The following is a 267,637-nucleotide window of genomic DNA, read 5'->3' on the forward strand; positions in this document are numbered from 1 at the left end:
ATGTCAATAAATTGCAATTAGTATTAATTTAGCGTATTGTGCAAAGTTCTTGGACTACTAGTCGCATTTTGAGCATTATTGTCACTGAATTTTTTTTCATGTATTGGACCGAGTTTAGGCTGCATGTCCAAGTTCTGATTAAATGCCTGCATCAAATTTATTTGACTGTCTCTGAGTATTGAATATTTCAGGATTTACTGAATATTTCAGGTGACATATCTGATATGGCTGTTTTAACATTCATTAAACCACAAGCTTGTGCAGTTTATATACTATGACAACAATACCATATTATACAGTAAACAATGTAATGTATAAATAGCAAACCAATCCCCATTTAGTTGGCCTGCACTGATTCTTACCCAGTGGGTATCTAAAAAAAAACTGTACTAGTTGGCATGATCATGTTTTTCATGAAATCCAGGAAGAAAAAGAGTAACAGATTCCACCTGTTATTTATGATTTATTTGTGAAGTGCATTATTGACAAAAATAAAATGCAAACACATTGCTCATACGACATTTTTATGAATTGCAATTTCTTGGGCAAAAAACTAATTAAAGATGCCAAAAATAAATACCTGGTTCAAGTGGGTTTATACAGAAAACACCAGACTGAGTGGGTATACCAGTTATTTGTTTGTTGAATAATCATTGTGACAGTGTTTTTAAACAACCATCATTAGGTTTATGTGTGCTCACACTACTGAAAATCTCTCCCCTAAGCAAAACGCAAGCTATTACTCTTCAAGCGTGGCAAAGGAAATTATTTGATACTTTTTTAATGGAAGTGTCCTTCTTTTTAGTCAGACGGTAAGCCTATGGAGCTTGGGTGGTTCCTAACCCCACTGCATTTGCATAAGCAGACAACAAACTGACCGCCTGCCTGGTTTCCAGAGTAAGTCTGGCTTCATTCAGCCAGTCCTCCGCCACTCTCCGAGCCTCTCCTGTCAGTTGGTTCACCAATTTAGCGGCTAACTCCAGATCACCGTGCTCTATGCAGTAGGTGGCATACGAAAGGAGCTTGAAAGGGTCTAAATCTTCAGCGTTTAGGTGGGCAGGCGGGGCTTGCTGTTTTGCCTCAAGCAGTAGTGCTGCTTGCAGGTAGGAGAGGAAATACTGGTACAAGGAGTTGTGAGACTCATCAATAAGGGCAACCCTGCGAAGGAGTGAGCGCAAACCATGGAAGCGGGCTCGGAGAGAGGCCTCGCTGTACACGCCCCGCTGCAGCGATTCTTGTGGAAGGGCTGAAGCAAGAGCCAAAGCAAATTCATTGTCATGGCAGCTGTCTCGCACAGCCTGAGCAGCGCCTTCCAATGGCTTAGTGGGCGAACCGGCATCAGCGGTTTTTAAGGTGTAGTTGAGCGCTTCCACAGAGAGCCACAGCTGATGAGCTTTTCGGGCCTCCTCCTCTGCAACCACATGGCCTGCACAGATGACAAATGTCAGTGCAGGTGCAACAAAGGCTGACAGTAACATCAGAGGCTCCTGAAATGCAATTAATTATATAGCAGACAACTTAGTAAAGATGAAGAGGCAAGCTCAAACAATATAGATGTTTAGACCAGGATTTTTAAATCTGGCCCAGTGACCTTGTGAACAAAAAGAAAAGCATTCAATCATTTCATATTGTCTGTGCAAATCTTGCATTGAGAGAATCTTACTGTCTATGGCCTCCTCCACTCCCTTCAGTCTTGCATAGGCAGTATTCATATCCAGAGTAAAGTTATCCAGTTGCTCCTGACTCAGTTGACGGTATTTGGTCTCTTGTTCTAGCAGCTTACTGCTTAGGACCTAAAAGGACAACACAAGGGCATTTAGGACTGATATGGAGACAACGAGCAATACAAGGAAAAACAACGATATTGCCAAATCCGCCTTCCCCTCTCTGTGTGACAGGTTAGGGCCATGGAGAATACAGGATTAGAGAATTAACACCATCACCAGGTAGGAGAACGGCAAATGAAAAAAAAACACTGAAAAGTAGCCGGGGTCTGGGGGCCACATGCCCCACTGGGCTTTCTAAGCAAATCGTGTGTTGGGCTCAATAACCTGCTCAGCTTCTTCTTTCAGTTCCTGCTCCTGCACTTTGAGGACATCCTGAACATGGTCTGTGTGAGCAGCTGCCTGACGCCGAAGTTGAGTCCTCATCTCTGCTTCCATCACTTCCCTCAATTCTGACAGCTAAAGAAACAGACAATTATTTACTGCAATCCATCCATTTCTGATGATGGCCAAAGAACGCAGAAGCAGTCTCTTGGTACCTTCCTCTCCTGCTCAAGTCGCGCGTCCTCCTTGATGTGCTGTAAGGATGTGTTTACAGCTGCCTCCTGCACTCTCAGGTGCTCCAGTTTCTGCTGCTCCAGAGCTGCATCAATATGGATCTGCTCCCTGACTCTCTGCTCAGCCAGCTCTCGGTTCAGCTGGTCAATGCGACGATGTGCATGGGCAATTAGAGCATTCAGGTCATCTGTTGACAGCTTACCAGCTAACACGCACGTATACAAAAACACAAAGTTTATTTTTAATTTTTGGATCCTTGTACTGTGTATAACAATCTTTCTAGTAATAGCAAGGGTCCTAAAAGGCTGACAACTTTGAAAACCTAAATAAAACATGTTGAAAAAGCCTGCATCCCTAAATGTATTCATGAAAAACATCTTAACTGGGAATCTGGAATTTGTAACCCCACTGTATATTTCACATAGTCTAGCTTTATAGTGACTGGGTTTAAAATGTGTTAATCAAATCATGTGACTCATCTTAGTGAATACAGCTAAGCCTCGATTTTACGTGGACTTTGGGGTCCAGAATTTGGGAAGCGCGTCAACCCAGAAACCACATTATAGAGAAAGTTCAGAGTCACGCATATGAGTGTATCGGGAAATTTTAAAGTTTAAAGTAATCCCAAAAGTCGTTTTAATTTCCATGTTTAAAATAGTCCATGATGCCCTTTTGCTTTACAACTTTATTCTGTTGCTTCCTTGTGAAATGCAGGATGTCTCAAAGATGCATCACTTTAGTCCACGTCCTGAGTTTCTAACCATTTGGGATAGTGATCATGTAGGGACGTTCTCTTCTATTAGCATAAGCAGCCCTTACCGATCACCGTCTCTGTGGTGGTTGCGTGTTGTTTTCTAAATCTTTTAAGGTTAGCAGTGAAATGTATTTACAACAAAAACAATTGTGGTCAATGACGAAACCACGTTAGATAGAAAGTCACGTAAAAGTGAGGCTTAGCTATACTATCATTCCCATCTTCATTTTAAATTATTTTTATTTGCATGCATTAAATCATCTTTTTCTTATTTTTTAACACAGTATAAAACCTGCTTTCATACGTTTGGTGATACATTTTGTTTACATTTCTTTAGCAATATTGCAATAATACTGAAATTATAATATGGTCATCAAATTACTACACTTATCAGATTGGGTGGCTTACTCAGTCCTTTCCAGTTGGCCTGAATCTCCGGAGTAAGGCTGCTCACTTCTCTTTGGAATTGCAGTTTGGCTTCATTTACCAGTTCACCGTACTGGGAGACGATCTTAGCTTCTGACTCTGCAGACTGCACCTATCCAATAGTCAAAAGCACAAGGAAGAAAATGTTAAGATAAATATAGAGCAACGATTAAAAGAAAAAAAAAGTTAGAGGGGAAACTATACATTCAATATTAGGATTCTCTAAAGTTTAGATGAACTGGCAATTTCAAACTATTTTATTAGTTTTGGGAAAAAACACTTCCAAGTTGTTCATCTTATTGAAATAGGTGATTAGGATTGATCATTTTTTGATTCGAATGGGAATTGAAAAAGGCACCTGGCGTTGCATGTGTATGTGCATGATTATCTAATCTCTTACCTTCAGCACAATGGCGATGCATTTTTTTTTTTTTATGAAATATTTTGTGGCTACTTTTCTCACTCAGAATTGCGTTCACTACAACCGCCCCGCTGTATTCACACGTCAGTAGACTTGAGGTCTGTTCAAGACCACTCACAAAGTAAGACCTCTCAAAATTACATGGAAATAAAGCTCATATAGTGAGTGAATGAAGCAGCACCTGTTTGGGATGTTTTTGGTAAGGAATTAGCGCAAAAAAAAGCACAAAAAAGCATTATAATAATAATTTAGTATGATATGGCTCTTTAAGCCAACTAAAGACTCCCAATTAACTTGAAGTTTAAATTTATGATGAATGATTTGAGATGTATTGACAATCTGTCCAGGTTTTACTCTGTCTCACAGCCTACATGCACTAGAATTAGTTGGGATAAACTCAAGAAAGTGAATGCCCCCTATAATATCAAGCAGATAATTTAATATTGAATAAGGTGGTAACTTAAATTGCAAGTCCATCAAGGTGTGTACGTTAGTACTTGTCTGAACAGATACCCTTACCTTGTTGACCACTTTATCCAAGTCCACCACCATTTTAAAGAGATTCTCTTCTGCGGCTAACGTAAGGGGCCGGACAGCAGGGACATTCAGCTCCTTGGATTTGTCAATGACAGACTTGAGATTGTCCAAGGCCTCGCTACAATAAGAGAGGAATAGTAAGACAGGTAAAATCACACAAAATCATAATAACTCATTTAAACTAAATTATTAAGTGTCCTATGTTATCTTTATTAAATTAATAATATAAAAAAAACAGAATACTTATATTAACATATGGATAATCTGGTAAATTACTATGTAAACAACTCAGGTTGTCAAAAGAGATACAATTTGAAAACAGTGAATCGCTGCAATGCTGCCGTTCAGTGTTTGTTTTTCTTCCTCTGGAATGCACCTGGATTAGCCTCTTTGTGACTGATTTAAGACCAATAAATGAGCCGGTTCTCTGCAGCTCTGGCACGTCTGTCTATTGCCTTTCACCAGTCTCCAATATACGCGAACACGACACATTCCAAGGGGCTTTTTGTGAGCCAAATTGTTCATGTGTCATCATTCCTTCCGTGATGAAGTCAGGCTGATGTGTCAAATCAAGCAAACTCCACCCAAAAAGTGGGCATCAGTAAGTGTACCACCCTTCTGTTCCAAAATGCCGTTAAATCTCTTCTCTGAGTTTTTTTTCATGGGGGAATTGTAGCACTGACATCATTTATTAATACCGTTCTATCACATAAGTGCCAATGTTGGCTCGCTTTATCGTCCCTTTAACAAAAAAAAATCAGATATGGGTTGCATATGGGCAAAAAAGCTGCAATGTGAACAAAGCTTTTTTTTTCCATTTTAAGATCGACGATGACACCAACTGTCTTCCATCTTACAAGGCTTCAGATAGGGAGCTTAAACACCACAGGAAAATTCTGATAATTCAGTGGGGGAAAAAAATGAAACTATCAAGGTTATATATTTTAATCATTTGATAATTTGATGCGGCAAAATATGTCTGTGCAAAACTGGCCAGAGGTGCATACAATATAAGTGTTTTAATATGTTTAAATGTGTTTATACAAGTGGGAACTATAAGTGGGAATTATAAGTCTGTTGTTAAAAAATGTGGTCTATATATCACAGTTTCACTTGTTCCAAGTGGATCTGCACTGCATCCTTGTGACAAGGGTTCACTTCACTATCACACTTGGACATTAAGTAAACCAAACAAAGACACAAAAAAACAAAACATACTCTACAATTCAAAATAAATCAGTTGGCATAAGCGGAACTTGTAGCTTTGGCCTATACCAATGACAAAACCCAACCGAAATTATAGGACAAATACAAGTAGCCATGGTTTTTCCAAAGAGCTTGTTCGATGGTCAAACAAAATTGCTTACTTAGCTTTCTGCAGAGCCGTCCCCGCATCGCTTACTGCAGCTGCTCTATTTGCAAGACAAGCTTCAAGATCTTTCCACTGGGCTGACTTCTCCTGTGGCGGAACCTGAATAAGAGAACAGCTGTTATTGTGATGTTTCGGGGCATCAACAATTGGCCTATTTAGGGAGAGCAACCCAGTAACTACCCCCCCTCTGAAATTACACTTGCGTTTAAATGACTAACAGATACATTGTTGAATTCTTGGAGAATTTTATAGTCATTGTACAGATATGAACCATCTTGGGATCAATAAATGCATCAGGAGCCACTGGTTGCAGTTATTGCTCAAGAGTACTTTGAAAAGGTAACCGGGGAAACCTTTTAACTGGGCCCCTAAACTCATTTGTAATACCGTATTGGCCCGAATATAAGACGACCCTGATTATAAGACTCTTTTTCAAGACTCAAGTTTGAAAAAAGACTTTTTGAACACCAGATTAAATTTTTATACAGGAAATGATTACATCTGAAACAAATGATTTTAACAATATATTCGAGAGAAAAAGCATGTTATTTTGCCTCATTCAAATCATGCAAAAACTGTCTATCACATCTTAATGTCTGAACATTTAAATATGTAAACTAAAGTGCAATCACATTTGTAAATGAACGGCTTCTAGTTTTTGAAACGTAAATAAACCAATCTACTGTGATAAAACAACAAAATTGCAATAACTGCATTAGCCATCAAAGTGAAGTCTAACTGTCTTGAAACAAATCTGAATAAGGAAAAACATTGCAATAAAATAATGCGAACTGCTACCGCTATTGTTGGGGAGCCTGAGGACTGTATAGGGGGTTGGCTCGGATGGTTATGCTCTTTTCGCCCCCGGGTGTCGGTCAGAACACAGGAGGGAAGACGTGGTTCAGTTTTGATTGCTTTACTGAATTATTGGCAAAAAAGTAACAGGCACTGTGGCTCATAGGGGCATACAAGCAAACTGGCAAAAGGGTATCGGCACAAGTTTGGTCGTAAGGATGTGAGAGCAGGTGTGTTTAGTGTACATGGGTGAGTCTTTGGGTGTGTGAATGTGATTCTTGTGTGTGTGATTATTGTATGAAGCGTGTGAAGCCGCTGCGTAACGGCTGTAGTTATGCGTGTACACTGCTTGTACGATGCGAGGCAAACTTAAGGAGCGCGCTGGAGCTGTCAATCAAACGGCGCACACATGAAGGAAACCGCGATCGGACAAACGGCAGTAGTAACAATGAATTGTATATACTCACTTTGTGTCAAAGACGCACACGATCACAGCAACATACTCAGTCGATACCAGCAACCTTTAACTTACCGCTGCGCACAAGTGAATGGGTATAATGTCTAGACCCCGAATGTAAGACGACCCCCACTTTTACAGTCTTATTTCAATGCGAAAAACATCGTCTTATATTTGGGCCAATAGGGTATATGAATCCACTGGCTGATGTGTGACGTGACAACCAAGGTCTTACCGTGAAGTTATTTTTTTCTGTATTAATGCGATGTAGTGCTTGAAAGTTTAGAGACTCAGCTAAAGCTCAGATTCTAAATCAGATGCAAAGGCAACCGATGCACCCAAAATACTCAAATTCAAACCACAGTCTTATAAACAGTGTACCTCGGCTTCCATAGCTTCCTTCAGTTTTTGAGTGTGTCGCGCAATGGCCTGCAAGGCTGCCTCCTGAGCTCCAATGGCCTGCAGCGTGGCTTGCGCTGAGCTGGCCAATGAGTCATCCAGGTTTCCTGACACAGCTGAACAACACAAGACAAACAAATGGAAGTAATGTATTGTGTATGATACTGTATGTTGTGCAGCCATAGCATGAACAAGGCGTGTTTTAATTTGTAATTTTGTGTACACTGTGCTGCTCTAGCTTACAGGCCAGGATTTCCTGCTCCTCTAGATCTTGTTGAGCAAGTCGAGCTGTCACCTCTTCTACTGGACGCTCTTTAAGTGGTTCTTGTGCTACAGGCTTTATTTCTGGGGAAACTGCTGCTGTCTCTGCAGTTACATTATGGTGAAGACACTCCTTGCACTCCTCTAGACAGAAAGAAGCACACAATTATGGAGCCGACAGAGCGTCGGCGTGGACTGTATAGCTACTCATACATACAATACAATACAAATTTATTTATATCGCGCATTTTACAACAGCTGCTGTAACAAAGCACCTACCATATAGCAATGAGACAACCATTAAGAGAAGTAGATCTAGATGGTACTACCTTTGACCGGCACCTCGGTGTCACATGGAGCAGGGACTGATGGTACTTCACTGATGGCTGAGATTATGTGAGTTGCCTCAGTTGACGCTTCTGGATGGAACACAATGAAGACCACACAATGTAGGAATGCCTGTATAAAACCTGCGACTGTATACGTATTTAGAATACAGGGGGTCCTGGGTAGTGATGGAAAATGAAGCTTCGATATTGCTTTGTGAACCGTTTGTTGTATTTTTTTTTCTCCTCTGGATGGCATAGAAATGGAAAGTCAATGTACTTTCAGACCCATGGTTGAACATAAAGTTCTATAGAAGTCAACAAAGACAACTGGTTCATGAAGCAAAATTGAATCTTCACTTTGCCATCACAAGTCCTCTGTAAGGGGCATCTGCTCCTATGGTGGAAAGTGCACTCCAATAAAAAGCACCACAGTAAGATACTACCTCTTTTCTTTTCACCTTAACAATATCCAGCAGTAGCCACAGGAAATCATTCTCTTCCATCTCTTCATGCCCTGAGCATCTTTTGCTTTAACACCCCTGTAATCTGAGTCTTCACTTGCATCACACATCCTTGAATCCTGTTTGGTCTTCCTCTTTGCCTTCTACTTTGCAGTTCCATTTCAAGCACCCTGTGCTCAATTCCATAGTATCTAAATCTGGCCACTCAATCTTTGTCTCCAAATCTTCCAGACTGTGTGCTGTGCCTCTGAGCTAATTCCTTCTATTGGGATGTTTAATGTCCGACACGCTTCCTGATGCAACCTTACGTTTTATTTATCTTATGCGGGCTTGGTTCTGGCACTAGAAATACAGTACATAAAGCATTGAAAAACAATAATTACAATGATAACTGAGCACACTTTATTCCATGTGGCAGAATATATTGGGTCAATACTGGGGATACAACATCAAAATCTCACTGTACTGTACAATGCCCTCACAGTACAAAGGCTACAGTACGGGATTGTTGCCGGATGGTATTATTTAAGGTAATGATAATAGTACTATCAAAAATGTTACCACTTAAAATATCCAGAATATTGCCAAACTAAATCTAGTGACTTCTCTATTATTTGTCTTCTCATGCTGCTGCCCTCATTTTTCATTCTGATATCAGTGCATGCTATTTTTTAAAAGAGATTCTGATACACGATAAAATATATAATGGCTTACTGTGCAGGTTGCTGGTGGATTACAAAAAAGATAATGACACCAGCCTAGCAACAAGAGAAATAAGACTTCTGTAGCCTGCTGTAGAATACCTTGTGGCGTGATTTTTAAGTTGTTTCACTTTTCAGACGGGCAGTGTCTGATATGCAACTGCAAAATTTGGATCCGAGGTAGCGAAATATTTACAATACCAGTGTATTCATAGCCGCTACGCACTAGCTCATTGTACGCCATCGTAATCTCATCACCGGACACTCTTTATATAAAAGTGTGGAGGGAAACAGGACTAAATGCTACTAATTATTTAAAGCCAACAACAATTTTCCAAAAAGCAATGAGACTTTATTATCCTATGCCCAGGCAGAGATTACAGGATACTAAAATTGAATTGAAAATTAAACTCAATCCAAAGCTTGCCACTCTAAATCTGTTTACCGGGTACACTCTATATCAACACTATGTCTACATCAATTACAGATGGATCATCTGTATTTATAATAACAGACAAAAGAACATTAACCAAAATGTTGAAAAGAAGTACTACACCTACTACAGCATAGAGTCTTTATTCACAATTTACAGGCAAACTAAGACTACATTATAATTCCTAAAAAGGGAAACCATTTTCCCAACATGTCAGATTAATTGAAGCGTCGGATGATATCTTACCCTCAGAGATGTCAATGATTGCTTGGAAACAGAGGGCAAATGGATATTTATATTATAAAAACAACTCAAATATAATTCCAATGTACGTTTGTTTTCTAAACTGTCAGGGATCCATCTCGTGTTGGACGTTTCAAACTTTCAATCAAAATTAATAAAAGTAATGAGACGCGGCAGTTCTAAATGTGTCATAACTAAACCTCACTGATAAATCAATAATGTGCAATATTTCAATGAGATGTTTCACACAATCATCTGTTGGACTAACCACCTTAAACAGAGCGACAGTGGATTTACACTTCTTATTAGAATTCTAGCCATAATAAGCTCATTTGTGGTGTACAGATTTGTGCTTTTTCTCTTTATCCCACACCTCAAAATGTGCGACTGGAATCTGAGGGAGGGTTTTGAAATATTTAAATAACTTACTTCTGATGTAAGCAATACTGCCTTGTCTTGTCTTTATGTCAAGCACTATGTCTACAGGCCAAGTCAACTGCATGTTTATTAATCAGTTGTTGTTTTTCCATTTTGTCTATAATTCTTTGAATTACGTAATTTGCACCCAGTATTGTTTTCAATCAGATTGATATTAAGATATAATAGAAACAGTAAGGTGGAATATCATATTGCGACTGTTGGGCTATTTTGTGTGTCATGTCAGAAATTTAGAGATTATAAAAGAAATCCCATATATACTGTGTGTGTGTGTGTGTGTGTGTGGGGGTGCATGTGTGTGTGGGTGTGTATGTATATATATATTGATATATATATATATATATATATATATATATATATATGCACACACACACACACACAATTAATTAATTAATCAATCAGAACCAAACTGACAATTCGAACTTTGAACAAACCAGCATTTAAAATTTTGTGCAGTAAGTCTACTTCAATTGATGAAAGACACATTATTATTAGTAAATATATCATATTATGTACATTATAACCATGTTTAATGGGAATGCAACAATTATTAATAATAAAAACACCATCGCCACCAACACCCACCACCTTCAACTCACAATGGATCATGTACACTTTGAATTGTGCTTCCGGGGATTAATTACTGTCTTACCCTCAAGGCTCTGTGCGGGCTGTGCCGGGAGTAGTTTAGCCACTTCTGTGGGGCTCTCTGCAGACTCCTTCACCTTTTTATCTTGCTTGGCTTTAGTCGCCTTCATTGTTTTTTCCAACATTGAGGGAGGTTGGACCAACTCAGTCTACATAACAGAAAGTGATGCCAATTAAGATGTGAGAATTTGTAAATGTCAGGATGATACATAAATAACACCATATAATGAGATCCAATATTAAAAATCCCATCAACAATTCCATCTTTACATAGATGTTAAGATTTTGACTATTCCAGCCAACTTTGGGTGGTACGCAATCAATTAACTTACAATAATTTAATTTCCCAAGATGTTCTGACACTCTGTGATTTGAAAACATCTTCACCACATTTTTGGGGAATATGACCTGACCTGCTTTTTAGTAGAAAGACCAACTTCTCGGGAAGCAGGTCCCAATGCCAACTCCAGCAGCTGATCTGAATAAGGAACATTTTTCTCCACAGTTTCTCTGAACTTGTGGTCCCATTTGGCATAGAGTATCGTTCCTCCAATGCCACCGCCGACTGTCATCAAGCCAGCAGTGACCACTTTGGCAGCGCCACTGATGGGTGGAAAAAATGAGAATTGCATTTCTTGCTCTGCACTACATTTGCATTTGTGTGTGTATTACCTGCTTTCCCCAGCTGTGTAGTGTCTGCACGGCTGCAGACTGTTTCGTGGAGTTCGCCCATAGGTTTTCTAAGAAGCAAAAGTAAATTATGTTAATATGATTTTAAGGAGTGTGTGGTGTTTGTAGCTGGAGAAGATACACAGAACACTTAGGGTGGAGGATGACTGATTAGATCCCCAAAGTGGGACTGGTGTCAAACTCGAGGTCTGGTCCAACTCTTTGAAACACGTTATGTAATACAAGTCTTTGTTTTGTACTCCTGATCCTTGTTGAACAGGGATTGTTAATTTTTTCTTCACTTTTGACAGAAACGTTGTTGTTGTTTTTTCACCAAACAGTTTGGTGGTTAAGAAAAACGGAACAATAATAAGTTGTATTTTTACATATCTACGTGCACAATTCCCCGTGACCTGTGATTTCAAATGAACTGATCACAAACTATGACAGGAGCAATTTTGTCTGTAATATTCTGGTTACAGTAGTTTAATATATTGTAGTTTTCAGTTATAACTGTGTGCGTACGTGTGTGAAGGGAGTCTAGAATAAGCAAGTATAACTAACGTGCACAACCTCTGCTGTTTTTTTACGTTTAAAATATAGCTTCATATAAATCCGCGAGTTAGGTTGTGGGTCACTGAATGACAACTCCCCTAACTAGCATGCTAATGCTACTCGTGGAATTTGTGTAACGTCTTGTGGTGGAAAAGCAGCAACTGTAGCAGTGTCGAAGTCTTACCCGGAGTGTAGAATTCGCACCTCTGACACAAGCCCTTAGCATGGTCCTCAACACCCTTTTGTCCTTAAATCAAACCGATTTAAACCTGCACTGAAGCCGTGACTCTTTCCCCTTGCCCGCTGTTAAGTTCTTCTTGAGGAGAAAAGAATGTATTTGCCGAGCGAAAAAAATATCAGCGCCACCACCTGGATGGAGAACAGTTGACACCGCTCCCTCCCCGTTCACAAAAAATTAACGGATCTAGCTTAAATCCAATCAAAGCAATGATTAATAAATTACCTAGTCCCTTCTAAAAGAAAATATAGGGGAAAAAAACATTGCTTTGTTGTGGATGTTTTTCAATGCTTGAAAAAAAAGCCCTGCATTTTTAGTATCATTTGTTTTGTTTGTGTCATTATTTTTCATGTACAATTCATATTTTCTCACTTCCGGTTATTTATTTTTTTTAGCAAATTACACATGCATTGGCGAGGTTGTAATACATTTGAAAAAATACCCATTTACAATATTAGAGCACTGCAAACGGTAATTGAGCAGTGGGGGTTTACCGTTAGGCAAGGCTGTTTGTATGGCGATTGCAACTCCGTCAACTTGGATAGGCTTCAGTACATCCATGATGAAAATGTAATAATAAATATTGATTTCTGAACAGATTGGTGCCTAAGTTAAAGCGGTATTGCCATTTGTTTCACCAAAATTATTAACATCTTAAGCCCGATTAACTAATGTAAAATGCATGATTAGTGGAGCCTGCATGGACCGGGGCGGTGCTCGGATGTCAAATTAAAATTCTTTTCACCGTGGTACCACAAACTAGCTGTTTTATTTATTTATTACAAATAAAGCAAACATGTCAAAGCATTCAATTTCTCTTATAAAAAAGAAAACAGACAAATGTCCTTCCCAATTTTAAAATTATACAATGAAATCAAGCTTTACAACAGTGATCCATTAAAAGGAAAATATTTGTATTAAATTTATCTGCAACACTTCACCATCGTATGTATGTTTCAAGTGAATCTTTAAACAGCAACACATAAGCCAATTAAACTCACATAATACTGAAAAAACAAAAAACAAAACAATCCCTGAGTCATTCGTAATTTTAGTAAGGCACTGCTTAGAGTGCATGTGTCGTGGGTTATACCTTGAGGATCCAAAGGATTGCATTGAAGAAAAAAAAATCAAATAAATATTGTTGGAGTAGTGAATGTAAAATATTGGACTAGTATGAACATTTAACAACAGGACAAGCAATGAGCTATGCCATGTCAAACTCTGCCGTGGTGTCTGTCTTCTGCATTTTGACTGGAGTTCCAGCACAGTCATCATCCTGGAACAGACAACATTCAATTAAAAACTTCATGCGGGAACGTTGCGCCATCTATATTTTATCAATATGAACTATGTATGTGTCATTGTCAAAAGTTGCTGTGACAGTCCTCAATTCATGATTATGAATTCATGGAGTCAATGCAATGCAACTCAATGTTATCTTGTAATTTTCTAAAACGGATGTTGTGTGATGTAATAAAATACAGTATAGAGCCAGTTAACATTACACAGATCTGTCCTATCGTTAGGCCTGTTGTTGCTCGTTCATGTCTGTTCTTGGATTTTGTCGAATAAATTTCCCCCAAAATGCGACTTATACTCCGGAGCAACTTATTTATGTTTTTTTTCACGTTATTGTGCATTTTATGGCTGATGTGACCTATATTCTGAGCGACATTTAGTCCGAAAAATACGGTATATCAGACCTAGACATCATGCAAGTAACAGTATTTACTTAATATTTGACTTTTATTTAATCTCGCTTGAAATATGAAGAATCAAGTTTACATTTATAGTGTTGGTAACAGCTATGTACGTTTATTAGGCAGGGTAATGGTGCGACGTCATATTTAGTTACGTCTATGAAATGCGACTCCATCATCGTTGACATTTGAATATTTTTTTAAAGAAATTATTTATAAGCTCTTTTATAAGTTCTGCACTACTGACATTCATACTATTGACAAAAACAACAACAGAATGGCCTGACAAACATTTACAAAAACTCCCCTTTCTGATTTTGCCCACTTCACCCACTCACCTCCAGTGACCGACTGTGAGTGCTGAAGGAGCAAGTACCATTGCCAGCATCAGATAGTATGGGAAACTCCAGCTCAATGTCCATGACGTCTTCAAGACGGAGTTCCTCGCTGCAACAGCAGAGCACAAAGCATGTCAAAAGACTATGAATAGTTTAGGCCTGGTAAAATAAAGTGAACCATTTGCTTACACATCATTGGCATTTCCTCCCTCTTCTGCTGGGGGGTCCCACGCATGTAGTTTGACCTTCCATAATTTGATCTGCTGGTCCCAGGACCGCCGACTGTATTTTCTGAACTTATTAGGAGTTTTTGGATGAACACCTGGCTGTCGCAAGTGCCTGCAAAATGTAGACAAAGTTGTTTAGACAAGGTTCCAGGCTGCAGTTTTCTCCCTCTACGTTATATTTCCAGCAGTAAACATACTACACAGCTATAACACTAAAAGTGTGTGCGTGTGTGTCTTTGCTATGGACCTACTTGGGAACCTCTTTGACGTAGCGATCATAGGCTAGTGTATTCTTGCCATAGTTGATCTGTTTTTGTCGTCGTACCAACACAGCCTCGTCCATTTCAATGTTTTCCCCCTCTTTGGAGTCACAGCTGCAGAATCATTGTGAAAAATTAAGTACCGTATTTTCCGCACTGTTCGGCGCACTTAAAAACTTAATCCAAATTCCAATCACTTTTATGGGAGATAGTTTGAGAAGCACGATTGTTTACTGAAGGCTCATTGGTTATTGGCTAGTGGATGCATACCGCAACCCTAGTCAACCTCAGTTTGTTGCAGTATAGCTTCAATTTTATGCGCCTTTTAATTCGGTGCGCCCTATGTATGAAATAATTTCTAAAATAAAAAATTCAATGAGGGTGCGCCTTATAATCAAGTGCGCCTTATGGAGCGAAAAACACGGTAATGATAGTCTGAGATGCTTACAAAAACAGTTTTTTTTAACTGTTGGCAATCACAAATCTCAGTATTTATATTGCAAAAATTGTATAACAAATCATTCAGACTGAATGCAAAGAATGAAAAAGAAACACAAATAGAGGGGTAAAACACCTGCTAGAAGATCCAGATGATGTCTTTCTCTCTCTTTGGGTGACTTCTGCAGCAAGTATCCTCCTCCTGTAACTGAACAGTGAACACAATGGGTTAGAAATGACCAAGTATACCATTCATAAACATTTTACTGTACATTAGTGCATCAAAAGTATTGCATTGAAATTTCAGTTCTTCAAATTTTGAGACCAGGATAGAAGTGTGACATGAATTCATTTACTCAATGTATTAATCAGATTTGGCAACTTAGGTGTAGTTGATGGCAATCTATAGTTCCTAAAGCAAATGGGAGTTCGACATAAAAGTCAGTCTTCATTTGCTTTTTTGATTACGCCATCCAGTGTTGATAGATTGGATTTGATATGCAATTGAAGATTTTTCAATGCATCTTTTTATTGCTGCTGATGTATGCTGTAGTGACGTTTCGACTTTGGCTTAGGTCTGCGGCGGCTGTGTGTAGCAGTTTGTCATCTACATCTTCCTTTCATTTTGTAATAACGCTATTTACAGAATTTTTTCTTCCCTGCCCAGGAGCAAATAAATATGCTTTATAGATTCCAAATGCAAAGCCAACGTTTGCCTCTACGTCATGAGTAGGCATGTTAGCTTTCCAGCCGTAGCTTGTTGGTTAGCAACGATTCCCCAATACCAACAACAGAAAGCAGCAAGGTGAACTATATACAACAACTTAAATAAACTTTATTTCACAGAGATATATGTATCCCCACGTTATTTTGGGGCTGGCCATACATTGATGGCATATATGTCACATTGAGCAGCGGCACATGGAAGGGGATACAAATCAATAAGCATTGCCGCAATATGGCGCTCTGGTCCAGATCTCTACCTTTGGGCAAATTCATCAATTGAATATACTGTCTCTACCGCACATCCCCGAGTCAGAGAAAATGTCACAGAGAAGGAGAAGCAGTATATTACCGCTGCATGTCTCTCTGCACATCTCTCCTCATCTTGTCGTCCTCCTCCACCCGGCTGCCCCAATCAGTGTGTCGCATTGCAATGCGAGACGCTGGGCGTCTGCTTTCTGGAGTGGTAAAACTGGCACAGAAAACCAAAGGGAACCATAAAACGTTACAAACTTATCAACCAACATTTCTATTTAAATACCAGTGAGCAAGAGAGGTGCACTGACATCTCGTTTGGTTGTATGTCATGGTGACAAATAGAGGTGGGGGAAATTTCCGATTCTTAGATTAATCGCGATTCGGTCATGGAAGAATAGAGAACGATTCGCAAACATCCAAATTCCGATTATTTACATATGCCAAGTAAACCGGAACTAAAATACAGTAAGCGCATTCTCCGAGACGCTATGCGGAACGGACCGAGAGCACAGCAGCATACTCAGCACACTTCCGCAGTACACTCCTTCAGAAAAAAAACAACAAACATGGCTGAGCCTGAGCTATTCAACCCACTTCACCGAAAGATCCGACCTGCTCCTAAAAATTTTAAAGCAGACGTGTTGAATCATTTTGGATTCTACAATGTTGACGGAGGAAATGAATTGGACAAAAGCTACGTTGTATGCAAGATTTGTCGCGCTAAAATAAAATACTTTGGCAACACAACGAATATGAGAAGTCACACAGCACGATTCCACCCTACAGAGGAGGTGGGAAAGCCGGCTGCTGCTGTTTAAAAAGCAGAAAAGCACTTTTATGAGCCGTTTGTACTGAAGAAGTAATACACATTGTCTTTCATTTAAGCCTGAGAGCACTTTTGAGTGGTTAAAACCAATATTTTTCAACAAAACGCTACCATTTATTTTATTGAAAATTGAATGTACTGTTAAGCTGCTGATACAAAATGAGAGTTGAGTTTTTTGTTTACTGTTTTGAGCTTTTGGTACTGAAGTAGTTGCTCATTTAAGCCTGAGAGCACTTTTGAGTGGTTAAAAACAATATTTTTCTACAAAATATTGGGGGGTGGAATCAGACGTGCAAGTCGAGTTATTATAATATATACGTACGTGAGGATAAAGCAGTTTGGACAACGGATGGATGTTTTTCAGATTTATTTATTCTTTGTTTATCTATTCTATTTTTTTCTTCATCTTTCATTTCAAAAGTTACATTTATTAAGTATAACAAGTAATTGGAATGAAGGAAACCGTGTGGGGGTTGCAATAGCGTAATAGACATGATAATTGCCCCCAAAATGAAAAATTATATTAATATTTAAAAAATAAGAAAGTCAAGTTTGCTTAATTTCACTTGTTGCTGACATTTTTTGGAAGACAAGGATAAATGAGTAAACACCATGACTACTCTGTATTTTTTTTCAAAAGCTCTGGAATGTTCACGCAGCATCCTGCTTGTGCACTTTTTTACACTGTCAACTTAAAATAATGTTTTGTTTTTGACAAAGGGATGAGAATTTTGGAACATTTTTAAATCAGATTAATTAAATGAAAAAATAATCGACAAATTAATCCATTCTTGAAATAATAGATGCAGTACAGAAACATGCATACCTGGCATTTCTGTTGTTAGAGCGAGTGTCATCTTCACGATCGTCATCATCATCTCTCCTGGAGCGCAAGCTTCCATCAATGCCTCGTTTCCTGCAGTGGGACCACCGTGATGGGCCATGAGACCTACACAGTGCGGGGCAGGGAGGGGGGTGGGGGGCAGAGAAAACATTTGATTGTAAGATGGCTGGGTTTGACCCTAGCATGCCCGCAACCCTTTTGAGGATAAACCTTTCGGATAATGAACGGAAGAACAGATGGATGTACATTTGTCAAATCAATTTCAAATCAAATCAGTTTTTATTTGCCAAGTTTGAGCATGCCAAACAAGGAATTCGACTCTGGTACATCTAGACTAGACTGTCTGCAAGAAGAGTTGGACCATGCACAAGGAATGGAATCACATAGCACCATAGAAACTGAGACTCAGCCACAGTGAACTTAAGTTGTTTGCTTGCAGGTTGGGTATGCTAAATCCTACTGATCGCTTCCCACCTGAAGCAAACATGGCTTTTTCATTTCAGCGCAATCCCATCGATAATAAGGCACAACTACATCAAAAATTATATGGTGAGGACAATGCCAGGGCACAACTAAGGTGCTTATACCATGTATGAGTGTGTGGGGCGAGGACATCGCGATATTTGAACTCTCACATTAAAACCGCGCGTATTTGTTTATCTAGAAGTCAACTAAATCGTACATCGTGCCTTTTGTTCAAGAATAGAGGCCATTTGTTTCTCCCGCCATTTGCTTTCTACTTCCGCCTTTACTGGATTCACCCAGCCATGTTGAGCGTCACGATATCCCACATAATCAATTCCACAAACAGAACGAAATACACAAAATACAATTAGATCAGAGGACATGTTTTAACACGCATAAAGACCAGCTAGCTCAAGTAGCGCTGCAAATATTGCCATCAAAGTAGACAAAGAGCAACATCAAATGCTATACAATGAGTGAACAAAAGAGCACGGAAACGACAGTTTAGCAAACGTTGGATTACAAGTGTACTCGATAAACAATAATAGAGTGATTTAGGCTGAATCATGAAACGTAATTAAATCAATCTGTAAATGCCCATCTTCTTCAAACACACAATTTAGGCCGACTCAATATGGTTACCTGTCCCCTAGTTCGGTGTTGTCATCATCCAATCTTCTACCTCTGGTCAGGTCAGACATATTTTTTATTTATAAGTGACGGCGGCGATGAGGAGTATAACTGTCACAATAAAACGTGAGGCAAACCTTCCCCGGGTCTGGCAGTCAACAAACACCCGCCAACACAAGAAGACGCGCGGAACAAACTATCCTAAACGTCACATGACCGGAAAGGGCGGTTCCAAGGCCCACGTTTTTTTTAATCGTTTTTAAAAAAATCTTTATTTGGGTTGTGGTTTAATTTATGAACATTTAAGGGTCATTTCTGTCGTTAACGCTGCATTTTGTCGGGTTGTAAAATCATCACACCGCTCAAGGGCGTTTTTGCAGTTGTGCCTTGACTACGCCGTTTTATCACTGAAGTGTCCAGTGGGAGTTGCTGATGGTGTCGGCAGAGGGACGCTTACCTGTCTTGTGTGTCAACACCGTGAATTAGATTCCTGCAAATAACGGTGTGAATGTGTGTGACCAGACAGCTATTGCAAGTTTTTTTTTTAACTTTTAATTAAACTTTTTGGGGTATTATGATGATTTCGCGTCGTTATGATCCTCTTCTGCAGAGAAGGTAATTTCTTTTGTAAATTTAATGACACCGTGCATCAACTATCCTGTTACCTTATATTTATGTCTTTGTAATACATTTCTTGATTAGTCCCTGCAATGTGCCTTGCGTTATGCATGTTTTCAGTATAAATGCCGTGTGACTTTATATGTAGTTTGAGCTAATATTATGCTAAAAACTCACTTTGTTCTGTTACTTTCCGTCTGAACACTAGTTGTATAGCTCTCAGGTACTCTCTCAAGGGCAGCCAAAAATAATAATAATACCTAAAAGTAACTTATAAACACAACAGTTGGTCTTTAAGTGGAAAGATTATCAAGAATATATTAATACCATAACAATAATATGTTGAGGGTTAGTTTAAGAAAAATAAATACATGAAATGAATTTGCTCTTGCAGTTGTAACATGGCTTCAACAGATGGCAGCAAGGTAGCTTTGACAGACGGTAAACTATGAAGAAGAAGAAGAAGAAAAGGTAAACACGGAAGCCTTCGTGTTTTCCATGACAACTGAGAAGCAAACGCCTGCATGGATTGGCTCCTGTCTTCGTTCTAGTCTCGCGATCAAGCGCTTTTTTTTAACACCCGCGAGGATTAACAAATACACGGATGGACATTTCTCTAACCTGACTGTTGTCCAACATGCCACTGCAGGATTATTGCGGTCTGTTTCAGGACTACGGATATAAAGATGATATTTGCAGCTTTGCCCAAATCTGTCGTTCTCGGACTAGTGTCATCTGGTTGTGGCGTTAGCTCTTTCCACGATGAATACATGTTTTTGAGCCAACGACTTGGTCATGTTCCTAAGGATGGACCAGACTTGGACCAACAGGAGCATTTTCTCGGGGTGATTCAGAAAGATGTAAGGTTTAAGGCTTCAACTCTCCATTTTGTTAAACACACATTGCTAAATGGCAGATGTTAATTACATAGCAGATTAGATAGAAAAACTAACTATATAATCAAACCCATCACATGTTTTCTGCCATTTGACTTAAATGCAAATGATCATCATTGATCATTTTGAATGTAAATTATTCTAAATCCACGGAAGTTACTTTTCTTTTTCCACTTTGCACTATGTTATATATTTATTTCAACATATAAATACACGGAAGACATAATCATATGCTTTCTTTTCAGACGAAGCTGATACTGCAATGGATGAAAACAATTTCGATATCTTGAAAGACCGTGCTGGAAAGCTTGGTCTAACAGGTGATCTTGACATAAACGCATGATCAGTATACCACCTACTTACTGCTGTTCATGTACAAGTATTTGGTGTTGCCTTCCAAGGTCGTCTTACAAAGTACAGGTTAAAATACAAAAAAAGTCAAAGAACATCAGAAACAAGTAATGTACAAGTGACCTCAAACAAGTCCTATATATACATTATACTTTATAAAGTGTACAGACAGAAACAAGTATTGTACAAGTGACCGTAAACAAGTAGTATATCTGAATTATACTTTCTAAAGTACACTTAAGTGTAAGTATATAATAACGTAGTAGTATATAAAATGTACTCTGAACTATGTACTTGTAGTATCTGTTTGTCTATCTAATCTTTTTTAACACAGCAAAATTGATAACCATTGAAAAGGAAATGAAGCTTCCCACAAAATTTTTTAATTCCTGGTTGATTGTGACAGTATGACCAATATGATTATTAAATATGAATATTATTACGATAATATTATTTAATTAATCAATCCCTTGTTTATCATGGATAAGTGGTTCCAAGACCACCCGCGATAGGTGAAAATCCGCGATGTAGAGGAAATATATTGTTGCAATATCCATAAAAGGCTTTTATAAACGTTTATTGTACAGTGATCCCTCGCTACTTCGCAATTCGTTTATCGCGGCTTCATTACATCGTGGATTTCTTTCAACCAAAAAAATAATGATTTCAAAATTGAGCAATTAAGGCACGAACGTTGCCCGCATGCCAGCAGAAGGCATGGGGTGCCCACACAATCGCGGATTTTTCAAAATAAATAAATGCATGAAATAAAGAAAAATAAAACATTAAAAAAAAAACTAATATAGCAATTATGGCACGGAAGTTGACTGCACGCCAGCAGAAAGCAGGGAGTGCCCACACAATCAAAGTTTAAAAAAATATTATAATAATTCAACAAGAATTACAAAAGTTGCCCACACGCCAGCAGAAGGCAGCGAGTGCCCACACAATTCAAAATCCACGTCTCTGATCATCCATTTTACCACTCGATGCATATGGATACATAGCAGGAGATTGAGATAAAGCCTGGTTAGAGCTGCTCTTATAGCTCTAAGCCAATCATCGGCAAGGATACAGATCAACATGTTCCCATTAATCCCCTCTTGGCCGGTAGTGTTCTGTAAAGTCATATGGGCAGCCAAAACCCCGCGCTCCAAGTGATGCCGCAAAAAGTCGCGATGCACCGAATATATCCGCAATATTTGTTTTCATATAAACCCACGATGTACTGAGGCCAAGATAAATGTAGCAAGGGATGTTAGGGATATTACTAGTCAATGCAAAATGTAGTAATCCCAACACACCTATGATAGACTATCTGTATTTACATTCACATTGACAAGATCCTATGCAGGACAAATACACTTTTGCTGTGTGTTATCAAAATAAACACAGTGGGGGGAACACATTCATTGCATACACATTTGTAATTGTTTATATAATCCATATAATAAACACTTAAAGTCAAACCTCGGTTTTCGACTACAATCCGTTCCAGAAGGCGGTTCGAGAAGTGAATTCCGAATCTATTTTCCCGTTACAAATAATGGAAAAATTTTTTAATCTGTTCCAAGACTAAAAACACCGCCTTTTTAAAGCATTATCTCATTTGGGCATTTCGATCGCGCAACTGCACCGCCGACCGCGCAACAGCACCGCACTGGTCGCATTATTGTGACAGAGCCATTGCTGAAATTTAGAAAATATTTTTAAAGTCCTGATGTACTTTCCAAAATTTAAGTGGACCTCAGTGCGCAGGGAGCTTAATTTGGTCCGATCGCGCAACCGCAGCGCGCCGGGCGCTCACTGTCGCATTGCTTTACGAGCGTCTTTGTGTTTTAGGATGGCTTTACTTGCTTTCTTTGGAGGCATGATTAGGTGTTAATACAATCCTCAAAGTAACGAAAATATAAAAACAACGCACAGAGTCAGTCGACATCTGGGCCGTGCGGTCGGGTTTTCTCGGGTACTCTCGGCTATTCTCGCGAGGTTCGACCTCCGAATTTTTGTTCGACAACCGAAGCAAAAAAATCTCAAATTTTTCGTTCGAATTCCGATTTGTTCGAGAACCGGACGTTCGAAAACTGAGGCTTGACTGTACTTGTCTTGCACTACCCTACATGTTTCACTTCCACTTAAGATTAATTTTCCGTGCATTTCTTTTCTTCTCACGTTCAGAAAAGTCTGGATCATTCACTTCGGAAGAGGAGAAGGTTTGTTGTTTTTTGGAAAAGAAATACATAAATGTGAAAAGCCTTTGAGATATTTCAATGTAGCTGTCCATTGTAATCATTTTTATGTCTTGACAATAAAGCGAGCCCAACATTGATAGGAGTTTATTTAATGACAGTACGACAATTCCCCCTGGAAAAAAACTCAGAAGTGATTTAACGGTATTTTAGAACAGAGTGGCAGTATACTTACTAACGCCCACTTTTTGGATTGAATTTGCTTGATTTGACACATCAGCCTGACTACTTCACGGAAGGAAGAGATCATGATTTTTCCATTGGAAATCATTGTCAAGACTATTGCTTAAAATGTCCAAATCAGCTATCAGTTGGCACCAAAATTTACATGGACATCTATACTTGTGAGTACTTCGACGTAACACAAGGATTAGTCTTTCCGTGGCTGATTTAAGAGCAAGGGCTATCCTTCGGTGCAAAATAAAATAATATTCTACCAAAGCAGTGGTCTCCGAGGTGCTTCTTGGTTATAATGGTGGTCCCTTGGACTAAACCAGTGGAAAACCCCTGCTGTATGTCATTGTTGGAGATACTCAGGGAAGGATCGCTAAATTGGAGGCACATATTTGTGTTACAACCTTTCCTGCAAAACAGTATATACATTTTTCATCTTTCTGAAAACACTAATTTTGATTACCCTCACAATCTTGCAGAAGGCGTGTGTATCCTGTACGACAGAGGATCTGAACACGAATGGTACAGTGTGAACATGTACTAACATACCCTGTTTGAAATGAAGCATTTTAGCAAAATTTCCACTTGTCTTTTTTTTTTTTTCCTTTCTGAACCGCTTATCCTCATGAGAGTCATGGTCATATATTTAATAGTAATAGTATGTAGCTGATGACTTAGTAGTATTACCAAAAGTAATTATAGTATTATTTAGTACTAGTAGTAGTCTGAGTAGGCCTCAGCCTTCACACAGCAATGTTTATTTCTGTACAATGTTTAATAAACAATAAAGAGGCCTACCGCTGTTTAAGTAGAATAGGACCAGCATATTGGTATTTCTAAAAACAACTTTATTGCAGTAATCTTTATTTAACCTTTATTTGCCAATCATTTACTTCCTTATTTCTTTTTTGTATTTGCTTCCTTTAGGGTCATGGTCACAGAGGACCATCTGTCATTTACTCAGAAGCACCTTCAATCCTCCTATGAAATGGTTGTTACCTGACCATAGGCAAGATGATTATGAAGAAGGAGAAGAAAATTTTGTCGTGGCCTGCAACTTAGTGTCCAGATCTTCTGCTCGTATCCTGCGTTTGCAACATGTTCTTACAAGTGTGTCAATGCAGTGGCAGCCTTTCAGCGGGGCACAAATGGGTTCTCCCAAGGTGAGCTGCTGGAGCAATATTCATTGTTATTTGGTTTGTACAAAGGCCATGCGGCTAGCTTTTTATTTATTTATGTATGTATGTATGTATGTATGTATGTATGTATGTATGTATGTATGTATGTATGTATGTATGTATGTATGTATGTATGTATTTATTTATTTATTTAGTTTTAACTTTCAAGCAAAAACTTGAGATACGGGCGCTGTGTGGTGCCAGTAAACTTAATTTAATTTACTTCCCAAGCAACCGTTTGGCATATTTTGAACAATTTGTGACAGACTCTCGGACCAGGCCGTACGTGTGAAAGACAAAAAAATACTTGAAGTAGTTCCGGCTATCTTTTTATCCAAGGCTGAAAAATTTGTGATTTTTAAAAGTGACCAGATTCTCTCCATCACATTTGTCTGTGACTGACTCTTGACGCATGTCAAGTTATCGCGGTCACGACACTGGTATTGAATTCACAAGCTAGCAAGATGAGTAAACCTAACAGACATACCGTATTGGCCCGAATATAAGACGACCCCGATTATAAGACGACCCCCTCTTTTTCAAGACTCAAGTTTGAAATAAGACTTTTTGAACACCAAATTTAATTTTTATACAGAAAATAATTACATCTGAAACAAATTATTATAACAATATATTTGAGAGAAAAAGCATGTTATTTTGCCTCATTCAAATCATGCAAAACTGTCTATCACATCTTAATATCTAAACATTTAAATATGTAAACTAAAGTGCAATCACATTTGTAAATGATTATTAGAAACTAGCAATTGGACAAACATACTGTAATGAAGCTGTGGAATTATGCATTCCTTAGGTTATTATTTTTGTACGTCAATAGAGTGCAGTATTGTGCAGTTATATTTTTGCTTATTAAAAACACAATCATAAAAAGTTATTAATGGGAAGGGCCTGCAAAGGTTTAATGGCATTTCCATTACTTTCAGTAGTGAAAGGTGCTACATATGTGATGTGAAAGTTTTGCTTTAAGATCGTGATGACAGAATGAAACACGCCTTCCAACAAATCAATTATGTCCTAGACACCTATTGGGCTCCGAATGCTATTTTTTTACTTGGCATGTTTTCTTTATTTAATGTAAAGTTGTTGGGGCTTCCCTTTTGTATCGTGATTAATTAAAACCAAAATACAATCCATTCACAATTACAAAGTAAAACTAATGAAATGGGCATGGATTTAAGCCAGGTGTCACGTGCTTGTTTTTTGACTTGGACTAAATCCTTGTTTTCTCCCATAATCCTGGTCAAGATCTGTGTCAAGGGCAGGACTGTGTTAGGTGATAGTGTTCTCCTCGTGCCCGCTTCACCCTTCCTGAATAAGCATTACCAAGCTCTGTGGAAGCTCTTGGAGCAGAGATCACTGCTGCTCTTCATCCACGAGTACACCAGGAGGGCTCATTTAACTACTGCGTACATCTCAAAAGTGGGCCACTTGCTTGAGGATCACTTGAGGAAGTCACACCTCTCATCTAACCTGGTATATACAAAATGTACATTGAGCGTTATTACAAGAACAATATTATGTTAAAGTTTTCGTTTGACAAACCACACTAAGATAAGCGTATTATTGGAACGGTATGCTTTCACAAAGATAGTGTCACAAAAAGGCAAAGCAAGGCAGCTATATTTACATATACAGTGATCCCTCGTTTATTGTGGGAGATGCTTTCTAGAACCACCCGCAATAAATGAAAATCTGCAAAGTAGAACCGGTATATGTATTCTTTAGGAATTTAAACACCATTGTATTGAAATTTCCGACGCTTAATGTTTCTTGTTGGCTGCAAGTGGGCTTGGGTGTATTGCAAGTTCATTTGAAGTTTGGTTTACCTTGCCAAGAAATTCCAAGTGTCCACCTTCAGGATTAGCAAACGGCACTAACCCGAGGGACATCATGCATAGCGAAACCATAGTGAGTCACAGTTGCGCATGAATCTCCTGTTGCATTGTGGTCCTATCCACAATATTAAGGGTTTGTAAACCCTCCCCAATACTTTTACGCAAAATATACCTTTCCCATTCCTTTAATAAACATTCCCACACTGTTCTGTGCATGTATTGTACTTTTACAGTAAATAAAAGAACAAAGACGTAATATTATGTCCGGCTCCTCCTGGATTGGTGCTGTTCCCTCGTACGTGTCCGGCTGTCGGCCTCATGTGCTTGTCCTCAGTCACATATGCAGTGACGCACATTGCTAGGAGGCACGCTCATTGCTCGGAAGCACGCCCCGTGCTGTCAGCGCTCATTGCCAATGTCCCAACTGCTTCTGCACCGCGCTGGTGTTTTTTTCCTTCGAGCGCGGCTGTTTCACGTCTCCGCTCCGTTCTCATCCTGCTGACCCGCCCTCCGCACTAGACCTCGGGGACGCGCGTCGCCAATGCGGAACTGCGCGTGCTAATCGGCGCTGATCGCCGTTGTCTGTCCAGTGTTACCTGCTGATTAGGGCATGTGTATAGACGCCGTGCACCGGTCAGCCCTCGCCGTTTCATCTGCTTTGACACACACACGCCTGCTACCTGATTCCCGTTTGCCTGATCCGCTTTGTAGTGAGATGCCTGAACTCTATTTGGCCCGACCTTCTGCCTTTTCCAACCACGACACACGACGTGAGCTCGCTTACTGGCTCGTCAGACACCTACCTTATTCCAGCCTCCCCTTTCCCATTCCCTAAATAAAGAGTCGTTCGTGACAGGCCGGCTGCCGTGCTTCCCGCACTTGTCCGCAGTGACGCACATTGCTCAGAGGCGCGCCTCGTGGTATCAGCGTGTATTTAAACACCATTCTCCCGTCACTTATAAACCCCCAGAGTAGGTAAGCTGCAATAGGTGAAGCAAGGGATCACTGTATAGCGCATTTCAAACAACAATTAAGAGACCTTTGAAAGCAAACCCCTGAAAAAGCACCTCACTAACATTACCAACGGAACACATTTAAATTAGATTAGAGTCTGATGTAATATGTTGAATTGATTTTCATTTAACATTTCTTCTGTCCTCTGCAGATGCCACACCTCTGCTCATCAGCCAAGGTGCATCTTGTCTCCTTGTGCCAGGAGTTTCGCATTCATCTCAACCACTGGTCTTGTCTTTATGCAAAAGTCCAGTCTGACATCTACCTCAGGCGTGCCCTGGCCCAGCAGAACAAGTTGCTGGAAGAAATTAGACGAACACTTGACTTGCTTGGTCTGCAAGTGCTCGTTGTAATGGAACGTTATGTCCATGCTGTTCTGTTTGCCATGGCGCAATCTGATTCAGACCACACACCAAGGGAAGTCATGGCAGATGTTTTAGCTTGCACAGAGCTGTATAACAAGGCACTGGATGAGCAGAGAATACAGCACGGCACCACCCATCTGAGAACTAAATTATTACAACAGATTTGTTACACCACGCTGACAAACAGTCTGAGACATCAACCTGCTGCTGTCTCAGTTAAAGACCTGCTGAGTATTATGGCAGCACATCACGCAAATACAGCAGCCAATCAACTCCATCTGTGGACCGCACGGCAATGTGTTTGTGAATCTCATGCTAAGCTGGGAATTTCTGCCCTCTTGCTGTCCAGATCTCCTTCAATGTTAACTTGGGAGCTGTTACAGGATACGTTCTTAAACTCTTGCTCCTCCTTTCACACCTGCCATCTTCACACCCCCAAACTTCACTTGGAAAACACTGACAATGAAAATAATCATCATTCGGTTCCAGAAAAGGCCACCTTTTCCCCCATCAAAAATACCCATAGGAAGAACTTATCCTTTCAGTGCCAAATATGTACCTCCAACAATGGCACAGTACGGACAGATGTAGACCATAACAACCCTTTAAGAAACTTTCAACATTTGCAGGAGTCAAATCAACCCACCATTTACTACCATTTGTCAACTAGCCCATTGTCAGACTTTTGCCAGCAGGACCAGTCCAAAATTGAGCTTCTATTTCATGTGCTTGTTTCCTCTGGTGACTTGCTCGCTCCACTGCTATCACATCCTTTGACACCTACTATACAACTATTTCCTCACACTGTAACAATAGAGGAGCTACCACCAAATGGGAAGGCTGATACCAATCAAAGAATCAGGGACTGCGGTATGGAGGGAACTTACCAAGACATTGTTGAACTGGACATACCCACCAGGCATGCAGTCAGTCCCAGGTAATAATTTCAAACACGTAGGGCTGCTCAGTTAATCAAGTTTCAATCACAATCACAATTTTGGCTCCAGACGATCTCAAAATCCATATAGTTAAGGACAAACGATTATTTGGTGTTGCCAAATACACTGCTCAATAGAGAGTATGTTGCAATAATTTTTCCATCCATCCATCCATCCATCCATCCATCCATCCATCCATCCATCCATCCATCCATCCATCCATCCATCCATCCATCCATCCATCTTCTTCCACTTATCCGGGGTTGGGTCGCCAGAGCAGCAGCTTTAGGAGGGACTCCCAAACTTCTCTCTCCCCAGCCACTTCGTCCAGCTCATTCCGGGGGATCCCAAGGCATTCCCGGCCAGCTGAGAGACATAGTCTCTTCAGCGCGTCCTGGGTCGTCCATGGGGTCTCCTACCAGTGGGACATGCCCGGAACACCTCCCCAGGTAGGCGTCCAGTAGGCATCCTGGTGAGATGCCCGAGCCACCTCATCTGACTCCTCTCAACTTGAAGGAGCAGCGGCTCTAGTCCGAGTCTCTCCCGGATGACCGAGCTTCTCACCCTATCTCTAAGGGAGAGCCCGGACACCTTGCGGAGGAAACTAATTTCGGCCACTTGTATCCGGGGATCTTATTCTTTAGGTCACGACCATAGGTGAGGGTAGGAGCAACCAGTAAATTGAGAGCTTTGCCTTTTGGCTCAGCTCTCTCTTCACCACGACGGACCGGTACAGAGTCCGCATGACAGCCGACGCTGCACCAATCCGCCTGTCGATCTCCCACTCCATCCTGCCCTCGCTCGTGAACAAGACCCCAAGATACTTGAACTCCTCCACTTGGGGCAGGATCTCATCCCCGATCCAGAGAGGGCATTCCACCCTTTTCCGACTGAGGACCATGGACTCAGATTTGGAGATGCTGATCCTCATCCCAACCGCTTCACACTCAGCTGCCAACCGCTCCAGTGAGAGCTGGAGATCACGGCTTGAAGAAGCCAACAGCACCACATCGTCTGCAAAAAGCAGAGATGCAATGCTGAGGTCCCCAAACCGGAAGCCCTGAACACCTTGGCTGCGCCTAGAAATTCTGTCCATAAAAGTTATGAACAGAATCGGTGACAAAGGGCAGCCTTGGCGGCCATGGGCAAAGGCCTGGCCACCAGACGCTCGCCTTCGAGCCCCAACTCCAGGCCTGGCTCCAGAGTGGGGCCCCGGTGACCCGCATTCGGGCGAGGGAAAACGAAGTCCATTTGTTGTTTTCTTCATAAGGGCCATGCTTTGTCTGGCCCCTAGATGTTGTAGAAGGGTTAAAGAATGTTGCCTTGGTATGTAGGTGAAATATAGGATGACAACAAGGGGATGAGCATCGAGGCAGAAGATGGGCTTCTATAAATTGGGTGGTGTTTTGAACAATTCTCTGGTTTTTTGCATTTACAGTGTTTTTCGACTAATGGTCTGCAGCATTGGTTATAGGATGGAACCACACTTATGAGCCATTTGTAACTCTTTTCATCCGTGACTAGAATAAATTGTGATGAGAATTAATTGTCATAGGATATAATATGCCAATGTTTTTCATACACAACATTCTCGTGATGTCCTGACAGAAGTCTGTTGTTTTTGCCTTTTTGTTCATAGCTCAGGCTCTGGACAGCCAAGTCCCAAAAAGGCTGTTGAAGATGGTCAAAAAGATAAGGATGGCTGTGCATATCATCCTCGCTCCGTTCAGTGGTTGGACCTCAGTCAGTCAATGCTGTTTGATGATCTGTTTGGAGAGTACCGCACACTGCTGTGGGCTCGCTGCAGCAAAGCATTGTGGCTCCAGATGCATGTACCACATGGAGCAAGAAGTACAGGGAGCATCAATCTCCATGACAATCACAGGATCTTCCAAGTTCTTCAGATTTTCAGACAGATTTCAACCACAGGTGAGAAGATAACTGTGCAGGGCACGTATATTATAGTCAACTGCTACAAACATCCTGAAAATTGTATGGTTATGCGATTGTTGATAAGACCACTTCACAATAAAATGCTGTTGTGAGTCATTTTCAATTGCACGAGTATTCAAGCATTGCTCCCACTACTGGTGAAAAAGTTAAACGTTTGTTTTACGAAGGAACGCTTTTACTTCTCAGCTCTCAAAGCACAGTATTTGCAAGATTTTAGACACAAAATAGTGACTCGCTCTGCTGTCATGCTGCGGCTGACGAAACAGGCTTTCACACTGCAGTAACCAATTCAGGACCCTCCCCATCTATCTGGGTAGATCTAACACGTTGGTACTGCTTACTTATGTTTCCCTTCCATATAGATCCGTAAATTTACTCGAAACATTAACGAAGCAGCCTATTTTGAAATGAAATAGCCTCGTGCGTAGAGCAGCTATCATTATAGCATTAGCCACCCGCAAACTCCCATGAGCCTCTGCAAAGTGTCATGGCGGCCCCCTGTAAACAATCACGTTTCTCAAATTCTATGATAAAAGTGATCGAAACTGACAAAAGACTGATTTAACACATTGGTGCTGCTTATTTATGATTCCATTGGACATTGATCTGTAAACGTACTCGAAAACATTAATGGGACAGCCTATTTTGAAATGAAATAGCCTCGTGGGTACAACAGCTATTCAGTGACGCCCCCTGACCACGGTTGCCGTATTGCTGGGAAGCGATGTGACCTTGTAATTTACTAGTCGTACTAAAACGTACTGAAACATTTTGGCAGAGCGCTGTGTACAACCAGTATGGATCAACAAATTCATCAATTGATCCATATATAAGGTGCTCCGCATTATAAGGCGCGCTGTGGTTTTTTGAGGAAATTTTAAGTTTTTAAGTGCGCCTAATAGTGCGGAAAATACGGTATTTCTATTTTGTAGGTGTCAAGAATAGTTTGTATTCAAAAGCCATTTTTATTGTGTCTAAATGACATTTCTGTTTATTGCAGATGTACATCCAAAGGAGTGCAAAGCCATGCTGGAGGAGTTCAATGTAAATATGTTAGTCAGTGCAGCACATGCTCAGTGGGACTCTGGTTAGTGTCTAAAACAAACACACACATACACACAAAAGACAAAAGGCTAGATTTCATTAGCAATCCAAAGTGAGGGAATCTATACTGTTTGACATTTAAAAAAAAAAAAAAAGGTAAAGACCCAATGATTGTCACACACGCAACTGGGTGTGGTGAAATTTGTCCCTGCATTCAACCCATCCCCGAGGGGAGCAGTGCCGCGCCCAGGAATCATTTGGTGATCTAACCCCCCAATTCCAACCCTTAATGCTGAGTGCCGAGCAGGGAGGCAATGGGTCAATCATTTGGTGTTGCGTACATTTGACTTTCGCTTTTTCTTTTACTACGAGTGGTAAATCATACTTGCTGAACGTTCTCGTGTCTCTTTTAGTATCGATGAAAAGAACACCCTGTCTGTGTCTTTTCTAATGAGGTTAAGGCTAATGATCCTTCTTGATGATTGGGGAACACATTCATACTAAGAATAGACACATTATCAGATCTGACAAGTGAAATGTCGCTACAGGCACTCTTTATTGCAATAGGAAATCTAGTGAAGCCAATAAATTGATGTGTAATTAAGTCAAGAAAATAAAAGCTCGTTGTGTACCTCAAGTATATTTTTTGTAATATGTGTATACCATACCATCCCCTTATGTTGTCCTTCGCTTTTCTCAGTGGTGTGCCAAGGTTTGGGAGCAGCTGTAAAAGACAAGTGTCTTCTGACAGCCAGAAAGCAACACAGCAGGTCTTTGGCACCTTCATCAAATCAAGATGACAGTGTGATGATGTCTGAGACCGCAGAGTACTTGATGAAGCTTACTCAGCCTCTGCTGTCCTCTCTTTCTTACTGCAATGCACCAGGTAAACATGCTGTGGTTAATACCAGTGTCTCAACCTGTCGCTGATGTCAAAATGTACCATGGATTGATGAGTGACAACAATTTTAGATCTTTGCTCAGGACGACATATCAAGGAAAATCCACTTTTTTGCTTTCATATTCGTTTTATTGTGCACTTGGAGTCTCCAACATAGTAGAAAAGTGTAATCTATCCCTCCAGGTGTTGCAGAGATACTTTTATGATCTGTTCGCGTGCTATTTTTCACTCCGTTCAGTTTTCTCCATTTTCTACATATTTTTATCTATTACGTTACAGTCTTTGGGGCGGGATTACCAAACAAGGTAATGGATGTTGCCAAACGGTTTCGCAAATCCGCCATTAATCGCGGCGACTTTTGTAGTCCAAAGTCAATATGCCAAAAGTACAAGTGGAAAAATCTAAATGTTCCGTTAATCTACACAATTGTTACAGCGTACCCCAGCATCAGAACCTCAACGAGCCTGTGGACTACAGTTAACTAAGAAAAAAGGACATGACAGACAGGACATGACAAAATGAAGTGCTACATATCTTTTCCCTGTTCATTTTTTTACCATTAATTTTTGTGCATGTTACATCCAGTCTCTTGTTATAAGGAGGGCCCTCTCTTCCTATTGGTCAATGCCAAAGAACCAATCGAAAGACGACGTAGTACCGTATGTTCCGGACTATAAGTCGCTCCGGTGTACAAGTCGCACCAGCCATAAAATGCGTAATAAAGAAGAAAAAAACATATATGTCGCACCGGAGTACAAGTTGCATTTCTGGGGGAACTTTATTTGACAAAATCCAAAACCAAGAACAGACATGAACCAGCAAAAACAGGCTAAACAATACGATATGCTTACGTTACATAAACACAAACGAGGAACTGAGAACGTGCCTGACGTAACATATTAACAGCTATATATAATAACTATAACATAAATAACAAATTTATCAAACCATCCGTGTCACTCCATATAATTAAATCCATCGAAATCTTCGTCCTTTGTGTCACACACAAATCACAATTATATAACTGCGACATAACTGATACATTTCTACGACTGGCCTCTTAGACACTTTATGTTGTCAACTCCAGCACAGTTGTTAGCTTCTTTTTCTGTTTCAGCTACTTTGAGCTAGTTCTTTTTCTGTTTCAGGTACTTTGAGCTTCTTCCCAACAAGGCTCCCTTTCCACAGGTTGACTGTTAGCTTGACGTTAGCTACATTGCAATTGTCCACAGTGTGGGTCATGTCAAAGGCCTACCAGTTCCTCTCCTCTTGGAGCCTCAACAAGTTCTTACTCATCACACAAGGAGACCTCAAAGTAAGCTGTCAAATAAAAAACAATATATTGTCGCACAATATACTATACATTTATCAAAAGTCTTGTCAAAAGAGTGCTCCAGGTCCCTTTGGGCCAGAGGTCACTAACATTGAATGAATGGGCCAGGCTGTGTCTGCGTTCCTTTGAAAATGTTTAATGGGTTAGCGCAAAGGTTCTGAACAGCCATTTTCCACAATACCTTGTCGTACTGAAAGCATTGAGATGAGGTGTCAAAGTAATTTTCATCTTGGGCCATATTTTGTTCATAGCTTCCCTCTCAAGAGTGTTATGACAGAAACTCTTAAAAGCATACAGTATAATCACTACACTTACATGATTGCCCGTATATCATTGTGATTATAATGTACATATTTATGTTTAACAAATTTAGTTTAAATTCAAACGTTATGGAAAGATAACTGATTTGGTATAAAAAAAAATACTTGAAAGATCTGCAGATTGGCATAAAAAAAATACTTGAAAGATCTGTAGAAAGTGAAGAAAAATAATTTTAGTGCATCATTTATGCCATAAATTTTATGGCAAAACAAACAAAGCAAATTCATTTAGCAACAAGCGTGCAGTAGATGTAATTTATTGACTTTTGTGGGCTACTAAATATGATGACTCGGGCGTAGCTTACATATTTGATGTCGCTTCCACGCTGATGTGAATTTTATTGACAACACAATGACAAATGGCTTTTTGCTGTCCTGTATTTCATACCATCTATTTTAACAAGTTGTGCAGTGTTAAATCTCATGTTTTAATTTATTTTATTTTTATTTTTAATTTATTTTCCTTAATTAGTAAATAAGCGTAAACTCAATAATATGTCAGTAATTACCTAGAAAAAAAATCAAATCTTTATTTTCCGTAGGTGTTGAAGGAGTCATTGGACAATTTGGTGAAGCAGACAAAATCTTTGACGATGAGCTCAGAGAATAATTGTCTTTCCACTCTTCATATCCATAATCAACTTGGACTGAAGCAGGAGCTCCAAAAGGTTGATGCAGCTATCTGCGACCTTCAGGTAACAAGCTTTTTCCTCTGTAGTTGAGATGTACAGTAATCCCTCGCTACTTCGTGCTTCACCTATCGCGGCCTCACTCTATCGCGGATCATTTTTCGAAACAAATATTGCGGACAGATTCGGTGTATCGTGGATTTTTATTTATTTATCTATTTATTTATTTATTTATTTACCTACCGTATTTTTTCGACCAAAGGGCGCACCGTAATAAAAGGCGCGGTCTCAGTTATGTGCGCCATTACTGTATTTAACACACTCATAGGGCGCACCACATCATAAGGCACATGCATGCCATGATTTACAGTAAACAAAAAAAAAAAACGTCACGGGAGCAAGAAAGTGAATTCGGTTGTACTTGATTCTACTATTTAACCATGTACTCTACTGTACTCACATTATTGTTGATTGATATCCAAGTCAAGTCAAGTCCATACGGAAATCCGTCCAAGTCCTCATCTTTTCTTCATCCAAATTAAACAGTTGGGCAAGTTCGCCATCTGACATACCAATTTCCATCGTCATTGTCTTGTCGTTGTCGCGTTGCTCTTCGGCAATGATCCCGGCTTCCCAGGAAGCTTGAATTGTGCCTCGTAAGCATGTCTCGTCGTCTGTGCCATTTTAGAGGGTCCGAATGCTGTTTTCTTTGCCCAAACAATTGTATTTATTTATCAATGGCGGCGGAGGTACGTGGTCATCTCTCCGAGAGCTGCTGCCCCCGTGACCCAACCCCGGATAAGCGGAAGAAGATGGATAGTTGGACAAATAGCTGCAATAGGACAGATGCTCTGAAATGGTCGAAAGTGATTTTTTTTTTGCGACAGAGTTGGTACATATTGATGAGCAGACATACTTTAGGTGTTGTTGACTTACCTTAGTTCCATTTCAATTCAAACATCCTTAGTGTACCAATAACCAACCCCCACACGGACACTGAAGATACTGATGTCTTCTTCTTGAATTAGGCTTTTTCTTCTCTGGTGCTAAAAAACTTTTCCGATGACTGCAAAAGGATGTCTGCCCATCTCTTTGAGCAGAACATGCCCTCTGCTGGACACTGGAGACTCAACCCCAGGCTAGGTACAGTACTGCCATATAATGTGCAATCTATTTTTTTTTTTTTTTTTTTTAGCTCTTATCCATGTTAAAATGCTAATTCCTCACCCAAAACACTCCCAAAGTGGTGTTTTCCTCTAATCACTCATCTTGGAGCATTCCTGCTCATTCTTTTTCTCTCAGAATTAGCCCAGCCCGATTCAAGAATCCGTACTTTGACATCACTAAACACGCACCCAGTTTCTCAGAACAGCTGTGGCTGTTTTGATTTTGGTGCATCAAATAATTTGTCAAATGTATGCAGTGTGATCGCATTGAATGAGTTTTTTTCTATGGAGTTTTGAGATGGCCTACAGAGGCCGAGATGTACCGGAGTCAAATTCCTTGTTTGGCATGCTCAAACTTGGCAAATAAAGATTGATTCTGATTCTTTCTCAAGACCAGTGGTCAGAATTCTCAGTCATTCCATATGCCAGTCAGTATAATTTGATACAGACTGGCTGGCATATCCAGTTTCTAAAAAGTTATTCACAGAACATGAAGAACCGTGCGTGATTAGCTGGAGGCAGAAATTTAATCGATAGAAGGTACTTAGAACATCCACAGTTGTTCCAAATGAAGACTGACCGCCCTGATAATCCTCATGAATTATATTTTGTATGACGGCAGTCTCTTCTGTTATGAAATACTTTCCATTCAGATGGGTGCCTGTGAATTGAATTGTCACTTTCTTTTGGTCACCAGGCTTTCCTATTACTCCCAGTGAGTATGCATCAGAAGCTGCTCAGAATGTGATTGGTCAGGTTTTGGAGGGTGTGGCATTACTGTCTGATGATGTCCGCGTGCAGGCTCTAAGTTTAACCATGACGGCCTTTATGGAGGCATGGATGGAACACATCCTGAAACAACGGATAAAATTCAGGTATATTCCTCTGACAATCAGGTTACCAACCTAAACAGAATATATACTAAATAATGTATGTATCGTGTCTTTTGCTTCCTCCTTAGTGTACAGGGAGCGCTTCAACTGAAGCATGACTTTGACTCTATCAGAGAATTTATCTCCTCTGACAGATATGGCCTGCCAGAGGAACTCCTTCAGCAACTACTCAGCCTTAGGTATCCTCGTGCCTTGGTGTAACTTAACTTTTACAAACTAGTGTGCCAAGCACCTTTAACAATAGGAAGGATTTGCCAGGTTGCCCCGTATTCTAGAGCAGAAGTCACCAACCTTTTTGAAACTGAGAGCTCATCTTTTGGGTACTGATTAATGCAAAGGCATATAAGTTTGATACGCACAATTAGAGCAAATTTGCTCTAGTTTGGAGGTAGATTAGCCCCTCATTCTTGTTTCTCCTGCTAATATTTCTTCATGAACGCTATGATTTGGTCATTCGCAGAAATGCTTTTGATCTATACTATTTTTCCTACCCCAAATATTCCAAACACATTTATACTAATGCAAGTATGACTAAAAAATAGCACCAAAATAAGATTTGATACAGCTTACTGGCAACTGACTGGAGGTATTCTTAGTGACAGCCCACGAGCTACTCAAGTGATTCTGGTGTCCACATAGTGACAGCTGTTCTAGACCTTAATTGAGATGATTTAACTATACCCGAGCTAATAATTTCAAAGTTTAATTATTTTTGTTCGACTCACTTTAACACCTGTACAACTCATTATCAAATTTTAAGAAATTATCACATATGTACTGGACTGATATTTCTGAAACAGTTTTGATGAGTAGGTTGGTGATTTCCTTTGTCTTTCTACAGAGTATTTCAACAAGTGGACTCTGCGGTATTATGTCTACTTCAGCAGCCACAGGTCAGACCATATCTGCAGAGCAGTACCTGGGAGCCTTTCATACGCTGCTGTGAGTTGGGTACTATCAAGTATTGTCATGTCTTTGTTTTATAGTCTGTGATCATAGTTATGATACTCTAGTAAAAGTCGATTGGCCCTTTAAGAGTAGGTCACGTGACTAGAATCAAGAAAGAAGCGGGGCAGTAAGCACTCGTTTCAGCACGGTGTTGAAAGCGAACGCTGCTTGTTCCATTCTCTCCTGCAGTTCGGCAAAACTACTGCCTACATTTTGTGTTATACAAGGCATATACCTTTGTTTTAGGTTATGCATCGAAATACATCTTTTGAGTTCTGAAATTATACACTATGCTGAGTTGCACTAATACTATGAAACTATGTGAAACTACGTGAAAGTTATCTGGGGCATGAAGCCCCTGGCAGGGTCACCCATGGCAAACAGGTCCTAGGTGAGGGGCCAGACAATGCACGGCTCACAGATCCCTTATGACTTTGTTTACCCTTGCGCTCAAGAGGGGGGTGCCAGGCCTGGAGGTGGGACTCAAAGGTGGCCGTGCCTTGACACATGGTCGAGCACAGCCAAAAAAGGAAATGTGGGTTCCCCTTCCCATTGGGGGACCACCTGTAGGGTCCGCAGTGAGCTGGGCGGCTGCTAAAGGCAAGACCTTTGCGGTCCAGTCCGGCTACAGAAACTAGCTCTAGAGACATAGTGAAGGTGTCACCATGTCAGTATATCAGAAATGAAATGAGGCTGACATTAATCAATAATATTTGGCAGCCCTTTTTGACAATATAAAAACTGTTCAATAAGGCAATATCTGAAATAATTTAAATGCATTCTCTCCCACGCGATATTACCAGAATGAACCTGTATGTGTTTACTTCCAGGTCCCGCTAAGAGCAGTAGAGACAGCTTGAGTGCAGCTGTGGGGAGCAGCATAACCAACCTGAGGGGTATGGAAGGGGACTACATGACTCAGTCTAATCCTTCCGTTCTAAGCACTGGCATTTCTTCAGTGGACCCATTTATCCCAGGAGAGCCCTACCTTGCACCAAGGTTCATTTTGAAGTCTGTTAACATTGTTGACTGTTTGAAAAAAAAAATCATACTTGTTTTTTTTTCTTTTACCTATGAAGTTACCTGTGTATAGAGACAGACAAAGCTTACTTCTTGAATCCAAGCTTCTATTTTATGCATTTGCACCAAAACTATTATTATATTATTATAATAATACTTTACGCGTTAGGATTTGCCCGCCGCCAAGACAAATATACTTAATGAAGTCGATTATAGCAATGGTGAAGCTTCGCACTTCCAAGCATGCTTCAGCTGAGCATTGAGCAGTGAATTCCCGGCGCCACTGTCTGTGTGTGTTAAAGAGAGGATGCAACCGGCCGCATCACTCACCTCCATCCTGCACCAACACGGAACGGTCCATCCTTTCCCATCGAGTGAAATCATGCTAAAAGGTGTTCGCCCTCACCACCGCGACAATATACTGTACGCTGTGTTTTAGAACAATACTTACTGGTGGCTAGTACAGTATATGGACAATGCATACAGAAACATACGTACAATGAGGTTTACATTTTGCATTTTAATGTCTCAAATTAACAGTGTTTTGAGCACCTGAAATGAAATTTGTGCTTTCTCTCTTTAACTTCCAGTTTAGCTCTGGGTGCTTCTCAACAAGACTGGTTAGACTTGAGGATCCATACGAGTTCTCGCCGCTGGCGGTTGCCAGGACTACAGTGTCTTTCCAAGTCTGAACCCTGAACAATAAAAGCTGAACTATTTTTTTCACAGAGATCAAACTCATTTAATGGGTCACTATATTTTATAAGCAATAAAAATGTCAGAAAGGTATGTTGGAATAATGCACTGATATAGTCAGTCATCAAACAAGTTGTTTGGTAAGGGGTTCTCAGAGCCATGAATAAACATTGGAAACCTGTTGATGTCTGTTGTGATTTTTTTTTTTAATTTGATTTGACTTGTTTATTTTGGCAAGTACAACACACTTATTACAACATTTCACATTTTGTTTTACATGACTTGTCGAAAAGAGAAGCGAGTTGAAGCAATTCTGCTTCCCGATTACAACCGAGGGTTTATTATTATTTTATTGTATTCTTATCAGCATAAAATGGCAGTTGGTCAAGAATGTTTATAGTTTGAATAATTATAATTTATTTTTTAATTTCAGGCAAAGTGATGTACGTTGAATCTGTTCTGTTTCAGACTAAAAAACAATGTTATTAATAAAGTTATTCTTTATTGTAAGTTGATCTTTCTTTTTCATTTATTTTTTCTTTTCTTTAATGTTAATAACATGGGGGGGCACGAAATATTTTCTTCTACCTAGGGGGAGGCATCACAGGAAATGATTGTGAAGCACTGTTTTTAACCAATAGGTGGCAGTAATATTTTTTCAATCCCCGCATTCATTAGCACAAAGAAGACACATCCCGGAAATAGTAGCAACATGGCGGAATGCGAAAGGAGCGGTAGTGAAAGACACGATTCGCATTCAGGCTCCGAAGCTCCCAAATTATCGGATTTATTTGACCGTGGGTGGAAGATTTTTGATGAGGTAGACAACACAAATGATCCCCTTGCTTCTAACAGTGTTCAGGTGCGAGTTAAACGTGCCATAGGTTTGTTAGAAGAAACATCCCGAATGGCTTCTCAGCTGGACTTGTTCAGTCCCAATGAAGAGTTGGAGGAGATTGCCACAGCGGACCTCAAATATTTGCTGAGCCCCGCTCTACTAGGCGCCCTGACCATGAAGCTGACAGGTCGAGACAAACGATTGGAAATTGTCCAAACAGCCCGGGCTTACTTTATGGATTTTCTGAAGAGATGTAAAGACTATAACATATCACAGTTTCATCTACCGGAGTCCGTGAATGAAAGCCCAATTTCGGACGAAGCAGCAAAGAACGCTCCCTCTGCCTGCACAGTAAGTGGCTAAATAAATGTCTGTGACAACGTATATATTGAAATTTACATTCATCACTGTGTTCTGTCAAGCCACGTTTCAATCTAGTTGATTAGTAACGGTCCAGTTTCCAACAATGAACTATAATATGTGTATTTTTATTTTTATCTTTTTATTATGAATTAGTAACGCAGATATTCATCAATATTTGTATCAACTGTATTTTAAACTATGCAACGTATTTTCCCAGCCTATGCCCAGCACATCCAACTTGGTTGCCATGGCCGCACAAAGACAAGCCAAAATTGAGCGATACAGTCAGAAGAAGGAGCTGGAGGCCAGACTGTTAGACGTGCGAAGATCCGTGGAGAGTGGACAGGCCGACGATGAAACAAGCAGAGATTTTTACTTGCTGAATGTCCGGAAATGGGTGATTCTGTGCCTGGATGAAGTACAGAGCATAGACCAGGAGATGGAAATATTGAAGAGTATGGATCAGATGCAGCTTGGTGCTGCACAGCCTGCCAGACTGAGCAGGCCTCCGATGAAACCATTTATTCTCACAAAGGATGCTATGCAGGTTAGTTTGGGTTAGGGTTAGCCAAAGACTATAAAAATGGGACCCATTGCCTCCCTGCTTGGCACTCAGCATTAAGGGTTAAAATTGGGGTGTTAGATCACCAAATGATTCCCGGGCGCTGCACCGCTGCTGCTCACTGCTCCCCCAGGGGATGGATCAAAATCACACAGGGATGGGTGAAATGCAAAGGACAAATTTCACCACACCCAGATGTATGTGTGTGATGATCATTGGGACTTTAAGTTTTTTAACTTTAACCGCATATGTTTTGATGCGGGTGATAAAAGAATAACTTATTGCTGATTTAATAGCGTCTCATAATATTTGTTTATTCCCCAGGCTCAGGTGTTTGGAGCTGGCTACCCCAGCCTTCCCACAATGACAGTGGATGACTGGTATGATCAGCACAAGAAACACGGAGTGCTGCCTGATCAGGGAGTTCCCAGAAGGGGTGCGGCGGAGGACGACACTGATGCAAAAGAGCGTGAAGAAGAAGAAAAAGAGAAACAGACAGAAAATGATGATGATGAGTCTTTGATGAAAGCCAGGAAGTGGGATGAGTGGAAAGACGATCATCGCAGAGGTTATGGCAACCGCCAAAACATGGGCTAACTGGTCCCAACACCAATTACCTAAACATGCCTTGTTCTGTGGACATGCTTCAGAAACTTTCAGAAAAAGAACTGTTGCTATTTATAGATCACCAAAACATATTGTGCACCTTGTTTGTTTAATTTGATGATTTATAGATGTGACGCTGATTTATTCATGTTGCAATTTCTGTTTTTAGTCTTCTTTAAATTACTTATGTTAAATTTTTGGTATGTCCTTAACTTTTTTCAGTTGTTTTTTTTTTTTTTTGATAGGGTGGTATCCAGCTTAAATGCATTTATTAGTACTGCTACAAAAACCAACCACCTCAGTGAAATGCAGAAAGTCAGCTGTTACATAACATTTTCTCACAACATTAAGATTAAGTGGGTGAAAACTCCAGAATACCTCCAAGTGCCTCACTTGGCAATTTGAATCATGTTAGAAGAATCTGTCAAACATTTATAAAAATGCTTTTGTTTTGATTTGTGTCATTCACTGTATCTTTGGCTTATGTATGTCCAAATTTGTAAAATGCAATGAAATGAGCAGAAAGTCAAGTCAGTGTATCATGTACCCGAATTGCTTCACAGCTCTTGTGTGCAACGCTACTATCGTCAGACATGTGCAAAAAATGTGATCTTCTTAACTGAAGTCATATGAAAGATTAACACATTACATCAGTCTATTTAACAATCCAATTTGACAATAAATGTTCAAAGAAATAATGTAACAACTTGTTAATGGTGTATGAATGACACCAAATATTCTATATGTTCAGAAGTGAAGGCAACTTAAGTATAATTTGAATTCCAATAAGTTGGTTTTCTGTCACACAAATATCAACTCACGGTCGTGCATTTCAGTGACCACTGTAGATAATTGTGAAAATGTGGCTCAAACATTTTATCTTGACAAATAGCTATGAAGCTGACTACAGAGTACAGCCTGTGGAATATACCTTTCATGCAAGCGCAGTATGAAATGCATACCAACCCAACAATCATTAGTGTCTTCAGTACAGATGTTTGTATTATTGGGCAAGCAAATTGCCAATAGGCCCCTCGTAGCTTAAGCAGCCATCTTACATTGATTGCCACTGTTACTGACCCCCCCCCCCCCCCCCCCAAAAAAAAAACATTGTCATTAAATGCATGTTTTAGGCTATAATCCCTTTATGGTGTAATAAAGCCTCTCAAAGAACCAACTTTATTGTTTAGGACCTCAATATTGTGAGTTACATTTTGCAGTGAATTTCTCCCAATGAGCTTTGCTTTTATTTCGTTAGTTTGAACAGCACATGAAGAAACGCTTGGTTACTGACGATCGAACTTGCCTTTGCACACTTGTTTTGCGTTTGTGTCAATGAATGAATTTCATACGAGTATTTACTATAATTTTGGCTTTATTACTAGGGCGGGTACGACAGTGTGTTCCGACCTGCGTGCATTTTTGTGTTACTATGACGTCATAGGACCACTACGGCTTGCAAGCTGCCAATTTCCGAGTTGCCCAGAAGATGGCAGTAATGTAACATTAGCTACCGCAATACACAGAACTGTGACAAATACTAAGTCATCCAACTGTGTGACCATAGCTATTTTGGCTCCGTTACTCTGATACGTCAACAAGTCCACCATATTGAAGGTGTCAGCAGACGATGAACTTCGTTAAAAGATAGTCAACAAAGTGCAATTATGTTAATGCCTTTCGTTCACCGATCCCCGTGGCACACGCAAATTCATATACTATTTGGGAACAGGTAAGTACGAACAAGACCGTATGATTTTGAATACGATGATTTTGGATTTTACTAGGATGCCCAGACTGCTCGCTACTATGATATTAATGAAACGCAAAGTGCTGACAAGTAGAATTTTTTGTCGACAATACAAGTTCATGATGCATTACTAGAAATTATGCCTGCACCGTGCCACATCCAACATGGCGGTCACGTTGACTTACAATTCAGAATCAAACCTCGTACCTATGTGAATGGACATGACATCCTATCTAGTCTGGATGGTTGCTGACTGTGAATCTGTTCTATCAATAAATTCGCTGCAAGACAACCACCTTTGTACACAAAGTGAGGTAATGTTAATTATTACTTTCTAATAGAAACATATCTTCAGGTTTACTTTACTTGACATATTACTTACTCAACCCACACTCGGGGTACTGAAAACCTTAGCGAGAGCAACGCTAAGCTACTTTTAGCTTAAAATGAACGTTGGATAACGAAGATAGTTTCACTCTACGTGGAAATAATGTTTGAACGTTGTTCGTTCAACCGGAAGCGGAGGGACCTAAGAGTAAAAGATATTGACTTGCATTCAGAGCAGGAACTTGTGTTGTAGTGTTGCGTATGTATCTGTCTGTAAATCATACCCATTAACTATACGCGTTAATTTAAAATTTTCTTGAAGCATTTTGGCATGTTCGTATTCTTTGTTCATCGTTCCGGTGTTTTACCATCTCGCGCTCTGAGCAGACGAGCTGTGTATACTGTTGTCTCGCTTATAATTGCATAGTTACGGTAGTTAGGCTCATTGCGAATTCAGATTAAAGGTCACCTAAGTTATTTCAACTGACCTTGTGCGTGACAATGTTAAATTTGGCTACTTGCTCTTGCAGTTTGTGTGATTACTGACTATTTTTCGGCTTGGCTAACAAGTTGTTGAGAATTGCAATACTTTAACACTTGATTTTATGTTACATTTTCACGTTTCTTTCTGTTCAGATGCCTGTTGCTGGTCCATGGGTGTGAGTCGACTGGATGTATTTTACAGAAGGCTACTCCTCAGCAAACTCTTCATTGGGGGGTGGGGAAAGCCTGAAGATCTCAAGAGGTAATGAGGAAATTATGCCAAGATTCTTTTGGTTGTGTGCCATTCTTGACCGCCTCTATTCACATACTACCTATATACCATCTCAAACCCTACTTTTAATGTAAGAGAGCCGATGTATCACCAGTTAGACTTCACTTTGATGGTTAATGCAGTTGTTGCAATTTTGTCGTATTATCACAGTCGATTGGTTTATTTACATTTCAAAAACCAGAAGCCATTCATTTACAAATGTGATTGCACTTTAGTTTACATATTTAAATGTTCAGATATTAAGATGTGATAGACAGTTATAGCATGATTCGAATGAGGCAAAATAACATGCTTTTTCTCTCGAATATATTGTTATAATAATTTGTTCCAGATGTACTGTAATTATTTTCTGTATAAAAATTAAATTTGGTGTTCAGAAAGTTTTTTTTTTTTCAAACTTGAGTCAAAAAGTCTTTTTTCAAACTTGAGTCTTGAAAAAGAGGCGGTCATCTTATAATTAGGGTCGTCTTATATTCGGGCCAATACGGTAAATTACCATCACTTAAATAAATAATAATATGCTTGCTAAAATATTGTTTTACTTTGGTTTGGTTTTCTCAGTGCCAGCATATCCTCTCTCACCCAGGTCATAATTCGCATAGTTTGAATCAAGGCAGGGCGGCTCGATGGGGCACTGGGTAGCACGTCCGCCTCACAGTTAGGAGGGTGCCGGTTCGATTACACCTCCGTCCCTCCCTGTGTGGAGTTTGCATGTTCTCCCTGAGCCCGCGTGGGTTTCCTCCGGGCACTCCGGTTTCCTCCCACATCCCAAAAATATGTTTTTAATATACGAATGTTTGTAAAAAGATTTGATAATGAGAATAAACCATGGTACTGCATTCGTTCTCTGAGTTGTTGTGATAATCAGAAATGGAGCAAATAGATTTGTACTGATGTTCAACTTGTGGGGCTGTGCTCTACAGAATTTTTGAGTTCCGTAAGGTCATTGCAGACAGAGAGAGTTGTAAGTCTCTGGTGCCCAAGGACTATCCGGTTTCAATTTACAAGGTAGTGGAGCTTCTCTCTTTACAAGTGTGGTGTTTTTTTTTTTTTTTTTTTAAATATATATCTAGAGGTGTGTTCTTGGCATTTTTTGCACAGACAGAGGCACATGCTGATTGTTACATCCATGATGGTGTCTTCATTTCACCTTTGGAGCACTTAGTACCTGGAATCCTGCCAACAGAGGCTGTGAAAGCAAGGTAACAAACCTGATACATCCCAACAAGAGCTGACATGACATTGATACATCACAACAGGAGCTGACATGACATTTGTATACATGCATGTGCACAATTTAATCTAGTCAAGTGATTCAAACTAAAAGTTGTGCACAGATTTTAAAACCGTTCAGCATTGAGAAATAATAACATTCATACTTAGTCACTTTTTGTTACAGAGCAGCCAATACAATACAGTACAATACAATACAAGGGGAGGGGAGGGGAGGGGAGGAAAATCATGTCTTTGAAAGGTAAACATCTGTTATCACCTGAATGTTTTGTGTCTATGTCATGGAGAAATACTGAGCTCTGTGTTAGGTCGATTAATCAGTCAAATAATTAAAACAATATTGCTATTAGTTATGTGTGTGAATGTATTCACGATTTCTATATATGAAAAAGAATAATTTTGTAATATGATTCATCTTTATTCGGGTACAAGTGCAAATAGACTTCCTTTTTAGTGTGTGTGCGTGCGTGTGTCATAAATTATGTAAAATGAGCAGCAAGTTGGCTAAGAAGATAAAATGAACACGTTTCTAATGTCCCTAATTTAATTGACACATGAATATTTTCAGGTTCCAGTTTATCGTGCCTAAAAGATGGCAGAGCAACAGACCAGTATGCATTCACTTAGCTGGGACTGGGGATCATGTAAGTTGTTTTCCTCACCAAAGTTTTTAACCCACTTGTACATGTCATTTTAACCCGATGTTGTCGTTGTAGTTTTTCTGGCGCAGAAGGACCCTGATGGCCAGGCCTATGGTCAAAGAAGCAGGGATGGCTTCTCTACTTTTGGAGAACCCTTATTATATCCTTCTGCTGCTTTTGCACACTAACAATGTTTTATGCAACATGTTAACATAACTTGCAGTTCCCAAGCTTTTGTTATTATTGAGATGTCTGCCTGATCTCTACTACAGTTCATGTTTTTTCACAAGAGCTGCCCTATTTTTATGCAGTTTATCATTGATTGATTTTTTAAATTGAGTGGGTTGCCCTCTGACTGAATCCTGTGTGCTGGACTTTTACCCATCTTTCGATTTCCAAAATGTTCTCTCTTAACTCTCAGTTTCACATGGCTATCGAAAACCCAAAGACCAGTTGTAAGTTTGAACTTTTTTACTCACTGAAACAGACAACCTTTCCATACTCATTCCCATCTACAGTCTGGAAAGCTTAATATTCAATGGACCAATGTTGTTGTGTTTTTACTTTAAGAGGAAGCTAAAACACATGGAGAACCCATAAAAGCACTCTCCGAGAGAGTTTTGACGAGAATAAATTAAGAATGACCATGAAATACCATTCAACCGATTAACACTGCAGTATAGGGATAATTCATATGCCTTTTAGAATGAGGTATACATGAGCACACATTCTTGTGTTTGGATTGTGGCTGAATCTAATGGCAATTTCTGCAAATAGAGAGTCATGTGTGATTTTCTCTTTTTTAGGCGGTCCTGCCTAAAGAATGTGTCAGACCTGTTTGTGATGGGTGGAGCTCTGATTTTGGAGTCTTCTGTGCTTCTCCATTGGCTTGAGAGTGAGGGCTACTCACCTGTTGGAATGACCGGTATTTCCATGGGAGGATACGTAAGTGACATAATCATCTCCCATTGTGTCATGAGAATCACTGAAGGTCATCTTCCTTTGTTTACCTGACAGTTTGGTAAAATGAAACGTTTAGAAAAAAACCTCATGCTATGTTCAATGGTTCAAGCATTTCTAGTAACACCAATGGAAAGTAGGATTGTGACTGACAAATTGTGTAGCAGCTAATATAAAAACAACAAGGCTATTGAGTGGTAAAGCAAAGCTTCAGTTTGCTTGGGAACATAAAGTTTAGATGAATAAGTCCGGCAGGATTTAATGTTTTCTATAGCGACTGGCATGTCAATGTAAGAAGAGGGGCAATTGAAATGAGGCAAACATTAAACTGCTTGTCGACTAACTAAGGTGCGATGACAAAGTGAAGTATGAAGATTTTTCCACTTATGTGTTTCCCCCCTTGTCTAATGGCACATGCTAGATTGCCAGGTAGTACACACAGATGATGACAGTAATATGATATTTTGTTTGTGTCTAGATGTCGTCCTTAGCAGTGACTAATTGGCCGAAGCCTATCCCTCTGATTCCCTGTCTGTCATGGTCCACTGCCTCAAGTGTCTTCACCACGGTAATCCACACAGTCTTACTAGCTAAATTGGAGACGTCAAAGGGGAAATCACTCCCAAAATTTTGATCTATGGAATACAAAGTAAATGGGCAAAATCCACTTGTTGTTATCCATCTCAGGGGGGGGCCATTTTCCCACTTGCTGTCGACGGCTCACCGGGTTTCTGAAGCTGATTTGTGATTGATGTGACCTGAGACCTGGCAACTCCTTTCAATCAACAGCAGGTGGCAAAATGGCCGTCTCTAGAGAGGGACAGAAACGGTTGAATTTTGCTGTTTAAAACATATTCCACAAATGTAATATTAATCAGAATGCCATGTTTAGACTTGTAGGGGCACATACAACATATTATTGTAAAGTATTTTTGGGATTGACTTCTTCTTTAACATTAGTAATTTTGGAGTTGAAATTCATTAACAAACTCACACAATTCTGTGATAAAGATAATGATCCCATGACGATTTTCATGTTCACCAGCCTGTGTCCGATCGACTGCATTATTTTCCTCCCTGCAAGTTGACAAGATGCACTAATTCCCCAACCCTAACTCAGAAGACACTCATCTTCTTGCAAATACATTTGAAGAAACAGTTAAGTCTTGAATTTCTGTTTCTTCCTTTTTGTGTTTTTCATGTCTGTATAGGGTGTGCTAAGTAAAGCAGTGAATTGGTCGGAGCTGGAGAAGCAATATGCCATCAATTCAGTGTATGAAGAAGAGATCATTAAGCTGTTGGAGTATTGTGGGGTTTGTTGACAGTTTTTTTTCCTTGCATACAACAACCAACAAGTACACTGGTCAACGGCAAATTTTAACCAAAGATTGCTTCATGTGTCCCTATATGTATTTTAGGGCTGCTCAATTAATCAAATTTTAATCATAATCACGATTTTGGCACCAGAAGATCTCAAAATTGATATAATCGAGGACGAACGATTTTTTGTTTGATGTTTCCGTTCTGAGACGTGCATGCGCAACTCAACCGCAACGCCCCGCCCCGCGTGTGTGGAGAGTGGAGATCCAGGCCATATTTAACCGGCAGTGTTGTACCTTAATGCGTTCAATGAAGGAAGGTTCATGAACTTGTTCATATTTTGGACTAACATGAACTGAACATCATCATAGAACAAGCTAATCCGGTGTGTTTCCTTTGTTAGGCTGACTCCTTCAAGGTGGCTCAAAAGCTTGCCAAACACTCTTCGGGTAGAGTGAATTCTTTAGAGCACGTACTAGACCAGCCTAGAGAGGACAACTTGTCAGTGGGCTGCTACTCCAGCGTAGGGGCAAAGGCAGGAATTGGGCCTGGCCTGTGGATCAGAGACAGAGTTGCTGGGGACCCTTTAGACACATTATTATCAGTGGACAACACCAAGACAAGTTTACACCCTTTACCAAGGTATTTGTTGCCAAAGTGACTTTTGTCCTTCTGTATTCAGATGCACTTATGATACATTGCAAGTTGTACTTTTGGGATATATATCTTTTCTTAGTAGAAGCTCATAAGTCGTCGTTACTGTTTTTAAAGTGGCTTCCAAGCAAACAAATCACTGATTGGGAACAAGGCGGATTCAGCCCCAATTGGTCGGCCATCATTACACAGCGAGTCGATAAGCTTCATGAAGGGAGTGATGGACGAGTGTACACACATGGCCAACTTCTCCGGTTAGTGCTGACGTACATGCAGTCATATGCAGAAATCTCATGCTTTCTTTTCACTTTGTTACCTGATGAGTGCCCGCAATACATACTCATTTGGGCAAACATTTAATTCTCTTGTCCCAACTGAAAAATTATCCTTCTTTTTCTGTCCCCTCTAGTCCCCGTTGACACCAGTCTTATCATCGTGGTACAGGCCAAAGAGGACGCCTATATCCCTCGGACAGGGGTCCTCAGTCTGCAGGAGATCTGGCCTGGATGTGAAGTTCGTTATCTGAATGGAGGACATATCAGTGCTTATCTTTTTAAACAGAACGTCTTCAGGTACCACCCACTACTTTGATAAACTTACAATCATAGGATGAAACGCTCCGTCGCATGTTACTACAGTAGTCTTTTTCATTTGATGTTCAAAGAAGTGTTGTCAAATAAAATCTACTATAATTGTGGCTACTTCTCTTAGCATAGACGAGAGCGTACGTTCCAAAGTTTTGACGCTGCTCTTACGACAAAAAGTCACTACTTGTTTGTGTGTTTTTTTTAATATTCTAATGGATTACTCTTTTTGCTTTTAGACAGGCCATCTATGATGCGTTCAACAGATTCTGCCTGAAGTATCCCCACCTTGTGTAGCCATGGAAACCCTAAAGGCCCTTAGCCCTGTAACAGTAACTTGCACTGTGCTGGGTGTGTGCGTTTGTGTGAATTTCTTTTCCCCCTTTTGTACAGTACACAATACAGTTCTTCCAAACCGTCCACTTGCAACTTCTCCCTCAGCCTTGCTTTTTGATTTGTCAAGTGATTGTGGCTATATGTGGCTTCCCTAAAACACACATTTTGCCAAGTGAAATAATTTGCCTATGTGGATCTTTTAAAGCATTTTAGACTGAATATGACTTACTGAATTATGTTTCTTTTTAATTACAGTGTTGTTTATGTGTAACCCAATAGAGCATCTGATGAGGATGGTTTTTTGTTGTTGTTGTACACTTTCTTTTTGTTTTGTACCCCATTTGTAATCACACCTATTTACAAGGCTGCTACCCACATGGTCTATATTTACACGTCAGTCCCAATATGTTAAAAGTAAGCCGCACATCAAGTCACACTTCATGAACAAAGGTAACCTACAGAAACAGAAATATTGGTCGTTTAAAGTTATAATACATATGGAATTCCCCAAATGTACAGTGTGTATTTTGTTTTGGTATTGTTGATTCCATGAAATGCTTTGCTTTCTTTTTCACTTAGACTTTTCCCAAATATTTGAAGACATTTCTATCAGTCTGGCTTTTAAACAGCTTGGGTGTACCTATCGCTTGAAGACAGCTGGTATAGGCTCCAGCACATCAGCGACCCTTGTGAGGATCAAAGTCATTTTTATGGTCAATTTAAATAAATATTGACAGACTTAAAATAAATAACAAAATATTTTTGTTTATAAGCCTTTGAGACTTAACGGAACAATCAATTTCATTCAGTCATTCATTTTCAGAAGAAAAATTTAGTTCAATTTGTTTTGTGATTATTAAATGTTCTAACCAAAAACTAACAAATGGTCCATTTCTACATCTGTGTACAAAACAAGGGATTATATTTTTACTATCTTAGCATAGCCAGTCTCTTGAAAAACATTCCGCGGCGCTGCATTTTGCCAGAGTCTATCATAAAATAAAATTATAGATCATTTTTGGACCGCCTTTATGCGATAGTGTGGACGGAAATGACGTCACTCTTTAATGTCAGCTGATCTGAGCAATTCCATGTGTTATTGTATTTTATTTGTCGTGTGCTGAGAACATATGAGGCTTGAAACTTGCGTTGCTGTCGAGGGTCAATTTCTGCATTTGGACACCTTACTGCTGGCACGACGCAAGAAAAACTGTTTGATTTGGTTGTTACGTCATTAGGGCCTCACGATCACCTGGGATGGATGCTAAGCTAATAGGCTAGCTGTTGACGGCGGACAGGCTTCTTGTTGGCCAGGGATAGCCTCCCCCGACCAAACATGTACGTTCTTGACGCGAACCCATTGATTTTATTTTGAGAACATCTTATCGGCCAGTCAAAGAAGACTTCGGAGGCCCATGTCTGGAATCCGCGCAGGCTGACAGAGGAATTCTCTCGCACTCGGCGCCGTCGTCCAACTGTACGATGTGGCTCAAGTTGTTCTTTTTGCTCCTGTATTTCATCATTTTGTTTACGTTAGCTCGGATATTCGAGGCTGTAGTTTGGTATGAGACTGGTGTGTTCGCGACACAACTGGTCGACCCAGTTTCGCTCAGTTATAAGAAGCTGAAGACCATTCTGGAGTGTCGTGGGCTGGGGTACTCTGGATTGGCTGAGAAGAAAGATGTCAGCCAGCTGGTGGAGAAATCAGGTAGACGTGCTTATACCTGCATTGTGCTCCTCTTGTCAATCGGTTGTTTACCGACACCTTCCTGAGTCTGTTTCGGTCAACTAATTACAGTGTAACCTACAATATTTGCTTTAATGCAAAAAAAATAAAAGCCACCATCCAATGTTACAGTGTAGCCAGACAAAATGATTTTACAGATTTGAAGCTTCAAAATGCGACACAAGTGCGGCAAAAAAAATGCAGAGCCCACCATTAAAACTTGTAAAAATTGATGGAGAAGCAAAGATAATCACAGAACCAGAAATTTAACTTCAGCAGACTATACAGTACAGTATAATACTAAGAAATTTTAAAGGAAATATAACCTCAAAAGACAACCTGTATCAATAGGAGAAAATTCAGACTTCCTTGTTGCCTTGATGCACTTGTAGTCTCAACGACTAATTGGCCTGCCTTTTAATTCAACAAATATTAGCTCTTTTAAAATGAGCAGAAAAGCTGAATTTTACCCTATGTTTTTTTTAAAACATTGACATAAGATATGTTTCAAAGTCCTCCGACCCTCCCTGGGTGGAGTTTGCATGTTCTCCCCGTGCCCGCGTTGGTTTCCTCCGGGCACTCCGGTTTCCTCCCACGTCCCAAAAACATGCATGGCAGCCTGATTTAGCACTCCAACTTGCCTGTAGGTGTGAGTGCGAGTGCGGATGGTTGTTGGTCTCTATGTGCCCTGCGATCAGCTGGCAACCGGTTCAGGGTGTCCCCCGCCTACTGCCCGATGATTGCTGGAATAGGCTCCAGCACGCCCATGCAAAATCTTATGCCAAGAGTTGTGGGTTTTTTTTTTTTTTTCTGTCTGTGTAAACAAACAAATATGTTTTTCTCAAAACCACAGGCGAGCTGACACACGGGGAGTTATATTCAGCCATAAAGAAGGAGAATGAGCAAACTGAGGCAGGTGATGCCAGCAGCACACATTTTAGTGGAGAGATGCACTTCTATGAGTTGGTGGAGGACACTAAAGATGGCATCTGGTTGGTTCAGGTAATCTCATTTCTTGGCACTATGAAATGATTTCACCACATAATATATATGCATTTTGTTTAGATTTTATTAGTTTTAGTATTCATTATTTTATTTTTTTAAAACATTATTTATTCATTTATTTTTGTAAAGAAAATATATTCCATTTAAATTTTCATTATTTTGTTTATTTTTGTTACCGATGGAGATCTTGGTGTCTATGCAGGTCATTGCGCAGGACAGAGACGCTCTGCTCAGTAAGTCCAACTGGCGGAAGATGGTACAGAAAGTTTCCCAGTTTGGAATCCGAACTGGAACATTCAACTGCTCTCATGACTACAGGTGGGAATGACGCCATTACAATAAGGGAGCAAAAGTCAAGCGCAAAATTGATTTTATTGTTTCTGATGTCTTTATTCTTGCTCATATCTCACAAATTCTTGAAGTTACTCAAACACAACAATTCAGAGTAGAGGTTGCAGGAGTTTATTCGGTAATGGCTTGTAATAAGTGGTGTAAATGGTGGTGTAATAATAGTAATAAAATGGTGTAATAATAGGTGTCAAAGAAAGGGTGTGTCTGCAAAACATCTAGCACTATTTAGGAAAGTACAATTCGTCAGGGCCAACCAATGACAGGTGCCACGACACAGCTGGATGTTTCACGGGGCAGAAGGGCGGCAGGCAAGCAGGATAGCGGGCAGGCAGATAGACATGTAGGACAGCAGGCAAATGGGCAGACAGGCAGGAGAACATCCGGGCGGGGGAACAGGCGTCCTCCGATTAGGCAGGGAGTGGCAAAGGTTAGGTACAATCGTCAGCCCAGGCGGCAGTCAAAATCAATCACAGTTAGGGCAGGCCATCGAGGTTAGGCCAGGCAGTGGTTGGGATCAATCGTAATCAGGTCAGGCAGGGTTGGTAATGGAGATCACTTTGGAAAACAGCCAGCAAGGAGGAATGAGTAGCAACGCAGATGAACTGACAGGGAGTGATAGGAGAGCGGTGTTTGAATACACACCCTGATGAGTGGGTAACGAGGAGGCAAGCGACGAGCGCTGATTAGCGCCCGGGGACGTAGCTAAAAGTTCGTGAGCAGGGTGCAAGTGGAGCGGGGACGTGTCACACTGTATAGAATATTAATAGTGTTATAACATGTGTTAACCAAAGCCACTAACATAGTCAAGGATCGACAGTCATAACAATTTCCATCACGATAACGATATAAATCCTGATATTAATTGCTTAACATGTCATAAAAAGAATGCAAATTCATTTTATTTATAAAACACGTTTTATATCAACCACAAAGTGAGATGGAGATTAAGATTGATCCAGAAATATCCAGCGGCCAAAAGGGTTAAGTCGCACTAGACAACTCCCTTTAGCCTTGTAGGAAAAAAAAGTTTAACCACAATTATGTCAATTGTGATCAAATATCTTAAAAGGACCTTTCCTGTCTCATATTTGAAGGTCAAAGTAGAAAAGTGCAGTCGCTGTATGTAACAATATTCTCTCCACAAGGTCGTGTGTGAAACGCGGCTGGCAACGTTCCACTCTGGTCATGTCAGTCCCGCAGACGTCAGCATCGAAGGGCAAAGTCATGCTGAAGGAATACAACGGCCGTCGCATCGAACCCGAACACATCTTCCGTTGGATGACCTCCCAGATGTCTCACCGCATCAAGACATTGTGTCGTTGGGAGAAGCTGCAGGAGGAGTGGCGCCCCGACCCGCTCCACCCGTTAAAGATGTTTCTGTTCGCTCCCCTGCCTCAGCCGCCTGTTTTCTTCTCCTCGCTCTCTGTTAAGTTCACCGGCAGGATTGAGTTCATTTTTGTGGATGTAAGGCACTGGGACAATGACAGCAGCCTATTAGAGATTGGCGTAACGCAGAGCCCCGCCTACATCCTGAAGATGCCAGAGGGCATATATCACTATGGCAACAGGTGACCCTTCGGTGTGAAACAGATCCTGTGTCATTGTTGAATATTGACAAGGATTTCTTTTGCTTTTGTTTTTTTGTGCTTGTTCTGTTCTCTGCAGTACTGGCGAATTTTTGTCTGTAGCGGCCATGGACACCTTCCTGCGATCAGTCCAACCTGAAGTCAATGACCTTTTTGTACTCAGTCTTGTCCTGATCAACCTTTTGGCATGGATGGATCTCTTCATTACACAGGTAAACTTTGCTTCACTTGAGTAGTGTGATTTAAATACTATTCATTGAATGTATGATTTACTCTAGATCAAGTGAGAGATTAATTACAAAGGCCTACACACAAACTCAGGGATGAGAATTTCCCGCGGATCCGCGGATTTCCATGTTTTTTTCCGTCGAAAGTATCATTTTCGTGAAATCCGTTGAGAATTTTTTTTTTTATATATTGGGGGTGTATGGAAGGGACTCATGCAGTCCTCACGGGCGACCTGGTGACCCCTGGTTGACACTTTGCTGAGGCTCATGGGAGTCTGCGAGCTGAGGCTCATGGTAGTTTGCGGGTGGCTAATGCTATAATGATAGCTGCTCTACGCACGAGGCTATTTCATGTCAAAATAGGCTGCTCTGTTAATGTTTCGAGTAAATTTACGGATCGATATGGAAGGGAAACATAGGTAAGCAGTACCAATGTGTTGGATCGAACTTTAGTCAGTTCCGATCATTTTATAGGAGATAGTTTGAGAAACGTGATTGTTTACAGAGGGCTCATTGGTTATTGGCTAGTGGATGCATACCCTAGTCAACCTCAGTTTGTTGCAGTATTGCTTCTATTTTATGCGCCTTTTACTCCAGTGTGCCCTATATATGAAAAATAAAATAAAAAATTCAATGAGGGTGTGCCTTATAATCCAGTGCGCCTTTTGGCCCCCCAGACCCCCAGCTACTTTTCAGTGTTTTTTCACATTTCCCATTCTCATCCCTGCAAACTCTAACACATCATACAACCGTATGTATGGTCAGCAGAGAGCACAAAAGCAATTTGTTTATTGGGCATTTAGGCTGCGCAAGTGAAATGAATAGTCACTCAAATTTGGGGAGAGGAAATGATACATTATCCTTATTTGCAACACTGTTTGACTATGCGCGTTGTGTTTGAGCTGTATATTAACGGTGATATATTTTTTTATCGGCAGGGAGCAACAGTGAAACGGTTTGTTGTTTTAATCCGAACGCTTGGGACCTACAATTCCATCCTGTTGGTGTCCTGGCTTCCATTTCTGGTAGGAAAATGTATATTCTGCAAAAACATTCATTGTGCATTCATAGCCTGGCAACACACTTCTAATTAATCAATGACAGTCACACATAGGTCACGAAAATCAACATATGGACTTTTCGTTTGATGAATAAAATGAACAGGAAAGTTCTTTTCCCGAGTCAATAAATAGTCATTTATATGTGTGTTTGTTTGCATACGTCATCACCGTTTATTTGCGCTAATTCTTCCTTTTCCTGTCTGTCACAAGTCGGCAGTCACATGCACACATAAACACCAGGAGTGGAGTGACTTGTGAAAAACGGTTTGGTTCACCTCTTACATTTCGGTTCGCTTGTGTTCTGTCAGTTCATTGGCACGCCCAACTCATTTTCTCGTTCATGAATGAGGCATAGTAGTGCGAATGGTTGCTAAGTAGTGCAAATGTGAGCTGATGCAACCATGCTATCCTCTCTACTATTTCATTGCTTGTTTATGCAATATTGGTTCTGTGAACATTCGTGACATCAATCAGGAAGATGGTTAGTCAGATTTAAATCAGGGCCCATAAAAGGCCACTTCCAGATGAACCATACTTTGCTCTCTGTCCTTTTTTAAAAAAAATATATTAATTGGGTCATTATCCTATTTGCTGGCCCGTGGCCCACAACAATCTATTTTCAGTCTTTTTTGGGGTCCCATCTTTTTTGGCCACAGCTGTTTTGTTGTTGTTGTTTTTCTTCTTCTAATTATTATGATTGACCTCATACACATCAAAATTGCAGTTTTTCAGTACACAATGCCTAATTATATTTCCAGTTTATACCTCGATGTGCCGAGGAGAGTTTAGCTTGGTCACTAATCCCTTCCTCTTTTTGCTAAGGCTCTCCTTCAACTGTCCTACCTGGACGCTCTGTATGGTTACAGTCTGAAGTTGCTTCGCTACGCTGACACAACCACTCTAGCAAGCGTGGTGAGAGCCGACTGGACCTTCTATTCGTCTCACCCGGCTCTTTTCCTATCTACCTACCTGGCCCACGGTCTGCTGGTCGATTATTTTGAGAAAAAACGTCGCTGTGGCATCAGAAGCCAGGAGGACAGCAGCACCAACTTGGAGTGGCTGGCCAGTTTGTGGGAGTGGTACACATCGTACCTGCTTCACCCCATCGCATCGCTACAACAAGTGCCATCAGACTGGGAGGATGACCCCAATTTCCTTTTTGAACGTTTGGCTTTCCCCGACCTCTGGCTCCGCCCATTAGTGAGCATGGACTACATTAAAGCTTTACCCGCATGGAAGTTCCGATGTGGCTGCACAGACGTGCCGGAAAAGGAGACTGATTGTTGTTACTCAGATACGGACAGCCGTGGGTCAAATGACTGTGCGCCACCAAGCAGCCAACAGCAGGAGAGCGCACAGGATAGCAGCACGCACTGTCTCGACAGTAACGTGGAGTGCACGTGTACTGCTGAGGCCTCGATGCGCCGCTGTTGCCAAGGCAACTTGGATGCCCCATCAGTTGAGAGAGTTTCTCGGCACGAGCGCTGTGACCGGTCAGGGTGGCCCCGTGACGTTTTGCGGTGCTCCGAGTGTGTCGTTTGCCTGGAGAACTTTGTGAGTGAAGAACTTCTAATGGGTCTTCCCTGTGGCCACGCCTTCCACCAGCACTGCATTGTGATGTGGTTAGATGCGGGGCGACACTGCTGCCCTGTGTGCCGCTGGCCCAGCTACAAGAAGAAACAGCAGCACCCGTCGCATGTGCACGGTAGTCCTAGTTGGGACACTTAATGGAAAGGAGCCTTCCTTTTTTCCTGTCTTCTCTTTCTCTTCTCTAATCATGATTTTTGGCTTCATTAGCGCAAGAAGGAATTGTGTTGCATAACTTGCTTGGAGTTAGGGTTAGACATGGAAGGGATGCCAAAGCTAACTGTGTGTGTGTGTGTGCGTGCGTGCGTACGTGCGTGCGTGCGTGAGCCAAGTTACTGTCACGACAGTCAATCTGCTTGTTTCCATTTCTGTGCTGAATATGCTGCCAAGAGCTAATAAATTTGTAATGGCCAGTCACCACCTGTCTCTGTAAAGTTAGGGTGTCAAAATTTGGGGCATACATGGATTCCTAAACATACTAACGTCAACAATGCAGTATGTTGATGTACTCAAGGCTATGTACTTGAATTAACTTGCTTGAATTATATACATAAATACATTGAACAATCACGACAGCTCGTTAGACCAAGCTTGCCATCAAATAACAGAAATTATGTTTAATGTTTATTTGAATAAAGACTTATGGGGGACGTTGGTTGTTGAACAACGTGGAGCACCTCAATGTAAATAAACAAGTGTCACACTCAAATAAGAGCCAGTGCAACAATACATCCATCCATCTAAACATTTACTTCTTCTGCTGTGTGTGCGGATGAAAAACTCACAGGTCTCCTGCTATCCTATACTGTATTAGTCCAGAAAGTATGACCAAATGTGTTAAAACGAAAGATTGTTTTCACATGTAATCTTGTGTTCTTAAAGGTGGTGTAAAACCCATAGTGGTGGGTACATGGGCAGGCAGTCTCTTCCAGTGGGCAAAATTTGGTCGTCGTTGAATGTTACAATCTTACGGTTAGTATTTTATTTACTTATTTTACTTGTAAAAATCTGTACTACATTGATAAACACAGATGGTTTCTCGCCCTCTGCTGGCTGTAAAGGGAAAAATATACACACTTTTATTTCCATCCATTCGTCCATCCATCATGCCATCAAGTTTTAATTTTTGCTCAAATAGAGATTATTTTAATGTGTTTTTCTTCTTCTAGCATTACAATTTGAAGATCTACATTTACTAAGTATGTTCTACTAAAACCCAACAGCTCATCTGTCAGTAAATAAGGGTTCAATGGTTTTCCTTATCAGCTCTTCAAAGACAAAAAAGAATGTTTACATGTTTAAACATTTGCTTGGTAAAAGTAGTGAATTAAATAATTAGGTAGTGAAGGAAACGTTTCGTTTTCTTGAACGAAAGGAAACTGCCGTTCAAAACCATTAAATGGCCTCAAAATGAGCGCGTTCACAAAAACGTCCACGGAGCAACAATGCGCTACATTCAGTTCACGTTCGTCCGAAATATGAACGAGTTCGTGAACTTTTGTTCATTGAACGCGTTAAGGTACAACACTGCCCGTTAAATATTGCATGGATCTCCACTCTCACACGAGGCGTCGCGGTTATGTTGAGCACGCACGTCTCAGAACGGAAACCCCAAATAATTGTTTGGCCTCGATTATATGTATTTTGAGATCGTCTGGCGCCAAAATCGTAATCATGATTAAAATTCGATTAATTGAGCAGCCCTAGGCAGAGAGACAGATAGAGAAAGCGAGAGAATCACAGCGAGAGAGAGAGAGAGAGAGAGAGAGAGAGAGAGAGAGAGAGAGAGAGAGAGAGAGAGAGAGAGAGAGAGAGAGAGAGAGAGAGAGAGAGAGAGAAGTAGCCAGCCAGTCAGACGCCAAGGAGCCCCAGGCTCCATGTTCAATGTTTGCGTGACCGCTCCACACGCTGCTCTTCCCCAGTGGGCTTCTGCCTCCGTGGACCTCTCGAACATTTGGACTCAACACAGTGGAGCTACGAGCGGATTTGTTGTCTGTGAGCATCCACAGGGGAAATAACGTTACACCTGGACCCGGAACCTCGTTTCGGAACACCCGAGTGCTGGATGGAGGAGCTCAGTCCATTTCAATGATGTCACCTCACCGTGACCTGCCACTGATGACACTGTCACAAGAGGTTTGCATGGGGATTTAAACACGTATCTCTCATGACAGCTTCTCTGGCTCTTTCGTTTGTAACATCCGAGTAGTTTTGTTAAGGTAATTAACTTCCTTTTGAAGTGTTTCTGCACGGGTTTGCTTTCGGATCAGCAGCTGCAGCTTGACTGCTGCTCCTGTGTGCGTGCCTGCGCGCGCGCGCTCGTGTGTGTGCGTGAGTGCGCGCGCAACAGTGTGGGTTATTCAGAGTGCTGCTATGCAGACTGGCTGGAGCCACAGTCAGACAGTCACGGCTTCACTGTAGCTTGCGTGTTCGCCCAGACTGCTTTCCCAGAGAGAAACAAAAAGAGCGGGCGCCACACACACACTGAGGAGAAACCTATCTCTCTTTCGGAGGGAACGACTTGTGCGGAATCGCATATGTTCCACAGCTTTGTGTACGAGTGTGGCTTGTTCAGGATGCTGCTATGCAGACAGAGTGGAGCCACACGAAACCTGCTGGTAAAGTTCAAGTAACACATGACAGTGCAGCCGCTGTCAGCGCAGCGCAGCGGTTCGTGTTGCTTTGGCAGGTTTACGTGATTTAAACAAATCGCAGTATTGTTTTGATTTTATTGTTTTCTTTTTTGCATTGATTTTTATTTGGATTGGGTGATTGCTGGAATAAAAAATATGAAGGACCCCCATCCACTTACTAATAACTGGATCAAATCCCCCTGCAAAGAACCGGTGATTATCCCCATGCAAGGCTCTCACAAGAAGTTTAAAAGAAAGTCTCGCGAGCCTAAAAAACTTTTGAGTGGCTTTGAACCTGACGGAATGAAAACATACACGGTGGATCCATTGGAAGGAGACTTCCTGGAGGACCCGCACCTGGACCCTTGTAATGTCAACAGGTTGGCTCCACTCCACAAACACCTCACGGTGTCACATGAGACCAGCGCCACAAGGGTCCTATCCGGACTACCGGGTGTCATGGTAGCGCCGCCGCAGAGCGGCGCTCTCGACATGAGAATCGGGAGCACCATGGCTTCTAAACTGCCTCAGTTATCCACCTCTCCCTTCATCAGTCCAGAGATCATCCATTGGCCCACAGCCATATCTCAGCCTCTCACAAACAGATTCAGATCAGGCCCCCGCTCTAACTTCCCTGTAACGACATCGTCCAGCAACCTTCGCAGCCTTTCGCCCAACCTCCAGACCTTCTCCATGGACCCGTCAATGTCAGGTCAAACTACAACTCGGCCCATGTCTCAAACGTCTCTGGGCTCCCAAGGCCATGAAAACGGCGGGCATCAGGCTCACTCTCCCAAGGTACAGTGAAAATGTTGAATGTCTAGTGGCAGAGAAATGATGCCAGATTTGACCAGATTGATAAACAGTATCTAACGTGAAACTTGCTCATCCCCTGCTGGTAGGAGTCTCCGAGGAAGCGAATCGGCAGCAACGATGGAACCGGACGTCTTCCGGAGGTCAAAGCCATCCAGCAGACAAGGAGGCTCCTAGCTAATGCCCGTGAGAGAACCCGTGTCCACACCATCAGTGCTGCTTTTGAAGCCCTAAGGAAACAGGTGAAATTGACAGCATGCAATGGACGCACAGAAACATATTCTTTAAAAAAAAAAAAAAATTGTGAAGTGATTTATAGTGAGATCATTTTTACATCAGAAAACAAGTGCTCTGTTAAACTGCATGTTCATCCTGATTGGAACTGAGATAATCCAAGTATTTTTTCCTGAGCATTTAAATGAATGTCCATGACCCGGAAGCAATGCTGAGAAAAGAGCAGCCATTTAAAAACAGTTGAACTACATTCAAGTAGATATACGTACTTGATTGCTCAGTTATGGACAAGGAGGAGCATGTTTAGTTTGTGTTTACTGTTTAGTGACACTAAATTATCATAATTTGGTGGCTTTGAGATATAATTAGCAGAATCAAAAAGCTTGGCGCATGCTCGGCGGTTGTGCTTAAATCTCTGGCTTCTCTGGTTACACCTGGGAAGGAGTCACAAGAAAAAGATGAGGCGCTTGCCACTTTCTGGGAAAAATAATCACTTAAGAGAAGTGATTGAATGAACATTTTGCAGACGAAGGACGACAGATGAGAAAGTTAAAAAAAAAAAAAGACTCTGAGGACGGACGGAAGTAGGTTTTCATTTGTCCATGTAATCGTCACGGGACCATCAAGAAGCACAGTGCTGCTCATGAATTTGAAGCGCTTTTGAAATAGGAGGATGACAGAAGGGTGCCCAGGTCGCGAACAAATGAAGGAGCGATAAAATTGGGTAAATACTTATTGAATACAGCATTGACGTATGTTGACCACACTGTGACACATTTTGCATGAGATGAGCCCGCCTCAACAGGCTGATTTCATAAGAAATTGATATAGAGAGGCATTGTTCTGACCATGGAAGTACAGATCTGGATAAAGGTAATACATCTAAATTAATTGCTAGCTTTTATTTTACGATGAGATCAGCTACATTCAATTTTTGACAAATTTGGTGGGGGGTTTTGATATTTGTGTGCTTTGTGTCATGTTGATCAGAAAGGTAAGGTAGAGAAGCTATTCTCCACTTTAGCAATATTGTTAGTCTTAAATCACTTATTCCACTTCTCTGGTGACATTTAATTGCAGGTGCCTTGCTACTCCTACGGGCAGAAGCTATCCAAGTTGGCTATATTACGGATAGCATGCAACTACATCCTGTCCCTGGCTCAATTGGCTGAGCTGGACTACAGTCCTGACCATGGCAGTCAAAGCTTCTCTCAGTGTGTGGAGCAGTGCACTAGGACCTTGCAGGCTGAGGGTCGGAGCAAGAAGAGGAAGGTGAGACTTCATTTTCATAGCTTTTTGGAGTCTCACATCCCCAAAATTAAATGGTGGCCAGACTCACATGATACAATTTAATAGGCACGGGCTCATGATGAGAGCATCATCGCTTATAATGCAAATTATTTTGTTCAGACAAGTAGAAAGTAGAATTTTCAGGTGTTACCTGTTGCTGACAGTTTCGACCGAGTCGCCAGTCTTCCTCTACGCTGTCTGAGGAAGACTGACGCGGAAGTCAGATTTGATTGAAGTTTGTCCTTAATGACTTGAGACATCAGGCTGTGAATCGCTTCGATATTGCGCACACACGCACACACACACTTAGTGTGTGGCTATGAAGAAGACTGGAGACTCGGTCAAAACTGTCAGCAGCAGGTCACGCCAAAAAATTCTACTTTCTACTTGTGTGAACAAACGAATTTGCAATATCCTATTACGAAGACATGATGAATCTCATCGAAAACATCATCTTTTTGCTACTGAATGTAATGCAAGTGGTCTGTTAATCAATGACACAAATAGAATGAAGTTTACAACATTTATGATGAACACATTAAGGGGAAGTGACCAAAAACAAAAGGACGGGATGAGCATAAAAAAGGTTAGTCCGCCTTTACAGCCCTAAGCGTGGACTCACCAAACAACAAAACCATAACTAAAACAGGACAGCGGGCAGCGGTACACGTGAACAACTGTAAAGACTAAAACACGTGTCAAACACAAATAAAATATACTGAAATATAAAAACAATAGTGATCAAGATTTGCTCCACGCACGTGGGCCCAGCGATCTCCCTGGACACCCACAGGAAGCTGGCACTTTGAGGCAACTTGGGACTTCCTATTTATACAGCAACTACTCTGTCCCAGAGCGCCCTCCTGTGCTCCCACCAGCCACATAACGGTAAAGTCATTTCTGCATTCATCCGTTAGAAAAAGTCTGATTATTTTAGAAGATTAGAATCAAGTTCAAGCAAAATATTAATCGTTTATAAGACAAACACCTTTACTCACTGGCCGAATCTCGGCCCGTGTGAATATGTGCTCCCGCCTGCTCCTTTCCTGTCTAGGTTGCGGAATTCCAATGCTTGTCCTGACTCATTCTTCCTTGATTACCACTTGCAATTCATTCTGAATAGCAACCTATTGACTGCAGTCTAGCATTTTTTTCCTGATACTTAGACCGGGTCCGCTGCAATCAAATGTCCATCACCTCTCTTGATTAGTCCGTTGTATCCGATTTTTCTTTGAGTATGGTGGGATGATAACGCCGTTGACACACACATGAAGCCTCAATTTCATTAAACTGTACTGTTTGGTTCAGTTACTTCATTGTTGTTTCTATTGAAAGAATCCCACTTTTCAGCACACTTTTATCGTACAGTAGGCTTCTCTTGCGTTGCACGACAGACACTTAACTATTATCAGAGAACTGTCACTTCTGTGTTCATGGAATGTAAGAGCAAAACAGGAAGAAAAACATCCTTGGATTACATCACTTTTGAAGGTACTTTTTACTTAGCTGACAGTTTGCTGTGGAAACGCACCCCTGTTCTGTGATGAACAGAAATTAATTGAGCTTTTTGGTAGGAACACCGTTTACCACGACACGGTAGCTATCACGGTTTTACTCATATTGACGCTTTTCCATGAAGTGAATAAGAAAATAGTCTTTTGGTTACCTCAAGGCTTTCACACAGGCCCCTAGAGAGGTTTCCTGGAGAGGTCCCTTATTTCAAGTGGCTACAATGGAGCTTCTCTCGACCATTTTCAAACTCTATGGGCCCATGTGACCAATTCAATGATGCTTCACGAGGCAGGCTCTTTCGAGACTGAAGTTATTGTCATAGACAAGGCTCTTCTCAGTTGGTGTGTCACGCTCTCAAATGCTGCGGTTTCTGATTACAGATCAAGAGGAGGTTGTGAGAATTAATGTAGTCTTTTCGAAAACAAATCTTGCTGGTCCAACTGTAACGGTGTTTGTTAAAGACCCCCTCCTTCCTTTGAGATAAATAATACTGCAACAGTCCAATTAAAAGTATCAAGTAATTTGTCAACAAGCATCAGACGTGATAAAATAATGTCATTATTTACTGTGTATTTACTGTGAAGTAGTTCCAGTACTTAAGGGTTAACTGTGAAATTAACAATCCTACATATGTGGCTAACCAGGTCTGTGGCAATAAGGTTTTTGACCATTACAATCAGTGTACACTTGTCCCGTGTTATTCGCTGATTAGTGTGTGTGTATATAGACGCCGTTCGCCGGACAGCCCTCGCCGTTTTGTCTGCTTTGACACACGTAGTTCCCCTGATCCGCGGTGTAGTGGCATAATTTCTTTCATGGGTTTCATTTGTTAAACCACTTCATCATGAGGGCATCTTAAGGTTTTCCCACTCGTATCCTTATTCAATGCATTTCCGTCATGACTTGCATACTTGTGTACTGACAGACCCGTTAAGTTTCCTTTTTTCTTTCACTCTTGAATGCCTTAGTTTTGTTAATTCTTGTTTACGATCTCCGTGCGCTGCTCATTGTGCACGTACCCATGGGCCCTTGTGTGTGCGTCGTAGTTGGCGTACGTGGTTGCTTCCGACCAATGTTTGCTCCAATTTATGATTTCTGCGTTTCAGGATCGTTCGTCGAATGATCGTTTGCATGTCACACAACTTGAGTTTTCATCGAATGAACTTTTGTTCATTGAACACGTTCAGGTACAACACTCCCTGCTAAATATGGTCTAGCAGAGCCTCACCTGCCTCCCCTGACCGCACGTCCTTGGCCTGGACCCTGTTTGCCCCAACTTTCTGCATGTCATTTGACCACCAGCTTGCTTCGCCCCTGTCTACACCACAACGCACGACGCAAGCTCGTTGATCAGATCTTCAATGGCCTCATGCACCTGCTGTGCTACGGTTCCAGCCTCTCTTTTCCCATTCTCTAAATTAATAGTCCATGTTGCACATGGTTGTCCTACCTTGTTCAAGACAGGCTGGCTACTGCGCTTCCTGCGCTTGTCCGCAGTGACGCACATTGCTTAGAGGCACATCCCACGCTATCAGCGTGTATTTAAACGTCGTTCTCCTGTCACTTAAAAACCCACTAAGTAGCGCCTCCGCGATTGGTGAAGCACGAAGTGGCGAGGGATTTCTGTATAATGTTACTTTAAATATTTTACACCTCATTTGTACATCCTTTATTTCCTACCTCGGTCTGGCACCTATAGGAGATTGATTGTGTTTGCACATTCTGGACCACAGTCATGTTTTTTTTTTTCAATTCATTAAAGGAAAAAATAATGAAAGCATTTGTGGGTGAAAACCAATGAGAAAATGCCAGTATGCCGGAGAGTAACAGCTCTCAGCTCTCTTTTTTTATCGTGGGAGGCAAAGAACTATGAACTTAGTTCATAAATTTTCAATTATGAACTGAACTAGTTCATTTTAAAAGTTGTGAACTGAACTTTCAACTAGTTCATGTAGAAAATGAACTTTTCCAACACTGACTTTAACTCTACCGAGATTCCAGTCATACCTTTACTGAAATCAATTGATCAAAAAGGAACTAATGCAGCATCAAGCTTCATATTTTACTCCCCATGAAAACTGGCTGAGGGCTTTCCCCCTGCTAGCAGACTGTCTGTCTGTCCGTACATGCCAGTGTGTGCGCGCGAGCACATGTGTGTGCGTTCTCAAAGTCCCAGACACCAGATGTTTAGAGTGGAAGGGAAGTGGAGCTGGCGCCATGAAGGGCAGAGGGCAGTGAAAAGGCACGCGAACTGAAACCACACACACACACACACACACACACACACACACACACACACACACACACACACACACACACGCATGCATACACACACGCACACACACACGCACACTTGGCACATTCCCCAGCAGCCTTTCCAACACATTCCCCCACTCTGCCTCTCCAAGCCATCTGCTCCAGCATACTTTGAAACAAGGAGAGGAAAAACACAGTCATCATCAGTTTGTCAGATAGCAGCAGCTGGTGGAAAGACAGCAAGAGACCAGAGGGGGGGAAGAGGAAAAAGAAGTGTGTGCGTGTGTGTGTGTGTGTGTGTGTGTGTGTGTGTGTGTGTGTGTGTGTGCGTGTTTGTGTGATGAGGAGTTGAGTGAGTGTCTGGCAAGAATTAAATGTTTTTTTTTTCTCAGAGACACTAAGTCTGAATACACAGCTTGCAGGAAAAACACATTTTTGTTTCTTTTTGGTATGATGCCATCGTTGACTCGAGGAATTTGTACAGCTTGCAGTAGTATAGACTGAAGATTGTGTTTGTGTTGTGTGTGTGTGTGTTTCTTTTCATCTCATAAAAAGCAGCAGGAACATCACAGGTCCCCTCAGGTCAATTATGTGCCTGCGTACCTTAGTTTAATGGCCACTTAACTGTTTTCTGTCGAAAAACCTTTTCTGCTCAACATCAAGCATGCAACGTGCAGCTTGATAAATCACAAGCATCTTGTTAACAGCAGGAATAATTAAGCAGGAGGAACTTTAATGATATTTTTCTGTATGCAATGGAGTCCGAATTTTCTGGTGACCAGTCCAAGGGGTTCACCACCTTTGGCCTAAAAGCGGTGTCAAAAAATAATACTGGACCAGAGAAGTTTGCTAGAACACTAGAGGATGTGACGTTCATTTCAAGGTGGGAAAAGTGGTTTTAGGTCATTAAAACCATGATTGTCATCAGTAACTACATGCGCTTTGTCAGTTTGCTTTTGAACTTGTTAAAAATCCAGGCGAACATCTGACGATTGTTTTGAGGAACACTTGCGACCTTGAATAAACCACACAAGCACACAACATTCGCTGCCTTCGAAAACACTCGCAATTGTTCGCCGCTCATTGGGATAGTGGCTTTAAAGTCGATAGGACATTGGTCCCCTTAACAGTTTTCACAAATAACGTGATATTGAGTGAGACCAACTCCAAATAATGAATGACCGCAAATAATTGAACTCACCAAAAGTGGTTATAAATGCCTACATTAACAGTGTAAATCAGAAACACCATAATCGACGTGGCCCAAAGTATTTAAACTTTAAAGACTTTAAAGTTTAAAGGCATTTTGAAACATTGCTTTACATTCAAAAGGACGGTGAAGGACATGTTTGCACCCACTTCCTGACATCACCTCTATTGTTTTTTGCTGTTGCTATCTATTATGTGCATGCAGGATTTCGTCTTTGCACTTTGTGAATGAAGGGGTAGATGCTAAGCTAAAGGCTGTAGCTGTCGACCACAAGCACGCAAGACTCAGCTTTCGAGTACAAGCTGCGCGCACAAATTCAGGTGATGAAGAGAAACTGCTCAAGTGACGATGACGCGCTGGTGTTAAAGACCATTTACGAGAGTTCATTGCTGTCTTCTTGGCTTGGTGCTTGTTGTGTGTAGAAATGAGTGTGGCTTATTTGTTTCAAAAGTTTTGACTCATTCAGAGGTGTTATCTCAACAGGTTGGAAGAATTCCTGAGGATATTTGAAGAATTTGAAGAATTGAAGAAACTAATGCAGACAATTTCATTGCTATGTGAAGACAGCCATCTACAGCATCAACAGGGCAGTTTAAATCTTGTATTAGGGGGTAACAAAGGCTTGAGATTAATATTTTGAAATCATTTTTTGATGAAGTAACAAATGCTCTAAATGTAACAGATAAAATGACTACCGTGTTTTCAGTTATGTGAAATATTTTGCCGTCATTATTTGTATAACTTGCGTGTATGTTCTGGTAGCTAGTGATGAACATGCTGATAAACAATTTATTTTCTATGGAAATTTTATTTCCAACATTATTTTAGATTACTGTACTTAAGAGAACAGTGTCAGCATAAAATGTTTTGTATATATGAAAAAAAGATTGACAATGTTTACATTTAGGGATGGGAATTGAGAACCGGTTCTTGTGTTGTTGAGAACCGGTAGCCACGTTACCAATTCCTTGGAATCGTTTACTATTTTTCTCAACAATTCCCTTAGCGATTCCAGTCAGCACAAATGACTTCCCTACGCATGTTCCACATGCGCATAGTGACATAAGCAGCCAGAGACAGTGATGGCACCTGTGAGGCAGAAGTGCTCCAAAGTTTAGTTACATTTCGCCAAGAAAGACAAGAATAGAGTTCAATTTCATCAAAAGGAGAAAATACCTCTCATATGCAAAATCATTTGCATATTGCATTTAAATACAAACTAACTAGCACTGCTTTTCGTGCTAGCTCTATTTCTATAATTGTAAAATCTGTCATGCACATCGCGTCTCATGTTTTATTTTAGATGACGACAAGAGACGCCGTCTGACTGCTTCAGACGCCAGCAGTACTGTACCTCGAGCTTATTCGTTAACGGAGGCAGGGAGGAGCAACATTTTTAAGGAAAGGACTGAAGAACGCCATTGTGCTGTGACAAAGCTTGTAGTTAAAGGCTTGCACCAATTTACAGCTGTAGAAGCCCCTGATTTTCAGTGGGTGATGATTTTCTATTGTCGGAGAATGTTTGCATTCTTTCTTCTTAATAGAATATTTCACAGAGCAATATTTAAAACAAAATGATCATAATCGTTTGTGCTTCTTTTTTCCCCCAAATGAGAATGAATCGGTATCGTAAAATTCGTATCAATTCCCATCCTTATTTACATCAGAGTACACTTTGTACATGATTGTTCATTTTTCCCTTTTTAACGCACTACTAAAAGAAAACATCCTGGTTCCTGATGCAAGTTCCAAAGTAAATGTGAATTTTTAAATCACAATCTATCCTCACAAGAAAATGCAGTATTTTACAGTATAAGAAAATAATAAATATATGTATAATACAAATGTTTGTTTCCATGTAAATTATTGTCTACAATATTAGTATTGTCCCACTAAAATTGATTTTCAAACCTAATTGCAATGGTGTCTAAACTATGGCCCGGGGGTCATTTGGGGCCTGCCATCTATTTTTCAATGGCCCGCGGCATATACTAAAATTGACATTTGACACCCACTTTTCTCATTTCTTCCCAAAAGGGGAGAGGGAATGAGAAAGGTGGGCATAAAAAAATTAGATGTCACTACTATTCATATAGTGGTTCACAGCTGTTAAAGGTATGCAAAGATACAAATCAACAATTTAAAACTAAAACACAATTTCTTTTCAAAATACAAGTGAATAATGAAATCTCCAATATTCTATTGTGTCAAGGTCTGATTTTTTACCATTCTGGTAGTTCTCAGAAAGTACTCTCAGAAAGAATGGTCCATGAGTGTGACATGAGAGGCCAAAAATACAGTTGACATTACATACATTACAAAACCAGGTCAAAATGACACACTTTGAAATCAAACCTTCCTGCAGAGACCTCTGAATAATTAATGATATTTCAATCAGCCCTTTGTTGTCTCAGTTAGGGTTTTAAACTAGGGTTAGGGTTTAAGTGTTAGGGTTATTGGTTAAGTGATATTGTATGGTTTCAACCTAGGGTTAGGCCCTAACCATAACGGTTTGAAACCCTAACCGTCAGCTTTCTCAGTATTTTTTGCCACCTTTCCCAACTTCTACTGGAGGTGTTGCAGCCATGAAATTCTACGTTAATTATTATTTGAAAAATAAAATAACGTTTATGAGTTTGAGCATTAAATATGTTGTTTTTGTACCGTATTCAATTGAATATAGGTTGAAAAGGATTTACAAATCATTGTATTTTGTTTTTATTTATACATTTTACACAATTTCCCAACTTCAACCGAATCCGGTTTGTAGATGTGGCGTTGTTGGTTAAACAGGGACCTCTAGTGGTCACAAGTTACCGTAGCAGCGCGATGCGCATTTTGTACCTCAATAGTAGCTCTTTATCTTACGACTACTCCACTACTCTCTTCGGGAGGAAATCGGACCATTTTTTGGCAAAAAAAAAGGGACAAGTGATGCCAGAACTTTCCAATCCTGTTTGGCTGTCTGATTTTGTATTTTTAGTTGACATAATCCGACATCTGAACGCGCTGAACACAAACATTCAGGGGTAACATGCAGTGGTAAGCCAACTGTGTTCACACATCAGAGCCTTTCGGGCCAAGCTGCTACTTTTCCAAAGGCACATATCTCAAACGGAGCCCAATACCACACACTTCTCATCGCTGCAGGAAATAATGAGCAGTTTTCCACAGAATTTACTGTTTTTATTTTGAAATGTAGACTGGGACATTCTGCCGAAGACATCGGAGCACTTGGATCTCAGATGAGCACCATCAGGCCGGGCTCATGAAATGGACGGACACACATGCACACAAACGAGGGACCGGTCAAGCTGTAATCGGTCATGTTTATTTGCACGTCTCAACAGTGAACATGGAGGCAGCTTAATGGATGGTTACGGTCACGATTTTGGAGAATTTCTTGGCACAGCAGGTGGAGGGTCTTTGCGGCAGAACCAGGCAGTATTTTTACTGGACGCTGAGCTGCATCAAGGAAAAAAATAAGCAGGTTAGTATTTATAACATGCCAAATGTTTGGCAAGTTGCGTCACCTGTCAGCATGTTGGACAGGATGTTGATCATGACACCTTGTTTCCTAAGAGCCTGCACCAGCTGCACCTGAAATAAAGGAGTCAAGCACTTGGATTCGTCCAGTTTGTCATTGAAACAGGTTCGAAACTTGTGGAAGCGTTCACGTCAGTCGATCCATGCTGCAGGAAGCGTGTACTTTGGCACCATCTGGTGGACAAAACGGAATATAATGCACATGCTGAAATGTTTCAAACTACGTATATGTTATACATATATGACGTGTTTTATATTTGACATTATTAAATTGTTTTATTGTTGTGCCCAAGTCTCCAAAAAGATACTAAGGTACTTCGGTTACACGCTCAATTAAATTGGACCTGAATAAAAATAAACTTGATGAATCATACACGACTGAATTATTTATTTTCTTCGTGTCAAACTTAACCACCGTAAAGAAAAAAAAAACTGTGGAGCCAATATAGAAGCTTAACATTTACGTGCTATTTTTCAGTCATTCCTGCAATTGAATGCATCAAATTAAAGTTCAAATAGATTACTCAAGAATACTAGGTTGTGTTTGCGATGAAATCCGCTTGACATCTCGCGAGATCTGAGTGTGAACTAATTCCAGCGGAAGTACTTCTCCATCCTCTTTTCCGCCGGCCATAGAGGAGTACTCGGCAGGGTAAGCTATGGTGTTAGCAATTTGACTTGCCAATCTTGAGCCATCCGTGTGAGAACGCTTCTGTATACTAAATAAAATAAAGGAGATCGCTCTGAAACGTATCATTGTTACACCAAAACCCATATTGTCGCGACATTCATGAATGTTGGCTTCATTACGACGTCTCCCGCTAACGCCTCCCATCAGCGTCCGTGAATCACCCGCATGTCGTCAACGCTCACTGACCTGACGAAAACCTCCCGAAAGCATAAATAAAGATAAATCATTCGGCCTTGTATTTCCGTAATAAAGTAGTAGTGCTTGGGATTGGTTCAATATGCGAAGTCCATTTATCTCCGTGAGTTGTCTACTATGCTAACAAGGTTGACAACACACTCAGTGTTAGCATGCTAAGCTAACTATAATAGCTGCTTTTGATGCCGTTGCAATTATCTGCAAATAGCATATCAGCTACGAACCTGTTATGAAACCTGTATAATGTCATTTGCTCACAAAATTTGAAACGTGACAGGGTCTGCTATGGTTTGCAACTATCTGAACTTGTACTAACTGCTTGTGTCACATCTACTGCAGACAGAGTAAGGTTTGGATGTAGGATGAATGTTTGAACGTAGAAATTATGCTTTTTTTTAACAGTTGAAGTAGGTTTCTTATCACTTGTTTTCCAATATGGAGCATGCATATTTGATGGTGAGGTCTGTGAATTTCCTATAAAACAGCTTTTCTTCCACAGCATTATGAAGCTGAACCCATATGTAACCTCTTCCCGCCGCAAGAACCGCAAGAGGCACTTCAATGCTCCCTCACACATCAGGAGGAAGATCATGTCCTCCCCCTTGTCCAAGGAACTCCGTCAGAAGTACAATGTGAGGTCCATGCCCATTCGCAAAGATGACGAAGTCCAGGTACTGAAATGAAGCTTGATTTTAGCTAAGAAAACTGGTTAATTATGCATACTCATGATTTGTTTGCCGCACACAGGTTGTCCGTGGACACTACAAAGGCCAACAGATTGGCAAAGTGGTGCAGGTATATAGGAAGAAGTACGTCATCTACATTGAGCGTGTGCAGAGAGAAAAGGCCAATGGAACCACAGTCCATGTTGGCATCCATCCCAGCAAGGTGACCACTTTCTCTGTTTGTACTTGTTGGTGAATATGAAATGAAGGCCAATGCTTGAATGCTTTCGAGTATGCTTCAAACAACTGAGAGATCATTTTTTGTTCTAAATAATTTTTGTATTTGCCTCTCATAGTTAGTACCCCTAATGGGAGTGCAAGAGCTCAGTCTCCGGTGGAACTAAAATTCATATCACGGTTTAATTGAGTCCCTTCATGTCAGCGATAAATAGTTTCGGACAGACTTAATGGACCTGTATTCTGGTGTTTCGTGACTGTTTTATGATAGCGTCACAGTTGGCATGACCTCACCATCTTTTCTTGGTAATTACTTCTCGTCCTCCTTTTGCAATATCAATATTTGTCAAAAGTTTTTGTATATTGGCAGCCATGAAGTTGAGGGTTAGTGACTTAGAGGAGGGGCTCTGCACAGTGGAAGAAGTTAGCCATCAGCAGCAGCTGGGTCGGTGGAGATGACTCCTATATGTGGACACATTGGGGTGGTTAAAAACAGGCAAGACTGTCCATTTCTTGGTCAGGTGTATTTCAATACGTTTAAATCGATTGATTAGCACGTCCGACTCATGGTGCAGAGGTGCAATGTTCTGGCCTTCTTGTGTGAAGTTTCTGTGATTTCCCCCTGCTTGTGGGTACTCCAGTTTCCTCCCACATTCCAGAAACATGCGTCGTAGGCCGATTGACTTCTAATCGCCTTGTAGGTGTGAGTACGGGTGGTGTCTTGTCTCTGTTCGCCTTGTGATTGGCTGGTAACTGGTTCAGGGTGTCCACTATGGATTGCCTGAGGTCAGCTGGGATAGGCTCCAGCACACTCATGACCCTTGTGAGGAAACGCGGTAGATGGACATTAAATTAAGGACTAATGTAAAAACTGCATTAAAAATGGCAATTTTGTGTAGCTGAGTCGAACAATCTGTTGCATACTGTCAGTCGTGATTAGTATAAATTTGAACCATCAGGCTTGCTCACTGAGCCAATGCTAACAATTTATCAACGCTACGCAGATTGTCCCTCTTCAAGGTCACAGAAAAGCTGCAGTGCTTTCAGCTAATAGTGTTTGAGACTCTTGCCCTGATCACCTGGTAGTCATGGACCTGACACAGACTATGCCATCTTTCTATGCATGCAATGATAGATGCCTCCACAATCTTTTGTCACTGCCATGCTGTCTCTCTCTAATGATAACTGAAATCAACAAAATGTCCACCATACAATTCAAATAATAGTTGTCGTGGCAATTATGATTAGGACCTTCTTAAAGTAACTGTGTGATATTGTTTAAAACCAATCTAATCGCATTTCCTTTCCTCATAGGTGGTCATCACCAGGCTAAAGTTGGACAAGGACCGCAAAAAGATTCTCGAGCGCAAGGCCAAATCTCGCGCTGATGGAAAGGAGAAGGGCAAATACAAGGAGGAGACCATTGAGAAGATGCAGGAATAAACATCTTTTGCTATCAATAAATTGTATAAAACAGTTTGTCCATGTCATGTTTTCTTGTATCACACCAAATTGATGACTTTTCAGTTAAATAAGGTCCTGGTCATTAAAGCTATTCAACATATGGCACTTTTTATGGTCAGATTTGTTGGCTTTAACAGCATTGTCACATTTACTACTATATAATGCGTCACAGTTACACTTGGTAAGGTAAATGCACTGATCAAATTCTACTTGGACTGTGAATCATTCATTCCAATTCAGGGTTCCTGCTGCCCCTTAGAGCTCCTCAATCCACCAATCAAAAACAAGGCCTTTGTTGGCATTAGAATGTCTTAAAATATTGACATAAGATTATTTTAATAAAGTGTCAAATCTCAAAATGAACATTCTTTAATTAAAGTAACTTGGAACCACACAATGATATCAGAACCAACAAAACAATGATGTGGGTTTAGTCAGTTTTAAGACAGGTGCACATCATAAATGGATGTGAGCAACTTTTGACAGCATGGGGCATTTTATTTAAAATGGAATTTTAACTTTACTTCAGCTGCAGGACTCATTGGTGAAACTGAAGACTCACCCCTATCTGACTGGTAAAATCAAGAGTTGCTGGACAAAAGGACGTCAATGCGTTGATGTTCAATTTGGACATCAGAAATTTCATAATGGACGATATCCCATGCGTTGAATTAAACTTAAAACCGGTACTGAGAATGGACAGATGGACAAACGTGGGTGTGTTTCTGAAAGAAGAAGAAGAAGAAAAAAATAGCACTTCTCTGCTAAATGGGTCTGGTGGGCATGCGCACTAACACTTCCCTCTCTCCGCGTGATGTGGTCACGTGACGCTTTGACGCTTCGTGTTTCAAGTTGTGAGAAGTTTCTATCCGTGTGGCATTCTCCCTTCTAAGTTTGCTGATTCCATGGCAGAATTAAGTTTTGTCATCGCTATGTCCGCAATGACCCTGTTTTGGGGCGTTGTGGGAGGAGTGGTACCCTGGTTTATCCCCAAAGGACCAAACAGAGGGTGAGTGTGTTAGTGTCACTTCACTAGCACAGCTAAATGCAAAACGAAAACGTTCATTATTGTGTCTATGATCATGATTGGAAGCTTGCAGTGTTTTTTATTTTACGGTGTATGTGTTAAATGTTGGTCAGAAACTTCTACAGCTTTTCCTACGAGTTTGTGTTGGCGAGTACAGGCTCATACTAGATCAATTTTCACCTGCGTGTAAACTTAATGTTGAGCTTTTTCCTCTACATGTCGCGATTTAAGTTTTTAAAAGTATACTCCTCGTACGTGAAAAAATAAAAATAGCTCATCTCTGGAAAAAATGATGCACTTACCGTATGAATGTCTATGAACCTTGAGCTAAAATTTCCTCAAACATTGTCTTTTCCCCACAGAGTGATTATCACGATGCTGGTATTAACTTCAATTTGCTGCTACTTGTTGTAAGTATTACTAGGCAATGTTTGTAATTTAAACACATCAAACATCTTCCTTAACTAATTATACTTACTTTTTACAAGTATATATTTACCATGTGTCCTACATACCCAACTATTCCACAAATATACTTATCTAGAAACCACTTCACCAAATACTGAAAACAATCTTATGTCGATGTAAAGATTGACGTGTAGTGTTAGTTGTGGGAATGGTCTGTTAGATCACAATGACCGGGTTGTAAAGAAACCGTTTCAGATAAAATCTAAAACTTCCATCTGTCAATTTACGATACCATCACTTCTTATCAGATGGTTGTGTACAACCTGGATTAGTCAAAACTTCGTAAAGGTCTGGGAAAAGCATAAATCCAGGCACAAGGTGATGCCCGATGCTGGTTAGAGACCCGCAATGTCCAACATTTGTTGAGCAGTGATGTTCATAAGTATTCTTTCTATCAGTTGGTTGATAGCCATTCTGGCCCAGCTGAACCCACTGTTTGGGCCGTCTTTATCCACTGATGCCATCTGGTACCTCAACTACCACTGGTCGTAAATGCTCAGGTAAAACCCATTTGGAATGTCAAGGCCAGCATTTTCTGCATGTTGTAGTAATTGGACTGATTGATTCTCAAAGTATGGTCTCAGGAGACGGTCGTGCAACGTGAGGGACCACTTTCTCATCACTTCATGCTGCAGTCCAGTTTTGAAATGCCTTTAACTCGCATCCCTGTGGCCTTACAGACTGACGCCGTATCTGTGCCTTACAAGCTCCAAAGGACTTCTCTTAAAATTGATCCCTGCTGAGTGTATTTTGATGTAAAAATAAACCTTAATATAAAAAGTTACTGTTTGGTTGATGTGTATGTTTAGTTCTGGTCTTTCAACAAATAAACTTGTCATAAATGTTACTTGTTGTGCCTTATCCTCTGTTTTTTATACAGATCCCATTAGTATTATAGTCACATCTAGTATGGATGTCTTTAGAAAACAAATCAACATTTATTTCTATTGGTGTTTAGACTGTGTTTAGAGCATGATGTTCTCTTTAAACTTAGTATTTCCCTCGAACTTAATGATTTATTTTTAAGAACTTCATAATAACTCTCAAGAAAAAGAAAGTGCTTGTCATGTACATACTATGTACAATTTATTCGTGGGTACCTAAAAGCTACTGAATGGAAGGCGAAGGAAGATTGTCTCCCTAGCTTGCCGTAGTAGTCCTGCGTCACTCTCTAAAGCGTAGGCAAAATGGCGTCTCCCGATGTCCACGTCCGAATATGCGAACAAGAAATATTAAAATATGACCTGGAAGTCAAGGCTCTCATCCAGGTGAGGATTTTAATTAGTATTATTAATTGGAGCTGTGTTGGAATACGGTGGTCTTTGGGCTTGTCGTTTCAAAGGAATGTTTTTATGTAGTAATATCTGACTGCCTAGGTCGATGACAACTTACCTATGTGATCGAAAGTAGATGGAGTGTATGTGTGTGTGCGTGCGTGTGTCATGTACCAGTTCATTCATACTATAACGAGTTATTTTATACAGGAAATAGATTCTGTTTTCAATTAGAAGAAACCGCTGATTAGCACGTCTGCCTCGCAGTTCTCGGGCTGTTCGATTATCAACACTTGTGTGAAGTTTGCATGTGTGTTTAACTTCAACGAAGACTCAACACTGCTAGTCTCGATGCCCAATTAGGTTTTGTTTTTGTTAGGGTTTGCACGTTACTAAGACAAATGTGCTGTCTTATGGGAACACAATGCGTCCGTGTTGTGACACGCAAGCGCACAAAGTACGAAGCAACACTACAAATACATTTGTAGAATTATTTCCGACGAAATTTATCTCAATATCGCTTCGAAACTATAGTCAATCAAGATATTTCAACTATAGAAGCAAAATAGTTGCTTCCACTTTGATTTGTGGCAAGGTCTGATTTATGAACAGATCACATTATTGATCTTCATGTAACTTTTAAAAAATGGTCAGCAGTATACTCTTGTTTTGGTTTTGAATGTGGCGCCATAATACTTTGGTACAGTAATCAATAGAAATAAAATTATTGATAGTGTGTCAAAAATATGAAATATTGTGTGCTCAATTATTCTAAACTGCATTAAAAAATATAGGTTTATTTTTATGCTATCAAATGGATTTCAAATGACTAAAATGAAGTTTTTGTATTTTAGTTGTCAGCTTTTTTTTTCTACCGATGTTTTAAGTTTTTACTGTGGTATAATTTCAGTACGCATATTGAGGTATTTTATTCAATTTTATCTTAGCTTGTTTGTTTGTTTGTTTGTTTTTATAAATTAATACCGAAAAATTTCGCCCTTATCTCCTTCAATTTTTCTGTACGTGGCCCTCAAACAAAAAAGTCTGGACACTGCTGTTCTAAGTGTTTGAGGGAATGCCCGGATGAGAGAGGGGAGGGCAGGTTGAGCTCTGTCAGGGGTCCGACGTGCCATACCATAAAAGGGTAAGCAAACCAGGCATTTGCAGCCCCGAATATATCCCCCTTCTAATTTACCTCCCATGCACACACTTTTTCTTGCCTACAAACAATTACATTTCATTTTTTACATATTTTCACACACATTTCCAAGCTGCTCATAAATGCATCATTCACAATGAGACTGGTCGAGACGGGAGAGCTGATCTTCAACAAATGAGCCATGTAAGATGAGTCAAACTGTGACAGTTAATAATGTGGAACAATTAATTGGTAATTTTAGGGGATGATGTCAAGTGAGTCTTTCTTTATTGTGAAAAGCCCACCGACAGGGAGAAGTCTTGTTCTTTTCTGCTTACAATTTGTGCTGACTATTTTGCAAATACAGTAAAAAAAAAAAAAAGTCAAATACTTGTACACAGAATGTTAAGTTGTGGCCATTCAAAACAAAGTTGTTGCTCCATTATAATTTGTGTTGAATGGCCACAAGTTGGTATTTTGTTGTCTTTCTATTGTTTCCACAATAGTAATAATAATATAATAATAATAATAACAAAAAGTTCCATGTGCCTCCTTTTTACCTTTAAGCACCTGGCATTGATCTCTTACTCTTATTGATGTACCTTTTCTTGTGTTGTGTGCTTTTGCTGTAACACTCTTATCCAAAATGCCACATGTCATATTCTGCCAGGATATTAACGAGTGCAGAGGTCCTCAAAGCAAGCTGACCGAACTGAACGCAGACGTGAAAAAGAGTTTTCACAATCTACGATTGCGCATTCAAGTGAGACTTTCATAAAGCCCTGACTATTTGCATTTATATGTCATTAATACATCGTTTGATTGTTTTCATGGCAGGATTTAGAGCAGATGGCCATGGAGCAGGACAAAGAGTCTGATAAGCTGGCCTTGATCAGTCAGGTAGAAGGACACAGGAAACAGATGCTGAGGTAACTTTTTCATCCGATTGAAATATCTACTACCGTCACGTTCCAAAAACGTGCACGTTTGTGTGTTTTTGGCAGCAACCAGACAGCCTGGAGGAAGTCCAACCTGGCCAGCAAATTGTCAATTGACAATATGGAGAAGCAGGCGCTGCTTAATGGTGCGGATAGCGGCGCGAGACAGAGGTGAGGGGACAGCAGGTTAGGGTTAGTCGGCTGTCAGCTGGAGCTGATTGACCTACGATTAACCTCCAATTGGTTACACATTGATACCTCTAATTATCGCCCATGCTGCTAAAAATTCCCCCCAAAACTTACGTTTTCCTCCGCGACCGCATGCCGACATCATTGCGCAAGTTTAAATATGACTGATTTGACAGCACGTCGAATGTCCCTTTTGAATTGTTTTTCTCCATAAACTATGATACAATTACACTCGTCACTCCGCTACAATATCCTCACACAATTACGTTATCGGGGCGTGCGCTCGAACAAGACAATCGCGATAACATGACGTGCGCAACATGTGATGTGCGACGGTAACGTGTCGCATCGATGGAGCGCCAATTGACGCACCCCGCTGTTAGAGGTAGATCAAAACAGCTGCTGTTCTAGTGTTAAGAACACCAGTGAGATGCAGGTATTGCATACCACATAAGGAAAATATACCTTACATATTACATATTATTGCCCATTTCAGTGTCACTTGGCGATCGGACAAAAAGTGTTCTCTATTAATCGCCCACCACCCTGTTGGACATAAACCTTCTCTAATTATCGCCCTGGGCGATAATTAGAATGAATACGGTTCTTGAACTATTATTAAAGTATATCAAAGTATTCCAATAGCGTCTGTTCTCAACAGTTCTGCAAATAAGAGTGCTTCAAGCTGTTTATTTCTCACTCCCATTTAAAGTTCACTGTGAAACACAAATAAAAAGAATAGACAACTAAACATTGTATACAAACATTTTCAAGCAAACTAAATCATCTTGGAGAAAATGGGCACATTAAATATGAGATGTCAGAGACAGGCTAATGGAAATGAGCATCAATGTTATGTAATGTAAAAATACAAACAGCATAAAACAATACTCCCAGGCCTATATTCTCTGTGCTTTATTTCAACAAGTATTAGTGGTGCATAATTTATTAGGGGACCTTCTTTGCTGCTCCTTTGTGCTTCTAGTTCTGCTGCATGACCTATCGAACAGCGCATGTTGCAACACTAGACCAAGGAATTTAGATTTTTCTCTACACCAAAAACCCATGAGAATGATTCACTTTGTTTTAGAAACTTATTACCCCTAAAGACATTTCCGAGCAGCCACAATGGAGAGTTGTGTATATGCTCTTTCCTACATCACAACACCGTCCATTTGAATGAGTATCATATATTTCTGTTATTTGTTTTCTCATTGTATCATTCAGGAAGACCACCAAAGAAGGCCTGGCCCAGACATCCAGTGACATTACAAAGAATCTGATGAGCATCAGTCGAATGATGGCCCAGCAGGTTAATCAGAGCGAGGAGACGATGACAACGCTAGGTTGGACTGAGATTTTTTTTTTTTTTTTTTTAAAGATTTTGAATTCCTGGAGCTTGCGCCAGGCTGTTTGTATTGTGCTCAAATGGTTTTCTGTGCCGTTTCTAGCAACTTCATCCAGAACCATCCAAGAGACCAACGATGAATTTAAAACTATGACTGGGACCATTCAGCTGGGCAGGAAGCTCATCACTAAGTATAACCGCAGGGAGCTTACCGATAAACTGCTCATCTTCCTCGCGCTGGCCCTCTTCCTCGCCACAGTGCTCTACATCCTGAAGAAAAGACTCTTTCCTTTCTTTTGATGCTTGTACGCCATGAACGCATTCCAATACTTTCCCAAAGTGAGCTCAAACGATTTCAGACATAATGCATCTTGTGCTACTTCCCTGGCTTCTGCTCACTATCTCAACAAAAGCGAAATGCTGGTCACCACTCAAAGTTGGGCTCAATGAAATACAGTATACGCGACACAATGTTCTTTATCATGAGAATGGCTCATGTTGAAATTCCTAATATAAACTTCATTGTGTTGTACTGAGATTGGAATTGTTCACAATGTTGGTGGCTCACATTGCACCTGTTACTCTTGTGAGCGGAGAAAAAGTGCACGTATCTTTGTAGCCATGCCCACACGCGAATGGCCGAGACAGAACAGCACACATCCCTGTCTTTCTTCAGATAAGACCCGGAAAAGCAAACTCTGTCCTGCCTGTTTTTCCCCCTATCCAATATGGCTCGAACGAAATGGTGGGGGATATTTTTGGTGCGTGTGGATTTGTTATCTGACGTTGCCTTTTCAGCACCTCGTAGGAGAGTGTGTCCAGAGGAGCTAGCTGCGTGACCTCACCGCAACCGTTGCACCATTGTAAATATTCTCCTATTTAATTAACAAATAACTGTTCAGTGTGGATGGCTGAAATGTGTCATGGAGTTCAATGTAGGAAGACGCGCAGAGAGGCACCTTAGTGTCAATGGTGTGAAGTGGAAGCGGTGCCAACATGTACCTATAAAGGTTCTCTTCGGCAGAGCGTTCGGTTGTCTGGGTTGTTTTTCTTAAAAGTTAGTACCGAAAGTGAAATTCAGAACCAATAAAAACTTGTTAAGGGGACACTTAGTGACATTTTCTTCTTGAGCAAAGCTAAATTGCATGACCAAATTATCTCTGATTGTGCTCTTCAAATGTATCTCAGTAAATTTGTAATTTGCGTTTTGTTTAGTTTTTGACTGCAACACTTTAGTGCATGTTGTATATTAATTTTGACATTTTATCCTATATCTTGTGCCTCACCTCCATTGCCCAATCTTATGCTCCCACAGGCAAAATAATCATTTTTGATGAATCTGTGCAGAAGTTTTATTTTTGATATTTCGTACACAAGTATTTGTCCTTCATGAAAGACTGGGTCAAGGTTGTTTCATTCACAGTCATACATGTCTGTGCCGGCTGCAGCCATTCAACAAGTTGAGTGAGTGTACATGTGGTTGACAGCAGGTTGTAAAATATGTAAACTACTAGTAACATTTTAACCCTATTTAAGCAGGTTGAATGAAGCCTCATAATAGCCACTTGAACATTTTAACTAGACAGAAGCCATATGTATGACAGCTGAGCATGAACACCCACAGAATGGATGCTCTTGTTTCCTTGACGTCCTAGTGAGATGAGGCGGGTTTTTTTCTTTTTCTTTTTTTTTTCGTAATACATCCCGCAGATACAATATCACAATAGAAATGCTCATCTGCAACTACTGCATTTTATTGGGAGGCGTTTCTTTAAATCATGGTTACCTTATTTTACTTCATTAGAGAACAATTGCTATTTGTATAGTAAAATGCAGTTCAACACCTCTAAATTAGAACCGTCAGTTAAATTAGGTCATTTGAATATTTTTCACTTTATTCCATAGCACGCTTGGCAAACGTGTCAAATTGACAAGTATCACGTTTCTGTGCTTTTTTGATTTAGAATTTATTATTAATATTTGCTCGCAAAAATCCACGACAATATCCTGTGTCGGAAACAGGCATCGCTAAATATATTCAAACAAATAAACCAAAGTGTTTTAACCCAATTGCGAAGAATACAACATGCCGTCAGAATAGTGGCCAATTACCAAGTCCTAATACCATGGAGCGAGCTCCCGCTGTTGGAGGTGGGAAAGGTGGCCTGGACGTTGTTGAGCTCTCCTTGCATGCCGAAGTTCACGTAATTGCCATTATTGGACGATACCGTTTGCATGGCGGCTGCGGAGTAACTGCACGCATAGTTTGTGCCGCAGGCGCTGTTGGCGTAGCTGCTAAACTGCGGATGCGGATAGTTGTTGTAGGCGAAGTGGTTGACGTGGGCCATGCAGTAGGACGGATTGCAGGGGCTCGCCTCGGCCGCCACGCAAGCCTTGCCGTCCCGCACCAACACCGGCACCGACACCCTCCTGGGCGGCGGCAGGGACACCATCTCCAGGCTTTGGTCCTGCCTCTGCCGCTTGCACTTGTACCTTCGGTTCTGGAACCAGATCTTCACCTGCGTCGGGGTGAGCTTGAGGACCCCGGCCAGGTGGTCTCTCTCGGGGGCGGACAAGTACCTCTGCTGCTTAAAGCGGCGCTCCAACTCGTACACCTGTGCCTGGGAGAAGAGGATCCGCGGCTTTCGGCGTCTGCGGCCCTTCGGTCGGTTCGGATCCTCGCGTTTCGAGTCGTCTTCGGCTTCGCCCCGAGGACTCAACTCCTCTAATTAGAAAAGATAATAATAATAATAATAATAATAATAATAATAATAATAATAATAATAATAATAATAATAATAATAATAAAAACAATAAAAACAATAAAAACAATAAAAACAATAATAATAATATATCATCATAATAATAATCTGTTGGATGACTGGATGGATGGATGGATGGATGGATGGATGGATGGATGGATGGATGGATGGATGGATGGATGGATGGATGGATGGATGGATGGATGGATGGATGGATGGATGGATGGATGGATGGATGGATGGATGGATGGATGGATGGATGGATGGATGGATGGATGGATGGATGGATGGAGAATTGGCTATCTGTACTTTTGTTTGTTACATGCATGCATTGTCTGGATTGATGATAAATTACACACGCAATACGAATGTATAAGCCTATTAAAAATAGAAATAAAATGCATTGTTTGACAATTTTTTTACAAATGTAATCGATCGTTTTTCTAACGTTTTTACGTTTCCCCTTGTAAACTACCAATTTACTACAGCTGTTGTCGTTGCGATTTTTAACTGATCCTATCAAAAATGTGTAATTTATTATTATTATTATTATTATTATTATTATTATTATTATTATTATTATTATTATTATTATTATTATTCTGCAGGGGGTGAACTATTAATTTTTTTGTGGTCTTTTATTTATTTGCTCCCAACATTTATTTGTTTTTCTGTTTTCCAGGAAATTTTCTAATGCGTTTAGCGAGTTCAGGTTATTTTATTGGTCTCATTAAACATTATATTAAGGGTTAAATGCATTGTCACTGTACCGTACTGTTACCACTGTACTTTTAGCTTTTTCCTTGAGAAAGCTTTGACAAAAATTTAACGTATCTTTCTTACAAAAGAAACTTGCGGGGAAAATGCATCAAATATATCTGCGCCTTGTTTTATTAATTGTGAGCTATGTCATTGTTGTTGGTTTTGTGTCACGAACTCACCTTTTGCATGTTTACCTTCTAACAGGCCTGATGCGCCCTCCTTCACTCCGTCCATCTGCGTAAGTGGTTTTCCGTAAATAGCGAATTTGGGGTCATGATGATGGAGGTCCTCGTCAAACAGTGGGATCCCCGTTGACATGTCCCGCAAAGGCTCGTGCTTGAGACTCAGCACGCAGCAGGAGGAAGTTAGGCTAGAAGTGGCGGTGAGCGCGTTGCAGCAATCCATGCGAGAAGAAAGCTCCAGAGAAGACATGAGGTCATGGCTGTGCTCCAGATTTAATATATCTTTGACGGAGAAGGGAGTGGACGTGCTGGGGCTCGGAAACATCGCCAGCAGCTATTAAACTGTCACGCGAAAGCAACGATAAGACAAGTCCTTCTTCTTCCTGGCAACGTTTAGCAGATTTAAGTATTTCTTTGGTTTGCCACACACAGACCCTTGGTGAAGTCTTCACTAATTTGGAACGACAATTTCAGACACTTTTTTCTTGTCTTCTCTCTCTCGCTCTCTCTCTCTCTCTCTCTCTCTCTCTCTCTCTCTCTCTCTCTCTCTAGCTTGTGCGCATATAGACGCTCAGAGAATGTGGGAGTGGGCAAGAGAGGGCCAGGCGGGACCTTTTCAGTAATTCCAACTGACACGATTGAGGTACGACACCTGCTGATCCTCGTGTTGTCATTCACTACAAACAAAGTAAAACTCATTACACTAAACCGCTCCATATTAGCACGAGCTAATGAAAAATTGTTGAAACAGTCTGCCTTTACAAAGACAATGCCAACGAAAGAAAGAAAGAAAGAAAGAAAGAAAGAAAGAAAGAAAGAAAGAAAGAAAGAAAGAAAGAAAGAAAGAAAGAAAGAAAGAAAATGGCCAGAATTTCCAACATGACATACCTGTAATGAATGAAATAAATCAATCAATTTCCCTGAATTTCAAGTTCTGTATAAAATCTTCACACCGTTACAAAACTAGAGCTTTACGTGTATTATGTTTGGAGCGCATAATTATAGCTGTTTATAGATGTTTTAAAAAATATTTTAATATGGTTGCAACGCTGCGGTAAAATTTGGGAGAGTATTTTAATGACTGTGTTAATTGTTAATATTAAGCGCCATGTAGGAATTGTTTGAGAACAGTGGAAGGAAATATTGAATGGAAAAGATGGTATTTGTTTTAATTACCGTGTTTTACAGTTTTAATTTTGTTACATTCAAGTTACCTAATTTTGCAAATGTCCATGCAATTCATACTTCATTCTCAAATAGGCCTACCAATTTCATTGTATTTAAGTACAGCATATTAATTAGCATTAATTTACCGTTATTTATTTTAGCTCGTGTAAGGATAATGTGTAGGGTTCACGGGCTAAATGGCACTGGAAGTAAGATGTGCTCGACGGATTTTTTTTTTTTTTACGCCAATCAGTGATTTAGAATATAAAATATTTGCGACGACAATTCTCTTGTTTTGTTCTCGCGTTAATGACACAAACGAGGTTTGGTGCATTTGCACACTTTGGGTGTCATCTCGTCGCTCATCGAAGGAGAGGAAATGGGCCAGCCAAGAGGTCAAGAAATTGAACAGACAAAGGGTTTGAACATGGAACTTGAAACCAGGAGCTCCACACTCCGCCGTCTGCCTTCGAAAGATGCTGGAGCCACTGTCGGCCTTATCTGCACGGGATAACAAACAGCAACAAACTCGCGCGAACACACAACCACCCAAACACACTCATCCGCAAGCTGCCGGCCCAATTATCCCGGAAAAGCACCACAACTTTAACCATCCAATCAGCCTCCAATTATATCATCGTTGTCCTTGAAGATCTATTTGAAGACCAGTTGGTAATATTAAAACTTAAAGTATTCTTGGTTTTATTTATTTATTCATATTCATGTCCACAACAATATAGTCCAAAAATCCACAGCATCCTGTTTATTTAATTTGCAGTTAAAAAAAGACAGAAAGGTAGGCTATCCACATTATTATCATTATTATTATTATTATTATTATTATTATTATTATTATTATTATTATTATTATTATTATTATTATTATATTTAACTGTACAAGTGCAGTCCTTCTCGTTTTGCCGTCTGTGTGTTTTTGTGTTTTGCAAATAGTCAATAGTCTATTGTTGCATTATTCTGAATCTTAATATCTTGTTGCAAAAATGTTCTGCTTATTGTGCTAACTTTTTTTCATTACAATCAGATCACATCTTGTTTACGTATCCATTACTTTACACATCTTGTTGATAAATGAATCAATTAGAATCAATAAAAAGTGAATTGATTCGATAAGTCAGCTTTGTGTAAACTGTGCACTGACGCGTAAAACTAGTGTTGCTGTCACTGTGTGCGCGGGTGTGTGTGTGTGTGTGTGGGGGGGGGGGGGGGGGGACGGACGCCTAATGCGAGTGGAGACTGTGCCAGGAGACAGACAGTATTATCGTTTGTTTTATCTGTAGCGTTTAGCGCAGCCACGGGCTAAATGGGTTCCCCTGGCTCCGACCTGGACGGTGTTTATAGTTTTAAAGACTATTTGTGCGCCTCCGCAGCTGATGAATGGACGTGGAATCCTTCCGAGGCGGACTGAGAGTCAACACTGTCCTAATAATTGGCCCAATAAAGTAAACCCGAGACGTTGTCCACATTTTCGCTCGTCAAAAATCCCAAACGTCGCAGCATGCATCCGTTTGAAACGGGCACAAAACGAAACCTTTAGTTGTTAGCTGCCTTGTAAACTGTTGGAGAAACTGTAAATTGAATGTCTGGCATGTGTTTCATAACTCTACTTCTCCGTCCCCTTTGACATTTGTCTTTCTGCAGCACATCCCTAGCCCAGATAAAGATGCAGATAAGGTAACTTAAAAACTTCCGCTGCGCCAATGCGTGGGTATTTTAAAACGCGTGTATGCGTAAGTGCGTGGTGCGCGCGCGCGCGTGCGTGCATGCATTCATGCATGCATGCATGTGTATCCTGGCCCGCGTGGGGCATTTGGTCATATACATGCTACATTTTATCTTTGCAGATATATCACTTTTCTCCACAACAAATGAGAGAGAGAGAGAGAGAGAGAGAGAGAGAGAGAGAGAGAGAGAGAGAGAGAAGCCAAGAAAAAAAGTGTCTGAAATTGTCGTTCAAAATTAGTGAAGACTTCACTGAGGGTCTGTGTGTGGGAAGCCAAAGAAATACTTAAATCTGCTAAACGTTGCCAGGAAGAAGGACTTGTCTTATCGTTACTTTCGCGTGACAGTTTAGTAGCTGCTGGCAATGTTTCTGAGAGAGAGAAGCAATTCAAAATGTCTGATTTTTTTATGTTTCTGCTGCAACACATGAGCAGCTCATCAGCAAGTTCTGTAGAAACTTGAAATGATCCTGATCATTTAAATGAGGTTTGTTGCAGCAGGTAGACAAGGGAAACAGGAAGGATTTGGTTCTCGTAGGACCAGGGTTATCTACCCATGGCTTAAGTGATGCATGGTTATAATGATGATAATGGACTGACGGACTAGTTGACGGGCTTAAAATTGCGGCAATGAATTGTAATTTAGTGATGATGGAAGCACGGTCAAAGTAACAATGACAGAATGATGGACTGACAGGTGGCCCCGTCACTGGCGCATGATGAATAATGAATTGGCAGTTTATTGATACACCTGGTTGATACTAATAATTTGTTTAAATTAATTTCTGGCTGTGCATGTGGGCCACTGGTTGCCGATCCCTGGACTAGATATACATCGGGTGGCACGGTGACGCACTTGTTAGCACGTGCGCCTCACAGTTCAAAGGTTGCGAGCTCGATTCCATCTCCGGCCCTCCCTGTGTGGAGTTTGCATGTTCTCACTGTGCCTGCGTGGGTTTTCTCCAGGTCCGTCAGTTTCCTGCCACATCCCAAACACATATTTGGCAGGCCAATTGAGCACTCCAAATTGCTCATAAGTGTAAGTGCGAGTGCGGATGGTTGTTCGTTTCTGTGTGCCCTGCGATTGGCCGGCAACCAGTTCAGGGTGTCCCCTGCCTACTGCCCAAAGCCAGCTAGGATAGGCTTGAGCACGCCCGTGGTGCAAATGGATGGATGCATAGATAGAAGTCAGAACCTTCCAGGAGCTCCTGTCCTCCTGGCCCACCCTAGTAAGTATCATGTTCTATAACTTGAAGCATTGTAAATCATTTGTTCTTACTCATTGGATGGACATGTTGACACAGTTTGAGGTGAGGAAACAAATGAGAACTTGCTGTCCTCAAGCAGTTCTTTTCGTCCAGAGTCTCTTGCCCTTCACCATCATCCTAGTAAATGGCCAGTCAAATCTGAGTTTACGTTTTAACAGTTTTCTCAACCAATTGGTCGAGCACATTTTAAGTCATTATTTCCCATTGAAAAAAATGCTGAAACTTAAGTCATCCTGATTGACCCATTCCTATTCGGTTGAGGTGTGTGAAGCAAAGAATGTCCACTAGAATGCACTGTGGCTTCCCACACCATGCTTTACAAGTCAGCTGTCATAGAAGGAGTCAGACAGCAAAAAAAAACACTCCTGGCACCTGGGCCCTGCTTTGCCAAAGTTTCAAAGGGAAGTTGATGTTTTTTGCATATTATCATCTCAGAGATGTTACTTTTGGTCAAATAATTTTCTAAAAACGTGCTCTACCAAATGGTTTGTTTGTCACTTTATGGTACAAGTAGTGCAAGCTAAACAAAAGTAATCTAAAAAAAAAAACATTTTCTATGAATAAATACAACTTATGCTCATGCATTGTTGTCATTATGATATACTGAATGTTTTATCATTATAATATTCTGAAATAGTTCTACAAGTATGTTTGCATTCCTGTTTAAAAGCATGCTCTACCAAATGGGATGTTTGTTGATTTATGGTAAAATCAGTGCAAGCTAAGCTAAAATAATAATAAAAACAGGGACAAGGGGGGCGTGGTCGAGCGTCCAGTGGCGCCTGCGCGTGACAATCTCTAAAATCCCCAAACAAATATGGGAATTTATATTTTGGTGCGATGCTCCTGCGGGGGCCATATTATTCATTATTCTGCAAAGTATTGCAAGCAGTACATTGAACATTTGTTTTGTGTTTCAGCCTTTGTTTTATTATTTTTCTATATGCTGTAATATTTGGGGAGGGGGGTGTCTATGGGTGGACTGGGGTCGTAAGGCTTACACAAGCAGTATTTTTTTGTTTTTCATGGAGTAATGACCCTGGATCCCCCAATAGAAATTGGATGCTCTCCCACCCCTGTTCTCAAAATGAAACCAGGGCTTCTTTACATACCCTGTTTAGAAAAAGCAAAATTTTTGCTGTTGTCTACCCAAATAATCCAAGTGCCCACCCAAAGATCACACACTAGTTACACCTATGGTAATATTGTTCAAAACTAAACCTAAAGTTCAAAACTTGTATTCACAGCTATCCTGTTGCAGCAAAGGTCGTCCCTAAGTCATTGATGCCCAACTGCCGACTGTATCATTTGTCACACTGCAATGCTGTAACTTGAACCATCCACTGATCTGGAGTCATGTTGTGAGATAAAATGGACTGTGACAGCTATGTCAAGTGCCATCCGTCTGTGCATCATTTGTTTTATGTGTGATGCAGCCAGTAGCATCTTATTCATGTACCCTTTTCACACACTTGCCCAGGTCATGGTCACAGTCTGGCAAGACTTCACACAGGACTCTGCTGAGTTAAAGGTGTTGTATGAGCCCCCTTGGGGAGCAGACAGGATGATTTTCACCCTGCATCTGTTTGAGTTTTGTCTACATCCTCCTGCAGCTGACGTTTGAGGTTAATAGTAGGATACCGTACTGTACGACTGTTGACATATGCAGACAGGATATGCAACAGGGATTTAGAACTAAAGGTCATACAAGAAATTATTTTAGGAAAAATGTGTTTTTACAGGAGACATAATTTGCTTTTGCTTTTACCACAATTGTTTGAACAATTTATACTGCTCACATTCTCAACAACTCCCATAAAAGTCGTCATGAGTAATCTGTTGGTGGGTAAAATCATAAAATATGTATTACAAGTACTATAGGCAATGTTTTCAGCACTGGCGGTTAGTCAAAGTGGACTCTAGGATATAACCCCCTCCCTCTACATGGCAGCTGCCACATTATGTTTCTTCATAAGAACACTGACATATGTTTGGAAATATATGTATGTCTTATTTTAGATGAACAGGAAAAATAGTCCTGATTAAATCGCTAGCTCTTTTCAAAATGATCACCATTTGACCGATTATTTTAGTAGTTGCTCATAAAAGTTTTTACATATGGAATGGCGTTTGAGTGGCACAGAATGGTATCATTGCAGTATTTTTCCACAAAGTAAAGCCGTGACTTCATTTGACCCTCGTCTCTAGGCAAAAAACATCTTCCAGGCAAATTCCCTTCACATTTGAGAGCAGGGGCGGCTCGGTGACGCACTAGGTAGCATGTCCGCCTCACAGTTAGGAGGGTGCAGGTTCGATTCCACCTCCGGCCCTCCCTGTGTGGAGTTTGCATGTTCTCCCCGGGCCCGCGTGGGTTTTCTTCAGGCACTCCGGTTTCCTCCCACATTCCAAAAACATGCTTGGTAGGCCGATTGAAGACTCCAAATTGTCCCTAGGTGTGAGTGTGAGTGCGATTGGTTGTCTGTCTCTGTGTGCCCTGCGATTGGCTGGCAACCAGTTCAGGGTGTCCCCCGCCTACTGCCCGATGACGGCTGGGATAGGCTCCAGCACGCCCGCGACCCCCGTGGTGACTAAGCAGTTCAGAAAATGGATGGATTTGAGAGCAGGTGTTTTTTTGTTTTTTTTACTACTCCACATTTAAAGACAATTTACATCACTAATATTGATTCAATATTGAATTCAGTTTCCCACTTACCTTTAAATTTCAGTATAGTGACTCTTTTATCTGCAGTAATTCTAAGGCTACTGCAACTTTTATGTTGCGCTTCCTCCATTGTGATTTTGAATATATCATTTTTTTTTGTCACACAGCTCCACTGTATGACTTTCACGAAGCGGCCTAACACTCGTGATTACCACCTTTTCTTGTGGACGTGAATGCAGCAGGCCACCGAACACGGAAATGACACAGGACAAAACAATGATAGTCGAATGAGAGGAAAGCTTGGCGATGCGCTCTTTATTTTGTCAAACTTTTTTTCTAGACGCCCATTGAAACTATTCGGGCAAAGCATTCCGACGTGGCTATGTCGTCTTTTCGGGTTGTAGTGCTGCTGTTTTTGTCTGCTACATCGGCCGCATTCGCCGTCCAAAATCAGGGTAGGTAACGTCGTCAACGGCGCAACAGCACCACCAGCAGGCCATTCTCCCGTACTGTAATGCTTCCCCGGCTTGTGTAAAGCGTAAACTGTTACGCCGCAGCAATGCCTCCTCCGGCTGTGGCTGCAGCCGCCGTCGGCGTGTGCTCGTTGGTGGGGGTATCGCTGCTATGGAGGGACATCCGGTCCAAGATGCGAGGCGAAGGCCGGACGCTGGGCAGCTTGCTCAGCCATTACTCGGCCGTCAAGGCGGTGGGCTGGCTGGGCAGGCGGCAGCGGGCCAAGCTGGAGGCCGACACGCTGGACGTGAGGAAGGCCCAGGAGGAGACGCTGCTGAAACGCCTACGGAAGAATGAACATACGCTCTACGGGAAGCGTTTTGACTTTGCTTCAATCAAAGGTGAAGGAACAACAACAACAACAAAAAACACAACACTGCGCCGTATATTATCAAAACTGACTCCAATGACATGACAGGTTTGTGTTCTGATAATTCTATGCACTTTCTGGTGTGCACGACTTGCCCACCAAGGATACAATGATTACATAGTTAACAAAGATTTTGCAACTTAGCTGCAGGAATGTGTTTCACCTACCACAGTCTTTGATATTATTCTAATCCACTGTGTTGGTCTTTAGAGGTCATTTTGTACACAACGTAACTAACCTTTTTATTTCAGACAGTGACTCTTTTCGCGCTCGCCACCCCATCACCACGTACGAGCACTATCGCGAACTTGTGGGTCGCGTGGCCTCAGGGGAGGAGCGGGTGCTCACCATCGAGAAGCCTCTCGTCCTGGCCATGACATCCGGGACATCCGGGCCCAGCGCTATGCTGCTCAGCACCAAGGACACCAACAGTGACTTCTTCTTTCAGGTGGCATGTCGCATAACAGCAGTAGTTTGGGTTTATTCAAGAATGATTTTCTTTTTTTTCTTTCTTTTTATTTTCTTCACTGAGGAGAAGTGGAGGTAAAACAGGCAAAAAATTCAGTGTGTGTGTTGACCTGAGAATTTATTTGAATGCAGTATCACCCAGTCTTTCAAAATGTGTGAAGAGTTTGTGTTGGTTTCATTCACTAGGGCGTAACGGTGTGTCTGGATGCCATGCGGCGAGCGTTCCCAGCCACGGACAGCCTGCAGCGCACCACCAAGTTCTTCTACATGCCGACCTTCCGCCAGTCGGAAGCCGGCATTCCCATCGGGCCCAATTCGTCCACGCCGGCCTCATCTCGTCACATGCTCCACCTCTACACCACCCCGCCGCCTGCCTTCCAGGTGACTGACAAATGATTTCATTTTTTTGTTTTTTTACAATGGTACCTTGATCTTAGTGTTAGTTTTTCATGTGGTGTCGCGTGTATTTCTTCAGGTGGCGAGCGAGAAGGATGCGCTATACCTGCATCTTCTCTTTGCCCTCAGAGATCCCAGCGTAGGAACGCTTGAGTCCAACTTTGCCTCCAACATCTTCTATGCCTTCACCACTTTGCAGGTATATTCCTTTCAAATGAATCACTTGCAATATTTTAGTTATGTATGTTTGATTTTATAAAAATTTGTTTTCAAACGTAGTTTTTCCTCTTCAAAGAAATGATCAATTCTATCTATTCACAGCAATGTTTTCTTTCAAAATTGTGACGTTTTCTTGTCAAATAGTTTTTCCTCAGAAGATTACAAACATAATGTGATATGACTTTTTGAATGGTTATAGAATATTTTCAAATGTATTTGAACTGTTGTCAAGCAAAAACAAGATTTTTGTCTCAAATAATTTACATCTTTATTCTTGTAAAATGTGACTTGTTTTTTGTAATTTAACAGTATACTTGATTAAAAGAAAGAATTTATGCGGTTACAATTTGTTTTATTAGATCTTCATTCCTCAAATAATACCCACTTTATTCTGGTGAAATTAGCACCTGTTTCACTATCACTTTAAAGTTTTCTCAGTAGATTTTCAATTGAGGAATGATATGCAGTGAGCCCTTTAAGGTTCCTTAGGTTGTAACACGAATTTGCCCCAAGTATTATTACTCGTATTATTCTTGCACTCATATGCGCTGCTGTGGCCAGTGAATTTCCCCGCTGTGGGATGAATAAAGTTCTATCAATCAAAAGTCATGGCGTCAAAGTCAAGGCCCGGGTACCTGATTTTGCCCGCCAGATCATTTTATGCCCTGTGAAAGCAAATAAGGTCTGTCAACTTCAATGACCCTTGCTAAAATCTGCACCTAAATATTTGTCATGTGTAATAGCATTTTTTAACAATTTTTACAATATCTTGAACAATAATTGAACAAACTGCTATCACTGACATCGGATTTCAATGCTCGTAATCTAGCATACTTTTGTGTAATATGTGATATTATGATGCAACATTTAAATATTCATTTGATTTCACTGTGATAACAGCCCTCTGAGAGAAGCCGTATCTCCAAAGCAGTCTGACACAAAAATAAATTTAGCACCCCCTGCACTGAGCGGATTCAAATGTGGACTGAACATTTGGTGCATCTTCCAGGAGCGCTGGCAGGAACTGACGGAGGACGTGGAGTGCGGCACTGTGAGCGAGGCTCTCCATCTGGAGCCACACCTGAGAGCCGAGCTGGAGGCCCTGAGCCGGCCCGACCCGGAGAGAGCGGCCATCCTCCGGGCCCACTTTGGGGCTGGCTTCCAGGGAATCGCCGGCCGCCTCTGGCCCTTCCTCAACTTGGTTCTGGCTGTGGACTCGGGCTCCAATCAGATCTACGGCGAGATGCTGAGGGACAACTTCTGCAGCGGCATCCCTTTCTACTCGCCTTTCTACGCTGCTACGGAAGGTGTCATTCCAAATCTTTGCCTTTCATCTCATGTAGACAGTAATATTTTTTCCATGGAATAATCTTACTATACCCTTTGCACAAAAGTTTATTTTTCCTGTTTTCAAACTGTATAATTGCAGCGTGTCAGAAACTGAGTTTTTGTAAAATTACATTTTAGCTCTTGCTAAACTTATTTTTTTTAGATTGTAAAATTAAAACTTTATTCTTGTTTAGAACTTATTTTCTACTACTTTACAATTACAATATTTTCCAACTAGAATGACGTTATTGTTATAGTAGCTTCCTAATTTATTTGTGATACTCATAATGGTCATCAAGGTAAGACTGCATGTGGGGTCCCATACAGGTCTGATCGGGGTGAACCTTTGGCCCGAAGAGCCCGCCCGGCGTTACCTGCTGTGCCCTCGCTCCATGTTCTGCGAGTTCCTACCAGAGAGCCACATGGAGAATGACGAGGCACCAGCCACTTTTCTCATGGAGGACGTGAAGGAGGGACAAAACTATGAGCTGGTGCTCACCAACGCCGCCGGGCTCTTCAGGTGGGTTCTCAAGTTTGTTCTGAGGGAACATTTACCCGTGCCACTGAAATCAAGCGTGGGCTCACACCAATTTTGTAATTTTTTATTTCTTGGCTCCAGGTATCGTATCGGCGATGTGGTGAAAGTGGTGGGATTCCACAACCAATGTCCCATTGTGGAGTTTCAATACAGGTAAATAACTTTATTGGGTATGCGGCACACCCGCACAGATCTAACTCGGCTTGTACCTTTTAGTGTGGTGTGTGACAGGATTTTTGTCATGTGTTTTGTCAGCCCAAACAATTCCGGTGTGCCTAATATTGTGACCTGTGAACGTGCACTTGCAGGCGCGGTCAGATGCTGAACGTTCGTGGCGAGAAAATGTCAGAGGCATTGTTCCTGGACTCTTTGAAGAAAGCCGTGGCGCAGTGGCCCGCTGCTCGCCTGCTCGACTACTGCTGCGCTGAGAGCGCGATTATGGGTACGGCAACAAAAATGGGATATCCAGTATATTATATCTTTTTTGTAAAGTATCGTCTTTCTCATGTGATAATTTTATGCATTTAGTTTTTTAAAAGTGAAACAGTTTCATTGATTACTCCTATTGTTTTACTACATGATACCTAATTTGCATATGGAAGGTTCTCTGTGCGCTTATTTGTTGTTGTTTTTTTCCATCCGTAGGGGATTTGGTGGGCGGCTGTGACCCGCACTACCAGGTCTTTTTGGAACTGACGGGCGTGAGGAATCTCAGCGAAGAACAGCGCCACAAGGTGACTCCCTGTCCGTCGAATGACTCCAGTATGATTTTGGACTCAGTGGATTTTGCCCTGCAGCTGGACGCATGCCTGCAACAGGTGTCAGTGGTGTACCGCTCGTTCCGCATCAAAGGCAGCATCGGACCGCCGCGGGTGCAGCTGGTGGGCCGTGGCACCTTTGCTGAACTGCGCCGGCGCATGATTAGTTCCTCTCTCACCTCAGCCAATACCTTCAAAATGCAACGGGTGTTGCGGTGCAAGGAGGACGCCCAATTCCTGCTGGCCAGAACCATTTCTTGAAGAATGAAATTAATAAAATAAGACTTTGGAAACAAAGGAAATTTTCGAAACATACTACATTGTACTTGAGGTAACATTTTAGGTATCATTATGGCTCTATATTTACGCATCTCTTTTGGATGCAGCATCTCAAGTGGGATATTTCCTGAGGGTGTTGACATTTCTGATTCTCAGCACAACTTGTTTTGTTATTAAAATGGAGGGGGGGGGGTTGATTAGTTTTGTGTCTGTTGAATGTGTGTCAGAAAGTCATTTGATTTCCAGTTGTTACTTTCAAGTGCTTTCTGCCTGATATTCTTCACTTTCATTTTATGTGTAATGAATTTTCTCACATTGTGGTGTTTATTTTTTTGTAAAATGTTTTCACTGGAAGCAGATGAATTGGGACCCTGTACAGTATTTTTGTTATTAATTGCGCTTGGGATAAGAGCATCTGGAGGGAACTTTTGCATCACTCCCCTTCAGTTGTTATTCCTGAAGCTCATCAAGAAACTTATCTTGGAGAACTGAACAGCTTGGGAAATGGTTTCGCTGCAAGTTTCCCTGACTCACCTTCCAAGTAGAGAGGTGGCGCTAGAGTACGCCAGGGCTACTTTTAATGCAAACTGAAGGAGAACATTTGCAACCGATTTTTTGGCGGTCTCAAGAGTGCACGATTGACCACAGCAGACAGACGCAGCAACAGTTGGCATCGCTGGAGTGTAAGTTTTGAATGTGACAATTTATTCACATGTTCTGCATGCAATCCATATGTTTTCTCACGCGTACGGAGCCCCTTAAGTAACATGGAACGCAGTTTTTTTGCAATAAAGCGTAAAACTGCGAGGGAACTCAACTCGATAAACTAACAACCTTTTTTGAGTTGTGCTATCTTTTTCGGGTGTATAATGCGCATATCGAGTAGGAACTGTAAGATCGCGTTTCCATTCAGTCCCATTTCTACTCGTTTTCATATCTAGCAAGATAGCTTTCAGGACTGTATTTTCGTTTCGTTTTGTTTCGTGGCATGTTTACGTAGCGGCGTCGGTGAATGTTTGATGTTTTATTTTGTAGGAAAAGGTGTAGATCGATGGATACACCGATACCTCTGAGCAATGTGAGCGAGACACCGATAGATCCGAGCAATGTGAGCGAGACACCGATAGATCTGAGAAATGTGTTGGAGGACATATGCAGCTTGCACAAGAAGAAATACACACACTATTGTTTGAACGACATGGAACTTGTGTGCCGCAGTTGTAAAGATGAACAAATCCACGCTGGCCACGAATTCGATACCATCATTACAGCTAAAAAGCGTTTCAAAGACAAATTGCGTGCCGACCTGCAGGATGCAAAGACAAAACTTGAAGATTATGAAAAGATTAAAAAGGACTGCAACTACCAAGAAAAGTATATCACGATCCAGAGGGAGCAGGTGGAAACCAAGATTAAGAAAGATTTCAAGGAGTTTCGTGACTTCCTAAAGGTTCAGGAGGAGGCCAGGTTGTCTGCTGTGAAGGAGGAAGAGAAAAAGAAGATTCGGATGATAAAGAATAAGTTGAAGGATCTCCAAAAAGACATTTTCACTCTCTCAGCTGAGATCAAGTCCAAAGAGAAGCAATTGAAATGTACCGCACATTTCCTGAAGAACTGCAAGAGTCAAAAAAACAATAAATGGAAGCTGCCAGACAAGCCCATGCAGCTCAAAGGAGCCATGCTGGACGAAGCCAAACACGTGGGTAACCTCAAGTTCAACGTGTGGGAACAAATGAATAAGATGGTCTCCTACAGTCCTGTCATTCTGGACGCAAACACAGCCCGTGATGAGCTCGATCTGTCTGAAGATCTAACCAGTGTGAGGTTTGGAAAAAAGCAGGAGCTTCCAAACAATCCTGAGAGATTCAAGCGGTGCAATGTACTGGGTACACCTTTTGTCCCGGGGAAGCACATGTGGGACGTTGAGGTGAAAGACAACACTGACTGGGAAGTGGGAGTGGCGTGGGGGGACCCGTCTTTGCCAAATGACATGATCATCCAAAGCATTGCATTCTGTAATGGTGAATACAAAATGTTTGATGAAAAAAAAGGATCCCACAATCCGCCAGTGCAGAGGATCCGAATTCACGTGGAGGCCAAAAAAAAATCAATTTCAATTTCATTCTCTGAATGTTCTCCACTAAAAGAATTGTGCAAGACAACTTGTCAACCTTTAGGTGGGAACATGAGCATGTTTCCTTTCTTCAGGACAAGGGATCGAAAGCCACTGAAAATAATTCCAATTGTGCCCGTTGTGTTAAAACGCAAAGTCAGTAGCCAGTTTCACATGTGAACTGCTCGCACACGCTTCAAAGGAGAGTGCGATGCCTTTTGTATCTGGTGCTTGGTTTGTGTCTTGATTATTTCAGCGAGAGGACAAAAAAATCAATCAATGCATAATTGCATCAAATGACTGTGGAAGCAAAAGCAAACATGCTTAAGAAGTACCGCAGACTTATCTTTGTTTGTTTTTGAAATGTGGGACATGATACATCCGTATATATATAGGCCCCCCATAATGACGGTTTGTGTATAAAAGCTTCCTTTCAGTAATGTCCGTCTTGATCTCGTTCTGTCTCTTCTTTGTGTGAATTATACGGCGCCATTTGCCTGGCGGATGGACATGCGATCAACACACCACTTTTCTCCCCAGTGACCGTGTCATATATCCCTCTGCCCAGCAAAGCGGTGCCGCACAATAGCGGCCCACAGCCTTTTTACGAGTGTATAAAAGTGATCAAGCCATCACAAAAATCACGGAAAAAATCCTATATAAGCCGCACCGAACTATAAGCCGCAGAGTTCAAAATTTAACAAAAAAGGTGCGGCTTATAGTCCGAAAATTATGGTAATTTTTTTGTGTTCTCAAGCAAAATGCAAGTAAAGAACTAATCATTGCCTCCAAGATATTTTCGTCACATTTTAGAACCGGGCTACTTAGAACCACAAAGGAGGAGGTCCCTAAAAGAAAAAAAAACAAGTCAGGTAGAGTACAGCTGGGTAGATTAGTCCGTGGAGCCATGTGTTTCCGTTAGAACAGGCATGTCCAAAGTCCGGTCCGCAGGCCAAATCCGGCCCCCGGTCAGATTTCATACGGCCCGCAGCTTCGGTTATATAAGGTATTATTTATGGCCCGCCTGCACTGTCAACCTGATTAAAAATGAACCTTGAAACTGCAATTCCTCATATTACCTAAAGGTGGCAGCACCATCCCTCTCCAGCCCCGCTCATTTCTGCCATGGCGACTGCAAAGAAAACAAGGAAATTTGACATTGGGGGCCTTCGCTTTCAAGAGAAAAAGGAATTACAATACTTCTTCACTGAAAATCAAGGCAATTGTGTTTGTCTAATTTGTAAAGAGACGGTTGTCTTGTTTAAGGATTTCAACCTAAAGAGACACTATCAGACTAAACATGCTAACACATATGACAAGCTAACAGGGAGTGACCGCGCTGATGAAGTGAAGCAGCTCCAAGCTGAACTGGCATCACAACAGTGATTCTTTACGCGGGCTGGGAGTCAAAAGTAAATGTTACTTAATATTAAATATTACGAAGTGGCCATGTTAATACTGTTGATGTTATGAACTTGTAGACGTGACACAAACTTACTTTCTGAAAGATGTTGTAAAGGACAAGAGCAAAATTCACTTGTTCTAAGTTTTAATATCAACAGACAACTTTCCATTACTTATAACTACTGTTTAAAATGTTCATGCAAAAATAATTTTAAACTCATGTAAATTTAAGGTATTTCATACTGTTTGTTCAATGTTATCTGACTCTTCAGATATGAATGAAAGCAGAATTTGTGTTTTTAGAGTTGTTCACGTCTGCCTGAGTGGCTTATATTTGGTTATTTTGTGATTTGAAAAATAAAGACAATTGTGACAATAAAATTTGTTTTATAACAGTGTGTATTTGCATGAAATTTTTGTAGTTAAAAATGTCTGAAAAAACTGTTGGTCCCTGGGCCCCTTCACTTCATCAAATGTGGTCCTCCTTGCAAAATGTTTGGACACCCCTGCGTTAGAATGTGTCGGAACAACCAAACGGGGGCTGTGCTTGCTTGCACTTGGTTTAAGGTTGAGGAATAAATTTGTATGAAAATGTCAAATGTCAATGCTCACGTGGGCAATGACAGTGAGACCTGGAAGGGCGTGATTGGGAGGAACGGCCCCCCCGACCTGAACCCGAGCGGTGTTCTATTGGACTTCTGTGCTCGACACGGATTGTCAATAATGAATACCATGTTCAAACATAAGAGTGTCCATGTGTGCACTTGGCACTACGACATCCTAGGCCGCAGTTCGATGATCGACTTTGTAGTCGTGTCCTCGGATTTGCGGCCGCATGTTTTGGACACCTCGGGTGAAGAGAGGGGCGGCGCTGTCAACTGATCACCACTTGGTGGTGGGTTGGTCCGATGGTGGGGGAAGACGCCGGTCCGACCTGGCAGACCCAAACGCTCTGTGAGTCTGCTGGGAATGTCTAACAGAATCCCCTGTCAGGAAGAGCTTCAACTCCCACCTCCGGCAGAGCTTTTCCCACGTCCCGGGGGACATTGAGTTCGAGTGGACCATGCTCCGTACCTCCATTGATGAGGCAGCCCACCGGAGCTGTGGCCGTAAGGTGGTCGGTGCCTGTCGTGGCGGCAATCCCCGAACCCGCTGGTGGACACCGACGGTAAGGGATGCCGTCAAGCTGAAGAAGGAGTTCTACTTCTCGAGGGCAAAGCCCCAGGGGTGGATGAGCTCCGCCCGGAGTTTTTAAAGGCTCTGGATGTTGTGGGGCTGTCCTGGCTGACGCGTGGATATCGGGGACAGTACCTCTGCATTGGCAGACTGGGGTGGTGGTTCCCCTCTTTAAGAAGGGGGACTGGAGGGTGTGATCCAACTACAGAGGAATCACACTCCTCAGCCTCCCTGGTAAGGTCTATTCAGGGGTGCTGGAGAGGAGGGTCCGTCGGGAGGTCAAACCTTGGATTCAGGAGGAGCAGTGTGGCTTTCGTCCTGGCATTCGTTCCCAGTGAGGGTTGGACTCCGCCAAGGCTGCCCTTTGTCACCGATTCTGTTCATAATTTTTATGGACAGAATTTCTAGGCGCAGCCGAGACGTTGAGGGTGTCCCGTTTGGGGACCTCAGCATCTCGTCTCTGCTTTTTGCAGACACGTGGTGCTGTTGGCTTCTTTAAGCCGTGATCTCCAGCTCTCACTGGAGCGGTTCACAGCCGAGATCGACAGGTGGATCAGTGCAGCGTCAGCAGTAATGCGGACTCTGTACCTGTCTGCCGTGGTGAAGAGAGAACTGAGCCAAAAGGCAAAGCTCTCAATTTACCAGCCGATCTATGCTCCTACCCTCACCTATGGTCACGAGCCATGGGTCGTGACCGAAAGAACGAGATCCCGGATACAAGCGGCCGAAATGAGTTTCCTCCGCAGGGTGTTCGGGCTCTCCCTTAAAGATGGGGTGAGAAGTTCGGTCATCTGGGAGAGACTCAGAGTAGAGCCGCTGATCCTCCACGTTGAGAGGAGCCAGATGAGGTGGCTCAGGCATCTCATCAGGATGCACCCCGGACGCCTCCCTGGGGAGGTGTTCCGGGCATGTCCCACCGGTAGGATAACCTGTGGACGACCCAGGACGCGCTGGAGAGACTATGTCTCTCAGTTGGCCTGGGAACATCTTGGGAACCCCTGGGATGAGCTGGATGAAGTGGGTGGGGAAAGGGAAGTCTGGGAGTCCCTCCTAAAGCTGCTGCCCCCGCGACCCGACCCCGGATAAGCGGAAAAAGATGGATGGATGGAATGTCAAAATAAATTAATTCTTATTTAAAGATTTGACCTGATGAGATGACGCTAGAGAGGTCAGCTCAATGATCTACATGGGATTACAGTCATCCCTTGCTATATCATGGTTCACCTTTCAGGGCCTCACTGTGTTTTTTTTTTCCCACAGTGCATTGTTATGGCTTCAGATGAAAAAGACACCACAGCGGAGTCAGGCCGCAGAGGCAGGTACGTACTGATGATTAAAATTATTACTTTACTGTAGTTATCCGGTAGAAAGTGTTAAGTCTCTGTTAAACTAATGCTTGGGCCTGAAAACAGGTTATACCCTTTGGTTTCAATGTTATATCTGTATAATGGTAAAAAAAAACAAGATTTCTACTTTACGGATTTCACCTATCACGGGTTCTTTTCTGAACGTAACCCGAGCGAAAAACGAGGGATTACTGTATTTATGTATTCAACCAATAAACAAAGAGCCATTCACAAAAGCGTGGGCAATAATCCATCCATCCATTTTCTGAACCGCTTAGTCCCCACGGGGGTCGCGGGTGTGCTGGAGCCTATCCTAGCTGTCAACGGGCAGTAGGTGGGGGACACCCTGACTGAACCGGTTGCCAGCCAATCGCAGGGCACACAGAGACAAACCATTTGCACTCGCACTCACACCTAGGGACAATTTGGAGCGCTCAATCGACCTATCAAGCATGTCTTTGGGATGTGGGAGGAAACCCAATAAAATTCTGTAAATTATTTTCTGAAGGTATATGTGCCTGGAGTCAAATTGACTCTAAGGACCACCTTTTTTATTATATTTGAAGACAATAGGAGGGTTAACATGACTTCACCAATGTTGTCTTCAAATGTTTGTTTGCCTATTTTATTTATTTCCTGAGGGAAGACACAAACACATCCAGTCATGGCACACAATAATGTACCAATGTTGTCTGACAACGGAAGTGAATTGAATGAGGGGAACTGGAGACGAGCAAGGGAAGACAAACACTTGTTTGTATTCAATAGGAATCATCCTGAGTTGGCCTCGAATCCTGTTTGGCCAACAACCTTGTGTTAAAACAACTCATTTATCTGAATCAGTGAAGGAGTAGCAGAAGTTTCCTATGATCATAGTTTATATTTTTGAGTTAAGAAATGTTAGTGTTGGTTTGTTCATCACTGAAACATTAATAATATAAAGAAACAATGGTATTTTGTTGAATTGATGGGAATATAACGAAGCGACAACGTATCTTGCCGCAAAGTAGGTTCGAAGCATGTATGTACTGTTTGTACTGTTGCATTCGAGCTACGCCTGCCAGTCTTGTTTGGCTCAGTGATGGTTGAAAAAGTCTGTACATACTTTGACCACAAGAGGGCAGCACTATATTAGAATAGTACTACGTTGAAACCAATGCAACGAAATATTTGTACAGTATATAGTTATGTGGCACACAAGTTATACCCATTGTTGAACTACTCAAACTTAGGAATTCGGATAAGGTTATTCAAAATAATAATGGAAAAGAGCATGATGGCTTTTAATGGTTATCACATCCGCCTCTCGGTTGAAAGTTGGCGTATTTCTCCTGGTCCTATGGCTTCGTAACACATGCCAAAACATGCCTATGAGGTTCATTCAGGACTCTTAATTGTCCATAGGTGTGTATGTAAGTGTGAATGGTTGTTTTTCTATTTAAAGCCGACTACTGGTGTCTGTGCACGTGTTTGGTCAAGGATGGGCCTCTATAGTTTCCATCAAATTTGAGGTCTGCACACAAACGCACACTGTTGACTTGCTCCACACCCATTTTCACCACCACTCTTTAATTGGGTAGCAATTTAAAACATCGAACACGGTGTCGTCATCTTGGCACGCACACTGTGTCTGACAGAATCAAGTCTGTTCCAGTTCCTTATTCCCAGGCTTTGACAGGCAGGGAAGCTCATAGCATTGACAGTCAACAAGATGTGCGTTACCGGACTCACATTATTACAGTTCAATTGACAAGTATTTAAAAAATGAAAGCATTTCTTCTTATTTAGAACTAATATATCAATAATATAAAAAAGTACTATATAACAGTCATTTTGGGAGGGTGAGTAAACACAACTGTCACTTCAATGTTGGATGAAAAATCAGCTCTTGGATTTAGCTAAATTTGAGTTTATGCTTTGGAGTTGCTTATGCTAATGTCTATTTTTCTTTGCTTTCAAAAAGTATCAACTTGCCTATACACCTCAAAATCCACATTATTTTCCCTCTGTCAACAGTTATCAGTTGACAAAAGTGATCTTGTTGGATTAGCAGCGATCATTAGCCAAGGCTACCAACCTATAGGATCGCCTTGGCCATGTTTGACACGTGATGCGGTATGATTTGGATTGTAATCTGTACATTTACTTCTCCGTATATTGACTCTGAAATGTTATGTTCTTTAACCCCCACCCACCATTGTTTTCATTTGTCAGGAGAACATTTTTGTCCCTTGGCCAATTTGACTCAGGTTGTGTTGATAGCCAAAAGTGTCAGAAACAAATGATAAGATTGTTTATATTTCATTGTTAGGTCAATTATTAACCATTTCACTGCAAACATATACAACTACTCTCATTGCACAAGTTGACTTTAGAAGCCAAGCAAAATAAGTTTCATACCGGAAAACTACTTCAAAGCGGGTCAGTGGCAGGATCTTAACCCGAGGTAGCATGCTTTTGACTTGCTGAAGTCAAAAGTGAAGGCACCCCAATCCTGTTGCAAAATGTCCCTTAGTCTGAAATGGTAAATGTCATAATGTTATTCAGATCTCCAGGAACTCATTTTTTAACGGTGTACCTGACTGGCCAAGTGGCCACATGGTGGCGCAAAACCCCGCAAATTCTTCACCATTCCAGAATCCCGCTTGCGGGACAGCTGCTTTGTATAGAGTTTGCCTGGGAATTTGCGCCACCTTGTGGCCACTTGCCCTGCCATGTGATAGAGGAGAGCATTCATGCTAGGTTTTTAAGCAAGGAGGTGAAGGAGAATGTGTGAGTGAGATGAGCTCGCAGCACAGCTCTATATTTGTTGTTTTATAGCTCAATAAAGTCCGCCTGAAGTAAACAACCGTATTTACTAGACAGATGAGCTCTTGCACACACTTCTTATTCAAGCGCACAATCTTCCTGGAGCTCCAAGGCCTAACGCTACTTCTAGGCCAGCTTCTGAAATGCACCCAGAGCCAGGTAACAAAATCCTCTCTGTGGTATCTGCCAGCTAAGGCAGCTCCATGTTGACAGATGGGCAACAGCATTCCTACAGCCGGGGCTGTGCCAGCATGCTGCCAGGAGCCACGGCGAGGCTCAAGCAGTTCTTTACACCTTTGTGCTTCATTTCTGTGACAACCTCAAGGCACGTACAACATGAGTTATATTCCCCAAATGCTCCTTCAAATTGGCACTTTGGGCAGTAGTGATAGGTGCGATCGAGGAATGAATAGACTCGCGACGGGCCAGACGTGTCAGGTTGAATTCGGTCTGGCCTAAGAGTGAATGGCGACTTTGTCATCTTCATACTGCTTCGTTAAGATCGTTTCATGCAAACAAATCAAATGGGAGCAAGACGTAAACACGTGTTCGCAGGCACCTGCCAGCTGAGAACTCAAAACACTTACAACCACATGCACAATCACAGGAGAACCAATACATGATCCATAGGATAACACTGATTTTTTTAAACATTTCCAGATAATGTTTTTGATCTGATAAATAATAATAATAAAAAAAATAACACTATATTTAGTAATGTTTGTCATCAAGAGTTAGTTTCAGCAACAGGTGAACATTTTTTCTGGAAGGTCACAGGTATAAGTTACAACACAAAGTAAAATCCAGTTTTATAGGTCAGACTTAAAAAAATAAATCACGGTTCATCAAAAAATAAGTGGTTTGCAATCTTTGTTGGATAGTTGGCCAGTCATTAGGTTTTATTTTTCAAGCTATTCTCAAGTATAGGGAGAAAAGCTGTAACGTTATGTAACATTACAAAACAAACCAAATGATAATTTTGGGACAAAATAGTTTACAATGTGTATGATATTGTATTTTTTTCTAATTCAGACAACAAATGGTCACTGTCGGACGGAATCACGGCAAAGTAGTTGTCTACTCAACTCAATAAAAGGCAGTTACGTGAGTAGGCGGGACACTTGCTCATCCAAAAACAATTTGAACAGCGGTCATGTTGGATTTACGATTGACGGTGAAGCTTGGTTTATGCTTGACGCAAGAATGCTCCGTGCGGAAACGAGACGTGCAGAATCTGGCTGGCAGCATTTTATTACTGCATAGTAGGCAAACTGCAGGAATTCCAAATGTTACACAATGTAACATGCAAAATCCTCCTATTCTGATTTACTTGAAAGTTAGGCCTAATTTCCCTGTTCATTGTTACTTGAAATTTAGGGCTGAGAGGTCTATAGTGCTTTACTTCAAATATTTATTGCCATCTTTCTTTTTTGAGTTGCAGGCATGGAAATAAAATATGTACCGTAATTTCCGGACTATAAGTCGTGGTTTTTCTCATAGTTTGGGTGGGGGGGCGACTTATACTCAGGAGCGACTTATATATGTTTTTTTTCACAAATTTTTACTTGATCATTAAGACATCACTTACAAGTATAGTTGACCACTTCCCATGTTATTTTTAGTATAGTTGATCACTTCACATGCTTTTATATCTTTATCTTGAACATATTCAAAACATAAAAAATAGAGAAAACATCAAATAAAGCAATTAACACTTTAAAGCACCATATCCAAGTCCACTGTCTGCTGTATGTACACTTGCTCCATTTTTGCTCCTCTTATATTTATTATTATTATTATTTATTATTATTTGTTTATTTATCATTTATTCAACACTCTTATTTATTCATTGTTCGTGCCTTCTTGGGTTTTTTGTGTGTTGCTTGTATGCATATGTGTACTATCTCACCGAGGGATAGTGGAAACGTAATTTCAATCTCTTTGTGTGTCTTAGTATATAAAAAAATCTACGATAAAGCAGACTTTGTCTTTGATAAAACAACCAAAAAAAATTATATTTTCAGACGAAACTGGATGAGGGCGCTCTAAATTTCACCGTTGGCCGTGACTCACCAACTGGGTGGGCTTAAGAAAAATGGCACCAAAAAGAAACTCATATTTTGCAGGTTACAAACTTCAAGTTGTAAAATATGCAGCTGAAAACAGTAATCGAGCAGCAGAAAGAAAGTTTGGAGAACCGTGATGTACCAATGGATTACTATTTCAAGTGACGTCAGTGGCACGGCGCGGCGCGGCGGTTGTTTACATAAAGGACAAACGTACCCACGTAAGGACTACCGGCATCATTAGCGGTGATCATTTCTAAGTGACACGGAGGACAAAGAGTTTGAAGGAATTAAGGATTTGGAGTGACATAGAAGGTGTGAAAAGCTATTATGGCTTTTACGCACGCCCGGTCCTACTCTACTGAGTCGGGGGTCGGCGCTCGGCCGAGTGGCTGTCCGCGAACGGTGCATGGGGCTCGGACATGGCCATTACGCACGCCCGGTCCTATGCCAAGGAGTTCTCGTGTCTGGAAGTCCACGCCGCCACACGCTTGGAAGTTTGTTTTGTTTAATAAAGAGCCGTTTACCAAACCACGTCTATCCTTGTACTTTGTTAACGCTACAATATAGTTATATACTAGCTCTGTGGAATAAAGACAAGGCTGACGTCAGGGCGCACGCGCGGCGATGTTGACAAAGGACGAGGAAATTGATCGATGGATTTAATGGATTTAAAGTGCACGGATGATTTGATAATATTATTGGCTTATATTATAGTTATTTGAAATATAGTTTATCTATCGTTATGAGCCTGTGGAATATTTTGAAGTGCAAGCGCCCTCAGCCGCGCGCACCCATTGTTGACAAAGAACGATCGATGGATTTAATGAATTGGAGTGACACCGATGGTTTTATAAACATGTTATTCATGTAATAGTTGTCCTTGATCACTCTATATGTTACGTTACGCCCGTTCTCAGCTCTTTGTTTGTGTTTGTCACGTTAGCATACCTATCGTTTAGCCTGTTGTTGCTATTTAATGAATTGGAGTGACACCGATGGTTTTATAAACATGTTATTCATGTAATAGTTGTCCTTAATCACTCTATATGTTACGTCAGGCCCGTTCTCAGCTCTTTGTTTGTGTTTGTCACGTTAGCATACCTATCGTTTAGCCTGTTGTTGCTATCGTTTAGCCTGTTGTTGCTCGTTCATGACTGTTTTTGGTGTGGGATTTTGTCGAATAAATTGCCCCCCAAAATGCGACTTATACTCCGGAGCGACTTATATATGTTTTTTTCAATTTTTGGGGCATTTTATGGCTGGTGCGACTTATACTCAGGAGCGACTTATAGTCCGGAAAATACGGTATATTAATACTATAAATACTGCATATTTAAGATGTTTGGATTATTTGTGTTTAAATCCCAGGTCTTTTAAAGGTTTAGATATGTGTTTAAAACACACTTAATATTTCTGTGCTTTGGGGAATACATTATTATTGTTATTGCGTTGTTGTCCTTTAGTGGGATTAAAACGGTTCATGAAGATATATTTTTTCACAGATTACAAAACAACCTACTTGAAAGCCCACCAATTAATGTTGAGGAAAAGAAAAAGGAAAAGCATCTTATTGAATTAATTTTCCTCGTAAGCTACGCAAATCTGAACGTTGTCAAGTCAAGTCAAGTTCATTTGTATAGCCTTAAATCACAAGCAGTCTCAAAGGGCTTCACATAGACAAACAATTGACAATTATTCTCAAAGCATCCCCTGATTCTAAGCTCCCAAAAGGGCAAGGAAAAACTAAAAAAAAACCCTACCAGGGGAAAAATGAGAAACCTTGAGAAGGGACCACAGATGGAAGGATCCTCCAGGATCACCAGGCTGCAATGGATGCAGAGAGGGCACATAAAATACGTAATATGAAAATCAATGGAAAAGTGGATGACCAAGTCATGACTCCCAATCATGCCCTTCCAGGTCTCACTGTTATTGGCCACGTAAGCATTGAAGTCACCCAGTAGAACGATGGAGTCCCCAGAAGGATCGCTCTCCAGCACTTCTTCTAAGGACCCTAAAAAGGGTGGGGAGTCTGAGTTGCTGTTCGGTGCATAGGCACAAAAAGGGTGGGTACTCTGAACTGCAGTTTGGTGCATAGACACAAACAACGGTCAGGACCCGTCCCCCCACCCGAAGTCCATGGAGGAATTTAATTATAGTAAAAAATTAATAAAACGTGTTGATTTGATTGAGTGATTTGATTTGTGGCGGCTGTGGCTCAGGCAGTAGAGTGCGTCGTTTAGGAACCGGAGGATTGGCGGTTCGATCCCAGCTCTGTCACAGTCACATGTCATTGTATCCTTGGGCAAGACACTTCACACACCTTGCCTCCAGGTCGCCATTGTAAATGAGAAAGTGTTCTCGATTGGCTTACCTGGTAAAACATTGAGTAAAAAAAAAATAAAAAATTGAAGAGTTTGTCCTTAATAACTTGAGCCATCAGGGCGTGAATGGCTTCGACTTATTGCCCAGCCGGGGGGCAGTCAGTGTACCCACACCTGCTCGACGCCTCTCACAATGGGCAACTCCAGAGTGGAAGAGAGTCCAGCCCCAGCTCAGTGGCCTAGTGGTAGAGTGTCTGCCCTGAGACTGGAAGGTTGTGGGTTCAAACCCTGGCCGGGTCATACCAAAGACTATAAAAATGGGACCCATTGCCTCCCTGCAGCATTAAGGGTTGGAATTGGGGGGTTAGATCATCAAATGATTCCCGGGCGCGGCACCGCTGCTGCCCACTGCTCCCTTTGGGGATGGGTTAAATGCAGAGACAAATTTCAACGCACCCAGTTGTGTGTGTGACAATCATTGGGACTTTGACTTTGACTTGACTTTACCAGACCCCAAAGTGTGTGTGGAGGCAAGTCCAACGATGTCTAGTCGGAACTTTTCTGCCTCGCACACCAGCTCAGGCTCCTTTCCAGCCAGAGAGGTGACATTCCATGTCCAAAGAGCCAGCTTCTGTAGCTGAGGATCGGACCGCCGGCCAGCTCACTTTGCACCCGAACCCTTTGGCCCCTCCCACAGGTGGTGAGCCCATGGGAAAAGAGGACCCACGTTTCCTTTTCGGGCTGTGCCCGGCCATGCCCCATGGGTGAAGGCCCGGCCACCAGACGCTCGCCTTCGAGCCCCACCTCCAGGCCTTGCTCCAGAAGAGGGCCCCGGTGACCCACGTCCGGGCGAGGGAAAACGAATTCCATTTGTTGTTTTCTTCATAAGGGGTTCGTGTGAGCCGTGCTTTGTCTGGCCCCTCACCTAGGACCCTTTTGCCATAGGTGACCCTGCCAGGGGCATGAAGCCCCAGACAACATGGCTCCTAGGATCATTAGGACATGCAAACCCCTCCACCACGATAAGGTGACGACTCACGGAGGGGTTTAAATGTCCCTTCTATACAAAATGTCGTTGTTATGTTTTAAACGTTTGCTCTGTGGATCATTTGAAACCCAAATGTAGCTTTGGCATGGTTGAACTTAATAGGGTGACATTTTGCAAAACCGTGCCACATTCTCCACACTCACGTTTGCGACGCACAACTTACACCGCACTGCATGGACACAATGTTCCAAGACAAGCAGGGTGCCCTGCCAACTCCTGTGAGACTGTGGGATTACAGTGATTACTCCTACAACATTCGCTCTATGGACTCATGTGTGCACCGAGGGAAGGAAGGGAGGGGTTGGGGGGGCAAACAGGAACACTGGAAAGTTTCACAGCAGAGGGCAAAAATACCAGGAAAACGTGAGTGAGTTAGTGACCTCAAAAATCACTATTAAAACATTGTGTCCCCATTTGGTAATTATCCTCTTCCAGAGAGATGAGGCCAGGCTGAACATTGAGCTAGAAACAAAGTGGAATGATGATGATGATGATGATGATGGTGGTGATGATGAAAGCAAAAGTAGGAAAGAAAGAAGACTGCATGAAAATGCAGCTGAGAAAGACGGGAGAGTGGCATAGACCACATTGCTGGGGGAGTGGGTGAGCTTTGGACGTTGGTAGAATTTTTGGATGTGCTGAGTGATATAAACTTCATACTTGGACCAATATAAAGTTCATTTGTGTCTTCCTGGTACATCAGTGCTTCAGTGACTCTGACTTCAGAACATAACCCAACCTTTAAACTGGAATTGTAACTGTAACCATAAGCTAACACCTAAACCAAACTGTAATGTAACCCTGTCCTTAATGAAAATCTAAAACTAACAATAGCTTTAACATAGACCGTAACATAACCCCCACTCTAATTCTAACCGTGACCCCTAATCTCACACTAACCCTAAAGGCAACCAACCCCTAATGATATCCGTAAGAATCGGGATCTGAGGGGGAGTGAGAGGAGGTCACGATCATGATGCAGGGGGTGTCTATTCAGTGACGTGCCTCTGTTATCAACCATATAATACATAAATACACAAAATAAATAAAAAATACATCCATCGTTGGTGTATATATAACGAGTTAAATTCAATGCTTTGTAGTATTACCTTTTTTGGGGCAATAACGTTCAATGTTGGTCTGGAGATTGGTGAGGCCACTTCAGCCCTTTGAAATGCTTCTTATGGAGCTACTCCTCCATCCAGGTGTTGTGTGTGAGATCGTAATGCTGGAAAACCCATCCACATTTCAACTGCGGAAGGAGGTTTTGGCTCCAAATCTCACGTTACATGGGCCCATTTATGCTTTCCTTAATGCAGATCAGACGTCTGTCCTATTTTGCTTTACAGGAGTTATGGTGTTCTTAGGACAGTGGTTCTTAACCTTTTTGGAGGTACCGAACCCCATCAGGTTCATATGTGCATTCACCGAACCCCTCTTGGGGGGGGTACCGATGTGTTCGGCCATCCGCTGACGGGGGGGGGGGGGTGCTACCGATGTGTTCGGCCATCCGCGGACGGGGGTGGGGGGCTACCAGTGTGCTACCGGTGTGTTTGGCCATCCCTGGAGGGGGGGGGGGGTGCTACCGCTGCGTTCTGGCATCCGCGGAGGGGGGGGAGTGCTACCGGTGTGTTTGGCCATCCGCGGACGGGGAAGGGGGCGGGATGCTACCGGTGTGTTCGGCGGGGCGAGGGCGGGGCAATGACATACCAGCTCTGCCGAACCCCTGAAGCCAACTCACCGAACCCCTGGGGTTCGATCGAACCCAGGTTAAGAACCACTCTTTTAGGATGCAAATCAGCATTCTTCTTCCTCCAAACATGATGAGTTGAGTTTGTGCCAAAAAGTACTATTTTGGTTTCGTCTGACCACATGATAATCTCCCAATTATTTTCTGGATCATACATGCTCTCTGGCAGACTTCAGATGGGCCTGTAATAAACTGGCTGAAGCATGATCATTTTGATCACACTGTTAGAATAGGCCTCTTTAGCACATGTGTTAACTATGCTGTTATCTTGCTGTGTCCCTTCTTTTGCTTCTCCATGACACTCTTAAGGTCACACAGGATAGGCAAAGTGGTCTCTTGCAGATAGGTGGGCAAGACTATAAGAGTAGGGAATCTAGAAGTGGGGGTTAGATCTTCCGCAATCCCGCAGAGAAGGCAGCCTCCAGGTAATTACTATTAGCATTGCGAGCATTAGAGATAAAGAACTGTGAAGCTATAACACCATGGGGATGTTATCTTGCATGGAGCTCTAAACCACCTTGAGTATTTGTTATTGAACAAATGTTCCAACATAATGTACAATTAACATTTTAAAAATCCTAAAATGTGATTTCCAAAATTACTTTTTCACACCCGGTTTCTTATACTTCAAGTGTAGCTATAATGAAAATTACAGCCCTAAGTGGGAGAAACTGCACAATTGGTATCTGACTAAACATTTCTTTCCCCCACTGTTTGTACAGATCATACATGTTGTAGATGAGGACAATTACAGGCGGCATTTTTGCATGCGTGCATGAGAGGTGAAAAGATGGAAAATCCATCCGTCCATCTTCCGCTTATCCGGGGTCGGGTTGCAGGGGCAGCAGCTTTAGGAGGGACTCCCAGACTTCCCTCTCCCCAGCCACTTCATCCAGCTCATCCCGGGGGATCCCAAGGCATTTCCAGCCCAGCCGAGAGACATAGTCTCTCCAGCGCATCCTGGGTCGTCCACGGGGTCTCCTACCGGTGGGACATGCCCGTAACACCTCCCCAGGGAGGCGTCCGGGGTGCATCCTGATGAGATGCCTGAGCCACCTCATCTGGCTCCTCTCAACGTGGAGGAGCAGCGGCTCTACTCTGAGTCTCTCCCAGATGACCGAACTTCTCACCCCATCTTTAAGGGAGAGCCCAGACACCCTGCGGAGGAAACTCATTTCGGCCGCTTGTATACGGGATCTCGTTCTTTCGGTCACGACCCATAGCTCGTGACCATAGGTGAGGGTAGGAGCTGAGATCGACCGGTAAATTGAGAGCTTTGCCTTTTGGCTCAGCTCTCTCTTCACCATGACAAACCGGTACAGAGTCCGCATTACTGCCGACGCTGCACCGATCCGCCTGTCGATCTCGCGCTCCATCCTCCCCTCACTCGTGAACAAGACCCAAGTCCACAAACCACATGTGGACTTGTTGGGCGAACTCCCATGCCCCCTCGAGGATCCTGCCGAGGGTGTAGAGCTGGTCCACTGTTCCACTGCCAGGACGAAAGCCACACTGCTCCTCCTGAATCTGAGGTTCAACCTCCCGACGGACCCTCCTCTCCAGTACCCCTGAATAGACCTTCCCAGGGAGGCTGAGGAGTGTGATTCCCCTGTAATTGGAACACACCTTCCGGTGGCCCTTCTTAAAGAGGGGAACCACCACCCGAGTCTGCCAATGTGATGGAAAAGTCACTGAAATGTGTGGTACATATTTCAGTAAATTTCAGATTGTGAATCCAGCAGCCCAAGAGATACCGATTCTCGGGGTGTAGAAAAAGCCGAGTAAAAGGAATATACTTCACACTTGATCAATCAGTTTTATAGTTATTTTTTGTATTGATAATTTAAAGGTTGAGCATATAGAAGTGGTGGAGATCATTCAGAAGCATCTCCTTCATAGCACATGAATGCTGGGCTGGACTCTGCGGCTCCTCAGAACCGGCAAGCTGCCACCACTAAAAAGGACACACCACAAAGAAAATGCAAGGTCTGCCTGTAGCCAAGGCAAGCACAGTGAGTGTGGTGAGGAACAAGGAAGTTGTTTTTATTATGTTCCACAAAAAAGTGTAAGATTTATGTTCAAATAAATTGGTATTTCCCTATCAAAAGCCCTTTTTGTAGCTTTGACATAGAAAGATTTACAACAGATGGCTGTGGACAACCATGCAGTTCACACCCATGCACCGCTTTTATACAATGGTTTTCTGTTTAATGAGAGAAATGCACGACCATATGTGTCTAACCTTTAGGACAATGTAATATTGCTCCAAATGTTCGTTTACATTCCTTTAGAGGTCCGTTTTCACGTGTTAGCACGATCGCGTATGTTGTTTATACTATTAATGTATTATTTACATGTTTGAAACAATTATTTAATGTTCTAATGATAAAATATGCCCTTAAATGGTTTCATATACATTTATTGACACACAAAAAAATTACAGATGAGAGGGTGACCGTACTTCGTGGATTTCACTTATCGCGGGTGGTTTTTGGAACCAATTATCTGTGATAAACGAGGGATTACTGTAATGATGTATGGCTGAATCAGCATGTTATGACACCAGACTTGGGTCTCCCACTTAGCTCATTGCATCAAACATAATAAGTCCCACTTCTTTGGAAATGTAGCAGAAATAAGCAGCCAATGTTGGTCTTTAACTTGGAAGAGTGGTATTTGCTAAATAACACTCTGTGATGCTTCCCAAATTTTACATGGGAGTGCATTCATGTTGGACGGATGACAAAATAAATACAATTAATATAATAGCATTCCGAAATGGGGCTTCAAACTTGACAGGAGTGTTGCATGAATAACTTGTGTAAGTAAGCTATAAAAACAGGAAAATGGTGTGCCAACTTTGTCAACCACTCAAAAAATCAAGATGTTGAATTCTTGGAGACTTTTATTACTACAGCACATATTTGATCTTTTTTTTATATTCTGTTAAAAGGCTCAGTGCTGGAATCTTCTTCTGTCTCCATATTGTTTTCATTTTGACTGCCAGGGTCCAAGAATAGTTAGTGCTTACACATTTGTTTATCATCTGTCTTTTCTAGGAAACACTCCTCAACATTACATTTGTGGTTGTAAAGATAATTGGCACTGAAGTTGGTGCGTTGTTAGGTGAAGAGAGACTCACTGATCCTGCCTTTGCTGATGTTGACGTGTTGTCTGCGGTGTCATTGCAATTCAGAAAATAAGGCAGTTGTAGTGGCTTAAATTGCATGTCCTGATCAAAATCCAGGCAATTAATGGCAGGAGCTTGAGTTTAATTCATGAGCAAAGTAAACCCTGAGTTCAAGCAACAATTTACATAAACATTTACAAAAAAAAAATTGACAGAAAAAAAAATTCTTTAAAAAAACATCTAAAAAAACCCCCATCACCTAAGCATCCACGGATGCACTCTAAAACATGACCAAACATCTTCTTGGACACTGCTCTCAGCCCTGGATCTGTGGGTGCAATGGGTGCTAGTTTGGAACGGTTCATTTATCTTGGCAGAGAAATTCTTTCTTCTGGTGACTTTGCTCATGAGGTAAACAGATGTCTGGGCTGACCGAGCATGGGGGGTAATGGAGTTCTGAACCAGTGTGTATGGAATTCCAGATATTTACACCCAAGGACAAATATTTAGAGCCCTGCTGCTTACAGTCTTGTGTCATGGACATTACCCAGTAACCTTAAAGACAGACAGGTTTCCTTTGTTACCAAGTCGCTGAGGAAAATACCTTAGGTACCAGTGGGATGCTTTTTGGCTACTCGAGTTGAACCATTTGGGGCATGTTACTTGAATGTATCTTGAAGACAATGCCATGGGCACACATTTCAAGGAATAATCCGACTTTCTCTCAGTGCTAGGGCAATGGAAAGTTGGCAACAACCCAGGGGAGACACTCATAAAACCTGGATGAGGCAGATAACACTGGGGACTTCAGTAACAAGGCAACCACCCTGATGATGTCTTTGCCTCAGATTTAACAGAACCACACATGACAAGGTATGACAAGGATTAACAGCCTTCAAACTTCATTAATTAAATGTATTGCAGCATGCAATGCACTCTGGGAACAAAGCGGCAAGATCACATGACACGGCTGTGCACTGTTGCTGCGTTGTGCACCACAAGAACAAAAGAAAAAAAAAAAGATGTATGCTGTGTATTGATAGCATAAATGTTCGGCGTTGACAAGAAAAAGCCATCCCCGTGAATTTTGTTTGAGAATTGAGAAAGCTCTGTCTTATTTTCAATTTCTTTCGGAATCTTTACTACATTCAATGAAGTTAGGAAGTCGGATTTTTTTTACCAGTTCCGACCTCAAACCGTTTGAGACTAATGTAAAAAACAAGATGGCTGTTCCTGATAGATTGTTTCTAGTTCTGGTTTCCACAATTTATTTTGACTTCCAGCAACTCAATCCATTTTCTGAACTGCTTATCTTCACGAGGGTCACGGGCGCGCTGGAGCCTATTGTAGCTGTCTTGGGGAGGTAGGCTCGGGACACGCTAAACTGGTTGCCAGCCAACGGCAGGGCACACAGAGCACTTTGGAGTGCTCAATCAGGCTGCCGAGCATGTTTTTGGAATGGGGGAGGAAACCCACGCAGGCACGGGGAGAACCTGCCAACTCCACATAAGAAGAGCAGAGCTGGAATTGAACTCTGTACCTCAGTGTGCATGTGGGTGTGATTGGTTGTTTGTCTCTATTTGTGCCCTGCGACTGGCTGGGGACTCGTTCGGGTGTAGTCTGCTTTCTGCCCAATATCAGATAGGATAGGAACCAGAATCCCCTGCAACCCTGAACAGGATAAGTGGTGTTGAAAATGGATGGATGAAATAAATTACTTAAATTTGGAAATCTGTGACTGCATGGATAGAAACAGTTTGGAGACTAGCAGGTGTAAACACACGGGCTTAAATCAGTATTTACCAAGCAGGGAAACTGAATTTTTGCACCTTGACATAAACCGATATCGCATTGCTGTACACCTTGTACATTGTTTTTACATATACTGGTACGAATGTTTAGGAATGTACAGACTTATAAACTAAAGATATTATCAGAAGAACAGTCACTTGTATTCAATAAATAAGAAATAAGACATATCTCAATATATACTGATATACTAAAAACTGGATTGAATGCAGTCAGTGTTTAGCTGATGTCATTAGAAAGAGCAGTTACAATCTACTAATCTTATCCAGGTCACTTTCAGCACATCTAGGAGATGAGCAAGAACGAGGTCACGATATAACCGACACAATAATACCGTATTGGACGAAATATAAGACGGTGTTTTTTGCATTGAAATAAGACTGAAAAAGTGGGGACTGTCTTACATTTGGGGTCTAAACATTATACCCATTCACAACGCTAGATGGCCCCAGATATCTTTAAAGCTAATGCTGAACTTAACTCCCCAGGCCAAAGCGAACCCCTGTCACAAAGAATACAAATAAAAATAGCTGTTACAAAGGTTCCTATGATGATGTTAAAAAAAGAAAAGAGCAAAACCATCCGAGCCAACCCCCTATACAGTCCTCAGGCTCCCCAACAATAGCAGTAGCAGTTTGCATTATTTTATTGCAATGTTTTTCCTTATTTAGATTTGTTTCAAGACGACAGTTACAGTTAGACTTCACTTTGGTAGTTAATGCAGTTATTGCAATTTTGTTGTTTTATCACAGTAGATTGGTTTACTTACATTTCAAAAGCTATTCATTTACAAATGTGATTGCACTTTAGTTTACATATTTAAATGTTCAGATATTAAGATGTGATAGACAGTTTTTGCATGATTTGAATGAGGCAAAACAACATGCTTTTTCTCTCAAATATATTGTTATAATCATTTGTTTCAGATATACTGTAGTTATTTTCTGTATAAAAATCAAATTTGATGTTCAAAAAGTCTTTTTTTCAAACTTGAGTCATGAAAAAGAGGGGGGAGTCTTATAATCAGGGTCGTCTTATATTCGGGCCAATACGGTAAAACGCTGTTCAAGACATACTGTGGAGGTGGACCATCAGCATCATGAAACACAAGTAGCCTATGCCAGATACTGACATGCTGAATTTCTTGAAAAAAAAAATGTAAAAAATCACTGTTGATGCACTTTTAATTTTGACTTCCTCTAGTACACTCAGTACCCACAAAACAACAAAAAAAATATGATGTTTTGACGTTAGTGAAGGACGGTTGAGTCCCTGGAGAAACATCATGTCATTACAAAGGGAAATGTTGGAAAAGGGGACACTGTGTACTTACTATGTTCTTTTCAAGCTAGCATGCAATTTAAAAAAGTCAGTCTTTCACCACGTGTTGAACTGCTAAAGGCATATTTGTTTGAGAGTGATTTGCCACGAATTCATTGGCATAAGAATTTTTGTTTTTTGTTTTTTTAGAACGGCTCTCCATTATCCTTGCACAGCTACTTGCGTCTTGCGTCTTCTAACAGTCCAAATGGAGTTCACAGTTAATCTCCAAATTGGCTTGAATACAATAAGAACCTCAACTCCCAAAAGAAGATAGTGGAACTAAACACTTAATAATGGATGGCTGCATTAACCAGATGCCTATCGTAAAAAACATTTACATATAATCCCCCCATTTTAGGAGAAACACTGACATGATCGTGAAAGGGAGTGATAAATAAACAGTGTAACTTGGGGCAAAATTAATAAAAAGTAACTGGAAAAGGAGAATCAAAAGCTCTCTTAATGTGTTATCATTGCACAAGCGAGGACGGTGCAGAGGACATTCAGCAAAGGGATCACACTGCATTAGGGAGCCAGAGAACACCTGGCATTGTTGGCCTGCTGCCACAGCCAGCGCTGCCTGCTGTCGGCTGCATGCTTCTCATTTCTGTGTGAATTTGAAACTGTCGCCACATGGACAATTGGCTCGGAGCTGCAGATTCCTGCAAGAGTGCAAACCTCCACATCTATTTACGCCGTCAATATAAGTTAGGGAATAATACCCGCAGTATCACTTTCCCCTCTCCAAATCCCAAGCATGGAAATGTGTTTGCGGCCCATGGACCTGACCTGTGACCAGTGGGTGGAAACAAACACCCTGCAGCATTCTACGGCCGTGCAACAAGATCCCACCACAAATCAGCCATGATATTTCATCTGATTATTGGATGCTGCCCTGTAGCACTTACACTGGTGTAAGAGCACAGGCACCATAACACGTTAGGGAAGACATGCTATTGCCCAGGGCCCCGAGCTAAAGGAGGCCCACGTGGGTCAGCTGACATTGGCCTATATCAGTGGTCCCAACCACCAGGCCTCAAGCTAGAACCGAATGGCAACTGACCGTCCAAGCCATCACTTCTGTCTTATTTATCGGCCAAGGCTGAAAAATATTTCAAAGTGACTCATTCGCCTTTGCTTTTGTCTATGGCTGACACGACACATCTCATGTTGTTTCAGTCTTGTGACGCTTAAATCAAATTCACAAGCAAACAAAATGAGTAAAATAACTAGACGTATTTGGAAAGATCCTTTGCAATGGACACACACGCACACGCATACACACGCAAACACACACACACACACACACACACACACACACACACACACACACACACACACACACACACACACACACACACACACACGCGCACACATCTTGGCTCGGCTGCATCCTCAACTTAGTGCGGCATTTTCTTGTTCTGATGAATCTGAGTTATTCTCATAAATTTCCAACATCAACACTGGAGGAAGGTTATGTAAGTAAGTAAGTAAGTACGTAACTAAGTACGTAAGTATGTAATTAAGTACGTAAGTACGTACGTATGTACATACAAACCGGATTCGGTTGAAGTTGGGAAATTGTGTAAAATGTAAATAAAAACAAAATACAATGATTTGAAAATATTTTTCAACCTATATTCAATTGAATACACTACAAAGACAACATATTTAATGCTCAAACTCATCAACTTTATTTTATTTATCAAATAATTAACTTAGAATTTCATGGCTGCAACACGTGCAATAGAAGTTGGGAAAGGGCATGTTTAAGACTTCGTTACATCACCGTTCCTTTTCTGGAATGTCTGCTATACGCTCACTTGCTCCTTTTTGCTCCTCTTATTTATTTATTTGTTGTTATTTATTCATTATTTATTCAGCACGCTGTTGTTTACTTGATTGTCTATTGTGTGCGATGTCTTGTCACCGTGGGATAGCGGGGAACGAAATTTCGGTTTCTTTGTGTGTCTTTGGCATGTGAAGAAATTGACAATAAAGCTGACTTTGACTTTGACTTTGACTTTAATAAAACTCAATCAACGTTTTGGAAGAGAGGAAACAAATTTTCTTAGCTTCTCATGTGGAATTCTTTCCCATTCTTGCTTGATGAACCGCTTCAGTTGTTCAACAGTCTGTCGTATTTTACGCTTCATAATGCGCCACACATTTTCAATGGGAGACAGGTCTGGACTGCAAGCGGGCCAGGGGAGAACCTGGACTCTTTTACTTCAAAGCCACACTGTTGTAACACGTGCAGAATGTGGCTTGGCATTATCTTGCTGAAATAAGCAGCGGCGTCCATGTACAAAACGTTGCTTGGATGGCAGCATATGTTGCTCCAAAATCTGTATGTACTTTTCAGCATTTATGTTGCCTTCACAGAAATGTAAGTCACCCATGCCATGGGAACTAATGCACCCCCATACCATCACAGATGCTGGCTTTTGAACTTTGCGTTGATAACAGTCCGGATGGTCCGCTTCCTCTTTGGTCCGGAGGGCATGACGTCCAGTGTTTCCAAAAACAATTTGAAAAGTGGACTCATCAGACCACAAAACACTTTTCCATTGTGCATCAGTCCATTTTATTTACATTTTACACAATTTCCCAATTTCAACCGAATCCGGTTTGTAAGTAAGTTAGTAAGTACGTAAGTAAGAAAATAAATGAATACATAAATCCAACATCGCCATGTCAAATGAGGAAGCCAGCAAGGCTGATGTGTTTGCTGTTGGCTTGCCTTTTTTTTATTGTGATTTTTTAATATATTTTCTATTATTTGGGCCAACTCGCAATTAGGAAAAAAATAAGAAAAGAGAGATTTTGAGCCATAGGCAAGCAATCTGGCTTTTCACTCTGTAGCAAGTGGTGGGTTGCAAGGGATGTTCCCAACATGACGTGTATTAAAATAAACCAGGTGAATCTTTTGGGGACAACAAGAACAACTCCACCAACACTCTTCAAATAAAAGTACATTCAAAGCCTTTTAAGTCATATTCATGATTTGTATCTAGATAAATTATATATGCTTAAAGTTAAGAACTGCAGACATATAAATGAAAACAATTTATGAACTGAATTGTTGAGATATAGCATTAAGCTGTTTTACACCATCTTAGTTGTATCGATTTTTTGGGGTAGGGGACACTTACTCTATCACATGAATAAAAAGCGCCATTTTTAAATCAGTGGCTTTCTGACACACTTGCAAGTTACTGAATAAAAGCTTGGCCCATTTCTATCACTACAGTAGGGGTCTCCAAGGCCGGTCCTCAAAAGGCCCAAGCCAGCCTGTTTTATATTTAACCCTGTTCTAACATACCTTGCCTGCATTTATGAGTTCACACAACCCACAGAATCCATCTTATTTTCTCTTTGCCAAACCACCTGTGGTGCGGACCAATTACAAAGCAACAGTGTGTTTGGGGGGTGGGATATGCGGCTGTGATGAAAACAAGAAGCGCTGGGGCAGGGGGGAACGGACAAACCAAACATGGTGACATCGGTAGACGAATGCATGGATGTTTCCTTTTCGAAAGAACTTTGTTAATTTTTAGCTGCCGGTGACAATGTTATCATCAGTTGTTGTGATTGGTTAAAACAAATGTTTGGTTGCCGCATCGGCCAATCAACTCCAACTGCTGTACTGTATGTCCCACCTTTCCTGAGCAGATCATAGTGGTGCAGTCCTAGAGTGATACTGCGCAGAACTCTGTTGAGTGGTTCGCGTATCAGAGCCAGCTCTTGCCAGGTTAGAGCCAACTCACTTGATTCAAATATTTAGGATGATTATCAGGCTTGTGAAAAGCTTGTTCATGAGCTGACAGTGTGAATCAGGTGTGTTGGAGCAGAAAGACATAAAAGAGACTAGATAGGGGATCTTGATGAGTGGACAGGGAGACCGCTGCAGTTGGTGCAGTTAACCCTAAGACAGCAGCTAGGGGCTAGTAGCCATGAGCAGACGGGCGTTTGTTCAGTCCAATACTCCACAGCCTTGCTTCATGCACCTCATGCAGAGTTTCAGTGTTGTTAGAAATATGTTTCTAATTTACACATTTATCTACAAGTCAATTATTTGTTGCAATATGTCTTTTCTTTGTGAACCCCCCCTATCCTGATGCACCAACTTTACTGCCAGTTTTTCATTTTATTTTACCTTGCTACACTTCCCAACGTAACAGACACTCTCTCACTCGCACACACACACACATGCACGCACGCACGCATGCACACACACACATTACAGTTTGTTTACATGTTTATACCACCATTTGCAGATGGTTACCTCTGGGCTTGGTGAGACAAAAATACACCATACACCACTCTGCAAATATTGAATAAATACAAATTCTTGATTGCACTTACCATTTAATGTAATTTACTAAGTTCCGCTACTGTATTTATAACTGCTCTTGCATTTGCCCTTACATATGTGGAACATGATGGATCATTACCAGTAAACCGGACCCGGGTTTTAAGGAAGGTGATGATTGCTTTCTATAGGCTTGCTTGATGCGTAATGCAGCTGTTAGACACTATGAATGTTATGCGGCACATTTTTCGTTGGTGAAGTGGTCATACTTTCACTTGAAGAAGCCAACAGCACCACGTCGTCTGCAAAAAGCAGAGATGCAATGCTGAGGTCCCCAAACCGCACACCCTCAACACCTCGGCTGTGCTGTCTGTCCATAAAAGTTATGAACAGAACCGGTGACAAAGGGCAGCCTTGGCGGAGTCCAAGCCTCACTGGGAACGAGTCCGACTTACTGCCGGAAATGCGGACCAAACTCTGGCATCGATGATACAGGGACCGAACCACCCTTATCAGTCGGTTCGGCACTCCATACGAAGCACCCTCCACGGAACTTCCCGAGGGAGACGGTCGAACGCCTTCTCCAAGTCCACAAAACACATGTGGACTGGTTGAGCGAACTCCCATGCACCCTCGAGGATCCTGCCGAGGGTATAGAGCTGGTCCACTGATCCACGGCCAGAACGAAAACCACACTGCTCCTCCTGAATGCAAGATTCGACCTCCTGACGGACCCTCCTCTCCAGCACCCCTGAATAGACCTTACCAGGGAGGCTGAGGAGTGTGCTTCCTCTGTAGTTGGAACACACCCTCCGGTCCCTCTTCTTAAAGAGTGGAACCTCCACCCCAGTCTGCCAATCCAGAGGCACCGTCCCCGATGTCCACGCAATGCTGTAGAGGCGTGTCAGCCAGGATAGCCCGACATCCAGAGCCTTTAAGGCCTCTTTTAGGTCCTGCAAGCTAACCTCATGTTGCTAACTTTCATGAAAATTGAACATTTGGAAGTCACAACTTGTTTGTTATTATGCTATCAATATTATTAGATAATATTAGGAAGGGTAATGACAGTGATCTGATAATGACACAGCTAATGCAAGGGGGAATATACTCGACCTTTTCCGATCCATCTTTGAAATTGTTATGATTGTTAGTTATTTTATAAATATACTGATCCATTCAGTCTGTTTGCATAGATGCCAGCATGCGGTCAACCAAAAGCTTCCCATTTATCCATCTGTAGATGGCGGTGCGTGGTACGACGTAAAAGCTGCATCAACATCAAGTTCAGCGAAAGAGGATCCTCAACCACTGGATGGAGATTTGAAAGGTTTTCCTCACTGTGGCAATCCGAAACATCTAAACATTTTGAGTTTGAAATAACAGTGAAATCTAGTCTATTGGGAAAAATTGGGAAATGTGATTTATTCAATAAACAAGCTTGTGAATTTCAAATGTTGTATCTGTTTTTGTTCCAATGTGTGAAAGATTTTGTGATTGAGCAATCATTAAAAGGTTGATATGTTCAAGTTAATTGACAAGTATATTTCATGCAGGCATGTCGCACAGATGAAATTACGTTCCTCTCTAATACACAGTACCTATCAAAATTGGTATTGTAAAGCTGCCTCAATTTATATAACGTGGTTCTTGAAAATTAACTAAGCAGCCAGCAACAAAAACCATTTGTGAAAAAACTGGCTGCAGCGACAAGGGAATTATTTTACCTAGCAATCTAAATGTTTTTATTCTCTGGATGCATCTTTCAACTTGGATCAATCTCTGTGGTTTTGTCAGCATTGATTTGAAGGTCACCTGTGTCATCCCTTGTTGTTTAGCTGCTGGAGCTGTTTGGGGTCATCCCTCTCCTCTTATTCAAGATGAAGCAACTTGAGATGTACAATTTCTTCAAAAAGGAAACAGAAAAGTGTTTAATTTCTTAGTAGTACAGCCTTTGAGACATCCAAGAATATTGTATATATCTCAGAATTTGCGTCTATATTTAATTTATCTCTATAGTTAATGTATATTAATGTTCATGTTCATACAAACAAGTCCATGTCCCACGTGTTATAGCTAGCAATCACATGTTTTCTATTGAGAAAGCAGACGATAAACTTTCCTCCACCAACGTTACAGTCACTGGTTTTGGATCGGGATTTTCAGATGTTGGCTCATTTCCACCGACAAAATGCAGAGAGCACATATATGTGTGATTGGTGACATTTTTTCCTGTAAATCCCTGCCGTTTACAAGCTTCTAAACAGCGAAGGCATTTCTCCTCAGCTTTGGAAAAGATATGAAGAAAACTCTCCTCATGATCCCGGTCAGCATATTGCGAGTCGCTCCGGCAGACACCAGAGCAGCAATGTTTTGTTGTAACCATGATAGGTCCGTTAATGTTATTTCTGATAACAAATAGCGAGTTGGTCTTTTGCGCTCTAGCTGTTCACGACCTGTGCGGCTCTAGTATTTGTCGGACCACGCTGCGGCCACGGCGCATGCGCAGTTCGCTGTTCTAAAAATAGTAACTTTGGGGTAATTATGACAAACCCCATTGCCCCTAGGTGTGAGGGCGAGTGGGGATGGTTGTTCGTCTCTGTGTGCCCTGTGATTGGCTGGCAACCGGTTCAGGGTGTCTCCTGCCTACTGCCCGATGACTGCTGGGATAGGCTCCAGCACACCCGCGACCCCCATGGAAACAAGCGGTATAGAAAATGAATGGATGGAGGTCCAAGTACCGATCCCTGCGGGACACCACATGTAAAATTAATTAGGTCGTGTTGCCATGGATTGGTGGGTCCTCTCTGAAAGATAAGAACTAAACCAAAAAAGTGCTGACCCCGAAATACCAAAGCAGGTTTCAAAACAATCTAGTAACATGTTGTGATCGACAGTGTCGAAGGAAGCACTAAGATCGAGTGGTAATAGTGCCGATGAGGTGTAGGACTCGATAATTGAGAGGAGATCATTGGTCACTTTAACAAAAGAGCTGTCTCAGTAGAGGGGTTAGCTCTAAAACTAGACTGAAAAGATTCAAATCGATTGTTAGCAACCAAACAGATTACAAAACACCCAGAGGGATAGATTAAACATTTCCCGGAGACTCCAAGTGCACAATAAAATGTATTCAAAAGCTAAAAAAGTGGATTTTCCATGATATGTCTAGTCGCTATTGAATCTAGGGGTTTTAACAGAACCGCATTGAAGTCATCAATTGAGCCATATAATATTGAGCCGTATCTGAAGGAGCCAGCTGAAGAAACTTGGTCATTTGGTTAGGAGTCTCCTGGACGCCTCCCTGGTGAGGTGTTTTGGGCACATCCCACTCTGAGGAGACCCTGGAATAACATAAGACTTTCTGGAGTGACTGTCTCCCGGATGGCTTGGGATCCCCCTGAATTTCCCTAAATCCTGGCAAACGCTGGTGCCCCTACAACCTGACTCCCGAATAAGTGAAAGAAAATTAATGCCTCTATTCTACCATCAAGACGTTCTGACAGACTGTACCCATTGCATGTAGCTGGGAATATATACGGAAGCATCAAGGATGCGTAGCTTGGCAAACCAGGCCCAATGGTGGCGGGAAGGGCTTCACCTTCGATGGCCCCCAAGCAAAAAAAAAGACATCAAGCTCCCAGTGTGGACTGAAAGCCTGCCAACCACTGTGGCTGGCTGCATGTCTTTCCATCGCAGCTGTCACCGTCAAAGCAGTCAACACCATATAAAACAATACTGCTGTTTGTTGACTTGCTTCACCATCATCCCCCTCACCACCTAAAGGTTTTTATTTTTTGTTTTTTTTGTAATTCCCTGCAGATTATTTCATTTGCCCCAAACATCCCAGAAAAAAATCAAGTACAGAACAGAAAGTAGGACAGAATTGTTATACTTAAACAAATTGTAGTGGTGCAAACATTATCTATACATTTTAATTCTTGAAAAGATCTGAACTTTAATGGTGTTTCCATTATTTATGCTATTCTAAAGTCAAACGCATTCAATACATTCTTCTTACCAAATCCTGTTAGTCCCAGGATAGTATAATGACTAATATGACAAAATCAAGGAGTTTGTCACTTGGCCAAACTCAATGTTGACTACAAAAATAAGGATTTGCATGTGAAAACAATGATCGGGGTTAAATTTATTGTTGGGTCCAACCCTTTTCTGAGCAGTTTGGGGAGGAATAATTAGGTAGTCGTAACAACCCCCACACCGCAGGATAATTTCTCAGGGTAATATTTTGAGAAGATATAACAGTCAATCCTTTGATTTTTACAAAAGAGTCTGAAAGGCACGGGGAGAACATGCAAATTCCCCACAGGGAGGGCCGGAGGTAGAATTGAACCCGCAACCTCTGAATGGTGAGGCGCGTGCGTGTGCTAACCAGTGCCGCCCTTTTCTATGTATGTTGACATGTCAAATTGTAAATTCACAATAGGCTGGAATTATTGTTTATTTCAAGCTTTAAATCTCATTTTACATCTGAAATTTCAAAAGTAAATTTTGCTAGCACTGGTTGCTATTTTGCTATTATGCTGACCTTGGATGGTGCTCACTGAAATGAGTGTGCTGGTGTTGTTGAGGTCAATGCTGCTCTTGTTCAAGGCGATTAGAATAGTACATGCTCTGAGGGAAACCATGTTGTATTGCCTGCAATTAAAATGAGTTTGACACCCCTGCATTACAATGCCAGTGCATTCCATCTGTCGAGCACACTAATGGTAATAATGTACTTATGGGACAAGAGGTTTTAGACAGCCTGGTGTTTTTAACTGACTTAAACCGGTTCCGTCCTTTAATTTTGTGTGTAGTAGTCAACTCGTATGACAGCATAAATATAAAACTCACGTCAGCCCTTAGAAATAGATTTTCAGTTCAAAGCATACTATGGCTCTGTTTTTAAATGAAAGGTGTGTGCGTGCATGTGTGCGTGGATGTGTGCTGGACTTGTGTACGTGAACAATGTTCCTCTAAGTAATCCTGCACATCCCTGTCTGCTGGCCTGAGTACAACAGTTGGCCGAGCTCTGGGACTTTATTGGAAAAATTAGTGTACATAGTGTGGTGAGTAACATGGTGTGGTTGTGAGTGTGTAGTGGATGGTGGGTGCAGAGTTACTGACAGGGAAATTTACTCACTGACTCTTGAGATATGTTCCTCGGTTACGTTGTGGCTGTTGAAAAACTAATCCTCACAGTAAATCATGACATTATGCATTCACACAGCTAAAATTATCCCGTGAAAGTCAGGCAGAAAATTGGAGCAGGGTTTGGCTGCATTCTGACAAAGTGCAAGCGATCCAGGAGCAGACAAACACCCACTCAAACATAGTTCTATCCATCTGGCAGCTTCAAGCTGCTCCCTGACAATGTCCACACATTGCAATTTCAATTTGCACGCCCTAAATCTATTACACAAAATGCAGGTATTTTAAGTAGTCCAAAATTGTTTTTTATTATTTTTAACCTGGTAATTGCAAGGCAAATGGCCCTAATTGAAACCACAACCTCTGAAATAAACAAGACTGAAAAATGAAAGTGGTGATTATGGTTTCGCAGGGCCTGTTGTAAGATTTGTGAAGTTGCTTCCAAGAGTGTTTTCATGTCACTGTATCAAGCTGCTGCCCATTCTAGACAAACTGACTCATTCATAGAACACTGGCCTCAATGGAGGAGATGGTGGTTCAGCAAAGGAGAGATGCTAAATCCACCCACCTCCTTTATTCGTCCCTCAACGTCACACTTCATTGTGTGTACTCTCCACAATTAGATCTACCCATGTGATGAATGGTGGAAAAAGTGCATCAGACAAATCATATCTACCAGGGCATCTTTTCCCCCCCAGAAAATATGCCAGTGGTCATCATACATGCGCAGGAAATGCACAAAAATCATGACGACATAGAGAAAATACTTTGAGTGTTTCATTTCAGATTATGTTACACGTCTGCAATGTAATTTGTTGTCGGGCAGAAGCTGAGTTAAGAAGGAGTTGAGATCAGGGGATGTTGAGAATAAGTGTCAATTTTGCACATGTGAAGCCCTTTGAGACATGTCTGTGATTTAGGGCTATATAAATAAACTTGACTTGATTTGAAGCCACAGATTTTGGTTTGGTTATTTTGGTTTCCATACATGTTGCTTTCCCTTGCATAAAAAAAAATCGTCACGAACCAAGTCAAGTAGCGACGAACCTCTCAGTCAGTCACTGACGGACGCCCATTTCACTGATGACTAACAGAGACATGCCCCGCCCTTTTGCATGTATTTGTTATGCTACGTTCATCCAGGGCACCAAAATAACTGTGGTGTGCCTCGTGCAAGTTCGATCGCGGGTGTTCAGAGAAGAGGTCGACTTTTTTCAATCCCTTTAAGCAACAATGGACGACATAGCAACCGCTGCTGCTTTATTCTTGCCCTCAAGTCCTGCCAACGACAGTGCCATCAAGAAACACACCCCTGGCCGTGAATTTCACGACCTTCTAGGTGTGAATGAAATTTCAGAAGGCAAAGGTATATGGGCCTATATTTTATGAGTAAACAGCCTCGGTCAAGATACGTAGACAAAGTAATTAGATTCTGATTACTGATTACTTCTCCAAAAAGTAATAGTCTAGTGATTACTCATTTTCAAAAGTAATTGGTCATTTTGTTTACCTAGTTAGTTTTCAAAAACATGATGCACAACATGAATACGCAATAAGCACTAAAGCCTTTCAACCTAATTCTACTCTTTCTGCATATTCCATCATATAAAATTGAAAAAAATTAAACTGTCTTTTTAAAAACGTTTTTAATGAGTTTCAATCTTTGATCAATATGGACATTGGCTCAAGCAAAAATTAAATTAAATGCATCATCCTCTGACTTTGTTGAACATTTAAACATGTTTTGCACATTTCATCATGTTTTAACGAAATAAAGTCTGTTAACTTATATTTCTACTTATTCCTGCATATAAAATATAAATCCTCAAATAAGATGTAGATAAGCCTTCCTTGACTGTACAAATTATTATCATTTACATCTTTTAACAGTATTGTGCGTATTGCTGAAAAGGCAGGACCGTCGTATTTTAAGAATCTTGGCATTGACTTGGTTCTGAAGTATCAGTTCAATCAATTCACAGCGATGCAATCACATAACGTCAAATATTTCACGTGAAAATTTACACATTGAAAATGTTTAAAAAAAAAAAAAAAAAAATATATATATATATATATATATATATATATATATATATATATATATATATTTAAAACTGCCATCAGCTGAGTCTTGTCAAGAAACCACCAAATTCAGGAAAACTTGCAACTTAAAGAATCTATTTGGCATGGCAACAGTACATGCCATTCAAATTAAAGTGCTTTGACAGCAAACATAGGAAAGCCAAGACTTTGGTTTCTCTGACATGTTTGCTGTCACTTGAGGTTTTAAAACACCGTTATAGCTCTGAGAGAGAAGGAAAATTATCTGGAGCTCAAATTTAGAAAGTTTAACTTTGCAATATACAATCTAGCTTCTCTGTGGAATTTCAACACTTTGTAGCGCTACCAAGGGCCGGTATTGTTATTATCACCTTGTTATATTGACACACAGCTGACTTTGCAATGTTGTTATATTTTTATTGGTATCAACTTAGTCCATACTGTAGCCATATTTATTGTGCACTTTCCTATAGGGCAGTACGTTTTTTTGTAGTCAGCACCGGCACGCCCAATACACGCACTACACAGTTAGGGTTAGGCTTCGCGCAACTCACTTAATTTGAGTCAGTCAAATTTTGTCTCCTTGGGCTCTGGGGGAGGGCTTGACATATTTTTGCGTAGGGCCCTGTGGAGGTCATACTAACATTATACTTTTATTGCTTTACCATCCCTGGTAACTAACTAGATGAAAGACGAGCACAACAGAACATTGGCCGCTATCTATGTTTAAGTTTTTCAATTACAATTATCAATCAATTATCCATCCCCAAATGGTTCTCTTTTTTCTAAATACTTGTTACACTTAATAAGTTTAACTTTTAATTTGCAAAATGAATAATAAAAGGTGAGCTGCATGCTCTGCCTTGTACAAGTATGACATACTGTTACATTAAAGTTTTATTTTTATCCAAAAATGGCTTCCTTAACTAGAATGCCTCAGTGCATTTCAGCCAAACACTGGTGGATTAATATGACTTTAAACCCTTGTCGTCGTGCAAAACGACAGATGGAGACCATGAGGGATGTAATTTGTGCTGCTTCTTTGAGTCTTATTCCCTTCCGTCTTCCATGATGATGATGATGAAGAAGAAGCGCTGCCTCAGATGTACGTACTTGCAACACTTTTGCTTTGAACAATAAAACCAACAAGGTGCTCTTTAAACCACCGGGATTGCACCTGTGGCTAAAGATGTCGAATTAGAGTTAAAGTAAACTGTCTCAAGACAAACCTTTACCTAAACTACAAGTTATTTGTTGATGTTTCGTCGTCCTTATACTGTGGTGGGTGCTCCCGTCCCGTCCCCCTGAATGCAACTGTTATCTGGCTTATTATCCCTCGCCAGACTGACTCAAAGGCACATTTGAATCACGTTCAGATTGTCCCAACAGAATGACATCTAAACAAAAGTGTTCGGAAAACAGTGAGGTCACGAAAGGTGAACCGCATTATATCAAGGGAACACTGTGCAAAAGACTGTCCGTAAAACAATGACCAGAGTTTAACCTCTGATGCGAGAGGTCAGACTCAGACTCTTAGTTTCTCTATTTTTAAGGCTTCAGTCATTGTAGTATTCAGACTGGATAAATACCGGATGCTTCTTCACATTACTCTATTTTCTGGAACTATTTAGTCTTTCAAGAAGCAAACGATCAAAGATGCCTTTCCCAAAGTGAACTAAACAGTTGCATCCTCTTAAGCCTTTAAACCATCCTCTTTCACTGTCCATCAGGTTGGACTAAGAGACTGACAAGACATCCATCGAGACAATCTGATGTGACCTGAGAGCTCAGGTTCAGGTATGACATGGTGAATGGAGAGAGGTAGTGTTGGAGCTCAGTGACTAACAGACGGAAAAGGATTGAGTGTGTACAAGGCCTGTCCCCGATCTGAACTTCACTTGATCAATTAACTCCATTATGTTTATCTGGGATGCACTCCATGTTCCTGTTGGCTCTGAGTTCACATAGAAACCCTGAAGATGAGCCAGCACAAGGGACAGAAGGATGAGTTCATTTCCTGCCCATCGTTGAATCGGGTCAAATACGGAGCCCGTGGCTAACCGTCCTCGGGTGAGCTCACATCTTTCTGTACGGCTAAAAAATGCAAGATAACCACTTTAATATCTGCAAAGTAATATCAGTTGATTTGATCAGCCACAATTTTGTTTATTTCTTTCATTTTCCAAGACATTCATGGGCCCCAGCTTCCTTCCGTAACATGTAAACCAAGTGCACTGGAGGGCACACTAAAATACACAATTTAGGCAGTCTTGATTCCACCGTATCCAAGTGGGGGATAAGCAGCCAAAAAACGTGTGTGTGTGTTAATGTGTGTGTGCGTGCGTGTGTGTGCGCACGCATGCGTGCTGCCTGCTTACCTGTGCAGTTTGCATGCACATGCCTGCAACTACAGGACCTGAGACTTCAGGGCCCAGGCTTCATTTCTTGGACTTGGCAAAGACCTGAAGACCATTTCAATGACACAGCGGTGTGACTAAATATAACCTGGCATAAGGTCCAAGAAGTGACATGGCATGAATGGCGAGGAATGATTTACTGCTGCGAGATGCCATGATAACTACACATATAGTTGGATTACAGCGTGGGTTGTGTGTGCAAATTGGTACCAGCTGTGTGGTATTTAGTTGTACTGTAGACAGAAAAGATGTTGATGAATCATTTTGTCTTATAGGTCTTCCGATCCATGGTAACTGAACATCTGAAGGAAGCAAAATGTCAACTTGACATGTTCAAGTGGATTTGAAAATTCCAAGATTTATTTAGAAGACAGATCCTCAGGAAGAAAACAGAGCCCTTAGAGTTAATTTGAATTACATGGCTATTTGGTTGTTTAATTCACCATACTTTGTTGAACAAAATTTGAAACTTTGAAATTTATTATCCTGTTCATTGAAGTTAATTCGATTGAAGGGCTAGAAACATCACGCACAGATTTAGCTTTGCACTAACAATAGTTCTAATGGCAGCAGGGAGTGCATGTTGGCACGCAACATATTTGTGGCCTTTGTAATCATCGAAGGAAACCATTTACGTTGTAGATTGAAAGCTTGGTGAAGAAATTGCCTTAGAAGAAATTTTCTCAAAACATGTCCTCAAGTGCACCTCTCTATTATATTACAACCTCATACAGTGACCGCCCAGAGGAGTCTGTTTTCAAGCCACTTTTGTGGAGAGGCACACTTTTGGGTTTCACTTACATTCCTGGAATTAAGTATTGACTACTATTGGAAGAAACATATCTTCTGGCAAATGCATATTTAGGGAATTTTCCACAATACACCTAAATCTTGATTTCTAGATGACATTAGGCGAACTGAGTAAGTCATTTTGATGCTATGTGAATTGGATGTAGGAAAGTATAAAGCAACCACTTACTACTACAACTGTGTCCGGCCACGCTCTTTGACTTATGAGTGACTGAGTGGATGAGGTGCTTCTGCAAACTTCCACTTTTCTGAATCAAAAACAATCCTAGCTCTCTGTAACACTGTAATAAGGCAGTCATAAAGATCAAACACCCCGACTTCTTATTTTTAAACTCCTTTAAATTGGTCACGGAAATTCATCAAATCACTAGCGCTAAGGTTTACACGCCAGTCATTTAGCTTTGCTATATCATCCATTTAAATATTACTTAAAAATATATTTATGACAAAAAAATGGGGTCTGTGACCAAACCGCGTTAGATAGAAAGTCGCGTGGCATCGAAGCGTGTGAAATCGAGGTTCAGGTGTAGTTCCAAGAACTACTATGTTTTTACAGGGACGTGACAGTTGATATGAGATGATATTGTCATTTAAACCAGTGTGAGGTTTGGCTAACAAATGAGGTTCACTGCTCTGACTTTCAAGGAAGTGCAGTCACCACTGCTTGTGTATGCTTTTCACATTCTGGATGTGTAACACTGTGCCAGTTCATACAAAGGCTCTCATTGAGCCAAATTGATAATTCAACTTTTTGCACTAAGATTACCCCCAACTCATTAGGTCTTTGCCTTAGACCCTGTTGCGCGATAAAGGCACGATACATTATAGTACTGTTTTTACTGGTCTGTAATATATTACCACTCTGCTCTTGCCACATCTGAACCAGCTGGTTTGTCATGAAGGGCTGGCTGTGAGGAATAAGACCTAATGCTGTGGCTTGGGAATCTTCCTATAAAAACACACACGCCTTTGACTCTATAACAGACCACACCACTGCTTGGACCTGATCTGTTTTATACTTTAACAGTTTGGATGGGACCCCTACTGGGGTTCCTAACAGTCCTGTCTGGTGTGTTGCCATCCACAGCTCCCGTGGGTGGGTAAGGTAAATCAATGAATCGTTCAGTATGACTCTATTTCAATAACACCTGTCATTTGGATAAGTGCAGGATTCACAAATGACTGACAAGCAGGTCATGTTTTGTATGTTTAAAAATGTGAGATTTATAATCTGGTGAAAGACTATAAAATTAACATGACAGTTTTTAAAAAACAATGTAAAGTCAGACTTTCAACATGGTTGTTACAGTATGCGTTCTCGCCTACACTTAATGGGCACATTCACCAAAATTCTCGTTCAAAACTATCAATGAAACCCGTTCAATGCATCGTTCAATGGATCACCACTAAAATGACTTTGGGCTGAAATGACCACTAGAATGACTTCAGGCTGAGGCGCAGTAACAAGTAGGAGGGAAACAAATGTCATTATGCAACCGCATTCATTTACTTATGACGGCAAACAATCACAAAACTCAACTTTGCTCAATTGGCCATTCATAACATTCAAAGCCAAGCATAAACTGCTCCTGCAGCTCATGCATCATAATGGGAAGACTATGGGTGGAACGTTTGTATCAAACATAGGCATAAACCTCAAGATACCTTTTTGTGTCCATTCAAAAAATGTAAATACCTCTAAGCGCTGAATGGAATCCATGAAGGAGATATAAACTATGGTGATGCAGGAATGGACTGAGTTCAAATTTATGGAAGAAGACCTTGGGCACAGAAAGTAGTTTACACAGCAAATGCATGGATGTATTTAGCGTTCACGCACACGCACACACACACGAACGAACGCACGCACAAACCCACTCACCTTACACGCGCACACACACACACGCACGCACACACACACACACACACACACACACGCACACGCACACACGCAGTCATCCTTACCACCAATCCAGGAGGAGGAATGCAAGTCCAGTAAAATCTCTGGAAGAAGAGAGATGACAGATCGGAGTCAAGAACACAATAATTACCACATACTTCCCACCACTGTGCATGTCTGCAACATCCACAGCTCCTCAGGCCAGAAAAAATCAGTCCAAAAAAGGTCCCACAGCCACTTGATGGCCCACAAAGAAGCCTTACATTACATTAAAGATTACATCCAACAGGCAGTGAAATGCCCAACAGGTAATTCAGCTGTATTGGTTTAGAATGACCCAAATTATGTGATTCGTCAAAGGTCAGACAAATCAGGAGGAAGAAATATGTGCATCGGGAAGTGGTCTCTCTTCTTCAACCCCACACGGACAGGCTCCAATAGGACGGTACTAGACACGGGTGCAACTCCAAATGACTCAACTTCAATTCTCAAGCATTCAACTCCCATCCAACCCACAGGGATGACCACAAATGTTGCAAAGGCCAGGACAGTATAATCATCAGATCGGTGTTTGAACCCATGCTGATAAGTGGCACCTACCATCCTGACAACTAAGCTACATCTCTCTGGCTCTTAAAAATGTCTCTATTATGCCATTCCTTTTGGCCAAACTAGAACTCAAGACTTGTTGCAGTAGAGCTTCGAAAGTTTACATCCAACCTTGGAGTTGAGATGATATGCAACAGATTGCATAGTTGCACAGTTTTCTAGAAAAGCAGGCACGGCCAAGAAGCTTTGTCAAATGGATGTACGATGTCTTAGGATTGCTTGAAAATAAATTTAGATAAAACCAAACTGTAATTTCACATACTCAAATATCTTTCTAATTACTTAACAGGATGTAAATGCAGTCATTAGAATTGTATAAACTAAAAGCCAGCAGTTGAGGTTCTTGGAATAGAAGTACAGTGACAATGTGAAAAAAAAATATACATAAAAACCACGGATGATTTAGATAATTTGGTAAGAAAAACTTACTTCCAGCTCTCAAAAAAATCAGTGTAATAATCTAGGGGCACATTTTAACATGGCAATAATTACCCTTCATTAAAAACAAGCAATCATCTGTGGTAAACAGGAATTTGGTCTGGAAACTGGCCATTCCAAAATTTAAATCTCCTGTTGAATACACTTTGTTGCACTTACTTAGAGTTGTACGGTTATTTTAAATTAATATACAACACATGATTCTTGATAATGTGCAAAGAAACACAAAGAAAAAGAAAATAATAATTTGTGTGAGTGTGGATGCGTGCTCGTGTTAGTCGTTTCCAGATGTTTTAGGGCACACCAAACGATACTTTCAAATCCAGCAAAGACCCAGCCGTCTCAGATATTGACTGTTGGCCACTCACCCTCAAAATTTAGGCTATTTAGCAGATTCCTTGCAATGGGAAGTGTGGAAGTCTTTCTGAGGATTGCTGCTGTTTGGGCAATTTGTTTTATTGGCTGTGTCTACCACAGAATGTTGCTGAACCCCATGTTGTGTGTTTGGTGCTTTGGTACATATTAATGAACATATGTCCATCCATCCATTTTTAACACCACTTATCCTGTTCAGGGATGAACATATGTGTTGAGTTATTTGTGCTCTCATTATATTATTATTATTATATATGTCATTGTGTTATTTGTTCGGTGTCTTATGCCGTATTTTGTGTTTACTGCAGTGACGTGACGTTTTCTCTTTTATGTACTGTGGACACTTTACGTTGGTTTTTACCTTGTTTGCGGCAAAGGGAAGTAGGAAGTGAATATAATGAAGCGCGCCAAGAAGCGCAGGTGAAATAAATGAGAGCGTGCAAGGAGCAATATAGAAGTGAATACCAAACACCACTATCGTATCGTGTTGTGTCTGAAGGGAAATGGACTACAAAGCTGCAAACCCAACAGGTTATGGGCCCAGACGCAGCAACCAAGTGGGGAGATCGCAGCGGTTAGTTTTCGACGGAGACGAAAACAACTACGAACTTTGGGAGGTAAAATTCCTCGGCCACTTAAGAATACTTGGATTGAAAAACACTATACTATCCACCACCGCACCGGACCCAGGGAAGAATGAAGAGTGCTACGCGGAGCTAATTCAGTTCCTCGATGACACAAGCTTGTCCCTGGTAATGAGAGAAGCGGCAGACGACGGCAAGAAGGTGCTGGAAATAATCCGCGGCCATTACGTGAGTCAGGGTAAACCCAGAATTATCGCCCTGTACACGGAACTGAATTCCCTAAAGGAAGAGTGTGTCAGTGTCTGTGTGCTCGCCCCTCCCTTCCTGTGTCTACTCCCACTCTATGTACTAATGATCACAGTCACCTGCCTCTCATTACTTGTCACGTATATAAGTCCTGTCTGCGTGTCACACCCGTCGGATTGTTCTCGTCTCTCGTCTCGTCTGTCGTCGTCGTTCCTGTCTTCATCTTGTCTTTTTGTTCAGTTAGTCTTGTCCCTAGTTGAGCTTCTTATAGTCTGTCTTTGAGTTCTCCAATAAACCCTGGTCCAAGCTGCATTTGGTCGGCCTGCTCCGTTCCTTCCATGACTGTGTGACTCTCAATTCTCTTATCTCTGTCTCTCTCCGCCGTTCTTTTCAAACCTGTTCAATATTTTTCCATGGTGTCCCACTGCACTTTTTATCACCTGCTCTCTGTTGTGTGTGCGTATGTTCCGTGCGCTCTACACTGTAGAGTGACTACTCCTTGCGCACACTCTTCCAGTGATACCACCACTCCCACCTATTGCAGTGGATGTCTAATTACCCTTTAATCTAGTACAGCCAAAAGAAAAGCATGTTCCCTAGTGTCACACGCGCCCCTCTTGGTATCGCACCGTGCCCCCCTTGAGAAGCACTGGTATAGAAAGAGAAGAGCAGTGGGGAGAGTACACACCCTTGGGAGGGGCGCCAGTGCTGGTGGTCCGGGTGTCGGATGTGATGGTCCCTAGCCTCACCTGCTGTCTCCTGTTCCTCAGGAAGCCGGTGATCTACTCACAGGTGGAGGCAGGCACCGCAAGCTAGAGGAGCTTCTGGTGGAGGATGTCGGGAGCAATGGTGTTGAAAGCCGAGCTGAAGTCCACAAACAGGATCCTGGCGTATGTCCCTGGGGTGTCTAGGTGGCGCAGGATGTAGTACAGCCCCAGGTAACCCTGTCGGGAGGCAATCACAGACTCATTGTCAGTGGCGGCTCCAATTATTCCACAGGCCTAGTGGGCCCTCATGCGGTTTAAAGTGACAATAACATGTGAAGTGATCAACTCTACTATATTAAGTAAGTAATGTGTTAATGATCAAGTAATAATATAATATAATAATATGTTAATAATTTCACATATAAGTTGCTCCTGATTATAAATCGCACCCCTGGCCAAACTATGAAAAAACTGCGACTTATAATCCGGAAAATACGGTAATAACATTTTAACACTTTTTTTCCATGGCAAATATAATGTAGTATTTAAGTTAAGAAGTTTATCCAACATCCATGTGTGCATCACTGCATTCTCCTACGAACTCTGTACTTTTATCAATTGTGACCCATCATTACGTCAGGACTGTGCTCCACACATTGTTCCATAAGAAATTCCATTGTTGACGCAATATACATTCAATTGTATCGAATTTCACTGCTTGCTTTTTTGGTGAAGATTGGTGGTGGAGGGAGAGAAAGTAGACTTCCATTAGTATAGGACAGGAATTCATCAGCGGCCCAGAATCTGAGACAGAACCACAAGCTGCTTTCACAAATGCTTATGTCAGATGTTATAAATTTCCCATGTGGACCTTATGAAGGAGACCTGTATGCCATCTTTAATAAAGGGTCCTTGTATCCCCAGAGCTCCTCCGAGTTGTCTGGTGAGGGCCTCTGTGCTAAAAATGAAGACACATGTATTTGCATTTTAGGAGTTTATGCATTTATACGAATTCACATGTCCTGATGTTTAAACATGACTGTTCATTTACAAATAAACAAGAGAACATTTTTATTCAAATGATTCAGTGCCTTATAACAGCAACACTATAAAAAACAGGCGCAGTTTCCAGACAGCTTTGGGAGGAGGCTGGGAACATTTTGGTCAGTTTTCAAGGTCCTAAATTCATCTCCACACTGTGTCACTTGATGTATTGTCAAAATAGGTGCACTTAATCAGTGAGATTTCCCTCAGCAGCAAAACATTCTTAGTTCATAAACAAAGATTACACTGGAGGGTTTGTGTCTCCAGCTCCTCCTGCAGCGAGGAGCCTGTCAAAACATTTAACCATCCCCGCATTTTTAAGGAAATTGAGCTATTTTCCTCCTTAACATAGCCATGATTAATAGCCGAATTATAGCTTGCGGTTGTATGAGTATTGTGAACGGTGACGATTGTATGGAGGATTCCAGAGGCAAGTAGCAGCTATTTACAGTGTAATGCAAAAAAAAAAAAATCCCACAAGCACAAACTGTCAGACACCAAAAACACAGACAGATTTAATCAGCAAATTGTGTTGAAAGATGGACTGAAACCCCAATTCATTAAAATGGTTTGAGTCAATCAAATCAGGACACAACCCGCAAGTGAATCAAGTGTTCGGATTTCATGGTCTAGCCAGTAAAGCACAACTACGTGGTCTAAGGTCTTACCAAAGTCTTGGCAGCAAGTGTTTTAATGGTTTCCTGTGTGCTCACTTTAACCACCATGTGAATGGAAAGAGCCATGTACATTCTTTTAACTCACAAAATGAGCATAAATTAGCGAATGCAAAAGTTGCATCATTCAAAGGCGTATTATAGAGTTGTCTATAATAAATCAATGGTAATGGAAGGGGGACATGGTTGGGCGTAGTCAGGCTCTGATTGACAGCAGCAGATGACATTAATAATTTCTATACTATGACAAGTTATATACTAAGGGTGCATTGGAAAATTGACTCCTAACACACAAGTTCAAGTGTGACCGGTTTTAAGTTCTGTGCGTTGCTTGATTTTTGCCATTCAAAAATTCAGAGTGCACCAAATACAGAGTGGCAGTGTGTGCACACGGGACATGGTGCGCCGGTGCATCCCGAAGTACAAGGGTAGCAGCGCGCACACTCTGCCTCTCAAAACACGTCCACTTGCAGAGTAGTGCATGGGAGTCAGTGTTAATTTCCAAACACATGCTAAAAGAAATATCCATATGCTGTGCTAATAAATCCCTAACCTGAAAAATCAATGTTAAAATGTTCGCAAATGCTGCTAGTCCAACTCGCTATCGAAGCATGCATGAAACTGAGCCCCTCATACACCACCATTTTGTTTGTCGCGAGCTAATGTGAAATGGCATAGTCACGGGTCCGCCATCTTGAGACAAGGCTGCTGGATCACTCAGCACCTGAACATTTCTCACACTCTACCATCTCCCTAGGGAGGCGTCTAGGAGGTATCCTGATGAGATACCCAAGCCACCTCATCTGGCTCCTCTCAACGTGGAGGAGCAGCGGCTCTAGTCCGAGTCTCTCCTGAGCTTCTCACCCTATCTCTAAGGGAGAGCCCGGACACCCTATGGCGAAAACTCATTTCGGCCGCTTGTATCCGGGATCTCGTCCTTTCGGTCACGACCCATAGCTCGTGACCGTAGATGAGGGTAGGAGCGTAGATCGACCGGTAAATTGGGAGCTTTGCCTTTTGGCTCAGCTCTCTCTTCATCACGACGAACCGGTACAGAGTCCGCATTACTGCCAACGCTGCACCGATCCGCCTGTCGATCTCACGCTCCATCCTGCCCTTGCTCGTGAACAAGATCCAAAGATACTTGAACTCTTCCACTTGGGATAGGATCTCATCCCTTATCCGGAGAGGGCATTCCACACATTTCCGACCGAGAACCATGGACTTGGATTTGGAGGTGCTGACCCTCATCCCAACTGCTTCACACTCGGCTGCGAACCGCTCCAGTGAGAGCTGGAGATCACAGCTTGAAGAAGTCAACAGCACCACGTCATCTGCAAAAAGCAGAGACGCAATGCTGAGATCCCCAAACCGGACACCCTCAACGCCTCGTCTGCACCTACAAATTCTGTCCATAAAAGTTATGAACAGAACCGGTGACAAAGGGCAGCCTTGCCGGAGTCCAAGCCTCACTGGGAATGAACCCAACTTACTGCCGGAAATGCGGACCAAACTCTGGCATCGATGATACAGGGACCGAACCGCCCTTATCAGTTGGCCTGGCACCCCGTCCTCCCGAAGCACCGTCCACAGAACTTCCCAAGGGACACGGTCGAACGCCTTCTCCAAGTCTACAAAACACATGTGGACTGGTTGAGCAAACTCCCATGCCCCCTCGAGAATCCTTCTGAGGGTATAGAGCTGGTCCACTGTTCCACGGCCAGGACGAAAGCCACATGAGCACGGCTCATTATGTGCACCAGTAAAAAACATCTATGTCTTAAATTTGAAAAAACAATTTTTTATTTTTCATCAAAGAGGGGTTTGGTGAATGCGCATATGAAACTGGTGGAGTTCGGTACCTCCAATAAGGTTAAGAACCACTGCTCTCGTGTTAACTTGTAAATAGGATGTTTTGGTGTGGCACATGGGTCATTTCCAAGAAATGCCTTAACAACATTTCTGCCGTTGATGCATAAAAGTTGCACTTCTTGTACATCAATTTCATTCACTTATGCAGCATATCTGCAAACTCGAACAAAATGGTTTCAAGTATTCGAAACAGCCAATAAAGTTATCACAATAGTTAGCATCTTCTCATAAAAGCACGAGGTTATGAGTTCAAATCTTAGCTTACACCCTCCTGTGTGTAATTCATTTATACATTTTTCATAGGTGTGAATAGTTGTTTGTGACACTATACCTGCCAACCTGTCCACAGTGTATCCTAGCAAAAGTCAGTCAGAATGGGCTCCATCTCACCCACGTCTGTAATGAGGACAAGCGGTAGAGAAAATAGATGAATAGTTAACGTAGTAGATGTAGAAATGTGTTATGTGCTGAAGCACATTACAGTAGAAATCTATAAATGCAAGATAACATATGGTAAAACTGTACTTGAAGTGATTGTCACAGAGATTTGCTCTCCATTTATTCCCTCTTTCTTCTCAAAAGCTCTACATCCAATCTGCTCTTAATTTTGCTTGTCACTATTGACTATTGTTGATGTTGCTAGATGAGTAATTGGAATGTGCACATGTGTTTGTACGTGCATGCACATGTTCATTCGATGAGTGCTGGGGTTGCAATGGTCCAAGGAGACTTTTCATCTGCTGCTGCAACACAGCCCCCGCTGCTTTCAACTAGCTTTGCGGAAAAATCCAATGAGTCCCGACACGCACGTCACAGCGATCAATTACCCCTAACTTTGTAACACACATTGTAAACAACAAATATCCCAAGACATCCTACAATTGAAACATTATGGCATTGAGGTTCAGAAGCATATGGGAAATGTCAGTTTGATCAGGATCGACCACTAATTCATGAGCTGACTAATTAACCACAGCTATTCTAAATATATAGTGTTTTATTTATATCATGGCCAGTCTCCCGCTTGAAAAGCATATGTTTTTATTCAAATATCACTGAAAAGGAATTATACAGGACAATTATGCTACAGCTATAAAAGTGTTTTTTTTGTTATCAGAAATGCCAGAATTTATATGAGTGTTCTCCAAAGAGGCCACATCAAACAACACGTTCCCAATAACAAGGTCATTATTATTATATTATTATTATATTATTATAAGGTCTGCAGGAAAAGATAATCGGGACCAATTATCTATCCCAGACTTGTACCTGTCCAGGACCACGAAACGTGCAAGTAACATCTCTGCAGACCCTTCTCACCCAGGTCACAGTCTGTTCGAACTACTCCTCACCAGACTGCGTTCCAGAGCGCTGTATGCCAAAACCAGCAGACACAGATTCTTTCCCCAGGCTGTCGCTCTGATGAACTCACACCACTCATAGAGACTCAGAGACATCACTATGCAATAACATCCTGCTCTCACCACTTAAATGTTGTTTGTTACCTGAATGTTGTCAGTCACTTAAATGTTGTACAGAGGCTGAGATCAACCGGAGTCAAATTCCCTGTTTGGCATGCAGAAACTTGGTCAATAAAGCTGATTCTGATTCTGGCGAACCTGATGTCAAAGTAAACGTTAGCCTTTTCAAATCAGTTCTCACTATAATACATCCCATCCTAAGTGAGCCGTGGCATGGCGTATCAGCTTTATACTCTCATTAGGGTTCTTGATGGTGTTTGGTAGTTTGCCTAACCATGTGCTTTGTGACTTAAACAACTTGAACTGATGCTTCTCATTCCAAGATCCGCCACCCTGTGCTTCACCGAAACGTGGCTCACCGAACACATCTCCCACCACGCCGTAGAGCTCCCTGGGTTTTGGCTACTACGCGCAGATCGCAACACAGAGCTGTTTCTACATTAATGAAGGTTGGTGTACTGATGTCACAGTGTTGAAAGAGTCTTGCAGCCCTCTCTTAGAGACACTCTTCATAAACTACCGGCCGTTTTATTCCCCACGTGAGTTCTCCTCGATCGTAATGGCAGCTGTTGACATTCCACCACACGCACGTGCGATCGAAGCCATGCAGCTGCTGGCTGACCAGGTAACAGACATGGAGAAAAAACTACCAAACTCATAATTGTTTTGGGTGATTTTGACAGAGTGAACCTCACACACGAACTCCCTAAATACAGACAGCACATAAAGTGTCCCACTAGAGGGACACAGACACTGGACCACTGCTACTCCGTAATAAAGGACGCATACCACTCTGTGCCCCGTGCAGCTCTAGGACTCTCGGACCACTGTCTAGCTCATCTGATCGGCACCTACAAGCCGAAATTAAAAACTTCTAAGCCTGTGGTGAGGACTGTGAGGAAATGGACAGTGGAGTCAAAGCAAGACTCCAGACCTCCTTAGGACCTCCAAGCCTGCTTTGACTGCACCAATTGGGGTGTTTTTGAACCTGCAACTTCAGACCTGCATGAACTTACCGATACTGTGACATCATACATCAGCTTTTGTGAGGACTTATGTGTGCAGACTAAGACCTTCTGCATGTACAACAACAACAAACCTCAGGATGCTGCGCAAAGCCAAGGAGGAGGCCTCCAGGAGTGGGGACCGTGACCTGTTCAGGCAGGCCAGAAACACTGACCCGAGAGATCAGGGAAGCTCAGAGGAGCTATGGGCAGAGTTTGGAGAGACACCTCTCTGCCAATCCTGATCCCTCGTCAGTGTGGAAAGGCCTGCAGAGCATCACGGGCGTCAAGAGACCAACCCCCCTGTGGTCTCCTGTGGAGAACCCAAGGCTTGCAAACTAGCTAAACAGGTTTTACTGCAGGTTTGAACGGTCCGGCCACGCAACGGGACCTCCTGCATCACAATCAACGCCCCCAACCCCCCTTTTTCATACCTCCATTGCCATTATCACCTATTCTCTATCTTTCAGGTCAGGAAGGCACCAGGCCCAGACGGCGTGTACCTCCTGCCTGAAAGTCTGGACTGAACAGCTGGCACCCACCTTTGCTCGGATCTTCAACCGTTCCCTAGAGCTGTGTGAGGTGCCCTCGTGCTTCAGAAGCTCCACCATCGTACTGGGGGCCAAGAAGCCCGCCATCACAGGTTTGAATAATTACAGACCTCTCGCCCTGACATCTGTGGTCATGAAATCTTATGTGGTTCTACGTGTTTTTATAAGGTACATAACTGAGTGTGAGGAGCTCAAGTTCAGACTATAGTCTCTATTCTTACACATCTTCGATATCAAGAGAAGCATGTGTGCATTTTCGGTACAAAGTGTCATCACATTTGTATCATAGGACAAATGTATGAGACCAAACGGGACCTTTGCGTCATGAATTGAAGTCAAAAGTCACTAAACCTCTCACTTTCACATGGTCACATCTGTTTTTTTCCATTCACCACCTTGGGTCGATAGCATTCGACTGTTTGGATTTGCATAACGTGCTTATCGGTTTCTCTTAAAATGGCGGTTAGGGTTATATGTACAGGCATCTTTGTGGGTGGGCGCGGACCCTTATGGCCTGCCCACGGGATGCATTTGAGTAACCGCATTGCTTTAGATGAGCATGTATTTATTGACTGACTTTGTTTTACTAACCAGTGAATCCATAAATAGATAGCTGGTGTCACAAATCCCTATAAGCACTCACCAGTAACCCCCACCCCCTTTTAGAATTACAATAGACAGAGGTATTGTTCCACTGCAAGAATACTGTGAGCGGGCTTGTCTTCTAACACGGTCTAATGATGCAGCAACAAACGTCTCTCCACTAACACTCTTTGTCTACGTGCACTTCCGTGAATATTGTCAATCATCCCCCATGGGTTGGCTGACCTGACTCTCAATGTAGGTCAGAGGCCGCACAATCACCTGGTAATTAACAGAGAGTAAACAACCCAAGCCAATGGAGAGCTTTTAATGATTGTCAGGCTGCCACAAAGGGCCCTTCATCTCTAATGAGAAGTAAGTGTGTCATATTATATTGCATAATTGTTGGACCTGACCAACACGATAAATATAGTATCTCTGGCTGCAATGTTATGGGATCAGGGAAAATTTGAGGGCTGATGTGTGATAGGAGTGTAACTCTGGCCCCTGTGATCTGGTGGTGTGTGGTGTGATCTGAAATGACCTTACATAATAAGCCCTTTGCCCAGTTCTTGAATCAGATAATTAATTGCTCAGCAGTCTTTCAGCAGCTATGACACCATGTGCCACCCACGGAGTGTGTTTTGGCCTCCTGTCTCAGGCTCATTAAATGGGGCCTTTGTCCACAAGCTGCTCCTCATTTGTCCCAGCGCGTCCACCTATCAGAGAGGTTGACCCCTGTGTCTCTAGTCGAGATGACATCACCTTCTCATCAGGCGAAGGTGATGTCTCTCTGTGGGCCATCTCTTTCCCCTTATCACTCAATCACTCCTTTGTGCTTGCCAGGCCTGCGGGATTATATGGACGGTAATGAGACTTTGCAATGTGCCAGCGCAATATAAACCACACAAAGCAACGTCCATAATAGCACATTGTTTTAAGTGAGGTTCATGGGATGAGGTGCGCTCTCGTGTTGCGTCGCTCGAGAACGATTCGTTCAAAAAGAACGAATCTATTCAGTGAACGCGAGTGAACGAATTACTTCATTTGACCTCAAACAACGTGCAATTATGTGACTTATCCAACACAGTAGGTGGCGGTAATGCGCCTTTAAGATAGTGCCTCTCCACCGTAAAACAAAATGAAGAAGAAGAGTGACCTAACTTCCCGTTCACGAACGAGTCAGTGAACTGCATTGCCCGTTCATCAACTGAACGGATCAGTGAGTGAACGACTGAACATGTTTACTTTCCCGTTCGTGAACGAGTGAGTGAGTGAGTGAGTGAGTGAGTGAGTGAGTGAGTGAGTGAGTGAGTGAGTGAGTGAGTGAGTGAGTGAGTGAGTGAGTGAGTGAGTGAGTGAGTGAGTGAGTGAGTGAGTGAGTGAGTGAGTTATGTAAAAAGGTAAGTTATACAATATTGGGTATATGGAGTTCACAGATAGGTGAAGTGGGCACTTGTGCCGCAGCAAATGGGATCATTTTAAAAATATATAGTAAATATGGTAGTAATAATAATAATAACAATACAATCATAAAAATGGCCTGCAATGATTCAGAGGGTTCACTGCACAGTTTTCACATGTATGAAAGGAATACAATGACATCCACCACACATCCAGTGAGTCATTATTATTATTATTCTTGTTCTAAATTGAACACTGATGCAAACTTCAACAGAGTGTGTACATGCGCGCGTGTGCATGTGTTAACATAAACCAAACAAAGAAGGCTGCATTTACTGTGTCAATATAAAACTGTTAGTGGGGAGAACTTCAAAACATATCTGCTCTAGATATGCAGTTAACAAAGACTCAACAGTAGGACAACAAGATAATACAGTGGAAATTTCAAAGTCCAACCGAATTCTGGTTGTTGAAACTAGTTGACTTCCAAGTTGTTTAATCAAAGTGTTTGTTTGAGGACTTATACTGTTGCCACCATAAAACCTTCGATCATACAGGGATTGGTTTTACAGTTCTATTTTATTATTCTTAAGTGTATAGAGAAATTAACCACTGTTGAACAACTAAATAAAAATAAAAAACAAAAAATATGTCCAATTACTTTCCAGTTTAAGGGAAGTGGAAAATGAAAGTGTTGGCTGCGAAAAAATATATCGAACCTTTTTAAGCACTGTAAAAAGGTGCTGTTTGTTGGCACGTGTCTCCGGCCATTTTTATTGGGAATGACTGTGTTTTGATTACATGACGTAGTAGGAATGCAGCCGGGGGTAGGCTGGCCATCTGTAGTTTTGGGAGATTCCGGCCGGTCTATTTCAAGGCTGGCTGAACACCGGCTGTGATGTAATTTTCACTCGACAACAGTTGGCAAAATGGCCGTCCCCTGAGATGAATAAAAATAGGTGGATTTTAGTTCTTAATTCATATTTCACAATTGCAGAATTAGTCACAATGCCATGTTTAGACTTGTGGGGCGGCAAAGAACATTACAATTACAATACAATTTTTGACTTGATTTGCCTTTGAAGAACTGCTTGGTAAAACTAGAATTTGCAATTTCGGGAGAAATTGCGTGTGAAGGCAAAGAAGCTAAATAAATCCTTGGGGAATACTGCAGAATGATGTTTAAAGGTATGCCCTGGAAAAGGAGAGGAATGAAGATTAGCCAAAAGAAGACAGAATACATGCGTGTGAATGAGAGGGATCCAAGTGGAATGGTGCGGCTACAGGGAGAAGAGATCCAGAAGGTAGAGGATTTTAAGGACTCAGGGTCAAGAGTCCAAAGCAACAGAGAGTGTGGAAAAGAGGTGAAGAAGCGCATCCAAGCAGGGTGGAACTGGTAGGGAAAAGTGTCAGGGGTGATGTGTCATAAAAGAGTATCAGCAAAAATGAATGAAAAGGTGTACAAGACAGTGGTGAGACCAGCGATGCTATATGGTTTAGAGACAGTGGCGCTGGGGAAAAGACAGAAAGTGGAGAAGGAGGTAGCGGAGATGAAGATGCTGAGGTTCTCTTTGGGAGTGACACGGTTGGATAAGATCAGGAATGAGTAAATCAGAGGGACAGCGCATGTTAGGTGTTTCGGAGATAAAGCCAGAGATGCCAGACTGGGCTGGTTCGGACATGTTCAGAGGAGGGATAGTGAATATATTGGTAGAAGGAACCTGAGGATGGAAACACCAGGCAGGAGGTCAAGAGGAAGACCAAAGAGGAGATTTATGGATGGAGTGAAAGAGGACATGAAGTTAGTAGGGGTGAGAGAAGAGGATTCACAGGATCGGATGAGATGGAAACAGATGGTTCGCTGTGGCGACCCCAGAAGGGAAAAGTCGAAAGGAGAAGAAGAACAATTGACCTAGTAATTTTTTCAGGATATCATTATTGAAATGCCAGGTTTACCACTTTGAGGATATTCAAGGTTCTACAGTTAAAAAAACAACTACTGTGATTGCTGAAGTGTTTCCAAGGCAACCTTGTGCAAAATGGTTTGCGTGTTCTTCAAAAGTGTGAAAATGTTAATGGTTCTGGCATCAAAAGAAGCATGTCTTTAAATTACATACATACTTGTCTAGTTCCATCACATTAGTTTGGGTTTGACCACATTTTTTCCCATGGATTGTGAATGCAGCATCAGACAGAGGTGACTCGCATTAGTGGCCTGTGGTCAGATGCAACTCACTGATTGGATCAAATTGAGGGTGTGTTTATAGCGAGGGTGGGTTTCAACCGACATCAGTTGAGCAGGAGATTCCAGTTTGTGGTTAAAGCTCGAGTGGAAACATGCAAACCCTCCCGAGATGTGTGCCATGGTGCGTTACACACTCCTAATGTGAGTTACCCAAATACAGCAGACTAAATATTGCTGCATTGCAATTTCCACTCTGCTCCCGTCAACCTAAAACATTTTGTGGTGCATAGACTGGAACTTTTTTCTCTTTTTGTTTGAGCGTTATGTGAATATTATAAGAGTATTTTAAGAAAGTCCATCATGTGATTATCTTATTGAAAAAAATATGAGGGTGAATAAATACCAGAATTCTTTTTCCTACATTTCCCTATATATTAAGCCCATCTATTTTCTATATTGCTTAACCTCAATCGGCTCGATAGTGGAGCCTAATCTAAGAAGAGGCGGCACACACTTTTGACTGAGGTGGTTGTGCTAACCACGCATCCACCATTCCACCCCAAATAAGACAATGAGAAGGAAATTGAAATGCTGAGGTTTTGAAAGCATTAAGTAGCTAAAATACTCAACTGTACGTTCCACTACTTAACCTCCATTAAAATGATAGATATTACCATTATACTATATATTTATAGATACATTTGTGTTATGTTAAACCCATAATCCATTTCCAACCATGAGATAAATCCAATGAATTTTATAACCAGATTTTTTAGAGAACGGAATGCTGCCCAAGATTGCTTTTCTTGGGTGCCTCAGTGGGGGTAGTATGTGACCTTTTACCCAGACCAGATGAAATCAAAGAATGCCAAGACCCGCAGTTCAGCAGAGGTTGTTTATTTGTTCAAGTGTCAAAACAAAAAGAGCCTAACTAATCTATTCACATAGACATATCCACGCAATTGAAATTCTTATATACCAAGGAAAGCAATCATTATAGTAGAATAAACAAATTGCCAAATTATTATGTAAAGTTCTCTTTAATAAATGTAAGATGATTTAACAGTGTTTTTTTTTTTAACTTACAGTAATAGACAAAAATCACAGAAATTGGAGGTTAGCATCGCAGAGTGGGGAGTTTCTGGGACCAACCAGCAAAATAGTATTGTCATAAAACAAAACATTTCATAGTGGCTTTTTTTTGGGGGGGGGGGGGCTTGGTGTGCATGCTATTACAGTGTGCATGTTATTAACACCATTTATTGTCACTTCATTTGACTGAGTGGGATTTTTCTTGCGTGGGGACCCTTCACCATATAAGCAAGTGGAGTACTGCTAGTGCAAGTACTTCAGCTGTTATACAGGCCAAGGCTTGTGCCTTTCCATTTCATATAAATAAATTCTTTTGTTCAGACAATAAAATTTTTAAATGTTACCTGCTGACAGTTTCAACTGCTACTCCAGTCATCTTCAGAGCCATCATCTGACGTGCTGCTGACGTGTCATTTATCCATTGGCCGGCTCAGCAGACCTGTCAAAGTCTGCCGAGCCGGCCCCTCCGCCTTTGGTGGTCTTTGGAAAAGGGAATCCCAGGTGTGTGACCGGATATATGTCCCCTTGTCTCTGTTGATGGTCTTGCTTGCTCGTTTTCTTATTTCTATGGCCTCCAACGAGCCAGTGGGACCATCAACAGAGACAAGGGGGCATACATCCTGTTACACATCTGGGACTCCCTTCTCCAAGCAAGTAGCAGTCGAAAGTGTCAGCAGGTAACATCTAAATGTTTTATTGTCTGAACAAAATAATCTGTTTATAGTATTACAACAACATGATGAATCTCATCGAAACTTTCCATTTCATGCTTGTTTGAAAGTGCATAGTATGTACTAATTTTCCCAGTAATGTCATTTATTTTGAGTGGAAAATCTTTATAGTTGCTACTATTTGGTCCAATCTTTCACAAATACAAAATAAACCGCGCACCAGGGAAGAGCATGACTGAATTCCGAAGTGTTGTTCCACCATAGGGCCAAATTTCTCAAACCGTCATACTCAAATGCTGTATGAGGCAATTGAGCAACAATTTGTATCTGTAGAGCCCCCTGGAGGATTATAACCCAAGTGCACTTTGCCGACCATTCACTTCAGTTGACAATCAGTCTCCATTTGGTGGCACGCAAGCAGTGTGGAGATGGATTGGGGTCAAAAGTTTTGTACTTGGAAAAACAAAACTCATACTTGAAAAAATAAAACTTGAAACTGAAAATAAACGTGTTGAGCTTGAAACTTGAAAAATAGAAATATTTATTCAAAATAAAAATACTTGTATGAAAATATTTTTAGAGTTGAAAATAGTTTTGCTTTTGCAGGTCACAAGTTACTTTTATTCAGTAATTCAGTTGATAACTCAGATACTTATTTGAACAAGTAGTGAGTTCCCAACATTGTAAAATAAAGGGTAATAATAATTGGTGATATAGACTACCCTTTACGTTTGTTAGCATTCTGGTTAACTTAGTTTTCTGCCCTCCCTTATGCTTGTTTTGCTTATCGGCTACAACATATAATTTGGTTTTAACATGACAAACATGAGACATAATTTTAAGACCATAAGATTGTGCTTTGCAACAAAACTGTTACAAGTTTGGTTATTAGGCCTACTTATTTCCCTTTGGTTAATGTTGGCCCGTAATTAGCTAATGTTCATACCTGAAGCTAGTTCCACAGACAAACATTTGTCATTTGCTCGCACAACTATATTTCGTGACAACTGTTTTTTGTGTCACAACTGGAAGTAGGCTAAGCATAGAATTCGGGGCAGTCACCAAGGAGCTAATCGGTCCTCCATCCTTGAAAGACAGATTAATGTCGATTATGACATTTATTACATCATTTTAATTTCCTTACATTATTATGGTATTTACATTAATGATATTTACCATGTAAACGCATGTTTATTTAAATTCATAATTCACGGGGGGATGTTTTGTACAAGTTATATTGTGGTATATCAAGTTCAATTGCAATTGCATTTACAGGAGCTCTTTTAAAATATTTTGGTGCATATATTGTTCTAAGAAAAAAACGTCTGTGTGAAATGAAATGCGGGTTTTTTTTGGGGGGGGGGGCGCTCGGAAGTAGTCTCGATCAGTGAAGAACCGCCACTGATTCCAGTTCACTGTCGAGCGTTTCTTTATTAGACCCACAGTTTTGTGTTAAACTTTATGTGGCCACGCCCCCTCCAAGCAACGGACTTGGATGTCGAGGCCTCTGATTGGCTGAGAGGGGCCGAGCGACAACACCTGCTTAACTCCTTCATCCAAATTGACACGCGCGACTCTGAGAGATATAGCAGCATCCAAGGGAGCGCATGCATTCATTTCGACACCGAGCCGCTGCTGCGCGGTTCCCACATCTAAGGTGAACTATCACGTGCCATCCAGGCACGCTTTCCACGGATACTGGCGGATCTTTGCCGGAGAAGAGGCGGAGACGCGATGTTTCTTAAAGTGGCCGTCGCGCTGCTGGTTCTCTCCGTACTGGAGCAAGTGGTGGGCTCGGATAATATCGACATTTACGACACCCCGCCGGAGAAACCTGCCACCCCCAAAGGACGCCTCTCCTTGCAAAATACAGGTTAGCAACAGAGTGCAATTAAGAGGCTATACGTGGTGGAGCCAGTGGGACACGTGTGCGTGTGTGTAAAGCGGAGCGTAGGAGTCGTGTCCAGCCATTAGGATATTTCTTTACAGCTTTATGCTGGAATGCGTAATCTAGGAACACGCAATGCAAGATATTGATGTCCAAATAATTGTGCACGGGAATCTAGTATGTTGCCAATCAAATAATAGTTTGCTCTAATGCAAATACGTTACCCAACCTTTATTGAGCAAAGGCATTACATTAAAACAAAAATCCCGACTGCACACCAACAAACATAAACGTCACAAACAGGAGATACACAGGTTAATTGTGTACCTTCTGCCCTCTAGTGGAAGATAATTTCATTTTTCTACATGTACGTCGCTGACATAGATGGGTAACCAAAACGTTACATGTGTACTATATGTGGTCAATAATTTCAGTGAGTATAATCTTTTTGCAGATTGGTTATGAGTAAGATGGTACTTCTTGTCAAAGACAGTGTGACATCCTCACAACTAATTACTTATTTTATGATCTTGCACCTGTATACATTATAGAATGCAGCCCCAGTCATTCGCTGTAGCCGAGGTATTGGAGGCTGATTTTCTTGGTAAAATGACAAATTCCACAGTGGGTTTAATAGTGGACCCCCACCCCCTTCCCCCCCTCCAAGTCCTGCAACAGCAGTGTGTAACTCAATGCTCGTACGATCCAAGCACATTCCCCTGATGCCAAAACAAGCACTGCCATCAGCGGCTCACTTTTCCTGCGCTCTTAAGTTCATCTCAGGCCTACAAACCAGGTGGTTTGTGAGGCGATTTTGCACACAAAGCTTTCCGAGCTAACTTACCATTGATCACGCTTACTCGAGTCCAACAAGTGTGATGCAGAACAAAAAATCTCAAGTGATTGACTTTCAGCAGTATTTATGTGGCTTGTTCGTGTCATTCACGACTGTGGTGAGTCAGAAAGTGTGATGCAGAACACAAAATCTTAGGTGATTGACTCTCAGCAGTATTTATGTGGCTTGGTCGTGTCATTCACGACTGTAGTGAGTCAGAAAAGTAACAACCGGTAGGCAGTTTTCACCAAGTTTGCTCCTGTTTACAGTTGTACATATTCTCTAATTATTGCGTAATATTTAGACAACTTAAATGACGGCATGCACAGTGGAGTCCACCAGAAGAAATTAAGCCTGCATGCATCTGTAATGCACCATCCAATGTTGAATTCAGCCACAGCAGGTGGACCATGGTGCAATTATTTCAACCGCCAAGGGAAACAAGACCTTATCACCTCTTGTGTCCTGCTTGTATTTTTGTTTTTCAGGCTAACCATTCACTTACATTTGTGCAAATATTTGTATGCGATGTGTCCAGCAGCTTCACTTTCAACTCACTGCTGCTGCCACCTCCTGCAACATGTTCTTTTTTTATTCCAGCTGAGATCCAGCACTGTTTGGTGGGCGCAGGCGACGTCGGCTGCGGCGTGTTTGAATGCTTTGAGAATAACTCCTGCGAGATACGAGGGCTGCAGGAGATCTGCATGACGTTCCTGCATAATGCTGGCAAATTTGACTCTCAGGTATTACGGGACTGTTTGCAACAATTGTGTAACCAGAGGGCAACATTCCTGAACACTGACTCGCTGCTCCAGACTCATCTGCGAATAGATTTATTTTTGTTTGTGCATGCCTCAAAAGAGGGGATTGTTTTTGCAAAAATCCAGCCATGGCATCACCTTTTCTAACTGCTTAAGTTGATGCATATAACAGTTATGACTAAGTCTCAAGCTGGCTGGCCAAAAGTCAACTAAGCCAGTTTATTGAGAGCTTTTTGTAATAATTCCCCATGTGCATGGTGGGCTGGCTCTAACATTCTTTACCATTATGTGAATATTTTTACTTGGCACAGTGTGCCTTTATTACCTCCGAATGTGACATGATTTTGTATTGTCATTAACTATATTCTAGTGTGACATCACTTGCTGTTAGTCTATGTGATTTGCTTAATTGTAGTTATTGAAATTGTTCCCCTTTCTTCACCATTCTGTGGCATTTGTTTAACAACCACAGAGTGAATGTTTGTGTGGACAAAGAATTGCAGTGTCAGCACTATTTTGGGGCTAAAATGATATGTTTGGCTCCCATTGTAATTGAAATGGAGCGTACGCCATTAATGACATGCTTTTGTGGTGGGTTTTCCCCCTCTTTTCCAGGGGAAATCCTTCATCAAGGATGCCCTGAAATGTATGGCCCACGGTCTTCGCCATAAGTTTAGCTGCATTAGTAGGAAGTGTGTTTCCATTAAGGAGATGGTGTTCCAGCTGCAAAGGGAGTGTTATGTTAAACACAATCTGTGCTCAGCTGCTAAAGAGAATGTGGCCGTCATGGTGGAGATGATCCATTTCCAAGATCTCTTTCCCAAAGGGTAAGCGATTGGACAGCGTGGTTTGAAATAAAGCCTGGCCTTTCTAAATTATCTTTTGCCATTCCTCCTTGTTCAGTCAAAGTATTTGACCTTTATTTGTCCAAACATCGTGTAATTTATTGGTGGTGTGTGTGTGTACCTAGTCCTTATGTGGAGCTGGTGAATATTCTACTGGGTTGCGGAGAGGAAGTGAAGGAGGCATTAACTCGTAGTGTCCGGCTTCAGTGTGAGCAGAACTGGGGAGCTTTGTGCGACAGCCTCAGCCTCTGCTCCTCCCTGACGCCCTCGCCCTCAGCTGCCGAGCAACGCCGCCCCTCGCCATCCCACCCACAGCTTGAGCACCCTCGCCACGCACGCCACGGCGACAGGGACAAAGCCGGCAAGGCTGGGTTCCACACCCACCCTCGCGGTCGCAATCAGGGACTGCGCCGCCAGGGTCCAGATGTTGGTGTTGCAGTAGAGCAGGAAGACCCAGAGGCAAGTGACATTAGGAGGTGAAAAAATGTGGGAGATTACAACACTGATAACCCTTATCACCATTTAATAGCACATTTGGACATTGGCGCATGAACACACACACCCGCACACACACACACACACACACACACGCACACACACTGAGCAGAGGGAAACAAATCCTTTTTCTGTGTTTCTTTATTTTTTCACCTTCTCCAGTCATTCCAGCAGTCCCACATGGTTAACTTGCAGGGCAATTGTGGCATAGCATGTATTGTTACGCCTGACTGTAGGACACTTTGTTTTTTGTTTTTCTAACAAATGATGGTTGTTATTATCATGATTATTTCTATTTTTAGGACTGTTTTTGCTCTAATCTAGCATTTGTTTAATCCTACTTAGTGTCAGATTTGACTCTATTTGTATTATTTATTTTCTTCTTTATGCAATGTTGAAATATACAAATGTAAATAGGTGGGGAAAGTTATCTATATTTATATGAACATGTATAAATATAGTAAAATCTAGATGTTTGAGGTAATATACAGTGTTTTCCTTACAGTATTGCACCTATCTCACATTGTTCTGTAGATATGTAACATATACAGTCTTGTTTGCAAGTGGAAATGTGTCTTGTAATTATATAGCTACTTGACAGTGGAATACCTATTGTACATGTTTGAAGTCCACTTCTGGCACATATTAATAGTCGCGCATTGACACCAACAGAAAAGTTAAATTAGAAAATGACCATACAATTAATTGATTCCGCATCACGTAAAACTGCAAATTGTTGAAAAAATGAACTCCCTGCAGACATGAGTAATTAACTGGGATTTTCTTTTTTTTTTCTATGCAGAAAAAAAGTCAGATCATTCATTGAACAGAACAGACAGATGTCACTTTTAAGCTGTTCTTGAGCACCGGCAAATGTTTCACCATTCTCTTCATCCTTCTTTTCCATGTAGCCATCCGCACGAGTTACATCTCACAGCTGAACTATCAGGCAAAGAAAGGGCGTTTTAATGAAAGAAGTGGGGTAACTGAGTGTTCTGTCTTGATGATTTTGAGCAACAAAGGTCTTTGCTGTTGTACTTTGGTTAGGTTTTGTTGGACTGCTGAAAGTTTGAGAACAAACCATGTGACCCACCATCAACCCTCTCAACAATCCACTACGTAATTTGACCATGCATCATCTATCACCAAGTCCTGTATGTGTGCTCATTGATCTGGGCTGGATTGAGCCATGTCACCCATTGCTGTGCCCTTGCATACACCCTTGAAAGTAGTCCCCCTCTGCAGCAATGTGGGGGCCTGTTATTCTGTCTGTTTAAGCTGCAGGCAATACATCAAGGACCCAGGAAGAGGGTTACGTCCACATATGGGGTATGTTATTATAAATGTTATATTTACAAAGGCCACCAGAGCATTCCTCTGGGCCTCATCCAAGAGCCAGCAACTCCAGGAGGCAGGCCTGTGTAGGAAGGAGCCGATAAAAAGCTTTTTTTTTTTTCCCCATCGAGATACTTCTCTCAGACACAGGCGGCTGACCTTTTAAGGCCAGCCATGCTTTTGTAGTAGAAATGAAGTTCAGAAGCATGTCATAAATCACTTCCAATCACAATGGCAATGTACAATCAATACAATTTCACTTTTCATTTTGTTAGCTGTAATGTAAAACCCTGTAATTTAGGAATCAATACAAACTCCATTTTTAAAAGTTTTTTCCCCCCTCCATTCTGTTAGAGGTTGGCGACCTAAGGAGACATAAGCTATTTTTATTGACTATGTACTGTATATGTGTAACATGACATTCTTTGTAATATAGAGGCTTTTCTTTATATATTTATATGTACATGTATGTATGAATGGTTGGAGAACAATAAACTAACCTGTTCCTTTTATCATCACCCCATGATGTATTTTATGTTCCTTATATACCAGTGGTTCACAACATTTTTGTGTTCACAAAACCTGTCATCATATATACCAGTGGTTCACAACGTTTTGTGTTCACAAAACCTATCATACAATGAATACCCCCTCACCCGTGGGTTGATGATTCACCAAAAGTAGAATGTAACACTTATTTTATGTACTAAGTCATCCATCCATCGATTTTCTGTTCTGCTTGTCCCCACAGGGGTCGCGGGCATGCTAGAGCCTATCCCAGCAGTCATTGGGCAGTAGACAGGGGACACCCTGAACACGGTTGCCTGCCACTTGCAGGGCACACAGAGACGAACAACCATCCGCACACGCACTCACACCTACAGGCAAGTTGGAGTGCTAAATCAGGCTGCCATGCATGTTTTTTGGGAAGTGGGAGGAAACCTGAGTGCCCGGAGAAAACCCACACAGGCACGGGGAGAACATGCAAACTCCACACAGGGAAGGCTGGGGGTTGAATCGAACCCGCACCCTCTGAACTGTGAGGCGGACGTGCTAACCAGTGCGCACCGCGCTCTGTGAGTCATTATTTTTTAATTCTCAGGCATCACTGTATCTTCTTTTTTAAGTCAAGTGAATTATATTTATATAGCCTAAACTTGTCTCAAACGGCTTCACATGGCCTCATTTGACAGTTATTCTCGACATCCGCTTATCTTAACTCCCAGGATAGCAAGGAAAAACTCCCAAAACCTCAACTGGGGAAAACTTTAATTAATTAAATATAATTAATTAAACAACTTTAATTAATTAGTTTTATTTCAAACTTAAACATAAATTGATCACCATCCATCCATCCATCCATCCATCCATCCATCCATCCATCCATCCATCCATCCATCCATCCATCCATCCATCCATCCATCCATCCATCCATCCATCCATCTTCTTCCGCTTATCCGGGGTCGGGTCGCAGGGACAGCAGCTTTAGGAGGGACTCCCAGACTTCCCTCTCCCCAGCCACTTCATCCAGCTCATCCCGGGGTATCCCAAGGCATTTCCAGGCCAGCCGAGAGACATAGTCTCTCCAGCGCATCCTGGGTCGTCCACGGGGTCTCCTACCGGTGGGACATGCACGTAACACCTCCCCAGGGAGGCGTCCAGGAGGCATCCTGATGAGATGCCCGAGCCACCTCATCTGGCTCCTCTCAACGTGGAGGAGCAGTGGCTCTACTCTGAGTCTCTCCCGGATGACCGAACTTCTCACCCCATCTTTAAGGGAGAGCCCGGACACCCTGCGGAGGAAACTCATTCCGGCCGCGTGTATCCGGGATCTCGTTCTTTCGGTCACGACCCATAGCTCGTGACCATAAGTGAGGGTAGGAGCGTAGATCGACCGGTAAATTGAGAGCTTTGCCTTTTGGCTCAGCTCTCTCTTCACCACGACGGACCGGTACATAGTCTGCATTACTGCCTGACGCTGCACCGATCCGCCTGCCGATCTCGCGCTCCATCCTGCCCTCACTCGTGAACAAGACCCCAAGATACTTGAACTCCTCCACTTGGGGCAGGATCTCGTCCCCGATCCGGAGAGGGCATTCCACCCTTTTCCGACCGAGGACCATGGACTTGGATTTGGAGGTGCTGACTCTCATGCCGACCGCTTCACACTCGGCTGCGAACCTCTCCAGTGAGAGCTGGAGATCACGGCTTGAAGAAGCCAACAGCACCACATCATCTGCAAAAAGCAGAGACGCAATGCTGAGGTCCCCAAACCAGACAATACCCAATTCTCGTCTGACATGCTATCATTGTAGTGAAATACTGCCCGTGTTTTAAATTCTCCAGTACCGTACTGGAAATAGCTGCTCATGGAAGGGTCATGACATTGAAATAATAACACAAAGTTGTAAATCACAACATACCAAACATACAATCGCAAAATACCAAAACAGTTTATGTGTATCAACCTCCATCCGATCACTCTGAGTCAAAGCGTCATGAAGAGGGTGCGGTGATAGAAAATGACCACTAAGTGGAGACGTTTGTCAGCTGTTCCTCAGAAGGAAGTTGAAGCAAAGCAAAGCCGCAAAGTATTTAAAGCAGGGGTCTCAAAGTCCAGTCCTTGGGGGCCGCATTTCTACATGTTTTCCAAGTTTTCCTTGTTAAACACACCTGATTCAAATGATCAGTTCATCCTCACGTTCTGCAGCAGCCATATAATCAGGTGTGTTTAGCAAGGGAAACTTGGAAAACATTTAGGAATGCAGCCCCTGAGGACTGGACTTTGAGACCCCTGATTTAAAGGGAGGGTAAAGCGAGCCAACATTGGCACTTACTATAGGGAAGAAACGGTGCATTGCTTCCCCCTCCTGAGACGCCGGATGGTAGACCAGAATTTCCTTGTAGCCGTCCGGAAGTCATTCTCCATGGCCTCGCCAAACTCCTCCCACGCCCGGGTTTTTGCCTCAGCAACCGCCGAAGCCGGGTTCCGCTTGCCCATTCGGTACCTGTCAGCTGCCTCCGGAGTCCCGCAGGCCAAAACGGCTCGATAGGACTCCTTCTTCAGCTTGACGGCATCACTCACTGCCGGTGTCCACCAGCGGGTTCGGGGATTGCCGCCACGACAGACACCAACGACCTTACGGCCCCAGCTCCGGTCAGCTGCCTCAACAATGGAGGCGCGGAACATGGTCCACTCGGACTCAATGTCCCCCGCCTCCCCCGGGACGAGGGAAAAGCTCTACCGGAGATGGGAGTTGAAACTCTTCCTGACAGGGGATTCTGCCAGACGTTCCCAGCAGACTTTCACAGAGCGTTTGGGTCTGCCAGGTCGGACCGGTGTCTTCCCTCACCATCGGAGCCAACCCACCACCAGGTGGTGATCAGTTGACAGCTCCGCCCCTCTCTTCGTCCGAGTGTCCAAAACATGCGGCCGCAAATCCGATGGCACGAATACAAAGACGATCATCGAACTGCGGCCTTGGGTGTTCTGGTGCCAAGTGCACACATGGACACCCTTATGTTTGAACATGGTGTTCATTATACATAGAAAATCCGTGTCGAGCACAGAAGTCCAATAATAGAACACCGCTCGAGTTCAGATCGGGGGGGGGCGTTCCTACCAATCACGCCCTTCCAGGTCTCACTGTCATTGCCCACGTGACCATTGAAGTCACCCAGTCAAACGATGGAGTCCCCAGAAGGAGCGCTCTCCAGCACTTCTTCCAGGGACTCCAAGAAGGGTGGGTACTCTGAGTTGCCGTTGGGTGCATAGACACAAACAACAGTTAGGACCCATACCCCCACCCAAAGGCGGAGGGAGGCTATCCTCTCATTCACCGGGGTGAACCTCAATGTACTGCCCCAAGGCACCCAGCCGGGGGGCAATAGGTATACCCACACCTGCTCGACGCTTCTCACCGTGAGCAACTCCAGAGTGGAAGAGAGTCCGGCCCCTCTCGAGAGGGCTTGTACCGGAACCCAAACTGTGTGTGGAGGCAAGTCCGACTATGTCTAGCCGGAACCTTTCCGCCTCGCACACCAGCTCGGGCTCCTTTCCAGCCGGAGAGGTGACATTCCATGTCCCAAGAGCCAGCTTCTGCAGCCGGGAATCGGACTGCCACGGTCCCTGCCTTACACTGCACACGACCCCTTTGGCCCCTCCCACAGGTGGTGAGCCCATGGGAAGGGGGACCCACGTTTCCTTTTCGGGCTATGCCAGGCCGGGCCCCATGGGCGAAGGCCCGGCCACCAGACGCTCGCCTTCGAGCCCCGCCTCCAGGGCTGGTTCCAGAGGGGGGCCCCGGTGACCCGCGTCCGGGTGAGGGAAAACGCAATCCATTTATGTTTTTCTTCATAAGGGGCTTGTGTGAATTCATACTATAAAATGGAAGTTGAGCTCATTCAGTAGTGGTTGTCATCAATGAATAATGATCATAATACGTATTTTAATATAAAAATATAATTGACAAATAATAACTGCAGTAGCTCCCAACAACCTTTATTCCGCTGCAAACCGTTTTTTTGTACAAGTCCACATGTTTCGCAGACAGGCCACTATTAATCAATGACCCAGGCTTGGGGAGCTAATGTTACAACAATAAATAAAGTAAATGTTACCGCCAAGCCCACAAAAAGTATGTGCGGTATATGAACCAAATTGTGCTGTTGCACATGACTGTGTGAGGGATGACACCTTAGCCAAACATGCTGCTGGCTGGATTCGACTCCACTACACTCACTTGGTTGCTATGGCAACTGAGCCATATCAATATTGAGATGTGCAGAGACCTCTGAATGTGTCCTCTCAATTGAGAAACCTGAGATAAGCAGCTTTGGCTGGATATAACCCTCTCTGTGGAAACTAATAAATATATAGATGACTTGGTGTCTGGATGAATTAATAATTTTAGTAACAAATGGATGCAAACTGTCTCATTTTGAGTCTGAAAATAATGTCTTAGATTAGGGACCACCAACTTCGGTCCTCAAGGGCTCTGATTCACAATGTTTTAGATGTATCTCTCATCCAACACACCACGTTTACTATTTTATTCAGATAAAGATACAGGTTCAAACAACTCTTTGTATGTACCACTGTGAATATTAAAACCAGGAAGCACCTGGACCTCGAGCTTTAGTTCTTAAAAGAAAACAAGCTCAAAGCAGTCTGTGTTGTTAAACCACCCCAACAGGCCCTGCAGCACATGGTGAGGCATGGCTTGGGTGGTGATTGCAGCACAGAAGGGACACAAATGAGTGGTGGCTGGTTGGCCTGGTATTAAACATACAGAGGAGACAATATAGCTAAAGAAAATGACATATAAAAAATCTTATTATCTCTAGATATTTTCCATCTGTACTCACAAATCAACATATAAAGCATTGTTGCAGAATTGCAAAGGCATTGACATTTGGTCAGAATAGGCAGCATCAGTAACTCCAACTGGAACTGGTGAAGGAATCATGTTTTGGTTGAACAAGTTTAATGCAAGTCCTTTTACTCCAACATGAATAATGTATAATGCAGGCCCTCATTTGAAGAGCTTCTCTGTTAGAGTGAGAGTGGAAAATGAAAACCAAGACTAGCAACATGCACACATGTATGCTTTATGACACAAACAAAATATTTTAAAAATATATTATAAGAGTGAAATGATTCTGGAGAAAATGATGAGGTAGTGAATTTCCTGATCTGTCATGAGCTGCTGGGTGAGGTGGATTGCCAACTTTGTTTAATCAAATCGTGCCCACTGCATTTTTCACCAAATAGCTGAAAATAATGAATGCACCATTCTGCTTAAGCCGTTTATTTTGCCTGAAATGACCTCATTCCAAAAAGGTCTTTGACAAACATTACAGCAGGATATCTACATTTGATCATTAACGTGCTCCCCTGCAACTCCTCCCTTTAATTTCAACGCATCCTTATGTGGGTGGAGAACATGTGCCATTTGTTGAATTAAGGCGTGCCATAGCGCGGCTACACAATAAGTATCCAATCAAACGGAAGAGGACGGGGCGGGACTAAAGTGAAAACCCTGACGCTCATTGGCTTCCTGGTCGCAGTCAGGGCGGGGCTTGTACTCGGAAGTGTCCGCCGACTGGCTCAGCTGTCATCTGGATGAAAGGAGAAACCACTTACACCGGCCGTCTGTGAAATGCAGAAAAAGTATAAACGCTGAAATATGGCAACATCAAAACGACGTCATGACGCCGAATTGAAGGTAGTTATGACCAAGTTGCTCCCGATTTACTCTTATTCTCGGTACCTTAGGGAAGCAGAGGCAGTTGCAACGCGTTGTTTCGAGGTGAAAATTTGATGGCTTTGCTGTGTGACATTGAACATACAGGGCACGAAATAGACAAGGGCGTTTAAATAGCCAAGCTCCATTTCCCACTTGTCATCCCCTGGAAATTTCCACCGAGCTTTCGTCCGTGATGGTGTCGCGTACATTCGTTCGTTTCGTTTGACACTGTTATCCGCAGAAAGCGCTTTAATGCTCGCCAGCTGCTGTGCAAATATGCTAGCGTTGTGTCAACGTCCCTTGAGCTAGCATAGCGGATCCAGTAAGGGAACTACCCTACATTGAGTACCGACGATAGACGTCATCGGCATTTTCCTGTATTTAAATGGCTACGTGTGAGGAGGTCATTGCTTAGAAAGGAAAATTTCACGGTAGGTGTCCAGGCTGTTGCCCAGCTCGGCACAGGCCGGTTCTGTCACAAATACACAGTAATGCTGCGGGGTGCTTTAAAATAGCTTGGTTCGTGTGCATGATGAAAAGGACACATGCAAGGTGGTGGAGTCGATGTTAGCATTGCCGCTAGCTGCGCAACGACCTTTGTAGGCGTCAAACCGGCCGTTTAGTTGCTGCCTATGCTGGTTCTGTTGGGTGTTATCCCTATTTGCATTTACCAGCAGTATCACCCCGGCTAGACGCATCTTTCGTTTCTGTTCTTGCATTTGAAAACAGACATGATGTGAACGATGTAAATACTAATCCCCACTGCCATACGTATGTTGTTTTTGGTAACCAGACTCATTCAAGGTCTACTTTGATGTGAGATTTTTCATCATTCTAATCCAATTGTGCAATTTCCCTCTTTTTCAGGATTAAAAAAAAAATTGGTGAAAGCCTAAACCTACTGAATATTTACTGGGTGTCCTAAATGGGGGACTACGGGTTTGGAGTTCTGGTGAAAAACAGCAGTGGTAACAAATCTGCTTTTCCTGTAAGGATCCCTCCTCTCCTCCAACCCCAGCACCCTCACCATCCTTCCAACCCTCCGAGCCCCCCCTCCTTTGTAAACAACACCTGCTCCACCAATGGGGGAAGTGCTTGGCTGTTCCCTGCAGTAGCCCAACAAAGTAGCATGCAAGATGAGATTCTGGAGTCGGACAAGTCCAAGACTTTAGACCTCCAGGAAATGCAGGAAAAGTCTCAGGTCCAGGCTCAGCCTCAGGCCCTCTCTCCAGGCCAGCAGGAGGCTGGCGCTTCCTTAGGAGATCAGGAGGGAGCTCTTTCTGAAGACAACTTATTGGAGAAAGGTTCTCTGGAGAGCAGTGGTGGGAAGGAGAAGCTAAGGATGGAGTCACCAGTGCTAAGTGCGTTTGATTACCAGGATACCCTGGGAATGGGTACAGGTTGCACACAGTCCCCCACTTCCTCACTGACGAGCTTCAACAACTGGTCCCCTGCTGTTCCTTGTACCCAGTCTCCAGTGGTAGGTGATGATGTTGGGGGCTTCTTTGGGCCTGCTGGCTCCAATGGCAATGCACCTCCCCTGCTGTTCCAGAGCTTCTCCCACCACGCCGGGCCTGGCTTTGGTGCAGGTGGCAATTTTTCCCCACAGATCGGACCAGTCTCCCAGCACCATCCTCCCGCACCTCAGCCCCCGCCCTATCATCCTCACGGACAGGGCGTTCCACCGCAGCACCGGCGCTCTCCGGCAAGCCCTCATGCTCCTCAGCCCTCCTTTCCTCCGCACGCTCATCGGACCGGAGGCTTCCCCCAGCTCCCCCACCTCAATCCTGCCCAGAGCAAACACCCTTCACCCTGGGGAAGCTTCCAGAGCCCCCCCACACCCACATCAACCACCTGGAGCCCGGGCAGCTATGGAGGCTGGGGGGGCACACATGGGGTTCGAGAATACCGACGTGGTGTAGGTGGAGGAATGACTGGCCTTAACTCCATCTCTCCGCTAAAGAAGTCCTTCCCGAACAGTCAGGTAGATTCAAATATCCCAACTCATCAAAACGTGTGTACATGCAAATCTGCAAAGTGGATGTTTTTGCATAGTAATTGACATTGAATGGCTACTATGATCACTACCGTTAGTGCATCTGAGAGCCATAGTTGTCTTTTAGCTGCTAGTAGTTATGTAAGCATGTGCCTGATTAAGAATATGTTATACAATTTCATATTAAAAGTGGTGTTAATACAAAATAATGTTGGCCTGTGGATGAAAGTCTTCCTGTTCCTCAGGTTCCTTCCCAGAAGTTTCCCCGAAATAACTCTGGCTTCAATCACAAGGGTTGGGTGGAGGATGCTGTGACCCGCAGTGATAATGTCTACCCTTTCCAGGTGAGGCTGTCACAATATATCCATTAATTTTGTTTCGCTCGTTATGACGCTATGGTCATGTCTTTCATTGGGGTTCCTGCAGGTCATCAGTGATAACTAGTAAGTCCTCCTCTGGCCTTATAATTCTCATACTATTGACTACATTCGTCTGCACCAAATGCATTAGACATTGAGCAAAACAGGATATGTGATGGTCATGTGTACATCATTTGGCCGGAGGGAATTGATCTCATTCCCTGGCTTTCTTACACTCATTTCAGAAGTCATGTGCTATATGTACGCAAGTATACTGATGCTTTGTCTGCTTTAAAGCCTCTTAGATGTACAGGCGGCATCACACTTTGCAGAATTTGTTTCAAATGCCAAAAACATGCTTGGTAGGACAATTGAGTACTCCAAAATGCCCCTGGGTGTGAGTGTGCCTTGCGATTGGCTGGCAACCGGTTCAGGGTGTCCCCCGCCTACTGCCCGATGACTGCTGGGATAGGCTCCAGTACGCCCGCGACCCCCGTGGGGACAGGATGGATGGATGGATGGATGGATGGATGGATGGATGGATGGATGGATGGATGGATGGATGGACGGACGGACGGACGGACGGACGGACGGACGGACGGACGGACGGACGGACAGACGGACGGACCGACAGACTGACCGACGGAAAATATTTTGTTTAGTGTCATTGGCTCCCCCAGGATAAGTGGGGTTAGGGTTATTTTACTTTGTGAATTTTCATTCATGCAGTGAACGTTGCCAGGTACCTATTGTTGCAGTAATCCAGCCATCCATGCATTCATTATCTGAACCGCTTCACAAGGGTCACAGTCATTAATTTTCAATAAAGAATTGCATTTTTGTGTAGCTAAATGTGAACGAAAGCTCACCAAAAGTACAAAAACAAGATGTCTGTAGCACCTCACACCCTACAGTGTTTGAACGGATCCCTGTCCTGGTACGTTTGGCCGGCAGCTACAAAAAATTAGCCTAACATAGCGCTTCTAGACGTACAAAAATGACTGGTCATTTTATGTTTTCAGCATAATATATGATAGGGGCCGGGCATCAAATTTTGTGGTTGTACATTTCACTGAGACCTACAAAAATTGTGAGGCGTGTCACAAGCCACGACGTACAAAAAAGGTCTTCCACTTTGATTTACTTTGAAATTTTCCACCATTTTTGGGGACCTTTCTATAGAGATAGCTAGAGATTTTTGTTTGACTGTTTTCAAACTTTTTATGTTTGATTTAAAATGGAAGTCATATTTCAACAGATTTAATCCGATTCTCTTCAAACTTTGAGCGTTTTTTGACAAGTTTTAACATGAAGCATTGCCAATACAAAATAATGATAAAATTAATATTTTACTTTTTTTGTTGCCATTTACCTCCCCAAACATGGCTGTATAGTTCTACATTTCACGTAGATCCCGGAAAATTCAGCTACATACATAACAGCCCAAGACCCACAAAATGTCTTTTGGAGCCACATACCATACTTAACAGTCAGGCCACAAATTTGACTTCATTTTGGAATTGTGAGCCATTGTGCTTTTTCTTTTTTTTGGAAGGTCTAAACAGGCACATTCATGAAATTGTGCCACACATCAGGCCTGGCTAAAACATTTATATTTTAGAGAGATTTTGTGCCAGCACCCCAATGAGGCCAGTGTTGCGAGGACCCTTTATAGCTCCTTGCAGCTGGTTTTCATTACATTTTTGGGACAATGTTTTATTTCAATTATTTGTTTTTTTGTAATATGGTGTATTTGTTAGGTGAGAGATATTTTGAAAAGGCCACAATAAGTATTTTTGATTGAAAACATGGAAAAAAATGATTTAAAAAATATCCACTTAATTATCATATAAATAACCACCAACAAATAATACTTAACAGTCCACTTAGAGTTCAGTGCAATAAGCCCAAACTGAGAAGAAATCTGAGGCTGCTGTTCTGAGAATGAGCTTTTTATGGATGAATCAATAAAGATCCATTTATGGAAAGCTGTGATGAATGCAGTGTTGTCTTTAATTATGTTCAACAATATAACACATTTGACCACTTTTAATTGATTGAAGTTGAATACACTAAAGTTAAGGCTATATACCTAATTTCTAGTAAGTGAACCACCCCCTCCTATATGTTTATAAACGTGGCCCTCATTGAAAAAAATGCAGTTTATTATAACCTTGCTAGCCACTAGCAGATAACTGTGTCAGGGCTGACCGTGCCTCAGGTGGTGATGGGAAAACTGTGGGGAGGCTAATTGTTTCTTCCTCTCTTTTTAGCAAGAGAGAACCCGCTCCTTTGATGGTTTCAACATGCACTCTCTGGAGAACTCCCTGATCGACATAATGAGGGCTGAACAGGATTCCTTGAAAGGTTAGTTCTCACAATAACAATAGTGAGGAGGAGCTCTGTTGCCGTTGGCTATAAATAAATACAGACTTTATATGACAGACGTTTTAGATGTCTTCGCATAGCATGCAGTCCAAAGTGTAGAAAAACAGTAGAGGAAAAAATTGGAAATGACAGTTGTATTTTGTACGTAACATACAGGACGTTTTCATAATGTATTTAATTATTGACGGTAACACCCAGATGTTCACGGTTTGGCATTTGGGAATTCACTTTGCAGATTTTTGCGAGATTCACCCATTTGCTGTTTTTTTGTTTTTGTTTTTGTTTTGCTAATAAGTATTGCTTTGGCGACATCTTGATTTGTGAAAGTGAGTTTTAGTGCTTTAGTGCTTTACTATCATCCTATGAGGATTTAAAACAAAATTCATGCTTTGCCACTATCTTGTAACATTTATAAGGCAATTCTTTTTTTATGGGGGGGATTACTTCCAGATTTTTGCTATTGGCGTCAGAGCTCTGTATACTTTTTAAAAACTTCAGTCACATATTATGTATTATAGTAGATACAATATGAATAAAATAGGACCGTTAAACAATGATGAATGAACTTTTATTCGTCTCAAACATGTAAACAATACATCAATAAAGCAAAAAACCAAAGTGAAAGTCATGTACACTGACTTTGTATGAGTGTTAGATGCAAACAATACAAAATACAGCACATAATGGGCAGTATTTACATATCTGAAAAGGAGTGGGAAAAAGTAGGAGTTTTTTTAATCCCACTCCCTGTCCAATTTAAAAGTAATTTTTAGTACCTGTAACAAAGTTGTCACTTTACATATTACTGTACATTTACTTTCACATGTATAGAAAAGAAGAGGAAAAACACTTTTACATTATTGAATTTCCATGTGATCATAACTCATAAGTAGTTCGAACAGACTGCGACCTGGGTGAGAAGGGTCTGTAGAGATGTTACTTGCACGTTTCCTGGTCCTGGACAGGTTCAAGTCCTGGATAGATGGGAGGTTGGTCCCGGTTATCTTTTCTGCAGTCCTGATTGTCCGTTGCAGTTTGTGCTTGTCTTGTTCGGTGGTCGATCCAAACCAGGCGGTGATGGAGGTGCAGAGGATAGACTGTTGGCAGTATAGAAGGTCTTCAGCAGCTCCTGTAGCAGGTGGAACTTCCTGAGCTGTCGCAGAAAGTACAGCCTCTGCTGGGCCGTCTTACGGACAGAGTCTATGTGGCTGGTCCATTTCAGGTCCCGAGAGATTGTGGATCCCAGGAACTTGAAGGTGTCTGGAGAGAATAGCATTACTGTGGATAGTGAGGGGTGGAAGTGGTGAAGGGTCTCTCCTGAAGTCCACTGTCATCTCCACGGTCTTGAGTGGGTTCAGCTCCAGGTGGTTTTGGCTGCACCAGTGGACCAGCCGCTCCACCTCCTGTCTGTACGCAGTCTCGTCACCATCCCGGATCAGTCTGAGAGTGGTGTCGTCCGCATACTTCAGGAGCAACCACAGAAGAGTCGCCTGAGGAGCAATCGTTACTGTAGAGAGAGAAGAGCAGTGGGGAGAGGACGCACCCTTGGGGGGCGCCAGTATTGGTGGTCCGCGTGTCGGATATGATGGTCCCCAGCCTCACATGCTGTCTCCTGTTGGTCAGGAAGCTGGTGATCCACTGACAGGTGGAGGCAGGCACCGCGAGCTGGATGAGCTTCTGGTGGAGGATGTCAGGAGCGATGGTATTGAACGCCGAGCTGAAGTCCACAAACAGAATCCTGGCGTACGTCCCTGGGGTGTCCAGGTGGTGCAGGATGTAGTGCAGTCCCATGTTGACCGCATCGTCCACCGACCTGTTTGCCCGGTAGGCAAACTGCAAGGGGTCGAGCAGGGGCCCCGTGATGTCCTTCAGGTGGTTCAAAACTAACCTCTCGAAGGATTTCATGACCACAGATGTCTGGGCGACGGGTCTATAGTCATTCAAACCTGTGAGGCCGGGCTTCTTGGCCACCGGTACAATGATGGAGCTTTTGAAGCACGAGGGCACCTCACACAGCTCCCGGGAACGGTTGAAGATCCGTGCAAAGGTGGGTGCCAGTTGTTCAGCACAGACTTTCAGGCAGGAGGGAGTCACGCCGTCTGGGCCTGGTGCCTTCCTGACCTTTTGTCTCCGGAACATCTGACACGCCTCCTCCTCGCGGATCTGAAGTGCGGGTGCGGCTTCTGTAAGAGAGAGAGTAGGTGATAACGATGATTCCTGTTTTGTCATTTACTGTAGGACGCTTCAGCTTCTCTCACCAGGGTGGAGATGGGTCTCTGCCTATGAATGGTATGTAACTTGCATGCATGAAAAGCACCAAGGCATAGTTGAAATTGATACCTGACACTGCAACACTTCCCACTTAATTTAGAGACTGATGCATTTGCGTATTTTAAGAGCACAATTTTTAATTTGAGGCAGCTGTTTAACCCCAGAACTTTAAGGTTTTGTTGTGATGTTTTACATGCAGCGAGAAGCTATGGCAGAAGACGAGGTAAATCCTGTAATGTACTTGTTGAAAAAAAAAAAGAAAAAAGCTTTTTGAAATAATTGAACTTTGCTGCGGCAGCATTGCAGCCCCATGTTTGCTTTGAAATCTGCCTTCAATTAAGCTTACTTCAGTTTTCATTTTATTTTTCTTTGTCCACTTGCTAGGCCATTCCTCTCTGTTCCCCATGGAGGATGAGCGCTCTTTTGGGGAGGATGAGACCACTGACCAGGGGCTCGGGGGACTTGGCTCAGCACACTGTTTCCCCCACCTGAATGGGGAGCGCATAGAACGCTACTCTCGCAAAGTGTTTGTCGGCGGGCTGCCCCCAGACATAGACGAAGGTATAGCCACGATCCGAAAGACACTATGCTAGTGTCAGGGTTACCACACCAGTATGGAAATAAATGTGATCATTTGTCTTCCAGATGAAATTACAGCCAGTTTTCGTCGTTTTGGTCACTTGTTTGTTGACTGGCCTCACAAGGCAGAGAGCAAATCCTATTTCCCCCCAAAAGGTGAGTACTGCTACACGCCTGTTCTCTTTTGGATGCCACAGCACTTTGATGGTCACTGCTCTTCTCATCACACCTCCCCAGGATACGCCTTCCTGCTCTTTCAAGATGAGAGCTCTGTTCAGGCTCTGATCGATGCCTGCATCCAAGAGGATGGCAAGCTGTATCTGTGCGTCTCCAGCCCCACCATCAAAGACAAGCCTGTAAGTATGTGCATGCTCATTATGTATTGTACGTTCCACCTCGCGACATGCGTTGACCGCTATTTTGACGTGATTATACTGACGTTAACCTTTCGTTGTCTTTATTTGAGATACCACATTTCCACTGTAATTTGTTTTATTTGTTTTTTGTACAATAATGAAATGAGTTTTGGGCTTCTTTCACTGCATCCTTCACAAAGGCAACCTTCATGTTGAAAATAGTATTTAAATGAGGCCTTTTTTTTATAAAAAAACCCCAAAATTTTGTAAGCAACCCAAATTGTTCATTAAAAAGGGATAGATGCTATTCCACTGTATGTACATTTGTACCTGAAGATACAAGACATTGGTCTTTCTCTCACACACACCATCTAAACCTGCTGCATTTCAATAATGTGTTTACATTTGATATATTCCAGGTCCAAATCAGACCCTGGAACCTAAATGATAGTGACTTTGTGATGGATGGCTCTCAGCCTTTGGACCCAAGGAAGACCATCTTTGTAGGAGGTGTCCCTCGCCCTCTGCGAGCAGGTACATTTGGATAATGGCCTCCTTGTGCGGTACACTGCCGTCGTTACACCAACTCAATTTGTGTGTTGCTATCCTTCCAGTGGAGCTGGCCATGATCATGGACCGTCTCTATGGTGGAGTGTGCTATGCTGGTATTGACACTGACCCTGAACTGAAATACCCTAAGGGGGCAGGGCGAGTGGCTTTCTCCAATCAGCAAAGCTACATTGCAGCCATTAGCGCCAGATTTGTTCAACTGCAGCATGGGGAGATTGACAAAAGGGTAAGTCAACTTTTGATTAATTTTAGACCTAACACCAACCTAATTGGCTAGATTAGATTGGCTAGTATATTGCATATTTCTTTTTTTTTCCATTTTACCAGGGGATGATGGATAGGTTTAGTTTGCATGCTTCTTCTCGGGAGCTAGTTGCTGTGTGCTAGCGTGCGTGTTAAGGGAAGAAAAGATGCAAAGTCACTGTCAAAAATTTGAGAAGACTCAAACATGAAGCTACCAGGAACCCATTATCCTTCCATGCTACAGTATTCCGGAACTTCAATCTACCTGGAGTGCACTGGTTTAAAAGGTTTAAAACAAGGTTTGAAAAACCAAAATAAAACTGTTTTGTCTGTCCACAAAACGTATGCGAGCGTGTGTGTGCGTGCGCGCGCGTGTGTGTGCATATGTAGGTATGGTATCCATGATAAGTGATGAGAAAAATGACGGAGGACCAGGGAGAGTCATCTCAGGGGGAGTCGGTCAATTACTGCTTTAACTGTACTGTTATAAATGAGCGGCCTGAGTTCAGTTGAATGACATTCTGTGGTGTTCCTCCTGATTTCAGCTTCAATATGCGTAGTCCCTCCATTTTAACACTCAATATGTTACTGTACGTCTCCAGGTGGAAGTGAAGCCATATGTGCTGGATGACCAGCTGTGTGACGAGTGCCAGGGCACACGCTGCGGGGGGAAGTTTGCGCCTTTCTTCTGCGCCAACGTGACCTGCTTGCAGTACTACTGTGAATACTGCTGGGCGGCCATCCACTCCCGGGCCGGTCGCGAGTTTCACAAGCCCCTGGTGAAGGAAGGTGGCGACCGACCGCGGCATATCTCCTTCCGCTGGAACTAAGGCAAGGGAGAGAGAACCTAGGATTAGGGAGGGTCTGAGAGAAAGGGGTAGCTAAGGAACGGGGTTATTGGATGACCTATGATATGAAAAATATAAATGCACTTTTCTTTTAAGTTAAAAAAAAAAAAAAAACTACTTAATTTTTGTATTTTTTTAAATTGGGCCTCCAAATGGTAACTGCTAAGAAGAGAGTAAAATCCCATTTATGTTGTGACTTAAAGTGTGCATGAACATATGAATGCATTCTTTTTGGATTTAGATGTTTTCTTACTTGACTGTAGTTTTGTTTGGTGTTAGCTGGCAAAGCTGCTTACATTTGTTATCAAGAGTAACAAAAATTAATTAAGATTCATCATAATACCTAAATCAGTATACTGACTATGGAAGCTACATTACAGAGAGCATGGTTTTTTTAATTTGAATTTTTTTGTGCAGAATTTGAGAACAAGTACCATTTACCAAAGTTTGAGTTGGATTAGAATAGAGGAGGAAAGGTTGTTTTAGATGCTGAGTTGATTTGTCTGGAAGCTGGCCAACGTCACATCAGTCTCCCCTGCGTCTGACAAAAGCTGCGCTTGTATCGCTTTCAATTGTTTGAGGTCTCTGATTAAAGTTGACGCTTTGTAACAGGAAAGGGCAAACCAAAGATTGGCATGAAACGCATCGTCGAGAGCAGACGTCAACGCGGGGTTATGGCGTCCTCTCGTCACGCGGCAGAGGAAGTACTGGTAGTCTTCTGGAGTTTAAGCTCATGAAGGCTCAGCCCTCGCGGCTCAGGTATTGGCAGTAGTATTTGCTCGCTTTATATTGTCAGGGATATTAGCACTGGAAGCTAACATGCTAATGTAGTACAAACTATGGGAATGCACAGTCCATTCTCCCTGAGCTGTCTTCATGGTGTACCACTGCACGCTCTACCTGGATTGGAGCTTCTCTCACTAATGTTGTGATTGGATATGGTTGTAGCTCAAATTTGCTGTCACAGAGAAACAGATATTATTTTATACATGGCCTGCTGATTTTTGTACAGCGTTTTATAGCTGATTATTTTGTCATGGACATATATACATTTATTATGCACTACTTTTCTAAATATTTTTTTCAATAGTCATTTAAGGCACATTTTTCACAGATGGGAGAACTCCTTTTGCAATACCTCATTTTTTTTCACTTGATGAAAAATAATTTTGTACCTTTGTTACTAAGAGATCTGCAATTATGGTAAACTTAATTTAAGAAAAGAAAATGAATAATATAATTTTCAATTAGCTTTTATATATTTAAGTGCTGGTAAATCTGAACATTGTCTGGTGTATTGGTGTGATTCTGGAGCTTCAAAATAGGCTGTCATACATGCGTAGATTCTCCTCTGCCCTGATTAACATTATTACGGGATCCTAAGGCATGGCAAGACCTTTGTAAAAGATTTTGATAGTCTTGAAAATACATATATATTCTGGTATTTCACTCGTAGGTGTAGTTGATATGATTATGAGTAAAATAAATGTTTTGGCTACGGTCAACATGTAATCATCCTTCTATCACCTGAGTGGGTTTGAATATTTAGCTCCTCTTTCTGGGACTGCCTGTAAGTTCTACTTCTTGGCATGCATACGGTAATTATGTACTACAGAAACTACGTGGCTAGTGATAATGCAGGACCTAATGATCTAATGCACTGGCGCTCCCTCCTTTTCATTGTCTCTTGGAGATCACCTCTCTCTACACGATGGAGTCTGCCTTCCTCACACAGAAATGTTTATGCAATCTACACTATGACAACACTTTTGTAATGTAGAGAACACATGGTGTAGTACATAGGTGAGAAGACTTGATGATTTGACCCCTTTTGTGATGTGGCATGCTTTGGGACATATCCTGAATGTGATGTAATGTTGCAAGTTAACTGTGAGCCATTACGTGCAATACTTATTTCTCTTTCCAAAAGCAAGTCTTCGCAGTCAGTCATTCAATCCATAAATCATGCAGTCATATTATCGTTCCCTCCTTTTTGTTCCCTCATTCGGATGTCTGCGAGACAGAAAATATAATATATATATTAAAAAAGCTAATTTATATATGAATTTATTTTTAAACATTTAGTTTTGTGCTTACGTACTTATTTTGCTACTACCATGCAACTGTGATTGAAAACATTGTATAAACAAGATTGATAATGTATTACATTTGCTATATTTTCAATTGAAATGTATGACTATGAATTGGATCAGATTTTTGTTATATTTTTGGGTGCGTTTAACTTGATGTCTAGTTTTTCTAATTGCTGTTTTGTGCGCTGCATTTTCAGATGCAATTGAATATGTCCCTTAGTATTACTTGATTGCAAATTTTCAATAGTTTTTAATTGTATGCTGGGAAAGTTATATTTATTAACTTTTTTTTACCTACTATAATTTGGATTTTTATTTCGTAGTTTCACATTTATAATTTGGATTTTTAAATAATTTCACATTTATACGCAAGTTCTAATTTTTATATTTTCCTCCTGATTATTATATGCTACAATACAGACATCTGTTTTGATTGCTGATTTGTAGAAGTGAAGTGAAAACAAAGATCCAATGTCATTCATTAGCTGCCAACCTTGTTTAACTGTCTGCATACATTTGAAGTATTTGTAACGTGTGATGTTGAATGAATAAAAGAGCTGTGAGGAAGAATCCAGTACGTTGAATTTAATGGGGGCTTCCGTGAAGAAATGTCTCTTTACATATATTATAATATATATAATATTTATAATATATGTATTTCCAGCTCACCTGCGTGAAAAGTTTTCGCTCCTGCAGAACGTGAAAATGACCAAAATCTTTTCACGTAGGTGTGTTTAACGAGGGTAACTTGGAAAACATATTGGAACGCGGCCTCGAGGACTAGAGCTTGACACCTGTGACCTTTGACCATGATATTTCCCTAATAAAGTGGCCTGTTATTAGGTACACTTGAAAATGGTGGTGTACCTAATGCAGTGTCCGTGTGATTGCCTCGTTAAGTGCACCTGCGTGAAAAGTTTTAGCTCCTGCAGCACGTGAAAATGACCAAAATCTTTTCACGCAGGTGTGTTTAACGAGGGTAACTTGGAAAACATATTGGAACGTGGCCCCGGGGACTAGAGCTTGACACCTGTGACCTTTGACCATGATATTTCCCGAATAAAGTCACCTGTTATTAGGTACACTTGAAAATGACGGTGTACCTAATAGAGCAGGGGGGGGTCCAAGTCCAGTCCTCCATGTTTTCCAAGTTTCCCTCGTTAAACACACCTGATTCAAATGATCAACGAGGGAAACTTGGAAAACATGTAGGAATGCGGCCCTCGAGGACTGGACTTGGACACCCCTGCCTTACACTGAGTGCCAAAAGTTCCAATGATCGTGAGCAACAGGGGGGGGGCCCCATTTCAACCCCTTACACTGAGTGCCAAGCAGGGAAGAAATGGGTACCATTGTTATAGTCGCTGGTATGACTCGGCAGGGGTTTGAACCCACAACCTCCCAATCTCAGGGCGGACACTCTCCTCTCAGGCCACTGAGCTGGTAAACACTTGTATCGTAGTATAACACTTATAGTCGTTTTTAAATAACGTGTACGCCTAAATATTGTTATCCAACATATCTACTGCAATTTCACATTAGATTGCTGGTTTGAAATTTGCTTTTAATATTATTATTTTTAATAAACATTTATGTTAAAACTTGTCTGGCGTCTTATTCCTTGTTTTTATATTCGCCAATTAAAACATAAAAATCAGACATTTGGTTAACTGCAATTGCTTGCACTCCTTTGTACTAGTGATGTGCATTCCAGTTCTCAAGTGAACTGAATCATTAGAATCGGTTCGTTCAAAAGAATCGTTCACCAAATCGTTCGCTACACTTATTTATTTATTTTATTATTTTTTTTACCTCGTGTAGTGTACGAAAATATCCCATAATTATCTGCCTAAACAATTGTGACTAATTTAAAACTATTCTACTTGTTAATACCTACAAAATAACATATTCTAACCGGAGATTGCATTGACCTAATTTTCACATGGTCCTTGTTTACATTTTGCATTTGACACTGACAGCTGTCAAGTGCCACGTTAGGGCTCTTCTTGTATAAGTTTTATTTATTATGAGTTTTCTTTTGTAAGTTTAACTTTGGGTACTTCGAAAGTGTCATTTTAAATTGTACTTTGCTAGGTGTTCGTGTACACAACGTCTTGTGATGACATCTGCTGTGGAGTATTCAGCTAATCGCTTGTGAGCTGCTCCATAAAACCATACATGTTCCATGTACTGAGTGCAAGGCTTCCATAGGGTAGTGGTTAGTGCTCTGGTCTGTCACCCCAGCGGCCTGGGTTCTAATCTCAGTGGGACCAAAAAAATTTTCACTGATCTAGTCTTCTTGTGAGCTGCTCCATAAAACCATACATGTTCCATGACCTGAGAGCAATGCTTCCGTAGGGTAGTGGTTAGTCCTCTGGGCATTCACCCCAGCAACCTGGGTTCGAATCTCAGTGGGACCAAACACATTTTCGCTGATCTAGTCGCTTGTGAGCTGCTCCATAAAACCATACATGTTCCATGGCCTGAGAGCAAGGCTTCCATAGGGTAGTGGTTAGTGCTCTGGACTTTCACCCCAGCGACCCGAGTTCGAATCTCAGTGGGATCAAAAAAATTCATACAAAATTTGCAACACAGTTGCTAGTGTAACCATATAACGATTAAAGCTGGGGTTAGGGTAAGAGCTAGGGTTAGGGTCAGGGTTATGCTTAGAGCTAGGTTTAGACCTAGGTTTAGAGCTAAAGTTAGGGTTAAAATTAGAGCTAGGCTTAGGGTTAGAGCTAACCATACATGGTAGTTTTTTTTTTTTAAACTAACTAGAGCTAAGGTTAGGGTTAGGGCTAGGGTTTGGGTTAGGGCGAGGGTTAGGGTTAGGCTTAGAGCTAGGGTTAGACCTAGGGTTAGGGTTGGAGTTAGGGTAAGAGCTAGGGTTGGGGTTAGTGTTAGAGCTACGTTAGGGTTAAAGCTAGGGTTAGGGTTGGGGTTAGAGCTAGGGTTAGGGTTAGAGCTAGTGTTAGGGTTAGAGCTAGGGTTTGGGTTAGGGCTAGGGTTAGTGTTAGGGTTAGAGCTAGGGTTAGGGTTAGAATTAGAGCTAGGCTTAAGGTTAGAGCTAACCATACACGGTAGTTTTTTTTTTAAACTACCATTTATGGTAGTTTTTTTTTAAAAATGCTAACTTTTTTTTTAAAGTGGGAAAGTAGTTTCTTTTTTTTCCAAAAAAGTTTAAAAAAAAAAAAGAAAAAAGCGTTACCACTATTTTAACAAAAAAACAAAGGGTTAGGGTTAGAGCTAAGGTTAGGGTTCGTTTTTTTTGTTGTTTTTTTCAAAACTACCATACATGGTAGTTTAACCATATAACAATTAGAGCTAGGGTTAGGGTTAGAGCTAGTGTTAGGGTTAGAGCTAGTGTTAGAGCTGGGGTTAGGGTTAGAGCTAGGGTTAGGGTCAGGGCTAGGGTTAGTGTTAGGGTTAGGGTTAGGGTTATGCTTAAAGCTAGGTTTAGACCTAGGTTTAGAGCTAGGGTTAGGGTTAGAATTAGAGCTAGGCTTAGGGTTAGAGCTAACCATACATGGTAGTTTTTTTTTTTAAACTAACTAGAGCTAAGGTTAGGGTTAGGGCTAGGGTTTGGGTTAGGGCGAGGGTTAGGGTTAGGCTTAGAGCTAGAGTTAGACCTAGGGTTAGGGTTGGAGTTAGGGTTGGGGTTAGGGTTAGAGCTACGTTAGGGTTAAAGCTAGGGTTAGGGTTGGGGTTAGAGCTAGGGTTAGGGTTAGAGCTAGTGTTAGGGTTAGAGCTAGTGTTAGGGTTAGGGCTGGGGTTAGGGTTAGAGCTAGGGTTTGGGTTAGGGCTAGGGTTAGGGTTAGGGTTATGCTTAGAGCTAGGGGTCTAACCCTAGCTCAAAGCATAACCCTAACCCTAACACTAACCCAAACACTAGCTCTAACCGTAACCCTAGCTCTAACCCTAGCTCAAACCCTAACCCTAGCTCAAACCCTAACCCTAGCTCTAACTCTAACCCTAGCTCAAACCCTAACCCTAGCTCAAACCCTAACCCTAGCTCTAACCCTAACCCAAGCTCTAACCCTAACCCTAGCAATAACCCTAACCCTGGCTCTAACTCTAACCCTAACCCTAGCTCTAACCCTAACCCTCGCACTACCTCTAACCCTAGCTCTAACCCTAGCTCTAACCCTAACCCTAGCTCTAACCCTGACCCTAACCCTAGCCCTAACCCTAGCTCAAACCCTAACCCAAGCTCTAAGCCTAACCCTAGCTCTAACCCCAACCCTAGCTCTGACCCTAACCCAAGCTCTAACCCTAACCCGAGCTCTAACCCTAACCCTAGCTTTAACCCTAACGCTAGCTCTAACCCTAACCCCAACCCTAGCTCTAACCCAAAGCCTAGCTCTAACCCTAACCCTAGCTCTAAACCTAGCTTTAACCGTAACCCTAGCCCTAACCCAAACCCTAACCCTAGCTCTGACCCTAACCCTAGCTCTAACCCTAGCTCTAAGCATAACCCTAACCCTAGCTCTAACCCTAGCTTTAACCGTAACCCTAGCCCTAACCCAAACCCTAACCCTAGCTCTAACCCTAGCTCTAACCCTAGCTCTAAGCATAACCCTAACCCTAGCCCTAACCCTAACCCTAGCTTTAACACTAACCCTAGCCCTAGCTCTAACACAAACCCTAGCTCTAACCCTAACCCCAGCTCTAACCCTAGCCCTAGCTCTAACCCTAACCCTCGCTCAAACCCTAACCCTAGCTCTAACCCTAACCCAAGCTCTAACCCCAACCCGAGCTCTAACCCTAACCCTAGATTTAACCCTAACGTAGCTCTAACCCCAACCCTAGCTCTTACTCTAACTCCAACCCTAACCCTAGCCCTAACCCTAGCTCTGACCCTAACCCTAGCTCTTACCCTAACCCTAGCTCAAACCCTAGCTCTAACCCTGACCCTAGCTCTAACTCTAACCCTAACCCTAGCTCTAACCCTAACCCTCGCACTAGCTCTAACCCTAGCTCTTACCCTAACCCTAGCTCAAACCCTAACCCTAGCTCAAACCCTAGCTATAACCCTAACCCAAGCTCTAACCCTAACCCTAGCTCTAACCCTAGCAATAACCCTAACCCTAGCTCTAACTCTAACCCTAGCTCTAACCCTAACCCTCGCACTAACTCTAACCCTAGCTCTAAGCCTAGCCCTAACCCTAGCTCTAACCCTGACCCTAACCCTAGCCCTAACCCTAGCTCAAACCCTAACCCAAGCTCTAACCCTAACCCTAGCTCAAACCCTAACCCAAGCTCTAACCCTAACCCAAGCTCTAACCCTAGCAATAACCCTAACCCTAGCTCTAACTCTAACCCTAGCTCTAACCCTAGCTCTAACCCTAACCCTCACACTAACTCTAACCCTAGCTCTAACCCTACCTCTTACCCTAGCCCTAACCCTGCTCTAACCCTGACCCTAACCCTAGCTCAAACCCTAACCCAAGCTCTAAGCCTAACCCTAGCTCTAACCCCAACCCTAGCTCTAACCCTAACCCGAGCTCTAACCCTAACCCTAGCTTTAACCCTAACGCTAGCTCTAACCCTAACCCCAACCCTAGCTCTAACCCAAAGGCTAGCTCTAACCCTAACCCTCGCTCTAACCCTAGCTTTAACCGTAACCCTAGACCTAACCCAAACCCTAACCCTAGCTCTGACCCTTACCCTAGCTCTAACCCTAGCTCTAAGCATAATCCTAACCCTAGCTCTAACCCTAACCCTAACCCTAACCCTAGCTCTGACCCTAACCCAAGCTCTAACCCTAACCCGAGCTCTAACCCTAACCCTAGCTTTAACCCTAACGCTAGCTCTAACCCTAACCCCAACCCTAGCTCTAACCCAAAGCCTAGCTCTAACCCTAACCCTAGCTCTAACCCTAGCTTTAACCGTAACCCTAGCCCTAACCCAAACCCTGACCCTAGCTCTGACCCTTACCCTAGCTCTAACCCTAGCTCTAAGCATAACCCTAACCCTAGCTCTAACCCTAGCTTTAACCGTAACCCTAGCCCTAACCCAAACCTTAACCCTAGCTCTAAGCATAACCCTAACCCTAGCCCTAACCCTAAGTTTAACACTAACCCTAGCCCTAGCTCTAACACAAACCCTAACCCAAACCCTAACCCTAGCTCTAACCCTAGCTCTAACCCTAGCTCTAAGCATAACCCTAACCCTAGCCCTAACCCTAACCCTAGCTTTAACACTAACCCTAGCCCTAGCTCTAACACAAACCCTAGCTCTAACCCTAACCCCAGCTCTAACCCTAACACTAGCTCTAACCCTAACCCTCGCACTAACCCTACCTCTAACCCTAGCCCTAGCCCTAGCTCTAACCCTAACCCTAGCTCTAACCCTAACCCAAGCTCTAACCCCAACCCGAGCTCTAACCCTAACCCTAGATTTAACCCTAACGTAGCTCTAACCCCAACCCTAGCTCTTACTCTAACTCCAACCCTAACCCTAGCCCTAACCCTAGCTCTGACCCTAACCCTAGCTCTTACCCTAACCCTAGCTCAAACCCTAGCTCTAACCCTAACCCTAGCTCTAACTCTAACCCTAACCCTAGCTCTAACCCTAACCCTCGCACTAGCTCTAACCCTAGCTCTTACCCTAACCCTAGCTCAAACCCTAACCCTAGCTCAAACCCTAGCTATAACCCTAACCCAAGCTCTAACCCTAACCCTAGCTCTAACCCTAGCAATAACCCTAACCCTAGCTCTAACTCTAACCCTAGCTCTAACCCTAACCCTCGCACTAACTCTAACCCTAGCTCTAAGCCTAGCCCTAACCCTAGCTCTAACCCTGACCCTAACCCTAGCCCTAACCCTAGCTCAAACCCTAACCCAAGCTCTAACCCTAACCCTAGCTCAAACCCTAACCCAAGCTCTAACCCTAACCCAAGCTCTAACCCTAGCAATAACCCTAACCCTAGCTCTAACTCTAACCCTAGCTCTAACCCTAGCTCTAACCCTAACCCTCACACTAACTCTAACCCTAGCTCTAACCCTACCTCTAACCCTAGCCCTAACCCTGCTCTAACCCTGACCCTAACCCTAGCTCAAACCCTAACCCAAGCTCTAAGCCTAACCCTAGCTCTAACCCCAACCCTAGCTCTAACCCTAACCCGAGCTCTAACCCTAACCCTAGCTTTAACCCTAACGCTAGCTCTAACCCTAACCCCAACCCTAGCTCTAACCCAAAGGCTAGCTCTAACCCTAACCCTCGCTCTAACCCTAGCTTTAACCGTAACCCTAGACCTAACCCAAACCCTAACCCTAGCTCTGACCCTTACCCTAGCTCTAACCCTAGCTCTAAGCATAACCCTAACCCTAGCTCTAACCCTAACCCTAACCCTAACCCTAGCTCTGACCCTAACCCAAGCTCTAACCCTAACCCGAGCTCTAACCCTAACCCTAGCTTTAACCCTAACGCTAGCTCTAACCCTAACCCCAACCCTAGCTCTAACCCAAAGCCTAGCTCTAACCCTAACCCTAGCTCTAACCCTAGCTTTAACCGTAACCCTAGCCCTAACCCAAACCCTGACCCTAGCTCTGACCCTTACCCTAGCTCTAACCCTAGCTCTAAGCATAACCCTAACCCTAGCTCTAACCCTAGCTTTAACCGTAACCCTAGCCCTAACCCAAACCTTAACCCTAGCTCTAACCCTAGCTCTAAGCATAACCCTAACCCTAGCCCTAACCCTAACCCTAAGTTTAACACTAACCCTAGCCCTAGCTCTAACACAAACCCTAGCTCTAACCCTAACCCCAGCTCTAACCCTAACACTAGCTCTAACCCTAACCCTCGCACTAACTCTAACCCTACCTCTAACCCTAGCCCTATCCCTAGCTCTAACCCTAACCCTAGCTCAAACCCTAACCCTAGGTCTAACCCTAACCCAAGCTCTAACCCCAACCCGAGCTCTAACCCTAACCCTAGATTTAACCCTAACGTAGCTCTAACCCCAACCCTAGCTCTTACTCTAACTCCAACCCTAACCCTAGCCCTAACCCTAGCTCTTACCCTAACCCTAGCTCTAATCCTAACCCTAGCTCTAACTCTAACCCTAACCCTAGCTCTAATCCTAACACTAGCTCTAACTCTAACCCTAACCCTAGCTCTTACCCTAACCCTAGCTCAAACCCTAACCCTAGCTCAAACCCTAGCTCTAACCCTAACCCAAGCTCTAACCCTAACCCAAGCTCTAACCCTAGCAATAACCCTAACCCTAGCTCTAACTCTAACCCTAGCTCTAACCCTAGCTCTAACCCTCGCACTAACTCTAACCCTAGCTCTAACCCTAGCCCTAACCCTAGCTCTAACCCTGACCCTAACCCTAGCCCTAACCCTAGCTCAAAACCCTAACCCAAGCTCTAACCCTAACCCTAGCTCAAACCCTAACCCAAGCTCTAACCCTAACCCAAGCTCTAACCCTAGCTCTGACCCTAACCCTAGCTCTAACTCTAACCCTAGCTCTAACCCTAGCTCTAACCCTAACCCTCACACTAACTCTAACCCTAGCTCTAACCCTACCTCTAACCCTAACCCTAACCCTAGCTCTAACCCTGACCCTAACCCTAGCTCAAACCCTAACCCAAGCTCTAAGCCTAACCCTAGCTCTAACCCCAGCCCTAGCTCTAACCCTAACCCGACCTTTAACCCTAGCCCTAACCCTAGCTCTAACCCTGACCCTAACCCTAGCCCTAACCCTAGCTCAAAACCCTAACCCAAGCTCTAACCCTAACCCTAGCTCAAACCCTAACCCAAGCTCTAACCCTAACCCTAGCTCTAACCCTAGCAATAACCCTAACCCTAGCTCTAACTCTAACCCTAGCTCTAACCCTAACCCTCGCACTAACTCTAACCCTAGCTCTAAGCCTAGCCCTAACCCTAGCTCTAACCCTGACCCTAACCCTAGCCCTAACCCTAGCTCAAACCCTAACCCAAGCTCAAACCCTAACCCTAGCTCTAACCCTAGCTCTAACCCTAACCCTCACACTAACTCTAACCCTAGCTCTAACCCTACCTCTAACCCTAGCCCTAACCCTGCTCTAACCCTGACCCTAACCCTAGCTCAAACCCTAACCCAAGCTCTAAGCCTAACCCTAGCTCTAACCCCAACCCTAGCTCTAACCCTAACCCGAGCTCTAACCCTAACCCTAGCTTTAACCCTAACGCTAGCTCTAACCCCAACCCTAGCTCTAACCCAAAGGCTAGCTCTAACCCTAACCCGAGCTCTAACCCTAGCTTTAACCGTAACCCTAGACCTAACCCAAACCCTAACCCTAGCTCTGACCCTTACCCTAGCTCTAACCCTAGCTCTAAGCATAACCCTAACCCTAGCTCTAACCCTAACCCTAACCCTAACCCTAGCTCTGACCCTAACCCAAGCTCTAACCCTAACCCGAGCTCTAACCCTAACCCTAGCTTTAACCCTAACGCTAGCTCTAACCCTAACCCCAACCCTAGCTCTAACCCAAAGCCTAGCTCTAACCCTAACCCTAGCTCTAACCCTAGCTTTAACCGTAACCCTAGCCCTAACCCAAACCCTGACCCTAGCTCTGACCCTTACCCTAGCTCTAACCCTAGCTCTAAGCATAACCCTAACCCTAGCTCTAACCCTAGCTTTAACCGTAACCCTAGCCCTAACCCAAACCTTAACCCTAGCTCTAACCCTAGCTCTAACCCTAGCTCTAACCCTAGCTCTAAGCATAACCCTAACCCTAGCCCTAACCCTAACCCTAGCTTTAACACTAACCCTAGCCCTAGCTCTAACACAAACCCTAGCTCTAACCCTAACCCCAGCTCTAACCCTAACACTAGCTCTAACCCTAACCCTCGCACTAACTCTAACCCTACCTCTAACCCTAGCCCTAACCCTAGCTCTAACCCTAACCCTAGCTCAAACCCTAACCCTAGGTCTAACCCTAACCCAAGCTCTAACCCCAACCCGAGCTCTAACCCTAACCCTAGATTTAACCCTAACGTAGCTCTAACCCCAACCCTAGCTCTTACTCTAACTCCAACCCTAACCCTAGCCCTAACCCTAGCTCTTACCCTAACCCTAGCTCTAATCCTAACCCTAGCTCTAACTCTAACCCTAACCCTAGCTCTAATCCTAACCCTAGCTCTAACTCTAACCCTAACCCTAGCTCTTACCCTAACCCTAGCTCAAACCCTAACCCTAGCTCAAACCCTAGCTCTAACCCTAACCCAAGCTCTAACCCTAACCCAAGCTCTAACCCTAGCAATAACCCTAACCCTAGCTCTAACTCTAACCCTAGCTCTAACCCTAGCTCTAACCCTCGCACTAACTCTAACCCTAGCTCTAACCCTAGCCCTAACCCTAGCTCTAACCCTGACCCTAACCCTAGCCCTAACCCTAGCTCAAAACCCTAACCCAAGCTCTAACCCTAACCCTAGCTCAAACCCTAACCCAAGCTCTAACCCTAACCCAAGCTCTAACCCTAGCTCTGACCCTAACCCTAGCTCTAACTCTAACCCTAGCTCTAACCCTAGCTCTAACCCTAACCCTCACACTAACTCTAACCCTAGCTCTAACCCTACCTCTAACCCTAGCCCTAACCCTAGCTCTAACCCTGACCCTAACCCTAGCTCAAACCCTAACCCAAGCTCTAAGCCTAACCCTAGCTCTAACCCCAACCCTAGCTCTAACCCTAACCCGAGCTCTAACCCTAACCCTAGCTTTAACCCTAACGCTAGCTCTAACCCTAACCCCAACCCTAGCTCTAACCCAAAGGCTAGCTCTAACCCTAACCCTCGCTCTAACCCTAGCTTTAACCGTAACCCTAGGCCTAACCCAAACCCTAACCCTAGCTCTGACCCTTACCCTAGCTCTAACCCTAGCTCTAAGCATAACCCTAACCCTAGCTCTAACCCTAACCCTAGCTTTAACACTAACCCTAGCCCTAGCTCTAACACAAACCCTAGCTCTAACTCTAACCCCAGCTCTAACCCTAACACTAGCTCTAACCCTAATACTGGCTCTAACCCTAACCCTCGCACTAACTCTAACCCTACCTCTAACCCTAGCTCTAACCCTAACCCTAGCTCTAACCCTAACCCCAGCTCAAACCCTAACCCTAGCTCTAACCCTAACTCAAGCTCTAACCCTAACCCAAAATCTAACCCCAACCCGAGCTCTAACCCTAACCCTAGCTTTAACCCTAATGTAGCTCTAACCCTAACCCCAACCCTAGCTCTTACTCTAACTCCAACCCTAACCCTAGGTCTAACCCTAGCTCTAAGCCTAACCCTACCCTAGCCCTGACCCTAGCTCTGACCCCAACCCTAGCTCTAACCCAAAGCCTAGCTCTAACCCTAACCCTAGCTCTAACCCTAGCTTTAACCGTAACCCTAGCCCAACCCAAACCCTAGCTCTGACCCTTACCCTAGCTCTAACCCTAGCTCTAACCCTAGCTCTAAGCATAACCCTAACCCTAGCTCTAACCCTAACCCTAGCTTTAACACTAACCCTAGCACTAGCTCTAACACAAACCCTAGCTCTAACCCTAACCCCAGCTCTAACCCTAATACTGGCTCTAAACCTAACCCTCGCACTAACTCTAACCCTACCTCTAACCCTAGCTCTAACCCTAACCCCAGCTCAAACCCTAACCCTAGCTCTAACCCTAACCCAAGCTCTAACCCTAACCCAAAATCTAACCCCAACCCGAGCTCTAACCCTAACCCTAGCTTTAACCCTAACGTAGCTCTAACCCTAACCCCAACCCTAGCTCTTACTCTAACTCCAACCCTAACCCTAGGTCTAACCCTAGCTCTAAGCCTAACCCAAACCCTAGCTCTGACCCTAACCCTAGCTCTTACCCTAACCCTAGCTCTAACCCTAACCCTCGCTCTAACCCTAACCCTAGACCTAACCCAAACCCTAGCTCTGACCCTTACCCTAGCTCTAACCCTAGCTCTAACCCTAGCTCTAACCCTAGCTCTAAGCATAACCCTAACCCTAGCTCTAACCCTAACCCTAGCTTTAACACTAACCCTAGCCCTAGCTCTAACACAAACCCTAGCTCTAACCCTAATCCCAGCTCTAACCCTAACACTAGCTCTAACCCTAATACTAGCTCTAACCCTAACCCTCGCACTAACTCTAACCCTACCTCTAACCCTAGCCCTAACCCTAGCTCTAACCCTAACCCTAGCTCTTACCCTAACCCTAGCTCAAACCCTAACCCTAGTTCTAACCCTAACCCAAGCTCTAACCCTAACCCAAGCTCAAACCCCAACCCGAGCTCTAACCCTAACCCTAGCTTTAACCCTAACGTAGCTCTAACCCTAACCCCAACCCTAGCTCTTACTCTAACTCCAACCCTAACACTAGCTCTAAGCCTAACCCTAACCCAAACCCTAGCCCTAACCCTAGCTCAAACCCTAACCCTAGCTCAAACCCTAACCCTAGCTCTAACCCTAACCCAAGCTCTAACCCTAACCCAAGCTCTAACCCTAGCAATAACCCTAACCCTAGCTCTAACTCTAACCCTAGCTCTAACCCTAGCTCTAACCCTAACCCTCGCACTAACTCTAACCCTAGCTCTAACCTTAGCCCTAACCCTAGCTCTAACCCTGACCCTTACCCTAGCCCTAACCGTAGTTCAACCCCTAACCCAAGCTCTAACCCTAACCCTAGCTCAAACCCTAACCCTAGCTCTAACCCTAACCCAAGCTCTAACCCTAACCATAGCTCTAACCCTAGCAATAACCCTAACCCTAGTACAAAAGAGTGCAAGCAATTGCAGACTGCCGGTCGAAATAGCCGACTCGGTTAGTGACTCGGGCTCTTACTCGGCAAGAGCTAGGTTCGATCCCAGGTGAGAGGAAATGCTTTCGTTGCGCAATTAACCCTTTCTTTATTCTCTCTTTTTTTTTTAACCTCGTGTAGTGTACCTACACAAATTGTCACATAAAGCAGTTAACCAAATGTCTGATTTTTATGTTTTAATTGGCGAATATAAAAACAAGGAATAAGACGGCAGACAAGTTTTAACATAAATGTTTATTAAAAATAATAATATTAAAAGCAAATTTCAAACCAGCAATCTAATGTGAAATTGCAGTAGATATATTGGATAACAATATTTAGGCGTACACGTTATTTAAAAACGACTATAAGTGTTATACTACGATACAAATGTTTACCAGCTCAGTGGCCTGAGAGGAGAGTGTCCGCCCTGAGATTGGGAGGTAGTGGGTTCAAACCCCTGCCGAGTCATACCAGTGACTATAACAATGATACCCATTTCTTCCCTGCTTGGCACTCAGTGTAAGGGGTTGAAATGGGGCCCCCCCCCTGCTGCTCACGATCATCGGGACTTTTGGCACTTGTCTGCGTGACGTCACATATCAAACAGCCCATCAAAACGTGGGTGTGAGGGTGGGTGTGGCACTTTTCACTTTCCGTGAAGCTTTGACCATAATTTTTCCTTAATGAAGTGGCCTGTGATTAGGTACACCTGAAAATGGCGGCGTACCTAATGGAGTGTTCGAATGACGTCACAGATTCAAGGTACATGCGCACACCAAGTTCTTAACGAGTAAGAGACTGTGTCACTAACCAGTCGACTATTTCGACCTGGCAGGCAATGGCCGTCTGCACTCTTTTGTACTAGTGATGTGCATTGCAGTTTTAAGTGAAGTGAATCTTTAGAATCGATTCACTCAAAAGGTTTGTTTGAATATAAAAACAAGGAATAAAACACCAGACAAGTTTTAACATAAATGTTTATTGAAATAATAATAATATTAAAAGTAAATTTCAAACCAGCAATCCAATGTGAAATTGCGGTAGATATATTGGATAACAATATTTAGGCGTATATATGCATACACGTTATTTAAAAACGACTATAAGTGTTATAAAATCAAGATTACTCAAAGAGAAGCATAATCTCCCTGTTGTTGCATAACGGGGCATCCCTTCATGCAAGAAAGTTAGCCGTTAGCTTGGAGAAAACGGGCATAGAAGAAGTGGTGTTTCAGCGAGTGGTTCTTTCTTACCTTGGCAAATCGTAAATCTACATTCTGGCTTACATAGTTCACGCCAGGAGGGAGACGCAACACGTTCACTGACTGATCCGTTGATGCACGGGAAGGCAGTTCACCCATGAACTCGCTCGCGAACGGGAAAGTCAGGATTCGTTCCCTCACTAATCCGTTCACGCGATGAACTGGAAATGCAAATCACTCACTCACTGACTCGTTCACTCACAGTTCCATTCAGTTGGTGAACGGGAAAAGCAATTCACGACTCGTTCGTGAACGGGAAGTTACGTCATTTTCTTCTTCGTTTTGATTTACAGCGTGGTGGCACCAGCTTCAATGCGCATTACCGGCACCTACTGGTTGAAGTCATATGAACTGGAAAAAGAACGAATCACTTGTTCACTGAAAGGATTTGTTCTTTTGACGAATCGTTCACTCACGAGCCAACACTACTGAGTATGTGTGCAAACATTTTGAAACCCTGTTACGGTGGTGTAAAAAGCCTGCTCAACAAATGCATATTCAACAATTCACACACAGAATTGAATATTTACCAATGATAAGTCATAAATTGCACACAATTAAAAAAAAACACGTGTATGTATATTGTGCATACAGTATAATTGTGGACTTGAACCCCCCCCCCCCCATAAAAATCAATTTCACTGGTATTCTGGCCTGACTAAATGACTAAATGCCGCACACACATTTAGTAGAATGCACGTAAGCATGTGTAGTACATATAAACATCAATATTTTTCGACATAAAGACAAACAATGTGTGCGAAGTAGGCAGGCACGAAGAACGCTGTGACTCCTCACTACTTGCCCGTGTACTTGAGCAAGAAATAAATACTATCGCTATTTTAATGACGAAATAATTCACAAAATTCCGTGAAAGAAAAGGATCCTTTGGATTTAGTTCATTTGGACATGTATGTCAGTTGCACGTGATTAAATGAGGTCGCTGCTTGTGGCTTTTCCGTCTTCTCAAAATAAATGCCTTTTTTTTTTTTTTTTTTTTTTTTTTTTTTTTTTTTTTTTTTTACTTTGTACGATCTGGGGTGGTTGCGTGCGAGCCAGGTTACACACGGCTCATTTCCACGCAGACAGTAAACCAAGTAGATTTCCTCGCCCGCTCTGGCCGCGCGTCTGCAGCAGGTGTAAGGACGCAACATCCACATGGAGACTTTAAGACAGCGTTCACGGTTCGAGAGGAATGGGATGGAGGTGAAACTTGAGAAAACCGAATCACCGTTAAAACCCAAAGACAATGCCCCTCTCAGCACAGGTGGGTTAGTTCCCTATATAGTGTGATCTCATTAGAAGGTTGTGATAGCTTTGTCTATTCACTCCAGTGTAAAGTTATTGTTTCTTTTCTCTATACAGATGTGCTGAGGATTGCGGCATTTTGTGTTATTTTCCGCGTCTTGAACTGTTTTCTGGTTCAGAGCAGCTTCGTTCCAGATGAGTACTGGCAGGCTGTGGAAGTCGCCCACCATATGGCCTTCAAATATTCTTTAAACTCAATTCATTTTGACAGCATTTATGCATTTTTTCAGCCGTGTCCTTTTTTTCAACTCGAGTCTATCCCAGTGGACTTTGGTCTCAAACTTAGGCCACACCAAAAATGTGGTTAAATCAGCTAGTCACATTCAGTAAACTTATATTACCATTTTTGTGAACACCTTAACAATGTGACTTATGGCCATCTGACATGGGAATGGAAGGAAGGCATAAGAGGCTTCACCTATCCCTTCTTCTTCGCCATCATCTATAAAGTACTACATTGGATACAATGTGACTCTGTGTACATTATGGCAAGTGTATTATTTTTCATCTGTTCATTCAGTCATGTTTAGTTCAGATATGATTTTTTATTTAAATTAGTTTGTTTTCTCTGCAGATATGGCTGCCCCGGCTACTTCATGCACTATTCACTGCCTTTGCAGATTTCAAATTCCTCTTCCTTGTTGAAGAGCTGGAAAATCAACATGTTGCGAAATGGACGGTACCTAGCCCTACCTGTTTCTTTCTTGAGGAATTATCCGTTCCATCATGTTTTGATTGCATTTGTGCATGCAGTTCTTCTGCCACCTGTGCTCGTGGTTCACATGGTACTGTTGCAGCAGAACGCTGAGCAACAGCGTGGAGGCCACCATCACTTGCCTTGCTCTCTGTTACTTCCCCCTGCCTGGATCCAAAACACACAACAGGTCTACTTCATGTCATCAACATTTCTAGATGTGGCACGAATTTCAGGTTGACACCTCGTTCGGGTTTTTCCCCCTTCAGCAAAAAATATTTGAGCCTTGTTGCACTGGCGGCTATTGTTCGCCCGACGGCCTTGATTCTCTGGCTTCCGCTGTTGATTTATCATTTCTGGCAAGAAGACAACAAACTGAGACTGGTGGTGCATGACTACATTCCCATTGGGTAATTGTGTGTGTTTCTAATTTGACCATCACATTATTTATTTTTTTTCGCACCTGCTTAGGGCTAACAGTGCTTTTGTCTCCTTTGTAGCGCTTTGGCCATTGTGATTCCAACCATAATTGACTCCATTTTCTATGAAAAGGTGAAATATATACACTCGCTGAACACAACTACACAATTGTTGATGATGTCGTCACATCTCCTGTAAAAAGACTAAAGATCTGTAATCCAAAGATTCCTGCAAATCCCGAAATGTTGAGTTTTCCAGAGATGTGGACTCCATAGAAATGTATTCTATGAAGAGGGTGCGTTTTAAAGGACATATTTTGCATTTATTAATCAATATTCAGCAGTGAAATACAGTTAGTTGTCAACCGAAAATGACATTACGTGTGCTAATGGCTTAGGTATTGACTAATCGTGGCTCACTTGATGTTCGCAAGCTGAGCCGTGATTGGTTGCAAGCTTTTTTTTTTTTACCAGTCACCCTTAATTGGTTTCAGTTATAATAATGGCCCTTTGAAAGAAACCATAACTTCGATAAACGAGTTTGACTCCACTGGTATAATTATATCCTGAAAGTATGGCTTTTAGTTTTGGTATATCACCCCAGGAATTTAAGGGTCTCCATATTTGTCTACCCGAATGAAACATTTCTGAAGGTGCCACTGTCCAGTGTTCCACTGCGCCAGTGTCTAGTGGGTGCGAATTAAAGGATGATTTTGGTTCATCAGTTGTTTTCTCTTGTGTAGTGGGTCTTCGTACATTTCAACTTCCTGAAGGTAAACGTCTTGGACGGATTGGCCAGTTATTTCGGCACCCACCCATGGCACTGGTACATCACTCAGGGCTTCCCGGTCATAATTGGCCCCCATCTGCCATTCTTTTTATATGGATGCTTCCTGGCTTTTAGAAGGTACAAAATCCTGCTGGTGGCCATTGCCTGGACCATCGGGGCATACAGGTAAAGCATCATAATTGTCTCTCTTTCTTTACTACTTGTAGGAATCCTTGTCAGCTTGCACCATACTCAATTTGTTTTCAGCCTGCTTCCTCACAAGGAGTTTAGATTCATCTACCCAGTGCTTCCCTTTTGTATGATCTTCTGTGGTAAGTCCCTGTTACAACTATTTACTCACACAATCTAGTGTGTAAATTCTCTTTGAGCTTGACTGTTTACTGCAGTATTTTCTGTTTTGTTATGGATAGTACATGAGTAGTCACTTAATACGGTTTCAAAAAGTTTTCAGTTTAAAATGGCTTACTTTCACCGCGACCCCGCGCTGCCTTGGAGCCAAGGGTAAATACAAGTCCAATTCGGTTATTGCGGTGTTGGACAAATTATACGGCGGCATACTAAAGCTGAGCAGACATTGTCTCTGAGGCTAACAACTTTCAATGTTTTGCCCTGCGTCACAGTGTCACAGGCAGAGGTTTCATAATAATCAACATTTCAAGCTCATTAGCTGGCGAATTTACTCTTCACATCCAGTTAGAAAATTAATGTAAGTAATTTAAAAGTTTACTTCACATTTGACCTTTAAGAGGGTATGTTATCAATAGTTGCCTATGAAGGAACATGTCAGTTCCACCAAATATGGTCACCACCAGAGCTTGCATATTCCCCATACTAACGCCAATGATGGACACTATAATGTATTGTGAATTCTCTCTTGACAATATAAGCGCTTGATGGGTTTGGAATAAAGGATGGCTGAACCATTTCATGTTTAAGCATTTGCATGTGTTACCAGGGGCAACGATGGCTCGTATGAAAGCTTGGCGACGAGCAGCCACTGCTGGTTTGTTGGCCTCCAATCTGCCCCTAGCTCTCTACACGGGCCTGATTCACCAGCGTGGAGCTCTGGACGTCATGAGCCACATCCATGCACTTTGTCACAATGTCTCACAGCCGGACGTCCTCTTTGCAATGTCCTGCCACTCAACGCCTTACTACAGGTGCCAAATGCTCCATGGGATCCGGAAAGCTTTCCGAGTGTTTCTCTATGAACTGTGCAACTCAATTGTAAAAAGAAAATTGATAATGAGGTTGGACAAGTTTGCACACCCAATTATAATGGGGGATGTAGCAATGTTCTGAGGTAACTAATCATATTCAATTATGGGGGGTAATTCAATTTTTGAGTAAGGTCAAATTATGACAAAATGTGAGCAAAAGCACTGTATACTGTCTGGATGCACTGTATGGAGATTTTCAGTTATTTTTCCTCCCCTTGCAGCCACGTCCACTGCCCACTAAAGATGAGGTTCCTCGAGGGCCTGCGTGATCTCAGCCAGCTGGACCATGAGACGGAATCAGAAAGATTCATCAATGACCCACTTCTCTGGCTCCGAAGTTCGTATCCACTTGCGCATTCACTTCCTACTCACTTGGTTCTCTTTGACGTAATGGAAAAGGTAAAGGAAAAGTACAGCCAAATCTGTCTTAAAATCCTTGCTTAAATGCTGGTGTGCTTTTATGTTGTAGAAGATCACAGCATTTCTGCGTGAAAACAACTACAGGAAAACGACAGACATATTTCACACTCATTTTCCCGACGGAGGAGTTGGAAGAAGAATCTTTATTTATGAGAGGCACCGATGACTGCAGGAACTCATCTGATTTTGCCTACTGTATGTTCAAAATGTTTTGACAAGAATATCTCATCTTGTTAGACCAATTATACTTCATTTACCACTATTTGTGTGTAAATTGTTTTGAGTGTTAATTTCTTTTCTATGTTGGACAGTCTGGGATTATTTGCTGGACCAAATATCAGTTCCAATATGTATATTATAAAATAAATTATACTAATACAAATGTTAAGGAAAGGTAATGTTTTCCCACTATAGCGTCAAAACATTTAACATTATAGCCCACACTATAACATTAAAGATCCTCATTATAATTGAACATTACGAGGTACGTTAGGGTGGCAAAATTAGCATTTTCCTCTTAAAGTGTTAATTTAATGCCCTCTTTTAAAAGTCAAAAGTAATTTAAACATGTTGAACTCATATTCTATATCGACAGTAATGTCTGCAGTTTTCCGAGCGAGTTGTGAAGCTGTATTATACTGCCCCCCGATGGCCAAAGCACACACTGCTCTAACTTATTTGTGGTAATTGGATAGTTTGCCTCTGAGCTCTCACAGCTTACTAATATCCAATATATATACATATATATATACTATGTATACATATATATATATACATGCATATATATGCATGGAGGGTTCCATCCCAAGTCCAGCACCCTGAGACTGTACACTAGCCGTAAAGAAGGAGGCCGAGGACTAGCGAGCGTGAGAGCCACTATCCAAGATGAAACATCCAAGATCCATAAGTACATCAGTGATAAGGCCCCACGGATCACGTGCTCAGTGAATGTCTCAGACATCAAAGGAAGATGAGGTGCTGGAGGGACCATCATGGGAGGACAAGCCCCTACATGGGATGTACCACCGAAACATAACTGAAGTGGCTGATATCCAGAAATCCTACCAATGGCTAGAAAGAGCTGGTCTGAAGGACAGCACCGAGGCACTGATCCTGGCTGCACAAGAACAGGCCTTGAGCACCAGAGCAATAGAGGCACAAATCTACCACACCAGACAAGACCCCAGGTGCAGGTTGTGCAAAGAAGGTCCTGAGACAATCCAGCACATAACTGCAGGGTGTAAGATGCTGGCAGGTAAAGCATACATGGAGCGCCATAACCAAGTAGCTGGAATAGTGTACAGGAACATCTGTGCAGAGTATGGACTGGAAGTCCCAAGATCCAAGTGGGAAACACCTCCAAAGGTGGTAGAGAATGACCAAGCCAAGATCCTCTGGGACTTCCAGATCCAGACAGACAGAATGGTAATGGCGAACCAACCGGACATTGTGGTGGTGGACAAAGAGCAGAGGTAAGCCGTTGTGGTTGACATAGCCATCCCAAAATGATGGTAACATTAGGAAAAAGGAACATGAGAAACTTGAGAAATATCAAGGGCTCAGAGAAGAGCTGGAGAAGGCCTGGAGAGTGAAGACTTCAGTGGTACCTGTGGTCATTGGAGCACTAGGGGCAGTAACCCCCAAACTGGAGGAGTGGCTGAAACAGATCCCAGGAAAAACATTTGACATCTCAGTCCAGAAAAGTGCAGTACTAGGAACAGCAAAGATACTGCGTAGAACCCTCAAGCTCCCAGGCCTCTGGTAGAGGACCCGAGCTTGAAGGGAAAAAGAGACCACCCACGGCGGGTGAGGACTAGTTTTTTTTTTTATATATATATGTATATATATATATATGTATATATACTCATGTATATACTATATACATATATACACACACACACATATATATATATATATACTATATGTATTTATATATATTTTTTTTCCCCTCCCCAAGAAGTTTTGTACTAAAATGAGCGACTGTGTAAAATGTCCCTGTGGTCCTGAACACGATCCATTAATATTCTGTTTCCTTACACATGAAATAAACTGAGTGAATTCATCAGTTATTTTTAAGTCTTGTTTTATTTTAACTAACTTATTAACAATGAAACATGCACACACCATCTGTAAAATACACTTCAAGAACACACAGAAAACATGCACACACCATCGGTAAAAAAACAAGCACACACCAATGGTAAAATACACTTCAACATCACACACAATAATTTCTTGCAACAGGCAAATTGAAGCCGCGCTAACTAAAACACCTTGAGAATGGCCCAGCTGAGGGGAGCAACACCATTTTAGACACTGAACATCTTTTGTTCTGATAAGGCCTGGCAGGAGGCAGTCATCATTTTCTGTTCAGCTGAGGGAGATGGGGGGATCAGTTGTGGAAATAGCACAAAAAAGTATTAAGTGCTTATCAAAGGCTGAACTGGACACTTCAATAATATCAGTATCCCGATGCTTAAACACAGTTCAGTTGCCTTAATGACTCGGGACCTCTTTTGGACTTCCTGTTGAATAACACGATGAAATCAATGAAGCGATTCTCGGTTGTCTTAACAGTGTTGTAGAAAGAATGCTTACCGAGTAGGGATTCCAAGCCGTTCACCTGACTGGGATCCTCGAAACATGTCGTGCTCCAAGACACCACATTCGGCAGCCTCGGAGTCGGGCAGACGGAGGCGGCGTCTCAGCTTCTCATTTCTGTGCCACTTCGACCCTGGAGAGAAAGGGCTCCACCGGTCGGAGCAGGACACGTTGTCCCAGTCCAACTCCCGGTGACGCTTTCTCAGCTTGAAGCAGTGCGGTGACAAAGCCAGTGCCCCCAGCGTTTGGGAGGAATGAGGCCGGCGGGCCTCAGCACTTGGACAGAGTTTGCTCTGACACACAAACTTGTGGAAGTGCTTATCGAAATCCTCGTCCAGTTCCTTTTTGGAGTATGGGAAGAAGCCTGATGTCAAGGAGTCAACGGAGAGGTGCCGACAGAAACTCTTGCGGGCCTGTGGGGGGGACCCCAGGCAGGACTTTGGCTGGGGCGTCAGTGGCCTATGGCGTGTGGAAGCCGGGGACCTGGAGTAGCGTTGCACTTGAGCAGGGTTGGGGCTTCGGGAGAAGGCCTGCTGAGATCTTGTGTGGTCTTCCCAGTTCACCATGCCCACTTTTCCAAGACTGGGCCTATCCGGAAACCCACAAATATCAGTTTGTGCTTTAAATTTGCTGTTTTCAGGGGCGAAAAGACTCTTGGAGCTCTGAGACAAATCAGAGAAGGACCCAGATGATTGCAAAGAACTTGCAAAGAACTGCTCGTCGGCAGCAGAGACAGCGAGCCCTTTGGGACGACCACAACACCGTGACGGACTGAGGACCCGCGGGGATTGCTGCTGCTGTTCTCGTGCAGCTGCACGGGCAAATCTTTTGGATCTCAGAGACCGGTCTGAGGAAGGAGTAGAAGGCCGCAAAGGACTTAGAACCCACGAAGATGGCTGCTCTCTGGCACCAGTACTCCAAGGCCTTTGGGACCTCAGGAACTGATCCAAGGTGGGGCCAGAAGAGCGAGGAGGACTGAGAACCCACGACGATGGCTGACCGGGAGACTTCAAAGGACTGAAGACGCGCAAAGATGGTTGCTCACCGGCAGGAGCGCTACAAAGCCTTTTGACCCTCGGGGACTGGTTTGCAGTGGAATCAGAAGACCGTGAAGGACTAGTCATGCCCAAAGCTCGCTGATCTCTGTCAACTGAGGAAAATAGCCTTCTGGAGCTTAGGGGACAGTTCAAAGACACTCCTGAAGAGGTACCAGAAGGGCTGGGGAAGCACGAAAATAGCTGCTCTCCCATAAGCTTTCTGGATCTTCGCGACCTGCTTAAGGAAGCCTCGGAGGAAAAATTAGAAGATTGTGAAGGACTGAAAATGCACGCAGATGGCTGATCTCTGGTAGCAGAGACAAACAACCTTCTGGGGTTTGAGGGCTGGTCCAACAAGGTCCGGGAGGAGGCACTGGAAGGACTGAGGGCAAAGGGTGGCTCTTTTGCCACGATGAATGTCTCATCTGCTTTGATCCTTTTGGATTCAGGAGATTGTGGGATGAAAGACAGGTCCATGCCCAGAAGAGTTTTGTCCCTCAAAGAGGAGCACTGTAGCATGGAACAAGTGGTTGCTGGATTCTTTGTGGTTTTCTTGCTCGTGGATCGTCTGTGGCTTGTGCCCAGGGTTTTAATGCGGTTGCTTCTGCCGGACTGCTGACGCCACTTGCGGTACTTCATGAGTACACGGTTCCCTATCTCGGAAATGCGCCACCGGTGCCGTGCTCGACCGATTCGACAGATCATGCTGGGGAAGAGCTCTGACAAATTGCTGCCTTGACTTCTCAGGCTCAACTCCAACTCCTTGTCTTGGTCCTCAGGGAGGAAATCAAATTCAGGGATGCTCCTCTGACTTCTGTTCAGAGAGCTCTCCCAGGAATGCAGGTCGGACACACCTGTATGGGGTTAAAAAAAAAAAAGAGTGACTTCATAACAATTTTTATTAAATACCCTTGTGATCAAGATTGACATCACTTCTCATCCTTTCTCAAGTCTCCCTGAAAGGAGCCTGTTTCGAAAGGCCGGTGCCGTCTCTATCAACTGGCACACCCGCGGTAAAGAAGGGTAAGGTTGGCTCAATGTGAGAACAGCTTCTGTTGCCATGATGACTCGAAAATGTTTTGGCGTATTTACAACGAATCTATTGGATTTGCATGATTTCCATAGGAAAATATTGTGTGCCCGGCACAAGCCACGGTTGTCAAACTCATTTTGGGGTGCCGGATTTGGCCCCCATTAAGCCTCCATCCCATCAAGTCATCAAGTTAGAAACTGCTGTTCTTACCATCATCATTGTCACCATCCACTAACATCTGGCAAGAATCGCCTCCGCCATCTTGCTGCGATTGGTCCAGCTTTTGAACAAAAAATAAGAAGACAAAACATTTCTTCGTTGGATAAAATTGTCCATATGCTGACAAAAGCCACTTTTCCACTGCAGAAAAAAAACTTAACAGGACAGCGATAACATATAATTCATTAATTCAATGCTTTGAAAAGAATGACACATATTAACCAAATTCATTCATAGAGCTGCTTAGAGGTGCATCTTATGCTAATGAAAAAATAGCGCCAAAAGCCCAACATTTGAAATTCAAAAGGAGAAGTGTATTTTTAAGACCAATGGGTGAGCAGGGAAAAAAGGCGATTTGCCCACCTCCTTCGCCTTTATCATCTTTTTAGACAGCTTCATGTAGTGCAGCAGGCCTTTAAAAATATACAAAACACAATCAAAAACATAAAAATCAAGAGGTTGACATAAAAATAAATAACAAGCAACGACTTACTTTCTGTACAGGTGTTATTGAGGTCCACTTCTATCGCCGCGTCGGGATCGGGCAGGTTGGAATACTGTTTTCGGGGAGAATGAAAATGTTGCCTTAAGGATATAAAAGTTGATGTGCAATGTAGAAAACCGCGTTTTGTATCTTGCACATCACTTTTTGTTGTTGCGTTGTCAAAATGCCAACTTTGTAGCTCCAGCTAACCATCGACCATTTAGAACACGTACCTTTTGTATAATTCGACGCAGCGACTGTTGGTATATGTGGCCGTTTGCGGCGAATTGCCATCTGATGTTTTCGGCCATTAAAACGAATTAAATGTGACCAGCGAAGTAGAAACAAAACATGCAAAAGCACAGTGATATTCAAAACATGGAAAAGCGCTGCAATATTCAAAACTTGGCCGTTGTCTGTGAGCGGACGCTGATTGGACGAACGGATCTTCTTCTTTCTCTCGTTTTACAGCGGGGGCACCACATTCAACATACATTACCGCCACCTACTGTGTTGGAGTATAAACCAGCGTACTTTAGTTAAAGTTAAACCCCTCTTACCGTCCCATCATTAGTTTTACAACTTTAGCTAAATTCTTTCCACCACACCTGTCTCAATAAGATATCTAATCTTAAAAAGTATCTTTTTTCCCCCATCGTGACTGCAACTTTTAATGTCATCTCTGCCTCCAATGTCTCCATCTACTTTCTTAATAGTTGACCCTGGTCTTCATGCTTGTAACAGTGAAACAGTGAATGATGATGATGATGATGATGATGATGATGATGATGATGATGATGATGATGATGATGATGATGATGATGAGAGAACTTTATTCATCTCGCAGCGGGGAAATTTACTTGTCCCAGTGCTGATTTGTTATTTTTGTCTTGTCTTCTGCTTTAGAGTGTTTGTGCTGAGTAGGGACTTGAGGGTTATCGCTGAGCTTTATTACAGTCATCACTTAAGTTGTATCTATTATACATTATGGATGGTTCTATCAAATTTCTTGAACAAAACACCATCAAAACTGCACTCAGATCCACCATTATAGTCAATCTAATTATTAAATAGTGGCCTAGTGTGATCATTTTGTAGTTCAGGTTCCCTCCCATTTCCATTACATTGTGAAAGCTATTTCGTGAAGGCTGGTCCGGTGACAGATTAATGACCTAGAGGCATAGTTAACACACTGAAATGCATTTTATTGCTGGCAAGAACATAAGTCATACTTACAAACAATATGTTAAATAGCTAAACTTGTAATGGAACTAATGGAAATTGTCAACATAAGTGTTTCAGTAACACTCAAAGTCCTAAATTATTAATTGTTGCTAGTGTTTGGTATTTAGTACCTCAGTTTTCAATGGGGACTCACCCCTTCTCAATAAAACCACTGTCGCATCATTATTTTTTAATTTAGAAAACTATAGGTATTGTACAAAAATGCAAAATAAGAGCCTCCAATTTGACACCTACATTATTTGGAGCAGATCAGCGTCAATGATTGTGAAATAATATTACAACAAACATTTAAAAATTATCACAAAAAATAAACATTCACAAGGGATTCTGATTAAGGGGAAATCCATGATGATCCATTTTCTACGGTTTTATGATAAGAAAATGAAGAGTTTTCTATAATCTATTTTTCACAATTCATTTCATATATATGTTTATAAAATGTGTGGCAAATTTTGATTCAGAGGGATTGGAAAGATGTCACGTTTTTGGTTTTTATATATTATATATATATATATATATATATATATATATATATATATATATATATATATATATATATATATATATATATATATATATATAGTGGCCTAGTGTGATCATTTTGTAGTATATATATATATATATATATATATATATATATATATATATATGCTGCAAAACATTAACAGTTTTCATCCATCCATCCATCTTCTTCTGCTTATCCGGGGTCGGGTCTCGGGGACAGCAGCTTTAGGAGGGACTCCCAGACTTCCCTCTCCCCAGCCACTTCATCCAGCTCATCCCGGGGGATCCCAAGGCGTTCCCAGGCCAGCTGAGAGACATAGTCGGAGCAAAATTGATGATTTTGCCGGCCCCTAGATTCCTCCTAGCTCGCCTAACAGTAGGGCCGGCCCTGGTTGTTGTATATTTTCGGCTATTATGAAGCATACAGTTGATTTGTAGAGGTTGAATAGTAGGAGTTTTGTGGTTTGGGGCCTCTCTTTACACACCACTGGGTGGCAATGGTGCTTTGAGAATGAGCAAACAAAGAATGGTAAAGGGAAACGCAAGCAATCGTACTGAAGACTAAAATAGGGGGATGATAAGAGCAAACAACATAGGATAAAGATGACAGCTCAAAGGCAGATGAAACAGGAAAACAAGGTCCTTTGTCAAACGTTGTATACACAGATGCCCCTGTGAATTAGAAAAGACAAAACTGACCACATGGAAAGGAAGGCCAATGGTAAGTACAATAGACAAGACTAGAAGATTAAAGGGCACACAAAGCATTGCGTCACACAAAGCATTGCGTCAACGTGCCATGCTCTACATGAATAGGTGCACACAAATGTCAAAGATTATGTTGGACAGTAATTTGACAAAACACGCACGCACGCACGCACGCACGCACGCACGCACGCACGCACGCACACTACCCTAAATTCCACTTAAAGAAGTGCTGTGACAGTGTAATCCCATCTGCTGAAAGCCTCATCAACTGGCAGCCAAATGAATAAATGAAGGCACTCCTGCTTCATTCACTGCTCTTCTGGGACAATGGCAAGGGGAAAAGCTTTGCTTAATAAAATATATAGGGTCTCGCTTTGTATTTATTTCTATATTTTTAATGTGACCTACTTTCCTTTTGAATGCAATGATGTCAATAAAAATCATGTAACCTCAATCGTGTCTTTTTGGGATCATAGCTCCTCATCAACATCTATTCATTTCAGAGGTCGGCAAAAATGGCCAACGTATACAGTACAAAAAAAGGTAAACTAATTGTTATTGATCAACTATAATCCTCCACCACTCAATCAAAAGTGAATAAGATGTCACTGGTGTGTTTTTTTTTTTTTTCTATTGTGCCAAAGAAACAGGTGAAAATCACCAAGAATTTATGCGTCTCGGCGTCAACTAGGCCATTTCGGAGACCTAGTGGCAGGTGGCTAGAAGGTGTTATATAGTTTAGATACTTTAACACCCATATTGCCAACATTACACTCGTTGTCAGTCCCATAGATGTATTGAATTCTTAGACTTAGACTCAATTTTAATCATCCCTTGGGATTGCTCCCTCAGGAAATGGTGTTCCCAGTAGCTCACACAGAAATAGTACAAAAGAGAACATTGCACATGAGTAACAAACAAAGACGAGAGAAAAATAAAGTGAATAGCAATAGCAATAAAGAAAGTGTTAAGTGAGAAATAAATAACAATAACAATAATACATATGTAATAAATAAAATAATTGAAAGTCAATTGTTATTTTAGTAAATAATAATTGTCAATAAATAAATAGAATATTGAAGGTATGTCATCATATGAGGTCCCCCTTTGTTCCCGTTCCTAACAGCTCCTACCCGTAATTGAGGGGTTATACAGTTTGATGGCATGAGGAACAAAGGAGTTCAGCAGTCTGTTGGCCCAACATTAGGGGAGGGACGTTGGGCATATTGATTGTGAATGTGCTGTTACTTACATCATCTATTGCTGAGACTGCTGACATGAGACCTGTGCCTGTTGCTATGACAACCAGTAAACCCCACAGTGGCCAGAGGTAAAGGAGGCCATCAAGAAGAGCGAGTCCTACCAAGCAGGGATTGTTAGTGAGATTTCTGCAGCAGATGAAATGCACCATAAGTCCAAGGAACACCTTGCACAAGCTAAAGTCGATGAACCTGGATTTGTATTTCCATGTATGCTTTGAATGTCTTTAAGTAATTGTTGCCTTGATTGATTTCATATTATTTATTCAACCAAATTCCAGCTTGTAAGTGGGGATCAATTGATTGAGATATTATAGTAAAAGCAACTATTTATTAGTGAATGTTTTAATTATGAGTTAGTGGAAGTAAAAATCTCAAATAAAATGGGCCCAGCATTTGTGAACAGTGGAGGATTTTAGAGATTACATACTGTACCGTTACAAATATACTATCAGGACATATTAAAATAATATATGCAAGGAAAAAAAACTATACACTAACTCACTTTTATTTCTGAGGAAAGACATTTAAAGCATCTTTGGTGGGGCCCTACGTGGTTGCTGCACTCTACCACATGTGATGGATGACAGGATGGGGGGGCGGTGTACTGTTGTCAGGCTTCAGGCTGTTGCAAGTGCAGCAAGATGATAGCTGTGCCACTACTTGTCAGATTGGAGCCTTGTCCTCGTGATGGGGATGCCATCTGTAAACTTGGTGGGGAATGTCAAGCGAGAGTGGAGTCTGAAGAAGAAAGTGGAATGCGCTCAAGGTATTTTGTCATGTACAAGTATACAAATTCAAGCAAAGCTGAGAGAACTTGATGGCTGCAATCCCATGCTAAATGTTTTACACCATGCTTGTAAACAGCATCTTTGTCAGAGCTGAGTTTTTTTTTCCATTGCCATTTTAAATACTGTAAATTCTGGGAGTCACTTGTGAAAGGGATGGTCTCTGAGCTCCAAATTACATTTGACTAACCTCAAAGCAATTGTGACATTTGGCCTTCTGCTGTCATCCTTGAATCTTCTGCACTGTCCTTATAAAATTGCGGTAAATGTGTACTGTTACTCAACAAAATTGTATTGTTTTGTCCCATGTATATTTATATATATTTCTATTCAATTGTGTAGCTAATTGATTGGATTTCAGTTTAACTTTTAAAAATCCTTGCTTAAAAGTGACTGCAAGACTGATACAACAGTACAGTACAACAACAAAACATTGGAGCAATGATATATTTTTTTCTTTTGCTGTATCATGCTGCATTTGATTCCAAAACCACCCCATAAGTGGTGTTTTCCTCTGTTCATTTGTCTTGGAGCATTCATGCTCATTCCTCCTTACCAAACGATTGGGTCCTCTCTTTTTGACATCACAAAGTGTGTAGTGTGGTGTGAGCTGGGCAACGGCTGAAGGCAGGGACATTGGCGGTCCAAATTCTGGCTACAGAAGCTATGTTTTTTTTTTTTTTTTTTTTTACTGGACCTCTCATCATGCATTTTCCATAACAATATACATGAATAATGTTCACATGTGCGCTTGGTAACCAAGACTTCTTAGGCTGCAGTTCAACGATCGACTCTATTTCATTTCTGGGACTTGCAGCCATGTGTCTCAGGCACTCGGGTGAAGCTGCCAACGGCGTAGGACTAAGTGTGGTCAGATGATGTTGTCCATCAGAGGCTCACAGACTTGGAACTCACTGCCAGCACAAGTCATTGTGGCATCTATTTTAATTTCAAATATGCTCTGAAACATTGGTTGAAAACATACTGGACATGCAGCCACAGTGAGGTTGTCCCTTTTACTGGTTGTATGGTGTCTGTGAGATGTTTATATGTACGTATTGTGTGTATCTCCTCTGTACATTGTCTATGCTGATGTTTGTTGGTCTTATATACGTAAGGATGAAAATTAGCTATTACGCTAACAGTTGGTATTTTGTTGTTATTTTAAAGGTTCATTTGTTACAGTGTCACAATCACTGTGAGGCCTGTGATGATGATTAGAAAGAGGGAGTTTAAGGGATGAAATAACTTGAGGAAATGATGATAGATATGGCAATTAAGACAAAGAGGAGTGAACAATTATGATGAGCCAAACCATGAAAATACAGAGAAGAAATCTGTCTTACATTTTGCCATTCAAACAAAATTCATCACACACACTGCAAGATCATGTTGATCAAGATATTAATCAATGTAACATTTACTTTGGCATAATCAAGACTGATGGGGCAATTATAGCATATTATACAGCATAATAGCAACAAACACTGCACCCACATGCGGGTTACTTCCAATGTGCAGACTTTAGAAATCTGCCAGCTGAAAATGCATGTCAATACCAAGTAAATACAGCCAGGCTATTCATTTCCTGAATTGCCATGCACTATTCTTTTCAGGTTTACAGGGGAGCAGAACGTTATCCCAGGTGACTTTGGAAGAGTCAGTCACAGGGCATGATCATTCACACTCACTTCCACAGATATGGTCAATTCAGAGCCTTCAATTAAACTAGAATTCATGGGTCTTGGTGTATGGGAGGACTGACTTCTAGCAGCCAAATACAATGTATACAATGTATGTATATATATATATATATTTTTTTTCTTTAACCCGTACGACACTGCCTCTGCTGAACGTTTTGACAAGACAGATGGCAGCGTTTGGAACCTGGATGAAACTTCCAAGCATATCTCTCTGATGACCCTTAAATAACTGCCTATAGTCACCATTTGAAGCATAAATTTACCACAAAAGTAGTTCCTGGGTTTTGTTTGGTTCCCCTATTTCTCTATACTTCAGTGGTTCTGAAACATAATTTTACGCTAGACAAGACAATTCAACAAGTCTGTGAACGAATGAGGTACACAGACTTAGTATTGTTTAACAGGTTCAACAGTACACATTCTGTGGTCCCGCTCTACTCGTCAGCTATGCTGTCGACAGGGTAATTTCACAGTTTATTTACTACATCTTAGCTTTTGTTCCGTTAGAGAAACTGATTCCATCTGCCTCACTTGCTCCTACTCCAAAAGACATGTCAGTGTTGATGTTTGAATGAATAACAAAGAAGACAAAAACATCAACAAACAACAAGCCCCGTGTTTGCTGTAGATCAAATTAGATGTTATCACCAACCGGAGAGCTCAGCAATTTTCACAATGCGACAAAGGAGACGGGTGCGTATGGGGGTGCACATTTGACTTGTAATGAGTATTTTTCTATCCTTGGATCAAAACAACCACTGGAGTTTTCTTTATATAATTCAGCACTTGATATGTATGATTCACCACTCAGTCTTGAGAAAATTGAAGGAGGAAATGTTTATTGTGTCCTCTGTTTTATCACAAACACAACTAGTAAACCTAAATCATTTAAAAACAAAGCTAACAAAACCCAAAAAGTACAGTACATACAAGATTAAAGTGACTGCATTATAAAGCACTTTTCAATGTATTTATTTACAATCCCAATCCCAATGAAGTTAATTTATAGTGATAACTTTAGATAAAAATAGAATACAATTTCCAAATATTCTCCATTCAATTGATTGGTCGCCTGGCTTCCCAGGGCAGAGGTTGTGGGTTTGATTCCAACTCCGGACTGTCGAATTTGCATGTTCTTCCCATGCCTGCATTGGGTCCAAAGACATGCATGGTAAGCTGATTGACCACTCTCAATTGCCCATAGGTGTAAGTGCGAATGGCTGGCAACCAGTTCAGGTTGCCTGCTGTCTGAATTCAGCTGGGATAAGCACGCCCGCAGCCCTCATGAGGACAAGAGGTTCAGAAAATGGATGGATGGCTAGTTATTTTACCTTTCCAACTCCCTGTCATCAGACGTCTCAAGTGGAAACACTTGCGCTTGCTCCAGTGCGTGCTTGAGGGGGCACAGACTGCAGCACCTCTGTGTGTGTGTGTGTGTGTGTGTGTGGGGGGGGGCAGAGTAGGTCACAGTCATGGTGCAGAGGGGTGTCTAGTCAGTGACGTGCCTCTGCTATCAATCATATAATACATAAATACACAAAATAAATAAAAAATACAGAAACCGGAGGGGCCGGAGAAAAGACACGCAGGCACAGGGAGAGCATGCAAACTCCACACAGGGAGGACCAGAGGTGGAATCGAACCTGCACCCTCTGAACTGTCAGGCGGACGTGCTAACCAGTGCCGCCATCTTCCAAGGACTCAACCTATGAATTTGGACACTACCATTGTTCTGCCACGGTGTTCTCGGCGCAAACTGCATTTATAATTTGATGTGTGTGTGAAATCAGGGAGGAAAACAGGTACAAACTGCACCTACTGTGTTTTGGCTGCCAAGTCATTAGCAAAATGTCCTTTGTGAATAAGACGTTAAGATGAAGCAAACTGAGGGAGCTGATGAAGAGCAAATAAGGGTGCTATCAGTCGCCGTGGTTAATTTTTTGGGGATTCGGCCCCGAGTGTGCACCCTCGTACGCACTACTGAAATTGCAATGGTGAGGTGCCCTGTTGGTCGATTGAATTAGGTGGAAATGAAGGTATGAGTGTAGAAATGCAATATGTATGGGTGGTGCACGTCCGACTCACTGTGTGCACCGGGATGGTGAGAGCAGTGCGTAATTGCTCACGCCTGCAGCTACTATTTGGGATCTTACTTAGTAAATCAGGACATAAATGTTCAATGTACAAAATGTCAGTGATCACAGTAGGCAATCAGCAATCAGGAGCCATAACGTAAACCTCTACACATTTGAATGAAAACGATTTTGCTTGCGACTCTTTTTCACTGCTGTGGTCAAGTGGGTCTCAGCAAATGTTATTGCAAGAGCCAAACCCATTCTGCTGTCACGAGACTTCTATACAATATGTGGCATTGCAGCTCGTCCTCCTGGCCCATGTTTATGAAGTAGTGGAAAATGACACGATTCCTTCAGGAGGTTTGAGAAATGGTGCAGAGAATGCACTTTCCTTTGGGATGGGCAAGATTCAAATGTGTATCAGACAGCTGCCAACTTTGTGTTTCACAGCTTTCATTCCCCATATCCTCTGTGCTATTATTTCACCATCATTGTCCAACCAACTGTCTTTGTTAAGGTAGGTAGGTGTGTTTACTTGCATAAATCCAAATGTGTCTCGGGGGTTGAAATGTGCTTGTCAACCATTACAGCAGCATCTGGCTTCACAACACTGTCTCCCACTGAGAGTGTGTCACTGTGTGCTTTCTACAATGTATGAAGTAAAAGGATGAATGACACAGACTGACACAATGATAAAACAAATTCTGCACATGAATGAATTTCTGAACATTTAAGATTAATAACAAAATTAATCAACTGTAGAATACACAAAACAATGCAGATACTGGATGTGTTCATTGTTGCCTTGCCGGATGTCAAACCTCTGGTATACTGATACCTCATGAGGAAATCCACCCTCATGTGGTGAAAGAGTTTTGCATGTATGATGAGACATAGTACACTGGTTACCTAATTTTTACACTTGTATGGTTGTTAAAAACGGTAAAATGATACTCAAAAAGTTGACTACAAAAAACAAAAGTTTTATGATGCAAAAGTTTTGACCTCTAAAATAGTTAAGTCTTTACAACTGCTTTATTGAATTTTATAATAATTTTAAGCAAAACAACTGTTGCCGCCATGTTTGACAACTCAGATCGAATAAAGTGTCACAAGTCAATGACGGAATACGTACTGTCGCACTTATGGATTTTTCGCACATTTGTAACGCACGTTTCCGGTGGCAAAAATTTCAGCCCATACGGTTTACCTCCTGCAGCACACAATCCCTCCTGCTGTCAAACACCTTCATTGCCATTTAAACTATGCATATTTGCAGTCTTTCAACAGTGTCCCTATGGGAATAATTACCAAAATTAAAGCACACCATCATTAGATTTTGAGGTTAACTCATTCAATCGCATCATGATTAATTTGTGGTTACTGCTATGGTACGAAACAAACCAATCCGATAGGATATGGTGTGTGGATATAATAAATGGTGCGTCATATGCCTTGACGTGTTGAACACGGAGGATGTCAAAGATGTGTACATCCTCATTTTCTTCATCATCGGCTGGCTCGCTATGACCCTCATCTGTACCTGTACAAAAAGCTGAAAGGAATGCGCCGGAGGGCTGAGGCAACATTCTGTAATGAGATGTCTGGGCTCAATAAGGAAATAAACAAGCTACTGGAGAACAGCCAGGGAGAAAAATAGCTGCGTGATCGGTTGGGAGGTGCCGCCTGTTGCTGTGGATGGTGCTCAGAGTGCATTCGGTATTGTGACCCATCCATCCATCCATTTTCTGTACCGCTTAGTCCCCACGGGACGGCTGGAGCCTATCCCAGCCGTGATCGGGGGACACCCTGAACCGGTTGCCAGCCAATCGCAGGGCACACAGAGACAAACAACCATTCGCACTCGCACTCGCACCTAGGGGCAATTTGGAGTGCTCAATCGGCCTACCAAGCATGTTTTTGGGATGTGGGAGGAAACCGGAGTGCCCGGAGAAAACCCACGTGGGCCTGGGGAGAACATGCAAACTCCACACAGGGAGGGTCGGAGGTGGAATCGAACCCGCACCTTCCGAACTGTGAGGCGGACGTGCTACCCAGTGTGTCACCGAGCTGCCGGTATTGTGACCCCAACTCTTGAAATTGATTAACTGTTACTGTTGCATCCAATCAACTGTTAAAACATGGTATAACAAATGAACTTGTCATTTCTGTCAAAGCGAATTGATACAACATATTAGTCAAACCTCCAGTTCTTTTGTCATTGTTGTATTCAAATCATATGTTATCCTGGTCGAACTTCTGTATTCTTTGTTTCAACTTGTTATTCAAACTTTCAGTTAAACGTTCAGTTAAATCATATTGTACTGGTCAAATTCACTTTTCTTTTGCTTCTTCCTTTCCATGGTTACGGTGATATATAGGTAGTGCTGTAGTAATGTATATTGTGTGTCTTGCAGTGAAACAATGGTTGAAATCGGGACGGAACTAGATAAGCAGAATTGCTTCAACTCGCTTGCCTTTTCGACAAGTTATGTCAAACCTAATGTGAAATAAAGCTGTAAAAATTTTATTGTTTATGTGAATCCCCCCCAAAAAAGTGACCTCTCTAACAGGGAAAAAGCCTGAGCTGGTGTGCGAGGCAGAGAAGTTCCGATTAGACATAGTTTGAGTCGCTTCCACATATATTTTGGGCTCTGGTACCAGTACTCTAGGTTGGACTGTTCAAAAAATTTAAATTTTAACTATTAACTCTAACAATCATCCCATGGGCCCACCACTTGTGGGAGGGGCCTTCGGACTCGAGTGCAGAGAGAAATGGGCGGCGGAAGACCTTGGCGGTTTGATCCCCGGCTACAGAAGCTGGCTCTAGGGGACATGAAATGTCACCTCTCTAACAGGGAAAAAGCCTGAGCTGCTGTGCAAGGCAAAGAAGTTCCAACTACACATAGTGGGAGTCGCCTCCACATACATTTTGTGCTTTGGTGCTAGTCCTCTGGGTTGGACTCTCTTCCACTCTGGAGTTGTCCATGGTGAGTGGCGCACTTATTGCCGCTAGGCTTACCGCCTGTACATTGCTGTTCACCCTGATGGACGAGTAAATCAGTATACTTTCTTACACCTTACCTGTAAATCCCCTGGAGTTTTCAACTTTAGAAAGGCAAGCAAGAGCTAGAAAATACAGACAGGCTGTCACCTAAAAAAAAGTGACAAAGTATACACAGAGTGCTCCAGAAAATTGAGGTCTGACAAAGTTTCCTGTCACAGATGGCTGGGTAAATGGGTTCATCCTAATTAATATTTTAATTGAAGTGTTTTTAATAAACCTCATCAAACTTATTCATTGTATCTCAAAAATATTATCAGGCAATTGAAAAAAGAGCTCATGTGAACTCCCAAATCCCTGTGCTTGCATCCCTCTTAAAAAATAGGCATATTAGGTTTACTAAGTAATAAACTGCCCGTACTGTAAGGATGTGTGTAAATGGTTAAAATGAAATGTGCCCTCAGACTGAATGGCAATGATCCAGGGTGTACTCTGCCATTTTCATATTTTTTTTCCATCTGAGATAGGCAATAGTTCATCTGTGATTATCTTGAGGACAAGCAATGTGGAAAGTGGATGGACAGATAAAGTATAAAGTATTTTCTCAATAACTCAATAAAGTGTACTCATAATTAGAGGAAATTCAGGAGGAGATCTTTGTGTTCTTTCACTGACTCACAATGTCCCGAGTCAAGGTCAGCCGCAACCTGTCTCTGCTATACATCGTTTCACTGCTCCCCCTTCCTGAGTCAATGGTGGACCAGAATTTTCTGAAAGCGGTCTGGAAGTCATTTTTCATGGCCTCGTCAAACTCTTCCCGGGCCGGGGTTTTTGCTTCAACAACTGCTTCAACAAATACCTGAGCTACCACCACCCCCGTTTGTTCACATCAAATTATTCCTCCACCCCCAATACTCCTCCACCCCTCACTCCAAGCTCCTGTTGTTTTAGCAGATAATGGCTGCATTTAGAAATGACAGGTGGCTATTTGTAGCTATCAGAGTTGTTAAAAATTGTGTCTTATTACACTATGCAGGCATTGATAGACTGGTAAAAAATCCTGCGCATTTTTGTTTTAAACACTTTTTGCTCAGTAGCGTGAATATCAAATTTCCTACCTTCTGATTCCAGCCCTGTTGTCTGTTGCTACTTTTTTGGGGGTTCTGCACAGAGACCTACTCTGTGTTACTTCGTCCATCCATTCATTCTTGACAGCACTTATCCTGTTAAGGTTCACGGAGAGTGCAGGAGCGTATGCCAGCTGACATCGGGCGAAAGGCAGAATACACCCTGGATTGGCTACCAGCCATTCGCAGGGCACACAGAGTCCAACAACCAGCCACACCCACATGCCAACACAGTCACTGAGCGGGAATCGACCCCACGCTGCCCACCTACAAGTCAGGCGAGTGTACCCCTACACCATCAGCAACTTTTGTTACTTTGTATTTTTTAATAGAGTAACTCCGTTTTTCCATCATCATGTCCTTCTCTTTCTGGATCCGAATTCTGTTTTCACATGACACTGATTTTGTTTATTTTAATTGTTCAAGACAATAAAAAGTAAAACACTACCAATCTAATGATTACAATTTTTGCTTTCTTTCAAGGGTAAAAAAATAGTTGAAAGTGATGTTTTGCTAATACAAACGGGGCAAATGAGGAAGGAAGTAGAGGTAGTCACAGGCCAAAGGCAAGATACGTGTTTAGAATATTACATCACTTTAACTTCCTCTCTACTAGCCTTTCTGTGACTCCACTCTGGAGAGATGAACAATTACTTTGGTGTTTTTGTGTATTCAAGACCGCACATGAATATTTTTTTTCAAAGTGAAGCATGTCTGGTTATCATTATGGCAAGGAATTATGTATAAATCATTTTATTCAGCTAGGAGTTTGTGTTGCGTAGAGAGGATTTTCCCCCATCGGATAAGCACACTTAAATGGTACCATTTACGATTTTTATGAGTTGGCTGTATCCTTTAAAAGTTTGTGTTGATGTCAAAAGTGGGGCACAGAGGAAGATTTGAATTGATATTATTGTATTGCATACATTGCATTTTCAAGTTTCTACAAAGGTGAAACAAATATTAGCGTTAATACTGTATGTATTAAGATACGTCTGTCAAGGTGGCAACTGCACTGCAATGTAATTTAAAATTGACTATTTTACAAATAAGGATTGAATTGTGTTGAAGTTATTGTTGGGAGTGAGGTGCAAACTCTTCAAAAGTTAAAGGGACACTAAACTGGGCTGAACATTGGCATTTAGGTCTATATGTAAAAATTACATTTTAAATTTTGCACAACTAAAAGAAACTAGTGATTTGGGGGCTTTTTGGAAATGAGATTTATGGCAAGCTGGCCCCGCCACTTTTGGGTTCCTGTTTTTTTTCCCATCTAATCTCATATAAGCATTCCAAAGCATATTGTTACCTGGCTTGGTTTGTCACGTTCTGTTGTCACCCAGTGTCACCAAAATTCATATGCACATTGCTACTCTTGCTCACTTTTCAACCTGTGAAGGTTATGAAAGACAAGATTAGCAGAACGAGTTCAGCTTCTTACCAGCCTGATATGGGGGCTTTATGTTGCAGACACCCACCGTCAATCAGCAGCCAAAGAGCTTCAAGGGAAATATAAGTCAAATGAACCCTTACTGATTTCAGTTGACTATACAAACATTTATGAACAATTCAACTTCCAAAAAGCCTCTCGGAACGGCATTGTGTTTGCCGATCTTAGTGACGTATGAAAGAAAAGAGACAGACATGACAGAAAGAGAACTTTAGCTGCAGGGAGGCTGCTCATTTCTTGCTCTTTTATGTCAGCCATGGAAAGCCAAATCCTTTTATGAGGTTTTCAGATCTTGAAGTGGGCCTAAGTAGAGATGTCCACATATATTTTGAGGCTGGTTGATCCCTGTTATTTTAATAATATAAGCGATGTCCGTGCAATAATTTCCAACCCTTGAGTGACTTCTACCAAGACATGAAGGAAGGGGAGGGAGCGTCCCCATTAAAAGTGGCTGTCTCAGAAGGCTTTGGTTATTAGTTTTATTATTTCTCCAAAATGAATGGATAAGATACAAAATGATATTACAATAAATATTACTATAGTTGGAATATATATACTATATATCAGTGACGTGCGGTGAGGTTCATGACTGGGGAGGCATTGACGTCACACCCCCCCGGTAAAATTTACCCGACACTTAGCCGTGTCACAAAAAAGGTTGGGGAAAGCTGCTCTACAGTGGCTTATTCATTATTTAATTTGAACTATTTTAATTCAAATCCCATATCAGCAGTCTTTACACATAAAAACACTCAATAAAGCACATGGAATCAAAAACTTGTTTTCGATTGTGCGTACCAGTCCGTTTGAAAATACATGCTCTAAAGTTCTGCAGTCTGAATCAAATCTTTTTACTCCGGAGTTGGTCTTCCTTTACTGATGACCTCCTGCTTCGACCGAAAATCCATAGTTGAAAATCGTTTGAGTTTGGATATGTAATCCTCCATTGTAAAACAAAATGTAGAAACGGAAAACAAACCAAAAAAAAACACGAATGTAAAACGAAATAAATGGACGTCTGCTCTTCAGTTGTTCACTGTAAATTTGAACTGGAGATCACTTATTCTACACGTGGGCGCATGAAGCATCCCGGGATCACTAGCGCCCCTTGCCATAGGGCTGGAGAACCTTTTTTTCCATTGCCTCCGTAAGGTCTCTTTTCAAAGCCGTTTTGTTCATCTAAAGCAGTGCTTCTCAAATAGTGGGGCGCGCCCCCAAGGGGGGCACTTGTGACATGAGGGAACATGCTTTTCTTTTGGCTGTACTAGATTAAAGGGTAATTAGACATCCACTGCAGTAGGTGGGAGTGGTGGTATCACTGGAAGAGTGTGCGCAAGGAGTAGTCGCTCTACAGTGTAGAGCGCATGGAACATACACACACAGCACAGAGCAGGCGATAAAAAGTGCAGTGGGACACCATGGAAAAATATTGAACAGGGTTGAACCGAACGGCGAAGAGAGACCGAGATAAGAGATTTGAGAGTCCCACGAAAGCTAAGACAAGCGTGCGTAGCGCTCGGCTTCAGTGCGACTACGATGGGAGACGAGGAAAGATCGGTGTGTTTATTGTGCCTTACAATGTTGGCAGCGGACAGTATGAAGCCAAATAAATTAAGGTGGCACTTATAAAGTCATTGCACCCCAATCACGCTGATAAGATGCTTGACGTTTTTCAGTGAAAATGGGCTGAATATTGCCAACAATCATCCCACTTTGTGACTGCTACTTCAGTCAATCGGCAAGCACTGTAAGCATCAGCGTACCAAATTGCTGATACTACCTGCAGCCGGGGATATGGTCTCCTTCATGCTGCCTCATTTTGAGCAAAAATTGTTTTATTCCTTTTTGTTTTGTAGGTTAAAATGTTTAATATATTGTGCTCCTGAGTTAATGTTGCTGATTACTTTGAATTGAATATTATTTGTTGCTGTTATTTAATTTATTATGTATGTTTATTATTATTTTATTGTATTTTTTCCAGCATAAAATGGCAGTTGGTCAAGAATGTCTATAGTTTAAATAATTCTAATTTATTTTTAATTTCAGGCAAAGTGATGCACTTTGAATCTGTTCTGTTACAGACTAAAAAACAATGTTATTAATAGTTATTCTTTATTGTATGTTGATCTTTCTTTTTTATTTATATTTTGTTTTCTTTAATGTTAATAAAATGGGGGGTGGGGCGTGAAATGTTTTCTTCTCCCTGGGGGGGGAATGACAGAAAATTATTGAGAAGCACTGATCTGAAGAAACACGACGTAACAGACAGATGACAAAAAACACTAGATATTATATACATCAGCTTAACTACGGAAATGAGTTAATATAGCCCACAGTGTTTGAAGACTCAAAAAGCGACATAGAGACAGACAGCAGTTCAGTCTAACTGCATAGCCTGTCAGCATAGGCAGACGTGTGATTACGCAATCCTCAAAGGAGGCAAGGCAGGAGGTTGGCTCCTCCGAGCGACTCATCTTCGGTTTTAACGTAACTATAAAAATTCTGCGATTTTGGTTCAAAATGATACACAACTACTGAAATTAAAAGGAAAATGACTTTATAATAAAAACAAATGAATTTGTTTTTTCCCCTTTTCATGATGGCAGTGGAGGGACGGGGCCTCCCTTGCCTCTACTGACTGCACGTCCCTGCTTTATATAGTATGGGTTCACCTCAGAACTGACCCACAGTTTTGCAGATGAAACACATTTCAAAAGGTGTTATGAAATATATATATATATATATATATATATATATATATAAAGGAAAAAGATACTGTGATCAAATACGGAGTTAATAAAGGTTGACACTGCAGCTCAACATCAGAGTACAGACATGGGGGGAATAGTGAATGTCAGAGCTGTTTCCACTGTCAAGGGAAATTGGGAGATGATTAAAACTGACAGTTCCAAGCTTTAATGGAAGGCATCAGATGATGAAAAAGACAAAACCAAAGCACAACACATTGGACAATGTTGTGGAAAGCTTTATTCCCAAATGACTATATTGGCCCTTTAGAGTGATATAAACATTTTTGAAGCATCATCTGATGCACTCACACATATCAGTGATGTAACCCAGGATTGTTTGAAGCAAACATCATACACTCTCCCCCAGGCAACCCAACCAAAGCTGATTAGGCCCTTACTTGTGTCCTAGTAGCACTACTCCACGGTGTGCTCCGTCTTAGCCACAATAACATTTCTGCAGCCAACTACAAAACGTCTTCATTCACTGACACTGTACCACCTCGGTATCTTTGGCATTCTTCCTCTGATTGGTCTATTCCATCTTGTTGTACAACTTAACAGTGAGCTCAGCAAGGTCTTGTCTCATATGTTATTGTGATGTTTGCTGGAAACGTGACTTGTCATGGAAGGCGAAAATCCAGCCCGCGGGCCAAATCTGGCCCCGGGTCAGATTTCATATGGCCTGCAGCTTCGGCCTTTTAATGTATTATTTATGGCCCGCCTGCACTGTCAAACTGAATCAAAAAAATCATGAAACTTGAAACTGTAATTCCTCCTATTACCAAAACGTGGCAGCACCACCCCTCTCCTCTCATTTCATTTCTACCATGGCGACTGCAAAGAAAATGAGGAATGTTGACATTGAGGGCTGTCGCTTTCAAGACAAATGGGAATTACAATACTTCACTGAAAATCAAGGCAATACTATAAAACATAAAACTACAAATGAATGCAATACTGCGGTCACCAAACCGGACCTCCTCAACGCTGCCTGTCCATGTTATGAACACAATTGGTGCCAAAGGGCAGCCTTGGCAGAGTCCAACGTCCACCAGCCACGAATCCAACTTACAGTTGGCAATGCGAACCAAACTCTGGCATCGGTGATACAGAGACCGAACCGCCCTTATCAGTGGGATTGGTATCCCATAGTACTGTAGCAACCCCCACAGATTTACCTGCGGGACATGGTAAAATACGAGTGGGTAGTGAGGAGCAGAGGGGAGGAACTTGGACTTGTTTCCAGATGACGAAAAGGGAAAAATACAAAAGGGGAACAAAGAGGCAGCAGGAACTTAAAGGCTTAGGGCACAGGTGTCAAACTCAAGGCCCGGGGGCCAGATACGGTCCGCCACATCATTTTATGAGGCCCGCAAAGACAAATTGTGCATCAAATTCATGTCATTACTAGAATTGCAAATTGTCTTCACTTTTTATATCTTTTTTTTTTTTTAAATATTTGACCAGTTTTTACTCGTCTGATTTGAAAATGAGTTATTTGTCAGTTTGTTTTGTAGCTTTTACTGTATATAATATGAGGTGCTCATTCATTTATTTGGGTTGACAGTCATAATGGCCGCCCAAAAGAAGCTATGACGACAATGCGGCTCGCGAAAAAAATGAGTTTGACACCCCTGGCTTAGGCGCTAGGGTTCTTGCTGTAGTCTGGGACAACACAGGATCATTTTACTGGCCTTCACACTGGCAAAGGTGGCTTGTGGCTTCAGCTTGCGTGTCAGTTCGTCACAGCTAACCTGCCACTTGGCGTGGTGGTTGCTGGACGGGAACCCATCCATCCATCTTCTGTACCGCTAAGTCCCCATGGTGGTCGCGGGTGTGCTGGAGCCTATCCCAGCCGTCATCGGGCAGTGGGCGGGGGACACCCTGAACCAGTTGCCAGCCAATCGCAGGGCCCACAGAGACAAACAACCATTCGCACTCGCACTCACACCTAGAGACAATTTGGAGTGCTCAATCGGCCTATCAAGCATGTTTTTGGGATGTGGGAGGAAACCGGAGTGCCCAGAGAAAACCCACGCGGGCCCGGGGAGAGCATGCAAACTCCACACAGGGAGGGCCGGAGGTGGAATCGAACCCGCACCCTCCTAACTGTGAGGCGGACGTGCTACCTAGTGCTCCACCGAGCCGCCCGGACGGGAACCCATTCAAGCTAATTAGGGTTCTCGTCTGTGATTGCAGCAAGCTTAGCTCTCGTTGGAGCATCTACAAAAAGAGGGTAAAGCAAAAATAAAAATTGTCAGTAAGAGGGCTTTCAGCAGAGCTTGATGCATACAGTTGAGAATTCCAGAGAGTGATTAGGAAAAATGAGAACAGGGGGCGAGCTGGAGGCTCATGACGTTTCTTAAGAGCCAATTCTGGTTCTTACAGGGTTAGATTTTAATGTATTTAACTCTTCTGTTAAAACCTTTGTGGATTTCACATTTTGTCACTTTGCATCAGGTTATTGCCTCGGCTGGGAGGATCTCATTTTAAACCCATCAGATGTCAGGAAATCAGCATCGCAAATTGGGAAATATATTGGCCCTGTTCACAATGGTTAGCACATACTCTTCACAGTGCATACATTATGGGTTTGATTACAGCTCCAGCCTTCTTGTGTGGAATTTGCATGTTCTCCATGTGCCTGTGTGGGTTTCCTCCAGGTGGTCCGATTTTCTCCCAGATTCCAAACACATGAATGGTAGGCCGATTGAGCACTCCAAATTTCCCGTTGGTGTGGATGTGAGCATGAATGTGTGGAAAATGACTATTAGCATGGCCTAGCGCAGGAGTGCCCAACCAGTTGATCGCCATTGACTATTAGCTCGTGGACTGTTCCTAAGCTGATTGCGAGGTGTGCAGGAGGAAAAGAACAAAAAAAAAAAAGAGCTTTTAGTGTGTGTCCGTCTTTACATTAATTCATATTTGTGCTTGACTACATCATACGCATCCCATCCGTCCCATGTCCACAAAAAAGTATTTAATAATAAAATAAAAAAGTAGGTCACCTTTAATTTACAGGCACATGACCTGCATCACAGGAAGTTGTCAGAAGAACGCAGTCTGGAATTGCGGAAAGCAATCAGCCATCGAGACATATGTATTTTTTGTCTATTCTCAAATTAAAGCCTGTATGTTGGATCTACAATGCACAAGTGGCATTTGGCAAAAAAGGGAATCTCAAAAACCAGGAATGGCATTTTAAAACAGAACGAGAGATAAGATTGTGGATTTTGTGCACTATGCATGCTTCAAAAGTTCGGCCCTGCTTCCCTGGTTCAGGTCGGCCACTCAGTGATTTTCTTTTTACACACTTAGAGATCTACCTGTCTTGTATTTGATTAATTTTGCTGTTTCGTTCATGTTTGAGTCTACCACACAAGATGCTGCATCGGCGTTCGATGTCGTCGCCATCTGCGCTCTGGATTTCCCCAGAGCGTGGATAGCACTGAGCCGTATAAAACAGATTTGATTGCGACTAGCACCGCTCGGCCTCCATACCATGAAAACCCCCCACTGCTGCCTGCCAGGCACGCACGTCCACCCTGCGCTGTCTGCTTGCTCATAAATAATAACAATAATAATAACAACAAATTATATTTATATTGCACTTTACATTGCAAAGAATCTCAAAGTGCTACAGAAACGCTCTTTTAAAAAGAAATGTCTTAAGACCGTTTTTAAAAGAGTCATTCAACATGAGATGTCCATGGGATCCACCCAGCCAGTGGACAACACTTGATTCTAACAAATCTGATTTATTCGCGCAATATTGTTGAAAGGTCTGTCGATCTGTCACTGATGACGTGCTCTCTCTGTCACTCTGTCCGTATCAGACAAACAGGTGCAGCGCGTAAAGAGTCAGACCCAGGATGCGTCATAAATCCGAGTCGAGACGCCACGTTCAACGTCCAAGGGAGGAATAATAAATACATAAATCTGAGTCAACATTAAACGTGGCATCGAGAGTCAGATTAATTTTTGAATTTATTATTCCTCATCCCTTAGTGTTAATCAGTACCCAAGAAATAGCTCTCTAGTTCAAGAAGGTTATAGACCACTGTTCAAAGAGTATTCAACCATATATTTTTACTTTAACTGTCAATACAAACCTCAGGTCATGAATTTCTTCCCTGCTCTTTTTCAAGGCAAGGCTCAATAGCCACAGAAGTGAAAAGCTACAGAAAAAAACTTTGCATGAATTCCGTGCAGACTGACCCGGACGTAGCGAGGAAGACTGTTATATTGGAGAAGCAAAGGTGTGAGGCTGGACACAATCACAAAGGCTTAAGTTAGACTGAGAAACAATTTTGATTTCCTTGTGTGACAATTGTCAACCTCATGGAAACCATGCCCCACTCATCCAGTGCCAACACATGAACCCACTGTCCATGGCCTCAGCACATTCAAAAACACCACCCAATAGTAAACTACATTCATATGGTTATGGTATTGCATGGTTTAATATACATTTATTGATATACAAAAAGTGTATGCATGTTAAAAATGGGAGGATGACACTACTTTGTGGATTTTCACCTATCGCGGGTGGTTTTGAAACCAATTTTCCATGATAAACGAGGGATTACTGTATAGTTATATAGGCTCGTGGAATAACTGGAACCACAACTGACGACGAGTTCGACGTCAGCGCCGCATGCACTTCCTGAGCCAGCAGCGCTGTTTACAAGTGACACAAAGGACAAAGATTTCAATGGCTTTAATGATTTGGAGTGACACGGATGGTTTGCCAAACGTGTTGTTTATGTTATAATTATTTGAATAACTGTTAATATGTTATGTTAGGCACAATCTCAATTCCTCGTTTGTGTTCATGTAACGTTAATATACCGAATCGTTTAGCCTGTTATTGCCTATTCATGTCTGTTCTTGGTGATAGATTTTGTCAACTAAAGTTTCCCCAAAGATGCGACTTGTACTCCGGTGCAACTTATATTTGTTTTTTTGTTATTTATGATGCATTTTATGGCTGGTGCAACTTGAACTCCGGAGCGACTTATAGTCCGGAAAATATGGTAATCACCATTTCAGACACTTGGTGACAACAGAACATGACAAACCTAGCCAGGAAACAATGCTTGCCTGGCTACCACCGGTGACAGACAGGCTGAGATATACTCCCCCACCCCCCCCAAAAAAACAAGCAAGCCCCAAAAGTGGTTTTTCATAAATCTCATCCTCTAAAAGCCTATATGATCATGAACGATTATTTTAGTGGCATGAATTTTAATTCTGACATCATTTTTATATATAGACGTATTATATAAATTCCAATGTCCTGTCCACTGGAGTGTCTATTGAAATGTTGATAATGAGGATGACTTTGGTAACCTATAAGCAGAACAAATCAACCTACAACAGCACAAGGTGTTTTTCAAATGACCTCTCCCTATTACTCTTATTAAAAAAACACTACTTTAATTCATTAATGGGTCAGACAGTAGGAAGCATACTATTTACTCCATACGTATTTGAAAAACACACACATACACAATCAATGATGCTATCATCTAGCTCTTTGCTTAACCTGTGAGGTACTGAAAGTCAAGGTCTTTTGTCTGGCTCCTTATTGACAAAAGATCAGCATGACTCAGAGGAGATCATGAGCTTGAAAATGTCAAAAGTGTCATAGCAAACCAATACAGTTCAAGTCTCACCATTATTAAGACTACAGCTTTGAGATTGAATGAAATGGTCAAATTTTACTGAAAGAAATTTTAAACTGTACAAACTGGCATTTGATAAAAATCTTCAAATAGATTCAGTTCAGAATGTTCTTTTAATCACTATATGGTCTAAGAAATACATTAAAATGTCCTTTAATGGTTTATGAAGTCCAATTTCTTCACAACGTTGATCAGAGTGGCAATCGAGATGGGAGTTACAGTAGATTGTTACCAATTATTTAAGGATAGTGGGCATTTTGTTGTCACGTTTAACAAGTGACCATTTTCTTTCATGTCTTTACTGAACATAAACAAATCGACAAAGGATAAGGTTTTCCACCTCATTCCTATGACCCTTAAGCTTTTGCCTGAAATGTGAGAGGGACCTTCGGTATAGCAAAACCAGCATTTTATTTCCATGGACAATGCTCCACTTTTTATGAGAGTAACAGAGTCAACACTGTGTTGCATCTTTTAATCTTGCTTCCTGCTAATCTAGCAGGGCAGAAGAATAACAAAAAAAGTAGCCAGTGACAAGTTAGTCACGTCTGACTACGCAATGAACTTTATCACTTCAGATGCGATGAATCTGAAAAGCTCTTAGATACCAATACCTACACAGAATTAAAGTTGTTCGCATTTTGTTAAAAGAGGGTAGACAGTCTTATTAAGCTTAAAGCAGACATATCTGTTTGCAGCTACTTCCCCCACATATGGTAAGCAACCACATGACAGGGACACTTAATGTAAACAAGCTTCAAGATAAAAATTGGCAAACTGTTCTAATCATCCAGTTTTCAATCGGTCAGGATTAAATGACAATAGAATCAACACTGACCTTATACAACTAATTCAGTGGTTCCATTTGCAACTGTAGAATATAAATGAAGCTGTCTGACCTCTACAATGCAGCTTTCACATGGATGAAAAAGCTCAACTACCGTTACTAAGTGTTCCATAGTGCCCTGCCAGGCATTGCAATTTCAACTGCCTGACCCTTTCAATTTTTCTCGTACCGACCTTTTCATACAACTACCAATTAAAAATGCTCATGTCAGTTTTAAGTTGCGGAGAACATATCACTACACACCAACTCTAACACAACTTTTAGTTTGAAGTCAAGATGTCTACCGTTCATCCAAAAAATTCCAACTTTAAAACAGTATTGTTTTATTCATTTGTTTTACCACTTGTCCTCTAGTCTGAGCTGGGACCTATCACAGAAGAGTTTGGGCGAGATAGGGAGAACACCCTGGACTGGTTACCAATTAGTCACAACGCTTATTTTAACAACCTGGCATTTTGCGGGGATTTGGCACGCAAGGGGCAAAAAACAAAAATCACACAAGCACACTGATAAAAATACAAGCTCCGTAGACAGAACTGGTGAGTATTAATCCATCCATCTCATGCTTATCCGATGTCGGGTCACAAGGGCAGAAGCTTTAGCACAGAAGCCCAGACTTCCCTCGCCTCGGTCTCCCCAGCTGTTCCGCGGGGATCCCAATACGTTCCTGGCCAGCCGGAAGACATTGTATGCCCTAGGTCAGGTGTGTCCAAAGTCCGGCCCGCGGGCCGCCTTTGGCCTAAATTTAAACTGGCCCGAAGCATTGTGTCATAAAATCAACAATAAGTGGCCCGCTGGCACTGTCGCGGGGACCTGCGCGCCCCAGAACGAGCCACAGAATCATACTAAATAAAATACAGACAAAAACTGACACTTAAAAAGACTTACCACATTAAATAACTTACAACAATCCATACAATCCAACAATGCCCAGAGGGGAAATTGAATAGAAACCAGCAAATTAAAAACACATTGAGGCACAACTGGAAGATGAGTGGGAGTGAGTGACATTGGAGGAGACACAATAAGGAGGGCAAATGCAGGAAGACAAAGACAAGGCTTGGGCCAAAGAACAGAGATAGCTCAGGCCATTCCTGGGGCCGACCAGAATGACAGGAACAAAGAGCCCTTCAGGGCCTTTCAAGGGGACAGTTGAGATGCCAGGCTGTGTAGGTCCGATAGGAGGTCTTGGTCGACAAGCCAGGAAGGATGGCGGCTGCGGGGTATTTGCCGCTGAAGCAGAGGAGTCACTGACTGAAGAGTTTTAATATAACTCATGCTGGTGGGGGAAAATAAAAATGAAAATTTGTTTCCATTGACCTGACTGATGTTAATTAGTATTAGCTGATTGTGGTTTTAACTTTGTGCTCCGACACTTTCAATTCACCAAATCCTACATAGTGTATTTTTGGATCAGTTGCAATCTAACAAAAATTTCAAGAACAATTCATGAAACGCAAGCCATTCGTGTATATATGAATTTTCTCCAGCAAAAAAGTGTAGAACTCCTTAAGAGAACATGTGACATAAAATAAAGGCTGTTAAATCTATAAAATAGTTATAAAAATAATCTGAAAATTTGTGGTTCAATGACACTTTTTAAAATTATGCTTAATGTTAAAGTATTGGATTAATATATGAAACCGAGCATAAAAAATTGTAAAAATACAGCAAATTCTTCATTTTTGCGTGTCTGGATAAATGTATTCATTAAGCTTATTTTCGTTCGTAAAAAGTGTTTTGACTTTTTCTATAGTTAAATTAATTTAGATTTTCTTTCTACAATTTAAATTCACTGTCTGAGTAGGGTAAATAATTGTTGAAAATGAACTCTCAGTGGAATGCATACTTTAAGGAAAATGTGTCATTGCTGCTGTATACAGTGTTTTGGATTTTTAAGAGCAAATCATGAAAATTATTATCATAGGGTAGTACTATGTTGATACTTTCCAACCACTATCTTGGACAAGAAGCTTCCCAGAGTGGGTCATAACATCAAAACAGCACTTTTGTTTTACATAAGTGATCCAAGTGCCCCAAGTCCGAACGCTGCATTTCTCCTGTCGTCTCTCACAGTCCTGTCTGCTATGATTGATTAAGTGTTTCTGACCAAGCGTTGCCTACTCAAAGCCTCGCTTCCCTTCGAGCTGGGGAGAACTTTTCCTTTCTGTCTCACGGTTCCTTTTTTTTTTTTCCCCAAATACTGCCCTCTTCCGTTTTGCTCTGGGGTACCATTTTTTGTGTCACTTCGACGCTCCCCCTTGCTCTGGCTCGAGGCGAAACTGCTTCCTCACTCCCTCTAATCTCCTCTATGTCGAGGGTCACATCTTCTTCTCTCTTTATACCCCTCTCCGCCTGTCGGGAGGTGACTGCTGTGGATGACTTTTTGTTAATTCAACATCCTAAAGACAATGCTGCCACACGCTCTGCCAGCACTGGGTCATGACTGATGGCAACCCTCAGGATGATGTCACACAAAAAACATCACCAGTCCACAGCTTATTCTATACTTGTTTTTGGAATTCAAACAATCTGAAAATACTATTTCCATCCTTTGAAAATGAACAACTGTCTCTGTTGTAACATGCCAGAAGTATCCATTTATAAACGACAGCACCCAAGATATACTCAAGAGCAGGTATGGGCAACAATTTTACTACTGTGGGGCCACACCCCACTTCCTAACGCAATGTATGACAAAAATAGGCAACATATTTGTAAATATGTGCTCTTAATACAATGACAGTAATTGTACAATATTTAAAAAAACACGACTTGTCCCAGTGCCAAGGTATACTTGCATCTGGGAGATTTTGAAAACATCTCATTCCACCTAAGTTTTGCCACTTTCTTCCGCACTGCACAAGTTTTAACTACCAAAAATTAGCAGAGTCATGTAAATATACAGTGTGTAAATGAAAATCATAAACCTCAAGAGGAATCAATCCCAAATGTTAGGCTCTTCAGCACTGTTGCCATCACGGCCCTCAGGCTCCTTCTGTGCCATGTTTCACTCTTTGATCCCTTGTTGAATGTTTTTCTTGTTTTTATTCCTCTGTTTCAGTGTCCTAAGATGTGAAGCATGAAATCAGGTAATTCAGCAACACAAAAGCCTTTGAAATGTAAATTTCAAGTGTTAGTGTGTTTGCGTAACTGAGCGAGCGAGAGAGTGTTAGAAGCTTTTGATTGGAAGTCCGCGAGCAACTGAATTAACTCAAGGTGGCTTTTAATAATATTTCTTGAGAGATAATGTTCTTATTTTTATTTCAATGTATGTCTCCTCCCTATCAGAGACATTCTCACCAGTTAACTAAAAAATTGGACAATTATGAAGCTGGCATTAGTGTTTGGAGGGCGTATCATATCAGTTTTTGAGGGACCTGATAAACATCAACCTTACAAGAAACTAAACAACACCGCAACAAATCAATAAATCAGTCCCCTGTTTTAATTTAAAAAAGAAAAGAATCAAGACTAAAAGACTAGAAAGACTTACCGTATTGGCCCGAATATAAGACGACTGATTATAAGACGACCCCTCTTTTTCAAGACTCAAGTTTGAAAAAAGACTTTTTGAACATCAAGTTTAATTTTTATACAGAAAATAATTACAGTACATCTGAAACAAATGATTATAACAATTATTCGAGAGAAAAAGTATGTTATTTTGCCTCATTCAAATCAGGCAAAAACTGTATCACATCTTAATATTTGAACATTTAAGTATGTAAAGTGCAATCACATTTGTAAACGATTGGCTTCTGGTTTTTGAAATGTAAATAAGCCAATCTACTGTGATAAAACGACAACATTGCAATAACTGCATTAACCATCAAAGTGAACTGTAACCGTAGTCTTGAAACAAATCTGAATAAGGAAAAAAAAAATTTTTTCTTCTTCGTGCTACCGCTATTTTTATTTATATTCTTCATGACAGGATTAGGATTTGGCCTGGGGAGTTAAGTTCAGCATTCGCTTTAAAAATATTTGGCGCCATTTAGCGTTGTGAATGGTTATAATGTCTAGACCCCGAATGTAAGACGACACCCACCTTTTCAGTCTTATTTCAATGCAAAGAACACAGTCGGGCTAATACGGTACGTTTTGAGAAAGATCTGCTAATGCTGAAGCCCATCTATGCAACAATGAAGTGATGTCATGGCTTGGGCTTGCAAGGCTTCTTCTGAGACAGGTTGTATAATTCTTATGTAATTCTTCATGTCCAAATGTAAATACCTGGACTTGAAAACTGAAATGTGCTCTCTTTATATTTATGTTTTTTTTTTTTATAGTGGCCAAGAGGCAGGGTAGGCCCTGGTCTGGTTGATGGGTGAATTGGCCTCACTTGTCCAATATTTTTTGAGTTGATTTTATCTTCATTGTTTGGCCGTAAACCAGCCAGCATCAAAGTACAGCGAGCTTGCTTGTGCAATCATTGGACTATTGATTGGTTTCCCAAAAAAAGAAAACGTTTGATATCTACGAATTATAGTAGTTATAGCGAGGTAACATTTTGGCAAAAGCATCTACTGGAAATGTGGCTACTATAAAATGTTAATAGTTTTCTTGGACTTTAATTCTCCTGCATGCAGGCTGGAGGCTGCACCGCCACCCACACCGGCTTGCTGTACCTTGTTGCTGAGGACCTCAAAGCCTGCCATGTGACACCAGACCAAGCTCAGCTCCTTGCCCCACGACAGACCTCGATGGAGAAATCTGGTTACCTTGGTTGGCTATAAGTGCCCTTAAATGCAAAAGGACCATGTGCCCTGAAGTCGAAACATTGACATTAAGATCCAATATTTTATCACTGGACTGGGCTCATTTACCTGACTTAACCTTTGTGGATTAAAGTTAGTTAAACAGTTAAGTGGTGAAATATGTTATATTGTTGAATATAATTAAAGACAACACTGCATTCATCACAGCGTTCCATAAATGGAACTTTATTGATTTTGATTTGATTTGTTTATTTCGGCAAGTACATAAAGAAAACACTTATTACAGATTCATTTCACATTTGTTTGACATGGCTTGTCAAAAATGGAAGCGGGAGGAAGCAATTCTGCTTATCTAGTCCCGCCCCGATTACAACCATGGTTTCACTACCAGACACAATCTAAATTACTACAGTGCAACCTATGTATATACCACCATATACCATGAAGAGAAAAGTAACAAAAGAAAAACAGATTTGACCAATTCAACATGATTTGAATACAGCAGTAACAAATAAACTGGAAGTTGGAATAAAAGTTGAAGAGGAACAGAAATGTGACAAACTTTTTACAAGGAGGGCCAGATTTAATAAAGCGAAGGGGCCCGGGGACCAATGGTTTTTTCGGACATTTTTTAATTACAGAAATTTCATCCAAATGCACACTGTTATAAAACAAATTTCATTGTCACAATTGTCTTTATTTTTCAAATGATAAAATAACCAAATATAAGCCACTCAGGCAGATGTGAACAACTCTAAAAACACAAATTCTGCCTTTCATTCATATCTGAAGAGTCAGATAACATTGAACAAACTGTATGAAATACCTTACATTTACATGAGTTTAAAATTATTTTTGGCTCATGAACATTTTAAACAGGAGTTATAAATAATGCAAATTTGTCTGTTATTATTAAAACTTAGAACAAGTGAGTTTTGCTCTTGTCATTTACATTATCTTTCAGGAACTAATAGTTCGTGTCATGTCTACAGGTTTATAACATCAACAGTATTAACATGGCCACTTTCCAATATTTAATATTAAGTAATATTTAATTTTGATTTAATTTTGACACACAGCCCCGCGTTAAGAATTGCTGTTGTGTTGTCATTTCAGCTTGGAGCTGCTTCACTTTATCAGCACGGTCCATAAATAATACATAAGACCGAAGCTGCGGGCCGTATGAAATCTGATCGGGGGCCGGACTTTGGACATGCCTGACATAAATGGATGACAAATTCCTAATGTTTAAGAAAGTGTATTTTTATTTACTCAAACGCTTCCACTTGTTTTTTGCATGTACAGATGAGTTAAAGAGATGGGATTTGAGTATTTCTTAATGCTGCTAATTTTACTTTCAAATATCAGAATGGGTCACATTTGACCAATGCTACGAATAAAGTCAAACTACAACTGAACCTACAACCAAAAACCCGTCATTCTATGAGTTTTATGTGCGAAACGGTCCAATTGTGAATTATGCAGTAATGAAGTTAGCATGGCTGCTGGCTGAAGAACTTATTGAAATTCGCTTACTCTCCTGCAAGACTGATGATTAGTTGAGGAGTTCCCATTATTGAGGACGACCTTATTCACATCCAAAGGTCAAGACTATTAAGTTGAGGGTATCTGGACAGGTAGGGTTTGGCAGAAGGGGAAGCTAAAGTGGGAGTGCCATTAATAGCTGAGAATGTATATCCATCTTGTGGCATTTTCTCTTGCTACAGTATATGGAAAGATTACCGTAAGAGAACGGCATCACCAGTAAAGGTGATGGATGAAGCAACCCCTTAGTGAAGATGAAGGTTGAATGGGGGACAATACCTGGCAGCCTCATAATCTGCATGCTGAGATGAGCAAGAAAGAATTTGGAAGAGGAGAATGGAGACAAAGAATATTAGTCAGAGGAAAAGAGTGGAAGTCATCAGTGTGAGCTATTGAGAGAACAAGCGAGAGAATGTATCTCCCATCCAGATTTCCAGTGCTGCAGCTACTTACAGAGGAGCTGCAGATATCTCTGGTACAGATAATCTTTTATAAAATGACAGGATGGGATAGAAAAGGTAGAAAAACAACGGCAATCAAAGTATGAAATACAATTTGAACAAAAGCCTAAGGAATGATAAAGGATGGCAGTTCAAGGAAAACATGTAGAAATACGGTTGCCCAACGTTTTATAGTCGAAAGGGCAGCATAGACAGTTATGGCAAGCAAACAAAATCGATTACTGGTTTGTCAGTTTGAATTCCTATTAACCTCACATCATCTGTCTCCTCACATAAATTATTCTCCAGTGCAGTGTTAAGACCGCAATCCCACATGAACTAACAATTCCTGCCTAAAGCATCTCATGACTGTTACGATGAGTCTTTGTATTACTTCACTAGAATGGTTTACGCAAAGTTCAGGCTCACAGAAACAGGCACAGCGAGTCATGCTAACCATTTAAGCATCCTGAAATTGTTGTCTTAAAAAAAGCAACTGCGTGTTGGTTACGTTTGTTTTCTTTTTCTTTTTTACTTCAGGTGCTGGCTTTAATTCAGAACAGGTTTGACTGTCATTCTGTCTGCATACAGATCAAGTGTTCATAGTAGTGATCAAGTAGCAAGGGCTTTTTGCCATTTAAATGTTTCTACAACTGTTTTAATCACTTGTTGTTGTTTTATGCTAGACAGACCCAGAAACACTGCAATGGGCAAAGCTTGTACAATATCAGGAAAGAGATCAAATTATGTAAATACATTTGCAATTATGTATGTTGCTGATTCTGCTTGTCTGCATGCCTGTCATTGTTAAATGCGCATATAAATATACGTACACTACGAACATAGAATGTATCTTTAAATTGAAAGATTGCCTTGTTTTTACCATGTTGGACTAAAAGTGTCATATTACTCATCTACTTAAGTTAGATAAAAACATCTGTGAGCCAAAATGACCGTGAGGTCTTGGATCATTTCATTTTTCATTGTTTTTTGAAACCCTAAACTTGAACATCAAGTTATCTGACCTAATGGTCCCTTGTAGAAATCACAAATGTATGTTGTTCAGCAGTTCTACAGAATACATCATACATAAAACATCAGGATAGTGTGGGTGCCGCACGATATTTACGAAGTGCACGAGTAAGAGCCACGTCATGTCTGTTAGTTATTTAGACCTTACCTGTTTACGCAGTTGAATTCCATTTTCTTTGTGTATTCTTTGTCATGGATCGGATGGAGCAGGGCGACCAAATGCAGCTTGGACCAGGGTTTATTCAGTAAGACAAAAACTAACAGACTCGGAAAACTGACATGACTTAACTAAATAACTAGAGGACTAACCGACAGGGACGTGACACAAAGGACGTGAAGACGTTAAACGACAACAAGAACCAAAAAGACATCAAGACAACAAAAACACAATGATCCAACAGGGCGTGAGGGGCAGACAGGACTTATATACACGACAGGTAACAAGAGGCAGGTGAGAATAATCAAACTAGTCATGGGCACATAGGAGGGGAGGGGCGACCACACAGACAGAAACCATGACAACAAACACATAGTGGAACGGCTGGGGACGAGACGTGACATTCTTAAAATTAATGTCTGGACTGTTATTCACATTCATATTCATTAATGGCTACTTGTACAATGCAAGGCAAATTAAAGGAGCACGCCGGAGCTGTCAATCAAACGGCGCGCACACGAAGCAAACCGCGATCGGACAAACGGCACAACAGTGGACAGTAGTAACAATGAAATGTATATACTCACTTTGTGTCAAAGACGCACACGATCACAGAAACATACTCAGTCGATACCAGCAACCTTTAACTTACCGTTACGCACAAGTGAATGGGTATAATGTCTAGACCCCGAATGTAAGATGACCCCCACTTTTTTTTTTTTTTTTGTCTTATTTCAATGCAAAAAACATCGTCTTATATTCGGGCCAATACGGTACTCTGCTCCAGGTGCAGATCCTCAGTACTCCACAGAAAATAGTATTGATCTAAAACCAAGGCTAATGGGGTTAAAAGGTCGGGTTTTCTCTACTTTATATATATATATATATATATAAAACCGAGGCTCCACTGTGTATATATATATATATATATATATATATATATATATATATATATATATATATATATATATATATATGTTTATAGATAGATAGATAGATAGATAGATAGATAGATAGATAGATAGATAGATAGATAGATAGATAGATAGATAGATAGATAGATAGATAGATAGATCGGAAGACAGCGAGAGAGAGAGAGAGAAAGAATGTTGGAGGTTGTGTAAGAATGTGTGACCCGGTGACAGGGTGTGGGGACACATTGACAGGGTGTGGGGAGTATGTGCAGCAAGGGTGTGCGTGGGGAGGACAGGGCGTACTGATGATTCACAAATAGATACTATGATATGGAAAGCATCTTTTGTGTCGGCTGTACAGAAAAATAAATCCACATTTAACATTACGAATATGAATATTTTGGATTTTGAAGTCCAGTTCATGTTAGCTTTAATTACGATTAGAAACAGAACAGCCACTCAGTAAAATTTGTACAATAGACCTCCATATTCTCATCGTTGGGCACTCGTGAATTCACACCCATTTATGGATTTTTAAAACACTTTAATGTTTTTTTTTCTCTAGACCAGGAGTCGGGAACCTATGGCTTGCGAGCCAGATATGGCTCTTTTGGTGACTGCGTCTGGCTCGCGGACAAATCTGACATTTGTTTACACAATTGAAATCATAAATAAATTTGTTATATCTTCAAAGTAAAAAATAGACCTACTGAAATCAAAATGTTAAATTAGCTTTCAAAATATAAAATACGATCACGTTTGCAATCCATCCCATCTGTTTTCTACCGCTGAAATCCACGGTTGCGTCATATCAGCCAATCCCAGCTGCCCTTCGGTGTACAGAAGGGTGACGCCAGGTCGGACAAAAAAAGCGTAATTTTTATTGGACAATACGGTGACTATGGGGTCGTAAGAGGTAAAATTCCATCTGCTTTATTTAAAATTTCAGCTAGGTAGCTGGTGTGTGCCAGGCAAGCACGAAAGATGGCGAAGAGAAAAAAAGATGGCAACTGACGTGCACCACGCTTGACTCCCTTGGCAGATTGAAACCAGTCGCTGTGTCAAACATGAGAAAGTAAGGTGTTTCATTCCCTTCTAATGCCATTATTCTCTACAATACAGTACAAAATTAGCCTCTTACACTTACCTACTACTGCTACCATGCTGGGTGGCCTTTGTTCAGCTGTAAAGCAGTTGTCGAGTAAGCGGAGAGTTGCCTGCTCGATTCCTGTTCTGTCTGAGTCATGTGTTGTTGTATCCTTAAGCATGAGTAATATCTTGCCTCCATTACAACTCACATTGATGTATTATGACTGGGTGTGCATATTTGTCAGTTATCGTAGGGGCCATAGGCATGCATTGGCTGCCACGCTCCCATCAATCTTCCCCAGGGCAGCTGTATGTGACATAAACCTTTCCCATTCCCTTAATAACCATTCTCACACTGTTCTGTGCATGTATTGTACCTTTATTTTTTACAATGTTATTCAAAAAATTTGTCGCTATTGTATGGTGTTCTGTGCAACCATATTCAGCACAAAATGCAGGCTTCCTTGTTACTCTACTATTGGTGCTGTCCACAAGGATGGAATGAGTTGACACTTTGCTCCCACTGTTCTAACCTCGCCGTAGGGACGAAGCTGAAAGTTGTGTCAATACACATCTGTGCTCAACTACTGGTTGAGAGCTCAGTGGAGGAGGAAGCAGAAGAGCAAGAGGAGGAGGAAGGTGCAAAGTGGGGGTTGACTGTATGTTCGCAGCAGATCAGAAGCTGGCACAGTTCTCACATAAGCTCAAATAAATACCTGTCATATATCAACACTTGGGAAAGGAAAAGGTATATTTATATATTTATTATTGATGAATGAAGATATAAATTAGCACTTCAGCAGAGAGGTCCATCCAGGTCAATGTCCTGGCACATGTCTGCTGAGTTCAGTAAATCTATATTTGACAGGTAACAGAATGGAATTTAGGTCACGTTCAATCGACTACTTCACTGGGTTGATTTTTGAATTTATGTCTCCACGATATGTTTTTGAGTTAAATTTGCCTAAGGGCCATACACAAGATGCTTGGCAAGGAGATCACAAATTAGGTGGACATTTTATAAATGTATTTATTTTTGTTTGTTTGCACTTGGGGCACTATTATGGAAAAGTGACATACAACACTGCTCTGAGTTGTGTGTTTTTGTGTGTATTTTGTGTATTTTGTCAGTTTGTTTCTTTGAAAATGGACTGTTTCAATGAAGAGCTATTAAGCTATTAGAAACAGTGGTTTCTTTTCTTGGCTTCTGGCTCATTGTTAATGGTCTTCGTCCAGTAGATAGACCGTGGCCCAGTTTGAGGGCTTGAGGACACTATGGGGCAGAGCTCTAGGGGTGGCCAAAGAAAGGTTTGATATTTGTGGTGGTTTTCTTTTTTGCCACTTTTACATGGATGCAATTGTCTTAGAACCACTGTTTCATTCAGACAGTTTACAAAAATGCACATGCTGAACTGAACTAGACACATCTGGACTGAGCCGAAACGTGAACCAAGTAAATTTTGTTTAAAAATAGTTCTAACCAGATTATTGTGTACTGTCTATATGAGGCGTGCCTCAGGTGGTAGCGGAGCCATATCCTCACCCAAAGGTTGTGGGTTTGAGGTAATCCCCTCACCCAAAGTTTGTGGGTTTGATCCTGAGTCACCGTGACCGTGTCAAATTGTTCTCGATCAACCCTGAACCCTCTGTTGCTCCTGATGCTGCGTCATGCCATCCCTGTGCTCCGCGGTCAACCAATGACTGCAGCGCCGTCTCAGTCATCCGCTGGTCCCCACTCACCTGCCCAGCTGCACCAGCCAAGCCAGGGATCCATCCTTCCACTTCCTGAGTAAAAGTTCGTCTCACACTTGGTTGCCCTGCCTCGTGAATATTAAATGTAAAATCAAAATGTTGTCATAGATGCCCATAGAAAAGGTACAAGCCTATCCTAACATCCAGATTTAGGTCCTGGAACCAAGGGATAGATTTGAAGCGAATGTTATTTTCAAGTCTTCAACCCAGTATTCCGTTGTAATCGGAAACATCCTAACCCAAGGGGGAAACTTCCAGCAAACACAGACATCAATTGTCTTGGATTGTGAAGTATTCAAAGGCACTTGAAGAAGGAGAGATTAAATCTCCTGATGACTTTAGAAACATTTGACTGCACCCACTGTGTCCACAGAGATAGTACACATATATATTTTGCAACTTTGAGTAAGTTATTAAATTATTCAGACGACTTGGGGCAAACGTTTTGATTTTTGAAGACAATTTAGGGTCTTAATTTTAAGCTCAGGCAGCACGATAGTGCACTGGTTAGCATGCCCGCCTCACAGTTAGGAGGGTGCAGGTTCGATTTCACCTCCAGCCCTCCCTGTGTGGAATTTGCATGTTTGCATGTGTCCGTGTGGGTTTTCTCCGGGCACTCTGGTTTCCTCCCACATCCCCAAAACATGCTTGATAGGCCGATTGAGCTCTCTAAAATTGCCCTTAGGTGTGAGTGCGAGTGCGGATGGTTGTTTTGCAACCGCAGTGTGCCCTGCGATTGGCTGGCAACCGGTTCAGGGTGTCCCCCGCCTACTGCCTGATGACTGTTGGGATAGGGTCCAGCACGCCCGCGAACCCCATGGAGACAAGCGGTATAGAAAATAGATGGATGGATGGAATTTTCATCTCCAAATAAAATCAGAGCATGATTATAGGATTTGGTGCATTAAACATATTTTTCTCCATCCTCCATCTCAGTGGTCTCGATTGTTTTATTTTTGTGGGGCGGGCATAACTTTTCCCCTCTCTACTGGGGGGCCAGGGTTATTTTGTAACAAAAAAACAACAGGTGACAATCACAAGGGTGCTTAAATATAAACATTTATTGTTTTCCAAAAAGCCACACATAACCATATGTTAAACTCTTTCTGGCATCCCCACAGAAAAAACTCAGGAAATAACACTATTAGTGAAATAAGTACACTAAAATAAAGGACCTAATAACCCCCTCTGGGTTCTTCACAGAAAAATGTCCTGTTGTGCCATCCACAATCTTAACAGGTGAAAGTTCAGCGTCGAGCAGATTCTCTTTCTCATGTCTGACTCATTTGAGCAGTCCCCCAGGTTTTTGTGTTTCTTATACTCCTCATTTGGAAGTTTATTCCTGTAGATCTGATCATATTTGATTACACTCAGAGTCTTTCTAGTCAGAAAAGTGAATTTAGACATACTAAGTTCATCAGTGAGAAATGTGGGCCTGCGTCTGACTGGTGGGTAGTTGCATGTCAGGTTTTAGTCACAGCAAGTCTCAAATACTGATACAGATGCTTATTTGTTAATCTTGGTCTCATCAGAATTTTTAGGTTGTACATTTCACAAAAAGGTTTGCTCGCAGATACGTGCTGCCAAAAAGTGTCGACATCTTCATTGCGTGTTTTTTTAATGTAAGAGTAGGTGCCTTTTGGGAGGACGGCATAGAAGTCATTGAGGACTTGTTGGACTTGAATTCATCTTTTCAAACATCACAGTTCTGCAGCATAGAAGTCAATGAGGTCTTGATTGCATCTTTCAGAACATCGCAGTTCTGCAACTCAGCCAACTCAAACTGATAAGAAGGGTGGACTGCATCCATGTTTGCAACAAAAGGGTTCTGCAAAAGACATATTTCTTTTGTATTGACGTGTAGTTCACGGAATCGCACACTGTACTCCGCCTTCAATATTTCTAGAGCTTACAAACGCTTTTCAGCTGGGAACTGAACCACTGGGTTCTCTACAGAGGGATTATGGAGATGGATGAAGTTGTGCTTTTTTACTTGTTCCAAAAGCTCTTCAAAAGCTTTAGGTGGGAATACATGAAACAAATGAGTTTCTCCTGACCTTATAACAAGCAGCAAGTTCAACCTATTTAGCATTTCTGTCACATCTGTTAAAAATGTGAGGCGTCACTTCCAATCTGGGTTGATCAACCCTGTGACTGTTTTGTCTTTTGAATGAAGAAATAGTGTGTTGTGTCCCATTTCTTGACGAATTCTCAATCAGTGAATGGTTTACCGCTGCTCGCTGTCAGATGAGCTACGTGAAAGCTGGCCCAAACAGATGACTGGTTCAGCTGAGTTTGGCGAACAAATGCATTTTGCTAAACTAACAGTCCACTTCTCAGCTTGAAGAGTTTTTCTCGCATTTGGCTTTGAAAGATATCTCCATAAGATATCCATATATTACAATAATAAATTATATGAAATGTGTTGGTTATTAAATACAATTGAATAGTGCAAAATGTAAATAATTGGGCTGGATTAAGAATCAAAACCAGATCTGCCACACTGAATGCAATTAATCCACCCGGCGCAGTACGTATACAGTATATATACAGTATATACGTATATATATATATATATATATATATATGTATATAGATGTATAGATAGATAGATAGACAGTGAGCTTGAGAGAGAGAGAGAGAGAGAGAGAGAGAGAGAGAGTTGGAGGGTGTTGCTTAATGGTTGTGAAAGAACATCTGACACAATGACAGGGTGTGGGGAGTATGTGCAGCAAAGGTGTGTGTGTTGGGGGGGACAGGGTGTACTGATGATTCACAAATACATACTAAGCATGGAAAGCATCTTTTGTGTCAGCTGTACCGTATTGGCTCAGATATAAGACGACCCTTTAGCACATAATGCAAACGTTTGAAAAGTTTAGCAACATGTATTCACTTTTGCAAGAGAAATAAGATGTTTCTTTTTACATTTGGTTGAAAGTTTTGTTCTTTGCGTGAATTGTTTCGCAAAAATTGTTAGGTTACAAAAAACTCATTAGAAAAAACCAAATCAAAATACAGTGTTTAGTTTAGTGGGACTGCACAGAACAAATTGTTAAGAAACTATTAGGAATGACTTTTGGCATTTTTAAAACGTTTTTTATGTGTTCTATACAAAATTTAGAACAAACCTGTGAGAGAAATAGTGAATTTACAGAACTGTATACAAAAGTGTGTAGTTTTTCTCAATGTCAATGTTCCTGGAATAGCATTCTTACAATATATATTAAAATTCTTACAACATACTGTATATATTGAAAACTGCAAAGGTATTCTCCAGTTGCGAGTTACCTGTTTAACTGTTTAAAGGACCTTGCCGTACACCACAGGTACGGGTTGAGGTAAGCCAGCCAAAACTAGTTATAGTGATAGTAAAGGTCAGCTCTAAATAGGGGAACAAGACGAAATAAGAGGAATAAACCAACTCAGGGCAGTGTCTCTGATCTCCACCCAGTGATTAAGCCGGTCATTGACGGTCAACTGTGTCGAAAGCAGCACTGAGACATAGCAGAAAAAGCATTGAGCCCTCCCCTTCAATTGCTTTTAAAAGCAGGTCACTTGTTTCTCTGGCAGTGTTGAACATCAACAAACGCACCACAGTTTACTTCTGCGCTGATCCTCGTCTCTCAAAATGCACAAAGTCATCTGCGAGCCAATGGGAGCTTTTTCAGCTGTTAAAGATGCAGACGAAGAAGTTCAGAAAATCTGTGACAACGTGAGTATTAAAATTTGACACTTGCGTATAATGTTGTTTGCTTGGAAGGCTAAAATTGCAAATTCCAAAAATTCTTTCCAGGTGAAGCCTCAAGCTGAGCAAAAAACTGGGAAAACTTACAATGTTTTCATCTGCAAAAGTTACAGATCACAGGTTGTGTCCGGGACCAACTACCTCATCAAGGTGAGCACAGCCCAAGTAATCCTATCATGGTTTGTTTTGTATTATTATGAATATTATAATTATTATAACTATAATACACATAAAAGTTGCTTTATATTCTTTTGATATAAATCTAAAATATATTACTTTAAATAACTACATAATAGAATACAAGTACACAATACACAGTATACTATATTTCAATGAATTCAAATGTAATATCAAGAGTACTGTATCTTTTTATTTTATAAATTGAACTTAAAAATACAGACAAAACAAATAATATCCTACATGTTGCTCTTCTTAAAGAATTTGATCTTTTTTTAACTTACTGAAAATGTTATTGATATACAAACAGATTTCCAAATACAACAAATAAAAATGCACTGAATTTACTCATTTTTATGGTTGCGCAAAACAAAATAATTTGGACCCAGATACATCTTTAAGTAGCTGTAGCTTTTAACTCAACAGTAATTTTTTCAGTGTATATATTTTCTGCTTCACTTTTTGATGATTTTCCGATTAATTGAACATTTTATCAGATGTGTAAAATTAAAATACACTATAGTAATATATTTCGGATCTTATATTTTGAAGAATTTGTTCTGATTAAAATGTACATTTGATATATTTTGCGTTATAGTGTTTCTGGATATTGATGTCATGGCAGTTCATGATCTTTTTGACGATGTTTGTGTCCATTTGTCTGTTGAGGAAAGCTGCTCCTGACTGAGTGTGTAGTTGATTACAATGTGGAATAATCACACTATTAGTAGTAGGTGAGAGGCTTTCCTAAATGTTGGTGTTATCACACTCCTGTTGCAGGTGCACGTGGGAGGAGATGACCACGTTCACATTCGTGTCTACCAAGCTCTGCCATACACCGGGAAGGGGCCAGAGCTGGTCAGCATCAAGGAGTCCAAGACATCTGCTGACACATTGGATGAGTGACAGACACTGAAAGAAGCCGCCCGCCCTCTGTCTGCATGCAGAAAATAATGAATTGTAAAGCACAAAGACAAAAGAAAAACATGCTATGTACTGAAGATCATGACCATTCTAATGGCAATAAATATAATTAAAAAAACAACAACATTTCCCCATTAACTTATATCAGGGGTGTCCAAACTTTTTGCAAGGAGGGCCAGATTTGATAAAGTGAAGGGGCCTGGGGGCCAATAGTTTACAATACAGCGAAAGCTATCTTTCATTTGGATTTATATTCTCCGGGGATGCGACAGCTCCGACTCTGCTGTGCTAGTTGTGTGGTGAGAAGCAATCCAATAGTGCCATGGTGCCAAGCAAGCTTAAACGCCATCTCCAAACGAAACACCCTTCCGTTCAAACCAAGCCGATGGACTATTTTGTACGCTTACGTACAAACAATGAAAAACAGGCAATTTTTTTTAGAAAAACCACAAAGCTAAATAGCTAAATCAAAAAAGTCCCACACTGTGGCAGAAGCATTAACACTGCCAGCTTGTAAAGCCATTGTAAATGAGATGCATGGCCCTGACGCGGCCAACGAGATAGCTAAAGTGCCTCTCTCAGTAGCACAATTGCCAGACATATTGATGACCTGTCTGCGGACATTGAAACTGTTGTTTTTGAAAAGATGCGCATCAGTAGAAAATTTGCCTTGCAACTTGATGACTCGACGGATATCAGTAGACATTGTCAGCTCTTGGCCAACGTGCGTTTTGTGGATGGAGAAGCCATTAGAGAAAACATCCTATTTTGCAAGGCACCGCCAGAAAAATCAAAAGGATGGGAAATATTTCGGTCACGTCGACCTATCTTGACAAAAGCGGGCTGATATGAGAAAACTGCACAGGTAGACGTCTGCACTGATGAGCCGCAGCCATGTTCGGGCGAATCATAGACTTCGCAAGTAAGGTCAAAGAAAGAAACCCAGATATTATCGCTACCCACTATTTTTTGCACTGTGAGGCCTTTGTTCCAAAGACTTTACCAGCAGATATAGCTCCTGTGTTGGATGATGTTGTGCGTATAGGGAACTTTGTGAAGAGGCGACCTTTGAACCAATACTTCCGGTACCAATTCGGTGTCAACATGCAAAATACCTGCTTTTTGTGGTACCGTCCGAATCGAATATTTACCTTTTCACTCGGCGAGGTGTGTCAATTCTCGCCGGAACTGAAGGGAGTAGTACACGCAAGCCATCATGGCTGTAGCAGATGGATTAGTGATTTTAAAAGTAAGTGGATTCTGTTGTTTTTTACTGTGGTACCAAATTAGTATCGAGAATCATGGAAAATCACAGGTATTGGTACGGACCCCAGAAATTTTAGTATCGTGACAACACTACTCCACACAAAAGCCCAAACTACTAGACATATCTATTAACGTTTGTGTATTGATTTTTCAGCTTTGCTGGAGTTTGAGGAAGTTCACTCCCATCTGCTTCAAGCTGGCACCTCATTCAGTCAATTTCAAAACGGCCCAGTCCCTATCAAAGCCATCATTGCATATATTTCCTGACAGTCATCTATGGGAAGTGTTGGTTATGTGATAGAGAGTAAAAACACATCTTTCGAGCTGATCGTCTTCCACAACATGTAGCGGACCTCCAACGTTTTGATAGATTGTGATCGCCAGGAATCGACTACTGCTGCTTGGCCAACGAGGCACTATCCTGCCCTGACAACCTCTTTAATGCCCAGATGGAATAATGAGACCTCAGTTGTATTTTAGGGTTAGCGGGTGTTAGGTCTGGTCCTTTCTGGTAGATTCACCATCCGTCACATTGCTGGGCCTTTAGAACTCACAGGACAGCTTCTCTACAGTGCGTTTCCGTCGAAAAAGCGAACATTTGCAGTAGACAGATTCTCATTATGATAACTGACAGATCGGTGAACTCAATCACTCTTCTTATTTTCCTTGTACAACTTTTTATTACTCTACTGAATGAAATTAATGATTACATAATTCATTTCATACTCCAGCAGGGTTGGCAACAGGAAAATGCCTCCCCTTTAAACCCAAATGAAATTACATTCTGATTTGCCCTGTGATAAATATTGTCATTGCATTAATTTGGTTTTGTTCTAATTAGATGACAAGGCTCTGTGTAAACCTGACTTGTTGATATCTTTTGGTTTAATCAATTTAGGACATTTGCAAACCTAATGAGCCACCTATTTCTTGAAATATTAAAACCCATAAGTGTAGCAGAATCATAATTTGTGGATTTCCTGCAGTGTCCATTTGAAGCAATGCCCTACTGGTTTTATATACTGGCTCGCCATAGTTGTGTATCGTCACATTGAACTCGGGCTCCTTTTTTCCGATTTAACAACTCGGACCTCCCAGCTGTTCAAGAGGTCTTTCAAGTGTACCTTTCCTAATCAGAAGTCAGAAAAGTCAGACTTCTCACTTTCCTCCAATACAACATTAATCCAAACTTAGGGTGTAACTTTCTGGACCTGAATTTCCCATACTTGGTGGTCTTTTCAAATAAAATTCTTAAGACTATCTTGCAGTGATCCTCATCCCTGGGTAGCGCTAAAAACATTTGTCACAACTTGTCCAGGTGCCAGTTCAAAATATTGCTCTTGTCACAGATTCAACCTGTGCTTGTTAGCTAACCCCTCAAGTTCCGATTTTTTAATGCAATGGCATATTATGAGCAAATAGAGGGTAAAATTGTTTTCAAATAAACTGCTCCGTGAAACAAAACCTGCGTTAACAAATAACAGCAGTGTCTTACTTGGTCATTTCATTCATTTTTTTCATTTTTCTTTTTCTTTCGGGCGGTAGTAAGGCAACACAGTCAGTGTCATATTCCAACAAATAACACATTAGTAAATAAGAAGAAATCGGAAATGAAATGAATGAAAAAATGCTTAAAGAAGGTGTTATTTTAGTCTCGGAACGGATTAAATATTTTTCCATTATTTATAATGGGAAGAATAGATTCGGAATTCGAACGTTTCACTTCTCGAATTGCCTTCTGGAACGGATTGTGGTCGAAAACCGAGGTTTGACTGTGTATATATACCGAGAGAAAAAAAGAGAAGGGTACCTGTGCATAACAGTTTCCTGTACGTAAAAAGTAGTGTATCTCTTTGAAAACTGAAAATTGATGACCTTGTATTGAAAGCATTGGCAGCAAGATAAGGATGGTGTTGGTCAGGTTCACATGTCTACAGCAGTCAGTATTTACAAGTGTTTATTTATGATGCCTTTGAAGCTTCCCTAGCTGCTGATGTATTCAAACCACTGCTGTTGTGGAGTGTGTCTTACCTGTGATTTCAGACAGCTGTTTTGCTAGCAGTCTGTCATAATTTAAAAAACTCAAATTATCTAGATAGTGACTCTCAGCCGAATTTTACCCTGATCGTCATCTTTCTAGCACACCACCAGAGCTCTTGTCAAATTTATACCTGCAACCCCACATGTCAACCCCCCCCCCCCCCACACACTCCTTTCTAATCCTGACCTCTCAAAATTCCTAAGTATGCCTGCTTTTTGCCACCATGCTGGGGGGATTTGGATGGATCATCAAGGGAAGATGATGTGCTTTGCAGCTTTTTTAAAATATATATTTTTGAACCTGCCTCTGCAATGTTTTATCTCGAACAGTTTAGACGATGCACTGGTGTTCCTTAGGGCTTTTTAGTGGCTGACAACATTAAATAAAAAAAGCACAATAACATCATGTCTCTCACGCAAAAGTCAAACAACAAAGACTTGTTTCTGAGGGTAATGAGTGTGTGGGTAGAAGAGGAAAAGTGTTTACGCGTGTGCTGGAGCGGTTGCAAGGTAAAAACACCAGATTGAAGGTGAGCTTTGAACATGAATGAGGGGAGAAAAAGACAAAGCCAAGCAAAAAAGAAACAAGCTAGAAGTGCAGCAGATGGAGAATGCATTTCTGGGTGAATGCAGACTTGAGGCAATGGCTGTGATCCTTTCTTCTCTCTCCTCAACACTTCATGAGTTGCCAAATTAGAGCCACAACTTGTTAAATGCACTTGAACAGGCAATTATCCGTCCACCCCCACCCCACCGTCCCCACATAAATCCTGCGTCGCTGTCATCTTATGAGATGAATATGACTAGCGATTTATAGGTTGCTATATAAATGAATGAAGAGTAGAGACTTGATTAGAAATTGCTAAACACACATAAAGCAGGCGAAAGCCTGTATAAAACAAGGGTAACTGAGGAGAGTGATAATAATAAAATAAAGAAAGACGACTAAAAGATTTGAGATACACAATTTGTCAAGCAAACATCATTTTTCACAAGAGAAATAAAAACACTTATGGGTTCTATTTGGTACACATAAGCAATACCTTTTTGATCCATCCACAATATACTGCTGTAAACAGTATTTTTTCATACCTCCCCCAATTTCAATCAAGTTGAAATGTTGTGTGAAATATAAATCAAAGCAACTAATCAAAGTAACTACTTGGACTGCTAAAAAAAGCAATTCGTCTGGTGTTCGGAGAGGAATTAAGCATACAAGTGGAGCATTTGTTAATAATAGGTAAGAGTAAATACCATGAAAAGGTTTTAAAACAAACATTGTCTCGGCGTGGGGCTTAAAGAAGAACAGGTGTTTTGAAGGTTAGTCCTGGAAGTGAATGAAGAATTGTACTTAAATGGTTGTTTGGTTGTATAATCTAAGTGAAGCCTGGAGAATCCGTTTCAAAGGTAGTTAAAACGTCAAAATCATCAAGCGGAATCTTAATTACATATCTTTTCCTTCCTCAACAGAGAAACTCCAGATTCTTCAAATATAGAACACAGGAGGAATCCAAATCATTTCTTCTTACCATTTTTAATTTGGCACTCCAAAAACTAGGCTCTATATCAAACATATACTTGGGAAATCGGGCCACAAGGACAAAGTTTAATTTTAACATTAAATAACTCATGTTAACTTGACAGCTCGGTACCAAATAAGTTCAAATATACATTAGCTAGCACAGTCAGGCCAGGCCACAATCACAATGCATTACATAATCCATCAGTCGCTTTAACAGGGATGAGAATTTTCCACGGATCCGCGGATTTCCGTGTTTTTTTTCCGTCTAAAGTATTTTCGTGAATCATGTAAATCCATTGAGAAAATTCTTTTTTTATATATGGGGGGGAGCGGCTGGCTAGCTGGCCGGGCAACGTTAGCCTCGGTGTCTCTCGTGGGCATCCCTGGTTTTAAAGAAAGACTAACATGCTTGAAACATCATTGCAATCGGCTTTATGGATTGCGTCTGGCACGGAACATAAATTTGCCACAGAATGAGTTTGTGAATGTTTTCTCTCTGCTGAATCACTTCGCACCACACTGTAGTTACTCAAGATACGGCCCATGATACCCACCAATGTTTTTAACGAAGTATGTGAAGCACATTGATTTACCTGGGTGTGAAATGCGCAATATAAATAGAGCTGCTTTTCCTTGTGTTGCCTAGTGACACAGTGATCCTAGTTCAGCACCAGCTGCTAATGCTCATACAGAGAGCGACTAGCGTGTTGCAATGTGATCAAACAAAAACAGGAGGGAAAACAAAGAGGGTATATGAAAGTTATATGGTGTTGGATGGCCAAAGTCCTATTACAATCCTAATCTTGCATATGTTCAAGATCTGGCAGCCACACCACCTTATTCTGAAAAAATGTGTCTGTGCTGAGAAGTGTTGAATAACAACAAGATTTGATTTTAGACAACCTGGTATAGTGCTTGTTTGTCTCTGGCAACCCGCTCGAGGTGTCTCCCCCCAACTGCCCGATGACTGCTGGGAAAGGCTCTGGCACGCCCGCAACTCCTGTGGGGTGAATGGATGGATGGATGGATGGATGGATGGATGGATGGATGGATGGATGGATGGATGGATGGATGGATGGATGGATGGATCACAGCAACTAAAAGAATGGTGTTGAGTTTTTTGTGCTCTCGGAGAGTTGGGTTGATATTCACCACAATATTTAGAGTTGGGTTTGGAATAGATTCCTTCAGGGAACACATACATAAATTACTAGTCGCTTCTGCTCCAGTAATTATGAGGGGCTGGTCTCGGGTGAATTCCTACTCCACCCCTAGTGATCTACGTGTCACGTGCTTGTGCCACCTGTGACACGACCGCGCCCCTCCTGTCAGCGGAATCGCTGCCACCTGTCGCCGGCTCATTGAGTGCGCTATATTAGCGCAGCCAGCGCAAACCCGCATGTCAGCTTGTCCCGTGATGCCGCTTCGCTCACCCGTTCCTGTAAGCCTGACTCACTTGACCGTTTTGGTACTCCCGCAGAATTGCCTGTATAGTCCCCCAGTCCATGCTGTCAGTTCCCTTCCCAGAAGTCCACCTGTCCGCCCCTCAGCCCGATCGCCGCCCCAGTGCCCACTGTTCCCTTCTTTCCCCACAATAAAGTCTCTGTCGCTCCACACTTGGCTGTACTGTCTGCTCCCTTACAGTACAGGATGACCATTGCTATGCAGCCAGCGAACGACGAGACGGCATTGAGCCGACTGAAGCGAGCCGAGACCGTCATCAAAGGCCGGGAAGCTTTTGGACGTCCCAGAGCCCCGCCTCGGCAATATTGAGAAGTTTAATGGAGATCCAAAGCGCGTAAGGGCATTCGTGACCAACTGCTGCATAATGTTCAGTCTCCAGCCCGTCACATTTGCGACAGAACCTGCCAGGGTGGGGTTCGTCCTGACCCACCTCACGGGCGAGGCGCGGCTGTGGGGACTGGCCGAATACGAAAGAATGGCTCCGGCTTGTGAGTTGTTCGACGCCTTCGCGGAAGAATTGCTCCGCCTATTCGACCTGGGCTCCGCAACCAAAGACGCCGCCGAGGAACTGGCGACGCTGCGTCAAGGTAGTCAATCGGTGGCGGAATACGTGCTCAAGTTCCAAACGTTGGCTGGCAGCAGTGGATGGAACACGCCGGCGCTCGTTAGTACCTTCCTCAACGGGCTCGCTGAATATATGAGGGACGAATTAGTGTCCTACGATCGCCCTCGGACACACTCTTGAAGACCAAATGTGTAAACCTGGTTCACTGCTCCACAGCCAAGACAAACCCCACGGTGCTCTTCCTTAATCTGAGATTTGACTTCTTGATAGACCCTCATCTCCAGCACCCTTGATTGAACCTTACCCTGATCCACCTGTAGTGGGAACACACCCTTAGGACCACTTTCTTAAAAAGTCTTTCCACCACCTATTATTCAATTATTATTATTCAATCCCCCAGCAAAACACAAACCCCTCCCGCAGGTGGAGGGAGGCTACCCCCTTGTCTGGCGGGGTGTACCCCAATGTACAGGGACCAAGCCAGGAAGCTATAAGTATCCCTGTAGCTGTTTGAAGCCTCTCACAGTGGGTGTAAAAGTGTCCTAATCTTCTCGAGAGGACTGATACCAGAGCCCGGACCGTGTGTGTACGCAAATTTGACCTCTGAGCTCGGGCTCGTTCCCATTTCTCGTTTCTCATCCCTCGAGCCAGCTTCTGTAGCCAGGGATTGGCCTGCCAGGTTACCCTTATATTGGCCACCCGCCAGCTCTCTTTTCACCCGAGCCTCATCCCCAAGTTTGGCTCAAGAGGGGGACTCGGGTGACCATTAACATTAATTGTACTCATCATGGGCGTTTTTTGTGCAATGCTGTTTGGTCCTTCACCGAGGACTTGTCTGCCATGGGTGATCCTCGCAGGGGCACAAAGCACCAGACACATCTCGGACGATAAATTGGGACACACAAACCCCTCCAACACGATCAAGTGACTACTCATGAAGAGGATGTAGGAACAAAGGAAGTTCACTTTAGATCCAGACTGATGTGAACGGACCTACCCACACAGACTGAATGTTAATTTGGACAAAATCTGCTGTTGTTAAACAACATCACAGTGTCCAAGGTAGGCCCTGGATTGCTTTTCTAAACCCAAAAGTCATATTTCTTTTAGATGATGTCCTTTGGGCAGTAAGAATCTATGAGGCAGGTATATTAAAAGGTCAAAATGATGGATTACTTGATATTGTCAGCATATAGTAGAACCATATTGTGCACAGTGGTGCAAACACACATTCTCTCGTGGGAATTTTTGCTCTTCTCACATATTAATTTCTTCTTATTCACTCTTTTCTTCATCACTCACACACAGCATGCTTAATTATGCTGCACTTTGCATGTAACACTATCATCACTTTGGCACTTATTCAGCTTTGCACTTACACACCGGCACTTCTTTATCATTACATAACCCCCCCCCCCCCCCACACACACACACTTATCAACCTCCTATTATTTAGAGAGGTGTACTGTGAGTGCAGTTTTGATATTAGTCTCATTAAAGCAGGCACTAATTGCTGGCTTGAGAGACAACACAGGCAACCTTCATAAAAGGAATTTTTGAAAATTGACTCCATCGAGACACCGCTGCTTGTCACTGCATTGAAGTGTGAAATCTCATTCTGCACACACATATTACAGGACACAAAGATACCAAATATACCGTACAAACAAACACAACCCACCATATGATTAATAATAAACTTCTCTCGTCTATTCTTCTGGCATTGAGGTGCCTGCTTTTGAGAGAACACATTGTCACCGCACATTTGAACTCTGTTCTTTGTGTGCAAATTATGAATAATAAAGCAGATGTTTAATTAATTGCCATGGTGGTCTTTTGGTGCCTCTCCAGCAGCTAACTAGGTCACATTTGATCAAGCATTTCCTGCTGATCCGTCCAGCATTCAAACCCCTAATAATAGAAAAATGTTCTGAGAATGCCCTGGCATGACATTCCATGAAAATAATCCAGGAAATGCAGAGTATTTTTATATTTGATTCATTTACATTTCAGTTTAATTCTATTCAATTACATATCTTCTTGAAAAGACAATGGTGTCGTTCTTTTGTGATTTTTGATTAGGAATGAGCCGAAATTAATATGTTTCACTATTAATTACCCCGTTGTAGGCTATGTCACCTCAATTTAGGAATCTTTTAATTGAACCGTAAGGAGTCAAAATCTCTGTGAATGCGCCTAACATTTAAAAAAATACTCATCTGTCATCTTTTGTTAAAGTTACTTCCACTGACACAAGCTTTCAAAATCCATTATCTGAAATTCCTGATGTCCATATGGTGAACATGAATGGGGAAGATTGAAGGGATTATTTGTACAATTTTGAGGAAGCCTTCGGGTGTCTTAATTTGAATAGAAGACAATCAACCATTACTATATATTCAACCTTATTCATGATTTGACTGGTATGAAAAAAATTGTTTCCCTTGTATTATAGCTGTCTGAGTTTAAAGAAATGCTAAACGTCTTCAGTTCCTAATAAAAAGAAAACACTGCATGAGTTAGGACTCAATCCGATGGATCAATCTCAAAATCTCTCAATCAATCTCTCAATGTAAAGAACACTAAAACAACAGCTATGAAACAGAACGAGAGGAAGAAATAAATACTAGCAACAAAACAAGTAAGAATCCGCTAAGCCGTCCATCACAGGTGAGCTTGGAGCCTATTGCAGCTGATATTGGGTGAGAGGCAATGCACACTGAAATGGTTGCTATGGCAAACACAGAGCACATAAAAATAAACTTAACTCCCTACTCCATTTTATTTATAGAGCACTTTAAAGCCACCACCACTGCATACAAAGCACTGTTCATGGAGCAAAATTAAGTCACACAACAACAAACACAGGCAAAACAAATTAATAACAAAGGCAATAAAAACACATAAAATCAAACTAAAAAGCATATGTCTAATTCTGTGCAAAAACCAAAGGCGATAAATGCATTTTAAGACAAGTTTTAACCCCCCCCCCCACGGATTATTAGACCGACCACAACTGATTCAGGCACTCACACAGGGCATCTTCACGTTTTTGGAATTTATATTAAAGTGCAATACAAATAATTTATTAATTTAACTAGAATAAACAGGAGGGCATGTACAAAATTAGCACACAACATTCTCAAAGGAAAACAAAACAACTCAACATAGTTGCATTGTCATTAAATCGAACAAGTGACAGAATTAAATAAAACAAGAGAAAATCACTGTTGACATTTGGAGTGGTCTAATGGCCTCAAATAGACTCTTACCCAACTCAATTCTAGACTCTTAACTTGTCTTTTTTGGCAGCAAAATGATCTATAACATTGTCATAAGACGGCTGTTTTCAGACCACATGATTGATACTTTCGATGGTAAGGCCACTAAGATGTTCTTGCCCCATTGTAGATCTACGGTAAATCTTGATGAGTTTGAGAAGCTCCTTTCAGCAGCAACCACTGTAACAGCCAGAGTTGCAGAGATTCCATAGCTATCCACATATTTGGGGAAATCTTTGTGAGCTTCTTCTCATGTATGAAACGTAAAGCATAAAGCATCACGGGACAGAATGACAAGGACTGGCTGGGATGACTGGGTTTAAATGGAGCTGTTAACGAGGCATGACAGGTGTGGATTAATTACTTGATTGGCAAACGCCATGTTCTCCTGATCTTCCGGTCTGCAGTAAGATCTCCGCCACAGCCACGTTGAATTCTCTGACCAAGTCTTGTATTCAGCTCATAGCGTCCCTCCACGGATCACCGCCAAGATCCACCCAATCCTGGCTGAACTCCACACGTTCCGCCGTTGCTGCTCCCGCTCCTTGCTCCTGGCTCAGATCCTCCTGCTCTACCTCCACCGCATCTCTTCCAATAAACACTCATCACTCATTCTGGACTTCTGAGTTGGTTTTCCTGCATGTGGGTCACATCGATCGCCAAAACGATGACAGAACACTCAGGCCAATACTATGCAAAATAAGTCGTTTCCTTTTATGTCTTTCCCGTAAAGCAGTCAGCCCTTGTACTCGGTTTCCCCTGCTCCAGAGACACAATCCCCAGATTAACTGGTCAGAGTGCCATATGGAGTCCTGGTCCACGACGTGCTTGTCCTCTTGTCTTCAGTCTGCCGTGCCATCTCGCCCGCCCCTAGTAGCACCTGAGGAACCTGGTCCGATCGATCAAGTGCCCAGAGAATACCATGACAGAGAATGCAGCCGACAGGAGCTATGTCGGCTGGAGTCTCGTACTCCTGGCAGGGTCACCCAAGCCAAACAGGTCGAAGGGTAGAGACCAGACTAAGAGTGATCCCAAACCTGCGCCTGGGAACAGACATAGGCGGAGTCCAATAGACCGGACCACCAGCAGCCCCCTGCAACTCCTGCCAGACAAAGGTTCTCTAATGCCACTGGAGATTTCACCTGGTAGGTGTGAAGACGGAGGGAATGCGGACTGCGCACCCACATCTTCACCTTAATCCCCACCTTTGTACGAGCATCTTGAGTTTGTGTCTTCGGTCACTAGTGGGCACAGCAAAACACATTGTCTCGTTCCCATAGAGACGACCTCGCTGAGTCCCAAACAGTGGCATGAATGCAGTCATGTGACTGAGGGGGTGAGGGAGATAAGGAAGTGTCCAGTAGCATTGACATCTATGAGATAAAGGTCCAAGATAACAGTTGTTTTGGGAACAAGCTTTCAGTCAGCCTGAGTCTTTCACGGCTAACAATAAGCCGAAATGGTGATCAATTCTTAGACGTGAGCCATCAATGACATGTCTGTGAATATGCTATGAAAGATAATATCATCATTCACACAATCTCCCTGTCACATTAGGGAATTTTAGGTAGTCTTAAATCAGCTTGTTATTTTGCCAAAGCGTTTTGTTATGCTTGCACGATTTTGTCAAAATATTCAAAATAATAATACAGAATGATTCTCATCTAGATGTGCATATGTGAGTGTGTGTGCGTTTCTGTGAAAATAGTTCAACAAATGTAATTTTGCGTGTGATATTTTAACTGTGAGCAAATGAGTAAATCAGAGATGGCAAAGAGGAAAACATGATTGGAGATACAGTTCAGTCTAACCATTAATACGTTGTTTCAATTATGATGGTTTTAGGCAAAAGTGTTTCTCATTGAAAGAGATTGTAGGAAGACGCCAAATTTGACAAATAATTTTGTGACATCGGTTGACTTTCGTCCAAATTGTTCTACATGGAGATGGAGCAGTAAAAATCTGGCTCAAATCTTCAAGATATCATTGCTAGCTGGACTGGAATGTCTTATGATCCGCCTGCAGTCCTAAACAGAATGAGAATGGTTTAATGTAAGATTAAATTGTGCATGTTTCAATTTGTGCAGTAATCTCTAATTAAGTACTCCTGCTCATGCTTCTCATGAAATTTGAAGGACTGGTACGTGAGAGCTCCAGGGTATCATATCACGTTGTTATCTGGATTAATGTTTTGTCTCACCTGTCAACAACACACCCTCTTTGAGCATTCTTTGAGCACCTCAGTATGTGTGTATCACTGTGTATTTAAACTCATTAGTCGTGCATTAGCTATTTTTTGTTTCACACAAAGCCCATTTTGCAGACTAACTAGGAGAAGGAAAAATTATTTACATCTAATTTACGTTGAACTTTTTATTTATTTGTTTCTTTTAAAAAACAGAAAGGTCTTAAAGAAGACAACCTGACCTGCATAATTCTTAGTGGCACTTTTACACGGTCATGGAATCAATTATTCATATCATAATATTGATTAATGCAGATTTGAGAGTGCTCAGTAAAGCCATCATGTGAATACCGCAGGCTTCTCCAAGATAATCACTCACTGTATTTTCACAAGGAATTTGATTATTAGAGTTATAAATCAGTCTGAAGTTGACAGGGATGTTGAGTGTGAGTCTTTGTCACAAACCTCATTTTGGTGCTTTTGAATTATAGCATCTATTTTTTACTGGTGGAATTACAGTACTGTGAGATTTTAAAGTCTTAAAATATTGATGTAATTCATGTGTTGATGTTGTATATTAAATATTTTACTGTCTAATTTTGAATATTTTGCTCGATAATAACCAGCTCAAGGGTTGGAAATAAGCAGCATAAGACACATTACATAATGATAAATGGTTGCAGTCACAAGCACAGACACTGCAACCAGACAAAAAATATATTACCATGACCTATGTCCCAACATACATTAGTGCAAGAATGTAGCTACATAGCCAATCACTCAGTCCTAACCTATTGCTCTGCGTCACGCTGCTTTAACATAGCTTTACATCCTTTGCCAAGCACCTATCTCCTTACCTGTATTAACACAACAAATTTGATTAGATTTTTTCTATTGGGGATCCTGTTCCTTAATGTGCTTCAGTTATCCTTCATACTGGCTGCAGAAATGGCAGTAATGTGTCCCACATCATTACCAGTGTGCTCCAACTGCTCTTGCAAGTCACAGTACTTACATATTACTAGAATTGCTTTTCTTTTCAATATTATGCTGTGTAGAGTAATGAATTACTGAAGTTTAAATTGCTTTTAAGTACTTTTTCTTTTAATCTGGTTTCATTCAGTTAATTGTCGCACGCATGGACACAAATCACTCCACGCATGCGGGGTTTGTTGTCAAAATAATAAATTTACTGAAACACACAGCACAACAGCAGCAGTTATGGTCAAGACCCGGCGAAACTCCCGCTTACTGTCTCCTAACTTCCGGGTACGGAGGATCCGTTATAAACATCACACACTGTCCGTGTTACACGTAAAACAATAACCGAACCTAATAACTGAATAATTCTTTTTATTCAGTTTGACAGTGCAGGCGGGCCATAAATAATACATTATAAGACCGAAGCTGCAGGCCGTATGAAATCTGACCGGGGGCCGTATTTGGCCCGCGGGCCGGACTTTGGACATCTCTGCTATAGCTGAAAGTGTGTGAAAGCTATTCACGACGCTGCACTATCTACGGTGCAGAGCTATCCATAGCATTGAGCCACACACGGTGTGGAGTTTTCCATGGTGCTGCACTATATACAGTGTGGATCTGTCCGCGGTCCTGATCGTTTGCCCATGGTGCTCAACGCAGCCTGAAAATGCTATTGGAGCAATAGCAGCCAAATGTTGCAGGTGGTCATTTCTTCATGTGCCTTGATCAAATCGGCACTCTGAAGTCCCCAAAATGCCAACCTAACCACAGTGAACGGAGGTGGAGTAGGCTACAGCAGATGCCGGCTCATTAGGTCAAGGGGCTCCTCTGACTTGTGCTGAGGCCTGCTACTTGGACGTGTGTTGTGCGTGCGTCTCGGCGCATGGACAATAAGAATGGCCGACCTAACTACAGTAATGAGGATCTTTAACTATATGCTTTGGCCTGTGTGTTATGTAGTATGTTAAATGTTTCAACTCTATGGTGGGAGAGCACAACTTTTGGATCAATAAGATTTTTTTTTTCTTTATATAAATTTTGGAATTAACATTTGGTACAATAAATTAATTCCAGACTGTACACCATAAATAAAATGATCAACATACTCTAATTAATTTACACACAAGTAATAGTGATAATTGAATTATAATTGATAATTTGTCTCACAAAATCGCTAGCTAGCTCAAAATACAAAGTGGTAATGTATATTATAAAACATTTTTATGATTTTTATGTGTAGCCAATGTTTATTGAGAGATCTGCTGCACAGTACTTATGAGACAGCCAAAATGGTATGAACCATTCATCCATTCAAAAGACGGCTCAGAATGACCCATGTAAGCACACAGACTTGAACCAACCCAGGATTAATTAAATAAATGACGCTGTTTTTATTGCAAGGTTTAGTCATTGCTACACACGGGCTTTCCCGGTGGTTAGATTTATGGGTAAAAAATAGAAATGATTCCGCCTGGGACAAAAGCATGAAACAGAACGGATATATTGCAGTTTGCTGCATTATTGATTAGAACACTCCCAAGGGTTTGTGATACAGCCTAGCTGGGTCAATTTTCGTCTCTCGATTCCCAAGCACATACTTTCCTCATTGCTGTGATGCACTTTATTCAATGTTTGTGTCTGTGTGTATGTACAATTAAAACTAACTGTTTTGTGTATGGTATAAATGTGTATGGCTTAATTATTTTGTATAACAGTTTTATGAGTTCCGTAACATTAAACAAACATTTTTCCTTTGGACTTGTATTTACTTACATCTAAATCAAACTTGATGTCTAAGTAAAATCATTTCTAAATAATTTTTCACAATCTAATCAAGTACATTGTCCCATTTTAAATAGCAGAGTTTAAATGAACTACATGTAACACATTTTAGAGCATAGTCGAGGAGACAAGAGTGATGTCAGCACAAGTATGCAGGGAATTAGCTGCTGTATTGATTACAAGTTTGGAGACTCCATGCTGAGAGGCACACTGCTGGAACCAAGCAAAGCAAAAGCTGACTATAGAAAATATCGATGCTTCACACTAAAAGCATATATGTGTAACTGCGCATTTGCAAAGAAAGTGGATAAATACCTAACGTTATAATGGTAAAATCTGACAGAGTGTTTATGTGTGTCCATTTTGTCAAAAGTTATAACAGAATTCTCTGTTGCCCGTGCTTTTAAAAATGTCAATGACTTCATATCAGTTGATTGGAATGTCCTTCTCAATTGGCATTAAAAGAAGCTCTGAGAACTTCTCCTCTTGGATAAGGGTGCAAATTTTTGTTTCAAATAGCTTTAATATATCAAAGGAACGTTCCACATTTGCTTTAGAAACTGAAAATGTGCCGTACGTCTTCAGGAGCTCAGTGCAGTTAGGGAAAATGTGCAAAGATGTGCATTATTTTTTTAGATCAGGGAAAGATTAGACGTCACACTGACTGATGAACGGGATGTGTACGACAAGTTCCATCTCCAATTTTTCTTCCTCTTGAATGTTGGCATAGTTAATTTGCATTTTGCAATTTCCCTGTTGGAATTCTTGCAGTTTTTTCTGGAACTGTCAGGGAATTCATGTCTCATGTAGAATTATTTTTTTCCTCCAAAGCGTCTCTGAAGCTCTTGTCAGTGCGGCCACTTAAACGTAATACACTTTAACACAGGAATACTCTTACACAGTAGAGAAAGTCTGGTTAGCAGTTGCTGTTGTGGCAGTAATCTTTAACGCTGATGAATTTTCCTCCTATGACTTTACCTGTACTCTGAAGTACAGGCCCACTGATGCAGCCATCTCTGAACCCTGTTTATAGATTTGCTCAAACTCTTCCTCTGTTCTATTGTTGGAAACACTTTGAAAAACTCCCCCAAATTATTTTTCTGCTGCAAAGCAACAGAGGAAATTGCAGTGACCTCAAAGATTGGACAGGTCATCATATTTTCCATAGGTATGAATGTGAGTGAGTCATCAACACAAATAGATATTATTACTAAAATAAACACTTTTTAATTTGATAGCTGTAGTCAACTATGTTCTATATATGAGTACAAATTACATTTCCACACAACTTTATAATCCATAACATTTTCTAAACAAACATGTTTGCACTCTGGTGGTGGTATTTGCTAGATATGTAAACATATGGCTGCTTTAGAAGATGTCCTTCATAATTAGTTGAAGCCACATCTCTGTGATTACTTGGGGACAAACATTTTCATGTCATTGAGTTTTGCAGGGTAGCTATGGTGAGCCGTTTGATCATAAAGATTGCTGAGACATTTTTTTCACCTGTGTACATTTTACATCTGCAGTGCATTAGTATGAAATGATATAAGTTAGTCTACCAGTGTGATGGATTATAATTTCAAATGAGTTTCAAGAGTTTGAAATAGATTTGTCAGACTGTAAAATCCCATTAGCTTTTGCAGCACTGAAGCACTAAACACATCTCCAAGTAAATTATTCCAAGAGCTCTTGGCACCAGCGACCACAATATGTGTCATGTGAATATATATTACTTCCCACATCTTTGCTCACAAACAGGCACGACGTGAGAAACACTTCTCTGTTCCAACTTTGGTCTGGAGCCAGACAGCATCCTTGAATTGGAATGTAAAAACATTGGACATTGAAATAATAAGATGGTATATGCACCACAAGTTCAGTGAAGGGGCAATGATATGCTCCGTACTAAACGATTTGCTTGCCGTGAGACCATGGTAATCACCTGCGAGGCATATCGACCCGAGGACTAATAGATGTCAACTGTTGCACACCCTGGCAATCGGGGACTTGGTCATCTGTATTCTTTTTAATGGTGTAATATGCAGAGGTGGGAGTATGTCACAATCAAGTTTTAATTTGTAAACCCTAAGTCTCGAGCAAGTTCCAAGTTACTGTGAGGATTAAATAAGTCCACTCACTTGTGTGTGGGTGTGTGTACATATATTGCTAATCAATTCATATATATATATATATATATATATATATATATATATATATATATATATATATATATATATATATATATATATATATATATATATAGTGATCCCTCGTTTTGCATGGTTCCAGAACCACCCGCGAAAAACAAAAATCTGCGAAGTAAAAACAGTATATGGATTACTGAGAATGCCAATGCATTGAAATTTCCAACACAGTGTTTCTTGTTGTTGGGCGGCCCGGTGGAACATGCAACTTGACCGCCTCACAGTTAAGAGGGTGCCGGTTCGATTCCACCGACGCTCCCTGTGTGGAGTTTGCATGTTCTGCCCGTGCCCGCGTGGGTTTTCTCCGGGCACTCCGGTTTTCTCCCACATTCCAAAAACATGCTTGGTAGGCCGATTGAGCACTCCAACTTGCCCCTAGGTGTGAATGCGAGTGTGGATGGTTGTTTGTCTCTGTGTACCCTGCGATTGGCTAGCAGCCGGTTCAGGGTGTCCCCTGCGTATGACCTGATGACTGGTGGGATAGGCTCCAGCCCGCCCGCGACCCCAGTGGGGATAAAGCGGTACAGAAAATTGATGGATGGTTTACCTTGGCAAACAATGCAAAGTGTCCAACCTCAGAATTACCACACTATACAAATGCCTTGCTGTTAAATGTAAACCGCTTTTTCGCTTCACACTACTACTCATCTACCGGCCAGCCAAACTCAAACCAAACTCATTCTAGACTCATGAACAAAGCCAAAAACACTAGCTGTATGGTCTTCTTCGCCTTTTTCCTTTTCTTCTTCATCTTATTTACGGCGGCCACAAAGATCATTAAACTCTATTTTGCAAAACATGTGCAACGTGTGCAATAATAATCGACACTGATTCTACCATTGGCCGCAGAGATGTGAGATTCCATTTCAGATAGCCGTTGCTTGGAACTAAAGAAATAAGGACAACAATAACTCGTAGTTAGACAATAATGGGAACAATACATGAATATTTCTTGTATTATTCATAATACAAACTCATACAATACAGACAAACAAACTACAAAGGTGCTACTGGCAAGTGCAAAACTACTGTGCATATTTTTGACTTCCAACTTGAAAGTAGGAAGAATTGAATTTTATATTACTAGGTTTAGTTTATGACATTTGGTGTTGGTATTTGTTGGATGTGCTTAAATATAAAATGGAACTCAGGAAAGTGGGCCAGCTGGAATGAACTTCCACATGACTTCTATTCAACATTTAATTTTTGCTCCATAGCTGGTCCAGAACCCAGTGCCAGCTGATTAATGCAATGTTTTCTTGCCCCACTTCCTTTCTTTAATCTATTCCTTGAAGGCAATTAGTGCTTTATCTGCTGCCAGATAGCTTTTTATGAATCTTTGCAATTCTTCCTCTGGGCAAAGAAGTTGCATGGTCACCAGTGCTCATGGTGTCATGGAATTACAGGACATTTCTATTCTTTGGGAACACACTCGAGCAGCGAACTCAAAGGAGATTTATTTGGGAAAGAGTTGCCAGGTGTGCTTATAATATTTCTGTGGTGTGCGTTCATTAAAATACCCTGAGGCATAACCAATTTCTTGATGGTGCATTTTCTCAAATTAGGGGTGACATAATCCCACCTCCATACACTGCAAGATCAATGGTGAACACATTTTTTACAGAATGCCCACCAGCGAGTTGAATATAACTGTCTCATTTTTGCCAGCATATATAGCTCAATTGGTGGTCGCTTGCTTCTATGAGTGGAAACAGAGCGCAGAATGTAGAGGTCAAGCAAGATAACCGAGAATGAAAGCATTTTTGAGGACACATCCCACGTTAAGGTTTTTACATAAAGCACATGTTTTTATTACGCAAAATTTTTTAGTGTCCTGTAAAATACCACTATTACTATCACGACTACTACTGCTAATAAATAGTGGGACGTCTTGACGGACCAGATGGATGGGCCCGTGGCTGGATCAGTGTCGGGCCCAGAGCTCCATTTCAACTCAGACTCCAGCAAGGTGGAGGTTGAGTACTGGTATGAATTAGTATTATTAAGGATGAGGTAGTTGGATTTCTTCAGATTGAAGATAAACTCAAACCCAACTCCCAAACCTACTGCCAGTTTTTAGAAGACACTTTCAAGCAGTGGTGCAGGAAAAAGTCAGCATCTTTCAAGAAGACCATGGTTTTTATGCAGGACAATGCTCCAGAGCATGCATCGAAGTACTCCACTGCATGGCTAGCCAATAAAGACCTTAGAGGAGAAAGAATGATGACATGGCTCCCTTCCTCACCTGACCTAAACCCTATTGAGAACTTGTGGGCCCTTCTCAAACGGGAGATTTACAGTGGAGGAAGACAGTACACCTCTCTGAACAGTTACATGAACTGCCCTTATCAGTTGGTTCGGCACCCCGTACTCCCGAAGCACCCTCCACAGAATTTCCCAAGGGATATGGTCGAAAGCCTTCTCCAACTCCACAAAACACATGTGGACTGGTTGAGCAAACTCCTATGCACCCTCGAGGATCCTGCCGAGGGTGTAGAGCTGGTCCACTGTTCCACGGCCATGACGAAAACCACACTGCTCCTCCTGAAGCCGAGATTCGACCTTCCGACGGACCCTGCTCTCCAGCACCCCTGAATATACCTTACCAGGGAGGCTGAGGAGTCTTATTCCTCTGCAGTTGGAACACACCCTCTGGTCCCCCCTCTCAAAGAGGGAAACCACCACCCCAGTCCACCAATCCATAGGCACCGTCCCCGATGTCCGCGCAATGCTGTAGAGGCGTGTCAGCCATGACAGCCCCACAACATCCAGAGCCCCCAAGAACTCCGGGTGGATCTCAACCACCCCCGGGGCCTTGCCTCCGAGGAGTTTTTTTAACTACCTCAGTGACTTCGATCCCAGGGATTGGAGAGTCCACCTCAGAGTCTCCAGGCACTGCTTCTATAATGGAAGGCGTCTAGGTGGAATTGAGGAGGTCTTTGAAGTATTCTCCCCACTGACTCATGACGTCCCGAGTCGAGGTCAGCAGCACGCCATCTCCACTGTAAACAGTGTTGACAGTGCACTGCTTCCACCGCCTGAGACGCCGGATGGTGGACCAGAATTTCCTCGAAGCCGTCCGGAAGTCATTCTCCATGGCCTCGCCAGTCCTCATTGTGATGCAATATGGCCTAACAAGTGTCCAGCCATCCAGTATTAGAGCAATTTTTTGGTCATTGGTCAGTGGTTGCAACTTTCTTGTAAAGAGCAGGGATTTGTTTCTTGGCTTTCTTTTTGGTATTTTGTATTTGGGCTACAAGATGTGGTGGTGGTATTGATAGTCCTCATTTCTGTGACACTATACGGTCGTTTGCCTTTACAAATAAAGATACCTATGGTGTCTGTCGTGGTTTTTGAATAAGTGGTGCTGTTAGCTTGTGGAGAATTATTAAAAGTTATGGAAAACTTTGCTCAACCCTCTTGATGCGCTCGAACAAAAAGCAGGAGTGTCCAGGGAATCTCCACGTTCCCACCATTCTGCCATCTCATGTGTGTAATAAGATTTGTTGAGCTGCCCGTGTACCTCACAGCAGCGTGGCACATTCTAAAAATTGTTTCATCCATTTGTCACTCTCTCTTATAAAATCCAGAGTGCTGCTGCACTTTAGATTCAATATTTGACAGTGAGTATAATCCATTTTTCTCTGCCATTCTCAACAGATTCCAATTTGTTGGCTGATACACTGAAACTCGTCTTCATGTGGATGGGCCACTAATACCCCTTTTCCTTGCTGGGTCAACGTCTACGTCATGGCCTGTTGCTGTCCAAGTCCTTTTTTGTAGTGTTTATCTTGATACTTGGATCCTTGTTGTTTTGGCTTCTCGTAATTTAGTTTTTAATCCACCCTCATACCTTGTATGCCTTTTTGCTCCATTTGGGTCCTCTTCCTTCACCCCATATCCTGACAGATGCAGAGACATAAAATCTGATGTGGCGGATCGCTCACCCAGCAGGCCTGCAGTTTGTTTGTCCTTTGTTACATCATCTTGCCTTTGTTGCTTGGAAGAATTGTGTCTTCTCTCACTTGTTGGCAATCAGTAATGGAATAAAGACATGTTCCTCCCTTGTGCCACAAAATTGCACCAATTCATAGATGCTCTACCGATGCTAATGTGTTTCCATGGATAGCACAAAGCTCAAACGTCATAATTATAATTTTTGTTGATGCTCTCTCAGTTGCCATTTTCAAATGTGTTTTCTCACTTGCAGTCAGTGGGACAGCCATTTACCACAACAGAATAAAATGGTTTCTGACAGGTTTCTACTCATCTAGTTAGTCCATTATACACCAATGGACAGTCAGTCACGTCGACATTTTAATTTACAGCATTGTTGATCAAGCATATGGCACCAGTTGAATTTAATTATTGCATCGTAATAGACATATCATTACTACTAAATTTCTGTTTTCTTTTTTTTTTTCTAATAGAAACCTGAAAACCACAGTGCAAGCATTTTTCTTTCCTCCCTGCCGTGGCTTTTACTTTTTTTGTAGTGGAGCTGAATGCATAAGCACTATATATTTTCCCCTGACAAGTGTCTCTGTGTCCCACTTTTGAAGCAAATGAAATACCCTCAAATCACAATTTTTCTTGTAAACCTCAGGAGAAAGACTCAGCAAGAAAAAAAGTTTCACTATCATCATTTACAGCCAAATCCCGGGTTGCTGACCCACAGTAGTTCAGCTCAGATGCGTAAACAGTACAGCACTCCCCGTTCTCTAATTCACTTGTAGAGTCGATTAAAGCAATAGACCCTGCTGTGCAATGCACACACACACACATGCACACACACACACATGCTCACAGACGGCTTAATTTGTCTCTGTTGTGACATAACTTCTAAGACTCCCTCACAGCAGCCATGTTTCTCACAAATGGCCATGTTCTCCCATGTGATTTAGAGTGAAAAGGCACACCCTTTTTCTGAGTGCTTAGAGCTCTCAACCGCTAAAATTATTTCATTAGATCATCTTCATGCGAGATACACACTCTGCTTGGAGCAAACCTAAAATTGTTTCCGCAAAATGTGAACATTACAACACTATACATATATATGTATGCGTGCCCCCTCAATTTGAAAAAGAAAACAAACAAACAAACAAACAAACAAACAAAAAATATATACTATATATATATATAGTACATATATATATATTTTTTGTTATATATATATATAAATAGACCGGCCTCGATGGACGCAGCCTGCAAATTTGGGCACAGCTTTTGTCAGTTCGTCCGTAATACTGTAACCCTCACTGTCTGCCTTCTGACTTTGACTCCCGTTCCCGACCTTGCCTGTTTGCTCGACAAATCTGAACGCTGCCGGTCCTGACATTCTCTCTCTCTCTCTTTGTCTGTCTGTCTGTCTGTCTGTCTGTCTGTCTGTCTGTCTGTCTGTCTGTCTGTCTGTCTGTCTGTCTCTCTGTCTGTCTGTCTCTCTGTCTCTCTGTCTCTCTGTCTCTCTCTCTCTCTCTCTCTCTCTCTCTCTCTCTCTCTCTCTCTCTCTCTCTCTCTCTCTCTCTCTCTCTCTGTCTCTCTCTCTCTCTCTCTCTCTCTCTCTCCATATATATACATATGGCAAAATAACATGCTTTTTCTCTCGAATATATTGTTATAATCATTTGTTTCAGATGTAATCATTTTCTGTGTAAAAATTAAATTTGGTGTTCAAAAAAGGGGGGGTCGTCTTATAATCAGGGTAGTCTTATATTTGGGCCAATACGGTATGTGAAAAGGGTTCAAATTTTATTGGCGAAACAAAATTGATGGCATTGAACTAAATGGCGTGAACTAAAAAAAAAAAAAAACACTAAAAGTGGGTGGGAAAGGTGTTGTTCATGGTGAATTGATTGACAAGAGCAAAAAAACTGTCAGATGGCCATGTAATCTTAATTCAACAAAAACAGAAAAGGCAATAAGGGACGGGATAAATCCCCAGGAGGACTGGATGACATTATAAAAATTGTATCATCAATTTTTAGATGTTTATGTAAATAGACTGACATTCTCATCATTAAGCTACAACACTATGGTATTAGAGGTCTCACACTGGATCAAAAGACACCAGTATGTTTCCATTAATATTCATAATTCATCATACAGACCCATCAATCATGGATTACTGCATGGAGGGCTGCTCGTCTTCATCTTATATATAAAAGATTTTGTTAGTTCCTCATCCGTATTACATAAAGTATTACGTGCAGATGATATAAACTTATTTTTGCAGAACAAAAATCCAAATATACTATATGAACATGAATATTGAGTTAGTAAAAATATATCCATTTTTCAAGAGCAACAAACTTTCTCTAAATATCAACCCAAAACTGACATCAAACAAACAAATGAATAAATAAACAAGTAATAAATAAAAAAATAAAAAAATAAACGGACAGAACATTGAAAGAGTTGGCTCAATGAAATTTATGAAATTCCTAATTTTCCTTTATATCTCCTTATCCCACAGTCCTATGTATATGTTTGCACATACAAAAATAAGCCTAAAAATACAAAATTTTAACTAAATTGTCAGGTGTGCCGCAATCATGTAGAAGAAAATGCTCTTGGTCCACGGACACCCAGCATAGCAGAGCACGGTCTGCCAAATTGCCATAACAAATGTGGCAGATTTTGTACCTGAGCTGTCTACGAAAATAGACCCCTACATGCTAATAGATGTGAATCTGAGTGTGAAGGTGACCAGTCCAGGGTCCGACCCATATCCCCCAAAGACAGCTGGGATAGGCTTCGGCTCACCCAACACACTAATAAAAACGAGCAGTATAGAAAATGGCTGGATGAATAGTTTAATAATTCTAATAATTCCTTTCTTTGTCCTTCATCTTTCCTTACACGATTGACAAGAAAAAAAACATGCGTTTTTATGTGCTTATTACAACAATGTCCTAACATCTACCCTTGCGAAATTGTGTCACTCCATGGAAAAAGTGGCCTCTAAGGGGACATTTTGCCAGCAGACAATGCAAATCGGTCTATTCACCAGCCAAAAAATGGCAACATGAACAATAACAGTCATCACGTAACCAGCCCCAAGGGACACACCCACCACATAAATAAATAGGAGGACTCCAGCAAATTATGCCTAAAGAAGCCTGCTGGATTAAAGATAAAATGTCTTCAACAATCAGTAAGAAGCTAGTCACATCAAATAATGTTCGCGGATTACCATGACGAATGAGAGTAAGGCACGCTGAAAATATGAATGTGCACCACAATCAAGTTTGTCACTGCGTATTTGCATAGTTCAGGTAGTGTTGCATCATTCACGAAATACTCCTTTAAGTGTACAAAGCATTTTAGGTGCACATACTGATGGAGTCATTTCATATCCTGATTCATTTCTTCCTCAGTTTAATTGAGCTCAAACACAAGTGTGTGCTGCGTGACACTGGCGGTACTCGTTAGTTTTACCTGGGGTGGCAACGGGGTGGAAGGAGGTTAGGTGGCGTGTACACAAATGCACACGCACACAATACACACACACTTAACACATTCTCGGCTTCATCTTCTGCATTCCCTGGCAAGTACTATGCATGTCATGAGAATAACATCGCTTAATATTGAGCACTAACTTAATTTGTGAAGGCTTTTTTCTTTTTGTATAACCTTCATTCATCCAAAACATTTTGCTTTCATTTGCTACCTGCTTCAATTATATGTACACTTTAAAAGCATTGAATTATAACTAATTCAAAATCATTAAGTTCATCAACGAAAATTGAAACGGAACTAAAAAACTTTCTAAAGAAGGTTATTTTTCTTTGTTGTTTTCTTCAGAAGTTACTATGTTCCAATGCTCAAGGCCTTGATATAAGCAAGCTGGCATTGCTGTGGCGCTGCAGTGAAGTTGTCACACTTGGCAGACCATTTCTATGCATCAGACTACAGTAACCACAAACATGGTTAAAAACATCTTGCCGTCCTGCAAAACGGTTTAAAACCCAGAAAAGCGCCACTCTCTCCATGGCGATGGTGGCTGAGCACGGAGAAGCCATGTTTAGGCTTTGTTGCACATGGGCTACGGCAGTCTTTTAAAATGTCTTGACATGAAATTGATTTATGATGGTATAATATTGGGAAACACCATCCCATAGAACTAAACCAAATAATGTAAATAATGTAAATCTCACATCATCCAGTGAGGCCAGTCATTCTAATAACTAACAGGAAAAGGTCAGTTGAGCAATTTCTTGACTTTGTTTATGAGAGGACATATTAACAGCCTTAATTTTTTCTAATGTATGCCATCTGCATTTGTAATTTTATATGAGGATGTAACCTTTTTTTTTTTTTTTTAAAGATCAATTCTTGTATCTTCGGTACTGGAGCTGTCAGTATCTGATGAAAGCTCTAAATTCAAGGTGTTTCCAACTATAAATGGTCTGTCTGAGCACTATAGAGTGCAGTCTGAAAGAACAGTGTCAAATCTGTACTTCCATGGAGGCCAGGGGTTGGTAGTATTTGATGGTGGGTCGCACCAACCGCCAGACCAGTAGAGAGATGACAGGATAAGGGTATTGCTCATTCATTCTATCATGTTGAGCTCGAGATGAAAGAATGGAGGACACAATGACTCATTGTGAGCTTTGCAGGCTGATTACATTACTTCAGTTGGTGTGTGCATGTGAGAGTGCGCATGTAAGAGAGAGAGAGAGAGAGAGAGAGAGAGAGAGAGAGAGAGAGAGAGAGAGAGAGAGAGAGAGAGAGACTAAACTACAGTAGATTGATCTTACCAAACATTTCAGTTCATCACTCATGTTGCCTGCTTCTTATGGTGTTATATGGGTCTTTCAAACGAGCACCACGCTGTGAACCTCAGCACTTTTCAGATTGGCCTTCCCCTTAACTATACATCACCTTACTCTAGGAATATCCCTGAGACGCCACGAGTTATGGCGCGGACACGCTTGGGCACACACACACACACACGCACGCACGCACGCACACACACACACACACACACACACACACACACACACAAGCATATGCACACGCACTTGCACATACACAAACAGCATTATATATGTTATCTATCAACCGTACAAACTCCACCTCTAAATTCCATGTCTATACCCACAGATGTATTTGGTTGCAAGCATGTTACAATTTATCATCTCTAGAGGCCAGTGTATTTCAGGACCTTCGTATATTAGGAGGAGTGTGAGTGTGTGTGTGTGTGTGTGTGTTTGTGTGTGTGTGTTTGCTTTGAGAGTAATGAAATCATTCTGTGACAAGAGATTACTTTTTTTAACAGTCATAAGTGTGTTCTTAGAGGCAATCTACAGTACATTACGTCCACCGTTTATTGTTTACATCAAATCTCTCAGGTCCACACACACCCTCACACACACACATGCACACACACAATACTGTCAAGCACGTTCCACACAGATTGCCATGGGATGTGGGAGTTATTAGACGGAAGCCGCTCAGGAGAGGCTTGAGTGTGAACGTGATGAAAGGCTCAGCTGAGGTTCAGATGCTGCAGCTTGTTTTATCCTTCGAGAGCCGTGTCATTGAACCACCATATTTAAAGCATTAAGCTTTTATGGGACTCTCCTGCATTGCGGGACTGACTTTGGCAGCAAATTTGAAGCCAGCTGCCTCCGTGCAGCACTGGCGATCTACAGATTGTGCCCTAATGTAAATAGCTGAGGTACCTGAACTTCCGACTTTTATCAAATAGAAGACCGCAATCTGCTCCGGACCGAGTCAAGGTCTCCTCCAGTCTCTGGCACTGTTATGTGCAGTTTGAATGTACTCTGGTCCTCCCCCACCCACATTCCCAAAACACATGTCAAATTACCGTATTTTTCGGACTATAAGTCGCTCCGGAGTACAAGTCGTATCAGCCATAAAATGCACAATAAAGGGAAAAAAACATATATAAATTGCACCGAGGTTTAAGTCGCATCTTGGAGGAAATTTATTTGACAAAATCCAACACCAAGTACAGACATGAACCAGCAAAAACAGGCTATACGATACGGTATGCTAACGTGTCAAACACAAACGAGGAGCTGAGAACGAGCCTGACGTAACATTAACAGTTATTCAACTAACTATAACATAAATAATACGTTTATCAAACCATCCGTGTCACTCCAAATCATTGAATCCATCGATCGAATTCTTCGTCCTTTATGTAAACAGCGGCGCGTGTGCGGCGCGCCGCTGACGTTGGACTCGTCGTCAGTTGCAGTTCAAATTATTCCACAAACCCATATAACGATATATAAACTATATATCAAATAATAATGTGGACAACAAGTTTATCGAACCATCTGTGTCACTCCAAATCATAAAATCTCCTGACTCCGGAAGTCAGTGAATGGAAGTCATTGTCAGTAAGGTTCCAAGTATTCCATAGCCATAGTGCGCCCTCATGCGGTTTAAAGTGAAAATAACATGTGAAGTGATCAACTATACTAGTAAGTCAGTAATGTGTTATTGATCAAGTAAAAATTTGTGAATAATTACACATATAAGTCGCTCCTGAGTATAAATCGCCCCCCCCACCCAAACTATGGAAAAAAAATGCGACCTATAGTCCGAAAAATACGGTAATTGAAATCACCGTAGGTGTGAGTGAATGAATTTCTGTCAATGCTGTATGTACTGTAGGATTGGCCAGCGACCAGTCCTGGGCACATTGAGCCTTTTGCCCAAAGTTAGCTGGGATAGGCTTCAACACATCTGCCTCCCCTGTGAAAATACGTGGTACAAAGAATGGATGGATGGTTCAACTACACTAATTAAAATAGTCTGTGTTACAGACCTTTGCCCTAAAAAATTCCTTGCAAACGGCGCCCTCTGAATTTTAATTAATGAACCTTTGTCTAGTTCAGTGATTCCCAGATTCTGCAGATGTACTTTTTAGCTGATCTATATTTGCTAGAGTATAGTGAAAGGCAGCATAATCAAATGCTTTCAGACTGCCTAAATAACTTTGGAAGTAAATTGAGACAAGGTCATCATCCTTTCAATATTTTTACTGGCTGGTTGGCTTCTTATGTAACATGGGTTTCCACAAAGTTGTTGTGGTTATTCATTAATGATATGCACGATACAAGTGAAATGATAAAAATGCTAATGACAAACACTTGGGATTCGGGA

General features: G+C 41.9%; 18 protein-coding genes and 4 long non-coding RNA genes across 42 annotated transcripts; 16 read left to right on the forward strand and 6 right to left on the reverse strand.

Moving 5' to 3' along the window:
• Positions 1 to 443: 443 nt before the first annotated feature.
• Positions 444 to 12,532, reverse strand: immt (inner membrane protein, mitochondrial (mitofilin)). Its single transcript, XM_088383493.1, has 14 exons — positions 12,366 to 12,532; positions 11,630 to 11,697; positions 11,371 to 11,560; positions 10,962 to 11,106; positions 8,034 to 8,123; positions 7,687 to 7,848; positions 7,426 to 7,559; positions 5,788 to 5,891; positions 4,403 to 4,538; positions 3,445 to 3,574; positions 2,264 to 2,487; positions 2,052 to 2,183; positions 1,664 to 1,793; positions 444 to 1,426 (listed from the first exon to the last, which is right to left on the reverse strand). Exons 1-14 carry the CDS (start codon positions 12,405 to 12,407, stop codon positions 819 to 821), a joined length of 2,295 nt encoding a protein of 764 aa, XP_088239619.1. The 5' UTR covers positions 12,408 to 12,532; the 3' UTR covers positions 444 to 818.
• A 637-nt stretch (positions 12,533 to 13,169) lies between these two features.
• Positions 13,170 to 19,347, reverse strand: slbp (stem-loop histone mRNA binding protein). 2 transcript variants are annotated; one of them, XM_088393398.1, is made up of 8 exons: positions 19,144 to 19,347; positions 18,019 to 18,141; positions 16,461 to 16,580; positions 15,522 to 15,587; positions 14,939 to 15,061; positions 14,650 to 14,799; positions 14,461 to 14,569; positions 13,170 to 13,698 (listed from the first exon to the last, which is right to left on the reverse strand). In XM_088393398.1, exons 1-8 carry the CDS (start codon positions 19,200 to 19,202, stop codon positions 13,627 to 13,629), a joined length of 822 nt encoding a protein of 273 aa, XP_088249524.1. In that variant the 5' UTR covers positions 19,203 to 19,347; the 3' UTR covers positions 13,170 to 13,626. The 2 variants fall into 2 exon arrangements, with proteins under 2 accessions (XP_088249524.1, XP_088249515.1); XM_088393389.1 differs by having other exon boundaries at positions 15,522 to 15,593; positions 19,144 to 19,344.
• Positions 19,348 to 19,416: 69 nt separating this feature from the next.
• On the forward strand, positions 19,417 to 39,855 carry ccdc142 (coiled-coil domain containing 142). 7 transcript variants are annotated; one of them, XM_088365028.1, is made up of 19 exons: positions 19,418 to 19,746; positions 20,144 to 20,609; positions 20,891 to 20,965; positions 23,175 to 23,209; positions 23,899 to 23,941; positions 24,347 to 24,582; positions 25,864 to 26,091; positions 27,619 to 28,769; positions 30,410 to 30,699; positions 31,724 to 31,810; positions 32,468 to 32,653; positions 33,817 to 33,983; positions 34,864 to 35,016; positions 35,979 to 36,093; positions 36,814 to 36,991; positions 37,078 to 37,188; positions 37,851 to 37,960; positions 38,788 to 38,956; positions 39,568 to 39,855. In XM_088365028.1, exons 3-19 carry the CDS (start codon positions 20,908 to 20,910, stop codon positions 39,674 to 39,676), a joined length of 3,426 nt encoding a protein of 1,141 aa, XP_088221154.1. In that variant the 5' UTR covers positions 19,418 to 19,746; positions 20,144 to 20,609; positions 20,891 to 20,907; the 3' UTR covers positions 39,677 to 39,855. The 7 variants fall into 7 exon arrangements, 6 of the variants coding, with proteins under 6 accessions (XP_088221069.1, XP_088221224.1, XP_088221154.1 ...); XM_088364943.1 differs by lacking the exons at positions 20,144 to 20,609; positions 39,568 to 39,855 and adding an exon at positions 39,280 to 39,518 and having other exon boundaries at positions 19,417 to 19,746; XM_088364799.1 differs by lacking the exon at positions 20,144 to 20,609.
• Positions 39,856 to 40,348: 493 nt separating this feature from the next.
• On the forward strand, positions 40,349 to 43,145 carry igbp1 (immunoglobulin (CD79A) binding protein 1). Its single transcript, XM_088365542.1, has 3 exons — positions 40,349 to 40,862; positions 41,092 to 41,421; positions 41,761 to 43,145. The coding sequence occupies exons 1-3, from the start codon at positions 40,386 to 40,388 to the stop codon at positions 42,031 to 42,033; spliced, it is 1,080 nt and encodes a 359-aa protein (XP_088221668.1). The 5' UTR covers positions 40,349 to 40,385; the 3' UTR covers positions 42,034 to 43,145.
• Positions 43,146 to 44,019: 874 nt separating this feature from the next.
• On the forward strand, positions 44,020 to 51,394 carry abhd18 (abhydrolase domain containing 18). The gene is made up of 14 exons (XM_088365660.1): positions 44,020 to 44,101; positions 44,756 to 44,864; positions 45,818 to 45,902; positions 45,996 to 46,096; positions 46,696 to 46,771; positions 46,844 to 46,928; positions 47,196 to 47,223; positions 47,575 to 47,713; positions 48,207 to 48,296; positions 48,940 to 49,041; positions 49,452 to 49,690; positions 49,820 to 49,956; positions 50,112 to 50,274; positions 50,526 to 51,394. Exons 1-14 carry the CDS (start codon positions 44,035 to 44,037, stop codon positions 50,581 to 50,583), a joined length of 1,479 nt encoding a protein of 492 aa, XP_088221786.1. The 5' UTR covers positions 44,020 to 44,034; the 3' UTR covers positions 50,584 to 51,394.
• A 271-nt stretch (positions 51,395 to 51,665) lies between these two features.
• rnf103 (ring finger protein 103) lies at positions 51,666 to 58,582 on the forward strand. 2 transcript variants are annotated; one of them, XM_088365351.1, is made up of 7 exons: positions 51,666 to 52,330; positions 53,202 to 53,350; positions 53,538 to 53,671; positions 54,850 to 55,272; positions 55,370 to 55,502; positions 56,456 to 56,542; positions 57,401 to 58,582. In XM_088365351.1, exons 1-7 carry the CDS (start codon positions 52,105 to 52,107, stop codon positions 58,304 to 58,306), a joined length of 2,058 nt encoding a protein of 685 aa, XP_088221477.1. In that variant the 5' UTR covers positions 51,666 to 52,104; the 3' UTR covers positions 58,307 to 58,582. The 2 variants fall into 2 exon arrangements, with proteins under 2 accessions (XP_088221477.1, XP_088221548.1); XM_088365422.1 differs by having other exon boundaries at positions 51,667 to 52,330; positions 53,556 to 53,671.
• Positions 58,583 to 59,991: 1,409 nt separating this feature from the next.
• Positions 59,992 to 69,958, forward strand: atoh8 (atonal bHLH transcription factor 8). Of its 3 annotated transcripts, XR_015860986.1 has the most exons (5): positions 59,992 to 61,596; positions 61,701 to 61,853; positions 62,926 to 63,117; positions 68,318 to 68,433; positions 68,597 to 69,958. XR_015860986.1 is itself a non-coding variant. In XM_088387801.1 (4 exons), exons 1-4 carry the CDS (start codon positions 60,955 to 60,957, stop codon positions 68,621 to 68,623), a joined length of 1,014 nt encoding a protein of 337 aa, XP_088243927.1. In that variant the 5' UTR covers positions 59,992 to 60,954; the 3' UTR covers positions 68,624 to 69,958. The 3 variants fall into 3 exon arrangements, 2 of the variants coding, with proteins under 2 accessions (XP_088243927.1, XP_088243918.1); XM_088387801.1 differs by lacking the exon at positions 68,318 to 68,433; XM_088387792.1 differs by lacking the exons at positions 68,318 to 68,433; positions 68,597 to 69,958 and adding an exon at positions 65,835 to 68,305.
• A 1,018-nt stretch (positions 69,959 to 70,976) lies between these two features.
• LOC148404038 (uncharacterized) lies at positions 70,977 to 72,018 on the forward strand. The gene is made up of 3 exons (XR_015860304.1): positions 70,977 to 71,155; positions 71,316 to 71,603; positions 71,698 to 72,018. It is a non-coding gene; the product is annotated as an uncharacterized LOC148404038 (long non-coding RNA).
• LOC148404039 (uncharacterized) lies at positions 71,178 to 75,667 on the reverse strand. 4 transcript variants are annotated; one of them, XR_015860301.1, is made up of 3 exons: positions 75,474 to 75,667; positions 71,647 to 71,833; positions 71,178 to 71,578 (listed from the first exon to the last, which is right to left on the reverse strand). It is a non-coding gene; the product is annotated as an uncharacterized LOC148404039 (long non-coding RNA). The 4 variants fall into 4 exon arrangements; XR_015860299.1 differs by lacking the exon at positions 75,474 to 75,667 and adding an exon at positions 72,184 to 72,444; XR_015860294.1 differs by lacking the exon at positions 75,474 to 75,667 and adding an exon at positions 72,124 to 72,444.
• Positions 72,183 to 74,926, forward strand: rpl26 (ribosomal protein L26). The gene is made up of 4 exons (XM_088384855.1): positions 72,183 to 72,311; positions 73,045 to 73,216; positions 73,293 to 73,433; positions 74,762 to 74,926. The coding sequence occupies exons 2-4, from the start codon at positions 73,049 to 73,051 to the stop codon at positions 74,888 to 74,890; spliced, it is 438 nt and encodes a 145-aa protein (XP_088240981.1). The 5' UTR covers positions 72,183 to 72,311; positions 73,045 to 73,048; the 3' UTR covers positions 74,891 to 74,926.
• A 27-nt stretch (positions 75,668 to 75,694) lies between the features above and the next one.
• atp6v0e1 (ATPase H+ transporting V0 subunit e1) lies at positions 75,695 to 77,253 on the forward strand. Of its 2 annotated transcripts, none has more exons than XM_088384872.1 (4): positions 75,695 to 75,920; positions 76,301 to 76,348; positions 76,805 to 76,906; positions 76,991 to 77,253. In XM_088384872.1, exons 1-3 carry the CDS (start codon positions 75,817 to 75,819, stop codon positions 76,896 to 76,898), a joined length of 246 nt encoding a protein of 81 aa, XP_088240998.1. In that variant the 5' UTR covers positions 75,695 to 75,816; the 3' UTR covers positions 76,899 to 76,906; positions 76,991 to 77,253. The 2 variants fall into 2 exon arrangements, with proteins under 2 accessions (XP_088240998.1, XP_088240991.1); XM_088384865.1 differs by having other exon boundaries at positions 75,696 to 75,920; positions 76,978 to 77,253.
• A 264-nt stretch (positions 77,254 to 77,517) lies between these two features.
• bnip1a (BCL2 interacting protein 1a) lies at positions 77,518 to 82,635 on the forward strand. The gene is made up of 6 exons (XM_088386982.1): positions 77,518 to 77,674; positions 79,489 to 79,581; positions 79,656 to 79,747; positions 79,823 to 79,927; positions 81,173 to 81,291; positions 81,397 to 82,635. The coding sequence occupies exons 1-6, from the start codon at positions 77,594 to 77,596 to the stop codon at positions 81,591 to 81,593; spliced, it is 687 nt and encodes a 228-aa protein (XP_088243108.1). The 5' UTR covers positions 77,518 to 77,593; the 3' UTR covers positions 81,594 to 82,635.
• A 532-nt stretch (positions 82,636 to 83,167) lies between these two features.
• On the reverse strand, positions 83,168 to 85,445 carry nkx2-5 (NK2 homeobox 5). 2 transcript variants are annotated; one of them, XM_088386969.1, is made up of 2 exons: positions 85,012 to 85,445; positions 83,168 to 84,018 (listed from the first exon to the last, which is right to left on the reverse strand). In XM_088386969.1, the coding sequence occupies exons 1-2, from the start codon at positions 85,322 to 85,324 to the stop codon at positions 83,402 to 83,404; spliced, it is 930 nt and encodes a 309-aa protein (XP_088243095.1). In that variant the 5' UTR covers positions 85,325 to 85,445; the 3' UTR covers positions 83,168 to 83,401. The 2 variants fall into 2 exon arrangements, with proteins under 2 accessions (XP_088243095.1, XP_088243086.1); XM_088386960.1 differs by having other exon boundaries at positions 84,997 to 85,445.
• A 6,605-nt stretch (positions 85,446 to 92,050) lies between these two features.
• On the forward strand, positions 92,051 to 96,741 carry ghdc (GH3 domain containing). 3 transcript variants are annotated; one of them, XM_088384759.1, is made up of 11 exons: positions 92,051 to 92,290; positions 92,393 to 92,689; positions 92,970 to 93,166; positions 93,373 to 93,567; positions 93,662 to 93,781; positions 94,811 to 95,108; positions 95,458 to 95,650; positions 95,750 to 95,821; positions 95,977 to 96,110; positions 96,314 to 96,402; positions 96,466 to 96,741. In XM_088384759.1, exons 1-11 carry the CDS (start codon positions 92,218 to 92,220, stop codon positions 96,685 to 96,687), a joined length of 1,890 nt encoding a protein of 629 aa, XP_088240885.1. In that variant the 5' UTR covers positions 92,051 to 92,217; the 3' UTR covers positions 96,688 to 96,741. The 3 variants fall into 3 exon arrangements, with proteins under 3 accessions (XP_088240885.1, XP_088240894.1, XP_088240904.1); XM_088384768.1 differs by having other exon boundaries at positions 96,487 to 96,741; XM_088384778.1 differs by lacking the exon at positions 92,051 to 92,290 and having other exon boundaries at positions 92,629 to 92,766.
• Positions 96,742 to 97,054: 313 nt separating this feature from the next.
• LOC148404045 (E3 ubiquitin-protein ligase TRIM35-like) lies at positions 97,055 to 99,262 on the forward strand. The gene is made up of 2 exons (XM_088384786.1): positions 97,055 to 97,388; positions 97,741 to 99,262. Exon 2 carries the CDS (start codon positions 97,757 to 97,759, stop codon positions 98,996 to 98,998), a length of 1,242 nt encoding a protein of 413 aa, XP_088240912.1. The 5' UTR covers positions 97,055 to 97,388; positions 97,741 to 97,756; the 3' UTR covers positions 98,999 to 99,262.
• Positions 99,263 to 100,989: 1,727 nt separating this feature from the next.
• Positions 100,990 to 124,749, forward strand: LOC148404046 (uncharacterized). Its single transcript, XR_015860275.1, has 4 exons — positions 100,990 to 101,390; positions 102,659 to 102,717; positions 116,602 to 116,746; positions 124,561 to 124,749. It is a non-coding gene; the product is annotated as an uncharacterized LOC148404046 (long non-coding RNA).
• A 27,968-nt stretch (positions 124,750 to 152,717) lies between these two features.
• stc2a (stanniocalcin 2a) lies at positions 152,718 to 157,852 on the forward strand. The gene is made up of 4 exons (XM_088392923.1): positions 152,718 to 153,048; positions 154,499 to 154,641; positions 155,275 to 155,486; positions 155,630 to 157,852. The coding sequence occupies exons 1-4, from the start codon at positions 152,910 to 152,912 to the stop codon at positions 155,982 to 155,984; spliced, it is 849 nt and encodes a 282-aa protein (XP_088249049.1). The 5' UTR covers positions 152,718 to 152,909; the 3' UTR covers positions 155,985 to 157,852.
• A 5,276-nt stretch (positions 157,853 to 163,128) lies between these two features.
• LOC148404048 (uncharacterized) lies at positions 163,129 to 163,987 on the reverse strand. Its single transcript, XR_015858995.1, has 2 exons — positions 163,607 to 163,987; positions 163,129 to 163,488 (listed from the first exon to the last, which is right to left on the reverse strand). It is a non-coding gene; the product is annotated as an uncharacterized LOC148404048 (long non-coding RNA).
• LOC148404049 (cytoplasmic polyadenylation element-binding protein 4-like) lies at positions 163,415 to 175,855 on the forward strand. 3 transcript variants are annotated; one of them, XM_088378317.1, is made up of 13 exons: positions 163,415 to 163,561; positions 164,450 to 165,566; positions 165,824 to 165,922; positions 168,211 to 168,304; positions 170,564 to 170,614; positions 170,796 to 170,819; positions 170,981 to 171,157; positions 171,242 to 171,331; positions 171,413 to 171,531; positions 171,951 to 172,065; positions 172,146 to 172,327; positions 172,947 to 173,175; positions 173,805 to 175,855. In XM_088378317.1, the coding sequence occupies exons 2-12, from the start codon at positions 164,508 to 164,510 to the stop codon at positions 173,172 to 173,174; spliced, it is 2,238 nt and encodes a 745-aa protein (XP_088234443.1). In that variant the 5' UTR covers positions 163,415 to 163,561; positions 164,450 to 164,507; the 3' UTR covers position 173,175; positions 173,805 to 175,855. The 3 variants fall into 3 exon arrangements, with proteins under 3 accessions (XP_088234443.1, XP_088234453.1, XP_088234434.1); XM_088378308.1 differs by lacking the exon at positions 163,415 to 163,561 and adding an exon at positions 163,738 to 164,013 and having other exon boundaries at positions 172,947 to 175,855; XM_088378327.1 differs by lacking the exon at positions 170,796 to 170,819 and having other exon boundaries at positions 172,947 to 175,855.
• A 14,495-nt stretch (positions 175,856 to 190,350) lies between these two features.
• Positions 190,351 to 194,562, forward strand: LOC148404050 (GPI alpha-1,2-mannosyltransferase 3-like). 2 transcript variants are annotated; one of them, XM_088388599.1, is made up of 12 exons: positions 190,351 to 190,595; positions 190,670 to 190,817; positions 191,007 to 191,124; positions 191,211 to 191,315; positions 191,390 to 191,520; positions 191,600 to 191,740; positions 191,831 to 191,882; positions 192,493 to 192,704; positions 192,786 to 192,850; positions 193,495 to 193,699; positions 193,981 to 194,158; positions 194,229 to 194,562. In XM_088388599.1, the coding sequence occupies exons 1-12, from the start codon at positions 190,487 to 190,489 to the stop codon at positions 194,343 to 194,345; spliced, it is 1,581 nt and encodes a 526-aa protein (XP_088244725.1). In that variant the 5' UTR covers positions 190,351 to 190,486; the 3' UTR covers positions 194,346 to 194,562. The 2 variants fall into 2 exon arrangements, with proteins under 2 accessions (XP_088244725.1, XP_088244736.1); XM_088388610.1 differs by having other exon boundaries at positions 190,352 to 190,595; positions 190,694 to 190,817.
• Positions 194,563 to 196,241: 1,679 nt separating this feature from the next.
• Positions 196,242 to 199,998, reverse strand: hjurp (Holliday junction recognition protein). Its single transcript, XM_088393329.1, has 6 exons — positions 199,787 to 199,998; positions 199,563 to 199,626; positions 199,433 to 199,482; positions 199,061 to 199,130; positions 196,778 to 198,671; positions 196,242 to 196,704 (listed from the first exon to the last, which is right to left on the reverse strand). The coding sequence occupies exons 1-6, from the start codon at positions 199,862 to 199,864 to the stop codon at positions 196,656 to 196,658; spliced, it is 2,205 nt and encodes a 734-aa protein (XP_088249455.1). The 5' UTR covers positions 199,865 to 199,998; the 3' UTR covers positions 196,242 to 196,655.
• Positions 199,999 to 237,903: 37,905 nt separating this feature from the next.
• LOC148404052 (cystatin-B-like) lies at positions 237,904 to 239,341 on the forward strand. The gene is made up of 3 exons (XM_088374906.1): positions 237,904 to 238,065; positions 238,147 to 238,248; positions 239,056 to 239,341. The coding sequence occupies exons 1-3, from the start codon at positions 237,982 to 237,984 to the stop codon at positions 239,179 to 239,181; spliced, it is 312 nt and encodes a 103-aa protein (XP_088231032.1). The 5' UTR covers positions 237,904 to 237,981; the 3' UTR covers positions 239,182 to 239,341.
• The last annotated feature ends 28,296 nt before the right edge of the window (positions 239,342 to 267,637 follow it).

The sequence above is a fragment of the Syngnathus floridae genome, chromosome 1 (genome assembly GCF_059516105.1).
Source record: "Syngnathus floridae isolate MCC-2025c chromosome 1, RoL_Sflo_1.0, whole genome shotgun sequence".
Classification (NCBI taxonomy): Eukaryota; Metazoa; Chordata; class Actinopteri; order Syngnathiformes; family Syngnathidae; genus Syngnathus; species Syngnathus floridae.

What these genes read in the sequence shown, in the direction of transcription:
- immt (XM_088383493.1), bottom strand. Translation starts at nt 12,407, where the DNA reads ATGCTAAGGGCTTGTGTCAGAGGTGCGAATTCTACACTCCGG. An exon ending in GTGCGAATTCTACACTCCGG is followed by an intron (nt 11,698 to 12,365) that starts GTAAGACTTCGA and finishes TTTGCTTCTTAG; the next exon opens with AAAACCTATGGGCGAACTCC. An exon ending in TACACAGCTGGGGAAAGCAG is followed by an intron (nt 11,561 to 11,629) that starts GTAATACACACA and finishes TCCACCCATCAG; the next exon opens with TGGCGCTGCCAAAGTGGTCA.
- slbp (XM_088393389.1), bottom strand. Translation starts at nt 19,202, where the DNA reads ATGTCTGACCTGACCAGAGGTAGAAGATTGGATGATGACAACACCGAA. An exon ending in TCATCTGGATCTTCTAGCAG is followed by an intron (nt 15,062 to 15,521) that starts GTGTTTTACCCC and finishes ATGATTCTGCAG; the next exon opens with CTGTGACTCCAAAGAGGGGG. An exon ending in CTCACAGTCGGTCACTGGAG is followed by an intron (nt 13,699 to 14,460) that starts GTGAGTGGGTGA and finishes TGTCTGTTCCAG; the next exon opens with GATGATGACTGTGCTGGAAC.
- ccdc142 (XM_088364799.1), top strand. Translation starts at nt 19,725, where the DNA reads ATGATCCTCTTCTGCAGAGAAG. An exon ending in CAGACAGATTTCAACCACAG is followed by an intron (nt 30,700 to 31,723) that starts GTGAGAAGATAA and finishes TGTTTATTGCAG; the next exon opens with ATGTACATCCAAAGGAGTGC. An exon ending in AAACAACGGATAAAATTCAG is followed by an intron (nt 36,992 to 37,077) that starts GTATATTCCTCT and finishes CTTCCTCCTTAG; the next exon opens with TGTACAGGGAGCGCTTCAAC.
- igbp1 (XM_088365542.1), top strand. Translation starts at nt 40,386, where the DNA reads ATGGCGGAATGCGAAAGGAGCGGTAGTGAAAGACACGATTCGCATTCA. An exon ending in ACGCTCCCTCTGCCTGCACA is followed by an intron (nt 40,863 to 41,091) that starts GTAAGTGGCTAA and finishes GTATTTTCCCAG; the next exon opens with CCTATGCCCAGCACATCCAA. An exon ending in TCACAAAGGATGCTATGCAG is followed by an intron (nt 41,422 to 41,760) that starts GTTAGTTTGGGT and finishes TTTATTCCCCAG; the next exon opens with GCTCAGGTGTTTGGAGCTGG.
- abhd18 (XM_088365660.1), top strand. Translation starts at nt 44,035, where the DNA reads ATGGTTGCTGACTGTGAATCTGTTCTATCAATAAATTCGCTGCAAGAC. An exon ending in ACAGAGGCTGTGAAAGCAAG is followed by an intron (nt 46,097 to 46,695) that starts GTAACAAACCTG and finishes GAATATTTTCAG; the next exon opens with GTTCCAGTTTATCGTGCCTA. An exon ending in TAGCTGGGACTGGGGATCAT is followed by an intron (nt 46,772 to 46,843) that starts GTAAGTTGTTTT and finishes TTGTCGTTGTAG; the next exon opens with TTTTTCTGGCGCAGAAGGAC.
- rnf103 (XM_088365351.1), top strand. Translation starts at nt 52,105, where the DNA reads ATGTGGCTCAAGTTGTTCTTTTTGCTCCTGTATTTCATCATTTTGTTT. An exon ending in ATATATCACTATGGCAACAG is followed by an intron (nt 55,273 to 55,369) that starts GTGACCCTTCGG and finishes TGTTCTCTGCAG; the next exon opens with TACTGGCGAATTTTTGTCTG. An exon ending in TGGATCTCTTCATTACACAG is followed by an intron (nt 55,503 to 56,455) that starts GTAAACTTTGCT and finishes TTTTATCGGCAG; the next exon opens with GGAGCAACAGTGAAACGGTT.
- atoh8 (XM_088387792.1), top strand. Translation starts at nt 60,955, where the DNA reads ATGAAGGACCCCCATCCACTTACTAATAACTGGATCAAATCCCCCTGC. An exon ending in TTGAAGCCCTAAGGAAACAG is followed by an intron (nt 61,854 to 62,925) that starts GTGAAATTGACA and finishes ATTTAATTGCAG; the next exon opens with GTGCCTTGCTACTCCTACGG. An exon ending in GTCGGAGCAAGAAGAGGAAG is followed by an intron (nt 63,118 to 65,834) that starts GTGAGACTTCAT and finishes GAACACGTTCAG; the next exon opens with GTACAACACTCCCTGCTAAA.
- rpl26 (XM_088384855.1), top strand. Translation starts at nt 73,049, where the DNA reads ATGAAGCTGAACCCATATGTAACCTCTTCCCGCCGCAAGAACCGCAAG. An exon ending in GCAAAGATGACGAAGTCCAG is followed by an intron (nt 73,217 to 73,292) that starts GTACTGAAATGA and finishes TGCCGCACACAG; the next exon opens with GTTGTCCGTGGACACTACAA. An exon ending in TTGGCATCCATCCCAGCAAG is followed by an intron (nt 73,434 to 74,761) that starts GTGACCACTTTC and finishes CTTTCCTCATAG; the next exon opens with GTGGTCATCACCAGGCTAAA.
- atp6v0e1 (XM_088384872.1), top strand. Translation starts at nt 75,817, where the DNA reads ATGGCAGAATTAAGTTTTGTCATCGCTATGTCCGCAATGACCCTGTTT. An exon ending in CCCAAAGGACCAAACAGAGG is followed by an intron (nt 75,921 to 76,300) that starts GTGAGTGTGTTA and finishes TTTTCCCCACAG; the next exon opens with AGTGATTATCACGATGCTGG. An exon ending in TCAATTTGCTGCTACTTGTT is followed by an intron (nt 76,349 to 76,804) that starts GTAAGTATTACT and finishes TCTTTCTATCAG; the next exon opens with TTGGTTGATAGCCATTCTGG.
- bnip1a (XM_088386982.1), top strand. Translation starts at nt 77,594, where the DNA reads ATGGCGTCTCCCGATGTCCACGTCCGAATATGCGAACAAGAAATATTA. An exon ending in CACAGGAAACAGATGCTGAG is followed by an intron (nt 79,748 to 79,822) that starts GTAACTTTTTCA and finishes TGTTTTTGGCAG; the next exon opens with CAACCAGACAGCCTGGAGGA. An exon ending in GGAGACGATGACAACGCTAG is followed by an intron (nt 81,292 to 81,396) that starts GTTGGACTGAGA and finishes TGCCGTTTCTAG; the next exon opens with CAACTTCATCCAGAACCATC.
- nkx2-5 (XM_088386960.1), bottom strand. Translation starts at nt 85,324, where the DNA reads ATGTTTCCGAGCCCCAGCACGTCCACTCCCTTCTCCGTCAAAGATATA. An exon ending in AGAAGGTAAACATGCAAAAG is followed by an intron (nt 84,019 to 84,996) that starts GTGAGTTCGTGA and finishes TTTTCTAATTAG; the next exon opens with AGGAGTTGAGTCCTCGGGGC.
- ghdc (XM_088384759.1), top strand. Translation starts at nt 92,218, where the DNA reads ATGTCGTCTTTTCGGGTTGTAGTGCTGCTGTTTTTGTCTGCTACATCG. An exon ending in ACAGTGACTTCTTCTTTCAG is followed by an intron (nt 93,167 to 93,372) that starts GTGGCATGTCGC and finishes TTCATTCACTAG; the next exon opens with GGCGTAACGGTGTGTCTGGA. An exon ending in CCCCGCCGCCTGCCTTCCAG is followed by an intron (nt 93,568 to 93,661) that starts GTGACTGACAAA and finishes GTATTTCTTCAG; the next exon opens with GTGGCGAGCGAGAAGGATGC.
- LOC148404045 (XM_088384786.1), top strand. Translation starts at nt 97,757, where the DNA reads ATGGATACACCGATACCTCTGAGCAATGTGAGCGAGACACCGATAGAT.
- stc2a (XM_088392923.1), top strand. Translation starts at nt 152,910, where the DNA reads ATGTTTCTTAAAGTGGCCGTCGCGCTGCTGGTTCTCTCCGTACTGGAG. An exon ending in CCTCTCCTTGCAAAATACAG is followed by an intron (nt 153,049 to 154,498) that starts GTTAGCAACAGA and finishes TTTTTATTCCAG; the next exon opens with CTGAGATCCAGCACTGTTTG. An exon ending in CTGGCAAATTTGACTCTCAG is followed by an intron (nt 154,642 to 155,274) that starts GTATTACGGGAC and finishes CCTCTTTTCCAG; the next exon opens with GGGAAATCCTTCATCAAGGA.
- LOC148404049 (XM_088378317.1), top strand. Translation starts at nt 164,508, where the DNA reads ATGGGGGACTACGGGTTTGGAGTTCTGGTGAAAAACAGCAGTGGTAAC. An exon ending in GCCCCCAGACATAGACGAAG is followed by an intron (nt 171,158 to 171,241) that starts GTATAGCCACGA and finishes TTTGTCTTCCAG; the next exon opens with ATGAAATTACAGCCAGTTTT. An exon ending in CCACCATCAAAGACAAGCCT is followed by an intron (nt 171,532 to 171,950) that starts GTAAGTATGTGC and finishes GATATATTCCAG; the next exon opens with GTCCAAATCAGACCCTGGAA.
- LOC148404050 (XM_088388599.1), top strand. Translation starts at nt 190,487, where the DNA reads ATGGAGACTTTAAGACAGCGTTCACGGTTCGAGAGGAATGGGATGGAG. An exon ending in GGATCCAAAACACACAACAG is followed by an intron (nt 191,521 to 191,599) that starts GTCTACTTCATG and finishes TTCCCCCTTCAG; the next exon opens with CAAAAAATATTTGAGCCTTG. An exon ending in CTTTTGTATGATCTTCTGTG is followed by an intron (nt 192,851 to 193,494) that starts GTAAGTCCCTGT and finishes ATGTGTTACCAG; the next exon opens with GGGCAACGATGGCTCGTATG.
- hjurp (XM_088393329.1), bottom strand. Translation starts at nt 199,864, where the DNA reads ATGGCCGAAAACATCAGATGGCAATTCGCCGCAAACGGCCACATATAC. An exon ending in AGATGATAAAGGCGAAGGAG is followed by an intron (nt 199,131 to 199,432) that starts GTGGGCAAATCG and finishes TTTGTTCAAAAG; the next exon opens with CTGGACCAATCGCAGCAAGA. An exon ending in GGATGGTGACAATGATGATG is followed by an intron (nt 198,672 to 199,060) that starts GTAAGAACAGCA and finishes AACCCCATACAG; the next exon opens with GTGTGTCCGACCTGCATTCC.
- LOC148404052 (XM_088374906.1), top strand. Translation starts at nt 237,982, where the DNA reads ATGCACAAAGTCATCTGCGAGCCAATGGGAGCTTTTTCAGCTGTTAAA. An exon ending in TTCAGAAAATCTGTGACAAC is followed by an intron (nt 238,066 to 238,146) that starts GTGAGTATTAAA and finishes AATTCTTTCCAG; the next exon opens with GTGAAGCCTCAAGCTGAGCA. An exon ending in GGACCAACTACCTCATCAAG is followed by an intron (nt 238,249 to 239,055) that starts GTGAGCACAGCC and finishes CTCCTGTTGCAG; the next exon opens with GTGCACGTGGGAGGAGATGA.